The 280,465-nt window shown below is 49.8% G+C and overlaps 10 protein-coding genes across 20 annotated transcripts in view; 6 read left to right on the plus strand and 4 right to left on the minus strand.

Moving 5' to 3' along the window:
- The first annotated feature begins 8,252 nt into the window (after positions 1–8,252).
- MYLK2 (myosin light chain kinase 2) lies at positions 8,253–21,056 on the plus strand. The gene is made up of 13 exons (XM_045981509.1): positions 8,253–8,304; positions 8,769–8,846; positions 8,955–9,282; positions 10,153–10,454; positions 12,046–12,151; positions 12,735–12,828; positions 15,073–15,182; positions 15,267–15,408; positions 17,855–17,925; positions 18,049–18,177; positions 18,741–18,893; positions 19,086–19,218; positions 20,184–21,056. The coding sequence occupies exons 1-13, from the start codon at positions 8,253–8,255 to the stop codon at positions 20,262–20,264; spliced, it is 1,779 nt and encodes a 592-aa protein (XP_045837465.1). The 3' UTR covers positions 20,265–21,056.
- A 9,096-nt stretch (positions 21,057–30,152) lies between these two features.
- FOXS1 (forkhead box S1) lies at positions 30,153–31,707 on the minus strand. The gene has a single exon (XM_045981019.1). The coding sequence runs from the start codon at positions 31,705–31,707 to the stop codon at positions 30,412–30,414; it is 1,296 nt and encodes a 431-aa protein (XP_045836975.1). The 3' UTR covers positions 30,153–30,411.
- On the minus strand, positions 31,409–42,389 carry LOC123926814 (interferon regulatory factor 4-like). 4 transcript variants are annotated; one of them, XR_006815315.1, is made up of 8 exons: positions 42,214–42,387; positions 38,201–38,390; positions 37,815–37,909; positions 36,724–36,835; positions 36,539–36,604; positions 35,256–35,624; positions 34,576–34,674; positions 31,409–31,538 (listed from the first exon to the last, which is right to left on the minus strand). XR_006815315.1 is itself a non-coding variant. In XM_045981021.1 (8 exons), exons 1-8 carry the CDS (start codon positions 42,385–42,387, stop codon positions 34,254–34,256), a joined length of 1,218 nt encoding a protein of 405 aa, XP_045836977.1. In that variant the 5' UTR covers positions 42,388–42,389; the 3' UTR covers positions 34,205–34,253. The 4 variants fall into 4 exon arrangements, 2 of the variants coding, with proteins under 2 accessions (XP_045836977.1, XP_045836976.1); XR_006815314.1 differs by lacking the exon at positions 31,409–31,538 and adding an exon at positions 34,205–34,346; XM_045981021.1 differs by lacking the exon at positions 31,409–31,538 and adding an exon at positions 34,205–34,346 and having other exon boundaries at positions 34,576–34,694; positions 42,214–42,389.
- A 2,555-nt stretch (positions 42,390–44,944) lies between these two features.
- Positions 44,945–54,439, minus strand: DUSP15 (dual specificity phosphatase 15). Its single transcript, XM_045981022.1, has 7 exons — positions 54,167–54,439; positions 53,387–53,420; positions 51,733–51,815; positions 48,565–48,614; positions 47,603–47,677; positions 46,246–46,417; positions 44,945–45,506 (listed from the first exon to the last, which is right to left on the minus strand). Exons 1-7 carry the CDS (start codon positions 54,185–54,187, stop codon positions 45,234–45,236), a joined length of 708 nt encoding a protein of 235 aa, XP_045836978.1. The 5' UTR covers positions 54,188–54,439; the 3' UTR covers positions 44,945–45,233.
- An 8,208-nt stretch (positions 54,440–62,647) lies between these two features.
- On the plus strand, positions 62,648–104,059 carry TTLL9 (tubulin tyrosine ligase like 9). Its single transcript, XM_045981338.1, has 15 exons — positions 62,648–62,662; positions 65,794–65,837; positions 72,540–72,632; positions 75,208–75,319; positions 76,080–76,265; positions 85,556–85,624; positions 86,275–86,349; positions 87,493–87,583; positions 89,164–89,204; positions 90,102–90,189; positions 95,704–95,762; positions 96,586–96,782; positions 98,159–98,272; positions 99,534–99,658; positions 103,829–104,059. The coding sequence occupies exons 1-15, from the start codon at positions 62,648–62,650 to the stop codon at positions 103,903–103,905; spliced, it is 1,386 nt and encodes a 461-aa protein (XP_045837294.1). The 3' UTR covers positions 103,906–104,059.
- A 1,835-nt stretch (positions 104,060–105,894) lies between these two features.
- On the minus strand, positions 105,895–111,686 carry PDRG1 (p53 and DNA damage regulated 1). The gene is made up of 5 exons (XM_045981903.1): positions 111,538–111,686; positions 109,986–110,061; positions 109,439–109,513; positions 107,438–107,518; positions 105,895–106,823 (listed from the first exon to the last, which is right to left on the minus strand). The coding sequence occupies exons 1-5, from the start codon at positions 111,622–111,624 to the stop codon at positions 106,741–106,743; spliced, it is 402 nt and encodes a 133-aa protein (XP_045837859.1). The 5' UTR covers positions 111,625–111,686; the 3' UTR covers positions 105,895–106,740.
- A 15,241-nt stretch (positions 111,687–126,927) lies between these two features.
- On the plus strand, positions 126,928–150,392 carry XKR7 (XK related 7). The gene is made up of 3 exons (XM_045981213.1): positions 126,928–127,514; positions 147,330–147,532; positions 148,796–150,392. Exons 1-3 carry the CDS (start codon positions 126,928–126,930, stop codon positions 149,749–149,751), a joined length of 1,746 nt encoding a protein of 581 aa, XP_045837169.1. The 3' UTR covers positions 149,752–150,392.
- A 12,879-nt stretch (positions 150,393–163,271) lies between these two features.
- CCM2L (CCM2 like scaffold protein) lies at positions 163,272–180,423 on the plus strand. 5 transcript variants are annotated; one of them, XM_045981567.1, is made up of 10 exons: positions 163,272–163,359; positions 164,959–165,126; positions 166,649–166,732; positions 166,826–167,009; positions 167,592–168,055; positions 171,636–171,771; positions 173,868–173,931; positions 176,650–176,779; positions 177,361–177,499; positions 178,383–180,423. In XM_045981567.1, the coding sequence occupies exons 1-10, from the start codon at positions 163,330–163,332 to the stop codon at positions 178,694–178,696; spliced, it is 1,713 nt and encodes a 570-aa protein (XP_045837523.1). In that variant the 5' UTR covers positions 163,272–163,329; the 3' UTR covers positions 178,697–180,423. The 5 variants fall into 5 exon arrangements, with proteins under 5 accessions (XP_045837523.1, XP_045837525.1, XP_045837522.1 ...); XM_045981569.1 differs by having other exon boundaries at positions 178,409–180,423; XM_045981566.1 differs by having other exon boundaries at positions 166,649–167,009.
- Positions 180,424–196,105: 15,682 nt separating this feature from the next.
- HCK (HCK proto-oncogene, Src family tyrosine kinase) lies at positions 196,106–235,056 on the plus strand. 2 transcript variants are annotated; one of them, XM_045980360.1, is made up of 14 exons: positions 196,230–196,362; positions 210,089–210,149; positions 210,952–211,069; positions 214,257–214,299; positions 214,872–214,974; positions 215,742–215,840; positions 219,033–219,136; positions 222,609–222,758; positions 223,074–223,226; positions 224,606–224,785; positions 225,666–225,742; positions 230,657–230,810; positions 231,716–231,847; positions 234,521–235,056. In XM_045980360.1, the coding sequence occupies exons 3-14, from the start codon at positions 210,953–210,955 to the stop codon at positions 234,721–234,723; spliced, it is 1,515 nt and encodes a 504-aa protein (XP_045836316.1). In that variant the 5' UTR covers positions 196,230–196,362; positions 210,089–210,149; position 210,952; the 3' UTR covers positions 234,724–235,056. The 2 variants fall into 2 exon arrangements, with proteins under 2 accessions (XP_045836317.1, XP_045836316.1); XM_045980361.1 differs by lacking the exon at positions 210,089–210,149 and having other exon boundaries at positions 196,106–196,362.
- Positions 235,057–243,716: 8,660 nt separating this feature from the next.
- The window catches only part of TM9SF4 (transmembrane 9 superfamily member 4), a 50,635-nt gene continuing 13,886 nt past the window's right edge, over positions 243,717–280,465 (plus strand). The window contains exons 1-10 of one of the 3 annotated variants that reach the window (XM_045980358.1): positions 243,717–243,839; positions 262,746–262,859; positions 267,476–267,575; positions 272,224–272,392; positions 272,493–272,622; positions 273,795–273,918; positions 275,401–275,519; positions 275,636–275,747; positions 277,088–277,158; positions 279,539–279,671. In XM_045980358.1, the coding sequence (XP_045836314.1) occupies positions 243,825–243,839; positions 262,746–262,859; positions 267,476–267,575; positions 272,224–272,392; positions 272,493–272,622; positions 273,795–273,918; positions 275,401–275,519; positions 275,636–275,747; positions 277,088–277,158; positions 279,539–279,671 (1,087 nt within the window). In that variant the 5' untranslated portion in view covers positions 243,717–243,824. Of the gene's footprint in view, positions 243,840–244,634; positions 244,659–252,523; positions 252,664–262,745; positions 262,860–267,475; positions 267,576–272,223; positions 272,393–272,492; positions 272,623–273,794; positions 273,919–275,400; positions 275,520–275,635; positions 275,748–277,087; positions 277,159–279,538; positions 279,672–280,465 lie in introns of those variants that run through there. The other 2 variants (XM_045980359.1, XM_045980357.1) reach the window with 2 other exon arrangements.

The following is a 280,465-nucleotide window of genomic DNA, read 5'->3' on the forward strand; positions in this document are numbered from 1 at the left end:
TTGGATTGCTTTGGGTTAATTGTCACAAGGTTCAGGAAGAACACAACAGTATTTAGTGGATAAAACCCCGGATTAGGAATGGGGAGAGTGGCTTCAGGCTTTCTGACCTTGAGCATGTCATTTTGAATTCTCTGGGTTCAATTGCCTCATCGTAGAAGTTAGAACAATGTTTATAGAAAGGACCTTTCCTCTTGCTCTTTGGAGGACAGTTTGCTCCCAGCTTTAACATGACCCAAAGGCACTCTGAGCGGCAATAGTGACTGTCACATTGGGCTCTTATTCTTGTTGGCTAGTGTGACTCTGTGACCACGCTTGAGTCATATGCTCAGTATTAATTATCAGAGGGTATGTGTCACCAGGGGTTGCCAGAAGCCCCTGCTGTTTGCCCAAAGCTAACAACCTGACAGGACGGGGCCAGCAGCTGGGAGTTAATCACCAGCAAGAGGAGCAAAGAGACCTCTCAGAGACTCCATGGGAGTTTGTGCAGGCAAGAAAGGAGAGGGATTTGAGTCGAGCCTGTAGAAATCACCCTTACTGGCTGGAGGCTGATGTCTACACTGGAGGCTCACTGATTCTGACTGCTCATTAGCCTTTTTCTTTCCCTCGTGGTAATTTGTTACTGCAGCAGTAGGGGAAAACAGGGGAAGCCACCCAGCGCAGGCGCTCAGAGAGCAGTGGGAAGGGGCTGCCCATACCCACTGCCCTTCATGGCTTCAGTTTTTGTGCAGCTCCTTCTCCTTGAAACACTAGCTGTAGTGACAACTGAGCGTTTCTGCATTTTCCTCACACACATATAGAACATTCCTATTACTCAGAAGTGTCAGGAAAATGGGTAGGAATTAGGCTGCAAGCTTAGCAGCGGGGGCTGGGGGGAATGTTCCCTGGGACAGCAGTCCTCCGGGGTTGTTCTGTGGACCCGCAGACCAGCCTCATGAGTTCCAGAAATGTGAATTCTCCAGCCCCGCTGCAGACATCCCTGGGCAAGGGATCTGAGTCAGACCCTCTGGATGTGGGGCCCAATGATGGATGTTTGAACAAGCCCTCCAGGGGACCAATGCATGCCCAAGTATGAGGACCACCGTGCCAGGAAAGAGACGTGCATGCAGGTCCTGAGAGACAACAGATTTCCCAACTCGAAGGCTCTATGGGCTGGGGAGCCAGCAGCCATTCTCTCCCACGGAGGCCAAACAACAGGGGATCTGGGGGGCCAGAACACCCTTTTCTGCAGCTCCCTGGGGTGTCACCTTTGTGAGGTCTGCCCGTGTGACACGGAAGAGCTGCTGATTTGTTGAATAGGTATTTACCTCCTTAGCCAACGCTCCATTACCAGAATAAAGGAGAGCAGAAGGCTTTTCCATGGGGCCTTCCAACAAGTCATATGACAGATGAGGAAACTGAGGCTCCATGTTTAAATGACTGTTCCCAAAGTCACATTGCTGGGAGGTGGCAGAGTGCGGATCCAGGTCTGTCTGCCCTCGGGTGCCCTCTGCCCCGCACCAGGTGCATCCCTTGAGCAGAGCCAGCTGTAGGGGCTGTGCTGGTTCAGGGGCTCCTGGCCCTTTCTGGAGGTGGAGGACGCTTGATGAGAGACCATCCCCCCACACACCGAGCGAAGAAGAGATTGTTTCTGTCTACTTCCAGGACCAGCAACTTAGGACTTGGGAGCAAGTATCCTGTGAAGGTGGCAGTTGGGGCCAGAGCCCTCACTCAGCTCTTAGCCTTGCAATGGGGAACCTCCAGCGAAGTGTCCCCGGGGCTGGGAGGCAGGTCCTCTCTCCCCACTTTCACACAGCAGGCATGTCCTCAGACCGTGCTGGAGGCTTGGGTTCCTGTTAGGGAGGTGGTAGCTGCCAGTCAATAAAGTCACAAGTCTTGGCAGGACTGAATGCTCGCCAGGGTAGGTCAAAGGGCCAGAAGGTGCTTTGCCCCAGCCCCCTCCTGGTTTGGACGCCCCTGGCCATCCCAGGCACGGCCACTCCTTGCACCCCCCTGGTTCTTATGGGAACCCAGTTTAGCAAATGGACCTCAAGTTTTATAAATAGCTCAATGGCAGCCAGGGAAGCCATCCTGTGCAACAGGACAGAACATGCATTCCCTGCTTTTTGAGCCATTTCCTGGGCTCGCGTGACAGGAGTAACTCGTGCGAAGTTGAATTCCTTTCGACTCCCAGGTCTATACTCGGTACTTGGGTCTTGCTTCTACTCTTCCATGTGTCTGTGTTTGTCCCCTGCCCCCACTGGCCCTGCCCTCCTGAAGTGGTGCTTCCAAGTATGCTCCTGGGACGTTTCCTGTTCTTGGAACAGCTGCAGCAGCCTGGGGTACCCTCCTGCTACTTGATCCTATAGGGAGGTGTCCAGTGGCCCTGGGTAATTTTCAGATGACCTTGTTCCTCTGACGTCATTACCTGGCTATTTTTGGCTTTGCTGTTTATGCTGCAGAGTTGGGCTGAGACGGGGGAGAGGGAGAAAGGGGAGGTTTCCCGTTGTCCCAGGGTCCCTCCAAAGTGGGAGTGCTTGCTCTTCAGCACTTAGAGAGTGCCTGCTGAATGTCGGGCCCTGGGCTACCAACCTGATGACGAGGTCTCAGTCTTCTTCACTCACTCACGATTTCACTCTCCAGGGGGCATTTAGTGGTATGGAGTAGTAATTAAGCAGGAGAACTCGGGAGCTGAACGGCTGGGGCTTACGTTCCGGTGCCACTGGAACCCTCTCTTGGAAACCTTGGGCAAATTATTCCTCCGTGCCTCGGTTTCCCCTTGGAAATGGGAGTGAAAGCAGTATCTACTTCATCAAGTTGCTCTGAAGATTAAGGGAGTTAATATGGCACACGGTAAACACGCAATAAATACTTGTGGCCATTACTTCATGATGGCACCCCTTTTTGCACTAGGTCCTTGGGATACAAAGTTGACGGACGCAATCCCTGTCCTGAGCTGGATCTGGATCTAGATCCCCAGAGCCCCAGATACTAAGACCGTATACATCGTCCGCATAACAAATCAGAAGAGAACACCCACTACGTGCGCCATTGTACCCTAACTTGTAGGGGCATTTCAAAGAAATGAGGTGACGTTCTTGTCCTGGGAGAGCTGCAGAGCAGTGGTTCTCAACCCCAACTGCACATCAGAATCTTCTGGGGAGATTCAAAATATACCAGCATTCTGGGCTGCACCTCCCAAAGATTCTGCGTTTAGTAGCCTGAACTCAGGAGGGGTTCAAGCTTCAGGGGTTGTAGAAGCTCTCCAGACATTTCCAAGGTGCCCCGGGGCGGGGGGTCGTGGGAGAAGCACAGCCCAGGCTCTAGAGACCGGAAGAGCTAACCAGCTGCACCAGCGGACTCTCTCAGGAGGGCCCCGAAGCTGACCCTCTGACTTGGGGGTTCTTAAACTTGGGTGTGCATGAGAGCCACCCAACGTGTTGGTTAGAGAGAGAGTCCTGGGGTTCCCTTCTAAAGAGACCTCATTGAAAACAAACTCAGGGGCCTGGGCATTGAGAAAGATGGCCAGAGCCATGCCTTCATCCGAGAAGTCATCCCTGACCAGCAGCAGTCCCAATTCATGCTGTTTTTATATCTCCTGTAGCTTGTGCCACTTTCTGTCTCAAAGTATAGAAATCTGTGTGCTTATTGATACGTTTCCAATTTTTAATCCACTTAGAGTCACAAATGGTCATTTCAAAAAAATTGGAAGAGCCAGGGGCACCTAGGTGGCTCAGTGGGTTAAATCCTCTGCCTTTGGCTCAAGCCATGATCCCAGGGTCCTGGGATCAAGCCTCACATCAGGATCTCTGCTCAGCGGGGAGCCTGCTTCCTCCTCTCTCTCTGCCTGCCTCTCTGCCTACTTGTGATCTCTGTCTGTCAAATAAATAAATAAAATCTTAAAAAAAAAGATTTTATTTATTTGAGCGAGACTGTGAGTGAGAGAGCAGAAGCAGGGGAACAGCAGAGGGAGAGGGAGAGGGAGAAGCAGGCTCCTCGCCGAGCAGAGAGCCCAAATGTGGGGCTCAATTCCAGGACCCCGGGATCATGACCTGAGCCGAGGGCAGACGCCTAACCAACCGAGCCATCCTGGCGCCCCCCGTTAATAAATGTTTTTAACAGCAAAAAAGGATCCTACTTCATGAATGACTTCACAATCATTTTTCACCAAAAATGCACCATGTGATGATTCTATCACTATCCTTCCTCATCTCCATGTCCCCGAAGTGACCACATTAGCCCTTGCCACAGATTAGAGCATTCAGTAAGTAATCTTAACAATACAACTCCATGATTTCAAGATGGATCAGTGTGTCATTTGAGTTTCCAGAGGGATCTTCAGTTTGCCACACAGAGTGTCCATAGGCTTACCAGCCTCGGAAGGGAGGACAGGGTCTTCCCTAGGCCTTATCCAGAGAACTGAGAGGTACTGCACCAGCCCCAGGCTTAGGGGCCGGAGGTGGGAGTGGGCAGGAGAAAACAGTCCTGAGTGGCTCCCATGTCAGGACCACAGGAAAGATGTGAGGGCAATTGGCAGCTCTCTTTGGAGCCAGAAAGGTTACTCAACTCCCTGGATTTTCCATCACAGCCGAGCAGGGAGAGGGTCAGGCCGGGAAATGTCTTTTCTGAGCAGGGCCTTTTAAAGCCTCTTGGCTGGGTCAATTTCCTTCCAGGAGCCAGGGAAGCAGTGCCCGGGGCGAAGTTAACCCCTCCACTCCCAATTAATTCTCCCAGGGATGGGTGAGCCTGAGAGGCCAGTCTTCTGGAATGCAGAGCCATCCAGGGCATGAGGCCTAAGGAGCCGTGAACTTTGGCTGGAGAAACCTTCCTTCTGGCCTTGTTAAATCCAACAGGCATAATTGCGTCCTGCTGACCTTAATTCCCCTGGCGGGTTTAATTGGTCCTGGCATTGCCCCACTTCCTGCCCTGCCCCTGTGGAGGCAAAGAGGGCGGTTGCACAGCTGGTCCAGGGCGGGAGAGCCCCGTTTGAGGGGTGGGCAGGGTCTCTGGCAGCCCCCGGCTGGGAGGAGGAGGTTTCCCCATGCCCCTCCCCTGTGCCTCCAAGAGAGCCGCTGAGAAGAAGCCCGGGGACTCCCAGGGAGCAGCTGGCCCAGCTGAGCTTCACCCGGGGCGGGGGAGCAAGCTTCAGGCAATCCCGTGGATCCGGAACCAGGCCAGCCTCTCATCCCAGCGGGAGGGACCGCGGAGGAGCCTGCCGGGACAGCTGAGCGCTCTACCTGGGGATGTCCACCACATTATCTATTACCCAGGACTGTGCCAAGCACTGTCCATACCGTGTGCTGGCCGAGTGCTCCCAGCCACCCTGGGAGGGGCAGTGGGGCAGAGCGGTTCTGAGCCGAGCTTCAAAACCCAGCTCTGTGAGTTTGCCCCGTGACTCAGTTTTCCTGTCACATCTGTGAAATGGGGAGAAAACAGCTGCCATGTCTACAACACTAACTGTTCTAAATGCTTTATATACCTCCCCTATGAGGAAGGTGCTCGTCCCACAGATAAGGCAAGTGACAGGGTTTGTCCCAGCCTTGGTTACTAGTCTCAGAGCTCCTTCACCACTACTCCGTAGGTGTGTTGCCACAAATGCCATGAAGTTGCTTACCCCCCGGGCCTGCCCTGCTTAGTAAGAGCTTAAGAAACGTTACTTAATGTGGGAACCATAACATTCCCTTTTTTCAGCATCAGCTTCCGCACTTTAGAGTGGCCTAATCCTTGGCCCCCGCAGTCCTCTGTGAGGATCCAGAGAGCTGGGTAAAGCCCTTGGCAGAGTCAGGCCTGGCCCCGAGGGTGCACTCTGTAAATACGGGCCGACAACCGTGGTTAATAACGGGAATGTCAGCGAGGGCCATCGTACCAGAGTAATCCCACAAACTCAGGCCAAAGCCTTGCTAGTCAGTCGCTTACTCACCAAACACTGCCTGGCAGGTACATTTTGTGCTGGGGACACACGCATGCGAGCATTACAAAGCCCCTGCCCTCCAGGGGTCCTGGAGCCCATCAATGGTGGGATCAGCCTGGAGGAGGGTGCAATATCTCACGTGAAACCAGAACGTGCTGCTGGAATGAACAGATACAGGGCTAGGGGCTCCCCTGAGCAGGCTCGAGAGGAAGCATTTCAACCCTCAGAACGCTGTCAGACCCTTTAGGGGGTACCAGGTGGGGAGAGATGGGCGAGACACAGGCTGGGAAGATTTTAGGGAAGAAAGAGGACGTTGGGCTTTGAAGAAGGACATTTCTGGCTCAACTCCCTTGTGGAGTGACTTTGCACACGTTACTCTCTTGATCCCCCGTCTTCATCTAGGAAATAGGATGGAAGCTCCCCATAGAGTTATTATCAAGATGAAGTTTTCAGACAACGTGCGTAGAGCTAACAGCAGACCCTCAAAAAAAAAGCGGGGGGGAGCTCCCTTCCCTTAGGAGAGCCTGGGTTCATTCATATCCTAGTTCAGTCCCTGACAATCCATATGGTTTTGGATAAGTTACGGGAATTGCTCTGTGCCTCAGTCTCCCCATCTGCAGTAGAGCCTACCTCAATGGGTTGTTCTGAAATTCACACAAGTGAATCTACCGAAGAACACTTGGAGCGAATACTAGACCGGCGTTCATTGGTATTTTTGCTCCCCAGGAGAGACAGACTGTCACCCAGACCCAGAAGGAGGGAGCCAGAGGTGAGGAAGGCCAGGAAGGGCAGGAAGTCATCAAGACTGGGGAAGGGACCCCAACTTTGGTTTTTGCTAGCCTCTACCACCAACAAGCTCAACATTTGCTCACTTAAAAAAAACTCATTCATTTCGAATAGTATTCCATTGACATACTTCACGGTGCAAATTAAAAAAAAAGGAAAAGGGTGTGCCGTGACAGCTCCCTCCCACTCCCATTCCTCAGTCTCTTGCTTATCATTCCGAAGAAATTCTTATGTGTGTAAGGTGCAAGTTTGTGTATTATTGTATCTACTACCCCCTTTTGCCCAATGAATAGCATATTCTACTTGCTGTTCTGCACATGGCTTACATTTTCCCCCCACATTTTGCAGGTTGCTTTGCATCCTTTCATTCCCGGCATCCTCAGTCTTGTTCACAGCTATGTAATTTTCCTTTGCTCAGACTTGCTGCTTTTTCCGGTCATTTCCGCCTCCATCCCTCTGGAGGCAGGGGTGGTGTCCTCCATGCGAGAGTTAGAGTTCGGGTGGAGGCCCTGAACCCAGATGCCCCCTGCAAAGCTGTTTCCAGAACACTCAGCCTGGCCAGTTCTCAAGGCCCCCCTTCAGAGACAGGGTCTGGGCTGGCAGTCCCTGCCGGATGGAAGGCTCTTTGGATCACACCTCTCCCCATCCCACCTTGGCTTGATCACCTTGGGCTTGAGTAGCCCCCGGTCCCCACTATGGTGGAGGATCCTCGGAAAAGACTCTCCACCAGCACCCTCCCCTTCAAAGCAGGCCAGCCTCTGTGTCCCCAGGAGCCCAAGTAAAATTCATTTTCAAAAGAAAAGGCTTTCAGGTCCATGGACATGTTGAGCAAGTGCCCCTGGGACAATTTCTTCCCCAAAGATGCCCCCAAGCAGGTCTGGAGGCCAAGAGCAGGGATCACGGGCACAGAGCTGGGCAGTGGGGTCAGAGTGATTATCCCTGGGGCCTGCGTGGCTCTCACCAGCTTCTGGGCAACCCCAGGAGTCATGGCGCGCAGGTGGGCAGAGCCAGCGCCCAGCCTAAACATACTCTTGTCCTCTGGCCCTGCCGGGGAAGTCTTCTTGGGCCAGCCCCCCTGCCCGATCCCGTCCAAGCCACTGATACCGGGGGAGGCCTAGGGATAGGCTGCTCCCTCGGGGGCCCAGTGGCCCCCTCCCTTTTCTCTTCCTGCTTGTTCCAACACTACTCTCCCCCTCGTCGGTCTGTGGGAAGAATGCCGTGTCCTCTGAACGGGGGCCAAGAGTGACAGGTGGTGGCAGTCCGAGCTGCATGGCCCCTGGTGTAAGAGATCCTCTCCTCCGTCCCCGCCTCCCCTGCCTGCACCCCTGCCCCCGCCTCTGCCCACCCAGCCCAATCCCTTACAACTGCCCCAGGAGTGCTCCTGGGCGGCCGCTGCAAGTCAGGCGGCCATCAGGTTGCCCCTCGCTGCTCCAGGTACCCCTCTCTCCCCGCAATCAGCTGGCCCTGGCTCCTCTCAGCCAGACAAGAGGAGAATCTGACAGCCTGACACACCTCACTCTTCTTTCTGCAGCTAGAAAGACCTGAGTGAGACAAGCAGCAGCACACGCCTCCCTACCTCATGGCGACAGAAAACGGAGCAGTGGACCTGGGACTCCAGAGCCCACCAACAGGTGCCAAGCTGGGGCAGGAGGCAGAGGGAGGAGCCTGGGAAGGGGTGTTTGACTCCAGGGCCGGGCCCATTCCTCAGCGGGAGTTCTGTGCCCCAGGCCTTTTTGTATGGCGCACGAAGGACCCAGAAATTAGGACGATCTCTGGGTAAGGTTGGGCTGGGTCGAGGGCCGACGTGAAGCCCTCCTCAGAGAGACTGGGAAAATGAGGAGCCCTGTGCAGGGCACTCGCACACTTAGGGCAAGCGATGGTGGGGGCATCAAGGTGCATTTGAGGACCTGGAGTCTCCTACGAGGGCCTCCAAGGCCCTCAGCAGCCCATCTCTAGAACCCGTGGAATGGCCCCAGAGCCCCAATGGGATTCGCAAGCTGCTGCCTAAGTGGGGACTTGGGCCCGGAGCTGGTCTCTGGCCAGCCTGGCCGGGGGAGGAGGGAGAATCCTGACTGGGATCCTACTTCCTTTGCAGACGAGACACCTAAAGGTACAGCAGGTGAAGGACCTCCGGCTGCAGAGAAAGAGTCTGGCCCACCTGATCCAAAGAAAGGTCCTGGGCCCCCAGAGGAAAAGAAAGAACCTGGCGCCTCAGACCCAAAGGGAGAAGCTGGCCCCCCAGATGCAAAGAAAGAACCTGGGACCCCACATCCAAAGAAAGAGCCTGATCCACCCACCCCAAAGAAAGATGACAAAGCTGCTGCCCTAAAGAAAGAGGATGGTGCCGTGGGTCAACCCTCAACCAGCAGCCTGGGCCCCGAGGGAGAAGGCAACCTGGGTGCGGGGCCTGCGGAGGGCAGTGCTGGGCAGCCGGCAGCCCTGCCCCAGCAGACGGCGACAGCCGAGGCCAGCGTCAAGAAGCCTGATGCCAAGCAGGAGGGCCCTGGAGAGCCCAAGGTACACAAGAAGGCAGTGGAGGGCCAAGCAGGGGCCAGGAGGGGCTCGCCCGCCTTTCTGCACAGCCCCAGCTGCCCTGCCATCATCTCCAGGTGAATGTCTCCCGTCGGGCGGTGGGGAGGGGTCTGAGGCTCTGTCTGCAGCAGGTGCTCAACCTCATCGCCACCGTGTTCTGTGCTAGATCGGGCAGTTCCGATGTTTAGCATCTGTCCTGGGCATTGGCTCTCCTACGTTGTGCCCCTGCTGAAACCAGGACTTGGTGATAGTTCACAGACACCTGGAATGTCAAGACAGAGAGGTCCTTGAAGACCTCTTCATGAAGCATCTGGAGGCCAAAGTCTCCCCAACTCCTTGAACTTGGTTCTAGCCGAGGGCAGGACTGAGATTTCGGGAGGAAAAGATCACTGTTCTTCTTACTATAATATGAAACATGACTAATCATCAGATTGACAGATCATTAGTAATGCTTTCCTAACCATAATATAGCACCAGTCTTATGAGGCAATCTGTTAGACATACGTGAATGCTAACCACATGAGTGATATTAGCGATAGATTGTAAACCATGATACTATCACTATATCACGCTGAATTATGTATTAATATCAATTAATACAATGGTATCACTGATTAATCAGTTGCATTCCCAGTTTGTATGAATCAAGAGCTCCATAATCTAACTGTAGCCTCCTCATGATTAACTAAAACAACAATCGTATTAGTAGATATTAATGATGTATTAATGCATCGATTGTCAAGAGAATGACCACAGACATGCATGGTATTATTAATATCCCTTGATTTCGTATGAAGTGCATTTGGGGCGGCGGTGGGGACGGGGTTGTGGGGGTGGTTGTATCAGCTCCAAATTGCAGAAGAGGCTCTGGAAGCATCGAGGCTTCCCGGAAGCAGAAACACTGCTGTGGTCATTGAAGGCATCACCTCTGGGTTCTCACATTCTAGGCCTGACGATCTGCCCGCTAAGAAGCCCCTGAGTGATGCATCGGAGCTCATCTTTGAAGGGGTGCCTGTGACCCCCGGCCCCACGGATCCCGGGCCAGCCAAGGTAGCAGAAGGAGGGAAGAACGTCCTGGCAGACAGCCAGAAGGAAGCAGGAGAGAAGGCTCCAGGCCAGGCTGGCCAGGCTAAGGTGCAAGGGGACACCTCGAGGGGGATCGAGTTCCAGGCTGTTCCCTCGGAGAAATCGGAGGTGGGGCAGGCCCTCTGTCTCACAGCCAGGGAGGAGGACTGCTTCCAGATTTTGGGTAGGCCAGGGGCAGGTGGGGGCTGGGGAGGGAAGGGGGCTCCCCAGGGGTCCCCATGTCTCCCTGTTTAGAGGACTGAGCTGCTCTGAGCCATGCGCCACTCTAAGAAGTGTAAGTTCCTAGTCCCTTTTGATAGATGGGGAAATGGAGGCTCAGGGAAAGGGAATGGAGTGAGCGCCCCAAATCCACAGCGAGGACAGGATTTGAACCTGTCCAAACAGACCTGCTTCAGAGTTCACTGTTGACTTTCTTCTACTTTGTCTATAAAGGGGTTTTGAAAAAAAAAAAAATCAAACAGGTTTTGGAGGAGCACCAACTCTCTAGACAGTGGAATTTGAAGTCAGTCCGCAGAAGGGCTCAAAGGCCAGGCTTCGGTAGTTAAAGGGCATCCTGGGATGGGTGGCGAGGGTCATGAGAGCCATAGAAGGTTCATGAGCTGAGGAGCATAGGTGCCTGTATGGGAGCACTGACAAAGGAAGCGGGGCACGTGAGACGGGGCAGGACCGTGGAGTGGCCTTAACTGGTGATCAGACCAGGGGCTGGGTGATTTGGTGGTTTATCCAGCGGGCAGCAGGAGCCACCAAGCATGAGAAAGCTTGGGGAGCAGGTGCATAGGGAAAAGGCCTGAGTGGGGGTGCAGCAGGGCTCGGGGTGGGGTGAGATGGGGTCAGAAGAGCCCAGAGTGTCCTGACACCCCCTCCTCCAGACTGAGGTGCCCTGGAAGTCCAGCCAGCCTGCCCCGTCAGCGGCACAGTGCCACCCAGACAGGGTGGGAGGGCCTGGCGGCTGGGCCGCAGCCAGGAGCCCTGCCTCCTCCCCCAGGCAGCAGCAAAGGCTTATGCCCCGCCCCCTCCAGAAATCACATCCTTGGGGTGACGGGACCTGAACAACCTCCAAGGGCTGTCAGATTTATCACCAGCCCTGCTTCCCTGCTGCCTCTTGCTATTTATAAAGAGGTTTCCATTCCTGATGACTCAGCCTGAGAGCCGCCAGGGCTCGCTGTTCCCCGTGGTTGCCGCTAGGTGGCAGCCTCTCCCTACAAAACATCTCGGGTCACGGTTTCCCCCCCCCCCCAACCCCCCCACCGCACCCGGTCCTTGGACCTTGCCCAGGTTGGGCAGCCATTCCGGAGAACAGGCCAGCTTGTGGTGTAATTAGAGGGGATGGTAGGCAGATCCCGTCTCGTACCCCATCATTCAGGCATAGTCACGCCTCTCTGGCATTCCACCATTATCATCCCACCCCCTCCCCTCCTTTTCTTTTTCTTTAATGGAAATGCAGAAAGCGTGGGATGGAGACTTCACACGTATCATGTGGGAGGGTCTGAGAAGTCCAATCAGCTGTCCCCATTGTTGTGCCAGGAGACGCTGAGCCCCCTCTGACAGAGTCCCAAGGCCATTTTGTGTGTTGGTGGCAGAGCTGGAACTGGAAACTGGGCCCCCTAGCCCCTATCCTGGAGTCAGCTGTCCCCCAGGTATCACTTGGTGCACTTCCCCGGATGGGGCCCCGGCCAGGCAGGCGGGGGTGGTGCTGGGGCGCCTCATCCCCTGCCCCTGGCACTGACTGTGATGGTCCTGCTCTCTCTTTGCAGATGACTGTCCGCCTCCCCCAGCCCCCTTTCCCCACCGCATCGTGGAGCTGAGGCCCGGGAATGTCAACAGTCAATTCAGCCTGAACTCCAAGGAGGCTCTGGGCGGGTGAGATGTGGGACCCGAGCCCCTGGCACGTAGGCAGGAGAGCGTCGAGCCCCAGGGCCTCACCTCTTTCCTGTGCAAGGTCCAGACACACCCCAACTGGACACGATCTACGTGGACACAGTTACTTCCGCGTGGTTACTTACTCCCTCGCACGCAAGCTGTCACATGGGTTGATTCCCACTCATGACAGTCTCTCACACAGCCGCACCGCTCATCGTTCAGTATTTCCCATAGGAAACCAACAGCATTTTCCCGTCTGTTTCAGTTTCATGTACCACTCAGATCCCCTCAAAGTGCTTCATAAAAAGCCCTCCAGGTGCCTTCCCCTGGGGCCCAGAGCCCCAAGGCCCATGCTTACCACAAGGCTGTGAGCTGTCAGGGGCCTGCCTGTGGATGAGTCTACCCGTCCTGTGGCCATGGTTGGTGTGGTTCAGCCACCGTCCCTGCCAGTGAGCTCCTGACTTTGACTGGAGCAGGCATCCCAGCTCACAGAGGGGAACCCAGACAGGAGCAGACTGCAGGCCCCCTACTTGGGCCCTGGGCCCCTGGGAACCCCCTCACTCCCAACCTCTTCTCTCCTCAGCGGCAAGTTTGGAGCAGTCTGTACCTGCACAGAGAAAGCCACAGGCCTCAAGTTGGCAGCCAAGGTCATCAAGAAGCAGACACCCAAAGACAAGGTAGTAGGGGCTGGCTACATGGGAAGGAGGGGGGGTTCTTTGAGTGGGTACCTCTCACCTCCCTCTGCCCATATGTCTGCACCAGGGGCTTTGTGTGTGAACCTTGATGCGCTGAGGATGTCACTCAGATAGATAGACAGATAGATAGACAACTCTGCCACAGGGACCTGAAGCCCCCACCCATAAACAAGACACCTCAGTTGGTGAACTTATCCTTGGGAATTCCCCTTCTAGGCCCAGGACGTTCCTGCCTTCTGTTTGGTTCAATCCAGACAACACTGTTGAGCTCAGGCTCTGGGCCAGGCCCTGCGCTGGGCACAGTGGGTAGGGGCAGGCAGGTGTCCCAAAGTGAAGTGAATGTGGTTTCTGCCCTCAGGGGGTGCCCAGGTCATCAGGCCTGGTCTAGAGCTGTGCCTCCACACTTGGCCTGGGCCTGGTTCAGAGGAGACCGAGGGCAGTGCTTGTTCAAGGAACAAATCAAAGAGGGAATGAATGAGTGAAGGTAGGCAGAGGCTCATGTGGAATGAAGGGGTGATGACCACCTAGCCCCCTGTTGTGGTGAAGGCTGTAGCTCAGGAAAGCTAGGATGGGGGTCACTCGGGGGTCAGGCAGGGGTCAGGTGGGGGTCAGGCAGGGGCCAGGAGGGGGCTGTGGAGGAGCCTGCAGATTCAGCGGGCCAGTTTCTCTCCAGTAAAGGCTCAAAGGAGGCGCTGGAGAGGCAGGGCAGGGGTTCAGACTGAGGGGACTGTGAGAGAGAAGGCCAGGAGCGACAGAAGTCTGTGGGGGACCCTTGGGTAGAGGCAGGGGAGCTGAGGAGGGAGCTTGTGGGCATCTGAGGCAGAGACACAGCGCGTGCGGAGGTCTAGAGCCTGGGAGGAGCGTGAGGAGGAGCTCAGGGCCCTGTGGCGCTGCTTCTCCATCATCGCGCCTCAGGAAGGCGTGCGTTTTCCATGTGACTCTGCCTTTCTCCCGCCTTCCGCTCGACCGCGGGGTCTCCGGGCCTCTGTCAAGGACCTGGCTCGGTGTAGATGCTCCAGACATACGTGCTGTGAGATTAACTGGAGTCAGCTCTTGATGAATTAATTAGTGAGTACTTTTTTCTGGGCCGTTTGCTGCCCCAGGGGCTCGGGAAGGGGCAGTGAATTGTCGGAGTCCCTGCCCGCCTGGGCCAACCCGCTCGAGATGGGGGCAGAGAACCCAACACGACGCACAGAGGAAGGGTGGCGTCAGGACCTGAGCGGGGCTAGGAAGGAGAGTAGAGCCAGGGAGGGTACAGGGAGCGTGGGGGCTGATGGGGGCCGCGAGGATAGGGCGGTGAGGTCAGCCCTGTCTGAGGGAGCGGCAGGTAGAGTGAGATGTGAATGAAGGAGCAGCATCGTGGAAAAATGGAAAAACTGGGGCAGTGATATGATGCTGGGCGCTGAGGGGATGGGCAGGGGCGAGAGGCCTGATCTGTAGCATTTGGCAATTTCCCTGGTATCCACATTCCTACCACGGCTGACTTCAAGCCACCAGTGTGACAGCTGGTGTTCACCCTTTCTCAAAGTGACAAATAATGGCAGCTCGCGTCAGGAAGGCAGTGGTGGTGGAGCTGGTGAGAAGTTCCTGGATTTGAACTCTAGAGGGATTTCCCAAGCCTGGGTATGAGAATGGGAGGCATCTGGGACGGCTCCTGGCTTTAGGTCCTGCACACCTGGGCGAGGGGGCAGGCCCTCTTGCCAACAGGCAAGCTGAGGACAGCTCAGCGGTGGGGTGGAGGCCGTGGCAAGGGTTTCATTTGGACCTGAGAGATGCAGGAAGTGTCTTAGCCATCCAAGGGGAATGGCCGATAGGCCATGGGAGCTGTGGGTGCCTGAAGTTCAAGGGCGTGCTCAGAGGTGGACATTCGCATTTGGGAATCAATCACCTTCACAGGGATCGGCCAAGTCCTGGGACTTAAGGAGAAAGCCCAGGGAGAGAGGGCAGTGGGGAGAGCAGTGAGCGGAGGACTGGACGACGGGCACCCCAGTATCCAGTTGGGAAGAGAAGGGAAGAACTGGCAAAGGAACGGTGTCCTGGCCAGAATGACCAGGGTGTGAGGACACGGGCTCCGGGTGGGGAGAGATGGGAGACAGGGAGGCCGCCAAGGAGGAGGCCAAGCGGTGGGGTCCTGGCCGGGTCTGATGGGTCGGGTCCAGGGCAGAGGTACAGAGGGGGCAAGAGCAGGGACACTCAGCTGGCGGCCCTGGCTTCCCCGGTGCCCAGGAAATGGTGATGCTCGAGATCGAGGTGATGAACCAGCTAAACCACCGCAACCTGATTCAGCTGTACGCGGCCATCGAGACGTCGCACGAGATAGTCCTGTTCATGGAGTAGTGAGTGCTGGCCGTGGGCCAGGGGGCCGGGTGGGGGTGCCAGCCAGCCCGGAAGCAAGCCTGCAGAGGGGTCTGTGCACACAGCATCGAGGGCGGCGAGCTCTTCGAAAGGATCGTGGACGAGGACTATCAGCTGACGGAGGTGGACACGATGGTGTTTGTCAGGCAGATCTGCGACGGCATCCTCTTCATGCACAAGATGCGGGTCCTACACCTGGACCTCAAGGTACTGGGGCCTCCCGGGGGGGGGCTCAGGAGTCGCAGCGGACCCCCTGAAGCCAGGGCCACCACCGGCGATCCTGCCCCCCTCCCCATCTATCCTTCTCTCCCTCCCTCTATCCTTCTAGCTGCAGATCGCAAAGGGTATATTGAGGCTTCCTGAAGTACCAGGAGCCAGGGATCCAACAGAGAGGAAACAAGACTTGGTCCCGGCTCTCGCGGACTTTTAGCGGAGTCCTGAGCACACGTCCTCTGTCCTGGGAGCCCCAAGCTCGGCGTCTCACGCCTACAGCTCGCTAAGGGTTGCTTAAGTGACCACATGGGGCTGAGCCCTCCCCGGAGCTCTGAGTTTTGGTTCCTGTGTCCCGCAAGGATCTGTCGGGGGCCTACTTCACGGCAGGCAGTGCTTGAGGGGTTAGAGTCCCAGCAATGAGCAAAGTAGACGAAGATGCCTGCCCTCGAGGAACTTAGGTTCTAGAAGGGGAGTCCGGAAAACAAAGCCGTGTAGGATAGCAGCAACCTGCGTGAGCTAGGCACTAGGAAAATCATTCCATGAAAGAGTATTTCTGTCCCTCCTCTGACCTTGCTCAGTACCTTGCACGGAGCCCATCAGGGAGAGCCCTAAGGCCTTACGCATTCGGTCCACCTTACATATAGGGTGGCAGCTGCCTGGGGCAGGCAGCCAGCCTCGGTATGGGGTAGGCGGGAGCAGCGGCAGTGCGGGGGGGCTCATGTCTCCAGGACGGTGGCCGGGCCAGTGGTGAAGCCGCAGTCAGGACACTGAGGGGGGTTACCGTCCACTGGCCTCGTGGCTAGTACTTGGGTTTGTTCCTCTGATAAATGGGTATCATACTCCTCTGCTGTGCTTGGCCGCCCCTCTGCGGCTGCATGCTGTGCTGGGCACAAGTATCACTATAGGGATGACGAAGGACACACCCTGTCCCCTGGAGCCTCCAGGTCAGTGGCAGAAACAGGCATTCCTACAATAGGTCCTTTTAAACCATGACAAGCGTGATGAGAAGCCCGTGAGAGGAATGGGGAGACAGACAAGGTGAACTTGAAGAAGCGGGCAAGAGCCACGGCCTTGGAGTGGAAGCAGGCCCCGGGCTGGCCCACACCAGCTCTGTGCTGGCTCTGGGTCAGAGCTGTTCGGGGCGTATGCGCCTTCTGAAGGCCCACGGGCCAGGTGTGCAGGTAGCATCCCCACAGACACATGGGGAATCTAGGAGGGTAAGGAGAGGGGTTTCCACGGGCCAACTTCGCAGCAGGGAATCTCGGGGTCCATTGTCATGACCAAGGGCAGAGGCGGTGGGGGCTGGCACCAGTGGCCATGGTGGAGGGAAGGGAGGTGGGCCGACGATGGGTACTTTCTGGAAATGGAGCCAACCTGATGTGCTGACGTGGGAGGGGGTAGGAGACAGGGAAAGGAAAGCGTAGGGTGTCTGTGGAGATTCTAGACGGAGCTAGCATTGCCCACAGTGTTGCAGGCCCTGCCGTTGGCCTGTGAAAGCCAGAGCAGGGTCCCCAGTTAAAACGCAGCGTCCTGGGAAGAAGCTGTCTTAAACCCTCTTTATCCTAAACTGTGTTTTTTTCAGGATAGCAACACGTTTCTCATCAAAAAGGGGTCTCATGGTCAAGAAAGTTGGGTGAACCATGGCCGTAAGACCCTTCCCAGGGCTCCTCAGGAAGTCTTGTGTCCTCCAGAAGGAGGTCTGAGTCTGTCTCGTTCCCTCAGAAGATGGTACTCTGGGAACTTTCTTTTCTTCTCCCTGTTTTGCTGGGACAGGAGGTCATGCTGTTAAGGTCATTACTGCTTGTGTCGGTTCCCAAAGCACGTCCAGAAGGCACGTTGTCAGGGCCCTCTAGTCAGATGGTCACAGAGCCCAGATGACTAACAAGGGCCAGGCCCAGAGCAGTGGAGAACCCGGGGAGCTGGGGGCCCAGCGCCTGGCTCAGGGGGCAGTGGTGACAAACACCAGGTGCCGTGTGGCCACGTAGCTAGGGTTTCTGGGGTTTTGGGAGGTGTTGAAGATTAGGAAGGCAGGCTTGTTGTGCAAAGTCTCCTGCCTTTTAACCATGGTTAACTACTTAAAATGCTTCTGCCTTACAATGTCAGATTAGTCCTGTGTCCTTGTGTTACTTGGAGGCCCAGAGCAGGAAGGGACTGGTCTCTCAGAAACGTCATTCATGCGCTGACCTGTGCTGGGGCCACAGGATTCCCAGGAGCCTTGGCTGAGCCCTTCCTCAGTTAGACACCAGTGGGAGGAACAAGGAGGCCAGGAGAGGACGATTCCTACCCTCTCAGGGCGTCAGGGTCCTCGTCTGTGCCTGGAGCAGGCAGGTCCGGGGGTCTCTGACAGGCTGCCCAGAGAGCCTGGGACTTGGGTGGACCTGGGTGGGGAGGCAGGGTGAGCTGGGTCAGAGGTCAATCTGGGCCACCCCCTTCTCCTCAGCCAGAGAACATCCTGTGCGTCAACACCACCGGCCATTTGGTGAAGATCATTGATTTTGGCCTGGCACGGAGGTACCCCATTGGTGGGTGGGGAGGGCAGGGCAAGCCTCTGAGGTGGGCGGGGGACAGGGGAGGCGCAGAGGGTGCGGTGAGTGGGCTGGGGGTCGCGCTCTGAGCTCTTGCTCTCACCCTCAGGTATAATCCCAATGAGAAGCTAAAGGTGAATTTTGGGACCCCAGAGTTTCTGTCACCTGAGGTGGTGAATTATGACCAAATCTCCGATAAGACAGACATGTGGAGTATGGGGGTCATCACCTATATGCTGTGAGTCTTGAGGGAATATGGCATCTATGCGGTGGGGGCACATGGGTGGGCAACTGAGACCAAAATTGGCCTTGGGGTCCTGGTGAGGTGGGTTCCATGCCCCTACTCCCTCAATTAGGGTTTTGCTGGGGGAGGGCATGCTGGGGAGAGCCAGGAAAGGGGAACTTTGTACCCATTTTGTAGATGGAGAAATGAAGGCCCCCGAAGGCATAGTGTCCCAGTCCACGTTCCTAGACAGCAGATCCTTGATGACCCAGGGTGGGGACAGAGGAGCAGCAAACATTTTTTGTACCCTTGTCATCCTTTTTCTTCACTGTAACCCTGGGAAGCTGGGATGATTATGCCCATTTTACAGATGAGAAGAGTGAGGCTCAGAGAGGGGAAGTGACTTGCCTAAGGTCGCCCAACCAGAATCAAACCCAGGTCTGTCCCACTCAAGAGCCTGGGGGTCTTTTCAGCACATGGTGCTGCCTGCTAGAATTTGCCTCCATCCTTTGAAGTCCCAGAGGAGACACAGTGTCTCCAATCTCACCTCCCTGCCTCCTGACATCCTCTCTCTCCAGGCTGAGCGGCCTCTCCCCCTTCCTGGGAGATGATGACACAGAGACCCTAAACAATGTTCTCTCTGCCAACTGGTACTTTGATGAGGAGACCTTTGAGGCCGTGTCCGATGAGGCCAAAGACTTTGTCTCCAACCTCATTGTCAAGGACCAGAGGTGAGGCTCACTTGAGGACACAGACCCCATGTGTGCAACTCCAGTGTGTGTGTGTGTGTGTGTGTGTGTGTGTGTGTGTGTGTGTGTGCGCGCAGGCATGTGCTGGCAGGGCAGGAAGAAGTCTGGGCCCTCTGCGTTCTGGTGCTTCCCAGGCATGCTGCCCGCCCTCACCACACTGCCCCCCCCCCACAGGGCCCGGATGAGCGCTGCCCAGTGCCTCGCCCACCCCTGGCTCAACAACCTGGCAGAGAAAGCCAAGCGCTGTAACCGACGCCTTAAGTCCCAGATCTTGCTTAAGAAATACCTCATGAAGAGGCGCTGGAAGGTACCACTGGATGGGGTGGGGCGGCGGGAGGGGCTGCAGGCAGGAAGAGCTCCTGGCAGATCCCAGGCCCCACTAGCCCTGCCTTGGCAGTTCCTACGGACCAGGCCTAGCCCTGTCTGGAAAACAGGGTTGGCTTTTCTCTTTGTCCTGGGCTGGTTCCTGTCCTGGAGCGGTGACCCTCCACCCTGGGGAGGGGTGTCCGTTTGAGGCTCAGGCACAGGGAAAGATCTCGGACCCCACACTGGCCCTTTCCCTTCATTTTACAAATATTTATGGAGCATCTACTCCTTCTAGGCACCAGGAGTGTACCGGTGGACAAAAGACACAAGGATTTTAGTCTTTGCGGACTTACTTTGGATAGAGGGTAGGGAGGTATGAAAAAGGGTTAAGGAAGTGCTCTAGAATAACATAAGCATGGTCAGGAGTGCCTGGAGAGAGGTTGCACTTCTAAATAGGGCAGTCAGGAAGGGCCCACTGAGAAGGAACATGTGAACAAAAAAACCTGAAGGAGATGAGGAGTGAGCCATGCTGGTATTGGGGAGAAGAGTGTTCCAGGAAGAGACAGCCTGTGCAAAGGCCCTGAGGCATAAGCATGGTTGACAAAACATGAGGAAAAAGTAGAAGGCCAGTAAGGCTGGAGTGGGATGGGCAAGGGGTAAAGGGAGATGAAGTTAGAGAGGAATGGGAGGCAGGGGGTGGAGGGACTTGCCCCATGGCAATTGGCTTACGTTTTAGTTGGAGCAAAATAGGAACCATTGGAGCACCTAGAGCAGAGAGGTGCTCAGGTCTGGCTGCCCTACCTGTGGAATGAAGGAAGGAGCCCTGAAGCCGTGGTGTCATAGCACCTCCTGTGGCCATTTTGGACATTGCACCCTCCCCAGCATCTGGCCCTGGAGGCCCTCAGCTGTGCCTCAGTTTCTCCGCGGTCGCGCAGCTGACCGGGATCCTTCTTCCTCCTTCCTCAGAAAAACTTCATTGCTGTCAGTGCTGCGAACCGCTTCAAGAAGATCAGCAGCTCGGGAGCACTCATGGCTCTGGGGGTCTGAGCCCCAGGAGCGGCTGAAGCCTGGACGCAGCTGCACAGCGGCCGGGGCTGAGGCCACACAGCCCAGAAGGCCAGAGCAGACGGGCCAGATCCCCTGGCTGGGCTGCGCCAGGCTGGGAGGCTCGGGGCTCCCCATGACCCCGTGCAGCGACTGCTTCCCCGACATGAGCCGCCTCAGATGTGGCCTGAATCGATCCTGCTAATGCCTCCCCAGACAGAGCCCCCGGCCCGTCAGCCACAGCCCAGATGCCACAGGCCCTTGGTCCCTCCCCGGCTCCCCCTCTTGGAAATTACTGCCCTGGTGACTCCTGCTTGGCCTCACCTGGGGCATCCCTGGCTTGGGCTTGCTCCTAGCTGGAACGGGAAGGCTGGGGGTCCCAGCATGTGGGGCTTCTGCGGTTGTGGATGGGAGGCCCTTGGTGGGGCAGGAAGACAGCAAGGCCAATTCCTGAAGCCCAGCTGCCAGGGGAGACAGAGCAGGCTTTGTGAAAGAGGACCTCCATGCCCCCACCCACCTCCCCACTCCCAGCAGATAAGGCCTAGTACACACCAGCTGGCCCAGCCCGGCCCAGCCCCCCGCCCACCTTCCTGACGACCACCAACACACAGGAACTCGGTGTGAGAGAAGGACGCCCAGCCCAGGCCTGGCGGAGGGGGCGGGGAGAGGCCTGGGGGACAAGGAGACCACCCCCGAGCTTGCCTGAGGGCCAGGCGGGCCCAGCCCAGTCATAGTGGGCCCTCATCCTCAGGGTCACCCATGGCCTCGAATCACGGGGTCAGCAGGCCCCAGAGGAGTGGGAAAGCCATCGGGCAGTCCCCCACCTGCTCTCAGCTTGTGCCTTGTAAATAAATGTACAGGTTGGATGTGGCTTTCTTCCCCTTATGTGCGTGTGGACTTGGGTGAGGTCAGAGGTGACCACTCTTCCCCCGAGCACTGCTGGAGGTCGGGCGCTCGGGGGGGCTGAACTCCAGGGTGCAGCATTGTGGCTCCCGGTGTGGCCTAAGGAGCCAGGCTGTCCAGCCCAGGATCTGGGCAAATGGCTTTCCCGCTTTGGGCCTCAGTTTACTCACCTGTCACAGCACCTTCCAACATGCATTGGGTGCTTACCGGGTAGAAGGTCCCTTTAAGTGCCTGTGTGGGTATTAACTCATTTTTCTCTAGCAGCAAGCTTATGAGGGGGATGTTATTATTCTTTCTTTCTTTTTTTTTTAGATTTTATTTATTTATTTGACAGAGAGAAGTCACAACTAGGCAGAGAGGCAGGCAGAGAGAGAGGAGGAAGCAGTCTCCCTGCTAAGCAGAGAGCCCAACGCGGATCCCAGGATCCTAGGACCATGACCTGAGCAGAAGGCAGAGGCTTTAACCCACTGAGCCACCCAGGTGCCCCTGTTATTCCTATTTTATAGGGGGGAAACTGAGGCTTAGAGAAGGGAAGGAACTTGAAGGCTATTCAACCAGGCAGAAGCTGGAGCCTGAACCCTTGTTTCCCAGGGCAAGGCCCTGAACACGAGCCCACCCGGCTTCTCAGCAGAACAAGGTGTCTGCAGAAGGCAGAGCCCCCAGGTAGAGCCAGGGGTTCAGGCAGGCCTGTGGCGCCTTTGCCGGACGTTCAGGGATGGGGAGGGTCTCCCTCAGAGGCCTTGGGGAGAGAGCTGTCCTCCCCTCTTTCCCACGGGCCACAGCAGGCTCTGGCCCAGACTCCATCTGCTGGAGACAGCAGTTGGAGCGCAGGAGAGCCTGACGGAAGAGGGCACAGCCTTTCTGGCTATGAGGACAACTGAGTCAGAATTGGGACTGGCTTCAGTGGGGCAGCTGGCCGGCCTGCTTGGGGTGAAGGGGTTCCAGCAGGAGCAGCCATGACAGCAGTCACGTGCATCGATGGCAGCTGGGTACAAGTCCCGCTCCAGCTCCTCGTGTTCACGATCACCCTGGCTGCTCACGGTGATCCTGCTCGGCAGGCGTGCTGTTAGGTCCATTTCTCAGATGGGGAAATCAAGCTTCAGGAAGGTTAGGCCACTTGCTTCAGGACGTAGAGCTAGTTACTGGCAGAGCCAGGACCGGTACCCAGACAGTGTGGGCCCAGAGCCCCTGCTCTTGACTGCTGCACTGCCTGCCTCTTGAGAAATCTTGGACTTGACCACAGACCAGGATCCTGTTCATCCCTACCTCCCCTGACTCCACGAATGTGGGCCTGGAGGGCAAGGCCAGGGTTGTCACTCCTGCCCCTGTCCCGTACCAGCAGGTGGGCTCAGCAGGTGCCACGTGGGGTGGGGGCTGACTTTGGGGTCTAAGCCTGGGGAGGTGTCTTACACTCAAGGTTGGGGGGCCCGGGGAACCTGAGTGGGGCTCTGGATGGGACATGTGCTTGCAGACCAGACCCCCGGGGCTGTGGATTCCTGCCTGCCTGCCCGCTCGCCACCTGCCAGCTGGGCCAGGCCTGTGGTTTCCTCTGAGTTCTCTCAGTGTTGCTGGCCCCCACCCAGGCTAAGCCTCGGCCACACAGAGTGATGATGAGGGATGAGTCACAGCCATGGGGCGGGGTGGGGGGTGGTGAGGAAATGAGGTCCAGCCGCAGCAGAGATCCAGGGCCTGGATCCAACTGGGGAAACCGAGGCCAAAACCAAGAAGGCCCCTCAGCAGAGAACAACAGCTGGGACTAGAACCCAGGACTCCTGACTCTCAGCATGGGTCTCAGTTTCCTGCTCTATAATATGCAAATGACAACCTGGGCTCTGCTCTCCACTGGCACTCTTAGGCCATCGTGACAGTCACAAGATGGGACAGGGTGCGCATTCACCCTATTTCACAGATGAGGAAACAGGTTCAGAAAGGGAAGGAATTTGCCCGAGGCCACACAGCAAATTAACATTCCCTGGGAAGAACCACGGAACAGGGCTAATCACTGCTTCTGTCCTTATCACCTCCCTGGAGCGCAGCTTTGAAAGCTCTTTTTGATTTTTCAGGGGCCTCCTCTGGCCTCCCCTGGTCCCTGGAGGTAAAGGATATAGACTCAACAATATGGGTGAGGTGGAGGTTCAGAGAGATTTTGTTCCCTCCAAAAGCCACAGAGCACATGCAGGAAAAAGTCACGGCCACAACCCCCCAAGGTGGGGTTGAGTGTCTGCCCCTCCGCAGGCCTGAGTCCCAGCCCCATTACCATCATCCCTAGAAATGCCATCTCCGGTGACCTCGCAGGATAAAGCTTTTTACCCTAGGAGCCATCCTGATGGAGGGAGTGAATCCATGGCCCTTTGGGGCCTGCCAGCTGGGGCCAGAGCCAGTCCCAAGGCTCTGGGCTGTGATTCTTCAAGTCCCGGTACCACACTGGGAATATCCCCTATCCCTTGCCCGGTGTTGCCTGCCCACCACAGTGCCTGCTTGTGGGCCCCTTCTGCATGGTACCCATTACAATGCTGCCCCTGCCACCTTCCCTACAAGGCGCACTGCATCTCACGGGGCTGGCACCACCAGCTTCCCCTGCCCGGTGTCCCGGGTAACCCCTTGTGGGCTAAGAAGGGTTAACGCCCTCAATGGGACGACAGCTTCTCCCGGCTGGTTCCAGCCCAGAAAGCGTTCCTCCAAGACTATTTCCTGCCTCTGGGCCTTGGCCAGGCCCGCAGTGACCACCCCCAGGGGTCTGAGGCCGCATCTGGTTTGGATTACGCCAGGCCTGGTGACGCTGCCTCTTCCTGTCTGTGTCCAGTGGCCTTGAATTCCACTGGCCACCTTGGACCCAACAGAGCAGTGGTGGGAAAAGATTCGGCCAGGGACAGGGCTGCCCGAGGGTGTCCAGCAGCTAGGGCTGTCCTGAAGGATGGGCTTACCCACACCCAGCTCCTGTTCATGCGGCTGTGCACGCACCTATTCTTTTCTGCACGTTAATGCTGTTGTTTACCGAGCATGGGGCACTGCGGCAAGTGATTTCCACTTGTGAACTTATTTCATGCCCACCCTAAGAGTGGGTATTTTTGTTAGGTATTTCATTAAGCTGAAGAAGCTGAGGCTCAGGGAGTTTATGGACAAGTCCCTGAGTCCCCAGCCAGCAAATGGTGGGGTCACAACTCAAAGCAGGTGGTGTGACTTCGGACACCACCATTCATGGCACAGCTATTTGTTGAGTCTCTGCTCTGGGCCTAGCCCCAAGCAAGGACCCAGAGGTGAACGAGTCATGGTCCCCGCCCTCAGGGAGCTCACACCCTCTGGAACCCCACCGGCTGGGAGCTTGGGGGTTAGGGTGAAGCTGGAGGGACATGGAAGGAGACACAAACTCCTATTCTCTTTTCTCCGGTGGCAGGAAGTGACATCGAAGCTGAGAGCAATGAGGGGCAGGCCTTTTCCAGATGGAGCAAGGACAGCATTCCAGGCAGAGGGGATAGTATGTCCAAAGGCTGGTAGCTAAGAGCAAAGCTGACTTGGAGTCTCCATGATGAAGCAGGAAGTCAGCCTGGAGAAGCTGGCAGGGACCTCAAATGCCAGCCTGAATCGGGGCAGTAGGGAGACATGGAGGGGTTTTGAGCAAAGGAGGCATATGGCCAGATCTGGTTCACAAGGATCCCTGAAGCCAGAGAGGTTAGCGAGTGGGAGAGAGAGGCTGGAGGCAGAGAGGCCAAAAGGAGGCTGGACCATGTCTGCTTGAGCAGTTGAAAGAAGTGGGGGGACAGGAAGGAGACGCAGGTCTCATGTGTCTCTAGGGGGACAGGCTGATGACAGAGACTGGGCTCAGGTCACACAGAACGGGGTTCAAATCTACTTATTTGCCCTCTCTGAGCCTCTGTTTCCTGTCTGTAAAATGGGGTTAATAATCAATCCTACCTGCCTCCTGGGAACCATGCATCACATGAGGGATGTGGACAGAGCAGCTGTTTCTTCCACAACTATGTCTCCAGACCCTACTGTGTTCCAGACAGTGTTCTAGGTGCTGGGGGGCAAGCAGCCAGGAGACAAAAGTCTCTGGCCTTGTGGAGCTTTGAGGTGGGACAACTCTGACCTGGGCAGCAGTGAATTTAGAATGCGTTGGCGGGGTGGGTGGGGGCAGAGTCTGGGAGCGTTTCTCCCAGGACAGAGTTTGAACAGAGATCAAAGGGTTCCCTGGGGATTAGTAGAAGATTGTTCTGGGAGGAAGGAAGAGCAAGTGCAAAGGCGATTTGGAGTGAGGCTAGAGTTAGCAGGGACGAAGCCAGACAGCCCGGGCCTCTAACTTGGGCTTTTGCTCTGAGTGGGCTGCCGAGCCCCTGCTGGCTTCTCTGAGATTTCCTCCACGGTGATGGGATGAACGGGAGGCTGACCATCAGTCCGGTTGTCCAGACAGCAAACCTTTATCGAGGGCCTTCTGTGTGCTAGTCGCTGGGTTAGGGAAGCGGATACAATGAAAAAGGCAGACCAGCCTCTGCTCCCTGAAGCTTATAGTCTAAGGCAGAAACACAATAAGAAGTGAACACACGTAGGAATGCCTAATCCCACATCTGCAACAGGTGCCTGGTGGAGGAGACAAATCTGGAAGCATCTAATCAGATAAGGGGCTGAGAGGAGGCTCCCTGAGCAGGGATATTTACCTTGACCTCTGGGTGTTGTGAAGTCAGCCAGTGGGGAGGGAGCATTCCGGGTGAAGGAGAGAGCAAGTGCAAGGGTCCAGAGGTAGAAACAGCACTCACCAGGGAGTTGGCTGTCTTCAAGGGCCTCTCATTTGTATCCAAGACAGATCAGGGCTCCTTGTGGGCTGTGGTCAGGAGGAGGCAGCCCTGGCCTTTCCAGAGGCCACCGGGCAGGATTCGGGCTGTGTAACTAAATGGGCCTCCCCCACCTGTTTTTAGCCTGGAACCACTTTCTTTGGCCTCACCAGCTGCCTCCCCATCACCACCCAGTTACCAGTGGGGCAGGAACAGGGATCAGGCACCTTCCGCTGTATAGGGACAGAGGTTTGCCACATGCAAAGGAAGGGGCAGAGGGATGGGGCTGAGGGTCCCAGGCCCCTCAGTGGGGCTATCTTATGTTCTGATTTCTTTCTTGTTGGCTGACTTGTACACACCCTGTGTGGGATTAGGTTTCTCACACATGGGTCCTGGGGGTTGAAAATATTACTCCCATTTTACAGATGAAGAAAGTGATCCTCAGAGAGGTGAGTCCACTTGCTCAAAGTCACACAGCAAAGAAGTGGAGATGCCAGTAATTGAGCCCCAAGCCTGTCTCTGTAACAGTCTTCCATTACCGTCTATCCCCCCACCTCCTTGAGAGCAGGACCTTCCCCTGGGGAGTAGATCAGGCTAAGGGGACCTGCCCAACTTTTTAAAAAATTTAAACACATTGCAGTTTCCTTGTGCCAGACTGGGTTCTAAGCACTTTGCAAATACTAACTCCTGTCACCCTCACAACAGCCCCAAAGGAGTAAGAACTGTTAGTGTCCATGTGTTATAATGAGGAAAACCAGAGAGGGGAAGCAACTTGCCCAAGATTGCACAGCTAGGGAGGGACGGAGCTGGGATCCCTACCTAGGCAGCCGGGCTCCAGAGCTCCTCCGTTTAGTCCTGTACCTACTGCCTCTGGCAGCCTGGCCCTTGGGGGTGACGGGAATCATCCAGGTGTCATGTGGACAGGATGTTTTGGCTGAAGACTGGATTGCTAGGTTCCATATACTCCCCGCAGGCAGACGTGGCAGGCTGGGTGACCCAACCTTCTTCTTCATTGCTGTGGCCGCCTCAGAGTGGCCCACCCTCATCAGGAGAGGGTCTCCAGGCTCCTGGCTCAGACCCTGTCTGGGTGTGGGGGAGTGTCCAGAGCTCTGGGCGGTGGAATGCCATAAACCAGGGAAGGAAGCGGGTGGGCCGAGAGCGTCGGGAGATAAGATGTGGAGGGTGGGGGAGTCTGAGGAAGGCCCAGCCCTATGGGTGGGGGAGGCCTCCCTGGGGGCAGGGAGAGCAGAGAGCAGAGGACCAGCAGGTGAAGAACTTCCTGACGGTACTTCAAAGCTGCCAGGCTTGGGTGGGAAGGGGCCTCCTCTGGAGGCAGCGGGCTCCCCTTTCCTGGAACCCCGTGTGACTTGGTACTTGGTGTAGAGGGGATTCAGAAATCGGGCAGGAGACACCCTTTCAGTGCTGATATTCCAAGAATCTAAGCTGCTGTGATTAAAAATTCTGGAATATTCTTTAACACTCCTGATTCTACCATGTTAGAATCTGATTGAGCCTGACTCTGAAAGGCAACTTGGCACCCTTTTCCACTCTAACCTGCTGGGGACAAGGTGGAGGGGCTGCAATCCCCTCCTGGAGACAGACAAGCCTCCAGGGAGGAGGGTCCCTGAGGCAGAGTCAGATGGGACAGCCCCAGTCCTGGAAGAGCTGCACAGTTAAGGGGGTAGAGCGGTTACCTGCTCCTGCTTTGCTGTGTGACCTTGGACACCTCACTTGCCTTCTCTGGCCTCAGTCTGTCCATCTGCGCTGAGGTGCTCTCTCTGGGTCAGCCCACGTTAGGCATTCTGAATCTCTGCTAAGCACTGTCCACCCCTCCAGGTGGGGGTGGATGGGCAGGAGCCACAGGGCGTCTGTTGGTCATGGAAAGAATGTGAGGGCAGGAGGCCCAGTGGGTGGGGTCCCCTGGCTGGGCAGCAAGCAGAGGGCAACATGAGATCATGGTGTCTGGGCCTCCTGGTCCAGCACCCCCGGGGATGGGATCCCCTCCAGGCAGTCCCCCATGTCAGACCCTCCCCTGGGACCCAGACTCAGAGTCAGACTGCCCTTTCCCCAACCCCTGCTGGGCAAAGGGAGTGAAATCGGGGCCCAGAGAGATGGGCACTCAGCCAGGCTCATACAGAGAGTCCAAGGCCGGCGCGGAGCCCAGGGTCCTGCTTGGGAATTGAGGCGAGGGGACTTGTCTTCACTTCTTGACTATGTTGGGGGGTCAGAGAGGGACATGGAGAGAGGGCTCCAGTCCTGTTGCGGAGTCTGTGCACCAGCTGTGATTAACCCCTTTTTGCATGATGCAGATGTGGCTTTCTTTTCCTCAAGCCCCCACCCCAGTTCAGATGCTAAGTTCCTTAGAGGATGGCTGGAACAGGATGCGGGGGTGGGGGGAGAGACTGGGGGGTGCTCAGTCAGTCCAGCCTCCCCATCCTCCTACTAGCTCAGGACACAGGCTGGGAGGGGACTGGGGTCACCAGGTCTCCACAGGAATGCGCCACAGGGAACAGTGCCCGGCAGAGAGGCCTCTTTCCCTGACTGGACTGAGAAAGAACACTTACCCCTCGAATCTGTTTGTCCCTGTCTCTGTGACTATCTGTTTGTCTCTGTGCCTCTCTCTCTCTCTCTCACACACACACGCGCGCGCGCACACACACACACACACACAAACACACACCTTGGAACAAACTCACATAAGCGTCCCCTTCGCCTCTTCTTCCTCATGCCCGGTGCACACAGAGCTTCCCCGCACTCTTCACCCACGAGGCTTCCTGGGTGTGATGAGACAGGGCAGACCCTCTCTTCTTCTCCCCATTGCTGGATGGATTCCGGGTTGGGGTCCTGCGTGTGCGGTGGGGAGGGGCCCCACAGCTGGCCAGGCATTTTCCCAACCCCTTCCGGCCACAGTGAGCCCCCACCCTGCAGGTCCCTCCTCCCCCCTGGCGGCTCTAGAGTCTGTGGGAACCAGACAGTGGGGACTGTCCAGCCGGGCTTGCTTCCGCCCAGGCCCCAGGGGACCTGCTGAGAGAGGAAGGAGCAGCAGAGACTGAAATCAGCATGGCCGCCTGCCTGAGTGAGGGCCTCTGGAGGGACTGGACTGTCTGCCCCACCAAGGGGTCTCCAGCCCCCTGGGTGTCACCTCATGGACGGAAGACCCATCAGGTCCCTACACCAAATGCCAGAAAGGGGCTTCCCCCCATATCCCTGGCTTCTTTCTTTTCTCCCTCTACCCAGGATCCAGATGGAGGTACCAAGGCTCCAGAAGGAAGCCCTTTGCCTCAGCGATTCTGGTATTGAAAGGTGTGGGGACAGGGAGGTTTCAGGTCCCTGAATCTGTTCCTCTGATAGGGGCCATGAGTATACCCATTTCTCCTGCTTCTGCCCAAGGGGGAGGCTAAAAGAGGCCAAAGGTCAGGGCTCAGTCACTCCTGATCTATACCCAGGACAGCCCCCCAATCCCCTCATGACAGAAATGCTTTCTTAAGGAGTCGTCAGGAGGCCTTTGGAGAGCTGGGGGCTCAGGGAAGGCCCCCATTCATGTGGGGAATGCAGACAAGAGGCCTGGTGCCTGCCTTTTGAGCCTCAAGTTTTCCTGTCTGTGTAAGAGGTCAGGGTACCTTTTTTGTACTGGCCTTCCAGGATTTCATAAAAGCTCCCCCACTCTGGGGGTCACCCCCAGCTCTGCTCCTACCCTGTGCGCCACCCCTGTGTCCTCACTCAGATTGCGGGACAGGGGCTGGGCGCATAGCCACTCATTTGCCGTCTGATGTCAGATCTAGTGAGCCCCAAACTTTCTGAGCCTCAGTTTCCACCACTGTAAAAGTGGGGATAACATTCCAAGTTGCACAGGGCTCGGTGAAAGGATACAGAGAAGCCCAGGACAGAATAAATGCCGCACATGGTCACAGTGATTCTGATGACTCAAAAATGAGGGTGGGAGCGCAGAGTGACAGAGCCTGGGACTCGAGAATTAGCCCCTCAGGCCAGCCCAGCGCCACCCTCTGCTGAGTGTTTCTTGGCCACACTTTCCTCTCTTCCTTATTCCCTGCTCCCCCTTCCTCTACCTTCTTGGGAAACTCCCTGAGAAAGTCCCAGCAGGAGAAAGAAGTCTCACAAGGGACATTTCCATCCAGGGTCCCCGCAATCCCACAACCACAGCCACCGCACACAGAACCAGGCGTCCCCGCCCTCAGCCCCCAACCATCCATGAAGCTGACCCTCATCGTCACACTGGTTTTATTGGCCCTGAGAGCCACAGAGTAAATCCCAAGAGGGCCCTGCCTCCCCTCTCCCTCAAGTCTGTCCGGAGGCCCCAGGGGCTGGCTGAGTGTTCACTACTCCAATCTTGGCTTCCTGTCCCGGTCGTTGGCTTGCCAGGCCTGGGTCCCTTGAAAGCTCCACAGATCCTTGAGTCAGGCTCAGCCTGGAGGGTGTAGTTGGCAGGGGCCCCGCAGGGACTGCCCGAGGCCAGGTTGGCTTCACTCAAAGAAGAACATTCCTGGTGTCCGGTATAGGCAGGGGGTCAGCCCCAGTGGGTAGCTGGAGCCTCCCTGGACAGGGAAACTGCCTGCAACCCAAGGTTCCTTGGGGTCAGCTGGCAGGGGCAGTGGGGCCCGCAGTGAGGCTGGAGGGGTGGGTGGTGCCGGAGAGGGGGCTGCTGAGGCCAAGAGGTGCTCAAGGCCTGGATCAGTCCCCATGCAGAAATTCAGTGCCTGCAGCCGGCACTGGTAGCTGCCCCCGATGCCCACCTCTGGGGTCAAGATGGGCGTGGGGGCCTTGCTAAAACCCTCGGCCTCAGAGAAGCCCGCAGGAAAGCCAAATGCCGGGCATGGGGAAGACGAGGGGGCCACAGGGAGCTCCCCTGGGCCTGCAGGCTTAGGTGCGGGCATCTCTTTGAGCTCCGTGGGTGGCCGGGGCCCGGCATCCGAGGTTGCAGAGCACATGCTAGCTGGCAAGGCCCCTAGCAGACCCCCAAAGCTAAGGCCCTTGGGCTCTGGCAGCTCTGGTGGGAATGGGCATTGCCTGCCAGTCATGGCGTCGGGGGCTCCTGGATCCTGGCTGCCCACTCGGAGGGGTCCCCGGCGTGCCTTGGCAGGGCCCTTGGTTCCCTCGGCACCTGCTCGCCGGGTGAAGCGTCGGCGTCGGCGCAGGAAGCTGCCGTGCTCAAACATGTCGTGGCAGTCGGGGTCCAGCGTCCAGTAGCTGCCCTTGCCCGGCTTGCGGTCATCGCGGGGCACCTTGACGAAGCACTCATTGAGCGACAGGTTGTGGCGGATGCTATTCTGCCAGCCGGGCCGGTTGTGGCGGTAGAAGGCGAAGCGGCCCATGATGTAGCGGTAAATGCCACTGAGTGTGGCCCGCTGGCCTGGGGAGCTCTGGATGGCCATGGCGATCAGAGCTATGTAGCTGTAGGGGGGCTTGGTCGACTCGGCTGCAGGGGCCAAGGGCCCAGGTAGGGGCTGTTGCTGCTGCATGCTGGGCTGGGCTGGCCGGCTGGCGGCTGCTGGGACCACGGAGGGGCCAGGCACCGGCGTCTGGAGCTGGTGTCCGCCCGGCACAGTCTGCCCGGGGCCTGTTAAAAGGCCCACTGGCCCAGCCTCCCAGCCTGGAAAGGCAAAAAGGGGTGGGCCCACCAGGCTGCCCTCCCTTCCTCCCTCGCCCCCCCTCCCCCCAGGCCGAGAGGGGCGGGCAGGGAGGCCAGGACTGGGAACCTTGTGAGCCTGCTGCCTGGGGAGAGGAGATAAGAAGGAAGGGACCGAGATCCAGAGCCCCATGTGCTGGGTGGTGGTGGCTGCGAGGGACAAGAGAGGCAACTGAGCGAGACAGAGACAGAGAAACAAAAAGAGACAGAGGCCATGAAAACCAGAGAGAAAGACACAGAGAGGGAGAGACACAACAAGACGAACTGTGAAGGCAGAGACATATTTAGAGAGACGAAGCCGAGGCAGAAAGAACAGAGACACACCGAGCCAGACACACACACGGCACAGAGAAAGAATCACAGAGAGAAATCAATGTATGGAGAGAGAGTGAAAGAGGAAGATGCAGAGAGAGACACAGAACAGACACAAGAGATGGAGGGCAGACAGAGAGGGGCATGCTGAGGATAGAGACTAGACAGGTAGATTCAAAGGGGTGAGCAGGAGAATGGGGCCCCCCTAGTGGGAAAAGCCCCAGGGTTCCTCAAGCCCCCACCTCCAGTTCCCCTTTTCTCCTCTCTTTCTTTCAGGCCTGGGGGTCTACTTTCTACTCCCAGCAGGGTGCAGCACCCGGGGGTCACACAATTCTTACCCTCTTAGCTGGGGTGGGGGGGGGCATTTGACGGCCTCCGCTGGAAGGCGGTGAGAACAAACTATTTATGGTGAGCATCAGCGCCCTCTAGTGACTGGTGTGGGAAGGACAGCCATCTGGGCAGAGCCATTCCCCCACTACTCCCCCAGGAGATGTTTCAAGCAAGTCCCTGACTTTGTCTGAGCCTCAGTTTCCCACTTCTAAACTGAAGCTGGTGACTCTTCAGCTGTCCGTACTGTGGTGAGGAGGCCACAGGCCCCCTTACACAGTATCCAGCACCCTCCAAGAGTTTAGCGCAGAGTAAGGGTTTGGACATGACTCAGGATTATCACTCTGAACTGAGGCTCCCCATCAGCCGCAGCCTTGGGCCAGCGAAGCCTAGGACAGTCAGGTCTTCTGGAGGCTGGAGTAGCCTACTCCAGGCTCTCCCACCCATACGTTCCAAAGTCAGAGGACACCTACTGTGTGCCACTCTCCATGTCAGCTGCCCAACAACTAGCCTTCTCTGTCTGCATTGACTCCTTGGAGCAACCCTGCTCTGCAGGCCTTCATGGCTGCTTCTTCTTTTTTTTTTTTTTAAGATTTTATTTATTTATTTGACAGACAGCGATCACAACTAGGCAGAGAGGCAGGCAGAGAGAGAGGAAGGGAAGCAGGCTCCCTGCTGAGCAGAGACCCCGATGTGGGGCTCGATCCCAGGACCCTGGGGTCATGACCTGAGCCGAAGGCAGAGGCTTTAACCCACTGAGCCACCCAGGCGCCCCTTCATGGCTTTCTTTTGAATAGATGGAGAAGCTATGCCTCAGAAAGGTTAAGTGACTTGCCCGAGGTCACACAGCTAGTGAATGACAAAGCTGGGATTTGAATCCAGTATTCTCTAACTCCTTAACACCACACCTTCTACAGAAGAGAAGCAGGGTTAGGGACAGTCACTGGACCCCCACTGGAACACACACTATGAACCCTAAGAGAGCAGGGACCTGCTGTTTTGTCCAGCACTGGCCTGGAAACTGAGTAGGTGCTCAGTCAACATTTGCTGAATAAGAAACAGTGATCTGATTGACTTCTGCCCTTTGTCGAAGCATACAGCGCCCCCCCCACCATAAAAGCATATTAAAGTATCACTAGAAGAGATTCATTATGTTGCCATCTGTAGAAGAATCCCTATTAAAAAAGTCAGAAATCAGAACCGGAAACAAGGTCCGATATCTGGGGCGGGACACAGTGACTTTTCCGCCAAGGCAGGGTCAGTTGGCTTCATGGTTGAAGGGGCTCCCTCCCAATTCTCAAGGACTCCCTACAGCTTGCAGTTTGCAATGATCAGTGGGGCCTGGGGAAGGGCTGGATCCCTGCTTCTGCCCTTAGCTTCTGCCCTATGGCTGTGTTTGGGGGTCAGCCTGGGTTCCTCCAAACATAGTATCCACTGGTATTGGTGGTTCAGTTGTCAACCCCCCAAGTCCCCAGTTCAGGCCAAATTTCTGCTTTGGGATCCCTCCCTGCCCACATAAGAACAGAGACTAGTGGTGTAAGGAAGGGTCTGGAAACTCAGAGCCCCTCAGAAGCCAGGCATTTCTGTTACTGTCTGGCTTCACTCTAATCCCTGAGGATCTAATTATTGGTAAACCCAGCTTTAAGCATCTTCATAATGCATCAGTTGCAGGTAAAGTGGGCTCTCAAGTACACCACCACAGACCTGCTGGGTTCTCCCCGAGCAATGAGGTTTTGTTTCTGCCCTAATTGCTGTTTCCGGAACCTCAAGGTCAAGTTTGGTTTTCTCCTGACTTCCCAGACCCAGCTGCGAGGCCTCCGCCCACGCACCGTGCTCCGGGGGCTGCATCTCTGCCCCTCAGAGGTTGGAGGGCATGAATCTGCTTCCTCTCTCCCCGGTGACCTGGCCGATGGGTAGGGGCAACCCCAAGTCCACTGGCAATTTGGGCAGGTCTGCAGTGGGGTCCGCACCCATGGGAGGGGGGCTGACTTCTAATGGTGGGAGAGGAGCAAGCGACCCTTTACTGCTGACTCAGCTGTGTCAGCAGGTGTGGGACACCGTCGGTGATGCTGGGATACCACTGTAGTGGCGCTTCCAGTGCAGGAAGAGCTCCCGGGCAAAGACCGGCTCCACCTGTGGGGGTGGGGGTAGGACAATGAGCCAACTCTCTCAGTTAGGGCCCCCTATGTTCTGGTGGGAAGTCACCACTTGGTGACAGTCCCACCCCACAGGCACTTTATGTGAAGGGTCCTACAGAGCAGAGGGTCATCGGGTCAGGAGCTGGGGACTGGAGGGAGTCAGTAAAGGGCTGCTGGTGGTGACTAGAAGGTGTGGCTCTTCACTGGAGTGGGAGGTGACTCACATGGGCCATGATGAGCCGCTCCTCCGGCTGGTCTGGGGGGCCTGGGTACTCCTCACCAAAGCACAGACGGATTTGGTACTCGGGCTCCTGGCGACCGTCCTGAAGGTGGGCGCGCAATTCTATGGGCACCAAGATTGGGGGCTTGGGAATCCTAGCTGGTGCCCACCTTGGGCTTCTATCCCATGCCCATGTCCGATAAGGCCACATCCCCATTGTGTGCCCATGCCTTATGCCCACTTCCACATCCCTATGCCTGCCTCATGTCTCACATCTGTGTCCATTTCCAGGGCATATCCCCTGTACCCTGTGCTCCTGTGCCCACCGTCACATATTTATTCCCACCCCATGCCCATTGCCATTCACCTATGCCTATCGAGTGCCCAGTGCCCTAATGCCCAGCTTATGCTTAGCATCCCAAGTCTTGTGCCCCAATCCTGCCCCCTGCCTACCCTCCCCATAAGTCTATGTCTATATTGTGCCCAGGTCCCCCGACGCCCGCATTCTTTCCCTCTCCTGGGGCTCGTGTGTCACATCTTTTGTTTCAACGTCCACCCCAAACCCAGAATCCATAAGCTCACATCTCGTGTGCCCCCCTCCTCTGTTCCTGTACCTTTGCCCACGCCCCTCACGCCCAGCCACTCTGTCCCACGCTGCCAGCGGCCCCACCGTTGTGTTCCTACCCTGGAGGAAGAGTAGCGTGTCCAGCAGCTGGCAGGTGCGCTCACGCTCCAGTTTGTTGGGCTGCGCGCGGTGCGGGGCGAGTGGGCCGCGCCAGTACACGCGGCCCCGGCACAGGCGCTTGGCGAACACGCCCTCGGGGGCCACCCACAGCAGCACGCCCCGCTCCAGGTGCCGCAGCAAGCGCTCCAGCACGCGGGCGCCGGGCGGCGGCTCCGGGAAGCGCACCTGCGCCATGCGTCTTGGCGGCCCCAGCAGGCGCTCGGCCGCGGTGACCGCATGGGGGCTCAGGCGGCAGCCCTCGGCCATGCGCGTGGTGGTTTCCCGCACCAGCTTCCCGCTGTAGAACAGCCGCACGTGCAGCCAGCAATCTGCGGGGCGGAGAGAGGGGGTGCGCCCGGGATTGGCAGCCCCAGCACTGACCACTCCCCACCCAGGTCCTGCCTGCCCCCGCCTCAGGAGTTTTGGATGCTTCCTCCTGATGAACGATAATTCTCTAATTCTTGTAGTAGCGCCAATGCCAGTAGTAAATAGCAGCGGCTTCCGGTATAAATGAACTGGTAGCTGAGCTCCATGGTCAAAAGCATAGGGTCTGGGGCCATCTGTAGGGCCTGTCCTAACCTGGCCCTGGGATTCTAGGGGCTCCTTCGCAGCAATTTTTTTTTAAGATTTTTTATCTATTTATTTGTCAGAGGGAGAGCTCCTGCACAAGCAGGCAGAGTAGCAGAAAGAAGCAGGCTCCCTGCTGAGCAAGGAGCCCAATGCGGGACTCCATCCCAGGACCCTAGGATCATGATCTGAGCCGAAGGGAGCAGCTTAACCAACCGAGCCACCCAGGCATCCCTGCTTCCCAGCAAATATTTTAATGATGATGGAAACAACAACACAGTATGGTCCATGTGAGGGGCAAGCAGAATACTCAGCAGTTAGAGCTGGGGGCTCTGCAGCCAGGACCCTGGAGACTGATGTCTCATTGCCACTTAGGAGCTGTGACCGGCTAGTAACTTTCTCAGGGCTACCAACTGTGTGATTTGGGGCCAGGTTCTTAACCTCTGTGCAGGGTTTCTGTAAGTACGAAGTGGGGATGATGGCAGTTATCTATCTCACAGGGCTGCGGGGAGAGCTTCGAAAGATGCCTGACGTAATCTAAGTCCTCAATGAATGTTAGCTGTTGTTGTTATTGGGGCTGGGTACTTTCAGGGAAAGACACAGGGTAGCTGGCCCTGACCTCTGGCTCTCCCCAGTTCTGCACACTGGTCAGAGGGGAGGGCTTGAGATTTCTTACCAGGGTTGCTGAAGTCCTCAGAGGTCAAGGGGCTCCAGCGGTGTGTAGGGTCCTGTGCCTGGTACCCTAGGGAAGGAGGGGAAGATGTCAGGCACCACCTCACCCTGGGTCTCTCAATCCCTAGGTCAAGGTCCTGCAGGAGGACAGAGAGGAGGCAGGATTGGTTGAGGAGATCCGGTCCTTACTGTGGTCAGCCAGAGGGGCTGGGAGCCGAGCCGCTGGTGGCAGGGAGCCCTGCTGGGTCTGCCTGGGGGCTTGCTTGGTGTCCTTATCCTCTGTGGTTGATCTGGAATCATCCTGGCCATTGGAAGAGAGGGTTATGAGGGTGGGAGAGGAGACTGTGTGCCACAGGGGTTCCCAGACTGTCCTCGCTAGGGCAGAGGGAAGTCTGGGCAGACTGCAGTCCAGTTGGGATCGATAGAGACTTTGAGGTTTCAGAGCTCAAGACCCTGTCCTCATAGAGGTAAAGGGTTGATGGGGTTGTTGGAGGTTATGGGTCAGAGATGAAGCTCACTGTGCTGGGGGAGAAGCGTGAGGAGCAAATGAGCAGATGGTGGGACAGAGGAGATAGAGATGGGGGATAGAGGAGATAGAGATGGGGGACAGAGGTGATAGAATGGTGACAGAAGTGAGAGAGATGGGGAACAGAGGTGTAGACCTGGGACAGAAGTGACAATGGTGAGGGGAATAGAAGTGACGGAGATGGGAGATAGCATATGGAATGCATGGTGAAGAAGACACTAGGGACAGTGATTGGGCCAGGCTGGTGGGGGAGTGGGGACACAGCAATGAAGCACAGATGGTAGGGGGGTTGGTGGTAAAGGGGGTGATCCAGACAGAGTGATGGGGTGATGGCAACAGGCACCTGGGTGGCTCAGTGGGGCTGAAGGGGAGGGAAATGCAGAGCCGGAACTCCATCTGATAGGGACAGAGTGGGGGACCCGATGATGACAGGGGCCAGGGGTGAATGTCAGGGAAGAGATTGCAGAGGGTGATGGAGCTGAAGACGGTGGAGGAGGAGAGAACAGGGGGACCCAGAGATGATGGAGGCCAAGGGAACAGGAGGCGGAGCTGAAGATGGCGGGGCAGGTGGGGCCCAGGTAAGAAGAGGTGGAGCTGGCGGGAGGGACGTGGGTGGAGGAGGGGCAGGCAGAGAAGGAGCGCAGCTGAGGGAGGACAGGCCAGATGACAGTGCCAGAGAACACAACACCGAGGGCAGGTCAGGGGAGAGGTGGCAGAGCTGGCAAGACTGCGGGGGGCTTGAAGGACAACTGACCTGGTCTGTCCCGCAGGCCAGCTCTGTCACTTCTCCAGGGGGCTCCTGCGGCTTCTGTGGAATGTTCTTTTCAGGGGGAGCACAAGCTCTGGCACCTGGATGGAGCAAGAGGCAGGCTGTTGTTTCCTGGGCCTTAACGGGAGCCCCCCAACAGAGGTGATCCCACATGAGGACCACGGCATGATCTCAGGTGGGGCCCGCCTCTCTCCCGGCCTCAGTTTCCTCCTTTTCTAATGGGAAGATAAACCGAATGTCTATGGGTCCTTCTGTGTTTACCAGCCCATGAGTTTAAGTTTACTAAGCCCCCCCATTACAGATGGGCAAGGTGAGGTCCTTATTGCTCAGAGAGCCATCCTCAGCTGCTACCGCCAGGGGCAGGATGGTACCTGGGCCATGGGCACTGTGGGCCACGATTCTGTAGACCTTGTAGGGGCTGGAGCTGTCCCGCTGGCTGCGCTCACGCACCTCACAGAAGTCAGCACTCTTGTTGAGGGCACAGCGGAGTCGGGTCTTCCAGGTGGGGGGGTCCTCCTTGTCGATTCCCTCTAGGTGTTTGCCCTTGTGTATGGCCCAGGCCTGGGGATGAGCAGGGGCACTTGGGGAGGGGTAACCTGGGGAGAGGTGTAACCTGCCATGCAGAGGAAGGGGACCTACCTTGCCTCCCACTCTTCTCTCCCTCCCTCTGTCCCTCTGTCCCTTCATCTTTTCTCTGTCCTTCCCTCCCTCCATCCAACCATATTCCTCAAGCTCCAACGTGTGTCAGGCCCCAGGCACGGGCAGGGGACCAAATGGGGAACAAGACAGACATAGTCCCTGCTCTCCTGGGACTCAAGTCTAATGAGAGAAAACAGCTGGCAACAGTTAACGGGAAATAATTATATTTCAAGTTGTGAATTATGATCAATTTTTAAAAAATAGGATGATGGGGGGCACCTGGGTGGCTCAGTGGGTTAAAGCCTCTGCCTTCAGCTCAGGTCATGATCCCAGGGTCCTGGGATCCAGCCCCGCATCCGGTTCTCTGCTCAGCGGGGAGCCTGCTTCCCCTCTTCTCTCTGCCTGCCTCTCTGCCTACTTGTGATCTCTGACTGTCAAATAAATAAATAAGATCTTTAAAAAAAATAATTTTTTTTTAAATTTTAAAAAATTAAAAAAAATAGGATGATGGGATGTAAAATAATGGCATGATTTGCGATCTGGAGAACTATAAAATTAAATCCTGACCTATTGCCCCATACAAAGTGGACTCCATATGATTTCAAAGCCAAAGGTGAGAGATGAAAGTGGAAGCTAATGGGAGATAAGGAGGGGAAACACCTCCAGGGGGACAGAATGCCTTCCTGACCCCCCGCAAAGACAAGGCAAAATAATGACAATGTCTGAAATCAGCAAGGGGCTAATTTTAGAACATACAAGGAACTTTGCAAACCAACAGGAAACAGAGAGCATCCCCTAAAGAAAAAACTCTTATCGGGGTGCCTGGGGATTCCAGGATCCTAGGATTAAGCCCTGCGTCGGGCTCCCTGTTCAGCTGGGGAGACTGCTTCTCCCTCGCCCTCTGCCTGCTGCTCCCCTTGCTTGTGCTCTCTGTCTCTGTCAAGTAAAAAAAATAAAACCTTTAAAAAAAAATTCTTATCAGGGGCGCCTGGGTGGCTCAGTGGATTAAGCCGCTGCCTTCAGCTCGGGTCATGATCTCAGGGTCCTGGGATCGAGCCCCGCATCGGGCTCTCTGCTCCGCGCGGAGCCTGCTTCCTCCTCTCTCTCTGCCTGCCTCTCTGCCTACTTGTGATCTCTCTCTCTGTCAAATAAATAAATAAAATTAAAAAAAAAAAAAATTCTTATCAAAGGGCAAGAACAGGCGGTTTAGGCAGGAGGAAGCCAGAAGGCCACAAACACATGAGGATGTACTTAAACTCATTAGTGTCAGAATAAAAATGTGAACTATTGGGGCGCTTGGGTGGCTTGGTCAGTTAGGTGTCTGACTCTTGATCTTAGCTCCGGTCTTGATCTCAGGGTTGTGAATTCAAACCCCAGGTATGGAACCTACTTAGATTTAAAAAGAAAAAGTGAGCGATCACCTATAAGCCAACAAAATATTTAGTGAGTTGGATAATGCCGGGAGGTGGTGGGGCGTGGCCACTGTTGGGGGTGTGGGATGGTACAGAGCTTTTGGGTGGTAATCAGGCAGGCCTTGTCAAAATAAGTCTAAATATACCCTGTGAGCAGAAGTTCCAATTCCAAAGGAATTCTCACGAAGGCTCATTTGCGGGGGGGCAAGGAGGGGAGCAGGGCAAGGATATTCGCTCTAGCATTGCTTTTGGTGCTGGAGAGCAAACCTGTGTCCATCCGTACGAAAGTGGATAGGGTGTGTGTGTCATGGATGCCCACTACAGTCTATGCAGCATCTAGAAGCATCCAGGAGCAACAGATTAGGTGTTAGAGAGAACACTCCCAGCGGGATGCCTGGGTGGCTCAGTCAGTTGAGCCTCTGCCTCAGGCTCAGGGTCCTGGGATCGAGTCCTGCTTCGGGCTCCTTGCTCAGCAAGGAGTCTGCCTCTCTTTCTCTGCATTCTGCATTCTCTCCTTCCTCTGAACAGCATGCAGCCCTAAGGGACAGGCCATGTAACCCCCTGTTCAACACTCACTGAGCGTCTTCTGTGGGCCTTGCCCTGAGCTCAGTGTCACGACCCTCAACACTTGGGCAGCTGGAGGCAGTGTGTTGTGGGGGAAGTTGTTCCAATGGAGGAAGCAGAAGGAATCAGGGATGGCCTAGGAAAAGCACCGAGTTGGAGCTTAATAAATGCATTTGACCAATGAATGCATTAGGGAAGGCTCCCGAGGAGACGTTTCAGCTGAGCATGATGGCAGTTGGCCAGGTTAAAGGTGAAGAGGAGAGGATATCCAGGCAGGGGGACAGCAAGTGCAAAGGTCTAACAGTGAGAGAGATGTGAAGCATTTAGAAACTGAAAGAACTGTCAGGCCAGGTCTAAAGCCAGGGAAGGGAAGGGTGGGGAGAGATGAGGCCAGGGAGGAGCAGTTCACGTGCTGCTCTGATGTCTTGGTAGGGAGTTGGAACTTTTTCCACAAGAGCAATGGGGAGCCACGGAAGGATTCTGAGTAGGGAAGTGTCAAGGAAAGATTTACATTTAGGAAGATCTCCCTGGAAGACCAAGGAAGTAAGGGGCAGGGGGAAGCGTGACACTCTGTGAGGTCACTGGGATTGCCCTGGTGAGAGATGGAGGGAATGGGTCCAAGCAGACGGACTGTAGAAAAGCTTCCATAGGGAAATCCTGCAGGCCTTAGGGACAGAGTGCAATGAGACTGGAAGGCAGGGGAGAGAGGCCAGGGTTCAGGTGCCTGGCCCCTGGGGTCTGGGTGACAATCGGTGCCATCCTCCATTTGGGGACACACACAAGTTTGTCAAGAGGAGATGTTAAGTGTGGTACTGACGAGGTGCTGAGTTGGAGAGTTCTGGGGCCTTTAGACCAGCAGGCTTGGAGCCTGGAGGGGAGGCTGGGAACTGTGGGGCTCATGCGGAGGCCCTAGACGGAGTAAGCTGTGAAGGGGGCGGGATCCTGGAGCAGTGCTGAGAGCACCCAAAGAGGAGGGGAGGAGGGGGCAGGCTGAGAAAGGGAGGGGCAGCAGGGTAGGAGGAAAATGGAGCTGGAGTGCTGGTGGGGGAAGATTCTGGAAACCAAGTGAGAGTGTTTCGAGAAGGAAGGGTCCACCAGGCCCAGACCCATCCAGGGGTCAAGGATGACAGCGATGGGATCTTTGGATCTGGCAACTAGTGATGTTAGCAGGAAGGACAGAAGCCAGACTGGGGGCGGGGGGTCAGGAACTGGGGGCTAGGAGTGACAGAGCTGATGACCAGGCCCTTCAGCCTGTGAAAAGAGAGGTGAGGCCAGAGAAGTGGGAGCTGGAGGGGCTATGGTGTTTGCGGTGGTGAGGGGGAGGGAGCTGATGGCAGTTGGTTGCTTATTACTCAGGGGAGAGATTCCAGAATTTCAATGTTGAAGAGAAGGAGTTTGAAGTTAATGAGGACTGAGGCAAAGGAGGGCAACCCCTGAGGAGGTCCCTGAAAAGGGCTGGTGTGGGGAAGCACAGAACACGTTCCCAGGCTGCTGGGATGGGCGCTTTCGGGATAGGGGGGAGGTTGTGGGAATCCTGTCATTGGCGTCCAGTTTCCTGGGGCGGGGGAGGGAAGGAGGGAGGAGAGGCCCCGGAGGTCCGGATGGTGCTCCTATTGCACCTTTGGCTGGTTGTTTCCCGCATATGTCTCCAGTATATGCACAACACGCTCCGCAACCTAGAGAAATCTGGGGCTAAGGGGCGAGCGAGTGGCCCCAGGTCACACAGCGCGCGGGTCAGCCCGGGCTTCCCGCCGCTCGCGCCCCCTTACCCTGAAGAGCGCCGCGTCCTGCTGCGCCCGGTAGCCCTGCCCGGCGGCGTGCTTCCAGGGGATGCGGAAGAGGGTCTTGTCTGCGTCCTCCCAGCACAACCCCGCGTAGCGCCCGCTCTCGATCTGCGCCACCAGCCAGTCCCGGAGGCGCAGGGGACCCCCGGCCCCCGCCATCGGTCGCCTGCCGTCGGGGACCTTCCTTGCCTCCCTCCGCCAGGGGTCGCCGGCCATCCGGGACGCAGGGCGCCGGCGGCCAGGTCTGGGGCGCGCTGCGGCTGGGACCCCGGCGCGACAGGGAATCGCGAAGCCACCTGGATGGTGCGCGGAAGCGGCGAAAGCGAAAGTTCTGGATGCGCGAGTTTCGCTTTCTTTTCTGTCCCCCTGACCCGGGAGGCCCTATCCCTTCGCTCTTCTCTGTGGTAGCCTGGCCCAGAGGGTGTCTCGCCGCACAGAGGGGCCAGTTAGAGGGACGGTGGGACGCCACCACCCACTGGAGGGTACCCATTGGACTGTACAGGGAGAGTAGCCAGGGATCTGTCCGTCCCTGTAGAGGGGCCCCGGCGGTCACCCAGAGGCGTCCCTTGCGCCACCGGTGCACCTGTTCTCTGTACTTCCCAGCCTCTGGGGAAGTCACAGTTCTCTTTTCAGCGCCTGGATTGTACAGGTTGTAAAGCCATAGTGCTTCTTAGACTAACTCCCATCAGAATTGGGAGGCAGAGACTAGTTTAAAATGTACACTCTTTGCTTCCATACCAGACCTGCAGAAAAAGACTTTCTGGGCAAGAAACCAGTAACTGTATTTAACCAGTTCTCCCGTGGGATTCTGATCCACGTGGTCCATGAGCCACACTTGGAGAAACACTTCCTTAAATACTGGGAGTCCTCATCCACTGATGGCTCACTTGGGTGTAGGTCTGGCCAAAGCCTTTCCAGCAGGGTGTCAGTGGGTTCTCACCACAATGTGTGAGAAGAATCTACCCATTTTATTAGTAAGAAGAATAAGGCTCAGAGAGGTTAAAGCCCTGTAACAAGGTCATCGAGATAGTACTCGGAGGCAGTCAGGACCTGAACCTGTGTCTCTCTGTCCCCAAAGCCCAGGAGCCTACACAGTGCCCCCCACTATCTCCCAACAGCTTACACCTGGGGTGTAGGGACACCCACTCCCCACAGAAAGTATATACAATTTTTTCCCATGTCTATACATTTTTCTAGGGTTTGCATCTTTCATTTAACTGTCAAAGGGAGTTTGCAGTTTGAAAGAGGTCAAGTAGCTCAGACTGCTCTACCCTTTGTTGTGTACATGGAGAAACTAAAACTCCAAATGAGCACAGAGCTGGATGCCTGGTCAGCGTTGACCAGAGGCTGGAAATACTGTCCTCCTTGTGCACGTGTTGGGGGCATCTTCTCCGTGCTCTCCATCCTCTGTTCTCCCAAGCCAGCAGCCACTCAGTTCTGATCCCTCTACAGTTATAGACACAATTCAGACCCACTTGTATGGCTCGGGGGCCGGGGGGGGGGGGTGCAAAGTATTTCATAGGATCAAGTCCAAGTGTAATAATTACATCAAAGTGGGAATCTTAAGTGTGTCAGACAATCTTTTCATTTTTCTGGGTGGCAGAGTCATAGTGATTAGGAGAATGGGGTTCCCTTGACTTTCCAGCCAGACTGCCTGGATTAGAATCCCAGCCCCACCACTTGCCAGCTGGTGACCTCGGACACCAACCTCAGTTTCCTGAGGAGGCTGGGCAGCAGATGAGGATTATTTTGTCCATCCTCTCACCCCCAGTACTGGAATCTGGGCTTCCCCCACAGCCCTGAACATGGTGCTTGGTGCATAACAGGGACCCCAGCCGGTGGCTATTAGATTGGAGTTTTTTCAGACCCCTCTCAACTCCAAGTTACTTTTAGTTCAGAAAACTCAGCTCGGATGACCTCTGTTCAACTTGAGTCCATTTGCTGCTTGCTGGGGTTGCCCCAAGGCCTTCCTTCCCTCCTCAGTGGCCGCCCCCTGGCCTTTAAGCTCTAGGTGGGAAGGGTCTTGAGTGGGAGAAGGTATTTGCAAATGAAACATCCAATAAGGAGTTAATATGCAAAATATATAAAGAACTTTATGTAAGTCACCACCAAAAGGCCTGTAATAATCCAATTAAGCGGTCACCAAGGAACTACTTCTTAACAGCCACCATGGGACACAGACTGCCTAGGTTCAAATCCAGCCTCCCCTACTTTAGCTGTCCTCAGGCCAGCTGCCTACCCTTTCTGAGCCTCAGTTTCCTCCCAGAGATGAAGTGAATTCATGCATTTAAAAAGGCAGGCATGAAGGAGGCACTATTTGGACAGCTTACTAGCTAGTATTTGTGAGTAGAGAAGAGGAGGGAGCTGGTGACAGGGAGAAGAGCTTAGAGGGCAAAAGGGTTCAGAGAGAAGGAGGGATTCAGGGGCCTTTTCAGGAGACCAGGGCTTCAGGGAGAGATTGGCTGGGGTGGTCCAGCAGTGAACTGGACTCCAGGAATTCCCAGAGCGATTTTGAGGAGGTGGCGGGCTCCTCCAGACCTTTGGGGATGCCCGCCCCCTCCCATCCCTGTGTCCTGCAAGCTCCAGCCCCACGCCGAGTCCTGCATCCCTGCCCCTTGCTGAATGACTAGGAGGAGCTCAGACAGACAGCTTCTGTGTCTCTTTAATATCCTCCAGACCCATCCAACCCCCCCCCACCCACTCCCACTCCCACTCCCACTCCCGCTGCCTTTAAGGGCGGAGGCCCGGGTGCCCCCTCCCCCCAGCCCAAGGACTAAGGCACCAAGTGGCTGCAGCAGGCCGGCTTAGACACAGAGACGCACGGATGGAGGACACACAGACTGCAGACGCAGACAAGCAGGGCGGGCACCAGGGGCAGGGGCAGGGCTCGGGGCGCCGCGGGGCTCCCACAGGCTCTGGGCCCGTCCTGGAGGCCGTGGGAGGCCCAGACAGCCCCGACGGGGACCGGTCGTTAGGAAGAGGGGCGCCACGGCGGGCCGAGATCCTCACTTGCCGCCTTTCCGGGACAGACACCGCGGGAGGCAAGAGAAAGTCTGCTTGACGCGTGCCAGCAGGGGCAGCGGCCGGTGGGCCTCCCGGGGCGGCCGCGGCACCAGGCGCTGCAGGGTTCCCTCGGAGGCTGCCGAGTGCGGCGCGGGGGCCGCGGGCGCGGGCGCAGGGCCGTGGCGGCAGCGCGCGCACAGCGGCAGCAGCGCGCGCACCTCCTCTTCGTCGCGGAAAGGGCTCTCTCCGAAGCGCTCCTCCAGCTGCCGGCGGAGCTGGGGGGTGGGGGGGAGGAGGAAAGGGCCGGGGGGTCGGTCGGTGCCGGGCTGCCGGCCGGTCCCCTCCCCAGTCCTCGTCGCTTCCGCCGGTCCGCGAGCTCCCCACCCCTCGCTAGACCCCTCCCCTTTCTGAGCATCCTCTGCCCCTCTCTTCTGAGTTTCCCTCGCCCGCATCGAGCCCCCTCCTCCTCTAAGTCCCTTCCCTCTCCTGGACCACACTTCCCCTCGGACACTCCATCTTCCAGACCTGCTAACGAAGCCCGCCCCTGGCCCAGTGGGGACCACCTGAGTCCTCCTCCCTGAGCAGCAACCCCCTCCACACTGGCCTGTTGGCTATCCGCCCAGTGGGTATAAAAGAAGGAGGGGTTTTGGCCTCATCAGGGACCCAGGGGTGGAGTAAGGGAATGACATTTCTCCCCAAAGGGGTCAAACATTCAAATGCCTCCAGGTTCCAGGCAGATAGAGAAGGCAGTGCTGGGACCTGGTCAAACTGAAGGGTCCATAGTCTAGCCCAAAGGCATCCAAACACTAAATTAAAAAGGAAAAGAAAACATCTGGCTGACCGAACAAAATACACCTAGAGGCTAGATTAGCTCAGTGGTCGTGAGTTCGAGTCCCCCAGAAAATCTCCTGTCGGGTCTGCAGCACAGGCTAACTTCTTTCCCATCAGTGCTCCACTCCAGCGGGAAGCAGTCTCCCAGCCCTGCCCAGCTCCTGCCTCTGCCCCAGCCCCTACCTTCCGGGAACTGCCCCAGCCAAACTCTTCGAGCTGCTGCCTAAAGCCTGGGTTGGGGTTGGCGATAGGCCGGGTGGCCTTGATGGCTTCGAGCACGTCCCGCCAGCCTAGCCCCGTCACAGTCATCACATAGGCCGTCACGATGGTGGTGCTGCGGGAGATGCCTGCAAAGCTGGGATACCCACCCCCCACCCCCAGGCTTCAGGTAAGGCCCAATCCCCTCCATGCCCTGCTCCCAGACGCCCCCTTCCCACCTCAGCTCTCCCACCCGCCCTCATTCTCGCCCTTGCCTCTGAGCTCCCATCTCAAAGAGCCTGCCAGGACCTGTTTTCCCACTTCCTTTGCCCATGCTGTTCCTTCTGCCTGGAGTATCCCCTGGGCACTCTCCCTCATCAGAGGCCTGAGTGGGAAAATCACTTCATTCATTCATTCATTCATTCAGCAAACGTTTCCTGACCATCTGTTATTTGTCAGGTACTGTGGCTATGGTGGGGAATAAAACAAACATGGTCTGTCCCGGGGCTTCCAGGAGGGTTGGGAGAGAAGGCCACTAACCAGGGAAACGATTTCGGGTAGGGATAGCTGCTCCAATGAGGAGTCCAGGGGCTAAGGGATCGTATAGGAAAAGGTTTTAACGTAGTGGAGGGGTCGGGGAGGGATTAGGGAAGGGGTTTCCGAGGAAGTGACATCAAGCTGAGTCCTAAAAGTGGGTAAGGGCCAGTCAAGAATGTTCTGGGAGGTGTATGAAGCCCACGAGGTGGGTGCGGGAGGATCTGAAGGGTGGGGAGTTGGTCAGTGCAGCTGGAGTGGGAGCAAACGGGGCAGAGGGTGACAGACAGGCTGGAGGAACTGTTCTCAGGACAAGGGCTCTGAGAGAGAGCCGCCCTGAACCCAGCATAGGCTAGGTGCTGAGTGGGAAGTTATGGGATGAATGATATCAACTGGGGTGAGTCCCTGTCTCCCAGCCTGGGGTTCCCCACTGCTCAGCCCTATTTCCTCAAAAGCGTGGAGGCGAGGAGAGGGAGCAAGACCACTCAGAGGATGCTGGGCCACCTGCGTGACCTCACCTACTCCCTCCGGTTAGCCCATCTGGTAACAGTCTTTTCTCCATTTTACAGATGAGCAAGTGGGAGTCTCGGGGAGAAACAGCTCTGTGGCCTTGGCCACACAACTGGTAAGGGACAGAGCCCTGATTGGAGCCCCCCGACCAGCCTCCATCAGATGAATGGCGGACGGTCATGGGTGACAACGGGCTGGAGAAGGTCTATCCCAGGTTCCTAATTCCCCATAGTGTGAGTGCTTGGGTGTGATGGAGGACAGTCCCTTACTTGCTCCCCTCATCTGTCTCTTAACTCACCAGTGCACAAGGCAGTTCCCCCCATTGAGGCGGCAACAGTGGATGAAGTTGATACATTCTTTGAAGTGCTTTTTGCTAGAGAAGAAAGCAATAGGGTAGCGAGCATTGGGGGGCAGGTCTCCTAGGAGTCGTCCCCCTCTGCACTGATGGGATGTCAAGAGCCCAGGGTCCTCAGGGCGGCCGGCCCAGGCAGCGAACAGGGCCTGTATAATAGTGCAAGTGCAAGGCTGTGGGAAGCCACAATGGGGACATTTCAGGGAGTGAAAGCAGCCAGTGATGAGAAATCCCATCACAGAAGCAGGAGCACCTCTTCTGTGGGTCCCCTGGATCCTCTTTTCATGGAGGCTTTATCTTGGTCTTTCAAGGACATGTGGGAGGAGACAGAGGAGTCCCACTCCTCTGAGGTCTGCAAGCAGAGCATCTGGGGACAAGGGTGGTCAGCCATGGGTTGGGAGGAGTGTCTGTCTGGGTCACTCCCAGGCTGGGAAGGCACTACGGCTCATAACACACACAAAAAATCCTGCTTTCTGAGTCCCAGTTACAGGCCAGGCCCTGTCTGGATCCTCAACCTGCACCATCTGATCTCAGAGAGGGAAAGCGATTGGTGCAAGGTCACACAGCAAGAAAATGGCAAAGCCTGGCTGGAGCCCAGATGTCTTAACTCCAGGGCCAGGAACTGGCTGAGCCTGACTCCTTCAAGTCTGCTGGGCATCTGGTCCTTAGGCAGAGTACACTCTCCATCTCACAGCTAAAGACAGTAAGGTCTGGGAGGTGAAGGGTCTTGGCCTGGGGCATAGGCAAGGGCGTAGCTGAGACAGAGGCAAAGAGAGGTCTGAGTGAGCACTTGTGCTAGGTTCCCCAGGACCAGCTTTCTGGCGTAAGTCCGCTCTGTCCTCCCCCAGACCACTCCCCACCCTCCCTCCCACCACCACCACCTCTCTCGGTGCCTCCAGAGAACTTACATGGGTACCTCAGGCGTGTCCGCCACAGGGATGCGAAGGTAGGTTATGTCCTGCAAGTACAAAACATACATGGGCAGTAGAGGGCCCTCGGCTGTGCCTCTGGCCTTGGCCTGGGCCACCCAAGCACCTCATTACCCCAGCCCAGGTCCTGCTCCTTTCTGAGCCACTGTTGCCCCCTCTAGCCAAAGAGGCTAGATATCACCTTAGTGCCTCCCGGCTCTATCTGTCTGCAGTTCCAGAACCTTCTGAGAATTTGGTATCCTAACCTCATAGGTGATTTGGGCATAAGGACTTGATAAAAAGGATTCAGCGATTTTTTATTTAATAGGTAAGAAAGGGCCACTAACAGTGACTCTCCTCCAAATGAGGATTACAAAATTACACCAAAAAAAGGGCAAAACAGGGGCACCTGGCTGGCTGGGTCGGTAGAGCATGCACCTCTTGATCTCAGGGTTGTGAGTTCGAACCCCCACGTTGGACACAGATTACTTATTAAAAAAGGTGTGGGTTTTTTTGTTTGTTTGTTTGTTTTAAGATTTTATTTATTTGTCATAGAGACAGAGTGAGAGAGCATGCACAAGCAGGGGCAGCAGCAGGCAGAGGGATAGGGAGAAGCAGGCTCCCTGCTAAACAGGGAGCCCCATGCGGGACTCGATCCCAGGACACTGGGATCATGACCTGAGCCAAAGGCAGACTCTTTTTTTTTTCAAGTTTTCTATTTTTTATTTTCCTTTTTAAGAGATTTTATTTATTTATTTACTTGACACAGAGAGAGAGAGAGTGAGAGAGAGAGAGAGAAAGACCACACAAGCAGGGGGAGCAGCAGAGGGAGAGAGGGAGAAGCAGGCTCTCTGTTGAGCAGGGAGCCCAAAGCTGGGCTCGATCCCAGGATGCTGGGATCATGACCCGAGCCGAAGGCAGCTGCTTAACCTACTGAGCCACCCAGGCATCCCCCAAAAAAGGTTTTTTAAAGGTCTTATAAAAAATAGGGGCACCTGGGTGGCTCAGTGGGTTAAGCCTCTGCCCTCGGCTCAGGTCATGATCTCAGGGTCCTGGGATCGAGTCCCGCATTGGGCTCTCTGCTCAGTGGGAAGCCTGATTCCTCCTCTCTCTCTCTGCCTGCCTCTCTGCCTACTTGTGATCTCTCTCTCTGTCAAAAAATTAAATAAATTATTTTAAAAATTTCATTATCTTGAAAAGAAACAAAAACCATGAAAATAAGTTTCTACCTCATTAACTTTGGTTAATTATTAACCAAATTATTATTAAATTATTAAATTTATTATAATTATTATTATTGTTAATTATTTATTATTATTAAAATAATATTGTGTGTTAATTATTAAAATTATTGTGTGTTAATTATTAAAATAATCAAGGGATGAATTATCAGTAATTTCTCCCACAAACTGGCTAGGACATCCTTTACTTGGTGCTTAACCTTCACACAAGATCATAGATGCTTTGGGCTCCTGTTCCAAGAATCACTTTTCTCAAGGACCTCTTTTAATCCTTTGATATTCAAACGACTCTTTTCCAGTGTCAGGCCTGCCACCAGCCCTGGCTAAGGGACCCCGGGCCAGGTCCTCATTTGCTAATGGCTTTGTGTGAGATTCCAGCCCTTCTCTGGCTCACTTTTCCCAAGGTCACACCATCCTGCCTCTTTTGCAACGTTTGCAATTTCACTTTGCGACACATTTGGCCTTGGGATTGTTTGGCATTATCAAACCCTGACTGGTACATTCACTGATAGATGGGGAGGCAGGGCTGCCCGTGGGAAGAAGGGAAGGCTGTTGGAGTAGGGACTCATCTGGCAAGCAGTCATTTCATTAGTCAATCTATTCATGACTTGACAGCCCTCCCTGTGCAATCTAGTGATTGCATACTCCAAATCCTCCAAAACAAGCCTGCCCTATAAAGCAAAATCAGGCTCCATGACCTGGAAATTTCTTATTTGAATAACACTGAGAATCCCAGGTTATTGGAGGTTGCTCTTAGAGACCATCAACACTGACACATGGAGAAACTAAGGCCCAGAGAGGGGAAGGAACTTATCTGAGGTCACACAGCAAATCTTGTTTGGATTTCAGATCTCCAGAGCCTTTTTCCACCTGCAGTTATTCCCTTTTAGTGGGTGACACACACTCTAATAGATAAGGAGGAAGGGGCTCGATTTATGGGATAAAAATATGATTAACTTTGCTAGATCAGCTGTAATTTGTTGGCTCTTATGTGGAGCTCAACAACTCAGTAAGGTAAGTGCTGTTATAAAATCACCATCTTAGGGGCGTCTGGGTGATGCAGTTGGTTGAGTGTCTGACTCTTGGTTTCCGCTCAGGTGGTGATCTCAGGGTTGTGAGACTGAGCCCCACATTGGGCTCCACACTCAAGGCAAAATCTACTTAAGATTCTCTCTCCCTCTACCCTCCTGCTCGTTCCCTCTCTCTCTTTCTCAAATAAATAAGTATTTATAAAATTCCCATTTTACAAATCAGGCAACTGAGGCTCAGAATGGTGAAGTCCTGTGCCCATGATTACGAAAGCGTTCTGGATTTACTACTTTCCTTTTCTGGGAACCTTACCCCCCCCCCCAAAAAAGAACAACCTTACCCTCTCTTTTCCAGGACTCCATAAAACCAGCACCAACCCTTCTGGTGGGGGCCATGCTTTACTGTGTGCAAAGCATCTTCACCGTCCTACAGCCCCTTTGCATCCTCACAGCAGCCCCTCTAGGGGCAGACAGGACTGAGGGATCAGAGGCCCAGACAGGTAAAGTCACAGCCCAAGATTACACAACAAGATGCAGAACACAGAACCATCCATTTGTAGTAATCAATTCAGCTGGGCAATACAAAGCCCGTGGAGGGGCCTTTTTAAAGTTCAGGGTGAGGCGTCTGGGGTCAGACCGTCAAATCCTAGCTCCTTAGCTTCCTGGCTGTGTGACCTTAGGCAAGTTACTTTACCTCTCTGGGCCTCGGTTGCCAAATAGGGATCAAATGAGGATGCTGATTTAAACAAGGCAGCTTTTAACAGGATGGCCAAGTATGGGTCAGGGAGGCAGTATAGGGCCTGGCACATAGTAAGTACCTGAGAAATGGGTGCTGGGGGGGGGGTGTTGAAGCTCCCCTCCACACCTGTACATCACCAAAGGATAGGGGTAAGGAGTACCTGTAGCAGAGGCTGGGGTGACTCGTGGATAGAGATGATGTGTGTGATCTTGTTCCGGCCCAGCTGGTCAGGGTCTTTGGCATCTGAAAGAAACGAAATGCCTGAGCCTGTCTGGTTGGTGCGACTCACATGTCCCTGACGTCCAAGAGAGGTAGGAGCTCACTGCCCAGCTCCCCTCCCCACCCCTCCCTCTCCACTTTGGCCCACCTTCTGCAAGCCCCCTGCTTCTTGGCCCCCTCCTGCTCCTGGTCTGACAGGTCCCACCGCACCCCTAGGCTTCAGTCTTGCTGCTGGGGCACCCACAAGTAGCAGCCCAGCCTCTTCCCCTGGAGTTCCTTCCATAGCAAACACCCTTTCCTGGCATATCCTTGATGGTGCCGGGAATCCTGTCTACAGAAAGCTTTGCTCACCCAGAAGCTGTGTGTAGAAGATGTTCTCTGCAGTACTGCTCATAACAGTAAACACACGAGAAATTGTTAAAAAGTGGGAGCAACCTACACATCCACTCTGAGAAACCTACATAAATAATGGTGTATCCATACTTGAATACTGTGCAGCCGATGGCTAGAAAAGACCTCTCTGTGCTGATGTGCGAGCATGTCCACAGTGCATTATTACCTAGGAAACAGGAGACTGAACAGCGTGCAGAGTAGACTTTCATTTTTGTTTTAAATGTTACATCTGCATTCACAAAGATGTATGAAAACCGACCCAAGGCTAAACCTCACACTTGTATCAGTGGCCGTCTCTAGGGGCTGAAATTCCAGTGTGTGGGGGTCTTTTAGAATCAGAATAAATAACACATATCCCCTTTCTCTCCATAAGTCTACTTCATTCAACACATTTCCTGAGTGTTTACTATGTGCAGCCTTGGCTGGGCATGGGGGTTCATGGGCAACTTCATGGCCCCTGCCCTCATGGGGCTACAGACTTCAAGAGGGTCCAGAGTTTCCTTAGCTCAATACTCAGAAATCAAGGGGTGTGAACAGCGGAGGTGGCTCCCAGAGAGGAGATCAGATTCACGAGAGTGGGGCATCAATGCCAGGGCAGGGAGGAGGGGGGCAGGGATGGATGGGGAAAGCCCTGCCCTGGTGCAGATGCCCCTTCCTCTCTGAAGCTTTCTCTGACTCCACGTGGAAAAGTGTGGAGTCTCAGGATCAGCCTGTCTCTTAGCACATGTCTGGGACAGGGAGAGGGCTGTGGGCTTGGGATGGAATGGGCAGTGCTCACTAACAAGTTTCTGGGTACAATCCAGTCTCCGGAAACCTCCCCTCTGTGTAGAAGGTTGTAGGGGTAAGGTTCCTGGTTTCCCAGCTAGAAGCAGCACCCCGAACAGACCTCAACCCGGAACCTCAGGGCTGTAAGAGCCTGGAGAGGTGAGTGGGCCACGTGCTGGGGGAGAGGCTGGGGCTCAAAGCAGGTGCAGACTTGCCTGCCATCTGGCAGGTGTTTTGAGCCCTTTGCACTGGGGACACTTATGCCACATATCCCTTAGTCCTCATGAGCTCCTTCTCCCTCCCAGCCTGGCATTGCTTCCCTGCCCCCGGCCCCATTCCTGAGTGCTTCCAAGGTGCGTGGGCCACAGCATGAATGGTGGACACGGGCCTGGACAGGCAGAGTGCCACAGCCTTGGGACAGAGTGGGCAGTGCTCACCAATGAAGTTTCCGAGGTAGAGTCCAGGAAGTACCTACAGGAGAGACAGGCTGGGGTCAGTGGCGTAGGGGTGCACAACTTCCCATCACCTAGCTGGGGGCCCACAGCCCATTTCCATCCCATGACCGGTGTCTGGACCTCAGGACTCGGGCAGCAATCTCCTCCCCCTCCTGGTCCTGGACTCTGTGAGAGGGGCTAGGGAGGATAGGAGGGCGGCACCAGGGGAGACCAGCTTGGGTAGGGGTGAGAGTTTGAAGCAGGGAGGGAAGAGGAACACGCTGGTGGGGGGGGGGGCAGGGAGAGATGGACTTGCCAGGTGGGTGGTGGGGAATTCCGAGGGAGGTGGGAAGGCAGGGACAGAAGGAGGGTCATGCAGAGGCAGAGGGGAAAGGATGGAGAAACAGCACCAGAGAGAGAGTCCAAGGAATCAGAGACAAGGAAGACAGAGACACCTGGAGACAGGGAAAGGGACTCAGACATAGAGTGTGGGAGGGACAGACAGCCACAAAAAGACCCAACAAGAAATACAGAGTCACAGAAACAGGCAGAGACAGAGACACAGGGAGAGCGAGTCCAGAGATACCCAGAGAGACAGAGACGTGAGCAGAGAAACACAGGGATGCAGGGTCAGAGAGTCACCCGGAGAAAGAGATCTAGACACACAGAGCCTCGGGGCGAGGGCCAGAAGGTCAGAGGCGGGCACAGCGACCCAGGCGGAGCCTGCACCCCGGCGGGGCTGGGGGCGGCCAGGTGCGGGCTGCGCGATCCCCGCCCCCCTACCTTGGTCATGCCATTCCCCATGATCCCGGGGGCGGGGGTCCGGGCGCACCCCCAGCTCGCCGCCCGGAGAGCGCTTGGGTCGCAGCTGCCCTGCTGGCCCAGGCCGGGCGCCTGCAGCCTGGCGGGGAACGGGGGCCCCTGCCCGGCCGCCGCCGCCGCCGCCGCCACCACCGCCCGCCGACCCCCGGCCAGGGAGGGAAATGGTGGTGGAGCCGCCGCCGCCGCCGCCGCCGCCGCCGCCACCGCCGCAGGCTCCTCCTACCCCCTCGGTCATGTGGGGCCCCCCCCACCGTGGGTCGCGGCGGGGGGCTGGACAAAGCCCCAGTGTGCCGGGCCCGGGGCCCGCGGGACAACGGCAGCTTGTTGGGCCGCGTGGGGCCGCCACCTCCGGAGGTGGGGGCGGGGACTCTCCCCCCACCTGGCACCGTCTGGCGCGGGGGGGTGGGGTGGGCGCGGGGGCGGGAAGAGCCCCCGGCCGGTCGCGCAGCCACTCCGATCCCAGCTCCGGCGCTGCCCCGGACCGCCTTGCGGGCCTTGGGGCCGAGAGCCCGGCTCCCTCGGCCTGGCCGCGGTTTCCTAGCAGGAACGTGACGGGAGCTGGACTTGGATCGCTATGGGTTCCCCTGTATTCAGATACTGTGTGGGTAATTCCTTCCTTCGGTACATCCTCACTCCTGCTCCCCACCCCCGCCCCCATGCGGGCGTCCTACCAGCCAGCCGTCCTCCTCCCCCACTCATGCGGCCATCTGTCCTCCCATCCTCCAGTCCACCCATTCATCCCTACCTCGGTCCATCCATTCATCCATCCGTCCATCCATTCTCTCTCCCTCCCTCCCAGCCATTCGTACCATCCGCGTTGGCGTCTATGCGTATGGTGCCATTTGGGTCAACTCTGGGGAGACCTGGCATTAGTGCCCTCAAGGGACCTCAAGAGATCAGAGGTCAAATGTGAGGAGAGGGAGGCAAGGGGGAAAGTTCCAGACACCTGAGTCCCTTGGAATAAGGGAGACTACAACAGGGTGTAATTAGAGGCCAGAGTCCTGGACCTGAAAAGGTTCCAGGTCCTATTCACCTCTGACCTGCTGGTGACCCTGGACAGCTTCCATTGCCTCCCAGCTGCCATGTGTGTCCCAGTATGTGGAGGTGAGCCCTTTCTGGCTGCTAGGACCCAAGCTGAAGATCGTAAAATACTTGAGAAGGGGCATCTCCTATGGGTCTGAAATGGAAGCAGCAGCTCCAGCTCCCGTCCTCCAGCCACCTGCCACCTGGCATCTACTGTAGTAGGTGACCATGGGGGGAATGTTGGTACAGAGCAGGACGGAGCATTGACAGAACCGGCTTGAAATGCAGGGACTGGACAGAGAGAAAACTGTCATTGGCATTTCTTTCTTCCTCAAATTCACGGCGTCCATGGGGCTGCCTGTCTCATCTCTCCCTGTGCATAGGATTCTCATAAAAACTATAGCAAAGCTTACTGAGCACCTACTGTATGGCAGATACTAGGGACCCAGAGATGGCTAAGGCGGAGAAGGTTCCTACTTTCGTCGGCTAACAGTGTAGACCAGCCCTGCCCAAAAGAAATATAATGCAGGCCACATGTGTAATCTTAAATTTTCTAGTGGCCACATTAAAAATGTAGAAAGAAACAGGTTGTTTTTATTTAATCCAGTATATCCACAATATTATCATTTCAACATGCAATCAATATTGAACAATTATTGAGATATTCTACATCCTTTTTATTGTATTAAGTCTTTACAATCCAGTGTGTACTTTACACTTCGAGCACATCTCAGTTCAGGCTAGCCACATGTCAGGTGCTTAACAGCCATACGTGGGTGGTAGCTACATATAGGACATCTGGGGTCTAGGAGGGAAGGCAAACAAAAGAAGCAAATAGACAAAGTATTTACAAATGCTCACAATTTTCAGTGAGGGACAGAGAAGGAGGCAGGAAGAACCTTTCTTAAATAAGCAACATCTGAGCTAGGACTTGATGTATAAGAATGACCCAGCTGTTTAAAGAGTAGAGAGATTTCCAGCAGAAGGAACAAGCCAAGCAAAGGCCCTGTGGTGGGAAGAGTTGGCCCTTTGCAAAGAGTCAGTGGGACTGGAGAGGAGGGGCGCCAAGGGGCTGGAGGATAAAGAGAAAGTAGGGAGCCCAGTGCACAGGACTGTGTATGGTCATAAATGGGAGTCTAGGTTTTCCTTCTCTGTATGATGGAAATGTGGTGGGAAAATTTAACAGGAGAGGCCGGCCCTGTCATTTTAAGCTGGTCACTTTGACGCCTATCCAGAGCGAATATATCAGAGAGGCAAAGCAGGGAGGCCAGTGAGGCGGTGGTGCCCTGGGACACAGCAGGAGCAGAGTAAACTGGAAAGAAGGGGACAGACTTAATTTTGGCAGCGTAGCTGATGGGACTTGCAAATAGATTGGACGTGGGGAAAAGGGGAGAATTCTAGGACCATTCCGCATTTTCCTGCCTTGAAAATCACTGTTTGTGTCACAGAAGTGAAAGCAGGACCTCATCTACTCAACACCTGTCTGTTGGGCAACAAGTTGTACATGAGTCATTACACCAAAGATGTGCTGACTTGAGTTTCCCAGAATGTCCACCCCACAGATGGCGTAAAGAAATGCTGGTGGAGGGGTCTGAAAACTAGTTCCTAGTTCTGGCCCTGGCTTTAGCAGCTCTGTGGCTCTGGGCAGGCAGCCAAATGCCCCTGGATCAGTTTCCTCATTCATAAACGGGCAATAATTAACAGTGCCTCGGACTTGGACTTGGTTGTTGGGGGAATAAGCAAATCGCATGTACAAAGGATCTCCATCACGTTAAAAGCTCTGTAAAAACACCAGCTGTAGTTATTAGGCTTAACACATTTACTGTCTATGAACTGTTCCGCCTTCGGAAGTGTTAGCTGTTGCAAAGCTCAGTTTGCCTTAAATAAGTCAGGGAGAGATTGTTTTGCAAAACCAGGAATATGAAGATGCTAAAAACACAGGTCTCACTTTGTCACTTCCTTGCTTAAAACCCTTCAGCGTGGCTCATTGTGGTAGGCAACATAACGGTCTCCCCGAAGAAGTGTATGCTCTAATTCCTAGAAATTGTGAATATATTATGTTAGATGGGGGCTGTAAGGCTGGTGGATGGAATTAAAGTTGCTAATCAGCTGATCATGAGATAACAAGACTGACCTGGATTATTTTGGTGGGCCCAATGTCATCCCCCAGGTCCTTAGAAGCGAGAGAGGGAGGCAGGACTATAGAGTTGGGGGGCAGGGGGATCTGATGGTAGATACAGAGGTCAGGAATGTTATGATTGCTGGCTTTGAAGATGGAAGGGGGTTGGGAGCCAAGGAATGCAGGTGGAAAAGCAAGGAAACAGATTCTCTCCTAAGACCTCCTAGGAACCCAGCCTTGCTGACACCTAAATCTTAACCTAGTGAAACCCACTTCAGACACCTGACCTCAAAAACTACAAGCTCATACATTTGAGTTCTTTTAGGTCACTCAGTTTGTGGTAATTACAGCTGGAATAGGAACCCAATACATTCACCAATGTCCTTAGGAAAAATTCAATCTGTTCAGCATCGGACACAAAGCCTTGTGGGATCCAGCTTCTGCCTCACTGACTTTGAGCAAATTTCTTAACTTTTGTGAGTCTCAGTTTCTTCATCTGTAAAATGGGGAGGAAAAACCTCTATAGGTCTGTAATGAGAGTAATGTGAGGACACACTTCAAGTACCTAGTAGAGAGACTGGCACACGAGGCATCATCATTATTATCATTCTCATTATTATTATCGTGGAGCCTTTGACAAGGAGTTAGGAGGCCATGGTTCTGCTCTCCTCACTAGGGCTCTGTTTCCACATTTGTTATAAAGGAAACAACAACAACATGGGGATTTGGCAGCCTCGTCTCTCCCCTCTTCTTTACTTTCTCCTGGCCACTGACCCGCATATGTTTCCACAAACATGCTTCACTCTCTCTGATTCTCAATTTCGCACATACCATTCTCTCCACCTGGAATGTTCTTCCCATCCCCGTTACCAGTCTAACTCCCATTTCTTCCTGCCAGTCCTTGCTGACCCTAATTAAAAATGGTAAGACCCTGGGGTGCCTGGGTGGCTCAGTTGGCCTTTAGCTCAGGTCATGATCCTGGAGTCTCGGGATCAAGTCCCGCATCGGGCTTCCAGCTCCATGGGGAGTCTGCTTCTCTCTCTGACCTTCCCCTTTCTCATACTCTCACTGACTCTCTCTCAAATAAATAAATAAAATATTTTTTAAAAATTTTAAAAAATGGTAAGACCCCACCATCACGCATTCCCAAGGCATCCTAAACTTCTTCTTCTATGAGAGTACTGATAGCCTTCTTTTTTTTAAGACTTTATTTATTTATTTGACAGAGATCACAAGTAGGCAGAGAGGCAGGCAGAGAGAGAGGGGAGGAAGCAGGCTCCCTGCTGAGCAGAGAGCCTGATGCGGGGCTCGATCCCAGGACCCTGAGATCATGACCTGAGCAGAGGCTTTAACCCACTGAGCCACCCAGGCGCCCCTGATAGTCTTCTAATATTCTTTTTTTTTAAAAGAGTTTATTTTTATTTATTTATTTGACAGAGAGAGATCACAAGTAGGCAGAGAGGCAGGAGCGGGGGGAGGGTGGGGGGGACGGGGAAGCAGGCTCCCTGCTGAGCAGAGAGCCTGATGCAGGGCCGGATCCCAGGGTCCTGGGATCATGACCTGAGCTGAAGGCAGAGGCCCAACCCACTGAGCCACCGAGGTGTCTCTGATATTCTTTTTTTCAAAATATTTTATTTATGTATTTATTTTTAGAGAGAGAGTGCAAGTGAGAAAGAGCATGAGCTGAGGGGAGGGGAGGGGCAGAGAGAGAGGGAGAGGCAGAGGAAGAAGCAGCCCGCCAGCTGCTGAGCAGGGGGCCCCGCAGTGTGGGGGGGCTCCATCCCAGGACCCTGGGATCACGACCTAAGCCAAAGGCAGACTCTTAAATGACTGAGCCACCTGGGTTCCCCTCTAGTCTGTATTTTTAAATTTTTTAATACCAATATCGCCATAAGTATGTAGAATATACTTTCATATGTTTATAATTAATACAAATTTCAATCTATAAAAATATTTATCATTCTACAACTCTTATTTTTTAAAGATTTTATTTACTTGAGAGAGAGAGAGCATGATCTAGAGAAAGAGCAGGAACAGGGGGGAGAGGGAGAAGCAGACTCCCCACTGAGCAGGGAGCCCAATGCGGGCTAGATCCCAGACCCTGGGATCATGACCTGAGCTGAAGGCAGACACTTAACTGACTGAGCCACCCAGATGCCCCTACAGCTCTCTTCTATTCACTCAACAGTAGGTTTGGGGGATATTTTTATGTTGGTATACATCTGGACCATTAATTTTTATCACTATATAGTATTTTTTAAGAACTTATACCATTTTATTAATCATCTCATTATGAGTAGACATTTAGATTTTTTCTAGTATTTCCCATAATTATAAAGAATGTTGCAATGAGCATCCTTGTACATATGACCTATGAACAAAGATGAGAATTTCTTTAGGGAAGAATGTCATCTGGCACATTAGCACCAAAGTGGTAGTCCCTGGGCTGTGTAGGTGTATTCAGAGAGCCTTTGGATATCTGTCCAGTAGTGGAACCAGGTTGTAAGTTGTATGCATTTTCAACTTTACAAGATATTGCACTCTGTGTCCCAAATTGTGAATCTACCAACTGCATATAATAGTTCAGCTTCCCACAGCCTCAAAAACACTTGACTTTGAAACGTGTTTTTATCTAGGTGATATGTTTAAAATAATATTTTACAATTGTTTTGATTTATATAGTTTGATGTTCTTATTGGCTATTGGAGTTTCTTTTGCTTAAAGTCCTCTATTCATATCTTTTGTCCATTTTTCTTTTCTCTTATGATGTGGGGGGTAGTCTTTTTCTTAATGGTTGTAGTTCTCTGAGTACTAGTCCTTTGTTACACCTATTGCCTCCTAGTGTGTAGCTTGTCTTTTAATGATCTTATATAGTTATGTGTTGAGAGAAAGAAAGGACATGAGTGGGGGAAGGGGGTAGAGGGATAAGCAGATTTCCCACTAAGCAGGGAGCCTGACCTGGGGCTCTATCCCAGGACCTCAAGAACACAACCTGAGCTGAAGTCAGAAGCTTAATTGACTGAGCTACCCAGGTGCCCTATTTATTTATTTGAGAGAGAGAGAGAGAGAGAGAGAAAGGGCACAGATGAGAGCACAAGGTGGGGGGAAGGGCAGACGGAAGAAGGAGAAGAAGAGAGTCCCACACAGACTCCACCAAACACAGAGCTCACTCTGGTATTCCATGACCCCAAGAGTCAGTCGCTTAACTGACTGAACCACCCAGGTGCCTCACCCTGCTTTTAAAGATTTTAATCATTTATTTATGTAGCTTGTCTTTTAATTAAACCTACAATGTCTTTTGTATTATGGCAGTTTAGATTTTGAGAGACCACAGATTAATGTTTTCTTCTACGAATTGTGCCTTATTAAGAAATCCTTCAAGCATCTGCCTTCAGCTCAGGTCATGATCCCAGGGTCCTGGGATGAAGCCCTTTAAAGGGCTTCCTGCTCAGCAGGGGAGCCTACTTCTCCCTCTGCCTGCTGCTTTGCCTGTTTTTGTTTTTTCTCTCTCTCTCTGTCAAATAAATAAATAAAATCTTTTAAAAAAATACTTGGGGCACGTGGATGACTTAATCAGTTAAGCACCTGCCATCAGCTCAGATCATGATCCCAGGGTCCTGGGATTGAGCCCTGCATTGGGCTCTCTGCTCAGCGGAGAGCCTGCCTCTCTCTTTCCCTCTGCCTTTGCTCTGCCTGCTTGTGTGCTCTCTCTCTCAAATAAATAAATAAATAACAATCTTTAAAAAAAAAGAAACACTTTCCCACTCAGATATCATAAAATATTTTGTATATATACTTATTTTTCTAATAGCCTGAAATACTTGTTTGCCATATTTATTCTTTAACGTGCTTGATTTTTTTATTCCTATGCAAAGCCAGTTTCTCAATGGCATTTACTGATTTATGATGCCACTTCTATCGTACATGAAGTTAAAACACACACACACACACCTGTACCTATTTCTAGGACCCCCATATCATTCCACTGATATTTGCATCTCTTGGATTGAGAAGGTTTCTCAAAAGTCCTGGTTGGATTTGAAAACATACACATATTTTTGATATTGAGTCTTTCTGTCCATGAACATGGTATATCCCTCCATTTATTCAGGTCTTCTTTAATGTCCTTCAGTGTTTTGTAATTTTCCCTATGGGAATATAAACCCTGCAAGAGCAGGTACTTGGTTTTGTTCATTGCTGTGTCCTCATAGAGTCAAGAATGAAGCATACTTGGGGCACCTGGGTGGCTCAGTTGGTTGAGCAACTGCCTTCAGCTCAGGTCATGCTCCTGGAGTCCTGCAATGGAGTCCCAGGTCCGGTTCCCAGCTCCACGGGGAGTCTGCTTCTCCCTCTGACCTCCCCTCTCATGCTCTCTCTCTCTCAAATAAATAAATAAAATCTTTTTAAAAAAAATGAGGCATGCCATAGATGCTTAATAAGAGTTTGTTGTTTAACAAAATGTCTTGCATATATTTTATTAGATATATTCCTACATAACATATTTTGTTGCTATAAAACAAACAACACTTTTATATATATATAGTTTCTAATTAGCTATGATGGTTGGTGTATGGATCCAGGGCCGTGGAGAAACGAGGCAGGGAAAGGCGGGGAGCCGATACAGGGTGCAATGACGAGTAAATTGCTACTTCAGGCCACGCGCAGTGGAGAGATGAGACTGGATTGGTGTTCTTCACAAATTGTGCTCTTCAACTGCAGTGCCAAGAATGAACTGGAATGGATAGGGCAAGGGTGGGCACTGGCCGACTGGTGAGGAGGCTACTACAGGCGTTGAGGTGAATCCTGGCTTCGAGTTGGGGCCCAAGAATTAGAGAGAGTGTCCGAGAAAAAGCAGAAGTGGCCGCGTTACTAACTAAGCAAATGACAAGGCGACTTAGTGAGGGGCCGAGGAAGGAAACTTAGAACCATTGTGTTTACCGACAGCTGACAACTTTTCAGACTGAGCGCTCGCAGGTCCCGCGAAACGCAGCTGGAAGCGGCCATGGGCAGTCAGTGTCCGCCGAAGGCAGCCAATCCCTGGCGGAGTGCGCCCTAGGGTCTCGGAAGAGAGGGGCTGGGAGAGAAAGGTCGAGCGAATAAGGGGGTCTGGGTCGCCGCGGCGCGCAAAAGCTTTCAGGGGCTGGGATCCGACACAAGCCCACGAACCGCACGGAGAGGAGGGCCCTCGGCTCATCCAATCAGAGCGGCGGATCCGGGCGCCCTCTGTCGCCTTGGCAACGGGACGCGAGGCCAGCGCACCGCGCGGCGGCGGTTTGGGTCCTGCGCTGGGGGATTGTACCATGTCGCGCCCGAAGGTAGGAGTGCCACGGGATCCAGATGCTTTCATCGTCCTTCGAGAAGGAAGGGAGGCTACGGAGGCATCCGACTTGGGGGTCCCCGCGGAGTGGTTCTGGATAGAATGGGAGGAAAATGATGAATACAGAGAAAAAACGTCAAGCCCTGGCTGGCCGCACGCCGCCCGAGGTGCTGCGCGAGTCCACCACCAGGCTTGCTGGCGGGAAAGTTGGGAAAATCTGGGATTCTAAACTGTAATCAGCGATTTCTGTGACCCTGGGGGAACCTCAGAATTTTCGATTTCCTGACCTGGAAAAGCTCTTAGAAATCTGTTCATCCCGCCTCTGACTTGCCTACCCATCCATCCATTCATTCATCCTAAAACGCTAATCAGGGCCTTCTTTAAACTGAGCCCAGTGCTGACCAGTAAGGACACGGAGGTCAATCAGACAAGTCCCTGTCCTTTAGGAGTGCACGGGCCAACTCCCCCAGTTTAAAAAGGAGAAAAGCCGGGGGGGGTGGAATGCGACCCAAAGAAGGGTAATGAATTACTCTGGAATCCAGCACCCCCCCCCCCACTAGCCTGCTTCTTATTCCGTGCTCTACTTCTCATGAATTGGCACCCCCATTTCTTTAATTCCCTCTCACAACAAGAGTGATAACATTGGGCCCACTCAGATAATCCAGGATAACCTCTCTATTTTAAAGTCAGTTGATTATATCTGCAATCTTAATTTCCTCTTGTAATGTAATGTATTTACAGGTACTGGCATATTAGGACATGCACATCTTTTGGGGGAGCATTATTCTGCTTACCACATATTCTATCATCAAATAATTGGAAAATGAAATTTTAAAAATATTATTTAAGATAGCATTACAAAATCAAATACTTATGAGTAAATTTAATTTAAAAGGTCCCAGACTCCTGTACTGAAAACTAGAGAATATTGTGGAAAACAATTAATTAAAGACTTAATTTAATGGAGAGATAGACCATGTTCATGGATTGGAAGAGTCAATACTTGATGATGTCACTTCTCAAAATGATCTATAGATTCAATATAATCAAAATAAAATCCCAACACGCTTCTTTTGGTAGAAATCAGCAAGCTGATTCTAAAATTTATATTGAAGTGCAAATAACCCCAAACTGCAAAACAATCTTGAAAAAAAAAAAACAAGGTTGGAGGACTTATAGTACCTTATTTCAAGATTTACTAGAGGGATGCCTGGGTGACTCAGTCATTAAGCATCTGCCTTCAACTCAAGTCATGACCCTAGGGTCCTGGGATAGAGCCCCCATGTGTCTCCCTGCTCAGTGGGAAACCTGCTTCTCCCTCTCCCGTTTCCCCTACTTGTGTTCTCTCTCTCACTGTTTCTCTGTCAAATAAATAAGTAAAATCTAAAAAAAAAAAAAAAAAGATTTACTAAAAGCTATTGTAATTAAGACAGTGTGGTAGTGACATAAGGGTGGACACTCTAGAGATAGACCTACATATACACAGTCAACTGAATTTTAACAGAAGAATCAATTCAGTGAGGAAAGGAAAAGTTTTCTATTTTATTTTTTAAAGATTTTATTTATTTATTTGTCAGAGAGAGAGAGAGAGCACAAGCAAGGGGAGTGGCAGGCAGAGGGAGACGCAGGATCCCTGCTGAGCAGGGAGCCTGATGTGGGAATCTGTGCCAAGACCCTGGGATCATGACCTGAGCAGAAGGCAGATGCTTAACTGACTGAGCTACCCAGGTGCCCCAGGAAAAGTTTTTCAACCAAATACTGGATAAATGTAAGGAAAATAGAACTTAAAGTGTGAAGGAGTATAAAAGATATAATAAAAAAAAGAGTAGGAGATGTTACAGTGCTGGGAGAGTTGGAGGGGCTTGAACGTGATACTGGGATAAGAGTCCATGTGCTGTTGTAGGGCGTTAACATCTGTCAGTTTTGTAAAGCAGTATCCTCTATGCATTCCACTGGCTTTTTGAGGGATAGGATGGTGTGGTAGGCAGAATTCTAGTAGGCCCCCAAGATTCCCACCCCTTGTGTACACACTGTGTATAATTCCCTCCCCTTGAGTGTGGGTGGAGCCTGTGAATTTGATGGGATAGTTACTACCATGACTATATACCATGCATCATACATGGGTGACTTGGAGTGGGGAGGGTTGGAAGTCAGAGGGATGAGCTCCTGCTGGCTTGGAGGAGAGCAAATATCCATGTTGTGAACTGCCTAGGGGGCCATGATGAAAGGAACTGCAGAGGGCCTCTAGTTGCTGAGAGCAGTCCCTAATCAACAGCTAGCAAGTAAACAGAGACCTCTGTCATTGCAACCCAAGCAACTGAACTCTGCCAACAATCTGGATGATCTTGGAAAAGGACCCCAAGCTGATGCACGAGAATCATAACCCAGGCCGTCACCTTGGTTGTAGCCTTGTGAGACCTGGCCAGAAGATCCAGCTAAGCCATTCCCATGGAAACTCCAAGACATAAATTTGTACTATTTTAAGCTGCCAAGTTTGTGGTAATTTGTCATGCATTATTAGAAAACTAATGCAGATGACAAGTCTGTCCAAGTTGCAGTGGTCATCCTGCATAAGACCAGTTTTGATTTCTTTTTTCATAACTGCCATTAGGGATTAGTCTTACCAGGACTAAAGGCCAAACTGTTTTAGATGCGGTAGAAGCAAAATAATACCCACCCCAACACCCGTTGAGGATTTGAAAGGTCCATTTTGGGTGGAAGAAATTAACTTCACTCTGAATCTTTGATCCAGCCCCTTCTGGACCATGGATCTAACCAAACTTTCAAGTTTCAGTTTCTTCTCACAGAGCCTGCTGATCTCAGCCCTCAAAACTGGGGTTTGGGGTTAGACCTTTGGAGCACTGAAAACTACGTATTCACTCTACTGGTCATGCCTGTGGAACAATCCTGTGAAGTGGGTCCTTGAATACTTGGAGATTTATTCCAAGGATCAAGTTGCTGGGAACAGGTTGACCAATGTGAACTTGGCCAGGCTGGTCCTTCCTGTCTCAGGATCTGGACAGTGTTGTGTCTAATGGTTTGAGCTTTTTAACATCTGCAGTAAATTGAGCTGGGAAGGCAGGGTGGATATACAGAATCAGTTACATCGCTTTTCTTTTCTTCTTGCAGAATCAAAATTACAAGAGCCATGGATTGTCAAAGGGAAAAGAGCGGTGAGTGGACCCATGCAATCTAATAAACCCAGAACTAACGAACTAACTACCTTCCTTCCTTCCCCTTTTCAAACTCTCCATCCCCCTTCTTTACTTCAATAATGATAATGATAATAATCAATCACTGAGCACTTAACCATGTGCCAGTCTGTATTATTTCCTTGAGTCCTTACCACACTCCTTTGAAGTTAATACTACTATTGGGTCCATTTTATAGATGGGGAAACTGAAGCTCAGAGAAGCTAGATAACTTGCTCGATGCTGTACGATCATAGTGGCAGAACTGGGCTCCCAGGCCCATGCTCTATCTACCTATGCCCTCCTGCCTCCTTCAACAACCATGTGCTGGCTTGATAAGTCCAATGTCTACTCTACTCTATTCTTCTGCTTCCCTCTGCGGCAGTAACCTGAGTGCAGAACTCAGCCCCTCCTTGGATCCCCCAAATGGAATCCACTCGCACAGAGTAGGAAGGAGCACTGTAGACTTGACTGAAGTTTTTTTGTGGGGAATCAGAAGAGGTTACATCGCACACACTGACACATATTCTAGATATTTCTATTCTTATTTCATTAGCTATTTCTCTTCTTTCTAAAGTCATTTCTGGCGGCACTGCCACCAAGGAGGGCATGTGTGGTCCCTGACCCTTCCGTCCCGCAGCACCCATCCAAGCAATTCAGCACTATTCCAGGTGCTAACCCTAAACTTACACACCCACTTCCGCCCCAACACAAAAAAAGGGCACTTCAGTTAATGGGATCTGTTTTTGGGCAGACATCAATTAGAGATGTGTTTAGCTACAAATAATAGGAAACCCCACCCACAGTAGTTTAAAAAAAAAATTGTATTAACTTTCCTCAAGTAACAAAGAGTCTGGAGGGCAGGTGAGGTGGTTCAACACTGTCAGAGCTGGTGTCTCTGTGATGGGCTTGACCTGAATTCACCCTATGGACACTAAGTGGCTGCTACAGCTCCAGCCTTCATGTCGAGATCAAGATGGGAAGAAGTGGGGAAAGGAAGTCTCAAGCCACATCTCTTTCTCTCTATTTTCACAAAAAAATCCATGCTTTCCCAGAATGCACCCTCTTTAGCAATCTGAAGTTTTTATCTTACTGACCAGGATTGTGTGATGTGGACGGCCTCTGGCAGCATGAGGCTAGGAAAATGTTACATACGTGATGTTATACTATTGTTCTGTGGGCTGCTTTTGTCACACAAAACTATATTTTCAGTATTTATCCGTGTTGGTATATGTAGGTCTTGATACATTTTAACTACTCTGTGTGTTCCATTGGATACCGCTGGTTATTTACCTACTCCCCATTGAAAGGCCTTTAGGTTGTGCCTTAGTATTGATTTCCTCCAGAAGAGGACCCTGAGACAAGGATGCAAGAGCAGTTTATTTGGAAGGTTGGAAGGTGATTCCAGTAAGCACTGGCAGGGAAGTGGTGGGAAAGAAACCAATAAAAGGTCCATTACCGACAGGTTACGCAGTGGGCACGTGAGGCTCAGTCCCACCGGGGCTTCCTAGGAGATAGTGCAAAACGCACTGCAGGCTAATCCCAACAGAGCCAAGAGGGGCTGGAGGATTTATCCATCAATTCTGGTTGTCACTGGTTGTGTGCTGTTGGGGGAGGGGCACTTTGGATTTGCTTTAAGCCTCCCTCGCCCTCAGCCCTCATCCCCCCACCCCTACTGTGTGCTGGCAGTGGAAAGCCCTCTGACTGACTTGCACAGGAGTGGAGAATGCCCAGGGGACCAGGGTGGACCACCAACTGTGTGCTGCAGGTTATTTCTATAAAAAAAAAATATGAACAGTTACAACTGAGCTTCCCTGTACCTGGAATGCCCAGTTGCACATGTAAGGTAGCTCTCTAGTGTCTAGACCTAGAAGGGGTCTGCTGCATCTAGAGTATGTGCATAGTCAGTTTTACTAAACACTGCCGTGTGTTCTCCAGAGTGCCTTCTACCAGCACAGCAAGAGTTTCCGATTTTAGCCCATTGTTGCCCAACTTGGACTTTTCGAGTTTTTGCCAGTCTAACGTGTACGAATAGTACCTGACAGTTTTAATATGCCAAATTGCTCTCTAAAGATTTATCCAATTTCCAGTTCCATCAGCTTTAGAGGCTAATTATCATTTCCACATGCTTGTGAACACTTGGTATTTGTCTGATTTTCAACATGTCCCCCAATCTGATGGATTTTGAAATTGTACCTCTTCGTTGTTTGGGATTAAATTTTTAAAAAAAGATTTTATTAATTTATTTGACAGAGAGAGATCACAAGTAGGCAGAGAGGCAGGCAGGGCGGGGGAAGGCAGGCTCCGGGTTGAGCAGAGAGCTCGATTCAGGCTCGATCTCAGGACCCTGTGATCATGACCTGAGCTGAAGGCAGAGGCTTAACTCTCTGAGCCACCCGGGCACCCCTAGGATTAAATTTTAAATATTCCTTACTTAACTACTTTAGAGCAGTGGTTCTTAAAATTTGAGCTCAGTAGGGGAAGGGAGGGAAACCTGAAGGGGGAGGAGTCAGAGAGGGAGACAAACCCTGAAAGACTACGAACCGACCCCCCCCCCCCAAACAAACTGTAGGTTTCAGAGGGGAGGTGGGTGGGTGGGGGGTGACAAGGGGTTGGGCATTAAGGGGACACGTGTTGTGAGGAGTACTGGGTGCTACACGCAAATAATGAATCATTGAACCTTATATCAAAAACTTATGATGTACTATACAGTGGCTGACAGAACATAATAGGAAAAATTAAGCTCAGGATCTCTCTGCTACTAAAAAATTACGTGGACTTCTATTAATTTGTGTGTGACTTATATTTATCAATATCGTATTAGCAATTTAAAATCATTAATTGAAATATATTTATTCAGTCATTTAAAAAGCAACCATATATTCCACCTGGTAACATAAATAATGTATTTTTATGAGCTATAACTCTGTTCTCCCTCCCCCAAGTTTACTAAGATGAGTAGTCATTGTTTTTACATTTTTGTGAATTTCTTTAATGTCTGGCACAATAGAAAACATTTGGCTTCCCAAAGCTTCTGGACTCAATCTGTTGTGATATGTTGTTTCGGTTGAACAGGAAGAAAATCCAGCCGCACAAAGATATGTAGTTGGAAAAGGGAGGCCTTTATAAAACTCTGAAAGAGGGTTGGAGACCCTGAGGAATACTGGGACCACCCACCAAGAACCGCTGTTCTAGGGAATTACAATCCGCATCCTTAACTCATCAGCATCCTTAACTCATCACTGTCTACCCTGAGTCGGTATTATACCACTTTCGGCACAATCTAAGAACCCTAGAACCGCGTGCTCTGTTCGCTTCCCTCTGGTCCATGGTGCTGTTATTTTTGTCATGTATTTAAACACTAAAGAAAGTTCTTCAGGCTGAAGGAAAGTATACCAGATGGAGATTCAGATCAACAAGGAGTGAGAGAGACTGATTTTCCAGAGACTGTAAGCCCTTTGCTCTGACTAGTAGTTAGGTTGGGGCTGATCGTTAGAGTTCTCCTAAAGCTGAGTGGAACATGGGCTGGGCTGAAACTTTATTTTATTTATTTTTTTAAAAGATTTTATTTATTTATTTGACAGAGAAAGAGAGATCACAAGTAGGCAGAGAGGCAGGCAGAGAGAGAGGGGAAGCAGGCTCCCTGCTTAGCAGAGAGCCCAATGTGGGGCTCCATCCCAGGACCCAGAGATTATGACCTGAGCTGAACACAGAGGCTTAACCCACTGAAACACCCAGGTGCCCCTGGCCTGAAACTTCAATTACACTGAATTCACTCCAAGCTCTCCCGTACTGCTCTTTTGAGCTTCTGCCCTGGGAGGGGGCAGGATGGCATTTCCATTTTTGTTTGTTTATTACGGTTTTTTGGTTAACTTTTGGATTCAACTCTGGCAAGGCTACCTGAATGCACACACCACATCTATGTATGGGAATATGGGTTTTCTCTCTGCTTTACTGTGATTTCTACATCTTTCCTTCTTTCTTTCTTTTAAAGACTTTATTTATTTATTTATTTGACACAGAGAGAGAGAAAAGCAGGGGGAGCAGCAGGCAGAGGGAAAAGTAGGCTCCCACCACCAAACAGAGAGCCCTACGTGGGGCTCGATCCCAGGACCCTGGGATCATGACCTGAGCTGAAGGCAGACACTTAACCAACTAAGCCACCCAGGCATCCCAACTACTGCTTCTTTTTTTTTTTTTTTTTAAGATTTTATTTATTTATTTGACAGAGAGAGAGATCACAAGTAGGCAGAGAGGCAGGCAGAGAGAGAGGAGGAAGCAGGCTCCCTGCGGAGCAGAGAGCCCAATGCGGGGGGGCTCGATCCCAGGACCCTGAGATTATGACCTGAGCCGAAGGCAGCGGCTTAATCCACTGAGCCACCCAGGCGCCCCTACTGCTTCTTTTTTAAGCAAATTTGCCTCCGTGTTGTTCTGGTTTGGTTTGGTTTGGTTTTGGAAGGGGTCTCTTCCAGATTTTGATTTGGTTGGCCACCGTACTTACTGTCTAAGCTCAGCTGCTTTCCCCTGGTGCCTGCAAGGTCTCTCCTCCACAGCTGGCTCATACTGCCACTGGCCCGCACTCAGACAACCCCCAGACCTCGAAACTTCGGAAACTTCGGCATCCCTCTGCACCCCTACAAGGGGTTTCTCTCTGGAATCAGTTGGTCATGTTTCCTTTTGTCCACGGCTCTCCACTAGCCCCATAGTTAAGTGTGATATTTATTTTGTACACTTTTCCCCCCTTGTTGTCACTATAGGATTAAAAGTCTTTCATATCCTTTTATGTTGTAACCTGTAGCAGGAATCCTCTCTTTGGTATTTTAATTTACTTGGTTGTTGGGAAGGTTGAGTATCTTTTCACATGCATACTGGTAAGTTTCCTCTCCTGTGATTTGCCAGTTCTTATCCTTTAGGCACATTTCTATTGAGTTCTTTGTCTTTTTTTTTTTTTTTTTAAGATTTTATTTATTTGTTTGACAGAGACGCAGGGAGAGAGGGAGAGGGAGAAGCAGGCCTCCCTGCTGAGCGGGAGGGCTGATGCTAGGCTCATCTGAGGACCCTGGCATCATGACCTGAGCCAAAGGCAGATGCTTAGCGACTGAGCCACCCAGGTTCCCAGAGTTCTTTGTCTTTTCCTTAATGACCTGTAGGAGCTCTTTTTGTACTTGGTCCTAATGTTTTATGGATTGTAAGCATTGCCAAATATTTTATCTTAATCTATAGCCAGTCCTTTAACTTTATTTGTGGTGTATTTTGTTACGGAGTTCTGTTGTAAGTACAGAAAGGTGTATACGTCATAAGTTTACAGCTCAATGAATTTTCATCAACTTAATATGCAGGAAACAACATCACCAACACCCCAGAATGCCGTTTATGCTCTCTTCCAATCCTTCCCCCACAGAAGTAGCCATTATCCAGACTTCTAAAGATGTGTTACATTTTTTTAAATTAAATATTGACTTTGAGATAATTGTGGATTTGTATGCAGTTGTAAAAAGTAATACAGTGAGATCCCATGTGCCCTCTACTTGGTTCCCCCCAATGGTAATAGAGAGTGAAATGATATAGTACAGTATCACAACCAGGATACTGACATCCGTAAGGAAAATTCCCACCACTACAAGGATCTCTCATATGACCCTTTTTTTTTTTAAAGATTTTATTTATTTATTTGACAGACAGAGATCACCAGCAGGCAGAGAGGCAGGCAGAGAGAGAGTGGGGGAAGCCGGCTCTCTGCTAAGCAGAGAGCCCGATGTGGGCCTTGATCCCAGGACCCTGAGCTCATGACCTGAGCCAAAGGCAGAGGCTTAAACCACTGAGCCACCCAGGTGCTCCTCTCATATGACCCTTTTATAGTCACATCCACTCCCTCCTTCTCCCCCTGCCTGCTACCGCAGTCCCCCACTTCCCCCACAATGTCCTTAATGCTCAGCAACTGCTAATCTGTTCTCCCTTTCTTTCTTTCCTTCTTTCTTTCTCCCGTCCTTTTTCTTCCTTCCTTTCTTTCTAGATTTTAGTTATTCATTTTCCAGAGGGAGAGCGAACACAAGCAGGGGGAGTAACAGGCAGAGCGAGAAGAAGCAGGATCTTCACTGAGCCAAAGGCAGCCACTTAACCAACTGAACCACCCAGGCGTCCCTGTTCTCCATTTCAGTAATTTTGTCATTTCAAAAAGTTATATAAATGAAATTGTACAGTCTATAATAACGTTTGGGATTGGCCTTTTTCACTAGGCATAATTCCCTAAAGATGCAGCCAAGCCGAATATATAAATATTTCACTCCTTTTTATTGCTGACTAGTATTCCACTGCATGGATGGACCACTATTTGTTTAACCATCAAAGGTTAAAGGACATCTGTGGTTGTTACCAGTTTGGAACTTTTTTTTTTTTAGGATTATTTATTTATTTGTCAGAGAGAGAGAGAGAGAGAGCGAGAGCTCAAGTGCAAGCAGGGAGAGAGGCAGGCAGAGGGAGAAGGAGGGTCCTCACTGAGCAAGGAGCCTGATGTGGGACTCAATCCCAGGACCTGAGATCATGATCTGAGCCAAAGGCAGATGCTTAACCGACTGAGCCACCCAGGCGTCCCCCAGTTTAGGGCTATTACTAATAAAGCTGCCATGAACATCCCTGTGCAGGTTATCTGCATGATCCTGAGCGTTCCGTTGTCTTGTCTTGCAGAGAGCAGAGAGCGTCCATCCGATTCAAGACCACTCTCATGAATACGCTCATGGACGTCCTTCGCCACAGACCAGGCTGGGTGGAAGTAAAGGAGTAAGACACCTCCCTGCCTCCTGCCAAACTTGTCCCTTCTTCCCTTTGCCTCAAGGTCCATGTCTCCTTCTGTTTTCTCCCAGTTCCCCTGAGTGGCTGCTGAGATTTGTCCTAATTTGGTTGTGATAGGGATCTACATATATTTAGCACTCAAAATGTGTCGGACGCCTTACACACACCCTCTGTCTTATTTAAGCCCTACGACCGTCCAGCAAGATATGATTACGGTCAGAAGTATTAAGCCAATCATTGAAGGTCACACCTCAGGGAAGTGTCAGAGTGAGGTTCACACCCAGGTGTGAACAGCTAGACTGTTCCACAGCCAGTTTCCTGGAATTCTCCAGAGAATCAAGGAATGCAGTCATGACCGACTAGCTGGCTTGAATCTGCCAGTGATGGCAGGTCTAGGTCAAAGGCTTCTCTTCCTTGACCACTTACTGGTTCTGTGATCTTGAACAAATTACTTGACCCCAAGCCTAAATTTCTTCTTCTTTGCTGAGCCCTGGGGATACTGAGATGAACAAACATCCATGCCTGGCACATAGTAGGTGCTAATCTAACTTAGGGTTAAGGTTTGGATTCATGTAACAGAGACCCAAAGGAAAAGAGGCTTTGACAGACTAGAAGTTTATTTATCTCTCCCACTGAAGTCCAGATGTAGGGAACTCAGAGATGGTATAAAAATTTGGATCTGGGGTGTCTGGGTGGCTTGGTCATTAAGCATCTGCCTTCGACTCAGGTCATGATCCCAGGGTCCTGGGATTGAGCCCCACATCGCTCCCTCTCCCTCTGCTGCTCCCCTACTTGTGTTCCCTCTCTCACTGTGTCTCTCTTTGTCAGATAAATAAATAAAATCTTAAAAAAAAAAAGAAAGAAAGAAAGAAAAAAGAAATTTGGTTCCATCCATTTCCATCTTTCCATTCTGTTATCCCTTGGATGAGGCCCTTGTCCTCACAGTCTAAGGTCAGCCCCAGCCTTACATCCAGAGTCCAGAGTCCAAGCCACAGTCCATCCGTAGGAAGGAGGCAAGAAAATGCACGCCCTGCCCTTGAAGGACTCAGCCTAGAAGTCTCTCACACTGGCCAGAACTTAGCTTAGCTGCAAGAGATTCTGGAAAATGCAGTCTTTATTTTGGAGAATGTAGATGACATCTTCCCAGGTAAATGTTGGGAATTCTGTTACTAGAGAGAATAGATATGAGGGGTCAGGGCAACCAGCTGCCCTGACGTGGTGCTCAGTGAATATTGTTGTCTAAAAGCAGCTAAGCCTGTTGGATGTTCTTGCACGCATTCCATGCATGACCTCTGACCTCCTGGGAGCTGCTATAATCGTATCCATTTACTGAGAGTGGGAAAGCTGGACATAGAGGAGTAAAAACTGCCATGTTTGAGGTCACTCGGCTTGTAAGGGCTTGGGCTAGGACAGCACCTGGTCAGCCTGTGTGCCGAGTCCCAGGCTCGTCTCCATCCTGTTCTCACAGCTTCTCCGTGAATGAGGAAACAAGTGAGTGAATGGGGGAATTCAGGATTCCCACTCCCTGGTACTGGAGTCTAGTCTCGTCCACACGGGGCTGTAATTTTTTTCTTAAGAAGAAGTAGGGGGCACCTGGGTGGCTCATTGGGTTAAAGCCTCGGCCTTCGGCTCGGGTCATGATCTCAGGGTCCTGGGATGGAGCCCCACGTTGGGCTCTCTGTTCGGCAGGGAGCCTGCTTCCCCCTCTCTCTGTCTCTGCCTGCCTCTCTGCCTATTTGCAATCTCTGTCAAATAAATAAATAAAATCTTAAAAAAAAAAAAAAGTTGGAAGCCGTCATGGCGGCTTCCCACCCACATAGTTTTCCCACCCACATAGTTTTCAAGCGCTTCCTCTCGGCCCCACAGCTGTGGCATCAGACTGGGAAGACCAGCCTGGTTTCCTGTCCCTCTCTAGTGTGAGGGGGAGAAGCAGATGGGAATTTGGTGCCGGGCAGGCAACTGTAGGAATCCTGGGGCTGCCAGGGCCTCGGTGAGCAGGCTCATCCTCGTCTGAGGGCTCCAGGGACGATTGCTGTCACCTTTTGAGGCTGCTCTGAGGCTTTTTGGACTGGGAAGGCCTTGCCGATGTTACCTAACTGCGCTGCTTGGTCATGTGGGCTGGGGATGGCGGACTGGGCCACAGACATGCTTCCTGGGCTCAGGCAAGGAATGTGACCAGATGAGGCTGGCTGGTTGTCGTGGGCTGTAGGGAGTGGTGGGGACTGTGACCTGGAGGGGGCGTGCCCTGTCTAACTTGGCAGCGGCTCCTCCCTCCAGCTGACAGGTGCCAGGAGGCATCAGGGCACTGTGCAGCTGCTCAGCTGATTGGTCAAAGGAAGCCCGCAGCCTGGATTTGTGCATGAACATTTCTCCAGTTTTCACTCTGGCCTCACGGAGCGCACTGTGGGCAGCAACCGCGCCCCACCCCCCCACCCCCCAACGCTGAAGACTCCTCAGGGACACACTGCCACTTGCCACTTGCCCCTCACCCAGACCCCCAGCAGTGCTGAGGTTCTCAGGTCATGACTTTTGTTGTGTCCTGTGTGTCCCCCCCACCCCACAGTGAAGGGGAGTGGGATTTCTACTGGTGTGACGTCAGCTGGCTCCGGGAGAACTTTGACCACACCTACATGGAGGAGCATGTGCGGATCAGTCACTTCCGAAACCACTACGAGGTGAGCTGAGCTGGGGCAGCCGGGAAACCGGGGCGGCCAATTCATGTCACTGGATGTGGCAATGGGCAGCTGTGGGGGGTGCAAGCACCGGCAATGGAAAAGCGGAAGGGAATGTGGGGTACATGCCAGGTGGGGAGCACGTGCACAGATACACGAGGAGCTAACGAGTGTGAGAGAGTGGGGACCTGGTACCTGAAAGGCTGCCTTGGCATGGGGACTGACGTCACAGTCTGGTTGGCATTTCAGCACTGGAAACGGGTAGGGCAGGGGCCGAAGCAGCAGGACTTTTGAGCCATATGATGACTTCAGGGGAGAGACAAGTTGAGCAACGGGGAGTCCAGAGATGGGAGGGAGGTCCGGGAGGAACCAGACGGCAAAGATGGGACTGGAGGAGAAAACGAAGCTGAGATTTGAAAAGGTTAGTGCAGCTTAGCAGTTAGAAACATGAACTTGGAAAAAAAAAATAAATAAAAAGAAAAAAAAATTAATAGAAACATGAACTTGGGAGTCAGACGGGCCCGGGTCAAATCCTTGCTGTGCCTCTAGCTAGGTGACTCTGGGCAACTGACTTAACCCTTCCGAGCCTTGGTTTTTCTGGCCTATAAAATGGGGATCGCTACAGAATTGCAGTTACTCTTCCTGTGACTGTTACTTGGCAGGCCAGAGGTTGCGGGGACCGGCTGGGATGGTTGGGGCTGGGGGCCGGAGCAGGACGGTGGGCACAAGCACTAATGGCCTGCTCACCCACCCTGCTGCGCAGCTGACCCGCAAGAACTACATGGTCAAGAACCTGAAGCGATTCCGGAAACAGCTGGAGCGCGAGGCCGGAAAGCTGGAGGCAGCCAAGTGCGACTTCTTCCCCAAAACCTTTGAGATGCCATGCGAGTACCACCTGTTCGTGGAGGAGTTCCGCAAAAACCCGGGAATCACCTGGATCATGAAGCCCGTGCGTGCGCAGTGCCGGGAGCAGGGGGAGGGGGCGGTGGGAGGGAGGTCTTCCCAGGCACCAGACAGAGCAGGGGTCCCTCATGGGGCATCCCAGGAGAGAGCTCTGTCGGGCAAAATCAACCTTAGAGGCACCATCTGCCTCCCCACAAGGGCTGACTTCATCTCCTCTTTGCAGTGTGTGGACCCAGCAGCTATGACAGCTAGCACATAGTAGGTGCTCAATGCATGTTTACTAGATGAACAAGTGATCCTCAGGACACTGGGGCAGGGAATTGCGAGGCTTGCCGGAGCTCAGATCCCCGAGAGGAACCTGGGTCAGGCCATGGCCAGCGCTTTCCCTGTGCTGCCCGGGTCCCGGGATGGCCCTTGGGAGGAGCTATTACCTCATTTCAAAGAGGAGGAGACTGAGACCCGTGTATTCAGACATTCCATAAATACTCACGGAGCACCTGCCACATGCCAGACTAGGCGCTGGGGACGCAGTCCTCAGCAAGCTGGAAGTGGGTCTCTGCCTTCCTTGGTGGCAGACAAAACAGAGGACGCCTGCATGCCTCGTGCTGTGTTAAGTGTCAGTAGAGAGGAAACACTAGGAGGCTCCCCGCTGCCTGGCAGGCTTTTCTGAAGTGAGACTGGGCTCCGAGGCCAAACCCCTTGGTTCAGATACTGCCTGGACCCCTTACTAGCTTTGTGACCTCAGGCAGGTCACTTAACTTCTCTGTGCCGCAGTTTCCCCATCTGCAAAGTGAGGCTGCAGTCCCTGGCACATAATGCTGTTGGGTGACTAAGTGAATGACCGCAGGCAGAGCCGCACAAAGCCCTCCGTGAGTGACAGCTGCTGCTGCGGTTATTGTTACTGAAAGGATTAGTATTGTCCGTGGCCTGAAGGATGCAGAGGGTCAGCCTGGAGAAGGGCAGACGTAGGGAAGAGCATTCCAGGAAGAGGGATGAAGGCCTTGCATCCAGAGGTAGCCCTCAAGGGACCCAGAAATTGAGTGGAGGGCACGGGTGGCAAGTACCCACCAGCCCCTCTGTCCGTCCTCGTGCCAGGGCTGCTTTCTCACCACGAAGCCACCAGAGCCTTGAATGGCATAAGCAAAGCCCCCTACTACCCAGGCTTGGGCACAGACCCCAGGAAGGAAGCTGTGCAGAGCAGAGTGGGGGGGCAGCCCTTCCTGGTGCAGCTGGGAACGAGGGCCAGTGTTGGCTGATGCGCAGTTGACAGCGCAGGTGCTCGGAAGGGCAGACGAAATCCGAGGATGCTCCCAGCCGGGTCCCTGGCAGCCATTTACTGGGGCCTCCTGCTCCTGCCCCTGGTGGGGCCTGCTGGGAGCCTAGCATCCCCTTCTTTGCAGCCAGAGCGGAAGGGGTTAGGCAGATGAGAACTGCAGCCCACTGGGCGGTTCCAGCTCCCAGCATTATCCTCCAAGACAAATGGTAGTTTGTGCTAATTGGGACGAGCAGTCGCATATTAAGTTGATTCCTTTCCCAGCCCACGGCCTTTGTTAGAGGCAGACGCAAGATGGCTGTAATTAGAGGCGGCATCTTGGCGGCAGGCGAGCGTTCTTGCCCCCGCAGAGCTGCGACACCATGTCTGGGGTGTGGGGTGCGGAGAGGGGGTGCTCTGGGCTCTCTGTCCCCGCTGCTTGTGAGCCGGCTCACCCCGAGTGGGTTCCTCGGCCCCTCTGGGTCTGCATCCTCATCGGCGCTACAGCGGAATTGACGAGTGTACCTGCCTGGCGGGGTTGGGAGAGAATCCAACGGAGGGATAACACGTTACAAACGTGAGTTATACACCTGATACAAAGGGCTTGGCCCTTAGGTGTCCAGGCATGAACCATTTTTACTGTGATTTCCGAGAGTCCAGGCAACACCCTCTCTCCCCCTGCCCCTGGAAAGCATGAGGTCAGTGCTTCCCAAACCCACCACACACCCACAATCATCGGGCCTCTGGTTCAAGGCAGAACCTGGTAGGGCCCGAAAGTCCGCGTTTCTAACCAACTCCCAGGGGAGGCCCCTGCAGCTGGTCCCCAGACCACACTCTGAGGACCGAGACTGTAGAGGAGTAATTCTCAAACCTGAGAGCGCATCAGAATTTTCTGGAGAGCTTATTAAAGCCCCTCCTCCATCCCTTAGTGTCTGATTCAGTAGGCCCGGGTGGGGGGGCTGTGGGCTGAGAATTTGCGATTTTAACAGTGTCCCAGATACAGTAGCCAGGGTTCTCCAGAGCAACAGAGCTGAGAACCACTGGGCTAGGGTATTAGGCGGTGCAAAATCAATCAACAGATCCTGTTGTGTGTATTCCTTTGGGGTAGGAAAATGTAAGAAAACCAAAAAAATAGGACATTACTCCAAATTTAGAAAACGGAGGGGAAAAAATCCCAAATCCCTCCACTCTTTTCACAAGGCCTGTGTTTGTGAGCCGGGTTGTCCTCGCACACCCACACACAAGAGTTTTCACATAGTTGCCGTGGCGGGGCTGGGGAGGGCAGCCACAGGCCTGCCTTTCGCTCTGGAGCCTCCTCTGCATGGTCCCCTAGGGCCTGCTGAATCGTCTTCTTCCTCTTTAGCAGCAACAGAGCAGGGGCAATGAGGGGGCGAGTTGGACTCTGAAGGGAATAAGCAGCACTGTCCCCTCCATGTCACCCTCTGGGACCCTTCCTCCCACAGAGCCTGAGCCCCAGCCCATCTCGGAGCTTTGCTATCGTTCTCAGACTGTAAGAACAAGCCCCTGGGTTTGCCAGGTGTTGTAAAAATGACATCGATCCAAACTTCCTTTCCATCTGAACATTTCTCCCCTCTATCTCAGGCCCTCTGTGTTGGCAGGAGGTAGACAGGACCCAGAACCTGGGACCACAATTTCTTGTCTAGCCTCCCTCACATGGTTTAGGGTGGCAGTGGGGAGGCAGGTGCTGGCTGTCAGGGCCCAGGCCTGTCCATTGGTCCTAGGGCCTGTCCATCAGTCCCTCCATGTCCGCAGATCTGGTTGAACATTTCACTCAGGGCCATGAGGGTCATGGGCAACCACTAAGCTGCTCCCAGCTCTGGGGGCCTCTGTCCAAATTGCAGACAGGAAGAGCAGGATTTAACCTTCTGTTTCTCAAGTTTACCCCATCAGAGCTTCTCAAACCTTTTACTGCAATCTTCTCCTAAGAGTTTGGGGTGCTTTGGGCAGCACATACCAGAAGCCCCAGCTAACGGGAGCTCAAACAAGAAAGAGGGCAGGGGCTCTTATGGTTCTCTTCGGCATCTGGTGAAAATTGCATTTCACACTGTCACGAAAGAATGTTTTTAAAAGGATAAAGTAATTTGATTGTAAAAGGAAGCAACTACATTGAAAAACAGTTATTAAACAGTGAGTGGGTCCCCTGAGAAACAGATGCCAAGGCAAGATGGAACATGCCAGGAGTTTAGCCTGTAAGGAGTGGGGGAGGGAATAAGGGGAGCTGGGAGAGTTGTCAGGCCCTAGTGTGGGAGAGAGGAAGGAAGAGAAGCATCTAGAGGCCTCGGGAAGGCCTCTGGCCAGAGGAGGTCCCTGTCTTCCCCGGAGTGGTCCAGGCTTCTTGTCCCCATGGTCCTCGGTCGGTGATAAGAGCAGCCCCTGCAGGAGAGGCACAGCGCCAGGCAGGCACAGTGCCCATGGCTGGAGTGGTCGTTGGCTGTTGGTCCAGCAGTCAGCACGACCCTCCCATGAGAGACCAGCTAGAGCCTCTCCAGGACCGCCACACCAGCTATGAAATGTTCTCAGTGCCGTAGCAGTTTCATTAACAGCTAAAGAGAGCCTAACAGCAGGTCCGTAGTTAGCCTAATTTCAAAGTCGTAATGAGCGTAAACAATGTTTTGAGATATTGGCAACAACTGTAATGTGGTATAAAAATAACAGATTTCTTTTGAAAGTGAAGTCACAGGTGTGGCCAATATTACTATAGTCTGTTATCCACATTCATGATGGAAGGCCATGGGAAAATCTGCTTAGGATGAAAACTGTTCTTCTCATTCAAGTTTATGGATGCCAGGACATTTCGATTTCCTGGAATCGAAAGGTCGGTTCCAGGAATGATTCAACAGCCTTGATGGGCAGCCCAACAGCGTCATTGGTCCCCACCTCAGTGGGCTGGCTGGCTGCTCCCCTCGGTCACAGTGCGGCTGCCACACTTTTAGCTTTGTCTCTCTCTCTCTTTTTTTTTTTTTAAGATTTTATTTATTTACTTGACAGACAGAGATCACAAGTAGGCAGAGAGGCAGACAGAGAGAGAGGAGGAGGCAGGCTCCCCGCAGAGCAGAGAGCCCAATGTGGGGCTCCATCCCAGGACCCTGGGATCATGACCCGAGCCGAAGGCAGAGGCCTTAACCCACTGAGCCACCCAGGCGCCCCTTTAGCTTTGTCTCTTCACCTCTACCTGCCGCAGGAATAAAGGAACACCTTGGTCTTGAACGAACTTCCCAGAGTTCACTGTGGCAGACTCCTCCTGCACCTGAGGGCCTATGCGTGAATTATTCAAGCGGCACAGTGTGTGTGACCACCGGGAGGGCTCAGACTCCCAGAGGGCAGGACCACTGGGAAGAGCCGATCCAGTTGGGGTTCTGCTTGGGGAAGACTGGCTGGCTCAGTGAGCGGAACGTGTGATTCTTGATCTCAGGGTCATGAGTTCAAGTCCCCCGTTAGGGGTAGCACTTATATTAAACAAACCAAAAAAACAAATGGGGTTCCGTTGGCAGAGGAAAAAAAGGGAATTTTTTTCCCTACTCAGGGTTGCTGAGTAGACCACCAACCATATCTATAACCCCCAGTGAATGCCACGTGATGAATGGCCCCCAGGGTCAGGGCAGGAAGCTGGCTGCAGGTTGAGGTCATGAGTGACCACAGGTGGTACAAAATCAAAGTATGGGTCATTCTGATAATCCATTCATGTTATTTTCCAATTAGTTTATCTCTTTTAGAAAAAGAATATATTTTAACTCCCAAATTATCATGTAAGGTTGCTACTCCCAGGAGTAGGACCTTGTCTGTTGTGTGATTTTGTGTCCTCCCTGGCCCTTTGTAGGCAGTGCGTGAGCCTTGGGCTTGTGAAGCAGATTTCACTACTTCGGTTTGTCACCTGCTGGTTGGGTAACCTTGAACAGAGTGCTTGGCCTTGTTGCTTGGTTTCCTTGGCTGCAGAATGGGGATAGTATTAATGCCTACATAGAGGATTTTTTGGAAAAGCTTTAATGAGGTTAAGGTGTGGAAATTTTGGTGCTGGGCACGTAGGAAACAGCCACAGTTGTTATAAACCATTCCCCCAACGTTAGTGCTCGGGTTCGATGGCTGCACCCCAGAACTCAGTGGCTCGAAATGAAAGTCATGTCTTATTTAGCTCCTGAGCCTCCACTTTGGGGAGCGCTTGACAGGGAAGGCTCCTGGCTGCTCCAATGTGTGCTGGGATGGCTCCCGCGAGGGCTGAAGGATTCGTTTCCAAGCTGGCTCACTCCCTTGGCTGGCAAGTTGGTGCAGGCTGCTGGCTGGGAGCTCAGCCAGGGTGGAGGGCTGGAAGACTCAGTTGCCCTCGGTGTGGGCCTCTCCATATGACCTGAGCTTCCTCCAAGCGTGGTGGCTAGCTTCCAAGGGCAACCATCCCCCAGGAGAAAGCTATATTGCCTTGATGTCCCAACCTTGGAATCCACGCACCGTCACTCCTGCCATATGCGATCAGTAGAGACAGTCCTAAATGCTTGCCCAGATTCAAGGGGAGGGCACATCGACTTCACCTCTTGTCAGAGGGTGGGGGTAGCAAGATTCTGGAAAAACATATGGGACTGGAAATATTTTGGGGACTGTTTTTGCAAACTACAATCTGCTGGAGCTAGATAGTAGGTGATTTCCAGTCTTAACAACCTTGATATATGACCAAGCAGGAAGTTTATTTCCCTGTTGAGGATGGTTCCCTTAGGAAGGCAGCTCTTGGAACAGGCATGTTTGCTAACATACTGACAATGCTTTAAACAATAAAGGCATTTTATTACCTCATCTAACAAGAAAGCCAGAGGTAGGAAGTTCCAGGCTTAGGGAGGGGCTCAATGATGCCATTCAAAGCCCAGGCTCCTTATCTTTCTTACTTGTCTGATCACTCTGCAGCCTCTGTGTATTGGCTTTCTGCCATCAGACGTGTCCCCGTGTCACCGTGTCACACCACGTGTGACAGCCATGAGCCTCATCACCTCAGACTACAGCATTCAAAGAAAGAAGGAAAAGAGCCAGGCATCTCTTTGTCTCCCCCTCACTCCCTCCCTCTCTCCTCTTCCTCCTCCTTGACCCTGATCTTTTTAAGGAAGGGTTTTTTTTTTGTTTTTTTTTTTTTTTTTAATTTTTAAGGATATCTTTAAGGAAGAAAGTCGTTCTTAGAAGCCCCAAAGCCCCAAGCGGATGTCTCTGTAGGTCTCATTGGCCAGAACCAGTCACGGGGTTCCCGACAGCTGCAAGGGAGGCCGACAGAACAGGTGTGTGGTCTCTCTGGCCTCTGTGTGAGAGGTGGGCTCTGCTGGCCAGAGAGAAGGAAGGGAATGACTGTAGGGAAGGCAGCCCGTGAAGGTTGGGGAGTGGGGGGGGCTCCTAGATCAAAAGGCAGGAGACTTAATAAAACTTCTTCCCTGAAGTTCAGCAAACAATATGCGTGAGTTATGGGGGCACAGCTTGGTAAATTTTCACAAGTTGCGCACACGAGCTCTGAGGCCATAGATGGAGCAAAGCCGCCAGCCCCTCAGCAGCTCCCCCGAGACCCTCTCTCCCTCACTACCCCTCCAGGCCCCAATAGCATAAATGCCTTTGTACTTTATATCCTGGGAAACATGAGGTATGTCTGGTCTCTGTCCATCAACGTTGTGTTCACATCATTCATCCCCACGGACGTGGGTGATTGCACGCTGCTTGTCGTCGTTGCTGTGTCCTGTTCCGCCGCGTGACTCTTTACCCGCCTGGGAGTTTCAAGATTGGAGCTGTTGGGACTCGTGCTGCCACGGACATTCCTGTGCGTGCCCGTGGGTGCCCGGGTGCACGCATTCCTGCCGTGCAGGGGCCTAGGAGAGGACCTTCTGGGCCGGAGCGGGGGCGTGGGTTCAGCTTTCGTGGATGCTGTCCGGTTTCCAATGATGTGCACACTCCCACCGGCAGCTGTGAGGGCCGGTCTCCCCTCAGCCTCACTGACACTGGCTATTGTTCGTTTTTCATTGTTTTAATCTTTAAAAAAGATTTTATGTCTTCATTTGAGAGAGAGAGAGATTGGGGAGGGGCAGAGAGAGGGAGAAAGAATCTGAAGCAGACTCCACACTGAGCGCAGAGCCCGGCGTGGGGCTGGATCTCACCACCGCGAGATGGTGGCCTGAGCCGAAACCAAGAGTTAGTTGCTCACCCGACTAAGCCACCCAGGCACCCCGCTATTTGTTTTTAATTTAATTTTATTTTTTTGAGTTTCCTTATGGTTTTTTAAATATTTTAAAAAGATTTTTATTTATTTATTTGACAAAGAGAGATCACAAGTAGACAGAGAGGCAGGCAGAGAAAAAGGAGGAAGCAGGCTCCCCGCTGAGCAGAGAGCCCGATGTGGGGCTCCATCCCAGGACCCTGAGACCATGACCTGAGCTGAAGGCAGAGGCTTAACGCACTAAGCCACCTAGGTGCCCTCACTATAATTTTTTTATTATATTATGTTAGTCACCATATAGTACACCCTCAGTTTTTGATGTCACGTTCCACGGTTTATTGCTTGGGTGTAACACCCAGTGCTCCGTGCTATCCATGCCCTCCTTCATACCCATCACCGGGCTCACCGGTCCCCCCACCTCCCTCCCCTCTAAAACCCTGTTTGTTTCTTGGAATCCACAGTATCTGATAGTTCGTCTCCCCCTCTGATTTCCCGCCTTCATTTCCCCCTTCCTTCTCTTAATGTCCTCCATGCTATTCCTTATGTTCCACAAATAAGTGAAACTATATGATAATTGTCTTTCTCTGTTTGACTCAAGGAACATGGAATGGTATCTTCTTGGGATTTTCATGTGCATTTCCATGAGACTAATGAAGTTGAGTGACTTTTCATTGTTTACACTGGGTGAGCTTCTTCTGTGAAGTGAATTTAAGTCTTTTACCTGGCCATGAGCTGTTGGAAGCCTTTATGCGCACTGAGAATGGGCTTTCCAAAATAGCGGTGCCCAGGAGACCTGAGCCACTAGCGGTCCTCCATAGCCTGTGGGCACCCTGTCTTCTGGTTGTCCACAACCCGGAATCAGGCACGCAATGCTGCCGGCATAGTGGGACTGGGTTTGGGCTCCTACTGTTCCCAGGATTGAGAGCCCTTCATGCAGTGGGCAACCTGGACAGCCATCCCGACTGCGCCACCTGCCCCTACATTGTACTGAGAACCTCACACTGGCCACCTGGGTCGTGCTCAGAGGAGAGCAGAGGGAAAAGAGAGTTTGCATTCTCGGGGTGCAATGACTCGGGGGGACCTGCTCGTGGCTACAGATGATCAAAGGGCTGTTCTGGGGCCCAGGGATCAGATTTGTTTTGGGAGGTCCTACAGGCCAGAGCCAGGCTGGCAAAACTGAGCTCAACAGAGGTTAGGCTATGAAAGCTCCATGAGGTCTAGGTCACTGTGAGAGCATCATGCCCAGCACACAGTAGTCACCTAGTATATGCCTTTGGGGTGACTGCTGAATAGTGCTGTCCTGCAACAGATGGGCTGTGGCAGGAGGTGGGGGATGGTAGTGAGCTCCCCGGCACTGTGGTCAGGCAAGGCCAGGCAGGTGACCATCATAGAGGGATTTCACAGAGGGAGTAATGCCTTTGGTGCTGACTGCTCTGCATGATATGAAAGATGTTTCCAGCCCCTAGACTCTGTGAAGCTTATGAATTATCCATGCCGGGATTCAGTAAAGGCAGACTGATCAGTATTAGTTGAAGCAAAACCTAATTAGGAAGGCAAATTGATTTCCAAAAAAAGAATTGGATGATGTGTTCCCAAGACTGTTAGAAATGGTTTTTTAATTGTCTGCTCTTTTGTATTATTCATGCCACTGTATGCCTTTGTGAGCGAAGTGGGCCTCTGTCTCCTCCCCACTTCCTCTCCCTTATGCCAGGCTTAGAGGCTTCTCTGTGGCCCGGCCGCATGGTGCTGGGCCGGGCCATTCCTCTGGGGAGAGCTGGAAGCCCATGGGAAAGGCAGAGAGGAAGAAATGTTGGGGAGGTGCCCCAGACACTCTGGCTAACAAGGAGACACACGGAGCTGAGAGCTGCCCTCTCTGTCCTCCCCACCACCCCAGGTAGCCCGCTCGCAGGGGAAGGGCATCTTCCTCTTCCGGAGGCTGAAGGACATCATGGACTGGAGGAAGGTGAGCTTACCTCTCCCCCTCGATCCCGAAACCTCCCTCTGCCCTTGCTGCAATGAGGGCACCCCCCTTCCTTCCTTCTTTCAAAGCTTGGAGGGCTGGCAGGGAGGGTCTGGAGCAGACCCCTGGGAAGGGGGTCTCTGAAGCCAGATTGTCTGGGTTTAAATCTTGATTTTGCCCCTTAATAGCTGTGTGACCTTGGGTAAGGTACTTCACCTGTCTGTGCCCAGGGAAATAGGGGATAGTAGTAATAGGACCTGCTGAGGACGCAATGAGTTAATATGACTAAAACCTGAGAACATGGCCTCTGTACGCAGGCCTCCTGCTCCCCTGGCCGGGAAGAGTTTGGCCAACTCTTCCTGCAGATCCTAGGCTGAGCCTGAGGTAGCTCCCTCCCTCCCCACCACGCCATCCCTACCCCAGATGTGGTGTTAGCGGAAATCCTGGGTCCAGTGTTCTCTCAGCCACTCCGCAGCTCTGTGGTCTTGGGAAAATTGCTGAACCCCTCTGAACCTTAGAGAGGCTAATAATGTAGAGTGAGCGAGAAGAGCAGGATGACCTTCTCCTACACAACCAGCACCTGCTGCGTGAGCCGGTACTCAGTGACTTTCCCCCTCCCATGCATCTCCCGATTCCTCCCATGGAACCGGCAGGGTACCGCAGGAAAGAAGCTCACTAGCTTAGAAGCTCCGCCAGCCCGCAGCACTGTCAATCCTTCTGGAAGCCATGTGAGTACAGGTAGGGGGTGGTCCTGCGCCCAGGAAGGGAAGGCCCGGTTACCTTGGGGTCGGGGTGACAGTAAGTGTAGGAAATTCTGCCCTGGGGGCCAGGAACCCTGACTTCCAGGGGCTCCCTGCCAGTGGGCTGTCGCTTGACCTCACCAAATGTGTGACACTTGCTTTTTGGCCTCAGTTTCCTCACAACGTTACTTCGAAGGGGGGCAGTGGGTGGGAAAGGGCTTTGCAGACAGTAAGGTGCCTCGCAGCAGGGAGTGAAGGCGTTGCTGTCTTCCTGAGCTGGGCTGGTGGGGAGAGAGCTTGTAGGGAGAGAAGGGACAGGAATGTCCTTGAGCATCTGTGTGGTGCTACAGGCAGCACTGACCCATGGAACCTTCTGGGGGGGCAGGGGGCGGTTTGGAGGGGGAAGGAGGTGTGTCTGTGCTTTCCCCAGCATGGAGACCACTAGCCATGGTGCTGACATTGAGCACATGAAAAGCAGGTGTTGCTTGAGGGCTGGATTTTACATTTCCTTTCCTTTCTTTCTTTTATATACGTAAAATTTACCATTTCAACTACTTTTCGGTGTAAAATTTAGTGGCATAAATTACATTCACATTGTCGCACAACTGTCACCACCGTCCACCTCTAGAACGCGTTCGTCTACTTTCAGGACTCTGTCCTCAAGAAGCACTAACTCCCTATTTCTCCTCCCCATCCTGGGCCCTGGCAGCTGCCCCTCTATTTCCTACCTCCGTGGATCTGACCACTCCAGGGACCTCCTCTAAGGGGACTCAAACAGCATTTGTCCTTTGTGTCTGGTTTATTTCACTTAACATAATGTCCTCAAGGTTCATCCCTGTGAGAGTACTTAATTTCACTAACTTTTAATCTTTTAAATATAAATGGATGGCACAGGTCTGAAGGTTAAATGCCAAGGCTCTGGGCCTAGCCTGCTGGTCTACCACTGCACGGCTGTGTGACCTTGGGCAAGTCATTCCCCCTCTCTGTTCTTCAGGTTTTCATCTATAAACCGGAGATAGCATGAGTACTTCTCTGATAGGGACTGATATGCCACGAGGAGAGTACTTAACACAAAGCCTCCTACACAGGGAATGTTCCATAAATGTTAATAATAGTTATTATCACAACTAGGACGTGAGAAGTTCTGATGACCAGAAGGATGAGATCCCCGTGGAGAACTACGTGGCTCAGCGCTATATCGAAAACCCCTACCTGATAGGAGGTGAGATGGCAGCCTCTGCCCAGAACAGCTTTGGAGCTGCTTGGCCGCTCTCGCCTCTCCGGCAACATCTTTCCCTCCCTCCTCCGGTGACTCCCTCCTTTCTTGTGGCTTTAAATACCCTCCAGATGCGAGTGACCCCAGCTTTCTGTCTCTAGCTGAGACATCACCCTGACACCCCGGATCCTGACGTCCCACAGCCTGTGGCATGCCCCGTGGGCACCTCCCAGCAACTCAACCCAACAGCGAACCTGAAATCCAACCTCGCCCTCACTCTGCCGTGCGGCTCATTTCCCAGCGTCCCCATGTCCCCATCCCCTCCAGCCCTGGTTGTTAAGCCAGAAGTCAGAGACCATTCTGGGTGTCTGTCTCTTCTTCTCCCCACTCTGACCTCCATCAGGCTCCCACGCAGCTCTTGAATCCGTCTGACCACCTCCATTCCAGTTCTGGCCACTGTCCCCTCCTGTCCTCACTGGTGCCGACTGCCGCTCTGGTCCCCTGTGCTACACTCCAACACAGTAGCAGGGGGACAAGGCTCCCTTCAGGGGCTTCCCATTGTTGGCAAAACAAAATCCAAAAACTGCACACGAGCTGGCCCCTGCTGACCTCACCGACCTTGTCTGTCTCATCCACTCTGTCCCCTCCGGGCCTCCTGCCCCAAGGCCCATGGTCCACCCCTCTGGGCTAGGAGGGCATCTCTCTTCCTCTAGGTCACCACTTCTCCATGAGCCTCCTTGATCCCATCTGTTCAGCATTTCCCCAGCATTTCTTAAGATTTTGTTTATTTATTTATTTAAAAGATTTTATTTGTTTATTTGACAGAGAGAGATCACAAGTAGGCAGAGAGGCAGGTGGAGAGAGATGGAGAAGCAGGCTCCCTGCGGAGCAGAGAGCCCGATGTGGGGCTCGATCCCAGGACCCTGAGATCATGACCTGAGCCGAAGGCAGAGGCTTAACCGACTGAGCCACCCAGGCGCCCTTTGTTTATTTATTTGATGGGATACCTGGGTGGCTCAGTCAATTGAGCCTCTGCCTTCGACGTGGGTCATTATCCTAGGGTCCTGGGATAGAGTCCCGCATTGGGCTCCTTGTTCAGCGGGGAGCCTGCTTCTACCTCTCCCTCTGCCTGCTGCTCTCCCTGCTTGTGTTCTCTCTCTCTGACAAATAAGTAGGTAAAATCTTAAAAACAAAAAAAAAAAAGAAAAAAGAGATCTTTTTGGCTTTTTTACAAAAACAAATATTTTATTTATTTATTTGAGAGAGATGGAGATAGTGAGAGACGGCGTGAGCTGGAAGGGGTGCCGGGAGGGGCAGAGGGAGAGAGGGAAGAGGGCTCCTAGCTTAGCAGGGGGCCTGAGGCTGGGCTCCATCCCAAGACCCAAGATTGTGACCTGTGCCAAAGGCAGAGGCCTAACCGAGCCACTCAGGCATCTGGCCTTTCCCCACCAGTCATCCTCTCCTTGTACCTCGTGTGCCTTTATTGGGATTCACCTCTCTCTGTCCATCATTATAACCCACAAATCTAACACGCTGCCGGGCACACAGTTGGTATTTGTTGCATGAATTCTTTCCTTGCCTCACAGGCCGCAAGTTTGACCTACGTGTCTATGTGCTGGTGATGTCGGTGAGTAGCTAAGAGGGTCCCCTCCTCCAGCCACAGGTAAGGAACAGCTGGACTGGGAGACAGGAGTCAGAAGCCATTCTGGGGGGCACTTATGTGAGCTTGTCTGATTTTGCTTGCCTGGGAGAGCCCGGGGGCATCTGAGAATAAGGGGGAAGATAGGTAAACAGATCTCACTTTGCCATCCCAGGGTCTGGATTTGCCATCTAACTATTCTTTATTCACTCAACCATCCATGGTAACCACAGCTAACTTTTACTGAGCACATACTAAGTACCATGCCCCGGTATTTGGCAGATTTTATTTCATTCAGTCCTCCTAATGACCAGAGAGGTCGGCTCTATTATTATCTTCATTTTACAAATGAAGAAACAGATACAGAGGGGTTGAGTGACTTGCCCAAGGTCACACTGTTGGCTGACAGAGTTGGGGTTTGAATCCAGACAGCCTAGCCCTGGAGCGTGCTCTCAAATGAGGAGTTGCTATGCTCCCTCCCCCCACCCACTCATTCAACAGCATTCAAGCCTTCATGGTATGCCAGTGTATGCAGGCGTAGGACATAGGGCTGTGGGAGGCAGGCCCAGCCCCGGTGCTCCTGAAGCTTACCATCTGGTGGGGAATAGGGACACACCCTGAGCTGGGGTATTGCCTGCGGTGATGGAGCAGAGAAGAGACCTGTTCATTCTGTTCCCTTCTGCATCTTCTTCCTACTCCCAGCACCAGGGAGGGAGGGATAGAATCAGAGGGGGCTGACTTTGGAGCAGATTCTTAAGGAGTGATGCGGGAAGGGAGGAAGGGAATTCCAGGTGGGGGAAACAGCAGGTGCAAAAGCTCGGAGGAGCAAAAGAGCTCCTATTCACTCCCTCATCTGCTTGTCCCTCCTTTCCCTCCTGGATGCAGTACATCCCGCTTCGGGCCTGGCTGTACCGGGATGGCTTTGCCCGATTCTCCAACACCCGCTTCACCCTGAGCAGCATTGATGACCAATGTATCCTGGGATCGCTGCCTACCCATCCCTCCTGCACCCTGCCCCTTTACCATCCCCCAGCTGCTCAGGAAGAATTTATTCATTCCACAGAACCCCAAGCTGTGGTCTGGCCACAGCAGATAGGGCCTTGTCTCTTCCTCTGAGCCCTGACAGTCTTGTGGGGGTGGGGGAACCCCTAGTGATCCCAGGAGAGCGGCCCCAATCTGCTCAGAACATCTCTCCCCAAACTGCTCTGCTTGACCATCGTTTGGGTGATGTGCCCGCCATCTGCACTGGTTCATAGTCCTTGGATGGGAGAGTCTGAGCCCTTTTGGAGAAAGTTTGCAGCCTTTCAGGTGCTTTAGTCATTGACTCACGTGTTCACTCAAACACAATACCCTTTTCACCCATTGCACTGGCAGAGACCGAAAATTTGGTAACACTCTATGCTGGAGAGGCTGGGGGAACACACGTGTTGCTGGTGGAGTAGAAATTGGTACAACCACTTCGGATGCAATCTGACAAATGTCTGTCAAAAGGCAGAAACACCTGTGCTCTGACCTAGCAATTTCCTTCGGGGAATTTACACTCCACGTATACTCAGTATGGGAAGAGAGAGGTTGAATGGTTACGCACTGCACAGTCTTGTTTGTGAGAGCAAAACAAACAAAAACAAAACAAAACAAAAAACCCAATAGGAAATAAAAATAATAGCTTATTTACACGGTGGGATATTACGCGGTTGTTAAAGGAATGGGGGGCGTGCCTTATGAAATATGAAATAATCTTGGTGGTGTGTTGTCAACTGGTAAACAAAGTATAGAACTCAAAAGTATGCTTCCGTTCATGTGACAGATCATATCTCTCTGTGTGTATCTGTGCACAGATCTCTGGTATGAAGTACAAGACATTGAAAACAGAAGTTGCCTTTGAGAGGGGGACTTGGGCAGGTGGAGGCAGGTGTGGGGAAGGAGATAGGTCCTCATACACATTTTGAAGTCTTCTGATTTTTGAAGCATGAAAGTGTATTATTAGAATATTAGAATACTGATATTAAATATAATGTTTCTAAGATTTTTAGACGTGGGCATCAGAAGAAAAGAGGTTGACAGTACAAAAATGGAGATGAAACTAGGTTACCTGCATGTGGGAGAGAAGGAATGGAAGGTGTTGGGTCTGCTGAGCTGCTGGCGTGGGCAACCCAGCCAATGCTTCTAGCCAATTCCCACCTCTCGCCTTAGTTCTGTCTCTCGATTACGGGTCTGTCTGAGCTACCGTCTGTACGTTGCCCACGTGCTGGAACGGGAGTGGGCCCTCCTGGCAATTTCCTAAGAATTCCCCCCCTATCTTTCCAACTTCAGCATTTCTAGAATGTTTGTTTCATGTTGTAATTCCAACAAGCATTTATCATATCCAAGTTAACATCTATTTTAGGTTCATTTTTTGGACTCCATGTGTTTGGTTAAGATTAAATCATGCACGTAAAGCACTTAGGACAGTGCCGAGCCCAGCATGAGTGTTCAGCACATGTTAACCAACCACTCTCCCCTGTTTATAAGTGTTTGTGTATCTCTCGGGTCGTGGGGCCTTAGTAAGCAAATCCCAGCCTCCTCCAGGACTGCTTTCTAGTGAACGAGTTTTGCTGTTGGTGCAGTGAGTGAATATACATTATTTTCCGCAATGTCTTTTCATTGTTTTTAATTTTTGTTAAAATATTTAAAACATAGAGAAAAATGAAGAAAAGACTCTCCAAGAAATCCAGGCACCCATCATCCCGATTTGATAGATGTTAATATTTTGCCACATTTGCTTCTGTTACACACCCAGCTTTTTAAAAAAAGTTATTTATTTATTTATTTATTTATTTATTTATTTGAAAGAGAGAGAGAATGAGAGCGAGCACAAGCAGGTAGAAGAGCAGAGGGAGAGGGAGAAGCAGGCCCCCTGCTGAGCAGAGAGCCCACCGTGGGGCTCGATGCCAGGACCCTGGGATCATGACCCGAGCCGAAGGCAGACGCTTAACCGACTGAGCCACCCAGGCGTCCCACACACCCAGCTTTTAAAACAATGAAGCAACTTTGGGGGCACCTGGGTGGCTCAGGCAGTTAAGTGACTGATGCTTGGTTTCAGCTCAGGTCGTGATCTCAGGTCATGGGGTCGAGCCCCACATCAGGCTACACACTTAGCACAGAGTCTGCTTGGGCCGCACACCCCTGCTCTCTCTCTCTCTCAAATAAATACCTCTTTTAAAAAGATAAAATAAAATAGTAAAGCAACTTTGGATCACAAAATAATAAGACCTATTTTAACCTGACCTTAAATATATATATTTACATTTTTATATATAGTTCATACACAGTTATTCCAATATTATATGCATATATATACACACACACACACACACAAAATACAAAAATAACCACCTCAACACTGTAATAATAAATAGAAATAAGTTAAAATGCCCTTGCAGAATGGTAAAAGGAATGCTAAAGCATCTGTATGAAATTGTTACAATGAGGTCAGTTGAACTGTCTTGGAAGGGCATCCAAGATAGACTATTAAGTGAATAACAACATGCAGGGATAGAATCAGTAGGTTTATGATCCTGATTTGGCTTTTACAGAAGGATGTGTCTGTCTAGAAGAAAGTAAGAAAGGATATTCACTAATGTATTAATTCTGAAAACCATGGAGGATTAGGATCAGGTCAGGAACTTTTATTTCCTACTTCACATGTTTTCCTCTATTAGTTTTACAACCATTATATAGTTCTTTAATATAATAAAAATAATAGGGGCGCCTGGGTGGCTCAGTGGGTTAAAGCCTCTGCCTTAGGCTTGGGTCATGCTCTCAGGGTCCTGAGATTGAGCCCCACATCGGGCTTTCTGCTTAGCGGGGAGCCTGGTTCCCCTCTCTCTCTGCCTGCTGCTCTGCCTACTTGTGATCTCTCTCTCTCTCTGTCAAATAAATAAATAAAACCTTAAAAAAAATAAAAATAATAAAACATTTAAAGAGTATAGCTTTCACAATACAAGTAGTATAGCTTTTTAAAATTTTTTTTTAATTTTTATTTTTTAATAAACATATAATGTATTTTTATCCCCAGGGGTACAGGTCTGTAAATCGCCAGGTTTGCCCACTTCACAGCACTCATCATAGCACATACCCTCCCCAGTGTCCATAAGCCAACCACCCTCTCCCGACCCCGCCCCCAGCAACCCTCAGTTTGTTTTGTGAGATTAAGAGTCACTTATGATTTGTCTCCCTCCAGATCCCATCTTGTTTCATTTATTCTTTTCCTACCACCCAAACCCCCCATGTTGCATCTCCACTTCCTCATATCAGGGAGATCATATGATAGTTGTCTTTCTCCGATTGACTTATTTCGCTAAGCATGATACCCTCTAGTCCATCCACGTCATCGCAAATGGCAAGATTTCATTTCTTTTGATGGCTGCATAGTATTCCATTGTATATATATGCCACATCTTCTTTATCCATTCATCTGTTGATGGACATCTAAGTTCTTTCCATAGTTTGGTCATTGTGGACATTGCTGCTATAAACATTCGGGTGCACATGCCCCTTCGGATCACTACATTTGTATCTTTAGGGTAAATACCCAGTAGTGCGATTGCTGGGTCATAGGGTAGCTCTATTTTCAACTTTCTGAGGAACCTCCATGCTGTTTTCCAGAGTGGCTGCAAGTAGTATAGCTTTTTGAAGACAAATCAGAAAATTCGGGAAATGTACAAAAAAAGGGGTTGGGGGAGGCGGTGAGGAGAAAAGCCTTCTCTAGTCATGTTTTCTTCAGACAACTACTGACTCTTCCAATGTATTTCTTCCCAGGTTCATTTGTATGGCTTTTTGTTGTTGCTGTTTATAGTTTATGAAGGAGTGATCCCACCATATAAACATAACTGTTTTTCACTAAACGTGTCAGTATTTTCCTTGTAGACATTTTTTATTAGTTATAAAATATTCCACGGAGTGGATTTACTGGTTTACTAATCTTCCACACTACAGGCATTTGGAAATACTCACTTTCCTCCAATTATATAGAATGTCACCAAGAAACATACTTTTCATAAATCTTTTACTATATTTAAAATTTTTCCTTCAGATGACATTGCAGAAGTATAACTGCTGAGTCAAGGGCTTATGGCTAGATTCTTTTCCAGAAGATTCTTTTGTATTTTTACTCTTCCATTGACAAGGCCCTTTTTATCCATGCTCTCCAGTTCTAAAGACAACCATTTTAAAAAGACATTTCCAAGGGCACCTGGGTGGCTCAGTCGTTAAGATCTGCCTTCAGCTCACGTCGTAATCCCGGGCTCCTGGGATTGGGCTCCCTGCTCAGCGGAAAGACTGCTTCTCCCTCTCCCACTCCCTTTGCTTGTGTTCCCTCTCTTACGTGTCTCTCTCTGTCAAATAAATAAAATCTTAAAAAAAAAAAAAAGACATTTCTGAAACAACTGGCACATATAGGTGAAGTATATATGGGCATTCTTTATACTTGCAATGGTTCTGTGAGTTTTGAGTTTTTCCGAATAAAAAGGTTAATACGTAGGTAACCGACTAAATGGGGAAGCAGGGTTTTTTCTCTTAGAATTTGCATTTCTTCCAATTGTATTTTTGTCCCATTTACGTGCCTCTAAAATTGGGTATCTTTTTTTTTTTTTTTTTTAAATTGGGTATCTTTTATTACTGGAAACTTTGGGCATTTTCCCAGATGGTCTTTTGCCAGTTATGTCTCCTCTGGTGTGTTCGAATCCCTCTAGCTACTCATCTCTTAGGGCCATAAATTTTTATTGTTAACAATTTATGTGGGATTTTCTTGTGACAAAAAACATTAGCCTGTCATAGTTGCTACAAATCTTGTCTCTAGTTATGCTTGCGTTTCATTCTTGCCTTGGTAATCTGATTATTTTTATGTTTACATAGTTGGCCCATCCCCTGACTTCCTCTTGATTTCTATCGTCATTTCTTTTTTTTTTTTTAAAGATTTTATTTATTTATTTGAGAGAGAGAGAGAATGAGAGAGCATGAGAGGGGAGAAGGTCAGAGGGAGAAGCAGACTCCCCATGGAGCTGGAAACCTGATGTGGGACTTGATCCCAGGACTCTGGGATCGTGACCTGAGGCAGTTGCTTAAACAACTGAGCCACCCAGGCTCCCCTCTATTGTCATTTCTAAGGTAAAAAAAAAAATTGCCTGCTGAAAGATTTCATAAAGAATCAGTTCCACTTCTCTGCGGATTGGTTTCGATGGTTTGCTTCCTTTCTCCCGCTTTCTCCACCTATGACCCGACTTGTTCAGAGGTTAAGTGACTTGTTCCGGGATGGCATCCAGCAAAGATGCTGGCGGTATTTGAATCCAGGCCCATCTGATTCCAAGGCCCACATCGGTGCTGTCTGGGCTGTTTGGTAGCCTCCCTCTTCAATGGCCAAGAACAAGTCTTTGGTCTCTGGTGTGGGACATGGGATGGGGTTTGTCCTTCTTGTTCACACCAGTCCTTGACTACCAACCTCTCCTAGATGTTCACCTCACCAATGTTGCTGTGCAAAAGACATCTCCTGACTACCACCCCAAGAAGGTGAGGAAGCCGGGCTTCTGCCCTCCAGGTCCAGACTTTTGGGACCAGGTTGGGGTGGGGAGGTGGGGTGCCAAGGAGCCCGGGACAGGCCTATGTTGGGCTCATAGTTCACCAGTGAGCTCAGGACCAACCCTTCCCACTTACAGAGCCCAGGGCAGGAGTATGGTTGGAGACCCCCACATCACATGTTTAAATAGTTAATTTACGACTCACAGAAACACACCTTAAAAGAAAATGTGTTCTATCCTCCTACCTTGACAAGTGTATTCCCATCTATCTTTCCATCTCTCCATCTCCCTATCTGTCATCTATCTACCTATCATCCACCCATCCATCCATTTGTCTAATAACCTGCAAGGCGAGGTTCAAATTTAGAATTCTCAGACTTCCCAGAGTTAAGAGCCAGAACAGTGGGGCACAGGGAGAACTGCCCCCCAGCTCACACCCGCTCCCTTCCTTTCCCTCCCCCAGCTCCATCCCATGCAGTGGGGGTCGCCTGCATGCACACACTCCCATTTTCCCAAAAGCAGTAACCTGTTGCTCATCTTTGGGCCTTGGGCACACACATGGTCAGTGCAGTCTGTCTCCAGGAAGGCAGGCCCAGGGAAGAAGCCTGTGCAGGGTGTTTGGGCAATGACTTATGGGGTCCTGGGTGCCCTGGAGGCACGGGCCCTGGGCAGGTACCCCCTCCCCGCTCCCTGGCCCAGCATGCCTTAGTTTTGCCTCATAAGAGGGAATGTTTGAGGGTCCCAGCAGGCCGGGTCCTGGTTAATGAGGCTCCTTCTCCCTCCCCCCACCCCGACCCGGGCACTTGGGGCCCCAGGGCTGCAAGTGGATGCTCCAGCGCTTCCGTCAGTACCTCGCATCCAAGCACGGGCCCGAGGCAGTGGAGACGCTCTTCAGCGATATGGACAACATCTTTGTCAAGAGCCTGCAGAGCGTGCAGAAGGTGATCATCAGTGACAAGCACTGCTTTGAGCTGTACGGCTATGACATCCTCATAGACCAGACCCTCAAGCCGTAAGTGGGTAGCCTGGCAGCCCGGAGGGGGCAGATGTGGTACACACACCATATCCGGGTTTGATCTCTGCCACTTCCTTGTGGTGTGCCTCAGTCTGCCCATCTCTAAAATGGGCATTGTGCTTATAGCGTTAGTATGAGGAATGACTGGTGTACTGTCTATAAAGCACTGAACCCCATGCCTGGCACGACAGACCTTTCCAGAACATCTGCTGAGTCAGGGATCCTTCCCTAATACTGGGCAAAAAACTTCTTTGTAAGCCCTGCTGTTTTCAAGATACAAAGTGTCACATAAGGGAATAGTTATCATGTTACTTCCTGCCAAGAATTTGGTGCCCTCCCACAGTGCCCACGGAGGGGGTTGAACTGGTGAGGAAACGAGCCTGAGGTGCCAGGGACCATAGCGATGGCCCTTATGTGATATAAAAGGACCCAGGAGCCCAGTGGGGTTGTTCAGGTGCTTGAGGTCATGCAGTAAGTCAAGGGCAGAGCCAGACCCCGGGTCATCATTTCTGGGCCAGCACTGAGGCTCCTGGAGCCAGCCCCCTCGCCGGGGTCTATGGACCGGTATGGACAGGCTCTCAGAGGCAGGAGCTAGAACCCTAGAATGAGGCCTACGTCAGACACAGCTTTGAGAGAAACAGGGTTCTGGGGCCAGCAGGTCTCTCCTCTGCCCCCTGCAGCAGCACAGGTCTAGGGAAACAAGCTTGAGGGGTGGTGAGGGGCTGCATCTGCCACCAACCTGCTGGGTGAGCCCCTCTCTCTCTGGGCCCCAGGTTCCTGTCCATCAGCGACTGGGTTGCACAAAATCAGAGTTTGCAAGCTGGAGGCTCTTGGGCTGCTTCTGGCCCAGAGTTTGCACTCCAGGTGATTTTTTTATTTAAATACATTGACAACCTCTAAAAAAACAGGGAGACATTTACACAACAGTCTGGAGTTTTTGCCTTTTCTGGAAAACCCAGAGGGTCTGCCGACTCTGGGCTCACACTCCCGCAGAGGGACTGTGGTCAGCCCGCGCCAGTCTCCCCCCTTCCCAGCTCCTTTCCCCTCTGTAGGCAGGCGTTCACTGGGAAAGAGGTCTTGCGCTCGGGGCTCTATTGGAAGAAGAAGAGTGATAGGAGGGTGACAAGATCATTCCACTCCCTCCAGCTTGCCTCATTTAGGTACCACCTCGCCCCTGTGGGGATTTTGAGTTTGTGACCATTATTTTCAAAAAGTCTTAGCCGCCGAGACCCTTCTTCTAGTGGAAAAATGGAAAGAGCGATTTTGGTTGAATTGAGGGTTGGGCCCATGCACACATGTAGTCTCTCTGCAAAATTCCAAGGGGCCCCATGGACCAGATAACCCTAAAGCCCTCCATTCCCATCCTTCCCCAGGTGGCTCCTGGAGGTCAATGCCTCCCCGTCGCTGACAGCCAGCAGCCAGGAGGACTATGAGCTCAAGACCTGCCTCTTGGAAGACACCCTGCATGTCGTGGACATGGAGGCCAGGTGAGGGGTGGGGGGCAGCCTCGCTCAGGCACCCCTGTACATGACGGCTGGGCCTCCCAGCAAGGAAGACAGAGAACTCACAGCACTAGGACTTGAGTGGCATGTGAGGATGGCCTCGGTCTGCCTGCCATTTTATAGATGGATAAACTGAGATGTCCACACATGGTTAGATCCTGGTCCAAGGATTCAGCTCTTCTGGGGCAGAGCAGGACCAACTACAGGCTTCTGAGATTCAGCCCAGCAGGATTTCCTCCACACTTCTTGACCATATGAGACCTTGGACTTCACCTGTTTGAGCCTCAGTTTCTTCATCTATAACATGGGAAACATCATGTTTACCTCTCAAGATTGCTAAATTAATTTACCAAGATTATTTATTGTAAAGTGCCTAGCTCACCTTAAGTGTTCAGTAAAGTCTATATATTGTTATAACAGTGTGTATATAATGGGAAAATCCAGGAACGGACTTCAGGAATGGCTGAATCCAGGTGCTCCATTGATATTGGTTGGTTTGTCTGCTCACTGGCTGACTCTCTCTCTGTCTCTCTCATTCCATTTCTCTCCTTTTCTTCCTCCCCACTCCCTGTCTCTTCCCTATGCATTAGCTTTTCTCCAATTATTCCAGCAAGTTTGAAGGCTCTCATTCTTATTGGTGGGGATTCTGTCACATGTCTACCTCTGAACCAATCATCATGACTCTGATTAACTGGACTTACAACTCGTGCCCATCTCCCAGGTGGCAGGATCAGCCCCCACCTGAGCCATGTGAGTGAGAGAGGAAGGAGTGGTTCTCAAAGGAAAAGCCAAGTACCCTTAGGCTGAAAGAAGCTGAAATGGGTGCTAAGCAGGAAGAACCTCAAGTGTCCTCTATATCTACCTTCACTTATTCATTCAACAAACATTTGAGACCCTATACTGTGCAAGGACGTGTACCACACCCTGGGGACACAGTAGACGACACAACAGACCTAGTCCCTGCTTTCCTGAATTTTATGGCCTGAGAAGGATAGCAGACTTTAAGTATAAGTAGGGCAAGGGTGTATACTGAGGTATACTGAGGGCAAGGGTGGGAGCCCGGGAACCACATGGGAGATGACCACTCTGAGACCTGTGTGGGCCCCCAGGAAATGGGTGGACAAAAGAAGGAATTCTGACAGCCTGGGCACCAGTAGGGTGTGGGGAGGGAGCAGGGGACTGGCCCAGGTCTCCAGCCCCCAAAAGGTGCACCTTCTTTACCCCTTTGTATCTCCTGCCCACCCAGGCTTACAGGAAGGGAGAAGAGAGTGGGAGGCTTTGACCTCATGTGGAATGATGGCCCTGTCAGCAGAGAAGAGGGGGCTCCTGACTTGTCTGGGATGGGGAACTTTGTGACCAACACACACCTTGGTATGTGGGGCTAGATGGGGAATGGGGACTGGGGATGGGTTAGGAGAGGAACCAGGTAGTCTAAGAGACAGCTTGGCACAATGGTTAGACTGTTTTCATTTGACCTACCATTTACCAGCTGTGCGACCTTGAGCAAGGGACATAACCTTTCTGTTCCTCATCTTTAAAATGGAGATTGAAGAGTTTTTACTCTCAATATACACCTAGAACACCACCTGGTACATAGGAAGAGATATTAATCTGGCAGGAGGTGGATTTCAAAAGGCTTATGTGGAAAACAACCAAAAAAAGAAAAAAAAAAACCAGACTATGTTAAAAGGAATTAAAGACTTTAGGCCTTGACTTTATTCTTGATTTTTTTAAAATGAAAAATTTTCCTGATTATAAAAAGTATTCACTCATAGAATATTTGAAAACCCAAAGGAAGTAAACCATCCAGACATAACCAACTCTAACAATCTGTTGTATTTCCTTCCAGTGTTTAAAAAATGCATACATTCACACAGTTTTTCTTTCACAAAATGGGCACTGGGCTGGAGTTTTGTGTCCTACTTTTCCACATAGCATATTCCATGTCATTCAATGATATTAATAAGAGCCTCTCTTCTGGAAACACAAATTCAGAGCTAAATATTTTATATACATATACATGATTTCATTTTTAGGCAGCTTCTATCATTTTACAAATGGGGAAATTGTCTCCAGATCTTATATAACTTGCTGAGGGTCCCAGTTATAAATGGTGAGTCAGGACTTGAACCCTAGTTTCTCTTACTCTAAAACCTGAATGGTTGGCCGCTAGAAAATCCTGTCCACAGTTAAAAGCAAAATTACTATACGGCTGTAAAGTATTTCAGCTTGTATATGTGCCAGACTTACTAAATCCATTTCTTATAATTGAGCATTTGGCAGGATTCCAATTTTTTAGTTTTATAAATAATGCCATTCCATGATGAGCATCCTCTCATGTAAGGCTCAGCTGAAATTTCTGGCTGTTTCCTTAGGACAGATTCCTAGAAGTAGAATTACTGGGTCAGAGGGATGAACTTATTATAACTAAATTGCTTACTAGAAAGATTACACAAATGTGCCTGCTCTGAATTAAAAAAAGAAAGGGGAAAAAAAAACCTTTGTCAACCTGATAGGCAAAAAGTTCTGATTCATTTTATATGTACTGCGTTGATTATTGGTGAAGTTTTGGATTTTTCAATTTGCGTTTCTTCTTTTGTAAGCAGTCCATATTCTTTTTTTTTTTTAAGATTTTATTTATTTTTATTGGACAGAGAGAGAGAGACCACAAGTAGGCAGAGAGGCAGGCAGAGAGAGAGAGGGGAAAGCAGCCTCCCCACTGAGCAGAGAGCCCGAAGCGGGGCTTGATCCCAGGACCCTGAGATCATGACCTGGGCTGAAGGCAGAGGCTTAACCCACTGAGCCACCCAGATGCCCCAGTCCATATTCTTTATGTATTTTTCAGTGGGCTGCTTTCTAAACTTAGAAAGGCCTTGGATATTAATATTATTACCCCTCTGTCAAACTTATGGTAAATATTTTCCTGAATTTGTTTGTTTTTTAAATTTTATTTGTGGCTTTTTTTTTTAATTAGAAAAAGTTTTAAATCTTTTTTAGGGTTTGGTATGTTTTAGGATTGAGTTTGGCAGCAACCAACTGAAGAGCCAGCTAATAGTTACACAGAGAGGAGTGATCTATCTTGAGCCACAGGAGGTCTTGGGGAGGCCAGGCAGGGCTAACACAATGGATGCAAAATGCCCCAGAGACCCAGCACTTTCCTCTTTCTGCTTTGCCACACTTAGCTTGTTGCCTCATGGTTGCAAGATGGCTGCTCCTACTCCAGACACCATGTTCTTGTCCCAGGCAGGAAGAAGCAGGAAGGCCCAAGGGCCAAGGCTCTTCTTTCAAGTTTTGACTCTATTCCAAAAGGGAAACCCTCCTGGGGCTGACATCTTACTGGCATGAACTGAGTTGTGTGGCCGTGCCAGCTGCAAGAAAGTCTGGGATGTCAAGTAATTTGCTTGAGGAAGGTGGAGGAGAGGGCGTTTATGAAAAGCTTTTCTCCAGCCGATTCCCTAGGGTCTGCGGCGTTATGTTGTTGGAAGATGACTATCCAGGGCTCTCGAGCTTTGATGTGCATGTAATCATCTGGAAATCTTGTTAAAATGCGGATTATGAATCAGTAGGTCTGGAGTGGGGGCTTAAGATTCTGCATTTCTAACAAGCTCCCAGGTGCTGCTCTATTAGTTAACTGTTGTTATATAACAAACCAACTCTCCCCAAGCCCAGAGGCTTAAAGCAACTGCTGTCTTATTTGCTGATCCTTCAGGTCTTGCCTGGGATTGCTCAGAGGGTTGCAGGCGCCTGGCGGAATCACTGAGACCCAGTGGCCTAGAATAGCCTCGTGTGGTGGTTGAGACTGGCCATCCGCTGGGCCTCTCTTTCCAGGCGGCCACTCATCCTCCAGCAGTCCGGCCCCACACGGTAGTCTCAGGGTTCTGAGAAGGTGAGAGAAGTCCTAGGGAAGCCTCTTGAGGCCTAGGCTCGGAAGCCCCACAGTATAGTGTCATTCTGCCACCATCCACCCGTCAAAGCTGCCTCACCCGCGATTCACAGGGCCAGGAAGTAGCCCCTGCCTTCAAACAGAGGAGCCCCAAAGCACCTTTTGCAGAGACACGTGCAGAGAGGAACAGAAGGGATTGTAGTAGCCCATCTTTGCCTCAGATATGAATGCTGCTGGTCTCTGGACCCGGTCTGAGTGGCCAAGATGCAGAACCGTGGTTCTCTCCATCTTGGCTGCTGGAGGACACCTGCAGGAGCTTTCAAACATACTAAGGCCCGCTGAAGGTAAAGGTACAGTTGGTCAGGCCATGAGTCTTCTTAAGAAGTCCCAGGTGACTCTAAAGTGTAGCCTCGGTTGACAGCCGTTACTTTAGAAGTTTCTAGAGTAATTCCCAAGCCTCCAGTTGAGTGTCTGGGTGGACAGTAGTGAGTACAAGACAAGCTTGGTTGGGGTGGGAAGAGTGTGGACGAAGTGAGTTAGGGAATAGTTGAAGGGTTTTTGGGTGAAAAAATCAGCAGGCAACTCAGAGATGAGTCTAGAACTCCAAGAACAGGTTTGCACTGGACCCGAAGCTTTGGGAGTTATGAAAGAAGCGATTAAAGCTAGGGTTCCATGGAACTCACTTTGGCAAACCCTGGGGACACATATAGCCGGCCCCCACTGGTTGAAGCCTTGATGACCAGTCAGTGCCTAGGAGGCAGGGATGGGGCTCGGGGCTGCTCAGAAAGATGGCAGGTGCCTCCAGGTCAGTGTAGTGGTGGCCACAGCCATCTAGCCACTTAGCCAGCATTGGTGAGCACCACCCATGGGCCTGGCACAACTAAATGACCATGGAGCTGCCTCGTGGACCCACCGCGAGGACACAAAGTGGGTGACACCATCAGTGTGATGGGAGAGGAGGCATCTCGGAAGCTTGTGCTGGCCTCTCAAGCGGGGACCACCTGGAACATGCTGCCAGGAGCATAGCGGCTGCTTATGGGGAAAGTTGATCTCTAACTGCCTGTGCCTGTCCTATGGGCTGGGGAAGGGGATGAAGCTAGCACCTCACCCGGAAGGGACCAGGCACTGTGCCCGCTTGCATGCGTTTCCAGCAAGTGCAGCCAAGAGGACAGGTCGTGTGGAGCTTTGGTTAAGAGCTTGGCCTCTGGTGCTACAGACCCTGGGTTCAAGTTTCAGTTCTGCTACTTTTGGTGTGATTTGGAGCACATTTAACTTTCCTGAATCTCCGTTTCTCTTTTATATATCATTCCTGTGAAGGCATAACATGTGAATCCACATTCAGCACCTGGGTCAAAGTCAGCCGAAGTCAATGTTACCTTTTGCTTTTGGTGAGCCTTACATCCACTCCTGAAAGCAGGTGTCCTGGGTTACGGATGAGAAAACTAAGCTGGAGGCAGGTCAATGCCATGCTCGAGAGCCATGGAATAGAGGCAGGACGCAAACAAACCACAGGCCATCCAGGGCTGCACAGCTCCTGTAGACCCTTCCTCCCTCCCTCCAGGTAGTGGGAGCACAGCCCCCACGCCCCCCACACCCATGCCTCCACTACCAACTCCACTACCAAGGCCATCCCAGCCAACACTCTGATTCTCTTCCAGGCTGCGTCAATGACCGGAACAACCAGTTGAGGCAGCTGTTCCGCTCCCTTCAGAACCAGAAGAAAGCCTCCAGTTAGTCCTGGCCGCAGGGACAGCAACCTGACCAGGAGGTGCCCCCCCACCCCCACCCCGCAACCCATTCCCAGCACAGCGGCACCTCTGAGCACTTACCTCCCCCACTCTGGCCCAGGCTGCTGCCTGCTCTCTGCTTCTCTGGGTCCCCACCCTGGGCACCTCTGCACCCAGAGACAGCTAATGCCTGGGACCGGATGTGTTTTAACCTTGTGGGATTGGCATGGCTTTTGGTCCCAGCGAGAACAGCTGCGGCAAGCCCTGCTACCTCAGAGAGACCACATCTAATAAATGAGCACAGGTCTGCCTTACTTGGAGTCACTGCACACTGGGCCCCGGCTCAGGGGATGCTATTGGCTGAAGCCAAGTCCTCCTGGATTTGACCCTTTGATGTCTCAAAGGTTAAAATGATCCCCGGGAGGAAGGGTTCAGGGACTAGGGAACTGGTCTTAAGGTTGACTTGCAAAGCAAGCAGTTACTAGATTGTGTTTGCTGGGCTCTGGGGAAGAGCTGATTCTTAAGTACTTCTTTGTCTCTTTCAACATCCTGACCTGGTGTGTCAGGGAACTCATGGAGCTCCCCCAACCATCTGAAAACCAGTGGGCCAGAACATCCCCATTTCTCAGATGGACAAGGTAAGGATCGGGAAGGCAGGGCTGCTTAGCAAGTGTCTTTGCAAAGGTGCACTCATCTGAGTCAGCTGGGTGATGCAGGTGCCTTCTGCGTCTTCCTGGGAGCTGAACTTTTTAAACCAGAAAGCCTTGGCTTGGCAGGCAAGGAGAGGGCGTAGGGAGTTAGGCAAAAAGTCAAAAGCTCTGCATTTTCTCCATACTCCGCATTCCTAAGCCTCCTCTTGGTTTAAGAGCGATTGCCACAGGGTGGGCTGTGGGCAAACCGCTCCATGGGGGACCTATGGGACCCACGTAGCACCTGTTGCAACTCTCCCTGCTTCGTGACAGCTTTTGGGTTGCAAATAGCAGATTGACTGCCTAGGGAAGGGTTGGGTTTTTGAAAGGAAAAATACTGGCAAACCCCAGAAGTGAACCAACTAGCCTTGGGAAGGCCAGAAGCCAAGACACTAGGCCTCCTGCCTCCAGAGTGTGGGGACTTCCTTGCATCCTTGTGACAGAGGCAAGACCAGACAGCCCCAGACACAGGCTCCTCATTTCCAGGACAGTCAATCCAATTGGCTCTCCTTTGGCTTAGCCACCACCCCGCTTGACAGGCAGGCGTTAATGTCCAGATAGGAATCCTGGGTCAGGCACACATCCCAGGGACTGCAACAGCCATGCTCGTGTGTCCTTGTCTTTCACCCTTGTGCTCCAACCCTGCAGCTTCTGTCTTTGGGGCAGGTGGCGGGGGGAGGGACACGGGACACCATGAGGCAGTGTGTGCACACAGATGATTGGATTAGACCCCTCTGTCCACTTGCTTTTCTCACTTACTACATCTTGGAACTTATTCCCAGGGAGTGCTTAGAGAGCTTCCACATTCTTGATGACAGTGTACTAGATTCCACTGTCTGAAGCTATCCATTTCTTTAACTAGACTACTATGGACAGACATCTAGCTTCTAATTCCATCTCCCCACTTTAGGGAAGGCACATGCTTTTCTACTTAAACTCAAGACGCAAAATCAGGTATGGGCCAAATTTGGCTTATGTAAGGTATATTGTTTGGCCAACACCCAAGTCTCTGAAAATCTCTGCATTAGCAATATTTCAAAGACAAAATTCAACTTAAAAATCCAAACTTCTAGCTCCTCTTGAAAACAACAAAAATAAAACATTAAGATCTGGCCATACCATCCTATGTTCCTGAATCATTATGGGCTGGAGCCAAGTGGGATGAGGGGACCAGGTGAGGCCATTACTGTTGTTACTGCCTGTCGAGTCCTGCCATCATTTCCCAACAGGAGCCACTGTCCCTTCGTCGGCGATGTCCTCAAGACAATGTGCCCTCAATTAAGGACAAGATGAGGTAAAGAACAGAGCTACCGTTCATTCCCTTAGGAAACGTTTATTAAGCCCTCAATGAACATGAAAGACACAGTGCTGCCCTCACAGCACACTGACCCCAGGATCGGAGAGCACGGAGGGCAGGCAGAACTCTGAGCAGTCCAGCCCAGAGCCTGCCTTCAGAGGCGGCGGAGAGCTTTGTGAAGAGGCAGCTCCCTCCCCCACCCCCCGGCGCAGGACTCTGCAAGGACTTTCTGACTCAATAGCGGGTGCTGAGTCCGCTATGCAGCACCCGCTCTGGGCTCCGTCCCAAGGGCAGGCAGGAAAAAAGGGCCACAGTGGAGGCCGTGGTGGGGAATGGCGTATCTGCCCCACAGATGGCTGCGGTGACCTATGAAGCACCGAGATTCTATCCTTCATTCAGAAACCACCTGTGAGCCTCCCGCTTTACTCTAATTCCACTACATGCTGCTTGAGAATGCCTCTGTTCCTGAAAGGAATGCAGGAATGATGCTCCCTGCTGCTGCTGGGGGCCCATCTGAACAGCAGGCCCTTGTTAGAAGTGCCTGCTGCGGTCATTCTCACACCCCCACGGGCACTGCCCCCACCCACCGCTGGTGGCTGCCAAGGCCCATCAATGGGTCTTGTGTCCATCCAGCTCCAATGGTGGGACCCAGCAGACACTGGCAGGCTGAGGGCTCCCTCCTGCCGTCACAAAGTCAAAATCCCCACAGACAGAGGCTTCTCATGCTCAGATTCCTGACACCTATCTCCTAGCAGCATAGATCATGTCCTTGCAGGTTATGAAGCTGGAGAGTCCCGGGTCCTCCATGACCACAGGGGAAGATGCTGTCATAGGTCCCCCATCTTGGTTCTTAAGTTTCATCCTTTTAAGATGATCTTGAGAGCTTTAAGTTCATCCTGGTTGAGGGGGTTCAGGTTAAAACCCTTCAACTCTGGTTTGCCTAGGGGGAGAAAACAATCCATCAGCGAGTTGGGCCTCCTGTTGTCCTACTTCCTGCTGGCCCTGGAGTCAGGCCCAGGAAAGGGGTTTTTGCTGCATTCATGCTGCCAAACATTTAGCCTTAAGGTCTAACAGGGAAGGGCCTCGAGTTCTGCAGTGTATTGAATAAAGAACATAGTCCCCAAGAACCTGCAGAGTCATGACTGCTGCCCAGAAACCTACTAACTGCTGCCAGACCTGTGACCAGTCTGGAGTGGTTACGGTTACCCAGAAGTTCAGCTCTGACCTTGACCATCTGACCTGAGGCCCTCTGAGTCCCGTCAGTCAGAGCTGTTCTGGTTCCTGTACCATGCCCTAGGATATAACGTAAGAGACCCCAGGCTATTCCTCTTATGGCAGAAGACAACTTGACACAGGAGTAACACCCCACAAATCCCTCTGTCCATTCCATCTCTGGGCAGCTATGACCACCGCCCTGACCACAGCCTCCGGGAGGCTCATATGCAGCCCAGGCCCTCGCCCACCCACCTGGGAGAGGCTTCCCACCCGTGCTCTGTAAAGTCCATGTGGACAGTTCTCTCCCCTCCTGGTTTCCAGTTCCACCCAGGCCCATACCTTGGGCCTCAAAGAGGCGGTTAACCTTCACTTTAAGTTGCTTCCGGAGTTTCTCTATTTCTTTATCCAGATGGTCCTGATCTGAAAAAGATGAGGTGGGCGGAGGATGGGGTTATACTACAGACACACTGACCCAGAGGCAGCTGGGGATGTCAGCTTTTCTCCAGCCTCCTTGAAAGCAAGGGCTCCTGGCATTTGGGAAAGGGACCTCAGAGACCAAATGAGGAAGGAACTAAAGAGCTAGAGAAGGGAGGTGATTTGCCCAAGATCACTAAGAGAGCCCAGGACAGGACTGAGGACCCACTTCATTATGCAAAGTACCTTTGGCTGTTCAGGAGTAGGGAAGGCAACATCTGGACAGAAGGTCCCCCTCCCACTGTGAAAATACTGAAACATGAGACCAGAATGAAGAACCTAGACCCAGCCCATCCAAGATGGTTGGAAAATGTGTGGCTAAGGAATCTCACAAACCCAAGTCCATCAAGGTGAGCAGTTTTTAAACATGAACGTGGTAACATGTGACCTAAAAAATCAATGGGCAAGCCTGATGCTCAAGCTTAACCTAATTCACCGTTACCAGAAAAGATTATCTGGCCACGATGGATCACACCTGAATGCAAACTGCGCTATGAGAAGTAGAGGCTACAAAGCTCGGTGATGCACTGCCTAGTGTCACCCGACTCCGCCTGCTCATGATGACACGCTGGCTAGTCTGTCCTCCCCACAGATTTTCATTCTTTCTGATGGGGCGAACACCAGAGCAGCCAAGCCCTCTGGCCTGGGCAATGGTTCTGGCACTCATGGTAAATGAGCAACCCTGGTCTCTTATGAGCTTGTTGAGCTCCCATCGACCCCAGAGAACCAGTGATGATAATGTCCCAGAACCCTGCTAGGTATGGTGCCAAGACCACACTTGTGGGCCGAGACAGCTGAGGATCAAATCCTGAACCCAGGCAAGTGACCTCTCTGAAAGCCCAGCCTGAGTGGCCTGCTCACCACTCAAGTGCAAAGACAACTCTTAATTTTATAACCATAATATTAGTGTGTATTTTTCAATAGGAATCTGGCAAGTTCTCTAAGTTGATACAGTCTCCTTTGCTAAAATTTTATTTCAACAAGGATAGAGAAATTCTGCCTTCAGGGACAGAGGCAACCTTACTGGTCCGTTGGCACATATATTTTCAAGGGTAGGGGAAGAGGAAACATGCATAATCTTTCCTTTTTCCAGCCAAGGACGCATCTGGCCCTTAACCCTTTGCCTTTATGATGATTCACCAAAGAGCCTCCAGGATCGCGATTGTGAAGATTTGAGTAACATGCTGGGTGCCCAGGCTGTGGCAGACCCTAGAGGCTCGCTCTCCCCAAACCTCCATTTTCAGTGCAGTCTCTATGGCAGAGGCTGTGAAACACAAAAGCACACTCTGCCAGGCTCCCTTGCAGCTACAGGGGTGGGGGGCACATGATGCAGTTCTGGCTAACGAGATGTCAGAAAGAAGTCTGAGGAGAACAGCGATATTTCTAAATAGAAGGCAAGAGAAAGCAAGCCATCTGCCATTCCTGCAGGCTGGCCTATGGACATGAGGCCGGAGATGATGACACAGCCCCTCCAAGAATACATGAGGGTGACCTTGCTGAGCATCAGTGCCCGTCCTGGACTGCCCACCTCTGGACAACTGACAAGAAAAACAGAACCAGATCTCCCAAACCTCCACTTACTGGGTTTTCTGTATTTGTGGCCCAGCTCGTTCCTCACTGATAAACAAGCACTAGGTTAGGTACACACAGTTTTATCTCCACATCGCAAATGTGCTCTGGGGATGCATCTCCTCCTTCAGAGATGAGGAAATAAGACTGGCAGAGCAGGGATTAAAACTCACTCCATCTGAGCCCTGTAATGCAGCTGCCTCTCATCAAATGGCCCAAAGTCTGACTCTCAGTTCTGGGTTAAGACCGAGGCTGGCGGGGGAGAAGTGTCCCTGACCCATCCCCAGAAGGCCTTACCTTTCTCAATCATTTCCTTCGTTTGAGAATGAGGCATCTTGATAAACATGTTCCCGAAGCAAACCATCACATCTTCTGAAATGGCAAATGGTCACTCTGTCAACAAATATTTTTGAACACCTATTCTCTGCCAGGCTTTGCTTTAGATGCTGAGAACACAGCACAAAAAGACAAAGTTTCTGCCCTCATTGGGCTTATGATATAGTGGAGGAGAAGGAATAAATAAGCAAAGATACAATTTGTAAGACCCTGATAAGGCTAAGTACTCTGGAGAAAAATAAAGCAGGGTGAGAGGGATTGCCTCACTGATTATGTGACATTTGGGCAGAGATCTGAAGAAAGCGAGGCAGACATCTGAGAAAAGAGTGAGCTAGGCAAAGGAAACAAGAACAGCAAAGACCAGTAACAGACCTGCAACATTTTCTTCCTCATCTCCACACGCTGTGTCATGTATGTGTGGCTTTTGGTCTCTGTTAGGGACAAGTTGAAAGCCTTGAAAGGAAAACAACACACCTCCAAGGGCTGTAGTGACAAAACCCTGACTTACCAGAGAGGCTGAGATCCTTCTGCAAGGCCCGTAGGCCCTCCCGGTTCTGATTTCTTTTGGTGTCCAGGTCCACAATCTACAAAGCACAGGGGCAGGAGGGAACTCAGCTCCCTCCTGTCCCAAACCACCACCTTCCAACAGACCAGGGGCTGTTAAAACCCAACAGAGACAAGGCATCATTCCTGGGTTTCTTCCATGTCATGCCTAAAGCGCACTGATGTGTAAATGTAATTCTTCCCCTACTCACTTTCCAGATCTTTAAAGACAATGCTCTGTGCAGGGTGCAGGTACTCTCCCCACAGAGAAGTGCTGGGGAAATATCTGCTGATTAAATGGATAATTTGTTATTATTCACAGGAGTGCTAATGCTCAAGCCTCAGGGCATTTCAGAATCAGGAGGGGAATCAAAGCCTCACCCTGGACAAGCTCCTCCAGCTGTTTCTGACCTAGCATGACAGAAGCTACTAAGGAAGTAAGGAGGAAGTACAGTTTCTTGAGAGTGTTGGCTCTGGAGCATCTGCAGTACCAAGTTTTGAATGTGAGCTGTGTAATTTCACCTACTGAGAAATGGAGATACGAATGGCACCTACCTCCCAGGTTACTGAGCCAGGAACTAAATGAGCTAGCATAGAACCTGGCACACACTAAGTGCTTGAGACATTTTAATTGCTACTTTATCATCATCACACACACTCTGATGCAGTGTTTAATTTAATGGGCGCTTATGCAAGTCTTCCACTTTTCAGTAAATACCCTACCAATCATCTAATTATTCTAACTGGAAATGAGGAGTCATGAATCATTCTCCACCCCTACTCCCTCAACCCACATACTACCATCATCAAGACCTACTAAATCCGACTCCAAAATATACCTCTGACCCATTCACTTGTCTCCATCACCACCTCCCTGGCCCGAACCCATCCCTTGCCTGAACTTTGGCAGTGGCCCCCTGCAGGCCCCTTGCCCCCCTACGTTCTGTGCTCCACAGAGCAGCCAGAGGAACCCTTTTAAAGCCTAAATCCAGTCACATCATTCTCCTTTCCCTCAATAACTCTCTCCACTTAGCACTTAAATTAGCACAAGACCCAGACTTCCTATGCAGGTGTACAAACGTCCCCACGTGCCCAATCTCAATATTCCGGTCTCTTTTCTCTTCCTCTTCTCCCGAGAGCCTTGACGAAGGCAGTGCACCCACGGTAAGCGGGATGGGGCCTGAAGGGGAACTGCATTTTGAAAACGGTGTTCAGGTAAACCACACAAAGAGACAGTGGCTCGGGATCCGGAGGGCGTGGAGAGTGGGGGAGGAACGATAGAAACAGAATCCCTGGCACTGACCAGGCGCTAATTTAATATGTGCTAACAAATGCGTGAAGCGTGGCGCCGTAGCAGATGTCTGGCCCACCTTGCCTCACCACCGCCCCACGTCTGTGGTCACCGCCGTGAGCCCACCAGCCCACTGGGATTCCGAAACCCGCACGCGGCCTACAGCGCTCGCCGCCAGGCCCCAACCGCCGAACCCCGGCCCCAGAGCCACGAACGGGCCTCCTACCTGCCGCTTGTCCGCCAGCACCTCCTCGGCGAGCTCTTCCACCTCCACTAAGTACCGTAGCACCCGCTCCGCCTCTGGCGACAGCATGGTGTCCGCCAACTCCGACTCACCCGGGCCGCTACACCGCTTAAACTCCGTTTGGAAGCGGCGTCGGCTGCGCACGCGCATGGGCAGGGCTTCCGGCGCGCAAGCGCAATTAAAAGAACAGTGGTGCGCAGGCTCCAACTCGCGAGCGTCCGCAGGACGCGAGAGGCGGGGCCTAGCTTTGGGGGCGAGATTGGAGCGGCCCCTGCAGGCTCAGAGAGTATAGTCCGCAGAGGGGCCTCCTATCCCTCATACCTCCCTTCCTCTATTGAGCTCCTGTGAGGGGCCAGGCAGTCTTAGGTGCTGAGGGTGCAGCAGTGAATTAAACATAGTCCCTGCCCTCGCGTAACTTCATCCACGACATAACACGACAGTTCATGACAAAACAAGTAGTTACAGGGGCGCCTGGGTGGCTCAGTGGGTTAAAACCTCTGCCTTCAGCTCAGGTCATGATCCTGGGGTCCTGGGATCGAACCCCGCGTCGGGCTCTCTGCTCCATGGGGAGCCTGCTTCCTCCTTTCTCTCTGCCTGCCTCTCTGCCTAGTTGTGATTTCTCTCTGTCAAATAAATAAAATATTAAAAAAAAAGTATTTAAGAAAAAAAAAAAAAAAGTAGTTACATACTATGGCAAGCAGTGATAAGTGTTTTGGCATAATGCAAATCATTCTTCCCCTGTCTAAGGAACACCAAGAAGGCCTGTGTATCAGTGTGACTTCTATTTAACCTCTGACACCTTCAGTTTATGGAGCGATAAAAATCCCCCTCCCTCATTGTCTCTCTGCAAGATCAGAAGGAGGCAGGAATCATTTTTAAAATTCAGCTTTTGGGGCACCTGAGTGGCTCAGTGGGTTAAGCTTCTGCCTTCAGCTCAGGTCATGATCTCAGGGTCCTGGGATCCAGCCCCGCGTCGGGCTCTCTGCTCAGCGGGGATCCTGCTTCCCTCTCTCTCTCTGCCTGCCCACTTGTGATCTCTCCCTCTCTCTCTGTGAAATAAATAGAATCTTTAAAATAAGTAAATAAATAAAATTCAGCCTTCACCAGTATTTGTTAAACCCCTGTCTTGGGCGCAATGTCCAGAGTAATTGACCTAGACCCAAAGAAGGGCCTGGAAAACCATGTGCAGTGAGCGATGAAGCGTCAGCTCAGAAAAGAAGTTCCGTAAGTGCTAGAAAGTAAATCGGCCTGGGCCATGGGATTTGGAAGGACCTCCAAGAAGAGGCATGCAGGTGGAATGTGGCTGTCCTTCAGAACAAGAAGGTTCCCTAGAGATCTTCATGCCCAAATCCCTCATTATACATGTGAAAAAGCTGAAGTCCAGAGGGAGGTGAGGATATTACAAAGTCAACAGCAGACCTGAGACTAAAATTCTGACCTCCTGCCTCCCTGATTCCAGCTTTTTATGCTCTCATTCGGTCCCTCGTAACCAAGCCCTTTTACATCCCTTGCCATGTTTGAATTTCACAATTTGTGTAGAGATGGATTATTACTGCCCATTTCATAGCTGTAAACTGAGGCAAGGAGAAAGGCAATGCTTTGTCACACAGAAAGTCAGGAGCAAATATGTGTCTAGGTTCTAGTCTCTATACCACGGCTGTCTCTGAAAACAAAACAACAAAAAAAACCGTCTCCCCCAGATTGTTGTCCCAGAAACCCCAATAGGAACTCCTCCTTGCCTGGCCTTGGCTTCCTTCATGTGCCAGAGACAGAGCTAATTTTCTCTAAAGCTGCCCTGCCTGGGGAAAGAAGGAGCTTCATTAAGGATTCCTCACTGAGGGTGAATTTGTCGCCAAACCCAAGATGTTTTGTGTAAACACCTTCTGGTTCAGAAACGCAGGCACAGGCCCTATGAAGGAAGGAGGAAGATTTGCCAAAGGAGAAACAGGGCTTACTAGGCATCCCTGGGGCCTAGACCCTGGGACCAGGTCTCTTCTGAAGACATTGGGGCCCCAAGAGGGCTAGACCAGGCTGACCCTTGACCCCTGCCAAATGAGCCTGGATGGGGAAGGGTTAAAGTAGGCTCCCAAATTGACAGAGACTGTCCCTTAGAGAGCACCTCTGGCCACTGAAAGTGTTGGGGAGGGAAGTCATATGTTTCATTGTGTTTAGAACCATTTATTTCACAAATATTTATTGACTGCCCAGACCCTGTTAGAGGACCTCTGCCATGAGCAAAAACCAGACATGGTCCTTGCCCTCAAAAAGTTTCCAGTCTGAGCATAACAAATGGCATGGAGGACATTGGGAGATGGAGAGGAGAAAGAAGTTGAGGGAAATTGGAAGGGGAGGCGAACCGTAAGAGACGATGGACTCTGAAAAACAACCTGAGGGTTTTGAAGGGGCAGGGGTGGGAGGTTGGGGGAACCAGGTGGTGGGTAATAGGGAGGGCACGTATTGCATGGAGCACTGGCTGTGGTGCAAAAACAATGAAAACTGTTACGCTGAAAAAATAAATTAATTAATTTAAAAAAAAAAGTTTCCAGTCTGGCAGGAGAGACAGATGATAAACACAGGAACGAGTAAATATATGTCAGGTGGATAAATGCTATGGAAAACAGCAGCTCAGGACAAGATAGAGAAAAACTGATGGAGGGGCTATCTGCAACAAGGCGGTCAGGGAGGGCTTCTCTAACGAGGTTGCCCTGGAACAGAGATGTGGAATAGGTGAGGGGCGAGCCATGTGAATGTCGGGGGGAAACGTGTTCCAGGTGGAGGGAATAGCAAATGTGAAGGCCCTGAGATGAGGCTTTGTTTGGCAGATTGGAAGGCTAGCAAGGTCAGTGTAGGTAGAACAGAATGAGCAAGGGGAAGAAGATAGGAGATGAGGTCAGAAAGGGGACATTGAGCAGATGGTTCTATAGAAGGGGTATAGGTGCCCCACCCAACCGGAGAAGCCCTCCCTGGAGGTCAGCTGCGCAGGATGGTGCACAAGCCTGTGGCTTCTGGCTTCTCTCCGCTCACAGGTGCGAGCTGAGTGGGGGAATGCCGGTGAGTGAAGGCCCACAGGAGCGACCCTTAACCAAGAAGAGAGAAGAGTTAGTGACTGCATATCCCAGCTTTGTTGCCCCTCTTTGGGAAACCCAAGAGGAAGGCTGCTACAATCATCTAAGAAAGTGAGGATGGTTATTGCATCAGGGAGTAGCAGTGGGGGTAGCAGGCAACGGGGGGGGGGGGAGGGCGCATCTCAGGGCCTTTGCACTCACTCCTCATTAGCCTGGATTAATTTTCTCCTGCACCTTTGTACCTGTGTCAAGGTACACCTCCACTAATCAGCTTGGTGTCACCTCTTCCCAAGGGTCTGTAGTCTCCTCTAGGTTCACACAGCTTCCCTAGTGTCCCCAACTCTGTGATTTTTCTCCAGTCATCTGCCTGTCCAGCTGTAAGCTCGAGGGCAGAAACCATATCTGTCTTGTTCTCTGCTGTGTCTTTAGAGCTTAGAACGGTGCCTTGCATACAGTGGGTGCTCAGCCAACATTTACAGAATAAAAGAGTAGACTGAACATGAAGCAGAACTTTCTAAAATCCACAATATTCAAAGATGGACGGAACTAAGACAAGGGTAACTAGTTTGAATCCCAGAAGGAAGCCTGGACTGCCACATGGTCAGGATATTGCAGAAGATGAATTTCTCTGCAGGCTCGAGTGGGGTTTCAGGGGTGGGCAGAGGTCTGGGGGTGCTGATCCCTAACCAGAAAAACCCCGCTTGGTCACACTGGGCACACCCTCGATCTTTAGTCACCCTAAGCCCAGGCCAGAAGGGATATGGCTGCTGAGACTTTGGTGTTTAGGGACTGGAGCCAACAAGATTAATGCTGTACCCATCCGCCTAGGATCTCCTTTTACTGTGCACCCTCTTTGGATATGCATTCAATGACCAGCCCTTGCCCACAGGCTGCTGGAGCCTCCTGGGGTGACTTACTTTCCGCCTAAGCTATAACCCATTATTTCAGAGACATGAAAGCCTACCTTCCTTGCCTGGGTTGCTGGTGCCAGTGTGGGTGGATAACTCAGAGGTATGATTTACATCCCACAGTCCCCCCATGGGATCAGGCTAAAGCTGCCATTCACAGGACACCTGCAAGGTCTGCTGGGCTTCTGCTCCTTCCCTGTCCTGCTTGCCCCACCCCTTATGGTCAGAAACCCCCCCAAAATTCACATCTTACTCAGTAAAAGCCAAACTTCTTGCCCAGACCCATGAGACCCTGTCTGCCCAGCCCTGCCTCTCTGAGGCATTTCCCGCCTATCTCACCACTGTTTCCCTCTGCCCTCATGTCTGCATGTCTCCTTCCTTCCCTTGCTACAAGTCTCGCTTAAATTTCACCTTCTCAGTGAGACCTTCCCCCACCACTCGCCTGCATTTAAAACTGTAAACCCCGCTTGTCCCCATACTCTGATCAACTTCCTCTGCTCTACTTTTCCTCCTTTTTCTCATAGCATTTGTCACTTTCCAGTGTGTTATGTAATTAACTTACTTGTATTTACTGTTAGTCTCCTTCTGCTAGAAAGGGAGTTCCGCGAGAGCAGAAATCTTTGTCTCATTTGTCACTGATATATCCCAAAAGCCTAGAACAGTGCCTAGTGCATAGCAGGTGGTCAGTAGACATTTTTGAGTGAATGGAGGAAGAAAAGAGCCAGAACTCTAACTGGGCAGATTCTCTTTGAGGCCAGGCTCTTAACCCCTATGCTGGAGGTGGGCGGTGGGAGTGGCGGATCGTGCCAGAACTTTTTGGCTAAGGCAAAGGAATTGGATTTTGTTCATAGATCCATGAGAGACTACTGGAAGGTTTTGAGGGAGTATGGAACATGATGGAGTTTACTTTGTGATAGCATTCTCTGGCTGTGAGGCTAAGGTGGGTTAAAAGGGGGGAGGGGAACAGCCTCAGGAATGGGATATTAAGGGTGGGAGAGTGATGATGGGGACTTGGAGAGGCAACAGGACCGTGGCTGCACTGGGGCTGGGAGCAGCAAGAAGCCCGCTCAATATCCCAATTCTCCAGGCAACCTGGGTGGTTGCCTCATGGGCTCTGGCCTGTGAGTAGTCCAGGCTGGGCCTCCCAGCTGCTGACAACATGCCCCTGTCCCACAGATGGACTGTTTGCTCTCCTGGGTGGTCCCCAGCCCCTCTCTGCTTCCTTTGCACCCTCGTGGGCTTGGCAGGTGGAGGGGAGGGCTCCACTCCTTCTCCTCCTCTGACCCAGAGAATAATCCTTATATTCATACGATCTTCCTCTGTGCCCTCACCTCATCCTCCCACACCCCCCAGTAACACAGAAACCTGATTCCCATAGGGCAGATGAAGACACTGAGGCCCGGAAAGGGGATGAGACCCTGCTGAGGTCATGCAGCCAGATGGGGACGCCAGGTGGAGACCTGTCTTCCCCTCGCCCCAATTTCGTCAGGCAACAGATGGTCCCATGGCTCGACTTGAAAAATCTTAAGTGACCTCAAAGTGAATGCAAGGCCAGAACATTCCAGGCCTCCCTGCACTGGCCTTTACTACTACCTTGAACACTAAAATCTATTCATTTTAAATTCCAGGAATAGATTCTTCTTACCAAAAGTGAAAACATTACAGAAAAAGACTCAAGTTCCTTTTTGACACCCCTCCCCCCATCCCAGTTCCCCTTAGAGTCCCAGTTTGAGTGCTTCTTTTCAGAACCGTGATATTCATTTAATACATAGTTCGGAACCCCCAGAAAATAGGGGCGACCATTGTGTGGGTGGCAGGGCGGGATGGCGGATGGAGGGGAGCATTCACAAATGCACCCCTCTGTAGTCTGTTTACTCTTGGACATTTTTTTAAAAGAAACTTTTTTTTTTTTAATTTATTTGACAGAGATCACAAGTAGGCAGAGAGGCAGGCAGAGAGAGAGGGGGAAGCAGGCTCCCTGCTGAGCAGAGAGCCTGATGCGGGGCTCGATCCCAGGACCCTGAGATCATGACCTGAGCCGAAGGCAAAGGCTTTAACCCACTGAGCCACCCAGGTGCCCCTAAAAGAAACTTTTTAAAATAAAGGTTTACGTATTTATTTATTTGAGAGAAAGAGAGAGCATAAGCTGGGGGAGAGGCAGAAGCGGACTTCCCACTGAACCAGAAGCTCAGTGCAGGGCTCAATCCCAGGACCCAGAGATCATGACCTGAGCCAAAGACAGACACTCAACCACCTGAGGCACCCTCTCTTGGACATTTTTGATTGGTATATTTAGATCACTCTCCTGCCTTCCAACAGCTGCCATGTTTTCTATGGTGTAGAAGTACCATATTTCATTTGTTTCTCTAGCTTTCTAAATTAAATTTTACATTTATTTCTTATGCAGTGAAGTACAGAGGGTTGAATAGGTCCCACCACTCACAGGGTCAGGAGGTAATCTGCAAGGATCCTCTCTTGTTTGTACCATTTCCTCCTTTTCCTCCCCAACCCCCTCAATTCTGACCTCACCAAAACTCTCTCCGTGTTTGATAGACGTCCTTAAATATTTGAGACTGCTTACAAAATGCACAATAGCTGTTTTGTGTGGTTATGGATTTTTAAAAATTTTAATGAAGGTATCACACACACACAGAGAAGAGGACAAATCGTAAGTATACGATAGTTCATGAACTTTCAAAAATGGAACACGCCTATATAACCAGATGAAACCACAGAACTAGGAGATCCCCTCCAAGGCCTCCCAGCCACTGCCCTAAGAGTAACCACCACCCGGACTTCTAACACCAGCCATTGATTTTGTTGTTTTTGACATTTATACAAATGGAATCATGCAGTGTGTGCTCTTTTGTGTCTGACTTCCTTTGCTCATCATTTTGTTCATGAGATTTATCTCTATTGTGTGTGTAGTTGGGATGGATCACTTACTTTCAATGCTGTAAAGTATTCCACTGGTCGAAATACACCACAATTAAGCCATTCTGCTGCCATGGGTGACATATGGTGGTTTCCAGCGTGGGGCTGTTACAAAGTGCAGATAGGAACAGTTGTATGTCTATGGGTATAAACACATATGCAAGCCTTGCTGTTGTGTCTCTATCCAGGAGAGGAATTGCTAGGTTCGGCCAGTTTTAATAGAAATGGATAAACTGGATATGTGTTTTAAATCCAGATAAATAGTATTGTGATACAACCCATGTTCATGTCCTGCTCCTTTATTTTTTCTCATCTGGTATTTTCAGCTCTGTCCATCTACTCTGTGTATCTCTAGGTCCTTCCTCCTGGAAGCTCCAGAGAACCCGAACTCCTTCCCCCCTCATTTCACTTGTCCTTTCCCTTGGTTGTGGATGCTTGAGTTCCCTTTCTTCTCTCCATCAGTCCACACAGAGTCACCCTGATCACCCTAGCACGCTATTGCCTTGTCATAAGGTGTGAATATGCTTCTATTCCCTAAATACTACCACACTCCTCTCCAGAACGGCTGTGCTCATTTACTCCCCTACTGGTGATGCATATCCTCACTGATGTTAGACATTAGTCACCTGTCTCTGGCTGGTCAGTGTGGGGGGAAGCATATTTATTAAACAATTCTCTCATGAAAGGACATTTAAGTTGTTTTCTGTCTTACTAGAAGTGCTGCAATGACCCTTTAGGGCCGTGTCTCCTGGCGCTTGTGTGTGAGCTTAGCTTCTTCTTGGCCCCATCTTCCTCCACACTTCTTGAACCCTAGTCCCCCAACACGTCCCAAGGTTCTCACCTCTCTGTCTTTGCTTAGGCTATGCCCTCTGCCTGGAATATTCTTCGCGTTCCTTCTCCACTTGTCGAGTGCTTACTCTTCCCCTAAGGCCCCTCCTCCTAAGAAGACACCCTCCGCCAACACCCCTAACTCCCCAGGAAGCTCACTCTCCCTCAGGTCTTCCACAGGAAATTTAGTCCTTCTTTTCTTTTGACATCAGTCACTTTTTTGTTTTGGGCTACCTGTTTTTTTGTCACTGTTTTGGCTTTCTCACTGGCCTTGGAGCACGCTGGGGCTAGGGGTTCCATGGGCTTCCTTTCACGTCCCCGGACCTGCAGGAGAGGTCTACTAAATGACTGAGTGTACCCATGACCTAATCATGTGTTGGAGGAAATTAAGGATCCAGTCTGTCTCGCTCACCCCTCTCCTCTTCTTCACCAACTAGAACCTTTGAGGAGTTGCTCATTCTACTGGAAAGAGGGTGAAACATGGAGGCAAGACTTCCCCTGTCTTGGGTGGAGAGGAGAGGCTCAACTCATCTATAAGATAGAGGTTGGCATTCACTCAGTCACTCAAGGCAGTGGTTACTGAGTGTCTAGCCTATGCCAGGCCATGGGGACCCACTGGGAAATAGGACAGGCCTAGTCCATCCTGAGTCCTATGGGTTTTTAGTCACAAGGATAAGATTGACATTTGTGCATGTACCATTCTTTTTTTTTTAAGATTTTATTTATTTATTTGACAGAGATCACAGGTAGGCAGAGAGGCAGGCAGAGAGATAGGAAGGGAAGCAGGCTCCACGCTGAGCAGAGAGCCCGATGCGGGGCTCGATCCCAGGACCCCGGGATCACAACCAGAACCGAAGGCAGAGGCTTTAACCCACAGAGCCACCCAGGCGCCCCACATGTACCATTCTTAACTCCAATAAGGTTCAAATGAAAAGCTCAGAGTCCAATAAGATTATATATCTTAACCTACCTTAAATTAGGCAGTGGAGTAAAAGAAGCTTTCTTTAAAAAGTGACTTTGACCCAAGAGCTAAGGATGACAAAAAAAGAAACAAAGCAAATGGAGAGGCTTTGTGTGAAGGTGAGGTAGAGAAATTATTTCCAGCTGGGGGACGAGCACATGCAAAGATACTGTGGCAGGAGGGAACCTAGGGAAGTCCAGTGTGGCCAGAACCCAAGGAGAAGGGGAAAGAGGGTTAGGAGTTGAAGTTGAATGGGTAGGCAGGAGCGAGGTCACAAAGGAGGGCCTGGTGGGCAAAGTGACATTGAGAAGTGGACTCATTTACTCGATAAGTAATTATTAGACACCTTCTATTAGCTTGAAGCGGTGCTATAGCAGTGAACAAGGCAGACAAGGTCCTTGTTCCCACAGAGCCCACAGTCTGGGGGCAGATAAAAACATTAAGCAGAGGAGGAATGGCTGATCTTTATAGAGGCCCTAATGTGTGCCAGGAAAGGTGCTGAGCACTTTCCCCATACTATCTCCTTTGATCCTTACCACCACACATCATGAAGTAGAAAACTTTTTTTGAAGAAGAACCAGGCTTAGCAAGGTGGCATGATCCCCCCATCTGCAAGGAGTCTTGAGGCTGAATTGCAGTCCATTAAAAAAAAAAAAAAAACCCTTTTATAAGCACTTTTACTCAATGCCAGTATGTGTGGGACACATTGGCATGGTCTCTAGAGAAGTGTCTCTCTAAATTGTCAACACACATACCAGTCCATCAGCAAATGGATTTAGTCTACAGATGCCCCAAATGATGTGTCCACAAAATTACTCACTGATGGATTGTTGTAACAGGCCAGAGACAACCTAACTGCCCATTATTTAGGGGGTTGGCGAAGTAGAGTATGGACCGTCCATGCAAGGGAATGCTGTGAAGCCATGAAAAAGAGCCAGGGCACTCTCTGCACTGACAAGGAGTGAGCTCCCAAAGTGCTATTCCGTGAACAAAACACAAAGGACAGAACCATGTATAATTAAGCTATGTGTTTCAAAATGGTGAAATAGGGTTTAGAAATAAGTAGATGAGAGAGAGACTGAGAGAGGAAACTTGTCATTGATTGCCTCCAGAAAGGGGAGTGATGGCTGGAGGACAAGGTAGGACAGACAAATGGGTCCCCTATGCACCTCTGGACTTTGAGCCATGTGACTGTGTTAACTACTCAATAAGTAAGCAAATAAACACAACTGTTTGTTTAAAGGACTTTCAGATTCCATCAGGAGGAAAGTGACATCAGAACAGGAAAGACCTTCCAGGGTCATTGAATTGAAGGTGTCTTAGTGACTCCCTTGTTTTACAAATGAGGAAACTGAGGCCCAGAGAAGATAAGTGAGGTGACTCGCTCAAGGTCACCTAAGCAGGTAATGACAGACTCAGGACTGGCTGATATCTCAATTATAGACTTGTGTCCTTTCATGTCACAGCTGGCTCAGGATCCCTACACAGGGACATGCTAAGCTGCGCTAAGTGTGGAGGACACAGTGGTAAATGACATAGGGATGATTGCTGCCTTCACAGATCTTACATTCTAAGCAAGAAACAAATAAATACATATTACAACATCATACAGTGATAAAAGTTGTGGATAAAAATAAGGCAGGTGAGGGGATAGAGTGTCAGGGGGAAGTTACAGGAAAACCCTTCTAAAGAGGCAACATTTTACAGAAGAGTAAAATGGAGCCTTGTGAATACTTGGGGGAATTGTGGGAACAAAGCCAGGCAGGAGGGATTAGGTTGGGATGGTAAGAGAGTAGCAAAGAGCCAGTGACTGGAACAGAATGAAGGAAGGAAAGACAGGGGGAGGTGAGGTTAGAGAGGAAAGCAGGAGATTGTAGGCAGGGCTGAAGACTTTGGCTCAAAGTGGGGTAGGAAGTAGTCAGAAGGTTTTGAGAAGACAGGGAACCTGATCAGATTTCTTTTTGAAAAAGATCCCTCTGGCTAAGGGTGGAGACTGAACATTAGGAATGAAAGAGGGACTGCAGGGAGCCCAATGAGGAGGCTGGTCCTGTCCAGTTGTCCAGGAGAGAGGTGACAAGGCCACAGCCTGGGGCAGTGGATGGGGAGCAGAGATGGGTCTCCCAGTCTGTGCAGGGAAGGAGTTGGATGACATGGTCCTCTAGGGCCTTTCCAGTTCTGGCATTCGGTAATTTGGTGAATTAACTCAGCACACACCAAGTAGGTACAGCCAAGCCCATTTTCCTTTTCTCACGGTCTCTAGATTTTTCCTTTTGGATTCTGCGTCTGGACAGAGCCCAGTGATCCGAGGCTCGGAGTGGGGACTCCTGTCCACCCCCATCACTGCCAGCCTTGCTCCAGTCCCCACCTCCCAGGGACAGATGGGTGGGCAGCGGGAGGCAGCTGGGCCTCGAAGCCTGCAGGGCCCTGGGGGAGGGAATTATCTGAGAGTTCATAACCCCTCTCTGCCTTCCAGATCTTGAGTTAAAAGCCCCAAATGTCACAGCCCCAAGATGCAAGGGTTTGAGGGTGCCAGGAGAGGGGGGCAGGACAAGGCGCCTTTCTGTCCTCTGCTGCCCACATGGGGGTGGGGCCCTGGGGTGTTGAGAACTCCAGCCCTGGGAGCAGGAAGCCATTAGAGGCTGAAACTGGTGGCCCTCAGGCCATGTCTGACCCACTGACCTATTTACTTGGCCTGAAAAATGTCTGAGCAAAAATGGAGCCAACATTTAAAAATCAAGAGATTGCACAATAAAATCCAGATTTCTGGCTTCTCTTGAGTAATTAGAAAATCTGACCATACTGACCGCTTATTCCCATATGACAGCATTCAGCCTTAGCTGAGTAGCAGCTGTCCTCATTATTATTTTATTTTATTAATAGGTAAATACATTCCCATGATTCCAAAAAAAAATTATAAATGGGCACATAAATGAAGTCTCCCTCTCCCATCCTGTTTCCCTTCTGCCCAGTGCCTTCTTTGATAATCTCATTTTCTTATGTAGACTTCCAAAGTTCCTTTGTGCATATACAACAAATACAAAGATAGATTCTTATCCTCCCTTTCACCCAGCTTCACTTCCCACCCCACCCCAATTCTATCCCTTGCTTGTCCCCACGGAGGCCTCTCTGTATTAGGAGAGAGAGCGCTCCATGACCTCCGTTACTGCCATATGCCATTCTGTTGTCAGAAAGTCCATGATTTATTTAGCTGGTCCCCTACTGATAGGCATTTGAGTCATTCTCAATATTTGCAGTTATAAACAATGCTGTGCCAATTATCTTGTACATAGTTTACCCAAGAACTAAAGGAATATTATTGGAAACTGGTCCTAGTAGAGGGTGCAGTAAGCATGGATTGAACTTGTTTCCAAGAGTGATTTCCAAGATTCCCAACAAAGCTCAGAGACCATGCCCTTGGGGATGAAGGAGAGACTCCCAGATTGGTTTCTGCCACTTGCTAGAGGTGGGACTTCTCTCTGGGCCTCAGTGTTCCCATCTGTAAAATGTAAGAGGGCCTTGGGGAACTGGATAAGATCTCAGGGCCTGTCCAGATCTAAACTGCTGTGGTCCACCCTCTCCTTCCATTCTAGTCACACCCAGCCTCTTTTCAGCCCTTAAATGAGCCTGACTCAGTCCCATTGCAGAGATTTTGCTCAAGCTATTCTGAGCCCTGCCCCTTACACGGCTTCCACTAAAAGGCCCTTGCTGTCCTCCCTTATGGGTCCTAGTCTGAATCCCCGATCTTTGATCTCAGGCCACTCAGAACTCACCATTTCAAACCATTCAGGTCAGGTTACCACCCCCTCTACAGTACCACTAATAGGTAGGTCACTCCAACCTGGTCCACACTTCAGGCAGCCCATCAAATCCTTCTTCTGTCACCGTTCCAGTTGCCTAGAGTTCTTGAAAGCCAGCTCTGCTAGTTCCTAACCAATGACTTTGGGCAAGTGACAGCACCTGCCTGGGTCTCAAGTTTCCTTGTGACAAAATTAAAAAAAAAAAAAGAGGGGGGCTTGTTTGAAGGTAACCTGGGGTAATATGCATAAAGCTCTTAGCACAATTCCCGACACACACAAGGGCTTGATAGTTCCTTGAGTCACCACCCTTGCCCTCAGTTGCCTAGTTTATAAAATGGGGAGAACAACAGAAACTATTTCATAGAGTTGATCACTCACTCATGCATTCAGTTGTGTTTATAAAATGCCTATTGGGTGCCAGGCACAACACTGGGCACTCGGCAATTGTTGGTGAAGAAAATAGATAAAATGTCCCAACTCTTATGGAGCTCCCAGGCAATTCCAAACAGGCACACGTAAAAGATTAAACTGCCAGTGTACTGATGTTAAGAAGAAAAAGACTAAAATGTCACGGAAGCTCATAACAGGGGAGTATCAAAGAGATTTCTCTGAGGGATAAGGTGTGGGGCACAGTTGGGTGGGAGATCCAGGAGGGCTTTCAGTGGAAGGCATCATCCTAGATAGAAATTAGCATTAATTATCATCACCTCAACCCCAAAAGGAAAGCATTGGTTTCTTTTCCCCATTTTGCTTTTTTCCCTGAAGCTAAGAGAAATTGAGTGACTGCCCAAGGTCATGGAGTCAGGAAGAGGTGAGTAGGTTTTGAACCCAGGCTTCCTGGTTCTAGAGTCTCAGACGTAAAAAGCATATCATCTACCGCCTGTTTGAACAGGTTGATCCTAGGATGTGGATAGGCATGGGAGGGAGGGAAGCTGCCTTCATTGGGGTGGGGCCCAGAAGTGAGAACTTCACTGTCAGGCCCCATCCAGGCACCTGTGAGAAGGCAGAGATCCAGACACGTATAGAACTGGCCCAGGGCTGTTAGGGGGTCCAAGGGCAGAGCTTCCCTCTGCCCAGGACTCTGTGCACTCCATGAGTCTCCCTGCTTAAGGCTGTGGAACAGAAAAAAAAAAGGGAAATGATACTCTTCCTAAGTAAATCACATTGGGATCCAACCCACAAAAACTCCCACTAGTCTACACATGCCTGCGGATAGAGACTATTAGCTTTGAATCCAGCCTAGAAAACTCCCTTAATCCCTAACTCTTCCTACTCTGTTTTCAGCCTTGGGCCACAGATGGCTCTCCAACCTCCTGAGCATTGCTGGGACCAAAACAGTCCCTGGACATGAAAGGGATGCTAGGCTGCAGGACTGCAGATGGCTGCTCCTTCCTGACCCAGGGCATCTGTCGCCCTTCATCTTCCCTTCCCAGCTACTCTGAAGCAGGGTGGTCCTCAAGCCTCCCTTCACTTCTTCCCCTTCTCACCAAACTCTCCTCCCCTTGTGAGATAGCAAAGCCTACTCTAGGGCCACATGATGGCTTGAATTTGGTTCAAGCACTCAGTAACTGTGGGGCTCCAAACAAATGAATTAACTTCTCTGTGACTCAATTTCTTCATCTGTAAAATGGGAAGTAAACAACAGAAACTACTTCACAAATTGGGAGGATAAAGTGAGTTAGTAATTGCATAATGACTCCAGGGACCTAGGCAAAGAGAAACTGCTACATGAGTGTTTGTGCAATAAATGCCCTGATACATCCAATCTGAGCATAGGGGTTAAGGGTGAGCTGCGGTATCCAGGATGTATAAGCAACCACATCTCCTCTCCTAAATCCCTGTTATATTCTCTCTCTGGCTTCTCCACCCTCAAGCTGTTTCCTAGTGAGCATTTCTCTCCTCTGGTTGCAGAGGGGCTTCTTTCCAAATCCAGACTTGATCACATTTGTCTCCTGCTCAAATTCTGCAGTGGTTTCCCATTGCTTCCTGGGTAAAGTACATCTTTTGGACATTTAGGATCTCATCCCTCAGAACTATCCAGCCCCATCTTTCCACTTCCCTGGATCTGTGGTTCAGAATTCCTTGAAAACATGCCCTTAAATCTCAGGCCTGCAGATCTTTCCCTTGCTTTTCCCTCTACCTGGTGTTCCCTCTGATGTTGCCCCTTCCCTGCCCAGCTCTACTAGGGCTGTGGCCAGAAGAAAACAGTCCCCGAGGGAGGGAAAGGGGAGAGTTGGGGGAAGAGACAGCAGCTCTCAGAGCTGCAATTTTCTCATTCAAACCAATAAGAAAAAGACAATAGGAAAAGGGACTCTTCAAGATCAAAGAAAGGGATGGAACAATATGCAAACACTCTGGAAACTAGGAAATGGCTAGTTAGCATCCAGTGATTGTTAAAGAGTTACTGAGGTGCCAGCCTAGGCAGCCCCTTGCTTCCAAGTCCCCTATCCCCTACCCTCCTCAGACCTAGGCCACTGGAGGTAAACAGAGGAGATAAATGGCAGAGGAGAGTTTGGAGAGAGGGGCGGTGAAGAAAAGGGAAATAAAGAAGTGCAGTGGGGTGGGGGTGAGAGGCAGAAAGCGTGTGGCCGGGGCCCCACACCTCTGAGGAAGGAAGGAGAGGGTGACCTGGGATGCTCCCCCCTCCCTTCCCTCCTCCCTTCCCTGGGGAGCTGCCCCCATCCGGCCGCAGCCCTGGTGGGGTGGGGGAGGGACGGGGGCGGCGCCGAGGGGAATGAATAATTGAAGTAGAGGGGAGGAGGAAGAAGAGGAGAGGAGGAAGAGGAGGAGGCGGGAGCCTCCCGCACAGGGTCCTCCCCACTCCGCACCCCACCCCCTCCGCCGCCCGGAAGTCGCTCCCCGCCTCCTGCTCCGCCAACATGGCCGCGAAGTCGGATGGAGCGGCGGCCGCGGCCGGCCCGGGGCCGGAGGGGGTGGCCGGAGGAGCACGGAGTGGTGCGGGCGGGCGCGGGGAGGCGGCGGCAGTGGCGACCGGGAGCCCTGGAGTGACCGGGGCGGGGGGCTCGGGGCCGCGCTACGAGCTGCGGGACTGCTGCTGGGTGCTGTGCGCGCTGCTCGTGTTCTTCTCCGACGGCGCCACGGACCTGTGGCTGGCGGCCTCTTACTACCTGCAGGGTCAGCACACCTACTTCGGCCTCACGTTGTTATTCGTGCTCCTGCCCTCGCTGGTTGTGCAGCTGCTCAGCTTCCGCTGGTTCGTCTACGATTACTCGGAACCCGCGGGCGCCCCGGGACCCGCCGTCAGCACCAAGGACAGCGGGGCCGGAGGGCCCTCCATCAGCACCAAGGACAGCGCCGCCGCCTTCCGCACCAAAGAAGGCAGCCCCCAGCTGGGTCCCGGGCCCGCGCCCTCCTCGGCCAGCGCCTACCGCCGCCGCTGCTGCCGCCTCTGCGTCTGGCTGCTGCAGACCCTCGTCCACCTCCTGCAGCTCGGCCAGGTCTGGAGGTAGGAGAAGCGCAGGTGGAGGGAGCTGAGCTCGAGGAGTGGGGGTGGCGAGGGTCTACCAGTCGCCCCAGCCCTACTCTGACCTCTCCAGGCCCCCCTTGCGTCCTGACCTCCGCCCCGCCCCACCCTATTGCAGCTCTGATTTCTTCTCTGCCAGCTTCTCTCTGACCTCTGCCCTCAAACTCTGACCAACCCCAGTGCCATCCTCTCTGATCTGGCCACTGAGGGAGGAAGGAATGGGACAAGAAGAGAGAAAGTGATCCTCAGGGGTGTGAATGAGGAGGGCTGAAGGGGACAGGGCCCCAGGGCTCCCTCCAGCCCACTCCTCTGCCTGAGTGCTAAGCCTCAGCTTAGGAAAGATCTCAGAAGTCCTTCCTTGCTCGCAAAGGGTTCTCAGTTTGGAATTGCAGTCCACTCCCAACCTCCCGGGAGAAACAGAATTTGAGGCAGCTAAATGAATATCCCGCCCAAACTTTTTGGACTTCTGGTTAAGGGTGTGCCAGACCCTGCTGAGAAGCAGTCTGGCTTCTTCCGTTTCCTAGGAGTCCCCCACTCTCTCCCCTACCCCAACAGGGCCAAAGGGATTTGGGATCTTCCATCTGAGATTAGATGGCCACTAGCTGTCCTTTAATCCCAGGGCAGTAAAACAAAATTGAGGCTTTGTACAAGCAGCCCACTTCCAGTCTGTCTGCTGAGCTGAGCTAATTGGAGACAGGGGTGGCAGGGGCGTGGGGGGGATTCTGAACCTGGGGTTCCCCTTGAATCAAAATTGCTCTGGTAGCTTAGGCTCTACTGCGCACTGAGAGAATGAAATTGCCCACTATGTGATCTTAGATAAACCTCCCTCCAAGCCTTAGTTTCCTCACCTGTGAAACAAGGGAGAATCCCTCCTTATCTCATCTCACTGGTCTACTGTCACCTTTTCTTACCTGTTGGGATGATCAGGTGAGAGGAGGTCTATGCGAAGGCCTTGCAGACTGTAATGTATTTTAGGAATGTAATAGATCATCATGATCACAGATGTGGGGAAAGCACAGAAAAAGTCAAAGTCACTATAGAGATGTAAAGTGTGATTACTGCTGTTGTTATATTTATTCTGCTACTTGTTAACACATTCTGCCTAACTCAGAAGATTCAGTACTGGGCTGAGGGTTGGAAACAGGACTCCCAGGGTTTGTCCCAGCTGCTCACTTGCTGTGTCACCCTTGTGTTGCTGAGTTTCTCTGTGCCTTGGTTTCCCCATCCATGGCTTGCTGAGATGATGTGTATATTCCATTTAGCTTGCCCTGGGGGAATACGGAGGTGGAGCTCTATCCACACAAGGTGGTGTTATTATTATTAGCTTGACACATAAAAATATTCATGTCTACATCCAGGAACTAATCTGCATTTATCATTCTGTGCCCGAGTGGACAGATGGTGATAGATATTTTTAGATTCTGAAATGGTAACTTCCTATTCTTGGCAGCCAAACTTCATCCCCCTTTCCCTTTAGCCTAAAGTGGGCCAGCTGCCCCTCAACTCACTGGCTACCTCAAACCCCCCCTCCCCTTGTTCAGAATCTACTTACAAGAAACAAATACTTCTTTCTTGAAGATAAACTGAGTTTCCCTTAAACAGGGCAAAAAATGACCATGGGGGTAGGGGTGGAGGTCTCAAGAGAGTGGCTGAAGATGGCTGAGGGTCCCTCAAGCTCCATGGCTTCTCAGATACGAGCTATTTCTACTCTCCCCCATTTTAAAGTCAGGGGGTTGGGATGAGATGATTTTGCAGGGATGACAAACTAATGATCCTGGGGTTGAATATGGCTTACAGAAGTGTCTTGTTTGGCTTGTATAATATTTCAAAAATCCAGAGCTCTAGCTTCTCTTGGGGGAAAAAATGAATCTAGGAGTATCAATTTAGACAGGGGATATTTGCTTCAGTTTGTCCAGTTTCATTCCCTTTGATCACCTCTGGACCATTTCACTTAGGCATTAGGAGTATGAGAGCCTTAACTTACAGTTCTGTAACAATTATTTTATTAGGCACTCACTTTGTGCCAAGGCTGTTGGTTGATTTTTTACCCATTTCATCTCCTGTGTCCCTCCTAATGCTCATGGGATGTGGTTGTATTGTCATTCCTACTTAACAGCTGAGGGAATGGAGGCTCAGAAAGGGGACATCCTTGCCCAAGGTCACACAGCTAAGGAGTAGAAGAGCTGGGACTCGGGACTCTCTGTCTTCAAAGCCCAAGTTCAATTTATCCACCCTGCAGTTCTGCCACTAAAGTGTTCCCCAAGCTCAAAGAATTATGAGTCTGAGAGCCCAAGATTCCAGGAGATAGAAGCCAGCGCTTCTGCTGCACTGAGATAAGAATGTGAAAGGAGGGGGAGGGATTTGAACGTTGTGGGCGAGGATGGGGGAAAGTGTGTATTGTGGGGATCATGCTGGACTGGGGGTGAGGATAAGAAAGCCCATGGCTCCATCAAGGTTTGTAACTAGCTTGCTAGGTGACCTTGGGTAAGACCCTTCCCATCTCTGGACCTCAATTTCCCTGTATGTAAAATGAGACTATCAGATCTGATGACCTTAGGAGCCTTCCCTTTCTGGAATTCTGACTCTGGGACTGGTTATCAGAGCTAAAGCCTCTGGACCCCTGTCCCCAAAGCTCTGGATTCTAAAATGGCTGAGGGTCTGGCTAATGGAGGAAAACCCAGATGAGATAGAGAGAAGCCACTGGGGCTGGCATTCCTAGAAATTAAGCAGTGTTGGCATATGTTTGCTTACCACGTGAAATGTTCCCACAATGAACATGTTCACTGTTTGGCAAGCCTTTGTGCAGATGTTCTGAGTGGTAGAACCTGGAGTAATGAGGGAGGAGAGGTGTGTCTGAGCCCTACACGATACAAGCTGGGAGACTGACCAGTCCACCTTCTGATCCCACACCCTCAATTCTGAATAAAATACTTTGAATTATAAAAATTGCTTGGAACTCCTCAAGCTTATACAATGCTGAATCAAAAGTCTGTGTATTTTGAGGAGCCAGGTAACACAGACCTGTGACGGCACATGGGTTCAACAGATTAAGCTGGATTCTGTTCCCAAACAACCCTGTGGAATGGGCCTTATTATTATTTTAAACACAAAATGGGGCTCTGAGAAGGCAGAGGAAGGGAAGGAATTCATGGATCCTGCATACCCAACCGACCCCTTATGAGGTGCTCCAGACCCTGGATCTCATCTTACCCTGAAACCTCCCCTCTGGTGGCAATTGATATACCCCATCAGACAAGAAAATGAGGCTCAGAGAAGTCAGGTAACTTGTCCAAGGTCATCCACTGAGGAAGTGGGGGGAGGGGAGGTGCCAACCCAGCTTTCTCCAACTCCCAAGGCCAAGTCCTATCTCTGGCACCCCCACACTGGCTGCATGGGAGGATCCCGGAGCCATGGACTCACACAAAGACAGATGGCTCCCTGAGAAAATCGACCACAGATCCTTTGGTGGGACATGAAGCTGGCTGTGAGCCGGACAGCAACCTGTATTTTCATCATACCCACCCCACCCCACCCCACCCCACCCCACCCCTCCGGCTCTCCAGCCCTAACCCTTGGAGCTGTTAAGCCACTCAGGGTTGTTAAGCCAATTAAAGTCCTAACCCTGTCTTCTCTGACCCTGTGGGCAGCAGAGCAGTAAACCATGAATCCTGCTTTCCCTAATCTTGAACTCACTGGGACCAAGCTTTGCCCAGATAAGCATAGTTTGCTAAACCAATTAGTGGGAGATGATCTGGCATAGGATTCCTCTGAGCCTGTCAGGATCTGGGGACCCAAAATGCGGAGGGAGGGATGGAGGGAGGCAGGCAGGCCAACCTTTAGAGGGAAGGCCTTACCTCTAAACACTCCCTCTATGCCCACCACTGCTCCCTCCCTCTGCCTCCTTACACACTTGCACTCAAGAGAAGTTCTGAAATGAATTAGTGACCAACGTGGTGTGAAAGTCAGCTTCTCCGTCTTCTCTCTGGGAAGCTATATTATTGGCTTAATGCTTAAGAGTCCAGACTCTGGATTCAAATATCCTCAGCTCACTTTCTGTATGTGATGGTGACAAGCTGTATAATCTCCCAGTGCCTGAGTTTCCCCTTTATCATCTAGGGCCCATGACAGTACCACTTCCTGGGTTGTTTCTCATTTCATCTGATAATGCGTGCTGAGGATTTAGAGAAGGGCTGGTCCCATTGTTAAGTATTCAGGACCCTTGGAGGTGAGTAGTGACATCACTACTCCCTTTCATCGCTGCGGAAGATTTGTTCACTTCGCACATGACCAAGGAGGGGGCAGGAGGGCAAGAGGGCCTCAAATGTACTTGTTCATTTAATCTGTAGTCATTCATCCCACACATATATGGGGCACCTACTGTATACCAGGCACTGGGCTACCTGCTGGGAATAGAGTGGTGAATAAGACAAAGTCTCTGCTCTCATGGCGATCAATAGTCTAATGGGGGAACCAATAAACAAGTAAAATCAAATATGATATATATTGCAATCATAACACGAAATCTAATGGGTCAACGGATAAGTGCTATGGAAGAAATGAAACAGCTCAGGGGGCTACAGCGTCCCAGGGAGGAGACTCTGGCTCTTTGAGGGAAGGTGGTCCAGGCAGACCCCTGCCAGGAGGTGGCATAGGGACAGAGGACTGAATGAGGTGAGGGTGAGCTGCGTGGAGGCCTAGGGAAGGATGTCCAAGGCAGAGGGAAAGAGAAGAGCAAGGAGAAGGCCCATGTGGCTGAAACAGAGAGTCCGGGGACAGTGGAGGGGATGATGGTGGAGAGGCTGGCTGGAGCTGGGTCATGCAGGGCTCCATAGGCCATGGGAAGACTAGACCTTTCACTCAAATGAAGTGGGAGCCCCAGAGAATTTGAGCAGGGAAGGAAGAGGGTCTTGACTTCTGTTTTACAATGTGCACCCTGACTGTCAAAAAACAGAGTGGTAGGAGGCCAGGAAAAGTCTGGAGACCTGGGAGGATGCTGCTCCTTGATCCGGGTGAGGGAAGATGGGAGCTGGACCAGGGTAGTAACTGCAGGGGGGTTCTGTTTCAGGCACAGTGGACAAGGTGTCTGTCCATCTTTGTATCTGTCCCTTTTTTGTCATTTTCCCCACTGGGGCCAGAATGTTAATGATTAAGAACTCACACTCTGGAATCTGCCACATACATCCTGTGTCTGCCACGTCCTGTGATGGGGGCAAATGGCATAACTTGTCTGTGCCTTGGTTTTCTCATCTGCAAAATGGACGTTCTAATAATGGTAACTTTCCCATGTGGCTTGAGGGGGTAGTTAAATTAAATAACATATACATAGTGCTTAGTATAGCGCCTGGAACACAGGAAGTGTGCAAATCTCTTCAGCCTTAACTTTTTAAATTTTGTTTTGTTTTGTTTTTTACTATTTATATTACTCTTTATATAACTGGTCAGGGGTTGGATTTCATAGTGGTTTTCAGACTCTCACTGCCTTCACAGCATCATTTCAACCTGAAATCTGAGTCTCTCTTTTCTGATATTTGGGTTACCTATCTAGGATTTTGTTTTGACTACCACAGCTGAAACATTTTACAACGCCCCCCCATACCCCCCCCCCAACTCAAGGATTATCCACAAGATTCCTCCCTGTTCTTCTGATTTTGCAGGGTTGTTCCAGGCCAGCCTTTCCACCCACCTCCTGGGAGACTCCTCTCCAGGAAGTGCTCCCCCGCCCCCCATACCCTTCTCCCTGCCCATCCGGCTGCAACAGGCCATTAGAGCTGCTCCTAACAGACACAGCGGCGGCAGTTGGGCCCAGCGTCCCCTGTTTGATCTATAAAGACCACACAGGAGAAGCCCTGTGGGGAGGATGGAGGGCTGCCAGGAAATGGCTTTGAACCCAGGCAGCTGGGGCGAAGGTCCCTAGGGAGAGGAGGATGGGTTGGGATCTACTCTGGCCTCTCCATTCACCACCCTGCCTTTGTTAGGGTCTTGAAATTCCTCCCCTGGGAAATCTTATCAGCCTCCCGTTCCCCCCACCCCATCCCACCCCATCCTGCCTCCACCTGCAGCTGGAAGGGTATTTCGAATGCTCAGCTCGGACCTTGCCATCACTCCAGAGCCAGAGGGCCAGCCCGGGGTCCCCTCTGCCCCTCGAGCAGGTCCGGATGCTTTAGCTTGGCATCAGAGCCCTTTGCCTCTTGGCCTTTTGTCTCCTCACTGCTCTGACCCCCTAAGAAGCAAGCCACATGATTTTTCCCTTCGTGCCTCTGAGCAGCTGCCCATGGTCCTTCTAGCAACACCCTGTCCCATTCTCCTTCCAGTGAAATTCAGCAAATCCTTCAAAGTCAAGCTCAGAGGCTGCCTGTTCTGAGAAACTTTCCCTAACAAACCCATCCTGCCCTCAACCCTTCAGACTCCACCTCCCACTCCCTCAGTCAGGCAAGTTGTTGTTATTATTGTTGTTTAAGCTTTTTTTTATTTGAGAGAAGAAGACAGAGCAGAGAGAGAGCGTAAACAGTGGGGAGGGGCAGAGGGAGAAGCAGACTCTCCACTGAGCAGGGAGCCCGATGCAGAGCTCAACCCAGAACCCCAGGATCATGACCTGAGCCGAAGGCAGACACTTAACCAACTGAGCCACCCAGGTGCCCCAAGTTGTTGCTTTCAATCTAAAGTGGAAATTGTTTAGTTGTTGTGTCTGTTTATAAAGGAACTGTAGGCTCTTGTTGAAACCTCAGGCGGCACAGAAAAGGTACAAAGACTCCTCTCCGCTCAAAATCTTGGGGGGGGGGGGCGCACAGAGGTGGGTTTATGGGAGATTTCCACTTACTAATTAGATACTTCTTGTATTGCTTAAAGATTTTCTTCGGTTTTTAATTAATTAAGAAATACATGTATACACTCACCTGCTTTTAGAAAGCCAGATATTACTGAAAATTTTAGTTACCTTTATAGAAACTTCAGTGAGATCATTCCTCTTCACCACAATTCTGTCAAGTAGGGGGTGTGGCAACAAAGAACGAGGGCTGTGGAACTCAAACTCTGGCTCTGCCATGGGTGAGCTGTATGACCTTGGGCAAGTCATTTAACCTCTCTCAGTTTCCTCATCTGTGAGATGGGATGATAATGTCCCATGGCTAGACAGGTAGCCATAGTGAAGGCTTATTGATAAATATAAGGAGCCTGTTTTGCCCAGGACTCAGCATAAGTGTTCCATTAGTTTGAGCGCCTTACTGGCCCATACTACAGATGTGGAAACATGGCACAAATAGCTAACAGCTTCCCAGTTCATAAGTAGCAAAGCCTGGCCTTAAAGGGATGCTGTCAGGCTCCCAAGCCCACATGTGTGACCACCTAGCGACCCTGCCCTCCTCTAGTTAAGAGTATTCTTACAACACAATCAACCATGTATTGCTTTGGAGAGGGGAAAAAAAATCAGAAAGATATTTTTAAATTTCAATTTGATTATAAAGTACCCATTGTTAACATGCTGGGCTCTTCCTCTCAGACTTTGCCCTTTGGGCACAATTACTCATTCCTCTCCAGCCCCACAGTCCCCATCATATTCTGTTGTGATCACCTGCCCACCTAGCTGGTTTTCCTACCAGATGACAAGCCTTTGGGAAGGTGAGGCTTTGTCCTTTCTTTTCCCTGGTCCCCATGGTGACTGGCCCAGAGCAGAACCTCTGTTGCTGTCGGGGACCCTGCACTTGGCCAGCTGCGGCAAGGTCCCTAGTAGTTATTAGAACGTGAATCTGTTGATTCCGTTGTGTCCGTGGCTGATGTGGGGGTGCTAAGGCAGTGTGGGACCCCAGGACAGTTGTGGGTACTGCTGGGGTCTGCCAGGCCTCCATCTGCAGCCTTCCACAGTGGCAGTGGGCAAATGCAGGCTAAGGGCAGCGAATTTATATTTGTATAAGATGTGGTCGCAACAGCCCTGGGGCTAGGTTCCCAGGAGGATGCCGGTGTGGCGAATGGCTGGCTCAGGAGACGGACAGATCCAGTAGGTGCTCAATAAATATTCTTGTAAACTGAACGGAATCTTTGAAATCAGAATCTTGAGCAAGACACTTCCCTGCCTGGGGTTCAGTTGCCCCATCTGTAAAGTCCAATCCGGGGCTCGAGAACACTGGGTGAGTTCCCTAGGGCTCAGATGTGAGGGCAGGGTAGCTGAGAGCTTGAGGTGCTGGTGGGCTCATGGCTCCACGATTTCCTCATTGTGTGACCCCAGGCAAGTTGCCTCAGCAGCCAGAGCACTGGTCTCACCTGTGAAATGGGGATGGTGAGCGTACCCGCCTCTTAAGGTTCTTGTACACATGTCCTGGGATCACATAAATGCACGGGACTTTCACATACCTATGTTCAGGAAATATTTACTGTTATCACTATTATTATTGGCCCAAGTAGCAGCCCAACCCACTTACTTAGTCAAAATAGGGGGAGGAGGAGGGGCGTCAGGGGTCCGAACGTTCTCTAACCCTCATCCACAGACAGCCTTTCAAGGAAGGACACTTTTTTCCTGTGGCTCCAGAGATAGTGTGAAGACAAATGATAACCCAGGGTCCAAGAGAGGCAGAATCTGGATAGGAACAAGACATCCAGACAATCAGGCTGTCCAGGAACAGAGGGGGCGGTTCCCAAAGCCGTGAACTCCTCGGGGCCACCGCGTGCAGACAGGAGCAGCTGACTTTGGCAGGGAAGCGATAGCAGGGCCTCCTGCCCTCCATTTGGAGGGTGAACTAGATGATCTGCAAAGCCCCTTACAGTTTTAAGACTCTGTGGATCGAACTTGGGGCCTTTACGAGGCTTAGCTGTCACACCACTGGTTGCAAATCAGTGGCCTGTGGGCCTGCAGGCAAATCCAGCCCAAGGATGTGTTCATGTGTCCCTACTGCTTGATGAAACCTTTCATTGTGGAAAAAATTTAAATATACAAAAGGAGAGAGAACAGGATAATGATGCCCCCCGTGCCACGGCCCTGCTTCAGCAATTTACTCCTGGCCAACCTTGCTTTATGAAGGCCAGTGGCATCCAATAGAACTTTCTGCTGTGATGGAAATGCCCTATGCCTGCAGTGTTCAATACAGCAGCCACTAGCCATGCATAACTATTGAGCATTTGAAGTGTGCCTAGTGGACTGAGAAGGTGAATTTTAAATTGTATTTAATTTTGATTAATTTAAACTTAAATAGCCGTATGTGGCTAGAGTAGGACACTTAGATGTTGGACACTATAGGTCTGGATCCTACCCTGTTTCTTTCCCTTCCATGTTATTCTGAAGCAAATTTCAGACATCATACCACTGCATCCATAAATATTTCAGTACATTTCTAAAAAGTTAGACTTTTGGGTACCTGGGTGACTCCATCGGTTGGGCATCTACCTTTGGCTCAGGTCATGATTCCAGAGTCCTAGGATGGAGCCCCGCATTGGGTTCCCTGCTGGTAAGGAGTCTCCTTCTCCCTCTGCCCTTCCCCCTGCTCATGCCCTCTCCCTCTCTCAAAAAAATAAAATCTTTTTAAAAAATAAATTAAAAGATAGACCTTTATAAAAAGTATAACTAAAATATGTAATACTATTATCATACCTTAAAAAAAGGTTAATAATTTCTTTAAAATTCATATGGTAGGGGTGCCTGGGTGGCTCAGTCAGTTAAGCATCCAACTCTTGATTTCAGCTCATGTCATGATCTCAGAATTGTGAGTTCAAGCCCCAAATCAGGCTCTGTGCTGGTCATGGAAGCAGCTTGGGATTCTCTCTTTCTCTCTCCCTCCCTCTCTGCCCCTTCCCCATCGTCTCTCCCTCTCTTAAAAAAATAATAAAAATAAATAAAAATTCATACAGTGTTTTTAAAAATTAGTTGCCAACATTTCCAAATTGGAATTTTTTTTGGGCACAAATATTCTCATTTCCATCTATTCCTAAAAAATTGAAATTCCATCCTACTGGGCTCACGTTCTCCCAGGGCAGGAATCAGCTAGAGCAGCTCTGCTTCCTAGACAAGACACCCAGCTCTCCTTTCCCAGAGTACCCCCATAATAACAGCTTGGCCTCTCTACCCTCTAGGGGCTCGCGGGCCAGGGACAGATAGCAGTGGTACTTTTTGCCTTCCATGGTCTCTAAGTACTTTCTGATGTCACCAAGAGAATGGACCCACTGGCTCATGCCTGGCCACACAGGGACAAATCTGCCCAGGGATATGAGGAAAAGAGAGAAGTAGTGGGATGTGGAGCAATGAGCCCTGGGCTAGGGTATGGGGTACTGGACTTTAATCTCTGCTCTACACCCATTTCACAGGTAAGGAAAGTGAGACCCAGAGAGAGGAAGAGATCTGGCTGCATTCATAAGGTGAAGGACAAAAGAGGTGGGAACCTGGTCCCAAATGCTTTGCTGGAGAGGGGCTGCCTGCTTCCCTGCTGACTGAAGAGAAGAGCTGATGGCAGTGGGTGGGAGGGGAGAGGGTCTCAGCTTTTCAGCCAGAGCCTAAAATTAGTGGCAGGGAAATGTTTGGCCTTAGCCCAGCAAAAAAAGAGGTGCCGTGACTTCGTAGAGGGCTGCTAAGGAGGAGGGAAACAGCCCGGCTCTCAGCGCTGCACGAAATAGGAGCCAAACGTGTAAAATCACATTCTTTTCTGACATTTATGACTCATTTGGCTGCCAACCCCAGGAAGGTCCCATTTTGCATCCTTACAGGAGCGCTCAGCATTGAGGGATAGACAGATGGGAAGGGAGCCTCCAGGCCATTCCCTACAAGAGCTTTCTGGGCCCCACTGCAAGGAAGGGGAGGGGTCCAATTTGTCCCAGAGGACCCACAGACTGCATCTGGGTCCTCAGGGCCTGACTCAGCTTGATGTGCACCTGGTGGTGAAATGCGGGAGACACCATTCCTGATTTGAGATGAAGCTCTGATGCTTCTGGCTGTTGACCTTGGACAAGTCACGTCTCCAAGTGCCTGCTGCTTGCTTCTGGAGTCCATGCCCTTCTGTGGGGGGCCATACTCTCAGCTGTAATTTATCTCACACCTTCCTCCCTTGCCTCTCCCCCCTCTGCTGCCCACAGAATGCTCCCTCTAAAAGGCAGAGGTACGAGCCACCTGTACCCTTGTTCCCTTGTTTAAAACCTCTCCACGGCTCCCCATTACTCTTATGATAAAGGCCAAACGCTTCACCATCTCCCCCCCCCCCCCACTTTCTCACCTCCTCCAAGCCATAGCCCTTCTGACCATGTACTGCTTCCTGGCCACTCAGGACCTTTGCCCATGTTGTTCCTCCACCAGAAATTCCCTTTCCTCCCTCCTGCAGCCAGTTAACTCCTTCCTGTGCCTGCTTCAAATCACAGCTCAGTACCTGCCTGCTGCAGAAGCTTTCCCTGATGGCCACGCCCCCCGCAAGCAGGACCAGGCTCCAGCTTCCTCAGTGCTGGAGCCTGGAGTCCTGTTTGGAGCATGTCTGGAAGCCAGGGAATGTTTGTCCCCGTTTACACGCTGATTTAAACAATGTCCAGCTCCCCTACTTGGGTCACACCAGGTGGGCTGGGTCTGTCTTGCTCACTGTCATGTCCACCAGCATTTTAGCACAGGTCTTGGCACACAGTAGGTTTTTAAAAATGCTGGGTGAATCGATGTCAAATAACCCTCCTCTTTTTGGAGACTCCAGAAAATGGGGATCGTGCCCACAAGACCTCCCCGGGCTGCAGGGAGGATTTTAGCCAAGTACATTCAGAAGACCTTCCAATGAGTGGCAGTTGTTTTCAAGGGAAGGACAAAGACCCCCAAAGAAGACCCTGCCCTAGGATTCCCCGCAAAGGGACTTCTCTGACCCTCTGCCTCCTGGGGACAGATTCAATGAGCACCTGGGAAAGCCAGCCTGGGAGCAGGTCTCAGATCTACCAGGAACTAAACCGGAAGCTACAAGTCCTCCTCTTCCTGCTGGGTTCTCTGAGTCTCACAGCCTCTTGAACCTCCCGCCGGTTGAGCGCCCACCACTGGGCTGGCAATTTTATGCATATCATTATTTTCTGATTTCATAGCTACCCTATAAAGTGGGCATTGAGCTGAGGGGTTCAGGGTGGGAAGCAGCTTGCTTAAGACTACACAAACAGTAAATGATGGATCTGGAATCTGAACCCAGGTCTCCCTGGCTCCCGGGCTTGGGTCTTTTCCCTCTGCCCTTGACCGCCTTTCCTTGGGGAGCTTCCAAAGCAGAGTTTATAAAGTACATTCACACATGCACTCATTCAAGAAACAAAGAAATATTGAACATTAACTCTATGCCAGGCCCTAGGGGCATAGCAGAAAACAGGACAACGAGGGTCCCCGCACCGTCAGAGAGACAGATGACAAATACGGAAGTGAGAAATTAGACCATTTCAGGGGGTGATATGTGTTAATTAAGAAAAGAAAACAGGGTGACAGGATGGAAAGCGGCCAGAGGGGCAGGTAGGAGTGCTTCGTGGGGGGGAGGGTAAGGGGGATCTGGGAAGGCCTCCCTGAGGAGGTGACATGGAGCTGAGATGAAAAGAATGAGAATTCGCTCGGTGAAGCCCCTTCTAGGCAGAGGCCCAGAGGCTGGAATGGGCCTGGGGCATTCAGGAAACGGCTGGGGACTCATTAGAGGGGGAAGATGGAGGGAGTTGAGGTCCTAGAGGTGGACAAACCTGGATCTCAAGGTCACGGTGTACTGTAAGGCGTGGCGTGGCCTGATCTAGGATTTTACAGGATCCCTCAGGCAGCTGTGTTAAGATTAAGCTCTAGGAGGGCAAGGAAGGAAGGAGACCAACGAGGTGGGAGGCCGCCATGGCTCAGAGTTCAGTGGCCGGTCCCAGAGTGATGCCACCTGGTGGAGGGAAGTACTTGGGTTTAGGACATCAGAACTGGACAGGTGGGGTGAGGGGTCTTATGGAAACCCCTTTCCATAGGCAAGAATCCTGTTACTAGGGCTCGTTTGCAGAGGGGGACTGAGGCCCCCAGAGGGCTTGGACTTCCGCAGAAAGTCCAGTGAAGGATTGAGCCTGGGTCCCATGACTGCAGGGACCACAGTCACCTCTCCTCCTGTTTTCTCGGAACCCGTGCCGTTCCAGGCAAAGCTTTCAGGTCCATCCCTGCCCGGCATCGGTCTTCCCTGGCAGCCACGCGGCCCACATTCCGGGGAACCGAGCCACCTTCTCCGAGGCAGGGGCCCATGGAGAACCAAGTCTGAGTCCTAGGTCTGACGCTAATTTGCTGTGGGACTTTATACAACTCCCACTCTCTTTCTGGCTCTGTTTCTTCATCTGTAAAGTGAGGATGGTAACAGTGCCCGCCTCAAAGATTGGCTGGGAGGAACGGACAATCTGTATGACAAGGCTTAACGTACAGTTGGGGCTCAATAAATGTGAGCTATTATCATTATTATTCACACCTGCACACTGTCCCCCTACAGACCCGCCCAAGAGTAAGGGGCTCAGCTCGTGTGGGGTCCCCGCTCCTTCCTACCAGCCCTGCCGGCTCCGTGCCGCCTGCTCACCTTCCAGAGTCTGCAGGCCTGGCCCGTGTGGGAGACAGGAGAGCTTGCCGTGCGGGCGGGTGGTTCCTGGATGGAGCCTGAGTGGGGGAGCCGCTGGAAGCTGCTGTGTTTTTGGCCCAGAGCCATGAGGGGGAGTGGAAAGGGGCGAGAACACACACTCAGAGACGCCGAGACCGACAGATGGAGGAGCTGAGGATGTGAGAGACGCAGACAGACAGAAAGAGACCCGGAGTTGGGAGAGGAGGAGCAGGCAGGGGCGGATGGCAGGAGAGCTGGCAGTCATGCCGAGCCACGAGATGAGCAACAGACCACCAGACAGACCAAGCAGCCGAGAGACTGAAAGATAGACAGACGCACCAATAGGCATGCCCAGAATTCTAGAGACAGACAGACAGACAGATGGAAAACCAGGCCCAGTATCCAAAGGGACAGATAAGCTATCCTGACATCCAATGGACAGACAGACGGATGTTCCCAGCCTCGAAGAACAGACAGACAGGCTGACCCAGGACCCTAGGGTCAGTCTGCCTAGTATTTGAGAAACAACATGACCCCTAGCACAAGGGACAGACAGGTGGACTGACCCAGGGTCTCAGGGCAAGACTGACAGATTGACAGATAAACAGATAAATAAACAGGCTAACCCCTCATTCAAGGGCTGACTGGAGTGGCAGACAGAGAAAGTGGCCCAGACCCAGGATGTGAGGCCAGACAAAAGGACAGGCCCAAGCTGGCCATCTGCATGGAGACGGAGGCCCAGACCAGAAATCCTGCCTGGTACTAGAGACTCCAGCTGACCTAGGAACCAAAACCAGGAGAGAGCAGGGCGACCCAGACACTGGGCCCAGAGAAGCCAGACTTCCTGGCTTCTCGGGGACATGAAAGCCCTTCCTCCTTCCTTCTACCTGTTAGAGAGGAGCCCAATGCCCCCCCCACCACAACCAGCCCAGGTCTGGGGGACGATGGTAGGTTCCTGGGTCACAGAGGCAACCAGACCCAGGAAGCAGGGAATGAGCTCCGTCTGTTTCTTAACCCTGCTGCCTGCTCTCAGAGGCAACTGGGTCCAGAAGAGATGGCTTTAGAATCCTGAATAAGATTTCACACACTGTCTGCTGCCTTCTCTCCTCCCTAGAGCTGTGTGTTTTTTTGCCCCCAAACCCACCTTGAACAGGACACACTTATCTGCTCTTCCAATTTCCTCCAGGACATGCATCTCTGAGCACATGATAGGCAGTCAGCAAATTAGACACAAAATAGACCTCTGAGTGCCTGTTCCCACACCGTAAACCTGTCTGTAAAGTCTGGTTCACACTGGCCTCGGGCAGTTGAAGTCAGCGCTGTGGGGGGCCCAACCAGGCGAAGAAATACCAAGGAAGCCTTCCTGGAGGAGGAAGGACAGAAATGAGTCAGTGAGGACAGGAGTTGACCAGCAGGAGTCCTGGCAATAAGCAAACTCTGCAAGGTCAGAAGAAAGACACAGGCAAACATTCTCTCTTTATTCATTCAACAAATATTTATTGAATGCCTACTACACATACGGATGCTGGGGAGACGGGAGTGACCAAGGCCACCTAAGTCCCTACTCTCATAGAGCCGCAGTGGTAAAACAGAAAATCAGTGTGTACATTAATAAGATTTTTTGATAGCGTATATTACAAAGAAGATCCGACGGGGCAATGTGACAGATGAGAGGGGTTGGGTGAGGGCGGGGGGGCCACATGGGATGGGTGACCCGGGGGGCTGCTCTGAGAAGGTGAGATGGGAGCCACTAAGGAGCTAGCCGCAGGAGGGTGTTGGGGGAAGGGCGTTCCAGGCAGAGCAAGTAGCAAGTGCAAAGGTCCTGAGTCAGGAGCATTAGACTGGGTTCGAGGAACCTCCAGGACAGCTGGAATGCTGGCAACAAAAGAAGCACTGGCTTGAGACAAGGACACAGGCAGGGCTGGATGATTTAGGGCCTGCAAACCAAGGGAAAACCCTTGAACTTTATTTCAAGTGTGATGGAAGGCCCTTCTTTAGAAGGTTTTGAGAAGGGGAATGAGGCGATCTGACTGGTTTTTCAAGTACCCCGCCTGTTGCCACATGGAGAATGGACTACAGGGGGGCAGGAGTGGACATAGGGAACCCACTAAGAAGGCAAAAGATGATGGTGGTCTGAACCAGGGTGGAGAGAATGGATGGACTGTTAGAAACCAGACGAACCTGCCCCCTCCCCAGGTGGGATTCCTTTCTCTGAGATGAGGCATCCTTCTCTGTGGGTGGTATTGGTCCCATCTGTGGTGAAAACCAACTTCTTCCAACTTCCCTTCAACTAGAGTGGAATAGGGTGGGCTTCCTGGAGGAGGTTTCAAGGGAGGTTTCTTGGTGATCAGGAGCCAGAGTCCTCTGCCTACCATGTATTCCCTCTCCCTGTGTGCACACCCTTTTTAGTGTACAAATTATTTTCAAACCCATCACCTCATTCAATGTTCACAACAGAGAGGAAAATGAGGCTCAGAGAGGCAAAGAGACGACCCGAGGCCACACAGCATCCAGGTCAGGGCTGGGAAGCAAATCCACAAGCCCAGCGTCTTGCCACCCCAGGGGCAGGATGGTGAGTACTAGCCCCTTCTTAAAGAAGGTAAAACTGAGGCACAGGGAACTAGGTTACATGTCCTGGGCAGGGCTGTTTTAAAACCTTTGTGAGCCCCACATCTATCAGGCATATTAAAACGCAGCCACATCAAACACCAAATGTAAATTATATATAACCAGATAAAAGCCAAATTGCGTCGACCGGCTGATATCATGTTCTGTTTTGCAGACATTTAATTAAACATTTATTAATTTTGATTCTGCAGTTTTTCCTTGTGTTTTAGAGCCAATTTTTTCCCCAGGCCTCCAACAGTTTCCTAGGCCCATGAAAACCTTGCAGGCCCTTGGCAACGAGCGTTTAGTGCCGGCTGGAAGGAACAGTCACGGTTTTGGGTCCTGTTGCCAAAAGAGGCAGAGTGAGGTTGAACCCAGGTCCTCTCATCCCCAGACTGTGCCATGGTCTTTCCATACTGCCCAATGCCACGTTTTTGGGATTCAGAGGCCTCCTTTCTTCCCCTCCCCTTCCCTACTCAGCCCACAGCAGCCTTGGGCTGGGTGAGCCCTTTGTCTGCGGTTATCTGGGGCGAGGGGCCCTGGGAGCCAGCCGAGGAGGGGGCAGGAGTGGGCGGGGAGGTGGGCAGGCAGCCTGTCAAGCGGTGATGGATGCTGGCCGGGCCAGGGCCTCCCTCATGCTGACCCGGGCCAGGAAACAGATGGTCCTCCAGCCTGAGAGAAACTTCCAGGGTGTCGCCCTCCCCCAACTCCCCAGGCCCCTTCACGTTGGACCAGCTGGTCTCTCCTTTCTGTTCAAAGCCAGAGCCACAGGAATGGAGAAGGGAATAGGTCTGGGGGAAGAAGGAGGTTGGGAAAAGTAGTCTGTGTTCTGGGCTCCCCAGAAGCCCTACAGGGCGTCCTGGTCTCTCTTGTAGCCCACCCCCCACCCTTGGCCATCTCCTCCTCTGCTCTCTGTCCCTCCTCGGTGCCCTGCCTTAGCTCAGCCTGTCAGCTCAGGCCTGGACCAAACTCCAGCCTCTCCTGGCTTTCCTCCAAGCCAGCCTCCAGAGCGAGCTTTCTAAGCCAGCAAGCTGATCACATCCCCCTGACTGTGGGATAGAATGCAGATTTAAAATAAAAGATGAACTCTTCAGTCCAGAATTTGATGCCCTTCACAATTCCAGTCTTCCTATGGCCTTTCCTGTGAAAAGCCACCTCTCCAGGCCCTGCAAACCACTGGCCATTACCCTAAAAGGCCGTGCCCTCTCATGCCTCTCTGCCTTGGCCTTGGCTGGTTCTTCCGCCTGGAATGTCCTTCTCCCTCCTTCCTGCCTTCTAATGGTTTAAATGATTAAAAGCTGATTTAAAGCTGAGATCAAATGTTTCTTCCTCTGGGCAGTCTTCCCTGATCTCCTCCCTGCTCCAGCTAAAGCTACCCATCTCTTCTCTGGGTTCCATAACATCTTAGAGCATCTATTTCAGGTCTTATCTTGTCCCTGTCCCATGGGACTCTGAGATACTTAAGGGCACAGGGCCTGGCATATAACAAGCAATCAAAATATATTTGATACATGAATCTATGTTTCAGGGATCCTTATGGCGGGGGGGGGGGGCGGATTCAGGGGCCTTAAGAATGGAAAGTACAGGGAAACAAATTTCTCTGCATCAGAAGAAACAATCCAGGTTTGGAGGTGCTCAGAAGCTTCAAGAGGTGGGGACTCCCCATCCTGGGGAGCATGCAAGCAGAAGGTGTAAACACACAGGGCTGGGATTTGCCAAAGGAATCCTAGCATTGGATGGAAGAGTTAGACCAAGGGGTCTTTAGCTTTTGTTGATTCTGCTTCTGAGGGAACAGGCCTCTTCCCCTTCCCAGCTGCTAGACCCACACTGTGTCATGTTGAAGGTGTTTCTACACCATTGATTGGTGCCGGGAAGACCCAGGGATGGGGAAGAGTGTCCTGAATGGGATGTTTCCAGCCACATTTTGGGAAGAGAGTTTGAGTCCCAGAATGGCAGCTCTAAAAGGATCTCCAGAGTCATCAAGCCCATCCTTCTTGTTGGCAGATAGAGAAACTGAGGCGCAGGGAGGGCTATGCCATTCCTATGACTGGGATACTCATCCTGGGAAACTCTGTGTATCCGGTGATCCCAAATTCCAGGGACTACCGTGATGCCTCTCTTGGACTGGCAACACACAGTTGAATGCAGTGGGCCCCCAGGTTCCCAAACAACATCTTAAAAATGCCAGCACGCCTCATCTTGTAGTAGACCCCCAAACACCTGGTTCTCGGATTTCAGATTCAAGTAACAGGATCACTGAATCTGTGTTGGGATTTTCCTCCCTGATTTCTGGGGAGATAACTTCTGGAGGAGGGTTCTCTAGTTTCAGCAAAGGGTGCGCCTGCCCCATGAATCAGAGAACTCAGGGTTTGCAGGGCCAGAGTCTGTGGATGCAGCAGCCCAAGGCAGAGCTGCTGGGCAAAGAACGAGGGCAGGGAGGAGTTCTGGGTGGCGGGCCCCTTCTTATCCTACACAGGTACTGCACTTTCCAGGTGCAAAGCATTTTCAAATCCATTTCATCCTTACAGCCACTTTGGGAGGTTTCACTAAGGCTTGGAGAGGGTCTGGCTCGAAGTCACACACTAAATTAGAAGCAAAGTCGGCACTTGAACTCAGGACTTCAGAATCCCTTCCATACCCCCTACTGGGTGACCAGAGTTCCATTCAGTGAAGACAAACTTGCAATCATGCCTGCGTTCACTCTTTGAGCCAACACGGACTGAGCACCCATTGTGTGCTAAGAACTGAGGGTACAGCAGTTAGCGAGCTGCCCTGTCATCCTCACAGAGTTCAGAGTCTGGGGGAGATGGATGAAGAAGCAGGCAATCACAGCCCACTGTGGGTTAGAGAGAGCCTGTGTTGAGAGGTCCCTACCGCAGGTAGGAAGTGGTCAGCAGAGGTTTCCTGGAACAGGTGACTTTAAAAGCTGGAGCCTTGGAAGAAAAGCAGGAGTTACCGGGAATGGGGCTGAAGTGGGGCTGGAGGACAGGGCAGGGTGTTCCAGACAGGGAACAGCAGGTGCAAACGCCCAGCGGTAAGAGAGAACATTGGGAGCCAAGGTCTGTGGCCTGTGCAGAGCAGCTGGAGCCATAAAGTTTGTTGAGAGAAATGGCTCAAGAGGGAGCAGCAAAGTCTCACCTGCCAGGGGACCTAAGAGCAGCTTCCCTGTGCCTTATGGAGAAGAACTGGGGACTCAGGGGTGGGGTTGGGGAACAGGCCAAGAAGCTGGGGGTTGAATGCCTGGGTTTGAATCCTGGTTCCACTGCTTCCTAGTTGGGTGACCTTGGACAGGTGGCATACCTCTCTGGGTCTCAGGTTTTCTCGTCTATAAAGTGAGGACAATGGCGGGGCTAGTGAAACCTCAGTGCACTGTCAGGTATCAGGAGTCCTGCGAGAATGATGATGAGAATGCTGAATTAAGGGCTTACTTTGTGCCGGTGCTTTAAGCTAATGAGCCCATTCGGAGCTCTTCGACGACAGTCCCGGAGGCGATCCCGGAGGCGATCGTTCCGATATGCCCATTTTACAGCCGAGGACACCCACTCTGCTGGGCGCAGTGGGCGACGCCACCCTGCGCACCTGTCCCCCCTCCCCCCCCGGCGCAAGCCGGGCCGGGGGCGGCTTGAGAGCCGTAAGGGGGACGCGAGCGCATGGGGGACTGAGCACCGCGTCCCTCCCGCAGGTACCTGCGCGCTATGTACCTGGGGCTGCAGAGCCGCTGGCGCGGGGAGCGGCTGCGGCGCCACTTCTACTGGCGGATGCTGTTCGAGAGCGCAGACGTGAGCATGTTGCGCCTGTTGGAGACCTTTCTGCGCAGCGCGCCGCAGCTCGTGCTGCAGCTCAGCCTCCTGGTGCACCGCGGCGGCGAGCCCGACCTGCTGCCCGGTGAGCTCCGCCCTCGTGCCCGCCCTCGCCCCAGGGCTCGCTCCTCTAACGCAGTCCGCTGCAGGGGCACACGCCCACCTTCCTACCACCCGCACTCCGGCCCACTTGCTGTCGGGGATTTGGAGGCGCCCCTCCTCCCGCTACTCTCACCACCCTCCAGGCCGCTGGAGACCCCCATGTCCCCTCCAGTGGCCCAGTTACCCTCCGTGTCCGGAGGGGCCTGGTCCCTCCACCTCCTTGCCTCCCTTTGGGACCGCTAGGTGCTCCTGCTCTCCCCCTCCTCCTTTCCCCCTTGCCAGGGCAGAGCAGACCTCATTTCTGCTAAGTCCAAAGAGGCCCTTGACCCCATCGCCACAACTCAGACCCTGCCCTTCGTTCCCCAAACTGTCCTGATCCCAGATTGCATCCACCAGAGGCACCCCTGACTCACAGATCTACTCAGTCACCCTTGGTCTCCAAGGAGCCTGTTTATCTACCCCTCGTGGTCTTTACTTCCTGCGGACTCCTACCAGGCTTAGCCGTCCAGTCCCCGGCTCTCACCCTCAACCTTGGCCCTCCCCTAACTCTGACAGACCAGGCCAGCCCATTCTGTGTCAGAAAACCACACCCCCGGGAGTCCTCCAAGATCCTCCCACCCAGACACTCTCCATACCACCTTGATGACCCAGAAGATTCTATCACCCCCTCTCAGGCCCCTCAGGACCCCTTGCCCAGGACACTGGGCCCCAGTCAAAACTTCCCACCGCAGTTGTCTTCCCATGCCCTCAGCTGTGCTCAGCTTGGATACCCCTCTCCACAACCCAGCTTCACCCTGGTGGCCTGAAGCTACTAACTGTCCCCTCCTGGCTCCTCCATACCTTAATCATGACGCCCCAACTCTTCACCTTCTTTCTTGCTCCCAGAATCCTGGACCCTAATTTTCCACCCTCTCACTGAGACCCCTGAACCCCGACATCCCTGTTCTAGAGACCTGGCCCTGACCCTTATGAAGACCAAAGTCACCCACCTTCCTTCTCCCTTTATGCTCCTGCTCCTGCAGAAGTCCCCAGCCCCATTCATGCTCCCTGCTCCCATCACTGCTCTGCAAGACTGCCCCCCCAGACCCTCCCCACAGCCCTCCTGATTTATAGACCCTTCCCTCACACCTTCTCAGAACCCAGCTCCTGACCCAGAACCCTCCCCCTTTCCCCAGACCCCCCACCCCACTCCCAACCCAGACCCACCCCTAACCCAGCCCACCCCACCCTCACCCTGTCTCTGCAGCCCTGTCCACCTCTGCCTCACTTGTGTCCCTGGCCTGGACGCTGGCCTCCTACCAGAAGGTGCTGCGGGACTCACGGGACGACAAGCGGCCGCTGTCCTACAAGGGCGCTGTGGCCCAGGTGCTGTGGCACCTGTTCACCATCGCGGCCCGCAGCCTGGCCTTCGCGCTCTTCGCCAGCGTCTACAAGCTCTACTTCGGCATCTTCATCGTGGCCCACTGGTGCGTCATGACCTTCTGGGTCATCCAGGGTGAGACGGACTTCTGCATGTCCAAGTGGGAAGAGATCATCTACAACATGGTGGTGGGCATCATCTACATCTTCTGCTGGTTCAATGTCAAGGAGGGCCGCAGCCGCCGCCGCATGACCCTCTACTATTGCATCGTGCTGCTGGAGAATGCCGCGCTCACGGGCTTCTGGTACTCCAGCCGCAACTTCTCCACTGACTTCCACTCGCTCATCCTGGTCTGCGTGGTGGCCTCCAGCTTCGCACTGGGCATCTTCTTCATGTGTGTGTACTACTGCCTCCTGCACCCCAATGGGCCCATGCTGGGTCCCCAGATGCCTGGCTGCATCTGCCCGGAGACCCCAGGACCCTGTGGCCCCCCAGCCGACGCTGTCACGAGTCCCCCAAGGTCCCTGCCGAGGACTACAGGTGCCGAGAGGGATGGGGTCTCCGTGGGGGGCGAGCGTGCGGGGACCCCCACGCCACCTGTCTTCCAGGTGCGGCCTGGCTTGCCTCCCACCCCAGTGGCTCGTCCTTTGCGGACAGAAGGGCCTGTCATTCGGATTGACCTGCCCCGGAAGAAGTACCCTGCCTGGGACGCTCATTTTATTGACCGCCGGCTCCGGAAGACCATTCTGGCACTGGAGTACTCCTCTCCTGCCACGCCTCGGTTACAGTACCGGAGCGCGGGCACCTCCCAGGAGCTGCTGGAGTATGAGACCACGGTGTAGGCCACAGTGTCCCTCACCAAGAGGGACAGGCTTGGCTGACCCCACATCAACCACAGTGTTGAGCCCAGAATGTCAGGGCCACCCAGCTAAAGGGGTGTGGATCCACTGGTCCAAGGGTAGAGGGGCCCACCCCTGGGTACTTTCAGGGGAGGGGACAGCCTTGTGGAGGCCTCAGCCCTAGGCCCTGTTTTCAGCCCTGCGGCCCATTTCCTAAACTCCCCTGAACTAGGGCCCAGGGCACTAACTGGTGCTACAGTCCTCATTAGCTGTCCCACTTTCTTGAAGGCCTCCACACCACATCTGGTGCCAGGGGCACCCCACACTCTCCCCTGCCTGGAGTCACCCACGCATCGCTCCCAGTGGACCTGCCAGAGACAGGGAACTGCCTGGGGCCCATGACCTAGGCGCTGTGCTCCTCAAGGGGCGCGGGGGGTTCGGCTGCTTCTCTGGGGAGAGGAGATCTCTGAGAAGGATGGAGGAGGCCATGGAAGACGTGAGGGAGGTGGGGGCATCTGGTGGACGAGGCTGGTACAGTTCCTGTGGGCTCCGAGGGCCGGAGCCTGGGCAAGAAGGGAATGAAAGGCGGGAGTTGGGGCGGGTGGGGAATTGGGGTGGGAGTGGACAGTGCTGTAGCTGGAGAGGAGGAAGAACTCTGAGGCAGCTGAGGGGTCGAGACCAGCAGAGGCACAAAGGGATTAGCAGGTCTGGGGGAGGGGTACCCTCAATCCACCATGCAGAGAATGTTCCCAAAGTGAACTCCTCAGGAGACACCCTTTGTTGTGGGCTCTAATATGGATGAGGTTCCGGACACCTCAGGTGAAATGTTTCCAGGAGCCATCCTTTGTTCTAGATGAGAATCTAGAACATTCCTTCTAGATAAAGGTCTTGAATACAACAGATAAAATGTCTAGGAAGCTACTCTGGGCTCAATTATACATGAGGTTCTAGCACATTTGACAGAGAAACTGTTCCAGAGAGACATTCTTAGCTCTGGATTGAGTTTTAGAACACTTGGCTGATAAAATGTCCTAGGGAATCCCTCTGATCTGGATTCTGTGATGAAGGTGAAGGACCTGGAGCCCCACTATTCTGTTCTGGGAGGTTCTAGCTCCTGCCATGGGGGTGGGGGAGGGGGCTCTAGGGCCCCATGTACGTGGAGTAGTCTAGAAATGGGTACTCCAGTTCTAGATTTCTCAGATTTATAGGAGTTCTATGCCCCATCCACCTTGGTCCACAGCCATCTCCCCCAGAGGAAATTGTCATCCCAACCCTTGAGACATTTCAACTGCTAACTGGTTTTCCAGCTGAAAAAATTCACTCTGGGGACATGGCATAAATCTTGGCTCTCAGCCACCCTGCACATGCAGCTCTCTGGGATAGCAGCTGGAGAACCGGCTTGTTTTGCCTCCGATCTGACAAATCCCTAGGACCAGTAGTCTATTCCCGAACATGGGACCACTTACCCACGGCCCCTCCTGTCTCTCTGGGACAGTGAGTCCTGGGTCCGGCGGCAGTGGAGAGGATAGGAGCAGAGAAGCAGTTGCCTCTGTGGGGTGAGGGGACAGAGCCTGTAAAGAGAACTTGGAACCATCCACCATGTCCCTACTTCCCCACTCATGCCAACTAAGTTGCATTCACTACAGGGGCACAGCGGGTAGTATTAAGGACAGCTGCAGACCTCGGCTGGGGGTGAGGAACCATGAGAGTCCTAGACTATGCAAATTAGAGAGGCACTTTGCCCTTTCTGGTTCAGCCTCCTTTGGATGACAGAGAGGAAAACTGAGGCCCAGCGTGGCTGCTAGTCTCACGGGTCCCAGAATCCTGCTGTCCCATCAGATAGTAATGGGTGATAGTGAACTTACTGAAAAAACAAGGTGCAGGGCGACCCCAAAGGCAGAGAGGCCAAGACTGCCCACATACACATATACGCATACACACAAGGACACATCACACCCATGACACAGGTAAACTCACTCCCTGCCACACAGGCGACTGCATAGACATTCATGTGGGCCCAGATGGTGTGTGTGTCCCTCCCGCCAACACACAAAGAAGGCTTTTATTGCTTTCTTTTTTTTTTTTTTAGATTTTATTTATTGATTTGACAGACAGAGATCACAAGTAGGCAGAGAGGCAGGCAGAGAGAGAGGAGGAAGCAGGCTCCGCGCGGAGCAGAGAGCCCGATGCGGGACTCGATCCCAGGACCCTGAGATCATGACCTGAGCCGAAGGCAGCGGCTTAATCCACTGAGCCACCCAGGCGCCCCTTTTTATTGCTCTCTTTCTTCTACTTCCCCAGTCCCTAAGAAGCCTCAGAAACCAGGCCTGAGGGAGTGGGTGGCGGAGGAGGTCCGGGACTGACCTAGACCTCTTCTGGTGAGTTCACCCAGCCACTTTGTCTTCTGCTCAGATCTGTCTCCAGAGACCGAATTCCGTGGCCAGTTTGGCGTTAAAGCCCTTCGAGAAGTGACAACAGTTGAGAAGCGGACTGAGGTCCGACTGACAGCTTCTCCCCTAAACTTGCTCCTGCCTGTGACAGCTCGACAAGAGAGCTCTGAGCAATCCAGCTTACTGAGGAGGAAACTGAGGCTCAGAGAAGTGACATGAGGGTCAGCCTGGGCAAGTTTTACTCCCCTGCATCCTCAAATGGCCCATCAGGCTGCACCATTAGCCAGCATCCTAGAAGGAAAAGTTAGAAATACCCTCCCTGGGAGTTGGGAGTCCTCACAGCTCCAGAAGGCACCAGAGAACCAGGAGTGCTAAAATGTGGTACAAGGCTCTCAGAGGAACCAGGGCCACATTTTTGACCTTCCTCCGTCCCCACCCTCTGTATTTCTCTCTCACAAAACCCACCTTCAGGGCCTCTGTCCCTTCTAGGGACAACCAAGCCCTGGAAATGGTCACAGTCAAGGGCCCTCAGAGAGGCCACAGACACCTTCTCCTGCTTTTCACCTCCAGGAAAGAGCTTAGCCTCCAAGGACCACCACCCTCCCACCACCCCCATATGGCCAGGAGCTCAGGACCCGTCCGTTCCTGTCCTTTTTGTCTGCTGGCCTGTCCCCCATTTCATCTGGTCCCTGTCAATCCTTTTGTTTCACTGGGAGAGAGGAGTCAGAGTGGAGAAGGGGCACCATCTCATTCATGGTTCTTTTTTTTTTTCCTGTGACACAATCTACCTCAGCCAATCCCTCTCCTCCCTGCCAGAATTGGACCCCTTGCGTCCCTGCCTCCTGCTCCCTATTCTCTGTCCTGCACCCCAGCCTGGCTGCTTAGTCCTTCCCAGAATCCCTACAGAGTCCTTGCAGTGAGAGAATATTCCAGACCCTTGAGGTCCCCTAAGCTACCTACCCTCCCCATCTATTATAGATGAGAAACGGAGGCCCAGAGAGAGCCAGGGACTTGCCCAAGATCACACAGAAAGTCCGTGGGAGAGTTAGGCTGAGCAGTAGCTAGGTCCGTCTTAATTTTGCCAGGAAGAAAACAGGACACGGAGTACCAAATTTGCCCTCACTATCTCTACCCACAGAAGACATTTCCCCCATTTTCAGGGTGGACTTCTGTCTCCCAGTTTTCTTGAACTGATCCCCCAGCTTGTTGACTGTGCCCCCCCAAACCTCTCCAGGCACCACACACCCCTCATCACACCTCCATGCACTGATAAACCATGTGCCTTGTAACTGTCACCCCGACTGGACAGCACAGACCTCCACCCCTCCCAGCAGGGGTTCCCCAACAAGGAAGGCTTTCTTGGTCCCCTCCTCTCATCTGTCCCACCCTGGTGTCTCCCCCCCAAATCTGCCTTACCCCCAGCCATCTCCCTGCCCCTCTGAATCCCACAGAGGTGTGTCACCATAAGAGTCAGGGAAAGCAGAGGTCAGGGAGGGCAAGACCCGGCGAGGGCCAAGGGGGCTAGAGGTATCTAGGGAAGATTTTAACCTTGCAGCCCAATGCCCTCCTCAGGGCTAAAGTCCCACAGGGCCTGGAACTCACCTGGGCTTGGAGTTCATAGAAACCTTAGGTAGTGAGGAGGTTTTCCTAGACAGGGGTGTATGGGTTTCACGTTCAAATGCCTTCAGGTGATGAAAATGAAGGAAGGACAAGTGATAGGCCAGAGGGAGTGGTGAGGACTCTGGGAAGCAGGGGCAGTACCTGCCCCTGCCCATAGGACGTAAAAACTCACATTTTTGAAGAACCCTGTGCCAGCCAAACTAATCTCAGATTTGGCCCTCAGGCCACCAGTTTGAAATCTCTGGTTCAAAATATTGAGAAGGTTCTAGGAAACTGCGCACAGTCTGATAACCCCTCTGGGGAAGTCAAGGACAGAAGCCCTGGCTCCCTCTGAGAATTTTTAAAACCCCCACCAACTGACCCCCTGAGAGCTGTCCGTCCTTCCCCCTTCCCCTGAGAAGTGGAAAGGGGAGGGAGCCCTGGGCCTTCACAGGGTCCCTGCCTGGGGAACCGTCATCTGATAAGGCCTAGAGGTCCCGCCATGCATGAAGGGAGCAATATAGAAGCTGAGGTCTTCTCTAGGGTTGGGGCCCCCAGTCAGGAGGAACCTGCGGTGTGTGAAGGGGGAGTCCAGGGAGGGGATAAGGAAAACTGAGACCCAGATGTCCCTATCACATGCTGGCCTCTTCACCCTTTGACACCTGTCTCCCTCCCACATAAGCTGGAGGTAGGGCCTGCAGGAGGAGGAGCCACAAATTTCCATATTGACATGCTTTGTGAGGTCTCTTTGAAAGGGACTGAATGACTACCAAGCCATCTGGGCAGCAGTGGGCATGGTGACTGAGCCCCTTCTCCCTAACAAGACCCTAGGCCTGGGGTGGGGCCAAGGGACTATAACGTGCCATTCTGGGTGGGGAGGGGCTAGGACATTCCTGTGTCCTCGGCTTCTGGCTTCTACTGTGTTTGGAGGCCCACGGAGGAAGAGCAGGAAATAGTCGAAGTGGGAAAGGAACACCCCTTTCAGGAATGGCCTGGTTCCTGGAGGCAAAAAACTCCCCAGTGGGGAGAGGGCTGGTCCTCTAATGCCTGGCCCTATCCACCCTTCCCTGATCACAGCAAGGTAGGCGCTGTCCTCTCCCCAGCAATCCTGGCCTTTTTTCTATGCACAATCATTGTAAGGGCACCCGCAGGTCAGGCAGAAGGCGGGGAGGCCCTTGGAGCACCTGCGATAATCCCAGAGTGGAGTGTAGCCTGAGACAAAAGCAGAGGAGAAGGGCAGTGGGTCGGGGGTGGAGAACATTCCCCCATTTCTCTCACCCAAATATCCCAGAACCCAAACCAGACCTGTCTCCCCTGGGCTAACCCTCCCCCAACTCGGCAGGGGGAAGGAGGGTGCGCTCAGATAAACACAATCCCCAATCAACCCTCTTGGTTCTGCAAACTAGTAAAATAGCTAGAAAGGACCTGAATGATTCCCAGAGCCCTCTTCTGATTTTCATCCCTGAGGATCCTATAGTCTGGGAGACTTTTCTTCCAAACAAGCCTCACTTCTTGAAGAATAATTTATCTTCCCACATTAAATTAACTCAAGCTGAGCTTCTGATCATAGATAATGCTACCAAGGCCTCAAGTTAGCTTTTAGGGCTTGAGGGTGATGGGATATCTGTATTATATTGGAGCATCTAATACACAATTCTCAAGAACACTCCTGAGCCCTCATGCCTGCCTCCACTGATCCTTAGGGATCCCAAGTTGGGAATCTGGTTTACTCATCCAGCGTCCTGTTTTACTGAAGGGGGAAGACCCACAGAGGCAGCCAGCCCAAAGTCACTGGGCCAGTTGGTGGCAGGGTGGGACCAGAGCCCAGGTCCTTCGGGGTCCTACCAGAACATTCCCAGCACTAATGCTTCCCCTTCCACTCTGTCTCCAACTCCAGGAACCACTAGCCATGATTGAGGGGCTGATTTCCCTCCCTCAGCACAATTCCAGGTGATTGTCCCCTCCAGGTTCTTTCTTTCCTCCCTAACCGGCCCCCACCCTTGCCCACCCCTGTTTCCCATTCCTGGTCCCACCTCCTGGTATTTACTACATCTGTGCCATCCTTAGTCCCCCGCCCCCACTCACCCCCTCCGCGCTTCCCCCAGGAGGGGGAGGAGACCCCAAGCTGGGGCTTCTGTACTGAGACTCTTTTGTACACCACAAACTTTTTGTATATTTTTAATTTTGCTGCGACATGAGATATTAAAAGTCATTTCAGTACGTGCTGCTTGTGTTCTATTTATTGCTTTGGTTGTTCTGGGCCGGTGGAAGGAGGGAGAGGGAAGGAAGGATATCTTCTGGCACAATCCCTAAAGAGACAAAAGCCTTTGGCTGGGACCGGAATAGGAGAGTGCACAGAACTCCCTGTTGATTGGACAGTGCCTCAATCAATCAGCAAGAATGCCCCTCCCCACCGTGTTTTTAGGGACTATCTCCAATTTCTTCATTTTACAGATAAGGGGGGAAAAGGTGCGGCTGGGGGCAGACTTACCAGGGGTCCCAGAATGAATCCGAGACAAAATCAAAACCCAGACTGAAGTACCTAACGGCACTAAACCAAATATTTGTTCAGCACCTACTATGTGCCAGGCACTCTTCAAGGTACTGTGAGCAAGAAAGATAAAACAAGCATGGCTGGCGCTTGGGCGCCACAGTGTTAAGCGTCTGACTGCCTTCAGCTCAGGTCAAGATGCCTGGGTCCCAGAATCCAGCCCCAAATCGGGAGAGTCTGCTTCTCCCTCTCCCACTCCCCCTGCTTGCGTTCCTTGTCTGTCAAATAGATAAATAAGATCATTTTTAATTAAAAAAATTAATAATACAAGCATGATCTCCACCCTCATAAAGCTTACTTTCTAGTGAGTTTTGCCCCTAAAAGATCTTTGCCTCCAGAGTTTCCACCCTCTATCCAGTGGTTCTCAAACTTCGAAGTGCACAGAATCACTTGAAGTAGAGGGAGTTTCCATCTCCCGAAGAGAGGTGGACAGAGTTTGCCTGGAAGCCTGCGTTTTAAAGGTTCTCCAGGGCATTCTGGTAGGAGGGGGTTGAGAACCCCACTTTGGGGACCACCGCTTTCATGCATCCTCATCCTCTTACAAATTCTATCACGACAGTTCCTTGCTTTAGAACGTCCATGGTTCCCCAGGGCCTTCAGGATAAAGATTGAAATCTTTGCGTGAGGCTGACTTTTCTCTCCCGGACCCCCCAATACTTCTTGGTCCTTATCTCCAACATTACCCCACCTGGCCCTCCTAGCCTCTGCAAACCATTCATCTTCCCATTTTCGTGAGCCTCTCCTGCCTGCCACCCAGTAGCCTTTCTCACTAGTCTCCCCTGCAGGTGGAGCCCCATTTCCTAGCGACCCCCATCCAGAGTGCTCAGGGAATGTAGCCCCCACCTGGCCCCAGGAGCCAAGTCACAATTAGCCCAAGACCTCAGTTATCAAAACGCGGTCCCTAGACCAACATTAGCAGGAAATTGGTTAGAAATGTTGATTCTCAGGCCTGACCCAGACCACCTTATCAGCCACCTGTGGGATTAGGTGGAGAGCCACATATTTTTATAAGCCCTTCAAGTGACTCTGATGCTCACTCAGGTTTGAGAACCACTGGTCCAAGATCATTTCTCTGACCTAGGGTTGGTGGGGGGCAGGGGCATGTGACTCAATTCTGTGAGGCAGAGACAGCTTTGGTGGTCCCCAGTATCCATGCTTCCCTTTGTCTATAAAGGAATTTTTAGCTGGGCCCTGCGGCCCCCTGGAATAAAAGACTACATTTCCCAGCCTCCTTTGCAGTTGGGTGTGGCCAAGGAAACAAGTGGCCGTCAGTGGGATGTGAGCAGTAGAATTTTTTTACTATTTATCCATAATGCCTTTAAAGGGGGGGGAGGTTTCCTCTCCCAGGCTGGTTTTACCCTATTGGCTGGACCGTAGCTGTGTTGAAGGTGAGAACAAAATCCCAGTATGGCATAGCAACAAGATTGGAAGCCCCTGGGTCCCAGACCCAGCAGTCCCATGTATGCTGCCCTGAACCGCTTAGGGGACTAGAAGAGAAAAACTTCTATTACGTTTAAGCCGCTGTTATTTGTGTCTTTGTTGCACCCAAAATATATCCTGGCTAATACATCTGGCTCCTAAATCCTAAGGGAAGTCTTTTGAAGCATCTGTGGGACAGGCATTCCTTCACAATAAAAAAGACACTCAAGACGGGGAAACCCTTCAGCCTCATCAAGCGTTGATGGCGTCAAAAGCAGGATAATGATGAATGACATCACTCCTGTATTATTACAAAAGCCACTGCAGGCATCTGGCCGACTGTATGAGTTTGTTAAGGCTCCCATAACAAAATGCCACAGCCCGGGGGACTTGAACAGCAGAAATGTATTTTCTCACTGTTCTGGGGGCAAGAACCCGAGATCAAGGTGTCGGCAGGGTTGGTTTCTCCTGAGGCTTCTCTCGTTGGCTTGTAGATGTCTGTCTTCTCACTGTGTCCTTGTGTGGTCTTTCCTCTGTGTGTATGTGCCCCTGGTACCTCTCTGTGTGTTCAGATTTCCTCTTCTCAGGATACTGGTCAGATTAGATTAGAGCCCACTCAACAGTCTTATTTAAATTTATTTACCACTTTAAAGGCCTTATTTCCAAAAACAGCCACATTCTGAGGTACTAGGTGTTAGGGTTTCAACTTATAAATTTGGGGGGGGGGGCATAATTCAGCCCATAACAGCAGCACAGTAAAAAATGTATGGGACTCGGGTGCCTGGATGGCTCAGTGGGTTAAGCCTCTGCCTTCAGCTCAGGTCATGATCTCAGGGTCCTGGGATCGAGGTCAACATTGGGCTCTCTGCTCAGCAGGGTGCCTATGTCTCCCTCTCTCTCTGCCTGCCTCTCTGCCTACTTGTGATCTCTCTTGCTGTCAAATAAATAAATTTTTAAAAAATATTTTATTTATTTGACAGAGAGAAATCACAACCAGGCAGAGAGGCAGGCAGAGAGAGAGGAGGAAGCAGGCTCCCTGCGGAACAGAGAGCCTGATGCAGGGTTCGATCCCAGGACCCCGGGATCATGACCTGAGCCGAAGGCAGAGGCTTAACCCACTGAGCCACCCAGGCGCCCCAGCTGTCAAATAAATAAATAAATGAAATCTTTTTTAAAAAAATGTATGGGACTTGATGCCGTTTTGGGCTGCTCAGTTAGTCAGCCCTGAAATCACTTGCCTTTGGACTTCTTGTCTTGAGAGGTAATGTATTTTCCTTATTGTCAAAGCCCTTTGATTGGGCAGTCTAATCTCTGCAGCCAAAAGCATCAAACCCAGGCACTGTGTGTTTGCTCAGGCTGCGTCTTCTGTCTACAGTGACCTTCCTTCCATATGTCCTTCAAGGCTTGGCTTGGATATAATGGGGCTTGGTGAATGGCTCCTGATTCTGCCTTCCCCAGACAAGTCGCTTGGCCTGTCTCCAAGATTTTGCCTATGTGTCTTTCCCGCTAGCCTGAATAGGGTCAGCATATACGCTGTCCACCTGCTGCCACATTCCCGCCTCCCGTCCCATGGTGGGCATTGATACTCAATCCCTTTTTCCTGCTGAGAGTAGATCTGGTTTTTATAATCTTCTACATAGAGCTGTAGGCAGCCCCTGCCAATCCACTGAAGGAAGCTCCAAAGAAAGAAATCCTGTTTGCCACAACTGTTCAGTCTTTCAGAGCAAAGATTTTGTTTTACTCATCTTTTTCGATTCAAAAGTTAGTTTTTTAAGATTTTATTTTTAAGTAATTTCCACATCCAACGTGGCGCTCGAACCCACAACCTGGAGATTAAGAGTCACACACACACACAACCCCCACTGACTGAGACAGCCAGGTGCCCTAATTTCTTTTGTAATTTTTCAAGTTTTTATTGAAATTCTAGTTAGTTAACACATTGTGTAATATTAGTTTTAGGAGTAGAATTTAGTGATTCATCACTTACATGTAACACCCAGTGCTCATCACAAGTGCCCTCCTTAATACCCATCAACCATTAGGCTATTCCCCCACCACCCCTCCAGCAACCCTCAGTTTGTTCTCTATAGTTAAGAGTCTCTTGGAGTGCCTGGGTGGCTCTGTCAGTTAGACATCTGACTCTGGATTTCAGCTCAGGCCATGATCTCAGGGTTGTGGGTTATGGGATTAAATCCCTCCTCTGACTCCACACTCCCTGGGGAATCTGCTGGGGATTCTCTCTCTCCCCCTCTGCCCCGCCCCCAACTCGTGCATACGCACTCACGTGCACATGCTCTCAAATAAATCTTTCCTTTTTGAAGATTTTATCTATTTATTTGACAGAGAGAGGGACAACGAGCATGGAAACACAATTAAGAGGAGTGGGAAAGGGAGAAGCAGGCTTCCTGCCAAGCAGGGAGCCTGATCTGGGACTCGATCCCAGGACCCTGGGATGATGATCTGAGCTGAAGGCAGATGCTTAACCAACTGAGCCACCCAGGTGCCCCTCGAACAAATAAATCTTTAAAAGAAAGGAGTCTCTTATGGTTTGCCTCCCTCTCTTTTTTCCTTTCCCCTATGTTCATCTTTTTCGTTTCTGAAATTCCACATGAGTGAAATCATACAGTATTTGTCTTTCTCTAACTTATTTCACTTAGCTCAATACCCTCTAGTTCTACCCACATTGTTGCAAACAGCAAGAGTTCGTTCCTTTTTTATGGCTGAGTAATATTCCACTGTGTGTGTGTGTGTGTGTGTGTGTGTGTGTGTGTGTGTGTGTGTACACATACATACATGCACATATATACAACTTCTCCTTTATCCTTACAAGCCAGTTGTAATCATCAATGTTCCCATCGTATATGCTTCTATTCCCATTTAATCCCTGTGGCAACCTTATGAGACAAGCACATCATCATCATCTTGCTTTTGACACATGAAACTCTGGGGCTCCGAGAAATCACCTGTTCAAGGTCATACACGTTTGAACCTAGGTCCACTTGTCTCTGCCAACTTCCACTGACATTTACTAAGCGCTTGACCTCTTCATGGCCCTGGCGTGGGTGTTGCAGGCTATGCAAAGAGAGTTTGCTATTTCTAACAGCATTCAGAATGCTTCTTGTCCTATTTGATATTCCCAGCATTTTGGTGACACCTGGAGTTCATTTAGGAGGAACAGAAGTCCTTGTTTTACAGATAGGGACACTGAGGAATTTGGCACTTGCTCAAGGAATTAAGTGGGAGTATTGGTGTCTGCAGCAGTCAGGAATTGGGTTGCACATCCTGGCTTCTTCCTGTTGGCCTAGCAGGCTGTGAAGATCTCACTTCCTGCTGCTGGAACAGCAGGAGGGAGTGACTCTGTGAGCTAGCACTAAGCAGCTTGGATCATTTCCCCTTCCCCAGAGGGAGGGAAGGGGGGAAGTAAGTAGGGGGAAGGCAAGTGGTTGGAGGTTCCAGGGCTCCCTGCTCCCAGAGGTAGTGGGGAGCTCTTTCTCATCCAATGGGCACTGAATTGGCACAATTCTGCTTCTTTCTCTCTCTCTTTCTTTCTTTCGTTCATTCTTTCTCTCGTTCTTCCTTCCTTTGTTCCTTCTTTTCTTTCTTTCTTTCTTTCTCCCTTCCTTCCTTCTTTCTGCACACCTATGCTTTCAGAAGAAACTTTCTTTTTAAAAAAAAATATTTTATTGGGGCGCCTGGGTGGCTCAGTGGGTTAAAGCCTCTGCCTTTCGCTCAGGTCATGATCCCAGGGTCCTGGGATCGAGCTCCCATCGGGCTCTCTGCTTGGCAGGGAGCCTGCTTCCTCTCTCTCTCTGCCTGCCTCTCTGCCTACTTGTGATCTCTATCTGTCAAATAAATAAAATAAAAAAAATTAAAAAAATATTTTATTTATTTATTTGACAGAGAGAGACACAGCAAGAGAGGGAACAAAACAGGGGGAATAGGAGAGGGAGAAGCCAGCCTCCTGCAGAGCAGGGAGCCAGAAGTGGGGCTCCATCCTAGGACACTGGGATCATGACCTGAGCCAAAGGCAGATGCTTAACGACTGAGCCACTCAGGTGAACCCAGAAGAAACTTGCTTTTTTAAAAAAAATTTTTAAAGATTTTTTTTTGACATATAGATCACAAATAAGCAGAGAGACAGGCAGAGAGAGAGGAGGAAGCAGGCACGCCACTGAGCAGAGAGCCCAATGCAGGGCTCAATCCCAAGACCTTGGGATCACGACCTGAGTTGAAGGCAAAGGCTTTAACACACTGAGCCACCCAGGCGCCCTCAGAAGAAACTTTCAAAACAATCCAGTGCATGGGCCCCAGCACTTCACAATTTCAACTGCTTTCTCATTCACAGTCCGATATCTTTCTCACCATCCCTCTGACTAAAGAGCAGGGCATTTGGGATCATTGTTCTCATTGGAAAGATGAGGAAGTTGAGACCGAGAGAGGTTTAAATAAGCAAACTGCCCTAGATCATACAGCAAATCAGTCCAGAACTGGGGCTTCCAGAACCCAGGTGACATGGCAAGGCAGGGATGGGTCAGTCGGAAACTTCTCAACTGTCCTGAGTGGGACCTGCTGAGCACGCTGGCCCTGGAGGTAGGGAACCAGGCTTCAAATTCAGACTGGCCAGAAACCTCTGCAGTTGAGTCTCATTTTTCAATCTATATAATAGGTATAATGATACCCCAATCTTGTAAGGAATAGGAGAGATGAAATATGTAAAGTGCTCAGCAAAGAACTACAAAGAGAAACTTGCCTTGCTAATATTCTCCCAAGGGACAGTAAAACAGCCCAGGACACAAGAACACATAGATAGCTAAATAGTTAATATTTACTGAGCATTTCATGTGTGTCAGGAGCTCTTCCAAGTGCATTTAATCCTTACAAGGTCACCATGAGGTCAGACTGCTATTATGCCCATTTTATAGATGGGGAAACAAGTGGATAAGGGACTTGCCCAAGGTTATCACCCTAGTAAGTGACAAAATCAGGATTCAAACTCAGGCAGCCTATCCTCAAAGCCCATTTATACTGCTGTCCTTAATGGTAATGTTTAGTTTTTAAAACCATAACTTGCGTGGACACAGTATTCCATAGTTTAGGAAGCATTTCCCTCTCCACTCCTGCATTTATCTCTCACCGCAGCAGCCAGAGAGGGAGGCAATGTTTATTTCTACTTCATAGAGAGGAGGGGGCAACCGAGACTCTGCAAGAGGGAACTGCCTTGCCTTGTCAAGGTCACACAACAAGGTCAGTGGCAGAAGCAGGGTTGGAATTTGGGATTCTCGGACTCCAAATTGGGGGACTCTTCCCCAGCCTTACTAGATTCGCAAGCCCCCTCAACAGCAAACCTTCTGAGGGAGGCTGGAGGCCTTCTCCCTGGACAGTTGCTCTGGCTGGGCTTCCTTCCACTCTTCAGCTGGAGGGGCCCAAGCCTGAGTCCTCCACCCACTGCCTCTGTCCCCCCCACCTCTGCTCACTATCAGACAGGACCGGCAGGAACTCCAGGGCTGGTGGAGTTTCCGACCAGGCAGGAAAAAGAACAAAGGAACTGCGTGGAGGGGGGGCTTGGGGAGAGGGTGGACGGGATGGTCTGGAGGGTGGCAAGAACGGAGGGGACGCTTCGCCATGGAATATGAAGTCAAGAAAGGGAAAAAGGTAGGTGGGAGTTTGGGAGGGAGGCAGGGTAGAGAAATGCCCCTGGAGCTGGTAAAGTGGGAGGCCTGGGGTGGGGGTGGTGGGCAGGGACTGGCATGGGTAGAGTCTTTCTTCTCATCTGAAAAGACTGTCCTTCCAACACTTGGACAGTCAGACCTTTGGGCTCAAGCTCCCTAGCCCGTCTCCCCTACTCTCAAGTGGCGCCCTCCCTGGAACAGACAGACAGACAGACAACTTCCAGGGAAACCCAGCCAGACAGATTGCTTTGGGAGATATTCCAACCTGCTTCCAGGGCTTTCCTGGGATTTCCTCAGACTGAGAGCCCAACAGACACCCAACAGACCCGTTCCTCTGCTCCTCACCTCCCCAGACAGAAGGACGTCAACCAGGGCAATTCTGTGCTATAAGGCTGGCTTCGAGGTTGAGATACCTACCTGGTCCCCTGCTGGGTTCCAGCCTAGCCTGCCCCCTCCCCCTCTTTATGTCAGGACAGCTCTGTTCCAAAGGCATCAGCCTGAGGATCCTCCCTCTCACCTCCTAGATCCTCACCCCTCCTTACTGTCAGAAGTTTTCTAGTCTGGTTCCCTGGGCGCCTCACCTGGCTGTCTTTGCCATTCAGGTGGTCCCTCAGATTCCAACTCCCACCCCCACCCAGCCCTCTTCCTCCAAGAAACCCAGATCAGGCTGGTCTAAAGGGTTCATTCATCTCATCATTCAGCTGCAATAGACCTCGCACATGTCCAGGCTCACACTCAGCCAGCCCCCCGGGAGTTTACACATGCCGAGCCCTCTGCCTGGAACGCCCTTTCCCAGATCATTGGTTCTCATTTCTCAGAACATCCAGATGCTTCATCTGGGCTCCAAGATACTGGTTTTAAGATACGAGCTGGGCCTGTATCAGAATCACCTGGAGCGCTTGTTAAAACATAGATCGTTGGGTCTCACCCCCAAGCTCTGATCCAGTAGATCTAGGAGAGAATGGGAGAATGTGCATTCCTCTTAAGTTCCTTGGTGCTGCTGCTGCTGACCCAGGACCCACACTCACTGAGAACTGCTCTAAAGAGGGGCTCACTCTTGACTGTGAGATTTAGATTCTGGTGGGCTGTGCTGGAGCCCAGAACTGGCTTCTTGAGCCTTGCTGTAGGTCATTTTTTATGTAGCCATTTCTAATTCAGGGGAAAGCACACAGAATAGCGTGACAGATACCTGCGCACTCACCACTCAGCCACATTGAATCTTAATATTTTTCTTACTTGCCTCAGCCTAGACCGATTCCTTCAGCCTGGGCCTGGGGCTTAGTAGGCCCTCTGCCCTCCCCTGGGTGTTTAGAATGAGGTTTTAGAGCCAGACTGCACTCGTGATTCTACCACCACTAGCTGGTGACCTTATCAGCTAGTTCCCTCTCTGAGGTTTAGTTTCTCCATCTGTAAAATGGGGATCACAAAGGTACCCCTTTTGCAGAGTCCATGAGAATTAAACTAGGTACTATGTAAAGTAGTCAAATGCCCAATGTGGAAGTGCCCGGAGAAAGCCAGTTGCAGTTGTTACTGTTGTTTTCCCCCACATCTCCCTGTCCCCCACCCCCACCCCCGTTCCCAGGGCTTTGTATCCCCCATCCGGAGGCTGGTGTTCCCCAAAGCCGCACGCCGGGCTGCCTTTCGGACCAGTGTGAGTCGCCGGCCCCTGCACTCGATGCCCCTTTACCCCCCTGACTATCTCATCGACCCTCAGATTCTGCTGTGTGACTACCTGGAGAAAGAGGTCAAGGTATGTGTGGGATGAGGAGAAGGGCACGCAGACTCTTGGGGTGAGGAGTAAAGGAGGGGTAAGGTTTTCATCAACTCTCTTAGGGTCCCTGGCTAGGTCTGAAAATGAAGCCAACAAACACAGATGAACAGGAGAAAAGCGTGCACATTTTATTAAATGTTTACATGTCCATGAGAGTGAAGACCCAAAGAAGTGACCAGAGCAGGAAGCTTTTATATCTTTTTTAAAATAAATTTATGAAAAACTGACAAGGCAGAGAGTTTTGGGCTTGGGGAGTAACAGGTGAAGAAATAACAAGGTTTGTTTATACAGCCTTCCCGGCCCTAAATTCCCTGGTGAGAAGGAGGTCTCCCTTCAGGTACAGGGAGGAGACCTTTCAGGTGCAAGATTTATCTCCTGCTTTCAGGGAAGAGGGGTGGGGGAAGGTCAGAGTAATTGTCCTGCTTCTACCATTTTCTTCAGTTCCTTCGAGCTTAAGATATTCAATTTTTTTTTCTGTTATTATCCCTATTAAAATTACTCTTTATTTAAAAAAAAGATATTCCATATGCCAAGATGCCAGATTTTGGTGTAGCGTGTTCTGGATCCCATCAGGAGAGACTGTACTCCTCCCTCACACCAAGCTCTGACCAGCCCTGTCTCACACAGGGGAGGCTCAGGGAAAAGAGAGCTGGGTTCACGCCAGCCTCGCTCCTGCTTTATGCTGAGGACCTTCGGCAAATGACCTCCACCCGTTCAGCTTCAGTGTTTCCATTTCAACACAGGGGAGAGAGATGGGCAAAGCCATAGCTTCCTGTGAGATTTTACCGACAGTGGATGAACTTGTTAAAGGAACCCAGTTCAGCAAGCCAGAGGGGACTGAGGTCATGCAAGGGTTTTCATGAGCAGCAGTGGAGAATCCTCATTATCCAGGGAAGATCGGTATGGGAGTAGGAGGGTTAGATTTGGCCAAAACGGGCTGCCAGGTTAAATGTGGATTTCAGAAAAGCAGTGAGTACTTGTTTAGTATTAATATGTCCCAAATATTGCATGGGACTAAAAATACATTTTAAAAAACTTAAAAAGTATTCAAGGTCTATGTGAAATTCAAATTTAACTGGCATCTTGTATTTCACCTGGCAACCATATGTGGAAAGTAGAGCTAACCAATAAATCTACTTAAAAATTGGGGACTGAAATTTCATAGAGAAGAAAAGAAGAAAAAGTTTGATTGGCAGAATTCACCTAGAAGAACAAAGCTAAAAATAAAAAAAAGTTAATTTCTTACATTGAATAACATTAAAGTTCGTGATGACATTAAGTTATAACTGAGAAGGAAGAATTATTGTATTGGTTTAGGGCATCATTTTGGGGGGTCTGGCTTCTGTGTCCACCTTAATAGTTATTATCAGGTTATTATTAATTCAAATAGTTCTACCTCAGTCTATATACACTAGGTCAACGAGGAGTTCTAGGTTATTCCAGGCTTCAAGGTGACCTCTCTGTGCCCTTCTCCCACCTCTACCTCCCATGTCCTGTCCAGTTCCTGGGCCACCTCACCTGGGTTACCTCCTCACTGAACCCCTCCAGCCGCGACGAGCTCCTGCAGCTGCTGGACACGGCCAGGGTGAGGCCCTGGGGAGGGTTAGGGCTGGGTCTTGTCCCCTTCTTCTCCCACCCGAGCCCCTCCGGGACTCAAGAGATCCGACCCACCCTGCAGCAGTTGAAGGAGTTGCCGCTGAAGACCACGGCGGAGCAGGACAGTATCCTGAGCCTGTCGGCCCGCTGCTTGCTGCTCACCTGGCGCGACAACGAGGAACTAATCCTGCGCATCCCCACGCATGAGATCGCAGCCGCCTCCTACCTGCAGGACGATGCGCTGCACCTGCTGGTGCTTAAGACCGGTACAGCAAGTGGGGCGGGGCCGGGGCGGGGCCGGGAGGTGAACCGGGAGAGAAAAAAACCTGCGTCTAGTTTTGGGAAAGGCGTGACCTGGAGTAGGGAGGGGTGGGCCGTGGAGGGTGGATGCTGTGTGATGGAAAAGGACTGACTACACTACCCTGAGATTAAGGCAGGCCGCGGCCATACGCAAGAAGACGCGGCCCCAGGTTGAGATTGAGGTTGAATAGTGGACCGCCTGATCCACCAGCCCAAGGCTGGAGGAACCCAAATTCTGGGACCTAAAGTTAGAGCGCGTGGTGAAGCAGAGCCCGGCACCTGCGCGCTGGGAGCTCAGGCGAGGGGCGGAGTCTGAACTAGAGGCGTGGCCGTATGCCGGGGAGGCTGAGCTCCCGGCTAGGACTGCTGCGGGACTGGTCAGACCGCGAGGAAGACTAGGGTGGAGCCGAGGCCGGAGGCGGGCCCCAAAAGTAAGGGCACCAAGGGGGGCGGATCTGGCCTCCAGGGCCAGGCGCCGCTGGTCCCCAGCGGGTCTCGGGAGGGGGCTCTTAGCCCGGATCTCCTGACCGCGGTCCCGCTCCTCCTAGGTCTGGGCGTGGACCCGGTGCCAGCCGGCGTAGACGCCAGCCCCGGCGGTGCGGGGCGCGACCCGGGCCAGCCGGGCGCGTCGCCCGAGAAGCGGCGGGGGGGCACCACGGAGCGGCGCCACACCATCTGCAGCCTGGACTGGCGGATGGCGTGGGGCGGGGGTGCGGGCGCGGAGGCCCGGGCCGGGGGCGGCGGCGGCGGCAGCCTGGAGCGCCAGCGCGCGGGGGCGCGGGCGTCGGGCAGCTGGGAGCGGCGGCAGACGTTCAGCGGCAGCTGGGAGAGGCGGCACGCCGGCGGCGGCGGCGGCGCAGGCAAGCCAGGCGGCAGCTGGGAGCGGAGGCAGGCGGGCGGCGGCGGCGGCGGCAGCTGGGAGCGGCGCCACCCGGGCTCCAACCCTCTCGACCCGCAGGACCCCAGCCCCGACGCCTACTGCAACCTTGTCATCCTGGCCGTGGCCAACAGGGTGAGCCCGAGGGCACCCCGAGCCCCTGCGCCCTGCCTCCCGGGCGCGTCGCCCTCCACCCCACCCCGCCCGGTTCCTGGGGTCTACCCTGGCCTCTTCCCTTCTTCCTCCAGAGGCCCTACCTAGGACTTCAGGTTCTACCTGTGCGCTCCAGACGCCAAAGGGTTTCAAAATCTTCAGCCTGGACGCCTCCCCTTGCCATCCCAATAGGATGAAAACTCAAAACAGTCCAAACAGACTTGATCTAACCCCCTTTCCAGCCCTGCTCCTTCTCCCATGTCGTCAGTTTCGGCATAACCATAGTAACAATCACGAGGACACTCATTACCAGCACGAATGAAATGCCAACCCGTGCCAGACAAGGAACCAGCACGAAAACATTTCATTCTCTCACTAACCCCTAGAAGCAAACATCACAACCATCCTCATTCTATAGAGGAGGAAACTGACACCCAGAAGCTAAGTAACTTGTGGAAGGTCACACAGGAAACTGGTGGTGGTTTCAACACTGGGACCCAGGATGTTCAGAGCCTGTACTCTTGTTAACTATGGCAGTCATTCACGGCAGAAGCCTTCCATTCTTGCCTCTCCTCTCCTCCCTCCACTCTCCATATTCACCCTTGCTTCTATTCATTTGACCATCTTTATTGAACACCAGTTTTGTCCTAGGCATTGGGCTAAGTGCTATGGACGCAGAGATGAACAAGACATATTTGGGGCCCTCCCTTAGAGAGCTCACAATCTAGCAGAGACCTTCAATCCTGAGCTGTCTAAGCTTTTCCTCTAACCCAGGCCCCCAACCCCTCCCCCAACCCCATACCTACCCTAGTGAACAATAATCTCATGGCATTTAAAACACTGAGAACTCCCCAAATTTTATCTCTCAGCAAGTCTCCAGACTCCTTTCTCCAACTGGCCTCTCCATTCGGTGGGCTAATGACCATCTCAATGTCCCAACACATCTGAAGCTAAGAGCCCAGTCTTTTCCCCCAAACCTGCTCCTCCCTTTGTCTCCCTGTCTTAACGGCAGCTCTGTCCTTGCCTCATTCAGATCAAAATTTGGCAGTGACTTGTGGCTCCTCTCGCTCTCAGACAACACACATCCATTCTGTCAATAAATCCTGTTGGCCCTATTTTTTTTTTAAAGATTTATTTATTTATTTATTTGTCAGGGAGAGTGAGCACAGGCAGACAGAGTGGCAGGCAGAGGCAGAGGGAGAAGCAGGCTCCCTGCTGAGCTAGGAGCCCAACGTGGGACTCGATCCCAGGACGCTGGGATCATGACCTGAACCGAAGGCAGCTGCTTAACCAACTGAGCTACCCAGGTGTCCCTGTTGGCCCTATTTTTAAAATATAACCCAACCTATCTACTTCTCGCCAACCCCCAGGTCCACACCCCATTTTCTGTCATCTGGGTCATGCATCTAGATCATGGGGTTGGCTCTTGCTTATAATCTGTCTTGCATCCCCCCCCCCGCACACACACACACACAATCAGAGCAGTCCTGTTAACACGTAAGTCACAACATATCACTGCTCAAAATCTTCCTGTGGCTCCCCTCTCACTCAGAGTAAGAGCTGATGTCCTTACAATTGCTTATAAGTCCACCCTCCACCCACCTTATGGTGGTGGCTGAAGCCCATTTCCTCTCGGGACTCCTCTTTCTAGGTCCCTCTTTATGCATTTCATTTCAGCCAGACTGGTCTCCTTGTAGAGTGCAAAAGACCTGTGCATTCTCAATGGTTCACTCTGTTATCTCTGACCCCTAAAACAGTGGCTGCCACGTGATAAATATTGAATAAATGGACAAAGAGATAGGGATTATATTACTATACCTTGGGAAGGGGACCAAGAAGAAAACAAGCAGATTGCAGTGATAATGAGAAAGGAGATCCACTTTCCATAGAGAAAGTGAGTTTGTGCCTTTTAAACTGAAATGTGAAGGGGAGGAAGGAGTGAGCAAGGCGAATTGGCAGGAAAATGAATTCTGGGCAGAGGGAAGAGTGTGCCCTGTTTATCTCACTGCACTGTGAGGGCTTTAGGGTACAGACCTCATCTAATTCACCCTGGAGACCCTAGAGTCTGGCCCAGTGCCTAAAATGGGACTAAATGAGAATTTGCAAAATGAGTAAATAAATGAAGAGTTGTTTTTCAGGAGTATCTGAAGGCCTCTCCAAGGCCTTGGTCCAATGGAGGGCATAGGAGTTAGAGTAAAAAAAAACCTGAGTGCTGGTGGGGCACCTGGGTAGCTCAGTGGGTTGGACCTCTGCCTTTGGCTCAGGTCATGATATCAGGGTCCTGGGATTGAGCCCCGCATCGGGCTCTCTGCTCGGCGGGGAGCCCGCTTTCCCCTCTCTCTGCCTGCCTCTCTGCCTACTTATGATCTCTCTCTGTCAAATGAATAAAATCTTAAAAAAAAAAAAAACAAAAACGAGTGCTGGGGTACCTGGGTGGCTCAGTCGGTTAAGTGTCTGCCTTTGGCTCAGGTCATGATCCCAGGGTTCTGGGATTGAGTCCCACATGAGGCTCCTTGCTCAGCAGGGAGCCTGTTTCTCCATCTCCTTCTGCTGCTCTCCCTGCTTATGCACTGACTCTCTCGTTCTCATGCTCTGTCAAATAAAAAAGAGCACCTGACTGCTCTAAGCCTCAGTGACTTTAATTGTAACAGAAGGATCTTCTGTGTCTGTTTTATAGGGTTATTGTAAGGATCAATCCTGCCTCTCCTGGGTTACATTTTAATCCATACCCTGAGCTTTCTAGAGGTACAAAATAGGAAGTGGTACCTGAAGATGGTCTCATCGGTGATTGTCATTCTGGGTCTCTTGCTTAAAGACATAAGGAGGTAAATTAGAAAGGCAAATTCTTCTTCAAATTTGCAGTCTCAAGAAACTTTCACCCAGGAATTGAAATTCCTGCCTCCTATCAGAGACTGAAGTTTGTGTATTCATCCTACTTCCATTTTTGCCCTGGGTGCCAGGAAGCTCATACCTAATTATGGCATCCAGTAGTAGTAACTATGTTGAGCCTAAAATTTTTATACATGTAATTCTTCCTCCTCCTGGTATGTATCAGGAGTCCTGGGTTCTAGTCCTGGCTAATCACTTCACTTCTCTGAGCCTCAACTTCCTACTGGTAAATTTAACTAAACTGGGGCTTATTTTATTTTATTTTATTTTACTTTATTTTTTAAGTAGGCTCTATGCCCAGCATGGAGCCCAGTGTGGGGCTTGAACTCATGACTGTGAGATAAGAGAACTGAGCTGAGATCAAGATTTGGATGCTTAACCCACTGAGCCACCCAGGTGCTCCTAGGGCTTATTTTAGATAAACTTCAGGAGGTCCTATGAATCCCCTAGAAATATGGGGTGCATTTTTCAGAGCAGAAGACTTAGAGTTGCTGCTGGACTCTATAAAGGAGTCCAAAACCCAGAGGATGGCCATATAATTTTGATGGGGAATGCCCTCCAAAGTACCATAGATGCGTGTGTGACCCTGCAAGACTCCTGACCTGTTAAAGGGGGTAGGGGTACCCTGGCCACTGGAGAGGTCCTGAGCACTCTGTCTTCCTCCCTGGGCCAGGATGCTGCTGAGGAGTCCTGTGCCCTCATCTGTCAGGTCTTCCAGATCATCTACGGGGACCAGAGCATTGAGTGCGTGGACCGGGCTGGCTACCACTACACGTCCACGCCCGAGCGGCCGTGGCTGTGCAGCCGCAGTGAGTACGGGAACTCCTGGCTGCCCTCCTCCCTGTGAAACAACCCAAAAGGCCGGGGAGGGGGGCTGCCCCAGGAATCAGGGCCAATGATTGCCTTTAGAAGTCCTGATCTCTATCACAGTTACAGAGTCCCCCCCAACTCCTGCCGCCCTTATGTAGTTAAAATAAAATGTCGGTTTTCATGATGACCTCCAACTTAGCTTCTTCACAAATGTTCTGGCTGCCAGAATCAGAATGAGCCATTTAAATCTGAACTTTTCTCCCCGCTGTCGTTTTTGATGCCCTTGACTTGCAGAAATCCAAACATGTGCCTTTTCTTTTTCCTGAGCTGTCTGACTCCACCAGGAATCTAGGTCAAACCCAAGATCTCCAGACCCACCCTTGAGTCCAATCAAGGGCTAGAATGAGCATAAAACTAATAGAGGCATTTACTGAGCACCCACTGTGTGCCAAGCACAGTACCAATGTGCCAGGTCTTTTATTTTTAAGATTTTAAAGACAGAGATCACAAGTAGGCAGAGAGGCTGGCAGAGAGAGAGGAGGAAGCAGGCTCCCTGCTGAGCAGAGAGCCCAATGTGGGGCTAGATCCCAGGACCCTAGGATCATGACCTGAGCCGAAGGCAGAGGCTTTAACCCACTGAGCCACCAAGGCACCCCCAATGTGCCAAGTTTTATTTAATCCCCATAGCAACCTTGTCGGTCCTATTTGCATTGTATCCCCTGTGCCTTGCACAGGACCAGGAACAGCACAGATGCCCGACAAGTATTTTTTGAGTAGATAAAAGAACTCTCTGAAGCTTTATGATTCCAGTTTTACAGATGAGGACATTAAGGCTCAGAGCGGTCAATAAATTGTTCAAGGTCACACAGCGAGTAAATGGCAGAGCTGGTATTCAAACCCAGATGTGTCTGATTTTTTTTTTTAAGATTTTATTTATTTATTTGAAAGACAGAGATCACAACTAGGCAGAGAAGCAGGCAGAGAGAGAAAGGAGGAAGCAGGCTCCCTGCTGAGCAGAGAGCCCGATGTGGGGCTCGATCCCAGGACCCTGGTATCAAGACCTGAGCTGAAGGCAGAGGCTTTAACTCACTGAGCCACCCAGGCGCCCGAGATGTGTCTGATTTCTAAAGCTTCTATCTGCAGCAGCCTTAGTCCCATGCTGCCTTCAAGGCCACTAAGTGAATTTCCTCAGCTACAGTCCCCTCAGTGTGCTCCTTGCCTTCATAGCTCCAGCAACAGAGCTCTTCCTTCTGGAGGCACTCCCATCCGTGGGAACTGTGGTTATGGGGAAGCTGGGATGGCTCATCAGCTCTCACAGGATGATGGGTAAATTAGACAAGTCAACAAATATTTCAACAACTTCATTCTATTCAACAAATATTTACTGAAGCACCTGCTATCACCAGGATATACTGGGGATCAGAACCAGACGTGCCCCTGCTCTCACAAGGCTTGCATTGCTGAGGTAGGCCCACAGTAATTAAATAGTTGCATAAATAAAATGTGGCCACACGTTGTACTCTGAGAACACAGATTGAGGAACCGGCCTCACCTGGGAAGTCACTTCCTGAGGAAGTGACACTGAGTGAACCAAGATCCGAACGGTAAGGTTAGTGGATTCAGAGGGGTAACAGGGCTAGGTAGAGAGCAAGTTCTCTGTAAATAGTGCTTCTATCCTCTCAAGATTCAGGGTTCTTTCCCTCAAAGTTCTTTTTTTTTCCTTGCCTCAAACACAGTTTTCAAAACATTACCTCACCTGTTCCCTTACCTGCTATTCCCAAGACCCCTGTGAGGCAGGCAGGAAGGTGGTGTTGTCCCAGCCTTGGGGAAGTTGAGGGCCAGGAGAGGGGGTGAGTTGCCTCCCAAAGGTTGTCTGCGTGTTGGTGGTGGGGGTAGGAATCGTGGTCAGAATCTTCCAGCCGCTGCCTGCTTGCACTCAGGGTAAAAGCTAATACCCTTAAGGTTACTTAAAGGCCATCCACGCTCCAGCCACCAGCCCAGCCACAGGGAGGGCCTGAGGTTGGGGCTTTAGGGAGCTGGGGATGTCAGTCCCTGGTCTGCGGCCTCTGACAGCCACCCTGTCTGCTGACCCCAGGTGAGAGCTGCCGCACGGATGGGACTTACGCCTATGACGCCGACTTCAGCTGCTGCAGCTCCTTGTGGGTACCGTCCTGCACCCCCCCCCCCCCCACCGCTGCACAAATAGGGTTACTCTTCTGGGCATTCTTGTGCCCCTTGTGGGCAAGAAAGGGTGGGAGAAAATGACCCCACCTCGATTTGTGCTGACACCCTGGACTCTGAGGGTGGGGGGTAGGTAAACCCATCTCTCTGGGCTTTAGTGAGCTCAGAGGATCCAAACCCAGACTCTGAGAGGCCCAGGGGAGGGCCAGAACCCAGAACAGGGCCCATATAGGCCTGTAGTTCTCTGCTCGTCTTCCAGACATAGTGGCCTGCAGAGCCCAAATCAGAGCTAATACCAAAAAATGATTTGGGTTTACTTTAGTTTTAATTCCATGTGATAGAAAACCCTAAAAAAGATAGAGTTTTAAACAAGATAGCTTTTTTTCCCACCTTGTCTCTTATATAAAATAGATCAGGCCTTTATGGCCTTATGGCCAGCAGGGGTCCAGGTCTCTCTTCTCTCCCCTCCTTAGCACTTGTTCCCATCCTCAAAGTCACCTCATGGACCAAGATGATGATCAAAGCTCCTGTCATCATAGTGTCCTGCCAGGGGCCTCGGTAAAGAGCTTTGCTGGGAGTCCCACCTGACAACTTCTTCTTATGTCTCATTGGCCAGAACTTGGTTACGTGGCCACCACTAGCAGCCAGCAAGGCTGGAAAGTGCAGCATAACAAACTCACCCAGGAACATTGTCCAGGGTTCTGTTTAGTGTGACCAGCCTGCCCCCTGCCCCACCCCGCCCCTCCAGCCTTGAGGGCGTTCTCTGGACATGGGAATTTCAGTACTAACACCAGGAAAGTCCCAGGCAAACTGGGGGACAAGTTGGTCATGCTGGTTCTGTTACTAAGGCCTTAGGCTTGACTGGTAGCAATCTCTGCCTGTAATATACGCCTGACCTCCCCTCCCCGCTCTTTGGTGGCAATATGTTCACCTTCTTAATACTGTGTGCATTTGGGCCAGTCCTTAACCTGATATCTGCCGGAGAGATGGCAATCATGATAATGGCTAACCTTTGAGCTTGCTGTGTGCCTAGTGCTGCTCTATAAAGCACTTCATTTTTTTTTTTTTAAATAAACTACCGCCAACATGGGGCTTGAACTCATGTCCCCAAGATCAAGAGTCACGTGCTCTACCAACTGAGCCAGCCAGGTGCCCCCAAGCACTGCATTTTTTTAAAAAAATGCATGGAGCAACATTACAGTGGCTATTGTTCATTTACTGCTTATAGTCCATGACTCCAAGTGCTGTACAGACTCCCCTAAGTTCTTGTGACATCAATTTTTGTCATCCCATTTCACAGATGGAAAAACTGAAGAATAGAGAAGCTAAGCAGGTTGCCCAGGGTCAAACAGCTAGTAAGTTGTTAGCCTGAGATTTGAACCTGAGCAGACTAGCTCCAGGTCCACATCCCTTAACCACTCTGCCACACTGCTTTTCTGGAGGTAATAATGCAAGATGGTTCTGGAACAATTTAGAAAACAGGAGGCAGGTTAACTTTTTTTTTTGAGAGAAAGAGAGAGAGCAGGGGGTAGAGAATCTTTTAAATTTTTATTTTAAAAAAGATTTTATTTATTCATTTTGAGAGAGAGACAGAGCACACGAACAGGGGGAGGGACAGAAGGAGAGGGAGAGAGAATCCCAAGCAGACTCCAGGCTGAGCTTGGAGCCCGATGAGGGGTTCCATCCCACAACCATACGATCATGACCTGAGCTGAAATTAAGAGCCGGTTGCTTAACTGACTGAGCCACTCAGGCGCCCCAGGTTGAATTATTTATTATTATTATAATTATTAAGCAAGATTTCTTGAGTACCTTTCCTGCACCAGAGGCTGTGCTGTGTGCTAGGGTTACAGTGGGGAGCCAGACAAGGATGAGACCTGTGCTTGGCACTGAACAGGTACTTAACAGACGAAGAAATCCAGGTCCTTCCCTTGCATGGTTTATAGCGCAAGCGCAGTTAGAGTGTCTGACACAGGAGATGATGAAGTCATGATTGAATAGAAATAAGCATTAATGGTAAGCATGAAAGGGAATAAGCACCTCAGGATGCTGAGAGAGAGGCCATGGGAGCTTTCCACATCTGGGGAGTTAGGAGGGCCTCTCAGAGCTGATGCTGCTTGAACTGAGACCCAAAGGAGGAATAGGGAAGACTGCCCTAGGCAGAGGGCAGACAGTGCAAGGGTTCTGAAGCAGGATGAAGCTTGGTGCACAGCAGCCAAGAGGCCACTGTGGACATTGATTGGGGGATCTGGAAAGGCCTCACATGTCATGATTAGACTTATGGGTTTGAGACCACATTTGACAGAGGATCTAACCCAGTCATCGGGAGAGGGGTCAGGGAAAATGTTGTCGAGAAGGTAACATTTAAGCCCCAGTGATGAGTAGGAGTTAGTTGAGCAAAAGACAGGGGGAGAGAGGCATTTCAGGCAGAGGGAACGGCATGTGCAAAGGCCCAGAGGTGAAGAGGTACTTGGAGTCCTAGAGGAGTAGAGAGAAGGCAGAGTGGCCTGTGGCCTGAACACACAAAGTGAGGGTGCAATAAGGCAGCAGAGAGACTCAGGGCCAGATCGTGTGTGGCCTTAGAGGCCAAAATGGGATCTAGGATGAGGCCTCGGGCCACAGCATCGGTAGCTATGCCTTCCCGCCTCCACCTGAGGGAGGTGAGTGAGGGCTCCCCTTTCTGCCTCTCTTTGCAGCAATGGCTCCCAGGATACCTTTGAAGCATGTTATAGTGGCACGTCCACACCCTCTTTCCATGGCTCCCACTGCAGCGGCAGTGACCACAGCGGCCCGGGCCTCGAGCAGCTGCAAGATTACATGGTCACGGTGAGCTGGGGCAGGCAGGCAATGCGAACAGCACAAACAGAGGCCTGGAGACAGGAGAAATCACAGGGAGCATTTCAGGAATCAGGAATCATGAATAATCCTGGACATAACTGAAGCAGACGTTGAAGATCAGGGTGGGACACGAGGTTAGGAAAGTAAACAGAGGCCAGCTTGTGAAAACCTTAACAAGTGTCAGCTAGCATTAATTGAGTGCTTGCTGTATACCAGGCACTGTTCTATGCACCTTTTATGCATTTTTTTTTAATCTCAATAACCAAGATGGGAAGTGCCACCATTATCCTCATTATATATAAGAAAAGTAAGGGCCAGGGAAGTTGTCACCTACCCAAGCCCACAAAGCTGACCAAGGGACCAGGATGTGAACTCAGGCAGCTTGAGTTCACATCCATGCTTGCATGCAGCCTAGAGGATCTGGATGCCCCCCCCCCCCCCCATAGGCCATGGGAAGGTTTCAAGGGAGGTCTTTGCCAAATATACCCTTACAGAGGGCTCTGGGCCTTTTAGGCAGAGGTTGGGTGGGGGTTGCTCCCTGGGACTGATCTTGAATCTTGTCGCTGCAGTTGCGGAGTAAACTGGGACCCCTTGAGATCCAGCAGTTTGCAATGCTGCTGCGGGAGTACCGTCTGGGGCTGCCCATCCAGGACTACTGTGCGGGCCTGCTGAAGCTCTATGGAGACCGGCGCAAGTTCCTCCTCCTTGGTGAGCCCCCCGCCCCACCCCCCAAGGTCAGCTAAGGGCCCTACATAGTCCATGACATTTCCAATCAGGCATCAGGCTAGACGTGTTCACTCCTATTCTTCAGCCTCCAATAAAGCCAAGATCGTGAAATCCATCTCAGGAAGGAGAAAGGGGCAGAGCAGAAGAGAGACGTGCTTGCTGTCACGGCACATAAGAGAGCACTAGTATAACCATTCACCTTCATAGCAAAACTGGGCGAGGAAGTGATTCTCCCCATCTACCCCACGGGCAGCTGAGGCTCACAGAGGCTAAGGAACTTGTCCAAGGTCACACTGCTGGTGAGGAAGGCTAATAATAGCATCAGGAATGATAATACTAATAAGCTAACAGGCATTTTGCAATTACCCTCCTTGAATGCATCAGTTTGGGAAAATGGACCCTTATTGTCCCCATATTGCAGATGAGGAAACTGAGGCTCAGAGAAGCAAAGTACTGAACTCACATGGCTAATGAATAGAGATGGAGGCAAAACTAGCTGACTTGTCTGAGACCCTCAGTGTGTGCCAGGCACCTCCCGACAACCCTACCGGGAGAACTGATGGGATTATCTGAGTTTTACAGGCGAGGAAAGTAAGGCTCAGAGTAGCTATTCAATGAGGGTCCCACAACTAATAAATGGGGATGTAACCGTTACAGTCACAACAAGCAGCTAACCTGTATTGAGCGTTTACCCTGTGCAGAGCATTAGGTCATTATGCTCTGGCGCAGAGGCGAGGAATTTGAGCAAGGCCACCAGCTGGCGGACGGAGCAGGGATTTGAACTCAGATCTCTGCAGAAGGTGGCTCTGATGTGGGAGGGGGAGGGCTGAACTTCGAGGAGTCCCCGGGTCTCTTGGCCCCGCAGGGATGCGGCCCTTCATCCCCGACCAGGACATCGGCTACTTCGAGGGCTTCCTGGAGGGCGTGGGCATCCGCGAGGGCGGCATCCTCACCGACAGCTTCGGCCGCATCAAGCGCAGCATGAGCTCCACGTCGGCTTCGGCCGTGCGCAGCTACGACGGCGCGGCCCAGCGGCCCGAGGCACAGGCCTTCCACCGGCTGCTGGCCGACATCACGCACGACATCGAGGCGCTGGCCCCTGACGATGATGAGAGCACGGACGAGGAGGCCCAGGACTCCCCCGGTGGGGGCGACGCGGCGGAGGACAACTACCTGTAACCGCAGAGGAAGAGGACGGTGGGGACGCACCCGCAATCCCGGCTGCGTCTCACTGGCTCCTGCTTGTGAGACCCCAGGGCCAGGGACCCCCTCGCACCGGACGTGGGCCTCCACTCCCCCGGGTGTCCTTTCCTGCCCTCGGGGCTCCGGTCTCTGCAATACCAAGAATGTCCTGCAGGGGGCGGGGCCCTAAAGTCGCGTGCAGTCGCCAGAGGCTCAGCAGGCCCCTCTGCCAGACCAGGATGGGCAGCGCCCTACTTTGTCCCGCTAGCCTCAGGCGCGGCCCTAGGACCGCTCATCTTCCCTCCCTCTCCTCCCACTCCCACAGCTTTCTGGAGGCCAAGGGAGGGATGAGGGGTGGGCTCCACCTGCTGGCAGACTGAGAAAAGAAGCCCCAAGAACCCAGGCTGTTCCTCCTCTTTTACAGTTTTAGAAACTAAGGTTCAAAGAAGGGGAAGGAACTTAAGGGAATCTCCTATTTCTCCTTAGAGATTACCTCAGGCTAACTATACGAAATAGCGTCGAGGGTCTTCTTAGGACTCTAAGTGTCAGGGTCGCCCCTCCCCTCATGGCAGGAATTGGATCATCAGTGTGAAACAGAGGTTTTTCTCTCCTGGCCGTTGAGCCAGAAGTAGATGATCGGGGTCCCAGTCCTGGTCCTAAAACTCTGAACGAGTTGCTTGTTCAGATCTTGGATTTGGAGCCAGACAGACCTAGGGCTCCTGTCCAGTTAGTGTTCTCACCTCTTGGTGACTTCCATTCCCTAATCTGTCGGATGAGGGGGGTGCCTCCCACTTCTCAGGGTGCTTCTGGGGACGAACAAAAGTCAAGGTCTTGGGGCTGGGTCCAGCACCTGATAGGCACCCAATAAAAGCTGTTCCCTTCCACACCTAACACTTTCAGACTTGGTCTGCCTCTCTCGCCTGGGTGCAGTGGGGTGGGAACTGAGGAGAGGATGGGCTGTAAGAAGACCCTTGGGGAAGTTTGTGAAGAGGAAATAGGACTTGTTTCCCATGGTTCGGTTGCGCCCTGGCTCTGGTCTCAAGCCCCAGATGAAAAGTCCCCCAGACTCCACAAGCTACCATCCCGGGAGTCCAGGGTAGCTGAAGAAACCTGATGGCAAGGTTGGAGAGGCAGAGAAGTCAGCGTAAGGACAACAAGTAAAAGTAAAGTGAAAGCCCTGAGAGGAGACCAGAGACTCACACAGAACTGCAAAAATTTATTTGTAAAACTTCATAGAGCTTTCCATGCCCAGACACATGGTACTCACCATGAGGCAGGTACAATGATCATGATTTTAAAGTAATATTATTATTAGACCTTTAGGTCCAGAGTTCCATGAATTATCCTCAATTTGTAGCAAATGGCCATCCCATCATAATTAGTCCTTCAATGCCCTCTGATGTTTTGTTTTGCTTTAATTCACCCCTCATTCCCCACACTCCTTCTCCTCCCCACAGTGCACACTCACCCTACGTGTTGATATGTGTCCCTGAACATGATATACACAATGCTTTGTGTACTTACACTACATGAACGGTGTTGTGTGAAAAATCTAATTCCATTGCTTTCCTTTTTTTCACTCCATCGTATGATATTTAAGATAGACCCATGTTGGGGCGCCTGGGTGGCTCAGTGGGTTAAGCCTCTGCCTTCAGCTCAGGTCATGATCTCAGGGTCCTGGAATCGAGCCCCGTATCTGGCTCTCTGCTCAGCGGGAAGCCTGCTTCCTCCTCTCTCTCTCTCTGCCTGCCTCTTTGCCTACTTGTGATCTCTGTCAAATTAATAAATAAAAAATCTTAAAAAGAAAAAAAAGATAGACCCACGTTGCTGTGAGAAAGTCTAGCTTATTGATCAAATTGCTGCAAAGCATTCCAAGTTGAGCATCCAAGGTTTTAATTATTCCCCCCCGCCAATGATGGACACCCAGATGGCTTCCAACTTCCTTTCATCACAAACAATACTGTGATGAACAGCTTTGAACATGACCCATGGGCCTATGTGAAAACTTCTTTGGACTCTATACCCGAGTGGAATTAGCAGATCACATATATGTTTTAAATGTCACTAAATCCTATTAATGGCATGTGAAAGATGCTCGTCTCCCCACATTTTCATTAGCTTTTACATTATCTGACTGTAATTTTTGCCTATAGTTTGGGTGTAAGGTGGCATCTCATTGTTTGAATTTCTCTGATTATATGAGATTCAGATTCTTCTCCTATACTTGTCGGGGTTTTGGGCTTCGCCTTCAGTGAACTGCCCATTCCTGTCTTGGGCCTGTTATCTATTGGGTTTCCTATCTTTTTCTTGTCAATTTGCAGAAGTAGCTTGTAAATTTTAGATATTAATGCCTTGTTGGTTGTTGATGTTCCCAATATCATCCCCAATATGTTGCTCACGTCGGGTTTGTCTGTGGCGGTGGTTCTCAAACTTTACCATGCACCAGAATCTTTTGTAAGGCTTGTTAAAACACAGATCGCTGAGCCACACCCCGGAGTTTCTGACTCAATAGAGCAGGCCTGGGGCTCGAGATTCTACATTTCGAACAAGTACTCAAGTACCTGATGGTCCAGGGAGCACACTTTGCAAACCACTGGCCCGTTGTGCCTTCCTTTGAACAAATTTGCTCCATTGAACAAATCCTTAATTTTGATGTTTTAAAATTTATTTATCTTCGTTTTACAAATGAGGGAACTGGAGCTTAAGGAAATGAAGTGAAAGACCCAAGGTCACACAGTGAGCTGGGATTTGAACCCATAGCTGGCCAACCCCAGATCACATAGTCCTAACTGCTCTGCTATCCTGTCCACCAACTTCTGGGATGTAGTGACCACAGGCTGAGGCATTTGTCCTGAGACTATGGGGAACTTTAATAAGTTCCTGCGTGAGACAGACACAGAGGGAGAAGCATAGCTCAGGGCTGCTGAGAGTCACTGGACAGTTCTTACCCCATAGTTCCAGGGATGGAGCAATTTCCCTCACACCCCAAGGAAGTCCCCACCCATCCCGGAACTACCCTCTTACCAAAGCTGTGTAACCCCTTGGTTTCTGAGGTTCAAAGAGCCCTGTGTGGGGCAGCCCAGGCTCTCAGCATGAGGAATCTGGCCACACTTCCTCCTGTAGCTTCCAGAGGCCTTTCCAGGATCACTTCTCATTATAGTTTCGTTCCTGGCACTGCAAGAGGGGGGAAACCACAGGCAGTTGGACAGCTGCTTTCCAAAGACCTCTAGAGGTGATATAAGGATGGGACTTCCTTACCAGCTAGATCTCGCAGGGACAGTTTTGATCCATGGTCAAGTGGTGACATTAGTGAAATTGTCTCCAGCTGCCCCTTACAGTGTGACTCCTTTCATTTTGGACCCTGCAACTTCCTATACTCTCCCAGCTTCCCACCAGAGACTCCTAGCAGACCTTCACAACAGAGTGTTGGGAGGAGTCCTCAGGCCACTGTCCTTTGGTCACCATATGTTTCGAGAGCATGCACTCTGTACCCGGCATTGTGCTAGACAAGAGGGAGATATAGAACAAGCCCTGTCCCCTGGTGGGGGTGGGGGGAGGTGCTCATGGCTTGATGGGGGGAAACAGGTCCCTAAATAATTACAGCATAAAGTTCTCAACTGTGAAACTGAAGAGTGAGCAGCTAGCTCTTCCTAGGGAAAACAGAAAAGGCTTTGCAGAGGGAGTGACTTACAAGCAAGACTTTGAAGGATGAGCAAAACTTTTGGCAAGTAGAGGAAGGTAGACAGGAGAGCCCTCCAGAAGGGGCCACCATGAGCAAAGGGCAGGGAGCTCGAAGGAGCGTGGCACACTCCGAGACTGGTAACCAGTTAGCTCTCCGACACCAGTGAGGCACCGCGGCCCCGGGGGCCAGACTGAGTGAGTTCTGAATCCCAGTTCTATCATCTGCTAGCAGAGTGACCTTGGATAAGCTCCTGAATGTCTCTGGTCTTGGTTTCCTCATCTATAAAATAAGGATAATAATAGCTCTCGTTGCAAGACTTCAGCATGATCCATGTAAAAGGACATACAGGAAGTACTCAATAAATGTGACCACAACCATTGTTGGAGGAATATAAGGTGTGGAGGGTGAGAAGCAGGACTTATGGGAGAGGAAAGCAGAGGAGCAGGCAGATTGAGAAATCCCTTGAAGTGCAGGTCATGGGGAGTGACCACAAGGGGTCTAGCTGCTTGGAGAGGAGGGTTGACTGGAGGGCAGAGGAGAGCCTGGTCCCTGAGAGCTGGGGCAGGACCTAATGACCAAAGCTGAGACCTGACTCAGATGTGGTAGGAGGAAGGAAGAGGAGAGAGCACATTCAGGGAGGGGCAGGGGTAAGAGGGCTCCCTCCTCCCTCCCTGCTCAGAAACTCTGCCTCTCACAACCTTTGATTAGATTCATTCATTCATTTGTTCCTTCCTTCCTTCTTTCCTTCATTCAAACAACTGTTTAACACTCGAACCCTGGCCTCACGGTGTTTACATTCTAGAAAACTTATATTACTATTAAGCAATGTAGCTTGGAGCTTCCAGATCCAGTCTCCACCCATTCAGGCTTAAATGATCAGAAATTGGCAGCCCTATTGGTGTGGCCTCCCATTTCTTGCCTATCCTCAGACATTTCAGATGAAGGGCAAAGGGTCTTAGAGTTAGGCCAGCCTGTCCTGCCTACTTCCTGGGATGGTGAGTTCACAGGTGAGAGCCCTTTCCATCCAGTGCAAGAGTTAACAACTTCTTCCTTGCCTCCCTCCTCCCACCTCTCATCCTGCCCCAACACACACACCAGAACCTTACAGGGCACAGCTGCTCCCTTAGACCATGGGTAGCTCTGCCGTGATGCCCAGAAAATGACATGACCTGCAGAAACTTCTCATTAATGTCTAAAAGCGACTTGTTCCAAAAAACAAACCAAAAAACCTTGGTTTTGAGGCTTATTGTGTAGACAAAGGGATAGTGTCTTTGATGTGCAAAGAAGATATTCAAATAAATAATAAACACTCCCAGTGCAATAGAAAAATAGGCAAATTATTTGTACAGGCTGCAGAGAAGAAAATACAAGTAACTCTGAAATGTGGCAAGTGCCAACCTCACGTATAGTAAGAGAAACATACATTAACACCACATCGAGAGAACGTTGTTCAGTCACTGGATTGGCTAAGTTTGGAAAGTCTGGTCACTTACCATGTGGGTACAGGTGCGAGGAGACAGACATTGTTTCACGTTGCTGGTGGAAATGTACATTGCTATAAACCCTATTTAACAATATTTTACATGCTTGAACCCATTGACGCAGCAAATACACAGCCAGGAACTTCTACATTTACACTCACACAAGTGGAGGTGATGGATGTGCAAAGAAAACTGTTGAGATTAGAAATAAGCAAATGGGAGAACCTAGGTGGCTCAGTGGGTTAAGCCTCTCCTTTCGGCTCAGGTCATGATCTCAGGGTCCTGGGATCGAGCCCTGCATCGGACTCTCTGCTCAGCAGGGAGCTCGCTTCCCCCTCTCTCTGCCTGCCTCTCTGCCTACTTGTGATCTCTCTCTCTCTGTCAAATAAGTAAATAAAATCTTTAAGAAAAAAAGAAATAAACAAATGTTCAGTGATCAGAGACCGGTTAAATATTCCGCAGCTCACACAGATAATAGGATGCCATACAGCCATTAATAAAAATGAAGAAGCTTTCTATGAACGGATGGGAAATTACTTCCAAGATAAAGTAAGCGAGGCAGGAAAAGCAGGATGCAGAGAGGCACGCACTTTGAAGAGTGCTGTCCTTTTGTCTAAAGAGGGTGGGAGATGTCTTTGTGTATATGCACGGAAGAGTTCTGAAAGGATATACGAAATGGTTCCAGTTGTTGCCAAAGCTGGATGAGTGTATAGTTATATAATAAGGAGAGAAGGAAACACTCTTTCATGCTGTGTCTTGAATGTTGTACCACAAATATGAATTACATAAAAGCAGTTTTGTTAAAACCACTATTGTGATACTTATTGTACTTTGTAACACCATCTGTTTCCATGTCTGTCTGATCCCCCCCATCCGCCACCCCCAACACACACACACACACACACACACACACACATATCTTGTGAGGGGAAGAGGGATTGTCGGTTCTGACTCATTCCTGTACTCCATGGAGCCCAACATCACACCCAGCACAAAGCGAGTGCTCAGAAAATTTGAATACATGTTCATAATGACTACCTTCTCCAAAAAGATCCCAGCTGGTCTAGCCTTGTAGTAGTCTTGCTTTTGTGTAGACCACTCCCACATTGAATAGGAATGACCTGTGGAACCAACGGGCTACTTCAATTTGCTCTCCTGGATCACTCTTTCTTGGGAGAGAGCTGCCTCCATGTTGGGAGCACACTCAGGCAAGCCTTACCGAGAGGTTCGCTTGGTGAGGAATGGGCATCTCTTGTCCTGGGAGTGAGGCATCTTGGAAATGGATCCTCAGCCCCAGTCAGTCTCTCACATGATCCCAGGCGGCCTTGGACTGCAGCCTCATGTAAAATCTCAAGTCAAACCACTGAGCTAAGTTACCCCCCAATTCCTGACCCACAGAAACTGTGTAAGATAATAACCCTTTGTAATGTTTTAAGCTGCTAAATTTTGGGTAGTTTGTTACACAACAATATATACCTAATGCAATCAATAAGTCTTTAATAAGCATTTACTGACTTTCAGTTCTGTGGGGCAGTGCAAGGGGAAAAGGCATGATGCTTCTGCCTTCAGGGAAACAGGCCACGTGCACATTCATTCCTTCAGCTATCATTTATTCTTATTTTTTAAAAGATTTTATTTTTCACCCAGCGTGGGGCTCAAACTCACAACCCGGAGACCGGGAGTCACACACTCCACTGACTGAGCCAGCCAGATGCCCTTCAGCTAACATTTATTGAGCACTTACTATATTCCTGGTCCTGTCTTGAATGCTGACTCATAGAATGCTGGCAATCAAAATACACTGTAGGACAAGAGGAAACTTTCTTGAGTAACAGAAATATTTATCTTACGGAGTTGAAGTTACGTTGATGCATATGCATTTGTATATACTCAGCAAATGTACACTCAAGCTATGTCTTTTGTTATATGTAAATTTTACATAAAAAAATACTGTAACCAGTGGTACCTGGGTGGATCTGTCAGTTAAATGTCGGACTCTTGATTTCTACTCAGGTCATGATCTCAGGGTCCTGAGATGAGACTTCCGTGGGGGTCCTCCCTAGCCATGGAGGCTGCTTGAGACACTCTCTCTCTCTGCACCTCCTGCCCCTCCCCCCTTCTAAAAAATGCTGTAAAAAAACATTGAACTCTAGTTAATAATATGTGGGTTGAAGTAATTAACTTTGAAATACATTTTTAAAAGATGCATTGATGTCGGGCCTCTGGATGGCTCAGTGGGTTAAGCGGTTAAGTATCTGCCCTCCACTCAGATCATGATCTCAGAGTTCTGGGATTGAGCCCCCCACAACCCCACTGGGTGCTCAGTGGGGAGTCTGCTATCCCTCTGCCCCTCCTCCCAGCACCTGCTTGTGCAGTCCTTCTCTCTCAAATAAATAAAATCTATTAAAAAGAGATGAATTGATGGATAGCTGGATGGACAGACATGTGAGATGCAAACAGAATGTTAACGGTGGAATGTAAATGGTAAGTACCATAGAGCTTTTGTTGTAAATCTTTCAATTTTGCTGTATGTTTGGAAATTTTCATAACAAAATGTTTAAGGAAAAGACCTTCAGTAACCACATATATTAGTCCTCTCGTTTATTATTACTATTTTAATTACACAAATAAATACAGTCGAGTTTAAAAATGAAAAAAAAAAAAAAAAAACAACAACAACAACAAAAAAAAAACGAACCCAAAACCAAAAACCTGAGAAACAGTCACCATCTCTTTCCCCTGATTCCAAAGTTCCTATCTTCAACTTCTGTTCTTGTGGGCTGTAGAGTTTCCACACCTTTCCCTTTGGGTTTACATATAGATATAGGTAAATACAAAACCATGTTCCTTTTTAAGTGAGTGTACTTTCATAGTACTCTACAAGTGTGTCTTGGGGATCACTCCATGTCAATTCGTGCACACTGCCTGTTTGTAGGATGTGCCTTGTTCAAGGTGCAAAGCTCAGAGAGGAGGTCTTGTCCAAGAGCAGAGAGCAAATCAGAATTGCTGGGACTGGAACCCATTTTCCTGGTTCTGGAGCCTGGGCGCAGGGGACGTGGCCGCAGCGAGTGGGGGCGGGGCCGGGACCTTGGCCTTGTTATTTCGCGGAATGCTGTCGGTTGGCAGGTCTGGCTTAGCACCCTCGCCTGCCTGCCTGCCGAGGGGACCTGCCTGAGCTTGTGCTCACCCGGGCCCAGGAGGAAGTCCGATGAGTGCTTCCTCTTTTCTTGCCCTCCGGGGACGCTGGGGGAAGGCAGGGGGTTGTGAAACTGAACTGTCCCCCAACCCCCCTGTGGTGGGGGGGGACGGGGAAACCCGTCAGCTGGAGGAGGCATGCAGCTGGGGTCAGAAAAACAACTTTTTGGGCTCCCCTCAGCACCCCCATTCCCGCCAGACCCCTGAGTAGGAGGTCAGCTGACTCTAGGATGGTACCTGGTGTAGGTAAGCTTGTGAGACACACCCGTAGTCTCCCTGGTCGCCCACAGGAGAAAGCCCCAGCTCCTTACCAGCTTCTGCGGCCATTTCCAGCCTGATTTTCCACCTGTCTGAGCCCAGGGGCTTCAGGCACCAACAACACAGTAGTGTTTGTGATTCATCAGCCAAGCCAGGCTGTTTTTCCCTCCAGTCTTTGTCAGGCTGTCTCTTCTGGCTGAAGTACCCTTTGCCATGATCTTCTGTTAGCATCCTTTAAATGTCGACCCATTGCCTCTTTCAAGAAGTCCTCCCTGATGCATCCCAGGTGGGACCAGTGTCCCTCCTACTTGGTCCTACAAAACAATGGGCCTCTTAGTATTTCCCACAGCATTTTTCACTCTGTATTTGAGTTGTCTGTTTAAGTTTGTCTCCCTGATTTGACTGGATGTTGCTTGAAGGCCAAGACTATCTTGTTCATCTTTTTGTGCTTTCAGCCCTAGCAGACATGCACATAATAAGCCCTTTATAAATATTAACAGAATTAACCAAAGAATGAAGGGTTTGGATCTCAGTGCTATCCTTCACTGGCTGTTTGCAAACCTTAAACTTCAGTTTCTTCATCTGTAAAATGGGTCCGTGAATAATACCTGCATGGAACTTGCAAATAAGCAGAAGAGACAGACAATAAACAGATTAACTTACTATAAATGTGTATTATAGTGCCTGGTGGTGACAAGTTCTCCGACGAAAACTAAGGCAGGGTGGGGGAAGGAGCTAGAGGTGATGGAGAATGTAGGAACTTTAGGAAGGGGCATCAGTGACCTGTTGGGGTTGTTGTGAGTTTCTTAGGCGCTGGTCTTCTCAGATTTTCATTTAACTCTCTTGGAAAATGAGGGCAGCAATGACCTGCCTGGGAGAGTATTGCTGTGAAATGAACACTGACTACTTTGTAAATAAAAGGGGAAATATCTGAGCCCTGAAGTAATGACTGTGACTCTCTTCCCCATCCCCCATCTTGTTTTGAATATAGAACAATCAACAGTGGTCCCAAAGAATTTGAAATATGAAATGCAAATGCCCTCTGAGATAGGAAAATATATTTTTGAAAGAGCCATCATCTGACTCACCGTAAAGTGAAGCCAGTATTGTTCCCCAGCTCATGCCCTCCCTCCAGGACTGAGCCCTGAGATGTGTCCCCTAGTCCGAATTTGTCTCCCTGCTCCTCAGGCTCCAGGGCACTCTTACTGAGTTTGTGTACTCATTACAAGCACAGGCTTTGAAGGTATACCGGAGACTCACAGGACTCGGTTTGAATCCCAGCCCTGTCGTTTGCTGGCTGTGTGACCTTGGTCAGGTGTCTTTACCTCTCTGAGCTAACAATTTGAAATCATTCCTATCTCAAAGAGATTTAAATCAGATTATACAAGTGAGGGCACAATAATAATAAGATAATAATAATAATAAGAGCTTTTAATGTGATGATTTAATGACCCGGTGAAGTAGGTACTCTTATCATTCCACTTTGCAGATGAGAAAACGAAATCACAGCTAGTGAAAGGTAGTTAGTCCAGCTTCCATGCCTTTGCTTCCATCATTCCTCCATCCCTGACCCACGGTCAAGTACACACCAAAAGCTTTTCTTGACTTTTTCATACTCTAAAAATCCTACCCAGCCTCGATTCTATCTCTGTCTCTGATTTAAATATTTTTTTTAAGTAATCTCTACACCCAATGTGGGACTCAAACTCACAACCCCAAGATCAAGAGTCACATGCTGGTAGACTGAGCCAGCCAGGCGCCCCAAGGTCTCTGATTATTAAATCAACTTTTAAATTTTGAGCAGTTAATATATTTAAGTGTTCCACAATTCTAGAGTACAAAGGGTATACTAGGACCAGTAAGTCTCCTTCCCTGCTCTGTCACCCAGCCCATCAACACTTGTTATTATCTGTCTTTTTAATTTTAGCCATTCTAATGTGTGCAGTGACATCTCTTTGTGGCTTTAATTTGTATTTCCCTAATGACTAATGATAATAAGCATCTTTTCATGTGCTTGTTAGCTATTTGTATAATTTTTTTGGAGAAATGTCTATTCAGATCTTTTACCCACTTTTCAATTATGTTGTCTTTTTATTGTTGAGTTGTAAGGGCATACGTGTTTGGGTAACCAGTCCAATAGGAGATCCATATTCACCCCCATTCTGTGCATTGTCTTTTCATTTTCTTGATTGTCTCATTTGCTGCACAAGTTTTTGGTTCTGATGAAGCCCAATTTATCAGTTTTTGTTGTTTTTATCTGTGTCACATTTAAGAAGGCTTTGCTTAATCCAAGATCATGAAGATTTTTATAGTTTTAGCTGAGACATTTATCTATGATCCATTTTGACTTATTTTCGTGGATGGTGTGAGGTAGGGGTCCAATTTAATGATTTTGCATGGGGATATCTACCTCTTCTAGCACCATTCATAGAAAAGACTATTCTTTCCCCCATTGAATTGTCTTGGCACCCTTGTTGGAAATCAGTTGGCCATAATGTGAGGGTTTACTTCTGGATTCTCAATTCTGTTCCATTGTTATATATTTCTATCTTTATAAAGTACCACACTGTCTTGATTACTGTAACTTTGTACTAAGTTTTGGAATTGGGAATCTTGAGTCCTCCAACTTTGTTTTACTTTTTCAAGATTGCTTGGTTGTTCTGGATTCCTTGCATTTCCCTATAAATTTTAGGATGAGCTTGTCTATTTTTCCAATATATGGAGCTATGTTGATCAATTTGAAGACTATCATCACCTTCACAATATTAAGTCCTCCAATCTATAAAGAAATATCTTCTTCGTGAGATAGCTTTCTCATTCTATAAGATGACTTTGTTTAGGTCTTCTTCAGTTTCTTTCAAGGGTGATTTTTTAGTTTTTGAATTATCTTGCCCTACTTTTCTTAAAATTATTCCCAAGGATTTTATTTGTTTTGGTGATATTGTAAATGAAATTGTTTTCTTAACCTTATTTTCAGATTGTTCATTGCTAGTGTATAGAAATATGATTAGTTTGGGGGACACCTGATGGCTCACTCAAGTTGAGCGTCTGACTCTTGATGTCAGATCAAGAGATCAAGGGTTGTGAGATCTCAGGGTCATGAGATCAAACCCTGTGTTGGGCCCTGGGCTGGGCATGGAGCCTGGTTAGGATCATCTCTCCCTCTCTCCCTTTGCCCCTCCCTCCCAATAATTAATTAATTAATTAATTAAAAATTTAAAATGCAATTTTTTTTTATACATCCTTATTCTTTTTGACAACAGCTTGGTACTCCATTATTGTTATAGGTTATTTCCAACCCTTTCCTAGTAAAAGTGCTGTATTGACTTCCCTTGTACATACCCATGAAGTCTCAAGTATGCTGATCTTTTCTCTCTCTGTGCTCTTATAACTGTCAGTTGCCACCACCTTGGCCATGCCACCAGTATATTATCCTTGGACTGCTCATTGGGTTCCCTGCTTTCCTCATTCATGCCTTTCCAGTCCACTCCCCACCCAGCAACCAGACAGATCCTGTTAAAACACAAGCCAGTGTGGTTTACTCCTCTGCTCAAAACCCTCCAATGGCTCCCATCTTGTGTCAGTTAAAGTTTCATACCAACACCAAGACTTCTTGGCCTCATAATTTGACTTCACTACCTTTCCGACATCGTCTCCATCACTCTCCTCTGCACCCACTCTGATCCAGCTACATGGCCTCCTTTATTCCTAAACACACCCAAGTGCAGTTGCACCTCAGGACCTTTGCCATTACTGTTCCTTCTGTTTGGAACACACTTCCCTCAGATTATCACATGACTCATTCCCCCAATTCACCAGGTCTCAGCTACATGCTACTTCCTCAGAGAGGTCCTCCCTGACCACTCTGTCTCAAGTCACCTTCCACCCTCTTACCCTGATTTATTTTTCTTGTAATCCTATCACCCTTGTACATAAGATGTCAATTGATTTTCACAAAGATTCGCTAAGATAAATACTATTCCTTTTTCCATCCCATAGCTGACAAAACTGAGGCTCAGAGGGGTGATCTGATTTGTTCAAGATCACTCCATTGATAAATGGCAGTGCTAGGGCTTGAACTCTAGTTTGATCCCAAAGAGACAGCATTTAGCACTATCTCTTGTGGTCAGCTATATTCCCCATGACAATGAATGAATCAATGAATGAATGAATGAATTGACTGATAAAATATTTGCCACCCCAAGTACTGGTAAGGCAGTGTTTTAGGATAAATTTGTAATTGTATAAATGTTCTTTGATGCTAGTATGAGTTAGATGGAAAATTTAAAAAAAAATTTTTTAGGATTTTATTTATTTATTTGACAGAGAGATATCACAAGCAACAAGGGGCGCCTGGGTGGCTCAGTGGGTTAAGCCTCTGCCTTCAGCTCAGGTCATGATCCTGGGGTCCTGGGGTCAAGCCCCGCATTGGGCTCTCTGCTCAGCTGGGAGCCTGCTTCCCTTCCTCTCTCTTTCTGCCTGCCTCTCTGCCTACTTGTGATCTCTGTCTATCAAATAAATAAATAAAATCTTTAAAAAAAGTTAGATTGTCCTTTAAAAAAATAAATAAATAATAAAAAGAAAAATAAAAAGAACGACAATACCAAATTGGCAAGGATGCGGAGAACCTGGAAACCATACATTGCTGGTTGGGATACCAAATGGTATAATCGCTTTGAAAACCAATTTCCAGGGTATTATCAGGTTAAAAAATACACTCCTTGACCCAGCAAATCCAGTCCTAAGTATTTCCTCAAGAGAAATGAGAACATGTCCATGCGACGGCTTGTGCATGAATATTCATAGCAGCTTTATTCATGTAACCAAAACCTGAAAACAACCCAAATGTCCATCAACAAGGAAATGGATAAATAAATTGTGGTATTTCTACACTACGGAGTACTACTCAGCAGTGAAAAGGAACAAAATACTGCAACACGTAACAACATGGAAAATCTCAAAAGCAATATGCAAGTAAAAGAAGACAGACACAAAAGAAACATATGGTATGATTGCATTTATTTGAAATTCTAGAAAATACAAAACTAATCTATAATAGACAAAAAGCCAAAAACAGTGGTTACCTAAGGCAATGGAGTGGGGAGAAGCTGACTGCAATAGGGTACAACGGAACTCTTTGGAATGATAGAAATGCTCTATATCTTTTTTGTTCTTGTTGTTGTTTATTTATTTATTTGACAGAGAGAGAGAGAGAGAGGGAACACAAGCAGGGGGAGTGGGAGAAGGAGAAGCAGGCTTCCCGCTGAGCAGGGAGCCTGATATGAGCTTCAATCCCAGGACCCTGAGATCATGACCTGAGCCAAAGGCAGCAGCTTAATAACTGAGCCCCCCAGGTGCCTAGAAATGTTCTATATCTTGATTAGGGTGGGGTTGCATGGGTGTATACCTTAACCAAACTCAACAAGCTAAATATTTTAATGGTGCATTTTATGTATGAAACTATGCCCCAGTAAAGTTGATAGGAGCTTTGGAAACACACACATAGATTTTTACTGCAGCATTACTTCAATAGCAAAAAAAAAAAAAAAAAAAAAGTGGGGGTGGGGGAGGAGGTGGAATTGACTGTTAACAGGACAATGTTCCAGCTGTCTGGTCCTTTGCCATCAGAATGAGGAACTTGTGAAAGATGGTGTAGCTGATGCTAATGATGACTGTCTCGTGTCCCCAGAACATGTATCTCTCTTCCTGGAACCTCTTTCTGGTGGCTGGAGCATGCAAGGGGCAGGCCAGAAGTGCTGGAGGATTAATGCCCCCCAGGAGCATCCCTCATCCAATGTCTGCCGGGAGTTGGTACATCAATGCTCTAGCTCCCTCGTCTTCCGGGAAGGATAACTATGAAATGGGAATACCTCAGTGTCTCCAGAATTCCTTCTCCAGCAGGAGTGAGTTCCAGGAGCCCACAGTTGTAACTTTGTTGACTACAGTCTCTTAATTGGCTTTCTTCCCTGTCCTATCTTATCTACCTCCTCCCCTACCAGGGTTTTCTACATTTCCCAAATAACCGACTTTCACTTGAATCCATGTCTAGGATCTGCTTCTGGGGAACTCTAATTAAGATTAATGGATGATGGGTGCCTGGGTGGCTCAGTTGGTTGAGTGTCTGCTTTTGGCTTGGGTCAGGATCCCAGGGTCCTGGGATCCAGCCCTGCATCGGGCTCCCTGCTCAGCAGGGAGTCTGCTTCTCTCCCTCTGCCCCTTCCCTGCTCTTGCTGTCTATCTCTTTCAAATAAATAAATAAAACTTTAAAAAAAAAAAAAGACTGATGGATGATACCAAGAATCAGTCAAGATGTGGGGAAATGAGGGGAGCAAGTTGGGGGGATGGGGTAACTGGGTGATGGACATTAAGGTGGACATGGGATGTAATGAGCACTGGATGTTATGTAACACTGATGGAATTTAATTAATTTTTTAAAAGATTTTATTTATTTATTTGACAGAGAGAGAGAGAGATCACAAGTAGGCAGAGAGGCAGGCAGAGAGAGAGAGGAGGAAGCAGCCTCCCTGCTGAGCAGAGAGCCTGATGCGGGGCTCGATCCCAGGACCCCGGGATCACGATCTGAGCCAAAGGCAGAGACTTTAACCCACTGAGCCACCCAGGTGCCCCAGAATGAATTTAATTTAAATTTAAAAAGATGTAAGTATATGTTAGGAGAAGAATTTTGGCAGCAGCCATCTGCAAGCATCCATCGTTCTGGGCAAAGCAAATCTTCACAAAATTCTTACAGAGGTGCACAGGGGACATAGTAGCCCAAAGTTTGTGCCATTCAGTTGTCCATGACTAGGTGGGTGTACAAATAAACTGTGGAGGATGCAGACAATGACCTTTAGCAACACAGCTAAATATTAATTACAGCGATGGAGTCCAGGGCAGGGATGGTGCAGCACAAAATTGAATAAGTACCATTCAAGTCAATTAAACATGGAATTAAAATTATTTTTAAAGGGGCACCCAGGTGGCTCAGCCAGTTGAGCATCCAGCCCTTGGTTTCAGCTCACGACATGATCTCAGGGTCCTGGGATTGAGCCCTACATTGGGGTCCACGCTCAGTGTGGAGTCTGCTTGAGACTTACACTCCCTCTCCCTCTGCGCTTCACCCCCTAAAATACATTAAAAAATATTTTAAAAATGTATTTTTAAATAAATTTTGTCATTTGGTAGGTGGAGTCCAGGAATATTATTCGTCATCCTACTATGCCCAGGACAGCCCCTCACAACAAAGAATTATGCAGCCTGAATGTCAATCATACTGAAGTTGAAAAGCCCTGTGTATCCCTGCACTCAGTACAGTATTGCTGGCTGACTGACTGAATGAATGAATGAGTGAATGAAGAGATGATGGTGGCCTGAAGTGGCCGGTAGCAGTGGGAATACAGAAACGCTGTGAGATTCTTGCACATCTTGGAAGTGTACTTGGAAGACTTCAGTGCGACAATACCTCCCTTTTTCCAGGAGCAGATGTGCTCTGTCCTTGCCTGGTCCTGGGCACTTATTCATGTGGGGCCTCCAGTTGCCCTCCAGGCGGGCATCCCGCCCCCTCAATTTTCAAAGTCCTCTGAGCTGCCGGAAACCAGCCAAGAATGAGCCAGGGCGGTGACTGCGGGTGTGAAACTTTGCACACCATTTGAATAGCGCGGGGCCTGTAGAAGGGAAACCACTGACCACAGAAGGACCCGGAAGGCCTGGGACACGGTGTGGGGGAGGGGCCTGGCCTCGTAAGAGTGGATTCGAATGGTAGAGAAAAACCAGTCGGATGCTCGAGGCGTGAGGGGGAGATGAGAATCCTGTGTAGTGCCAAGGACAGGGGTTAGGATTCTTATGGGCCCAGTTGGAATTCTTTGAAGAGGGGTTAAAATCCTGGAGGGTAGGCTTGGAATTTTTGGATGGATCGAATTAGAATCCTGAAGGTGGATTAAAATCCTCTGGGAACAAGATTGGGATTATCCAGGAGCAGGATCAGAATCCCTGGAGTTTGGGTTATGAATCTGGAGGTCTGGGTCAGAATCCTTTGAAGAGAAGGGTGAAGATCTTTTAGTTGGCTGGATTAGAATCCTTGGGGGCAGGATTAGAAACCTTTGGTTGGGTGAGGCTAAAAAATCCTTCAACTGTGAGATTCAAAATTCTTTGGGGGCAGAATTAGGATTGTGGGACGAGATGGTGTTGCAGATTTTGGGAAGACGGGTTTAATCTCTTTGGGGACCGCATTGGGGTTTGGAGAGGCGGGGTTTATAATGAATTAGGGCAGGTGTGAGGGTTTTTGGAGGAGGGGGCAGGGTTCGGATCTTTGGGGGACGGATTAAAATTCTTAGGGGCGGGGTTATTATCCTTCCAGACCGGTTAGAATCCTTAGGGGCAGAGTTAGAAGCCTCGGTTGGGCGGTATTAAAAAAAATAAAAATAAATAAATAAATAAATAAAAATCCTTGGAGGCACCTGGGTGGCTCAGTTGGTTAAGCGTCTGCTTTCAGCTCAGGTCATGGTCCCTGGGTCCTGGCATCCTCTTGTCCCCCGTGGGGCTCCCTGCTCAACACGGAATCTGCTCTCCCTCTGCCTCTGCTCCTGCTCTCATTCTCTCTCGCCCTCGCTCCCTCTCAAATAAATAAAATCTTTTTAAAGAATCCTTCGGCAGTGGGATTAGGGTGCTCAGAGGTGGGGTGTGGGATTAGAGTCCCAGCCGTAAATCTTCAGGGGCGGGGTTAGGACACATGGGGGTGGGGTTAGCATCGCTCAGGGCGCGGCTAAGGAACCCAGATGGCCTGTGGGTGCCACCGCGTCCCTGGTCCTAGCAGGGGCGCACCACAGAGGCCTAGACGCCCGCGGGTGGGGACGCGGGCGGATCCGCGCCAGGGCAGCCGGAAAAGCCGCGCGGCGCTCAAGCCCCTCAGAGCACGTCCCTTGCCTCTTCTGGAAAGTCAGCCCGTTTCCCTTCGGGCACGGGCGCCCCGGGACCCCGGGGGCTGCTGAGCTGGGGGGGCGCTCGAGCTGCGAGGATCCGGGCTGCCCGCCGGACGAGGAGCGGGCGCCCAGGTGAGTGGTGCGGCTGCGGCCGCCGAGCGCCGCCCGAGGGTCTTCGCTGCAGGAGGAGCACCGGGTGGTGGGCAGGGCCGGCTGGGGCGCAGCGCGAAGGGGCCGTCAGGGGTGCCGGGAGCTGCGGAGGGGCCGTGGGATGAGGGGCCTCGGGGAGGAGATGGCCCTGGCGCGAACCTGGGAAAGCTCCAGGGAGGGGAGCTCTGGCCACCGAGTGACTTTCATCCAGCCTCCCCTTCTCGGAGCCGTCCAGGTTCCCTTTCTGCAGAAGGAAAAAAAAACAAAAAACAAAAAAAAACCCGAGAAGGAAGGGTTGGGGCTTCACGGAGACCCGGAGGGGAAGGCCCTTAAGGTTCCTGGTGGGGGTGGGTCACGGCGGTTTGGCAGCGGGTTGGAAGCGGTCGTGGGGAAGGGGACAGCTGGCCGTAGGCGTGACGTGCGAACCACACCCGGGCGGGGCTGCAGCTGGGCCGGCTCGCTGCGCTCCCTCCTCCTCCCGCGCTGGGCGCTGATCCCGAGCAGGTCTGGGTCAAACCTCAAAACCTCGCGGACCACAGTGTCTGCCCCGTCACTTTCCACTTCGTCGGACCTTGGGCCAAGTCGCGCGCTCTCTCTCCAAATTCCAGTTTCCTCGTCTGTTGGACGGGCTATTATTCCTTCTCCAAGGCTACAGTGAGCTAGTCTCTTCGGGTCATGCAAGGGAAAGGGGGATTCCGGGAGCAACCCGTCTGTTGACCTTGAGCAAGGGATTTGGCCTTCTTGTGCCTCCGTTACACCTGCAGGATGGGGTAGGAATAATGACTCCCTCACAGGGCCGTTTGGAAGGTTAGATTGTTATTGATGGAAAGCTCTTAGAGCGGGATGTGACAGGTGTACATGCTTAATACATGTGAACTATTGTCATACTATCAGGGTCCAGCCCAGTACTTCTCCAGGATACCAGAATCACCTGGAGGGCCTGTTAAAACACAGATTTCCGGGCCCTGACCCCAGAGTTTCTGATCCAATTGGTCCAGCCCAGGACTGAGAATTTACATACCCAGGTGATGCTATCGCTGTTGGTCCAGGTCCCATGCTTTGAGAACCACTGCTGTAGCCGTTGGCCAGCACAGAGAAAGGCTTCAATAGATACTGGTTTCCTGTATCCCATGGCTTTCTCTTCGCCTTTTTTTTTTTCTTCTTTTTTTGGCTGGGGGACGGGGTGTTAAAGTAAAGAAAAGTGGAAGGGATAATATACTAAAGATCCCAGGAACCTATCACCCAGAATTAAATGTCAGCATTTTGTTATGTTTGCTTCTTATTTTTTAAAAGATAAAATTATTAAAAGTGACAGATAAAATCGAAGCCTTTCCACCTTGTCTCTCTCTCGGTCCTGTTTTTCTCCCTCCCCAAAGGCAACCATTGTCATGAAATAGAGTCCTTTCCAGTCTGTGCCTTTAAGAATTTATTCCATAGATATGGATGCATAAATAATACATAGAATTGTTTTTCTGTGTTTTAAAGATCTCCAAAAATGCTATCCAGCTGTGAGATGCTTCTGCAATATCATTTTTCTTTTCCTTGCCTTATCATTAAGTTGTCAGGGTCTAGCCAGGATGAGACACAGAGGCATACATAGTTCATTCCTTCTCAGTGGAGTGTCCCAGCAGGTGACCATCCTACCTTACTTCTCATCCCCTGTTGCTGGACATTCGGGTGTGGAACTACAAGTGTGTTTGCTACAACACATCATTCTACTGGGACCATCCTGGATGTATTACTTTGGTGCGGGTGGGAGGGTGCAGGTGTTTCTTGGGAAAACCCCAAGAGGCTGGATGGGTCTCCAGAGGGGACATCTGTGGCCCTCTCTTCTTGTGTGAGAGGAGGACTGAGGCCTGGAAAGATCACCCAGGGAGTCTCGATCAGAGAGGACAGAATGTCTGGGTCTGCTGAACTCCCAGGGTCACTGTCCCCAGCCTCTTGTTCTCCACTGCAGGAGAGCAAAGATCTTCAACTGCGTGACACAAACAATGGAAGCATGACTCCTTTGAAAAAAAAAAGCTTTTTGGATTACAAATATTTTATTTTTGTGTAGTCTTCTTTTCTGTGCACTTTTTATTTAACAATCAGTAAATAACTGGGTACACAATTTTCATCCTACTTCTGTGCTTAGCACTACATTGCAAACATTTACCCATGTCATTAAAATATCCTAGGATTTTTAAAAATTGTCATTTGATTTTTTAAGTTCATTTATTTATTTAAATAATCTTTACACCCAACATGGAGCTCTAACTCATGACCCCAAGATCAAAAGCCGCATGCTCCTCCAATTGAGCCAGCCAGGTGCCCCAAAATATCCTTTAATTTTTTATTTTTTATTTTATTCTTATTTTTTAAAGATTTATTTATTTGAGAAAGAGAGCAAGCAAGCACACAGAGGGAGAAGGACAAGCAGGCTCCCCATTGAGCAGGGAGCCAGATGCAGGGCTGGATCCCAGGACCCTAGGATCATGACCCCAGCCAAAGGCAGACATTTAACTGACTGAACCACCCAAGCAGCCCCCTCGGATTTTTTTTTTTTTAAGATTTATTTATTTATTTGACAGACAGAGATTTCAAGTAGGCAGAGAGGCAGAGAGAGAGAGAGAGGAGGAAGCAGGCTCCCTGCTGAGCAGAGAGCCCGATGTGGGGCTCGATCCCAGAACGCTGGGATCATGACCTGAGCTGAAGGCAGAGGCTTTAACCCACTGAGCCACCCAGGCGCTGCCCCCTCCTTGGATTTTTTAATGGCCACATATTATTCCACTGCTTGGATGCACTATAATTTGTTTAATCATCTTAGGAAAGCACTTCCATGTAGTTTGCAACTTGTAAATTCTTTTGAGTCAAAATTCACATAGCATTATAAACTTAACCATTTTAAAACCAACGATTCTGTGGCATTTGTGCACCCACCATTCTATATTGTCCCCAAATATTATCATCTCCCCAAAAGGAAACAGCGAAACCATTAAAGCAGTCCCTCCCATTCCTCCCTCCCCACAGCTCTTGGCAACCCCCAGCCTGCTTTTGTATCTTTGGATTAATTTATTCTGACTTCTTCCGTGTAAGATAATGTTTGCAAGGTTCACACAAGTTGTAGCATGTCTCGGTATTTCAGTTCTTTTTATGGCTGAATAATATTTCATTGTGTGTATATACCACAATTTGCTATGCATTCATCTGCAGATGGAAATCTAGGTTGTTTCCACCTTCTGACTGTTGTGAATAGTGCCACTGTGAGCACGCACCTACAGGGATTTGTTTGAGCACCTGATTTCAATTTCTTGGGTTTATACCTAGGAGTGGAATCACTGAGTCATATGGTAATTCCATGTTTAACTTTTTGAGGAATTGCCAGATTGTTTTGCACCATTTTACATTCCCGTCACCCATGTCGAAGGGTTCCAATTTCTCCACCTCCTTGCCAATACTTGCTGTTTTCCTTTTTTAAAAATTACTATTATTATAGCCATCCTAGTGGCTGTGAGAAGCATGGATCTTAATCTCACCCAAATCAGGCTGCTCGCTGGGGGCTCTGACCCCTGAGGGTGAGGAGAAAACTGCATTCAAGGGACTAGCAGGGTGTTGCCCTTTAAACTCTTCCTGGAAAGTAAAGGCAAAGACGGGCCAGTCTCCTAAACCACTGTATCACTGAAACATAGTAGATGCCTGGCACAGAGTGGGGCCTCAGAAACTTGGAATGTTGGCATGTTGAACAACCTCTCGCCTCCTCTGCCTGAGACATTTCAGCACATAGATGTATTTCATTGGCCCCACACAGTGATTCTTTTTAATTAGTTGCCAAGTTTTAACATCAAGAGGACTCACACAAATTTGGATTTCTGTCTTTTGAGAAACTAGGGAAGTTGGCAGTGGTGGGACTAGAGACTCCATCTCCCGCGCCCCTCTGTATTCACTCATGGCAGGTGAACCTGGGCAGGGCTGCCCTGTGGACTACCCCTCAGCTGTCAGCCCCTTTCTTGGATCTCTTTCCTCATGTGGGTGTCCCTGTGGGCCCCTACAGCCATCTGAGTTCTTAAGTCCTACCCCCAATCACAGCAAGGCCTTCTCTTTTATAGAAAAGGAATGTCAGGTCCAGAGAGGGTAAGTAGCTTTCCCAAAGTCACACAGCATATTAGCAGTACAAGCTCTCTTAACCCCCACAGTGGTTTCTCCAGTTTCCTTCCACCGCAGGGCTGGGAGTTTTAGTGTACTTCTAGGGGCTTTGGTAATGATGCAGAAGAAACCCTTGCTCGACTGTAAAGTGCACCCTTGTTCTTGGCCGATGCCTGTGGCCACACATGCCACGCCCTCTGCCTGTGCGACACCCTCCCGATGGCACTGCACCGTGGCCTGCATTCCTGCCCTAATACACCCACCCAAGCTCTCACCACCACCCTAAAATCTCTTGGCCTCGGAGACTTAGGTGCAACCCAGCGAATAGGAGACCTTTCCTTGTCTCTGCCAGAGAAACAACCGTAGTTAGAGCGTGGGATACCTGAGTCTGAGTGCCCACGTTGCCTCATAGAAGCGGTGAGGCATTCTGCAAAACTCCTCACTCTCTGAGTCTCAGACGAATCTCCTCATCTGAAAAATGAGAATAAGAATACTACCTCCCAACTCACTACAAGTCTTTTGATGTCAATATACCAAAAACAAACAAACAAATAAAAAACTCTATATTTTCTGTGGTCATCTATGTCTTAACTTGAGTTTCCTTAGAAGCAGACCCTAGAAAATGTGCCATGCACATTTACTATTTAGTCTCCTTGGGAGGGGATTCCAGAAACTCCTGGAGGAGAGCAGGACGTGAGCCAGAAGAGCAGGCAGCCACTCACTGCGTGGGGCACGGGGAGCTCACTTAGGCTGGGAGCCGCGCTAGCCCGTGAGCATGCGCAGCAGGTGAGGGACCGGAGATATTCACCCGCCTGCTCCTGTCTCACGGGTTGAAGGCTGCTCCTGGGGGATGGTATTTCTCTTGCCAAGCTCGCGGGCAGAACAGGTGCCAATGGCCACAGAGAACTCTCTCAGGCGAAGAAATACAGTTGCTACCAGCAGGAGTGCTCTGAAACGGTGAAGGGCAAGGTGGGGGGGGTGGCGCACCGCCAGATCCCGGTGCGTCTCTCCGTCCACACGTCTGTGCGTCAACGCGGGCACACACCTAGAAGCAAGGGGTGGCCGGGGAGAGCCAAAGCCACCTTAGATTTATCAGAAAGGTTTTCCTTTTTAATAAGGACGATGTATTGTTTAACCAGGTGATGAAAGGGCATTTTAAAAACAAAATACATACCCTCCAAAACAGAAAAGAAACTGAGACTCTGTCAGCTATAAAGAAGCAGCTGTGAAAGGGTCAGCGCGTGCATTGTTGTGGCTTCGAGGTTTCTATTTGTGGGGGACAGATTTGGAGGTAGTTGATCTTGGAGCATGATGGGAAATTAGAGTTAAAAGTTGCCCCCCCCCCGGGGGGGGGGGCAAATTGTCCCCTGTGTCCTGTCTGAAGGGGGCAACCTCCACATAATTCCAGTCGAGGAGAGGTTTTGTTCCTCTCCAAGCAGAGATAAGCCAGCACGGATACCCCTTTTCAGTTTAGACACACGTTTATAACTGGTTTCAACCGGAAAACCAGGGCACCCAGGAAGCTGAGGGAGACTTCATTCAATTATTCAAGAATTTATTGAGCACCTACTGTGTCCTCGTTTTACACACTGAGATACAGCACTGCAGAAAACAATCATGTGTCTTACATTCCAAGGATGACAGATGATAAACATATCCCTAGGTCATGTATTAGTGTGTTAGTTCAGGTCCTTTGAGAAGCAGACTCTCATCTCAGAGAGATTAAATATGGAAGAGATGTATTAGCAGGAATGCATGTGGGAGCAACTAGGAGAGGCTAGGAGAGTGAGCGGATGGCAATGTATGTTGGATTCCAAATGAAGAAGGAAGGGAAGAAGGGCAAGAAGGAAGAAGGGAAGGAGAGGTGGAAATACCTTAGTCTCCGGTGCAGTTCCAGGGAAAGCTTGGCAAGGCTATCGGGGAGCCCTTAGCCCAAGCCTCCTGTCAGAGGTCCCCTTGGCATGCCCTGCCTCAGTATCCCTGCCATACTTCCTCATTGGCTGGAAACAGCCCATGGCAATAGTGATGATGGACGGCAGCTGGGGCTGTTGGTCAGTTCCCCTGTCTGCAGTCAGAGATCTGTGAGGCCCATCTTCATGGCCACCCCATCAACTGCTGGGTAAAGTCATGAAGAATACAGCTGGGAAGGGCTAGAAAGTGATGGAAATTGGGGATAGGTGTTGCTATTCTTAACCAGGGTGATGAGAGAAGACCTCTCAGAGTAAGTGAGATCTGCAAAGAGACTTGGGTGACGTGAAAGAGGCTTTTCAGGTGAAGAATATTCCAGAAGGTAGTATATGATGGCCCTGAGGTGGAAGCATGGTTGGGGAATTGAGGAATAGCAAGAGGTTTGTGTGACTGGAAAGGAAACATCAGGGAGGATGACAGGACTGCAGGGTTGGGGGGAACCCAGATCATGGAGCCTTGTCAGCCACAGAACAGGACTCGGGCTTTTATTCCAAGTGACATGGGAGCCCCAGGAGTTGTTGAGCAGAGGAGGCACACGATCTGATTTATATTTTAAAAGGCTTGCCGGTCTGTAAGAGGCAGAATGGGAATTCAAACCCAGCTCAATGTGATATCAAATCTCATCCTGTAGTTTCCAAACTTGCCTGCCCCCTGCCTACCTTAGAGATAAAGTTATTCTAAGGAGGTTCCCAATGGCCCCTTTGAATTCTGGACTTGAACAGGTGACCTGGAGGTAACAATGAAGAGGCTAGGAATTTCCTGCATGTTTAGAACAAGTAGGTGCCACACCCACATGTCAGAGCCAGCCCTCTGGCCGAGTCCGGCGAATGACCGGAGGCCTCCAGTTCCTCTTCACCATGTGGCTCTCTCACTTGCTATTGTGTAAACCAGGACACAACGCTCACCCTCTCTGGGGCTGCCACTCCAGCTGCAGAATGAAGGTCTCTCCAACCCCTTTCTGTCTGCAAAGTCCACATTTCGAGCTCTTTGATCAGAAAGAAGCTGAGGGTCAGGAAAGGAGAGAGACGAACAGTCACGGGTGAGCCCCCAATGTCCATTAGGGATAACAGTCACTTGGGAGTTTAGGTGGTTCATTGAGAAAACAGTAAGGGAACCAGAAGAGGGGGGATCTCTAGGGCTCTGCATCCCTGTAAACTCTTCTGGAAATTGTCCCTGATGGGAGAAGTCTTTTTCTCCACCTCCACGGCTGAGCTGAAGTGAGAAGGGCAAGTTCCTCCAGTCTTGAGCCCTGGGCCCCTCGAGAACTGCCTTCCTGAACTTCCTATTTGAGTTCCTCATCCTCATCCTGCAGTTCCCCACTGCAGCCTCTGGGGCTGACCCCCAGCAGAGGATGAGAGGCAAGAGAGCTGGGTTCTCATTCTACTTGCCACGGACCACCCGGGAAACGTCTCTGCTGTGGATTTCCATTTCCCCGTCTGTAAATGGGCCCTTAACTTTTGTCCTGCTGACTTCAACCAAGTATGGTCAGGCCTGTAGAGGGTTGAACACAGTATATTTGGTCCACAAACGTATATGCAGGGCCTAATATATGCAGGCACTTTCTAGGCATGGCCTCGGTGCCATCACCTTCTTGGGGTCCACATTCCATACACCCTTACCTATTCTAATGGATCAGTACCCTCGTCTCATCCATCAAAACCTACTATCTATGAAATCTTTGCTATAAGCCATTTACACTTAAGTATGAATTGCACCCCTGTGCTCGCTTCGGCAGCACATATACTAAAATTGAATTGCATCCCTGGTAAGAATTTCCTCTGCCCTGGGCAGCACTCGTTGAAGTTAAAGGGGGGGCAGAAGTCCAGCTCAAACTGGCCCGGGCAGGAGAGAGAAATTATTGGGAAGTCCACGAACACATCTGCTTCAGGAAGGGCTGCATTCAAGGGCTTGGGAATCTGCGTTTCTCCACTTCTTGGCTGCAGCCACAGGCCAATGGGTGACTCTCAGTGTCCAGGATGGAGTCACATGTCCGCCTCTGCTTCTGTTACTGCAACTCTGCTTGGCCAGACTTGATCACAGACACCCACTCCTCCACACACACACCTACGGAGGTTGAAGTCAGCTCTACCCCAATCCATGAAATGAGGGTGAGGGAGAGGTGGTTCCCAAAGGAAGACTGGGGAGCTGTTCTCAGAAGAAAGGTGAGCAGAGACTATGCAGCAAAGAATGATCATCCAGTATCTCGCTTCATATTTGGAGAAATAGAGGCCCAGAGAGTGGTTGGGAGTTGTCTGAGCTCACATAGTGAGCTTGTGGCAGAGGTGAAACCAGAATCCAGGGCTCCTCGGCCTCGGCCCCCACAGGCCCCTGCTTGAGCCTAAAGTCTCCTTAAAAACCATCTCCCCTGCCCATTCCACAGGATGCCCAGGCAGTGCCCTGGCCTCTCCCCCTTGGGCTTCACTTCCAGCATGCAGGAGGAGTCCCTGAGGCTCCCCAGCCTGCATGGTGACCGTGGGAAGCACCCAGGGGAAGTAAGCTGACCTTTTTCATTTCCCTTCCGAGTCATGCCTGCAGAAGCTGAGGGGGGAAGGGGTGAGTTTCAGTTTCCAGGAGCTTCACAGTGACCTGAAGAAGCGTCTTTGCCAGGGGTCAGCACTTCTAAGCTAGTCTGGGACCAGGCAAGCAACTTCTGCTCTCGGAGCCTGGGATTGAATCACATTAGACAAGAATCATGTGTTCAGAGGTTTCAAAAAGCTTTTCACATCCCTGTCACCCAGGACTTCAGGCCGAACCTGAGAAGCAAGGGCTTCCTACTTTATAGGGCAGAGAAAGCAGCTCAGGCGAAGTGACCTACTGAAGGTCACATAGCCAGTCAGTGGCAGAACTGGGATCCAAACCCACGTCTTCTGATCCCAAGTTCAGCCCTCACTCCACTACATTGGTAGATCTCACATTTTACTGCGTATAAGAAGCTCCTGAAGAATTGTGAGAAATGCAGATTCCAGGCCCTCATCCCCAGAGACACTGGTTCATTCAGTCCAGATTGTAACCCAGGGAGATGCACGAAGCAGTTAGGACTATTTGGATACGAGCAGTAAAAATCCAATTCAAACGGTCTCAGACAAATTTGAGAAATTATTTGCTCATGAACTGGAAAAGTCCTGAGGGTTTCAGGCATTGCTGGATCCAGATGTTCATACGTGTCTTCAGGAATCACTCTGTCTCCATCGCTCAGCTCTGCCGGCCTCTGATGACTTCACACTAAGACAGTCTCTCCCTTCATGATGTCAGAAAGACTCCCAAGAGCTCTAGTGCCCTACACCTACACCTACACCTACATCAGCAATCTCTATAGAAATAGAGTGCCTTTTCCTTAATTTTCCCAGCAAAATCCCAGGGCCACTTCTGATTGCCTCAGTTGGGATCACATACATACCTATAACTGAATCAAACACTCTTGGTCGTCCAGGGGGACGTGGAATTCTCTGATTGGCCAGATCTGTATCAAGTTGTCAATCCCTGAAGGCAAGGGAGGGGTTAGCCTCCTGAAGCTCCTTGCCTTGGGTGGGAGAAGGCTGGTTTCTCCAGGAAAATCAAGGTGCTGTTATCAGAAGAGGGACGGATGCCAAGGAAGCAAGAGCAAAAGGTGTTCACTGCTTTGCTACTAGAATGATCAAAGCATCTGGGCCTCAGTGAAATGCACATTCTGATTGTGGGCGTGCTGTGATTCTGCATTTCTTAGAGGGAGCAGGGGTGCACATAAGGAGGGGAGGGGCAGAGGGAGAGCCCCGATGTGGGGCTCCATCCCAGGACCCCAAGATCATGATCTGAGCTGAAGGCAGACACTTAACCGACTGAGCCACCCAGGTGCGCTGACTCTGAATTTCTAACAGCTCCTGTGTGGTGCTACCGCTGGTCCTCACACTGTCACACACAGTAGCCAGGCACTCTGTTACGTTTCTAAGCTCACTTCAAGCTACTGTATCACAGAGCCTCTGTGGTCCCATCCTGCAGAGAGGGCTTAGGCCATGTCACTCTTCGCTCATCCTCTCCTCGCCCCCATCCATCCCATGACCCCCAAACCCACCCAAACAGCAGCACCATTTATTTGGGAACATACTTGTCAACAAATTGCAGACTCAACTGCCTAGTCACAGCTGGAGAAACCGTCCTTTGTGATCTTCAGTAACCTTTACATGAGGAGCCCCATAATAAACTCTTGTTTGAATTTAGTGTTCACAAAATATTTGTTTCTGTCGACAAATTGCTGTGCTTCCTGGAGTTTTGGGGTGACAATGTACAAATTCCCATTTTTATCTTGGCCAGTAAGAAGCCCAGAGATAAACCTAGTAGGTCGTAGTGGCGGCACCCTAGGCTTCTGGTTCAATACTCTTTCCTATCTCAGTGGGGTAGCATAACCCTTTTTGAGTCTTGGAGCCCTCTGGATATGGTCTAATCTTATAAACTCCCTCAAATTCTTTGTGGAAGTTAGTGCTTCTTTGGAATATTCTTGTTTTGTTTTTCCAAGATTTTATTTATTTATTTTATTAGGGGGCGTGGAGAAGGAGCAGAGAGGGAGGGAAAGGGAAGGGGAAAGAATCTTAAGGAGAGTCGCTGAGCGTGACCCAGATGCAGGGCTCGATGTCACAACCCTGAGATCGTGACCTGAGCTGAAACGAAGAGTCGCATGCTTAACCGACTGAGCCACACAGGCGTCCCTTTGGAACATTCTTGACTTTGCCCAAATCTTGATTGAAATCCTCCTCATTCTTCAAAACCCAACTTGTTATCCTGCTGCTCGAGTATTGGAAACAGTTTGCTTTCTCTATGAACATATTAATGTGTATGTTAGTGGCAGAACGCAGATGTATTCATTTTATAAAAATGGCTTGATATTATATATCTTTGGAAGTTTGCTTTTTTTTTTTTTTTTTTACTCAGGAAGTATCTTGCCGATCTTTGTGTGGCTTTGACTGTCTTGGCCAATGTGTAACAGCTTCTTAGTATCTGGCTTTGGAACATAATTCTGTATGTTCAGTCTTTCTGTTTCAACTCAGTCCCTGGAGCAGGAAGCATGTACTGATGCTTTCACTTTGGACTGATTACAGGCTCTGGGCATGCATTTATTCACTAATTCTGATTTATGCTCCTACTATGTGCTAGGGAGGCACTAAGCCAAGCAGTGAGGGACACAAGCATGAGCAGGACCAGTCTCTGCTGTAATCAGGATGATAGAAATGTTCTGTATCTGCTCTGACAGGTGGCTCTTGAGCACCTGAAACATGGCAAGTCCTAATGGAGATGTGTTATGCGTGTAACATACACGCTGGGATTGAAAGACTTCGTGTACGAAACACAAGTATAAAGCATCTCATTGATAATTTTTTAAGTTAAAAAAATTGTTATGTATGTATATATGTATGTATGTATTTAATTTTTATTTTTAAGTAGGCTGTTGGCCCAATGTGGGGCTTGAACTCATGACCCTAAGATCAAGAGTTGCACACTCTACTGACTGAGCCAGCCGGGCACCCCTCATTGATAATTTTTACATGGATCACATGTTAATAATTTTTGACATGTTAGGGAATATACATGTATCTTAAAATTAATTCCCTTGTTTCCTTTAACTTGGAAAAATATGTCTGTAGGAATTTTTAAATTATATACATGGCTCCCATTACATTTCCAGGTCTGGTGGTCACAAAAATAAGCATGTCTGAGGTCACGTCACGTCAAGCAGTGGGGTAGTTCTCCTGGTTTAGGGGATAGTCACATTTCATACAAATTTGACTCCTGCCAGTATTTAACTTTTTAAACATCATATTTTATTGGGCAGAAATTGAACTAATGGGAACTCCCTATTTTCAAAATTCAATTTCTTGGGGCACCCTGGATGGCTCAGCCAGTTAAGCATCTGACTCTTGATCTCAGCTCAAGTCTTACTCTCAGGGTTGGCAGTTCAAGCCCTGCACTGAGCTCCAGCCCTACTTAAAATAAAATAAAATAAAAATATTTTGCTGTTGTTGTATCTCTAAGCTCGTGGGCCAGAGGAATGGCAGTCTGCATTTGCTTTATCCTCCAGGGCAGGTCCATGTTTCCTAGTAAACAGAATTGGTTATGGTTAACATTTCTGCAGTGTTCGCTGTGTGCCGGGAACCTTGACATTTATCAACTCATTCCATGCTCGCCGCCACCCTGGGGGGTAGAACCCCACCATCCTTTCTCAGATGTGGCCTTGACTCATAGATCAACACGAAGACAGCAGAGTCCCCATTGCTTAGGACACTGTGGCCATCTCGAATATGTAAATTGCTGGGATAAATGATACTCCGTAGGGGCTCAGAGAAGCAGAAGGAGCTGCCTGTATCACACAGCAGTGTTCTTCCCCCAACACTCTTACATAATCAAAAAAATATGAAATGTGATATGATTGTATGCCTTACAGAACCACACAATATGCTGTTTTATTTCCAGAACCATAATGCCCATTTATCACAAGTCAAAGAGAGGTGTTTTAAATGCATCTAAGTACATTATAAAGCAGTGATTAATTGTGAAATTTTTCAAATTAATGATCCAGCACCCTGGGAGCCTGAAGAAGTTCCTTATTTTATTCACAACAGGCAAATGAAGCAGAAACCGCTTAAGTCTTCAAGTGGTAAATTGTTGCCAATTCCCACAAGGACAGACAAAAACATCCTTTTGAATAAAAAGAATTTTTTTAAAAAAAGTAACGCCCTTAAGCCTAGGAATATGGATTTTTTTTTTCTTAGACCACAAACATGTGTTTATTTTAACAAGATAAGTATAACTGAGTTCTAACTGCTTTAGAGGAGAATTACAGTTGTGCAGAGCTGAGAAAAACAATTACTTTCTCATGTGGCTGCTTAGAGCTCGTCTTAGCAAATACACGTGAGCATTCTGAGAGAAGAAATAAAATATTTCTGCGATTTTGCAATTAAGTTTTGACTCTGATCTGAAAAACACGTTTTCTTTAAATATCTTAAAATTTCATAAATCCATTGGCGATGTCTATCAGCTTTACCTCCAAAATATCCCCTCAAATCCTCAAGTCCATTGTTTACCACCCCTGGGCCAGGCCACCATCATCTCATGCTTGGACCTCTGCTGTGGACAGGGTTCCCTGCCTTGCCTCCTAGAGTCCCTATTCTGCCCAGCAGCCATTATTTGAAATGCAAATGAATCCCATCATTCTCCTGCTTAAAACTTTCTGTGGTTTCTCATCATCTTTTAGAATCAAATCCAGATTCTCCCTTGGCTATAAAAGATGTGGCAGCCTTGTCCCAAACCACACCCCTCTTGCCTGCCTGGGACCTCTAGCCACACTGGCCTCCTTTCAGTACCATATTCTCTCCAAGCACATTCCAGCCTCAGGGCCTTTGCACTTGCTGTTCCCTCTGCCTGGAACACTGTTCCTCACTGTGTTTCATGACTGGCTCCTTTGTGTCATTTGGGTCCCAGGTCTGACGTCACCTCCTCAGAGAAGCCTTTCCCAATCACCCTGTCTAAAAAAAGCCCTGCACCATTGTTTCCTGTCACATCCTTTATGGTTGTCCTCAACACTTTTCACTAAATTTATTGTGTTATGTATTTGTTTACCTGTTTACTGTCTGTGTCTCCCATTCATCCCCAGGGTGAGCTCCATAACGGCACGAACTCTCGCTTATCTTATTCATGGTGTAGAAGAGTGCTCAGTAAGTGTTTGCTGAGTAAACAAAGGAATGAATGGCCAAATAAACTCAAGAAAGAAAGAAGGAAAAAAGAAACGGAGAGAGGGGGAGGGAGGAAGGAAACTATTATAAGGCAGTTATAAAATGATACAAGGAAGTTGATGCCTTGGCTACTATTTAGCTAGATTGTTTGAGTCATATTATGTGACCTCATCTTGGTCGTTTAATATAAAATGATAATTTATTAGATCATAATAGTATAGTTTCACTTTACTGTTTGCTCTGAGTCTCACGCTGTGCTAAGTATTTCCCCGCCTACATGTTTTCTCATCCTTCCAGCACCCTGCAAGTATGTTGTTTTATTATTATCCCCATTTTGCTGATGAGGAACTGAGACTGGGGAGCAGGGCCAGTGATGAGTGAGGTGTTGGTGGGGTGGAGGGGCTAAGCGTCATCTTGAGGCTTTCTGATCCCAGAACCCATGGTGCCTACCACCCACTCTGCTCCAAGGCTCTGCCTGTTGAATTTTGATGATCCTCATGATTTATTCTCTGAATAAACTCCCCATTGCAAGGGTCCTTGGTAGCATGGCTATGACAACTTGTCAATTCTGTGTGGGTATGTGGTAGACACAGACGTGGGGAAGCCCAGAGGGGCAAGGGTGGAGTGAGTGGGTTTGGCAGGGGTGCAGGGGCAGGGGTGGGGGGGAGACAGGATAGGGGAGAGGGAGCTAGCCTGAGGGCAGGGGGCCTGGAACCCAGCATCCAAGACTCTCCTGTGTAGGGCTGGAGGCAAGCCAGACTCACGTCCCTTCTCTCTGACGCAGGATGGGGTGCATGAAGTCCAAATTCCTCCAAGACAGAGGCAAGGTCTCAAAAACCGAGCCCAGCACCAACCCACACAGCCCTGTGTATGTGCCAGATCCCACATCTACAAGCAAGCGGGTGAGTGGGGCAAGAAAGGGGGGTTTCAGCAGCCTGATGGGCTGCCCCATGCTGTCCCAAATTACCCTAACAGCCTCCCGTATTCCCAACGGTCAGCAGGGGTGACATGGAGCTGACCCATCACCAGCAGTCCCTTGACTCTCTGGAATACATCTGCATCAAGGACCTGGGGCAGTGACGTCACTCCTCCTTATCCAACTGCCCACACCTTGGTCCCTCCGCCCGGGCTCCAGAGACCAGGTCCCAGTGGGCATGGCAGAGGCCCCAAGCCCGAGTAGTCAGTGAGCTGACCAGTAAAACAGCAGTTGAAGTGGTGACAGTAATGACAGTATTAGTGCTGTAGCCACAACCGTAACAGCAATTAGAGCGGCAAGAGCAGCGGGAGTGTGACAGACGACGCAGTAAGTAAGAGAAGCGGTCATACTAGTAGCGGTATTCGCTTACCTCTCCTCTGCTTATACAGAGCCCACGACCAACCACACACTGTCCTAAGTGCTGTACGGTTATCAGCACCTTAAAGCCTCACAGTAATCCTAGGTCTCCATTTTTATTACACAGGTGAGACACAGAGCTTGATAACATGCTAAAGGCTGTACAGTTAGCAAGGGGTAGAGGCAGGATTCGAACCTGGACCGTCTCCCAAGTGCCAGTGTTTGAAGCAGGAGAAACAGAGGCAGAAGCCAGATGCTCATGAGGAACTATAGTCAGGGCAATACTAGTGGTGAGAACGGGAGCGGCAGGTGCCCCGGCAGTAGGGCCCCGAGTCCTGTAGTCACGAGAGGGGTTGAAGACCCGGGGAAAGGAACAGACGGTTTTAGACGGGAGGGGAGGTTTGGGGGGGTGGGAGAGCCCAGTGATGGGTATTAAGGAGGGCACGGATTACATGGAGCACTGGGTGTTAGATGCAAACAATGAATGGTGGAATACTACACAGAAAATGAATGATGTACTGTATGGTGACTAACATAACATAATAAAAAAAAATGGGGGAGGGGAGTGATAGAAGAGCGGCTATAGCAGTAAACAGTGCTGTTAACTATAACAGTACCAGAACGGGAGCGGCGGTGATGGTACTATAGCAACAGGAATGGCTGTAATAATCTTCCCATTCTTGGAACACCTGCTGTGTTCTAGGCTCTGGGGTGAGGGGCTTCTACAACATTAGTCCCCACCAAAAGTTGTGAGGCAGGAGTTGGGCCACTTTAAAGCCACTGTGACAAAGACTCAAAGAGGAGAAATGCCTCCCAGGGGCCACACAGCTGGGGACAGCAGAGCCAGGTCTTTCTAACCCCGAGGCTGGGGTGCTCTCTACTCTGGAATCCTGGAGTCCATGCTGTTATCTGAGGTCATCTAGGGAAGCACGGTCTCTGCTTGCTGCCTCCAGAGACGGGGGTGCACTCTCCTTCCTGGGGCAGGCCCTTAGAAAGTTCTGCCTCATATTGAAGGGAAGCCTGTTGTCTCATACCCTGACTCCTTGTTCCCAAACCTGCCCGTCAGCCCCACACCAAATACATCCTCTTCCTTTGCCCCATGACAACCAGTAGAGAATAAAGCAAACATCTTATCCCGACCCACCCATTCCTTCCGAATCATCTTTCACACAACATGGGTTCCTGGCATCTCTCCATTCTGCTTGCCCTTCTCCAGGCATGATGTCTCAAACAGTGCTAATTTGGGGAAAGGGGCGGGGTGGGGGGGCGTGTTAGTGGAATAGTCACCTCCCTCCCTTTGCACTTAACCTCTATTAATACATCCTGATCCTGAGATTATATGTGCTTTTCACACCAGTGATGTCCTGAACTGACATCTTAAACCCTAAGTCACTCCTAGATCTGTTCTCTCTCCTAACCTGCGTGGCCCTGGACCCTCTCTGTGGCTAGGGCTCCAGGTTCTCTGAGGCCCTCTAGCTTGGCACCAGTGGGAAGCAGAGGGTCTTCTCCCACTGGTTTTTGGTTGTCTCCTGAACATCAGATTTAAGGGATGTTATCATCAGCAATTTGTCCTTCTCCTGCAGGGCATTAATTCAGTGATGAGTTAGTAAGTATTCCTCAGAGAAAGGGTTCCCCGGCCAAACCAGTTTACAAAACACTGGCCAAAACAGACTCCTTCTCTGTGGGAGTCCTCAGAGCTTTATGAATTTTGATGGGCTTTGTGGATCTCCCCACAAAAAGATACTTCTCACTGTTCCCCACACCTGTTTCTCCAAGTTTACTTAAATGTGCGACATACAAACACATTCCCCTTATAAAGAAAAGTCACAGATTACAGTGAAAGCTACAGTTTCCCTGACCGACGTCTCCCTCCCCAGGGATATCTCACTCCTCTTCAGAGGCATCAACTGTTGTCAGTTTGGTGTGGACCCTTGCAAACCTTTTTCCAAGAATTTACACCCACACAAATATAGTTTGTGTCCACAGAACGTATTGAGGACGTATGTGTATGTGTTCTCTATACACAAATCATGGTTCTCCTTCTGAAGAGCTAGCTTTGTTTACTCACCAGTGTATCTTTTTTTTTTCTAAGTTTTTATTTATTTATTTATTTGACATACAGAGATCACAGGTAGGCAGAGAGGCAGGCAGGGAGAGAGAGGAGGAAGCAGGCTCCCCGCTGAGCAGAGAGCCCGATGCGGGGCTCGATCCCAGGACCCTGGGATCATGACCTGAGCCAAAGGCAGAGGCTTTAACCCACTGAGCCACCCAGGCGCCCCTCACCAGTGTATCTTTAAGGCCTAGTTGTGCCGGGAATAAAAGTCCACCTCCCTGAGGACTGTGTAGGGTGCCAGGGTGTAGACGGCAGCCCACCTCTGGGTGAATACTTAGGGTCCTTCATATACAGAATGGAGCCTTTGTGCTGGGACATGTTGGTAGACCTACAGCTTCTTCAAACATATCTCAGAAAACACCGATCTGGACCAACCCCTCACCGTATGTCAAGGGAGGGAACAAGCCAGTGTCCCCCAGTAGGCCCAAGGCCAAGGCCACGGCCACAACCCAAGAGACCTGGATCTTTGTGGTGCCCCTCATGTGCTGTGTGACCTTACCTATGTCCCCAGCCCTCTCAGGTCCTCCTCCCATGACACACAGAGCTGGGATGAGATACTCTTGGGTATCCTTTTTGACATAGACCTTCTGTGGCTCCCCACACGCTATCAGATTCATCCCCTTCTCCCGTTTCTTCCTTGTAGCGTCCTGACAACAGCAACAACATCCCACCAGGGTCTGCGGATGGTAAGTATTTGGCAAACGTATGAGGCGGCGTCTTGTGTCATGTAGCGGGTTAGGTTAGGTGCTCACTCAGAGCTTAAGGCGAAAATCCCACACAGTCACAACAACCCTTGCAAATCCTTTAAATTGCTCCCACTACTTTGTACAGGCTGTTTTGTTCTATTACCCTGTATACGAATGCAAACAAAACACCTTTAGCTTTAAACTCTAGAACCGGGGCGCCTGGGTGGCTCAGTGGGTTAAGCCGCTGCCTTCGGCTCAGGTCATGATCTCGGGGTCCTGGGATCGAGTCCCGCATCGGGCTCTCTGCTCAGCAGGGGCCTGCTTCCCTCTCTCTCTCTCTGCCTGCCTCTCTATCTACTTGTGATCTCTCTCTGTCAAATAAATAAAATTAAAAAAAAAAAATCTCTATTTAAACTCTAGAACCGCACCCCACGTGGCACGATCCTTATTTATACCACTAGACAGACATGTCACTGGGTCCAGGGCTGGGTGCCAGTTTTTGGGATGGGAAACACCCAGGGCTGTGGTGGTGCTCAGATAAAGCCTTACCATCCTGTGTGTCCCTCTCCCAGTAGGTCCCGATGACATCATTGTGATCGCGCTGTATGATTACGAGGCCATTCACCATGAAGACCTCAGTTTCCAGAAGGGAGATCAGATGGTGGTTCTGGAAGAGTGAGTCTCTGTCCCACTCCTAAGACACACCTACCTTCAATACTCAGTCATGCTCTCTTTTGTGTTTCAATAAAGGACCCGATAGACTATCTTATACTAGGGGGTAAATGGCTGATAAGAATCCTAATAGAGGAGGGTTTGCTATGAACCTGGGAGAGAGCCACAACAAAGGATCTTGTGTACTTGCTAGCAGTCCACATCCAGGCAACAACAGGTGAAAGTGCTTACTCAGGGCTGCCTTCCTCAGGTTCCTGTAATTAAGCTATAGGTTTGTCTATGGACCTGACCCTGCTGAGGTGCCTTTGCATTCAGAAATCTCTGGTCTCTTGAGTTTGCTACCTCCAGTCCCCTAGAGTCTTCACTGTCAGTGAGTCCCTGTGTGCTAGGCTCAAGAATGGGAGTGGTTACACTTGGTCAGACCACTCCCTGTGGCTCTTGGCATACAATGAGTCTGCCACGGGCACAGGGCCCCATACCCTAAGTATGGACCGCTGCAAGTCCAGGGGAAGAGTGGGGCCAGAGACCTTGGGCTGTGGGCTGTGAATGCAGGGACTGGGCTTGATTCTAGACCCTTGGATGCACAGTGGGGACTGTTGCGAAGCTCCCAACCCTGGTGATGGGGTGCATGCTGGGGTCTGGGACCATGGTGACCCTGTCCCTTACCCTATCTGCTTCCTGGGGTGGGGCTATTCTTGGCCAAAGCTGGGGAGCCCAAGACGGGGGGATTCCCTCTGCTCCCTGACTTCTTTGCTCCCTCCTATCCTCAGGTCTGGGGAGTGGTGGAAGGCTCGATCCCTGGTCACCCGAAAAGAAGGCTACATCCCAAGCAATTACGTTGCCCGCGTTGACTCTCTGGAGACAGAGGAGTAAGTATTCCATTCTTCCTGCCCTGCAGAAGGAAGTACGAGCAAAATCGGTTTGTTCCTGCCTCAGGCCTTGTGCACTCATCGTGTCCCCCCGCATGACCCAGTCTTCCTAGGGGTCTGCCCTTGCCCATCTCCTTCTCACCCTTTAGGTCTCAAAGAGGCCTTTCTCCACCACCCTGTCTAAGGCGGATCCCCTCTGGGACTGTGTCACTCATGGAGACCTGAACACTTCTCACTAGCAAGAACAATCTTGTTTCTGTGGTTGCTCACACATTCCCTGCCTGCCTCCCCGCCCCCCGCCCCCAGATGGGACCATTTGAGGACAAGGACCTTGTCTGTCTGCCAGGGCACCTTCAGCACAGGTGGGCATGCAGTAGGCACTCAGTGCGTATTTGTTGACTGAAGTATATGGTCATGCCAAAGAGGGTCTTCTGGGAGGTGAGCCAGCCCACGCCTGGCCAGACATCCCTCATCTGGTTCATTCAGTAAGTATGTGCCTGCACATCACCAAGTCCTGTGCCAGACCAGGGACTTCAAGAACCAGTAAGGCACACCCCTGCCCTCAGAGAGCTCCCTGTAGCCCAGAGGGCTAGGCTGCAGCTCCTTCTCTGTATCTAGTTTGACTCTGAAAACATAAACAGTTACACGGGATTCATGCAGCCTTCCCAACAGCCAACAGACGTTTGCCGAACACCCAGCAGCCCTGTTTCAGGGACACTGGGTGACTCAGGGCTCCTCCCTGGTGATGTTCCCAGCATGGTGGGCGAGATGGGTGAGTGAAACGATGGCCATGCCACAGGGCAATGACGGATCCCATTCACAACCAGCCATTCAAGAAGTTAAAAAATGGCTGTCACTGTGGTTTTTCTCTTTTCTGCCCCCTCCCTCTGGCTCGATGGCGTTGAGGGTTTGAAATGCTGACCTATTAGAAATTCAAATGTTTGGGCTTTCCCCATCTTCAGTCATGCCCTTCTTAGTGAACATGAAACAGTGTGAAGTCGTCCCCTCTCCTACCACCGAGCCTACTGTCCTGGACCACAACCACCCCCCCGCCCCCAGCACACCCCTTACATGCTGCAGGCAGAGCTTGGTTCCTTCTTAATCCTTCTACGCTTTCTCTTGAGGCATCCAGGGCTCTGTTCCCAGACTCAGGATCTGAACACTCACAGATTGCCTGCACCCCGCCTCCCCCGGCAGCCTTAGAGGAGGTACGGGCTGGTGGGAATCCTCAAGGGCAACACAATTGCTACGTGGAAAAGACAGGGTGCAGAAAACACGTATGACGGGTTATCATTTGGGAACAAAAGGGATGACCTCATTGGTGGATCTCGGTCTTCAGTGCATCAGCCTCGCCCGGAAGGCTGGTTAAAATGCTGGTTTCTGAGCCCTGCTCCTCAACTGTCAGATTCAGAATTTGCATTTCTAACAAGTTCTCTGGTGAGGCTGATGCTTCTGGTCCCAGGACTCACCTTGAGAACCACTGACCGAAACAGACACATTGGGCTTGCTGAGCGCACTCACACGTTCTTGCATCTGTATTAAGAAACGACTAGTGGAGGGTGCCTTTGGGAAGGGCGGTCAGGGTACCGGGAAGTATGGGGGGGATAGAATCTTACTTCTTTCCCCTCCTGGAAAGAGACAACACTTCGAATGTTTCAAAATGCAAATGGTGGGGAAGGACCTAGAATAAAGGGTGAAAAGTCTTCCTTCCACCCTGTCGCCAACCAGCCACTTTCCCCTCCCCAGAAGCCAGTTTCTTATGAGTCTTCCCAAATGCTTAATACTTGTGTATGAAAATACATATATCTCCCTTTATTTTACATCAGTGGCAGATACTACCCACGCCGTCCTGCACCTTCCTTGTACAGGTGCAGTGTCCATCATGGAGACATGCTACCATCCCCTCTTAGTGGTCCTGGAAATCGTTTCCAGTCCTGGACTATAGTGACTCTCCTTGTGTATCTGTCCTTTCTTCCTTGTGCAAGATCCCTGGGATAACTTCCCAGGGGTGGGATTGCCAGGGAGACAGCTCTCACTGTGTACGCTGTTACATTACTTGACTATTTCACCATGGCACGAATCAGTTCACACATGAAAGCAGAAAAGGCAGGTGGGCGGTGTCCCATGGTGACAAAGAGCATGGGCTCCAGAGCTAGAAGGCCTGGACTTGAATCCTGCCTCTACCACTTCCCAGCTGTATGACACCAGTCAAGTAATTTGCTCTCTCCATTCCTCAGTTTTCTCTTCTATAAAATGGGGATAATAAGGGCCATGATTCCATATAATTGTTTGGTGGATAATAAGAACTTGATGAATGTTAGCTGTCTTTTCTCCCCCAGTTGATACAGAGGAAACAGGCCCAGAGGGGGAGAGTGACTTGCTCAAAGTCACACAGCAGATCTGTGGCACGTGCAAGGCCAGCTGATCTTGGGTCTTGGACATTTTCCATTACAGCTCACAAACCACTCTTCACCCTGCTGAGGGTAGGAATGGATTTCGCTGCTGCTGTGTCTTGGGTTTTTTTACTCAATATCCCAAGCAGCCAGGGAGAAAAATGAAAAGATCCAAGTATAAAATGATTGAAATCTCACATTTTAGCTTGAAAATTCATGTTGACTTTATATTCAACTTTGCACACACAGAAGAGGATACATTGTAAAGTTTACAAAGCTCAGGCCCCTACTCATATGAACCCTCTGAGACCCTGGGAGGACGCTCATGTGCGCCTGTGAAATTGGCAAAAGCAAGATTTTGACCACAGTTGGTTAAGACTGCTGTATCTTACCAGTCAGTTTTTCTATCCCTCACCATATCCCTCACCATGGTGGCATTGGAATGACCCATGGGCATTTTGTATTAATAATGCTGTATTCTTTATCTTTAAAAAAAAGTTGAGTTTTTTGTTTTTTGTTTTTTGTTTTTTTACATTTTTGGGGGGAAATCTCTCTTTTGGTATTATTTTTCTTAAAGAAAGCCTCCAAACTGTGTAAGTTTCCATCTCAGCAAACTGGATTCACTCCTGGTAAAATGTCTGTTTTTACATCAAAAGAATCGTTATTTTTCCCCAAAAGAATCTTGTGGGGAAAATCGATGCTACAGGAAGACAGGTGTTTTGGTCTCTTGGTGCCCGGTGTCAGCGGGAGAGGACCCCCTATCCCGAGCTCACACAATGCTTCTGCCCCTTTCCACCAGGTGGTTCTTCAAGGACATCAGCCGGAAGGATGCAGAGCGCCAGCTCCTGGCCCCCGGCAATGTACTGGGCTCCTTCATGATCCGGGACAGCGAGACCACCAAAGGTGACGCCAGCCCTCCCCACAGGCCTGACTGAGTCACTGCAATGCTCCAGGGGGGCTGAACAACTCACTCAGCCCACCAGACTGCTAAGTTTTCTCCTGCACTTTGCTCGAGCCTGGTTTAGGTCTTCTCAGCCCCTGTAGTTTCTGGTTGGGTCTCCAAGTGGTTGTGGACCCCCAAAAAACAGTATTTTGTTGAAGCTTGACCTTCACTAGCTTGTATTACTTAAAATACCCATCATAATATATCTTGTCCACAAGCCTGATTCCCCACTCCTTCCATAAGGAAGGAGTAGACTAGGCAGTAAGAAGAACTGCACACCAGCCTCCTCTGAGACTCTGCTTAAACTGGCATTTGTGCTGTTTTGGGGAAGTTGTGATGTTGGTGAATAACTTCCTGAAATTCTTGTGCTGTGAGGGGGCTTTCTGCTGGGTTGTCACCCAGGAAGGAAGAACAGTACCCAAAAACAAAAACTGGCATCCATTGAGGCTAATTTTTCCAAAGGAATTGTTGTCAATGAGGAGTCTCGTGATTTCCAGCTTCACACGTGGAGCGCACCTTTACTAATATGTTTAGTCTTAAAGCTGCTTGGTGCAGATTCAGTAAGTAAATTGTATAAAGTGTGACCTCACAGTACCCTGAGCAAACAATTTTGGGGACTTCCATCAAAGACATCTGCCTGGCCTTCTGCTCTCCCCCTAGATGTCCGAATTGGTCAAGCCCAAATGTGGCAGGATAACGCCACTCACCACTGTTTCAGGCCAGTGCATGTTTAGACTTTGTTTTCTCCCACGCAACAACCTCCCTTCAAGCCTCAGGGCAAGGGAAATAGGACCAAAAAAGGCAAAGGTGTACAGTCCCTGGCTTCTCCTGTCCAGCTGCTTCCAGGACAGCTGGGGGATTGATTGAGCTGGACCATCCTGCAGATAGAGGCAGGAGAACCAAGAAACCACCCCAGTCCTGCAGGGCAGGAAGGTGAGCCCGGTCCCTTGCACAGGTTCCCCACCACCACCACCACCACACACACACAATGGAGGACCCTAGGGGCCAATTTAACCAGCTTAATAAAACTGACCCCGTGAGTCCCCTGAACCCTATCCTGCTGCTTCTTGGATTCTACCCCACCCCCATCTAGTACCAGTCAAGCCAGCCTCACCTTGGCTGGCCCGGAGCCAGCCACCTGGGTTTGACTCCTGACTTCGCCACTTCCCAGCTGCATGCCTGCAAGTGAGTTAGTTCACCTGCCTGGACCTCAGTCTGCTTGCCTGTAAAATGATGGTGATCTAAAACCTCGACCTCGCACGGTTATTCATTCACTATAATGAATAACATAATGCCTTATATTCATATAATTCCAATCCATTTTGGGATGATTATTCATATTCACTCGCAGTTTATTTGGATGAAATTCTTAGAACAGTGGCTGGGATATCTGGTCACCTGTTTTTTTGGGTTTTTTTTTAAAGATTTTATTTATTTATTTGACAGACAGAGATTACAAGTAGGCAGAGAGACAGGCAGAGAGAGAGAGGAGGAAGCAGGCTACCTGCCGAGCAGAGAGCCTGATGCGAGACTCGATCCCAGGACCCTGAGATCATGACCTGAGCCGAAGGCAGAGGCTTAACCCACTGAGCCACCCAGGCGCTCCCTGGTCACCTGTTTTTTGTGCAACAATTCAAGCCTCTTCAAAATCCTATGCCATAGTGCTCACGGCACACGTAGAGCAGACCAAGAGACAAGAGAGGCTAACAGAATGCCCAAGGATGCCCAGCTTACAAACGCAGAAGCATGGTCAGGGATGAAAGAGTGCGTGTTTCTGGTCTGTGTGATGTCACGTGCATTAGGTTCCTAATGCTCCTGTCACAAGTGACCACAAACTTCATAGCTTAGACGAGGTAAATTTGTTATCCTACACTTCTGGAGGTCAGAAGTCTAAAGTCAGTCTCACCAGGCTCAAGTCAAAGTGTCTGAAGGGCTGGTTCCTTCTGGAAGCTTCAGGAAGTAATCTGATTCCTTGCCTTTGTCAACTTCTAGAGGCCACCAGTATTCCTTGGCTCATAGCCCCTTTTCCACATCCCTCCAACCTTGCGTTTCTGTCTTCACCTATCCTATGATTGACTTTGACCTTCCTCTTATAAGGACCCTGTGATTCCATCGGGGCCACCTGGACAATGCACAATAATCTGCCCATGTCCAGATCCTTCACGGGATCACACCCCCCCAAGGCCCTTTAACCACATAAGCTAACAAAGTCAGGTGCCAGCGATTAGGACACAGACATCTTTGGGGGGCGGTTGTTCAGCCTGTCACGATATCCAATGTTGACATTTATATTTTGACGTTTACATTTCAAGAATCAGAATGCATTGTGTTGTTGTTGTGGATCTTTTTCTTTGTTGGCTTCTGAGTCACCTCTTTACCAGTGTGATGTGATGTCTTGGCTATTGTGACAGATGGTAGATGATAGATCGAGATAATGAAGATGCTGCTGAGAGCCGACATATGCTGAGGGTTCACATCCTAAGTGTTTTCCAGCATTACTTCTTTTAATCATCAGGCGATGCGTTGAGGTTCGGAGGTATGAGGACCAACCCCTTTTTACAGATGAGGAGGCTGAGGCACAGAGCGGTGACAGCATCACTTGTTCAGGGTCTCACAGCTGGACGTGGAGGAGGCTGGATGAGCACCCAGATGGCCGGACCCCACAGCCCACTCTTCCCCTGTACTCCGCGGCCCCGGTGCCCACCCAGTGGGGGCGGTGGCCTTATAGGGGTGCCGGGAGCGGGTGTCAGGGTGCCGGGAGCGGGTGTCAGGGTGCTAATGATGAAGTCTTAGAATATAAGTGAGGTTCGGTGGGGTGAGATCTGGAGCTGACGACCAAGAAAAAATTCTTGAGACATCTTTGGTGCAAAATGGTGGCTTATTAAAGCATGGGGACAGGATCCCTGGGAAGAAAGAGCTGCTGCTCTGGGGCTGTGAGGAGTGGTCTATTATAAGCTTGCAAGTTGGGAGGGGGTCAGGGATGGTGTAAATCTCTAAGGGATTTTGGAAGCAAGGTTTCCAGGACCTTCAAGGGCTAGCTATTGTTGGGAAAAGGTTATTCATTACCAGTAATAAAACTTTTGTCTGAGACCCTTTAGATGTATATCAGTGGACCATATGCTTGGGAATGATTGTCAACACTCTCTTGGAGGGTTTAGAGATGAAGTTTCCAAAGCAATTGTTAAAGTAGACTACAGGATCCTGGTTGGGGGTAGGGGTCTGTCAGGCTAGGATTGCCCTTTGGCTTTAGCAAAGTCTCCAGGTGGAGGCAATTGAGTCCCTAGAGGAACATCATTCTGCCTTTTTCAAGGGCTTGTCAGTGGGTAAGGAAATTTAATAATTTTTCTTCTGCCTCTGTTTCCCACATCACTAACATGAGGTGGCAGGGAACTGACATCCCGCTCCTGATGGGTTTTTCACTGGCCCTTGCAGGAAGCTATTCTCTGTCTGTGCGAGACTACGACCCCCAGCACAGGGACACGGTGAAGCATTACAAGATCCGGACCCTGGACAGCGGGGGCTTCTACATCTCCCCACGGAGCACATTCAGCACCCTGCAGGAGCTGGTGGCCCACTACAAGAGTGAGTCCTCCCCAGGGCCGCATCCCAACCAGGGTGAACCCATCTCCCCAGAATCCTAGTGAGGGGTGCGCTGTGGCCTCTGAGGCCTGCTGAGCTCTTCCTGACCCTCCCCAGACACATAGCTGCTTGGAGGCTCCAGAAGTCTTAGGCCTGTTGAGCAGTAGGGTTGAGAGACATCTCATCATGTCCTGTGCTTGTGTCTCCGCTGGTGGTAACCCACTGGAACCCTGGCCACAGGCAGTGGCCCGGGCAGGGAGGCCTTCGAGGGGAACCTTCAGGCTAGCTGCCCTCGACTGACCAGGGGCTATGTTCCAGAGGGGAGTGACGGACTCTGCCAGAAGCTGACAGTGCCCTGCGTGTCCTCCAAGCCCCAGAAGCCATGGGAGAAAGATGCCTGGGAGATCCCCCGGGAATCCCTCAAGATGGAGAAGAAACTTGGAGCCGGGCAGTTTGGGGAAGTCTGGATGGGTAAGGACCCAGGGCCAGAGGGTGGAGGGAGGGCAGAACGAAGGAGGTCATTGCTTCCAGGAAGAGTCAGAGGCAGAGTGGTGATGCCACCCTGCCTGGGTGGGGAGATTTGAATAAGAATCATAAAGGAGCAATTCAACTGATAGCAACCACATTGTCTTGCTGTGCAAACACTGATTTGCTTTTGAGGTCAGTCTTGTTGGGGTCCAAATCTCCCTTCTGGGAAGGAGGAGTTCCAGGTGAGGGATCTACTCCCCCTCCCCAGTACGGAGCCGAAACGCTCCCCTAGTATGGGGTTGAGATCATCAAAGTCCTCTTAGGAGGATGGAAACTAAGTGGGGAAATGTAGTTTGAGATTTTTCAGGTATGTTCAGTGTTGGCAACTGATAAGCAAGCTGCCCTGAGTCCCCATCATGTGCCCAGTGCCACGCTAGGGCATTGTGGGGCTCTAAAAAGACATGCACCGTCTCTGTCATCCTGCCCCTAATAAGAACAGCGATGCCTGCTTTGCAGAATGCGGGGTAGATGCAATGCCTGGCCCAGTACCCGGTGCACTCCACCATGCTCCTCGTGGGAGTGAAGACAACTTACAGAGATGCAAACAATTCAGCAAGAAAAAAAATAAGCTTAAAACCCACACATTTCAACTCCATTTACTGAGACCCTGCTGTGTGCCAGGCATTGAATAAGAGAATGTGGCTGAGTGATAAGTTTGAAAAACTAAAAATTTTATATATGAAGGCCTTAGACTCTCACTACAGGAAGACCGCAAATCTAGATTTGAGCTTCCTGGCAGCCAAGGCAAAAATGGAAACACAAGTAATTATGAGATTTACATGATCAACAAGATGAGGCAGGAGTGGGGTGACTTCAGTCTCTGCGGTGGGAGGAGGAAATTGATTGATATGCAGGCTGACTGGTGTACAAAAGGAGGGGGGCGGAGTTTGGTGAATCCTGTGGGGCTTTGTGGACCATGATGAGATGGGTCATTTAATTGAGAGCAGTGTTACAATTAAAGCATTTTAAGCAAAGATGGTGTGTGTGTGTACGCACATATGTGCGCGCACACACGCATATGCAAGTAACAGTCTGAGTGAGGTTTGGAGGTTATTGAATCCCTACCACAGCCCTTGAAAGGAAACCACAGTTCAGAGAGGTTAAGTGACTTGCCCAAGGGCACACAGCTAGGAAGTAGTGAACCAGCCTTCTAACCCACATCTTTCTGAGGCCAAAGCCTGTGCCTCCCTTTCCTTCTCTGAGGGCTGAGATGAGCAGGGAAGGCCTTCTGGAGGAAACAGACCTGCTGTGGGGCCTCCCAGGGCCATGGGGGAAGGAGCAGTGGGTTCTGACGATCTTTCCTGTTCCCTCCCCTGCTCCAGCCACCTACAACAAGCACACCAAGGTGGCTGTGAAGACGATGAAGCCAGGGAGCATGTCGGTGGAGGCCTTCCTGGCAGAGGCCAACCTGATGAAGACTCTGCAGCACGACAAGCTAGTGAAGCTGCACGCGGTGGTCACAGAGGAACCCATCTACATCATCACGGAGTTCATGGCCAAAGGTGCTACACTCAGGGTGCTGGGGATGCAGGCAGTGGCTCTTACTGGTCAACTGCAGACTCAAATGTAACCCTGCCCTCCAGATGCCCCAGTCTGGCCAGGAGCTCTTCTGACAATTACTCTTTGAAATTGACTACTTGGGCCTTGACAGGCAACGGCCCAGCCCTGCTCCTTAATGCGTTAATGCACTGAAACTGTTCAAGGGGATGCCAGGAGAATGGGAGCTCACGGGGCTACAGGAGAGGGGAGTGGGGCCAGCACCCCTCTGGGTGATGGTAGAAGAGGCTTATGGGTTCACAATAAGCCTTTGAGGCTGGGGGCAGCTCCCTGCCTCACCCGCAGTCTTCCCGGTCTGGACCAATGCTCTGGGAAAGAGAACTGGTGAAGCCTTCCCTCCAGGCTGCCCTGACCCCGCCTGCCCATGATCCAAGATTTCCCAGGGATTTTTTTTTTTTTTTTTTTTTTAGGCCACCACTTCACCACCATCTTCAATCCTTGCCCATTTATCGATAAACAGAACATCTCACGCAACGTCATTGCGTGTGATTTTGAAATTTTCATTTTCTAAATACACAATTATGCCAGCGCGGGGAAACCACAGGCCGCTCTGGTCATCGGGGCTCAGAAAACTCCCTCAGTCGAAGAAACCATGATTGCCCCCATCTAGTAATCACCAGTAAATCATTTTTTTTGTTTAAAGGGAATTTTATACATTTATTTTTAGTAAATCATTTTTAAAACACATTTTAAAACTCTAGTTCATAACCACCAGGAGTGGTAAATAAATATTTTTATTTAAATCCATGACTATGAGCAATTTTAACCGTGCACCAAAGAAGTGTGAGAACTGACTGGCATGTATTGCTTCCCCTCCCCCCACAGGAAGCCTGCTGGACTTCCTGAAAAGTACGGAGGGCAGCAAGCAGCCATTGCCCAAGCTCATTGACTTCTCAGCCCAGGTGAGAGTCTAAGGGGACCTTGGCGGCCCAGGGTGGGGGGGGAGAAATTCTGTGATCTCTTTAACATGTTTATTGGACACGTGCTATAATAGTGTAAATAGTAGTAAATAGGAAATAGCAATTTCTCTCCTCTAGGTGACTCTATTGTAAGAGTACAGGGTATAATACACATAATATAACAATGGTATTAATCCATTGTTTATGTTACTGGTGAGGCTTCCGGTCAGCAGTAGGCTATTAGTAGTTCGGTTTGGGGGGAGACAGAAGTCGTATGTGGGGTTCTGGCTGTGTAGGGGTCCTGACCCTCGTGTTGTTCAAGAGTCAACTGTATACTTTCTGTATGTGTCTTGCCTGTACTAACTCATTTGGCCCTCACATCAACCTTAGAGGGTAGGATTTTTCTTATATATATATTTTTTAAGATTTTATTTATTTATTTGAGAGAGAGAGAACACAGGGTACAGGAGAGGGCCAGAGGGAGAGGGAGAAACAAACTGCCCGCTGAGCATGGAGCCAGCCACCAGGGACTTGAACTTGGACCCCAGGACCAAACCTGAGCTGAAGGCAGTTGCTTAACGGACTGAGACCCCCAGGTGCCCCTTTATTATCTATTCTTATGTAACGGACTCATCCAAAGCTTAGTGGCTTGAAACCACAGCTTATTATTTCTTGTGATGCTGCTTGTTGACTGGGATTGGCTGGGTGGCTCTTCTACTCCCTCTGGTGAGACTGAGATCAGTCATGTGAATGGACTCTGCTGAGAGCTTGTCTGGGACTAGAATGTTCTAGAATGTTTGTCATGGGGACCCATCCTCTGGGATCACTCTCCTGTGGCTCATCACTCAGTAGTCCAGCCAGAGCTTCTTTACAGCATAGTGGCTAGGTTCCAAGAGGGAGTGTTCCAAGGGGTCGAGCCCTAATGTGCAAGCCCTTGTGAATCCTCTGCTCCCATCATTCTTGCTACTTTTCACTGGCCAAAGTATGGCCCACGACCCAGCCAAGGCTCAGGATAGGAGGGGGCTGCACAAAGGCATGAGTCCCAGGAGGCACAGTCCACGGAGGGCCACCAGTGTAACAGCCAGAGATAGTTCCTATTTTACAGAATAGGAAAGTTAGGCCTGGAGAAGCAGTTGACTACAGATGAACTTTACCTCTCTCATCTTCCCTTCACTCTCTACAGCTCTTCTTACCCCCAGCTTGAGTATTTTTCGCTTCTCCCCTCTCTGTGGGAAAACAGGGGAGGAAGGGATGCTATGGGAGGACATACTGGAGCATTTAGCCTGATCCAGGAGCAACCCAAGAAGGCTTCCCAGAGGAAGTGGCTTCTGGGCTGAACCCTGAAGGATGAGTGGAAGTTAGACAGCTGAACTGGAGAGAGGAGGGTATTCTAGATGGAAGAAACAGCCTGTGCCAAAGCCCATGGGGAAAAGCAAAAGAGCAGGGCCTCGTAAGCTAGTACCTGGGACTGGCAAAGATGAGAGGGGAATGGTTTGCAGCCTGGAGAGTGTTAAGGGAAACCTACCTAGGACCCTTAGGCTGTGCCTAAGGCAGAACTCATTTGAGTATGTAAATCTCAGGAGAGGGAGGAATGTCCAGAGATCAAAATAAATAAATAAATAAATAAATGGCTTTAAATTTTGTAGCCTGGAATGCCAGAGGCATATGGAAATCAAGGCCTGGTATTTTCACTTTAATGGACCCTGTCCCTAGGGAAATAGTAGTCTGGCCTATAACTAACTTATAACCATCAAACTGGCAGAAATCTTACTGGGGGAGAGTCAGCCTGGACAAATGCCATTCTCCCTGCTTCACAGATGGGAAAACAGAAACCAAAGGAGGGAAGGAGGATCCTGATCCTTATAGGTCCAGGAGTAGAGGGCTCAGGGAGAGGAAGGAGGCAACCTGGGACCAGGTCTTCACTTCCAGTCCTAGAAAGGCAGATGGTGTAGAACATGCCTCACCTGAGCACTGGCTATATGGGCCTCAGACCTACCACATGCCTCAGTGTCTTCATTTGTCAAATGAGGGAATTAGACCACATCTATGCTTTCCAAGTTCAAAAGTGTTTTTTTTTTTAAAGATTTTATTTATTTATTTGACAGACAGAGATCACAAGTAGGCAGAGAGGCAGGCAGAGAGAGAGATGGGGAAGCAGGCTCCCACTGAGCAGAGAGCCCGATGTGGGGCTCAATTCCAGGACCCTGAGATCATGACCTGAGCCAAAGACAGAGGCTTTAACCCACTGAGCCACCCAAGCACCCCCAAAAGTCTTTTGTAAAGCCCTAGCTTTGTTGGTCAAGTGAACTCTTGTACAGTTGATGAGTATTTTAAAATAAATCAAAACAGAGTTGCTCAGATTGGAGGGGGTGCCCAACCCCAACCAGCAAACCCGAGGAATTACTAGGATTCTGTTGGAAGAGCCCAGATTAGGCCCTTCCAGCTCTGATTTTGTGGTTCCCTGATACTCTCAGAAGGAAACCCAAATTGTTGTTGTTTTTCAAATCCAAGTTTTAATGCCCAACATAATGGCAGCCTTCTTGGTGGTCATGAAATATCACCACTTCATCACCCCCTCCTTCTTAGACCAACCCTGAACCCAGTGAGCCTCTCTGTTATTCATTCAACCCTTGAGAAGCAACACTGTGTAAACCCCTGGATTAGTAGTCACATAGAGTTTTGGTTTTGATCCCAGCTCTGCCTGTGTTGCTTTGAGCCAGTTGCTTAACCTCTCTGAATATGCCACCTTCCTCACCAGGGAGCATGAATAGCCCTGATTGAAGTGAATACCTATAAGCCAGACACTGTTCACACCCTTGTGTAGGCTGAGAGGATTCATCCTCACCACCCCCCAGAAACAGGTTCTGTTGTCATCCTCATTCTACAGAGAAAAAAAGAAAAGCATAGAAGAGGGAAGTAGCTTGCTGGAGGTCCCAGAGCTGTGGGGCTCAGGCTGAGTTGGTCCAACATCAGATTAAGTCCAGCGTTCCTTAGGCAGTATCCTCTAGTCTCCTAAATTGGGTTAATCCCACCTGCTCCACCGCGTGCATGTGACAATCAATAAATTACATGAATGTCTGCTGTGAGTACTGAAAAAATGTACCTAGCAGAATTAGTGCCAAAATCAAGGCCAAAACCCAGGTAGCGTGATGGATCAGTGCACAGACCCTGAGCAGGGATGCTGGAGGTCCACTCCTCATCTCCACTTGGACCAGTTACTTATTTCTCTAGAATTCAGCTTTCTTGCCATATGGCTGATAGCAGCCTTACCACTCCCAAGCACAGAGCAAATGCTATTTAAGCTCAAATATCATCTTGTAACAAATGAATGAGCTACAATACCTGTCATTAGCATAATAGCTCTTGTTAATTGTTCTGTTGTCTGAGGACTCCTCATTAATCCCGCTCCCCTCCCCCCTCTGCCTCCTGCAAGACCTTGTCTCATCTCACCGCAGGCTTGTAACTCCGAGCAAAATCAGTCTCAAATTTTTGCTGGAAAAGTCTGAAGCCTCACACCTCGGTTCCGGTAGCCATCGGGTGCCCCCTGCTGGCCACTTTCTGCAAGTGCGCCACCCTCTTGCCTCCGACCTTGAGCAAGCTTGTGTCTTGGTTTGGTCTGTCTTGGCAGGCTCCCACACCTCACCCCCAAAATCTCACAAGATTGCACCCAGCTGTAGTCCTCCAAGCACGGGAGTTCTGCAGTAATTACAGGAAACATGGGGCACAGGGACTGGAAATCTGCAGAATGGTTTGAGTCTGACATTGAGAATTTTCCTGGTGGGATGATCTGGAAAAAGTCTCCCCCAACTCTGTAAAACAGAGATTGTAGTAACACCTGGCTCGAGGAGCTCAAAGGCCAGTTTGTAAGCCACAAGTGCTGTTTTCTGGGTGTCTGGGTGTTAATTATAAGCTTCTTTATGAGGGTTAATGCACAAGCCCTTGAGAAAGGTCCTTAAGGAAAAATCAGGATTTTAGGGACATGTTGTGAATGAGAATTCTCTATACAGTCTTTTATTCATTCAGCAGCCATGATGGCATTAAAATATACATGAGATCATGTCACACTCCTGCTCGAGGACTTCTACCATCTTCCCATCATGCTTAGAATACAATCCAACCTCTTCTCCAAACCTAGAAGGTTCTTCACAGTCAGCAGCCTCCCTCTCAACCTTGACTCCCATCATCCTGCACCCCCCCATGACAACTTCTGCTTAGCTACCTGTTCCATGAACACCCAAATTCATTCCTACCTCCGGGCCTTTGCACATGATGTTCTCACTCTCTGCCAGGAATGCTCTTATTTGACATACTTATTATCACCACTCAGATCTTTGCTAAAATTTCACCTCCTCAAGGCAGCCTTCCCTGACTACTCAATCCAAAACAGCTCTCTATACTCATGTCCTGCTATCCTGCTTTATCCTTTATGACACTTACTACTACCCACAGGGGCCTTGCCTGGCTCACCAGCTGTTCAAATAATATGCCTGGCACCCATGAGACACTCAGTAGATATTTGTTGAATGAATACATGAATTTTCCCTACCCAGGCTTAAAGATGAAGAAGGTACAAGAGATACAGCAGAATATGACATTAGCCTAGGTTGTCCCCCAGAAAGAAGGTTGGGGATGAGAGGATCTCATAGTATTCTGGTATGTGTATATAGGTCCTGGGGAAATAATACTCTTTCCTCAAAGTAGTCTCTGGAAGTCTTGGAATCCCAGAAAAGCCCCCAAAGAGACCCAGGTCCTGAGATATCCCCCCAGCCTAGATGGGGAGATAGAGAAATTCCAGACTGAGCTCAGGACCCTTCCATAAGAAAGGGGAAGCACATGCATTTTAACTCCTCTTATGTTTTTGGGTGGGACCTATTTTGGGCTGGGCCAGATGTGAGGATGTCTCTGTTTTGGGTGGAGATTGCAGAAGGCATGGCCTTCATCGAGCAGAGGAATTACATTCACCGAGATCTCCGAGCTGCCAATATCCTGGTCTCTGCATCCCTGGTGTGTAAGATCGCCGACTTTGGCCTGGCACGTGTCATCGAGGACAATGAGTACACAGCTCGGGAAGGTAGGGAGCACTGCCAAAGTATCCATGGGGCCCTCGTGGACGGATTATGAGCACTGAGAGCTGAGATATGTCTCAGTATTAGTTTGATGTTAGTGAGCTTGCTGGAGTCCTTCCGGATAGAGTATCCTGACCCGTAGACTCTCATACCCAGTGACTCAGATCAATTTTAGCCTGAGCTAGCCAAGTGCATGTTAAAATTAAGGGTGAGAGCAACTTTATGCGTAATAGGCAAAAACTAGGAAGAATCCAACTATCCGTGAATAGTGGAATGGATATATAAATTGTGGTACATTTATGTAATATAATACTATGCAGCAATGAAAAATTACAAACCAATGCTCCAGGCAACAAAATGGTTCATTCTCACAGATGTAATATTGAAATGAAAGAAATCAGATCCCCCCCAAAACGTAGATGCCACCATTTATATAAAATTCAGAAACAGGCAAACTTGTGTATGAACAGCAACACGATTCTTGACAGCCAAAAAGTAGAAGCAACAAAAGCACATTATTCGGCCACAATAAAGAAGGGACGGACTGATGGATGCTGACTGTGGATAAACTTCCAGAACATGGTGTTAAGTGACAAAGACTGCATATTGTATGACTCCATTTATACCAGTCCTTGAGGACTCTCCTCTTCAGGGGCTGTAGTTTCCTGGGGTATGAGCTGAATCAATGAGGTGGCCCAGAGTGTCACCACCCCTGGCACCCCCAGAGCCCTCTGCCCTTTCCTCTCCCCTCTAGACATCTGTCCTTAGGATTGATGGCCCTTGCTACCGTGGAGGCCAGACAGAGGGACAAAGTCAGCAGCTGTGCCCCTGTCCTGCTCCCCACCCTAGCATACACCCAGCCCTGACTGCTCCCAGACTCTCCCTGACTCTGCTCTGTCCAACCCCACAGGGGCCAAGTTCCCCATCAAGTGGACAGCTCCTGAAGCCATCAACTTTGGCTCTTTCACCATCAAGTCAGACGTCTGGTCCTTTGGTATTCTGCTGATGGAGATCGTCACCTATGGCCGGATCCCTTACCCAGGTAGCGAAGGGGGCATAGCTTGTGGGTGCTTCCATGGCCCAGTCTGGGTGTCTTCTCTTGTTAGTGTGTCCATTCAGACAGTTCTTGGTCCTTGCCCCCAACCTCCCCTCACCTGCCCCATCACAGTCAAAGGTACCACCATCCATCCAGTTTCTTAAGCTGAAAATCTGGAGGCTTCCTTGGCCCTCCCTTTTCTCTCACCCCTTCCTACATCCAAGCAGTCCCAAGGTTCTGGCCACTTGTCTCCAAAATACATGCTCATGTCTAACTCCTCTGCCTCCACCTACATCCAGGCCAACATCATCTCCCACCTTGATGGCACGGTGGCCTCCTACATGGTCTCCCTGCATTTGTCCCTCTCCTCCACAGGCCATTCTCCACTGAGGCCAGAGGGATCTTTCTAGAATTGTGAAACAGATCTTGTCCCTTTTCCACCTCTAACTCTTTAATGATCTTTCATTGTAGTTGGGACAAAATCTCAAACTTCTAATTATAGCTTGCAGTTCCCACATGATTCAGTGCCTGCCTCCTTCTCCAGCTTCATCTCAGTCTGTACCCACCATCCTGTCATCTAAAGTATCATAATGCCCCTCCCTTCTCATTCATAATATCCCATATGGTCTCATTCAGAGTATTCATTGCAATTGATAACCCTATTTCATTGTAATTGAAAAATTAATATTTTCCCTACCAGACACTGAGCTCCATGAAGCCAGAAATCATGTCTGTACTCCTCACTAGTGTATGTGCCGACCTGTACGCTTGGCATATGGTGGGTGATTAATAACCACTTGCTGAATGAATTAATTTATCCCCATGCCTATGGGCAGCACCCTACGCTGAGTAGACCATGTAGTTACAAAGATATACCCAACATGTGGATTGCCTGAGACTCTATAAATAATGTTACTCTCTGTTCCTTTCTGGTTGGGATGTCTCCTGGGTTATCTGTAGCCAGAACACTGGGGAGAGGGAGAAAGGCAGATAAAAGATTCCCTGACTTTGTATATAAACCATCCTGAATTTGAATCTCACCCCAACAACAATTACACTTTGAGAAATTCACTTCACTTCTCCTACCTTGGTGTCTTTACCTTTAAAAAATACAGGTAATGATATCTACCTTGCAGAAGTGGTTGTGAAGATTAGATAAAGAGGTGTAGACAGTTGGTTCATTCATTGGTATTGATCAAATCCCTCCTGTGTGTTAGACACTGAGGAGATGGTGAAACCAGCATGTTCTAGTGTGGAGGGACACACACACATCAGACACACACTCCCAGCTGGAGAGGACTGCTGAGCAGAAAATGAAGCAGGACGAGTGAGAGGGAGTGACATGGGCCGACTGTGGTGTTCCCCAGCTCCTGTCAGAGTGGGTCCTACTGGAGTTGAAAGACAGCTCAGTGACGAACTAGGGGAAAGAGTCCAGGGGAAAGAGTCCAGTTAGAAGACACCGCTAGCTTAGGCTCTGAGGTGTGTTTGAAGAAAGACAGAGAAGCCTGGTAGCTGGAGACAAGGAATGAGAGCAGATAGTGAACGATGGGGCTGGCAGGGGCCAGATCAGGGAGTGCCCATGGCCATGGTAAAGAGTGTGGACTGTGGATGTTCGTCTAAGTGTATGGAAGCCATTGGAGGGTCTGGGGCAGGGAAGTGGCATCATCTGATCTCCATCTTTAAGTGATGTTTTGGTTCAGCATGGAGAATAGATTGGGGATTGAGGAGAAGGTAACAGTCACAGCAGTGGGATGGGGGCAAGTGGTGGAGACAGAGGTAAGTTGGTGGGTTGATGCTATGTTTCAAAAGAAGGGGAAAATGTGACTTGCTGATGAGGAAGGAGAGAGAGAAGAATCACGGTTGATCCTCTTGGTTTTAGTTGAGCAGCTGGGTAGGTGATGGGCTGGGGCTAGAAATTCAAGAGTTCTGGTTTAGTCCTGTTAAAATCGAGGTGACGTGTCACATCCAAGGAAAGATGTTGGAGGAAGCACTCGGATATATGAGTTTGGGGCTGAAGACTCGTAATATAAGATTGGGCATCACAGGCATGTAGAAGATTGTTTTTCAGGATATCTCAGATAAACTTCAACTGAACAAGTAAATGGTCCCAAACACAGAGTGACTCTGAGACAGGCTGCCTGTTTACTTTGGTTTACACTGCCTATATTGTGATTTATCCCTCTGGTCTTGAGGATACACCAGTAAGAGCCAGGCAATGGGTTATGGAACCTATATCCATGAGGACACATTAGGCTGTAAGGAACAAAATAACCAAGAGTGGCAAAAACTATAGGCAAGTTATCAGTCTCCATGAGGAGGAGTCTGGCATTGGTGACTGGCTAGTTCGGTGCTCAGCAGCACTCAGGACTGTGGTTAGCTTCTCTGTGATTGTCCTCCAAGGATCATGTTGTTCCTCGGTGTCACCGAAAGAGGAAGGGTGTATCTTCCAAGGGAGGAACACCTTTCCTGGTAGCCTTCCGGAACAATACTCCTCAGCTCCCATTGGCCAAAACTGGGTGCCACGCCCCCACCCTAGTTGTTAGGGACGCTGGCTTTCACAGAGGGGCTCAGCTCCCAAGGGAGGTGGGAAGTGATGGCTGTGGGGGAGGTCACGGTGTCTGTCACCCCGGGTTTCCCTGTCCCAATCCCTCCCTTTTTAATTCCATGGCTCCTTCCCAGGGATGACAAACCCAGAGGTGATCCGGGCGCTGGAGCGCGGGTACCGCATGCCTCGACCGGAGAATTGCCCTGAGGAGCTCTACAGCATCATGACGCGCTGCTGGAAGAACCGCCCTGAGGAGCGGCCCACCTTCGAATACATCCAGAGCGTGCTGGACGACTTCTACACGGCCACCGAGAGCCAGTACCAGCAGCAGCCATGATGGGCGAATCCGGGCGGGGCCAGGTACCCAGCTGATGCCTAAGGGGTGGCTTTTAGGGCCGCCTGCCTGGTCCTGCTCACCGTTCCCCACAGACACCGGCCCACCCCACCTCGGTCCAGCCACAGTTGCGCATCTGTCAAGTGGTTTGAACTGGACAGTCTCTTTTTGACTCCAGCGGTCTACCATCTGCCATCCTCAGGAGACCCCAGGTTGATATGTCTATTGCCTGGGACAGCTGGATTCCAGTTACCGCTGTGGTTGCCATGGGAAACTTTAAAAATAATGGAATAAATATTTAAATAAAAGACACAAAGGCTAAAGGCTTTACTGACAGATCGGCCTGTCTTGTCCTGCCAGTTCGTGACTATCCTCTATATGCCTTTTTGCTGGATGACACATCAGAGAAGAGGAAGGACCCTTCCAAAGACCAGGAGTATGAAGAGAAGTGGGGTCCAAGGCTTCCGAGGTTTCTAACTGCCCAACCCCCACCCTCGGCGATTAGTCACTCGCTGTGTTAGTTTCCTATGGCTTCTGTAACAAATGACCACAACCTTGGTGGCTTAAAAACACAAATTCATTATCTTACAGTTCCAGAGGCAGATGTCTGAAATGGATTTAGCAAGGCTGTGTGCCTTTCGGAGCCTCTAGGGGAGAACTCATTTCCTTGCCTTTTCTAGCTTCGGGAGGCTGACATGTCCCCGGACTCTAGCTTCTCTTATACTCATCACTTCAAACCGCTTGTCATGACAGCTCCTTCTCTCTGCCTCCTGCCTCCTTCTTCCTCTTGTAGGGACACCTGTTGGTACATTGGGTCCACCTGGATAATCCAGACTAACTTTTCCATTTCAAGATCCTTATTCACATCTGCAAAGCCCCATATTCACAGGTTCCAGGGATTAGGACAGTGACATCTTGGGTGTGGGGGAAGGGCTTTATTCTGCCTATCACACTGGCACTGGGATACTGGATGGGTTTATGTCTCCAAGTAGCTGAATCTGACAAGATGATAAAAATGACTTTTCGGGTGCCTGGGTGGCTCAGTAGGTTAAGCCTCTGCCTTCAGCTCAGGTCATGATCTCAGGGTCCTGGGATCGAGTCCAGTATTGGGCTCTCTGCTCAGCAGGGAGCCTGCTTCTCACCCCCCTGCCTGCCTCTCTGCCTACTTGTGATCTCTCTCTGTGTGTCAAATAAATAAATAAAATCTTTTTAAAAAAATCTTTAAAAACATTAAAAACAAAAGAATGACTTTTCAAATTGGGGCCCTGACTTTCCTGATGACCCACACTGATACACAAGTTGGTTAGTCTGGGTCTCCCCGAAGGCTACTGGGCTGTCCACAGGCTGAGCATTGCCCATGGCCAAGCAGCCATCATGGTTGTTAAGATGGTATCCACCATTGTAGGAATACCAGGGCCTGGAGATGTGGTTGCTGAGAGGTATTTGGTAGCCTGCATAAGAAGCTCTCAGTGGGGGGGAGGGAGACGTGGGAAGGACGCAGAGAAGACAAGGAAGCGATGGGCCCTTCCTGCATGTTGTTTCAATCGAAAGCATTAGCTTTCATTGTAAGGGGAATGATGGGAAGAGGTGGACAGTGAGATGGGGGAACCAATGACATCTTTCTATATTATTGCATCTCCTGAAGGATTTACAAAACAGCACCTGTCAGGATCCCCTGGAACCCTATATTGAACTTGTTCTGCACCCCTGAGTAGCACAGAGAACTGGGAATAAGCAGTGGAAAATGAAGCTAGCAGTGTTTCAGCTTACCTAGTAGGTAACTGAATTTCTCTCCTGCTTTCTTATTTGGGATATATCTCTGGGTATCTGAAAGCAGAGCATACGCTCCTTTGGTAGGAATTTGCACTCATGATTTGTGGTATTGCTCTTTAGTAATCCATAGGAAGGAATGTGTTGCTACACAGACAAGACCAGGGGTCAATTCCCATCGTCCTGCTCTTTTGGTTTACACTACCTATACTGTGATTTATCCCTCTGGTCACAGCAAAGACGCAGTAAAACACGAGGACCAATACAACACCAAAGCACGGTCCATGGAAGAAAATATTGCTAAATTAGATTCCATTAAAATTAAAAACTCTGCTCTGAGAAAGACACTGTTAAGAAAATGAGGACATCTGGGTGGCTTAGTCATTAAGCATCTGCCTTCGGCTCAGGTCATCGTCCCAGGGTCCTGGGATTGAGCCCTGCATGGGGCTCCCTGCTCAGCGGGGAGTCTGCTTCTCCCTCTCCCACTTCCCCTGCTTGTGTTCCCTCTCGCACTCTCTCCCTCTCTCCATCAAATAAACAAATAAAATATTTTTTTAAAATAATAGAGGAAACTGGGGGTGGATGAGAGGGTATATGGGAATTTTGTGTTTTCTACTCATTTTTCTGTAAACCTAAAACTGCTCTAAAAAATAAAGTCTGTTCAATAAAAAAGCAAACAAAAACATGGAGATAAATTTGAGTGCCACCGATTCTTTGGCAACGCTGCATGCACTCCTCCTCTGGAAGGCGTCAAAGGAAGGCATAGATAAGGTGTCCCAGATGTCAATGACTTGCTTTAATCTAGTATCTAGATGTGGCTTTGAGTTTAAACACAGGGAAAGTACTTGTTTTATTTCCCTCTTGTGAGTTAAAATAAAACTGCCTCCTTATTCCCTGACCCGAGCCCTCAGTTTTGTCATGTGTCTGTCCTCATCACCATATATTCTGAATAATGCTATATCAATTTGCATTCTATTTGCATCTCTTCCCTCTTGGAAGTCGGCAATGACTGCTAGTTGTCACCATAACCATGTTCCCCCTTCTTCCAGAGAAAAAGCAATTTTATCAGGAAGCACATGACTGCCCGAAGTCTGCACTTCCCACTCCCTCTTGCTGCTAACTGTGGCCAGGTGATTAAGTTCTGATCGGTGGGTTGTAAGTGGAAGTGTGCGAAAGCACCTTTTGTTATTCTTTCTTAAAAGACAACTGATGTGGGGGCGTCTGGGTGGCTCAGTGGGTTAAGTGAGCCTTCAGCTCAGGTCATGATCCTGGGGTCCTGGGATCGAGCCCCGCATCTGGCTCTCTGCTCCTCGGAGAGCCTGCTTCCTCCTCTCCCTGTCTGCCTCCCTGCCTACCTGTGATCTTCTCTCTCTTTGCCCCTAATTTTTTATCTCTTCCTCTATCTTGTTGCCTAGAATGTGCATGTGAAGGCTGGAGCTCTGGCTACCATTTTGGACCCTGAGGACCAGGAATTAACTCAAAGGATGGCAAAGCTGGAATGGGGCTTAGATCTCTTAAAATATTTTAAGCACAGCCACCATAGCAACTAGAAGGGTCCTCCAGACTTTCACCTCAGAGGCTGTGGCATGCACTGTCAGTATCCCTTGAAGTGGGCTAGACTTTTAGCTGCCATTATCTGTATCATGCAGTATGCCTGAGGGCTCTTTTCCTAAAGCTGCAGAAAGCCTCAGCTGCCAGTGTTCCCAGAAGGCCAAAAGTGCTGAGGAATTCATCCGCTCTGGGATAAATCCTCAACTAATGACTTCTGGGAGTTGGTGTATAAATACCCCTGCTCCCTTGCTCCCCTGGTATGATAACTGTGAGGTATGTGTTTTGGGTTGTTTCCCAGAGTTTCCCCAAAGGCTTATGCTTCAGTTACTCACAGAGGTATGTTCCTTGACAACGTACCTTTCCCAAGTATAGCTCTGACATGACAGTGGGTTGATAGTTTCATTTATATTCATGAATAAAATGAAAATGAAATAATGAAGATGTGCATGGGAACTTCACTCATTAGTCAATGACATGAGCAACTTCTTTGTAACTCAAGTAAGAGCTTCCAATATACTCTCACGTTTTTGTGCTGATCACAATGTAACAGATACAGATACAGCACACTTAAGGCTTAATCTGTGCAATTGCCTTTTTCTTTAGCATGTGAAGTGTAGACCAGGGATTGGCAAACTAGGGCAGACCATGTTTTATTGGAACACAGTGACGCCTGTTCTTTGTTGTCTGTAGTGACTTTTGTACTGCAAGAAAGGGTTGAGAATTATGACACACTCGCACAGTCTACAAAGCCTAACATATTGACTATCTGGCCCTGTACAGAAAATGTTTGCTAGCAAAACAAAATTTCAAGCCTTGATTTGTAGCATTTGCTGATTTAAGTGGGAGTATAAATATTCCCATCATTGCCAATTTCAAGCTACTGACCAGAACTCTGTTTTATGGCTTTCACGGGCCATAAGCACTTTTGCCTTCATAGGACCCTTCCTCCATACAATATATATTATATTTTATATTTATAAATATAAATATGAATATTTTATTTAAATACCTATATATTTGATATATAGAAATATTTATTTAAATATTAAATATATAGTTGACAACCGCATTGATAGAAAGATGAATATACCAATAGGAACTATGAAAACTTCCCCTTTGACCCCAAAATTCATGTTTTCCATCTTTAAAAAAATTTTTTTTAATTTATTTGACAGAGAGAGATCACAAGTAGGCAGAGAGGCAGGCAGAGAGAGAGGAGGAAGCAGGCTCCCTGCTGAGCAGAGAGCCCGATGAGGGGCTCGATCCCAGGACCCTAAGCCTGATCAGTGAGCTGCCCAGGCACCCCCCATGTTTTCCTTCTGATTTTAAAAGAACTTAATTTCAGGGGCACCTGGGTGGCTCAGTGGGTTAAAGTCTCTGCCTTCGGCTCAGGTCGTGATCCCAGGGTCCTGGGATAGAGCCCCGCACCAGGCTGTCTGCTCAGCAGGGAGCCTGCCTCCTCCTCTCTCTCTCTCTCTCTCTGCCTGCCTCTCTACCTACTTGTGATCTGTCTGTCAAATAAATTTTAAAAAATTAAGAATAAATAAAAATAAAAGAAATTAATTTCTTTTCATGGCCTCTAGAAGTGGAGTGGGCCTTATGTATTGTGTCTACGGTAATAATGGATAAGCTGGCTCTGCAACCAATTCAATGCTATTGAACTCAGAACTGGGGAAAGATGTATGGTAGTGTGCCATTTCATAGTATTTCCATCATGCCAATAAAACAGGTATGAATAACCTCAACAGCATAGATAGTAGTAAAATGATGAGGAAATGGAGCTTTGCATATTTCATACTTTGGGTTCGAATGTCATTTATTTAATTTAAAATTTACATAATTAATTTTCTTTTTTAATTAATTTTTTTATTTTTTTATAAACATATAATGCATATTTAGCCCCAGGGGTACAGGTCTGTGAATCGCCAGGTTTACACACTTCACAGCACTCACCACAGCACACACACCCCTCAATGTCCATAACCCCACCACCCTCTCCCGACTCCCCTCTCCCCAGCAACCCTCAGTTTGTTCTGCGAGATTAAGAGTCTTTTATGGTTTGTCTCCCTCCCAATCCCATCTTGTTTCATTTATTCTTTTCCTACTCCCCAAACCCCCCACGTTGCATCTCCACTTCCTCATCAGGGAGATCATATGATAGTTGTCTTCCTCTGATTGACCTATTTCGCTAAGCATAATACCCTCTAGTTCCATCCACGTCGTCGCAAATGGCAAGGTTTCGGTTTTTAATGGCTGCATAGTATTTCATTATATATATATATATATATATATATATATATATATATATACCACATCTTATTTATCCATTCATCTGTTGATGGACATCTAGATTCTCTCCATAGTTTGGCTATTGTGGACATCGCTGCTATAAACATTCAGGTGCACATGCCCCTTCGGATCAGTACGTTTGTATCTTTAGGGTAAATACCCAGTAGTGCAATTGCTGGATCATAGGGTAGCTCTATTTTCAACTTTTTGAGGAACCTCCATGCTGTTTTCCAGAGTGGTTGCACCAGCTTGCATTCCCACCAACAGTGTAGGAGGGTTCCCCTTTCTCCAATCCTCGCCAGCATCTGTCATTTCCTGACTTGTTAATTTTAGCCATTCTGACTGGTGTGAGGTGATATCTCATTGTGGTTTTGATTTGGATTTCCCTGATGCCGAGTGATGTGGAGCACTTTTTCATGTGTCTGTTGGCCATCTGGATGTCTTCTTTGCAGAAATGTTTGTTCATGTCCTCTGCCCAATTCTTGATTGGATTATTTGTTCTTTGGGTGTTGAGTTTGCTAAGCTCTTTATAGATTTTTGATACTAGCCCTTTATCTGACATGTTGTACATAACTTAATTTTGAATAACCCCTATGGCCAACGATTGGTTCACAAAATTCCTAAAAATTTAACTATTGGCTCTTGCAAGCTGGATAAGCCAGCTCCTGCATGCCATTTCCTTCTGGTGTCCTTTCATCTCCCAAATAAACTACTCTGGCTTGAATCCTTGTCTCAGAGTTGGCTGCTGGGGGAAACCAAGGTAAGACAGAGGAAAGTAAGCTTCTGACTTATTAAGTCATTGTTATTTTGGTGTGTGTGTTGTGGCGGGGGGGGGGATTCTTCCTTACAGCTGGCTCTTCCCCAGCTGAAAGAGGTTGATTGAGATCATTCATAATGTAATTTGTATTACATTCATAATGTAAACATTCAAAAAAAATATTTCGAGGACATACTTAATAGGGACACAGTTGGTAACAACATAAATCCAGTTCAGGTCTTCATGGGAGATAAAGAATAACAAATGACCAGATTATATCTATATCTATATCTATATGTGGCCAGCGAATACCTCTCTAAGGAGATGACAGTTGAGCTGAGACCCAAACATGGGAAGGAGCTAACCACACAAAATGCTGAAAGAAGAGTATTCCAGAAAGAAGGAACTGCAAGCGCAAAGGTCTTGAGGTGCAGATGAGCAGGGCCAGTTCCAGGCATATCTGTGTGGATGGGGTCCGGGGAGTGAGGGTAAGAATAGTAGGAGACAAGCCTGATCTTGCATGGCCTTGCAGGCCATGGTGAGGACTTGAGATTTTTGTTATCACAGTGGCTGTAAATGGAGAATCAAGATTAGAGGGGACAGGAGCAGCAAGCAGGAGGAAGCCAGGTAGAAGGCTTCCACGTCAGGGACACAGGGTGGGGGTGTGAAGCAAGGATAGCACAATGGATTGCTACAAAATAACCCTCAACAAATCATACCTCCCACCAAATTCATGCCCTTGTGTGGTCCCCTCCTACTCTGACTCTGGATTGACCTTGTGACTTGTTTCGACCAACAGAGTGGGGCAGGACTAACGCTGTGGGAGTTCTGAAGTTTAGGCCTTAGAAGGCCTTGTAGCTTTCATTCACCACCGTGGACCTGAGACCATAATGTGAGGGAGCCTTTGCTACCCTCCTTGGGGATGAGTGCTCCCATGGAGAGAGAAGCCTTGCTGACAGCCAGAACCAAACACCCAGACATAAGAGGCCACCATGCACCCTACAGCCCCAGCTGAGCCATCTGCCGAGATTGCAGGAGAGATCCCAGGTAAGACAAACAGAAGGGCCCAGAATGCCAACCCACAGAGTCAAGAGATATAATAAATCTGACCAGCCAGATTCAAAGGGAAGAGAACTAGAGTCTCCTCCTGATGTGGGAAACAGCATGCTCATGTAAAGACAGGAGAACTTCTTGGCAGCCATCTTTGTGGACAATCCACTAGAATGGCACTCATACTTGAGGACCAGAGTTCAATTGCCCCCTGCCAAGAAGTACGATTAGATAAGAGTCTTATGGATGGTTTTAGCATAATGCTAAGGGCTGCAGCACACAGCAAATGCTCAGTAAGTGCTGATTATTTTAATCATTATTTTTTAAAAGATTTTTATTTATTTGACAGAGAGAAATCACAATTAGGCAGAGAGGCAGGCAGAGAGAGAGGAAGGGAAGCAGGCTCCCTGCTGAGCAGAGAGCCTGATGCAGGGCTCGATCCCAGGACCCCGGGATCATGACCTCAGCTGAAGGCAGAGGCTTAACCCACTGAACCACCCAGGCGCCCCTAATCATTATTATTTTTTTAACAGCTTTTTCAAACAGTCACAGATAGCACTAGTACTTTATCCACTTCACAGTGATACGTGGAATAAATGAACTTTGTGATTTCTACCAATTTTAACACGGTGACTCTTTGAGTCCCCTTTCCAGATATTGGAAATTTTCAAGGCTTGGGAAGACTGAGTGGCTTACCCCGGTCACACTCTTAGCTAACCAGACCATGGTGAGGTGCACATTCCAGGATGTCTTCCTCTACTAAATACATAGCTTTTCATTCTTTTCTTTAATAATTGGTGTATTGGGGCGCCTGGGCGGCTCAGTCGGTTAAGTGGCTGCCTTCCGCTCAGGTCATGATCCCAGAGTGTTGGGATCGAGCCCCACAGAACATCTCCTGTTCTGGGGAGAGCCTGCTTCTCCCTCTCCCTGCTGTTCTGCCTACTTGTACTCTCTCTGTGTCAAGTAAATAAATAAAATCTTAAAAAAAAAAAAAAAGGTAGTGTATTGTATTGGCTCTTGGCATCTATCCGAAGAAGTATACATATGTGTATAATGACAATTATTTATTGAACGCATACTATGCAACATTATGTCATTGAATCCTCATCATAAACTTATTATAATCCCCTACCCATTTCACCAATGAGAATAAGATAGAGTAAGGTTAAATAAAAGACAGGATCCTACCCTTACAGGGATTACAATCTATTAGAGAGGATATAAAGATATAAAGTAGTCAGGCAAATAATTATATATTTAGTTACAAATTATTCCCGGCGTTGGACTGCTATTGGAGCCCTGGTACCAATCGCACTCATCAAATCAAGGCCTCAGGTAACCCTGGCAACGGGTCTTTCTGCCAATAGTAAAGATGGCGCCCAGAGAACAGTCGCACTTACGCACACCCTCAATACCCACAATACGGGGGGGAGGGGCGGGGGGGAGGAAGAGGCGGAGTTTCTGCCAGGAGTTAATATGGCTCCTATAGTTACACCATCCACTCGTCACCTAATCAGCGACCTCACTGCCCAGACCAGGCTGCCGATCAGGAGCGAAGTCTTCTCGCCCCTCCACTGACCACAACTACAGGAGAGTTTGAAGCCAGACAGCACCCAACGGAGTTAAACTTCGTAACCAGGGAAACACCACTTCCGCTGACGTCATTACGGCGACACGTGGATCCAAGATGGCGGCAGCGATGGTAAGTGAAGGAGACTCTGGGAGCCAGAGCTGGAGCTGGGCCCTCCGGGGGAATCCCAGGACCTTCCAGCGCCCCATGCCTGGCGCGAGCCACCTCCGGGACCCCTAGCTCAGGCTTGAGGGACGTCCCTGACTGGGCTTGTCTCTCCCAAGCTCCCTCTCCCCGACCCTGGCCCCACACTTAGGCTTGTCAAGGCCCGGAGTTTGGGGGGAGGCACTGGGTCTGAGAAAAGGTCTCGGTTACTGTCTCTGCCGGTTCCTATTACTGCTTTGGTCTCCGCCTCTTGTCACCCCCTTTTTCTAATTCTCACTTCCCAGCCCCGATCCCTCCGAAGATCCCCTTATTATTCCCACCCTCGCTCCTCCTCCTTACGTTCAGACTTTGCTCTTTGCCTTCCGCCTTTCCACCCTGACCAGTCCGTGGATGCGACCTCACCTCTGACCAGCCTCCTAGCCCAAGCCCGGTCTCAGATCCTTTCCAGAGCCCTGTTCTCATGTCCACCTTCAACAACAGTTCCCACCGCGCACAGACCTTGACTGCCGCTACCCTGGAACATGCCCTTACACCCCTCTCCTCCATTTTCTATCTCCAGACCCTTTCTAAACATTTATGCAGTCTTCTCTAAATCTGCCTCTCTCCTGGGGAGCTTTTATCCCATTGGTTCTCAAACTTCACTGTGCATAAGACTCTCGGGGTGTGTGGGGGAAGCATGTTAAAAATGCAGTTTCCTGAGCCCCACTCCCAATGTTCTAATTCTGTAGGTTTAGGTGATGACCAGGAATCTGCACTTTTATAAGCCCTCCAGTGATTATGATGCAGGTGATCTGTGAACTACATTTTGAAAATCACCTTGTCTGACTGCCTCTCCCTTGGGTGCCCCTGCAGGGCCACACAGCTCTTTAGGAAAAAGGTTCATTAGAATGGAGCTTGTTAGGATGGAGGCTCTGCGTGGATAAGGATGCAGGTGAAAGAGCTGTGTCTGAAAAGTGGGTCAGAACTTACTGGCTCCTATACAGAACCCTGGAAGCAGACCTATGAAGGAATGGCCTTTCTTGCAGAAGCTCAGCTCACATTCTGCTTGTCAAGAGACCAGAACCAGAATTGAAGTCACTTTGTCCAGAGTGATTTTCTAGATCTTCTTATATGTTGCTTCCTCAGCAGATAATTTCATCCCAGGAATAAATGCAAAGGAAAACCCAGGGGGAAAGGAGGTGACAATTGACTTTAGCAAAGGTACATTCTTATTTAAATTCTTTGGTGTTGGCTTTCTTCAAAGAAGGGTAGGTTCTTGGCGACAGTGAGTTTCCCTTCTTCTGTTAACCAACAGATGACACCCTTTTTGTTTAATGAGGGATTCTTCATTTAGAACCTGAGGTCGCGTGAAAGATTTCCCAGCCTTGCCTGATTTCTGTCGTCTCAGACTTCAGATTAAACCATGAATGATATGTTGAAACCAAATTTTTTCTGGACCACATTCAGAACAAGAATGGTATAAGAATGAAGCAGGAAAGGGGCTCCTGGGTGGCTCAGTGGGTTGGGCCTCTGCCTTCGGCTCAGGTCATGATCTTGGCATCCTTGGATCGAGCCCCGAATTGCGCTCTCTGCTTAGCGGGAAGCCTGCTTCCCCCTTCTCTCTGCCTGCCTCTCTGCTTACTTGTGATCTCTCTCTTAAAAAAAAAAAAAAAAGAAGAAGAATGAAGCAGGAAAAGTCACACCCCGCCTTGCCATAAGGAAAAAGTTCAATAAAGTGGCATTTATAGCATTGCACTGGGTAATTCCTGCCCAGTTCCAAGGTTAAGAGGTAATAAGTTAGCAAAACATATTTCTGGCACAATTTGATTTAATCAACAAACATACAAGTGCCTGCTCTGTGCCAAGACCAGGAGTGTAGTTGCAAAGTAGAGGGTTAAGATGCCCAGCGTTGTAGAGCTTTTCTCGTCTGTGGACACAGGTGGTGAACAAGTAAACAAGTAGATGAACAAGATAACGTCAACTGGCGGTGAATGCGGTGAAGACAGCAAGGCAAAGTGCTAGTGACTGGGGGCAGTGGCATGACAGAACTACTTTGGATTAAATGGTCAGAGAAGGCTTTTCAGAGGTGACATGAGTTGAGACCTGACTGACAAGAAGGAACCAGCAAGGCAAAGAGTGTTCCTCGCAAAGGAAATCGCAAGTGTAAAAGGACCAGTGTAGGAAAGAACTTGGTGTATTTGAGGAACACAGAAGGCCGGAGGGGCTGAAGCACAGTGAGGGGTGGGATGGATACAGGATGAAACTGGAGAGAGGCAGGAGCAGCTGTGTTTCTAAAAGCACGCCTTTAATTGCAGTGGATCATCGTCTACAGTTCGAAGTCTCCAGGCTGCCTTTTGAAATAGACTGTTCCATTAGGGTGCTTCCCCTTCCCACACCTCCAGAACATTACATTAGGGGAGCTGACTTGCTTTCAGCCTGCAGAAGACCATGACAAGGAGTTGGGATTTTATTGTAAGCTCAGTGGAAAGCATGGTGATTCAGTGTGTGTTGTGAAACGGGAGTATTGCCCTGTGCTTTCGTGGTGGGTATAGTAACAGGTTTTAAGAAACTGAGGATGTAATATGTACATTACAGTAGTGAATTTATTACAGAAGGATTTGTGTAACAGGCAACGTGGGATCACAGATAGACTTGAGTTTGACCTGTGTCAAGCACTTTATTACACGGAAGTCAGAACTGTCCCCACACCCTTGTATACATTAACTCTTTCACAAGCAGTGGGGTTGGGGATGGGGTGGATCTGCTTTGGGTATATGAGTTTCTGTGGCAATTCATACAACCAGGGAGGAACTATGCTAGTGGATTCGGTGACCGTGGGAACAAGCTGGGTTTTTGGATTGCCCTTTATGTTTTAAAAGTTAGGGGGCGCGTGGGTAGCTCAGTTGGTGAAGTGGCTACCTTAGGCTCAGATCATGATCCCACTCAGAGGGAAGCCTACTGGTCACCCTCTGGCTGCCACTTCCCCTGGCTCGTGCTCTCTGTCTCTCCAATAAATAAATTCTTTAAAAAAGAAGAAGAAAGTTAGGGTCATGGCTACAGGTTTCTAGAGATAGTTTATGGGCTTTTCCCTCCCTCGCTTTTCTTAGTCAATGGCCCTTCTTCTGCGAGGCTTGGGCTGCCTGCCACCTGTCAGGTGTGTTAGCACAGTGGGTGTTTCCTAAACCTGCAGGGCGGGACTTCTCCCAACGTAGTGGGGGATTTAGCTGGTGTCAGCAGAAGTTCTCTCCAGTTTTCCTGCTTTCCTCCTACTGTGGATTTAGGTGACTTTATAAAGTTACAGGACACTGAGGTGATCCACCTGGGTCTTAGGTGAGAGGCAGGCTCATACCTCATTCTTCTTTTTTTTTTTTTTTTTAAGATTTTATTTATTTATTTGACAGAGAACACAGGTAGGCAGAGAAGCAGGCAGAGAGAGAGAAGGAAGCAGGCTCCCTGCTGAGCAGAGAGTCCAATGCGGGGCTCGATCCCAGGACCCTGAGACCATGACCTGAGCCACCCAGGCGCCCCACATATCTCATTCTTTATGGAAATACTGAGCAGATGGCATATGCTTTGGGGAATATTATTTTGGTGGAACATGGGAAATGTCCTCTGAGTACAATTTGTAGGCATCGCAGGAGTCCGGAAACCTGCATTTGGAGACGAAAACTGTGCTTCTGTCACCTCTATTATTGTCCATACTGTCTGGGTTTTATCTTTGTCCTTTCTTTGTTGGATATAATTCATATACCCCAAAATTTACCCTTTTGAAGTAGACAGTATAGTGGTTTTTCATATAGTCACAAAATTGTGCAACCTTCACCACCATTTACTTCTAGAACATTTCACCACCCAAAAAGAAACCCTTTAGCAGTCACTTCCCACTCCTCACTCTCCTCAGTCCTTGGCAACTACTGATTTCCTTTCTGTTGGTATAAGATTTGCCTATTCTGGACATTTTTATATAACTGGAATCATAGAATATGTGGTGTTTTGTATCTAGTCTTTTAAATTTCTTTTTTTAAGACAGCATAATGTTCTCAAAGTTCATGTTGTAGCATGAGTCAGTACTTCATTCCTTTTTATGGCTGAATAATATTCCATTGTGCAAATACACCTCATTTTGTTGAGCCTTTCATCTGTTGGTGGACATTGGGACTTTTTTTTTCCCCTACTTTTTGGCGGTTGTGAATGTTACTGTGAATATTTATGTGCACGTATGTGTTTCTTTGGGAACACATATTTTCAGTTCTCTTGGGCATATACTAGGAGTAGAATTGCCAGGTCAGTTGACAATGTTCTCAGGTTATTTGGGTTTGATCCAGTCCAGGGCTAGGGAAATGGATTGAATGACCAAAAGGCTCATTTAAGCAGATGGAGGCAGGGCTAGGCAACCCCCAAAGCCCCGGTCAGAAGCCTAGGAACTTTTTTTCATGGCAAAGTCTGGGCGGTAGAGGACTGGAACAGGAGGCAGGAGGCCTGCACTCTGCCACCAGTCCCATGTGTGGGCAGTTGTCATCTTGCCTGGGCCTCACGTATGGATTGGGAGTCAGCAGTGTAGGGCTTAGTCCCAGCGCTGACACTGATCACCATGTGGCCTGGGGCAAATCACTTTGGCTTTTTGGTCTGTAGCCACATATGTCATATATGAAATGAAGGTTTAGACTTGATGGTTTCAAAACTTCAGATTGAAAATTCTGTAGTTTTGAACACTCGAATTTAAGTTTGTTTTCCGTGGTCATAGTTTCTGTAGTCTTTCCAGGCTGCCGTCTATTGGTTGTGCTGTCTCTTTGATCTCTCCAGTTGCCCTACCTGGCATGAATTCTACAGGAGCCACTGTGTCCTTGGAGCTAAGGTGCCAACACCAGGCCCTGGTTCAGATGTGTTTCTCTGAGCAGTCCCTTTAAAGGAGGGCCTTCATCCTCTCAGGAAGTACAGGGGAGGCTGAGACAACATTAAGTTGCCTCTTGGTTTCTCTTTTACAACTTGGACAAAAGTTCCCCTTTGATCTTGGCATTAAAGAAACAAGTTGCAGAATGTTGGAGAAGGTCGAGTTTTGATCTCTGGGCACTGGCAGGAAGGTGGGAAGGACCCAGGATGAGCAGGGCCATCTGGCCACAGACGAGTGATAGCCACCTACCACCGCCCAATCTGCTTTGATCCCTGAACCATTTGCTGACACTAGTGTTTCCCAAATAGGGAACTACTGGGGGGGACACTCAGTTCCATCTCAGTCCTCTTCATTGCTTCCTTCTCTGCCTTCCAAACATGATTTCTCACCTATGCCTGAGCATTAAACTGACAGGCCTCCCAGTGTCTGAAATCCCCAGGTTTTGTATTCAGAGGATATGCTAAGTGCTCCTAGCAGTTCTTAAAAAACAAGATCAAAGCAGAAGTTGGAACTGAATTCTCAAGTCAATTTAGAAGTGAGTTTGGGTACCCTGGCAAGTCACTTACCATCTCTGGGCCTCAGTTGCTAGTCATAGTGCAATTAGATGCTGTAAGTTCGACAGTCCATGGGCCACATCTTACGTGGACTTGATTTGGGGTAGGTTGCTTTGGTTTGGTTTGGTTTGGTTTGGTTTGGTTTGGTTTTGACTGGCACCAGACCTAAAAGTTTTTGAATTGGTTGCCAGCATTTAATTGGGAGATTTCACATTTAAAAGCTTCTGGGTTTTCATTTTCTCTTGAGATTTGGGGCCCAGATTCCCTGTCAGGGGCATTCCCCACACAAGGCCCAACTCATCGCTTCCTCCTTGGGGCCCTCCTGTATCACTCTGGAGCAGTCTCACCATTTAGGTCACTTGCAAGGAAGGTCCTAGTGAGTGTTTGAATTTGCAACCCCTGTATAAGATAGTCTCTTTATCAAGTGTTTCCTACCCTGATGTGCTGATTCAAAAGCTAGTAAAGGTGTGTGGTAATCTCCTACGTGACCTGACTTCAAGGGGAAAATTTCTGCTCAAACGATGCATTTCAGTTGATAAACCATATGCCCATCCAATATTCCATGTGATGCTTACGGAAGCCCATTTTGCAGGTGAAGAAACTGAGGCTTGGTCCAAGGACCTGAGCTAGCATCCAAAACTGTGATTGCCGCAGTTAACCATTTAAAAAATCTTTGTGAGTGTGTGGTAAAATATACATATAACAAAAGGTATCACTTTAAGTTTTTGAAGTGTACAGTCCGGTGGCTTTAATTGCGTTCACACTGTTGTCCAACCCTCACCACCATCCATCTTCAGAACTTACTATCCCATACCGAATCAGTTTCCTTACTTTTGAAATGAGGGGTGACACTGTCCTCAAAGGATTGATGTGATTATTAATAAAATACGAGATGAGAGCTCCTGGCACAAAGAGAGCTCTCTCTAATTTTTCTGTTCCGAGGTTTGAAGTGTTCCAGAGGCAAACCATGTAAGCCGGTTGCTTCAACTAACAGAGCGTTCTTTTGCAAATGCCCAAAGGGGAGAGGGAAGGTCAGTGCAGTTGTGTTTTATTTCTGCCCTTTCTGGCCTCAGGGCTTAGCTCCCCGTTGTCTGTTGCTTGGTCACGGTATTTACAACTTCCACTTGGACTTCCGCAGCTGGCTGCTAGTTTTCCCTACTCCCAAAGAACAGCTTGGAGTCTTCCTATGTATCTCTGCTCAACGGCAACTCTGTATCTCTGGGCTCTGAAATAAAGGCTACATTTTCAGCATCTCCTGTGCCTAATTTGGTTCTCTCCCCCACCTTTTTCTTTTTCTTTTTTCTTCTGTGAGTTCTTTAGCTCCGTTGGGGGCTGCTTGTAAGTGTTCCTGAGCTGTCATTAGTCTTCTTGCATGTGTGGTTGAAGTCTAGGGGAGCTCTAACTGATTGGGTAATTGATTTCAGTTAACTGTTGGCAAACTGTGCCCCACAGCCTTTTTCTTTCTTTTTTCTTTTTTTCTTAATCTGGGGACCATTTACTACATGGTCTTAAAATGGTGACTGTGCCTCTGAGAAAGAAATAGAAGAATCTAGCTTACTGTTTAGAAGGGTGCTGCTTTTGCAGCAGGAAATGTGTGGATAGGAACCAGGAACCAGAAAGGCTGGTCCAGACAGGCCAGACTCAATTGCTAAGTGATGCTATTTATGGGAAAGAAGACTACAAGGCAGGGGGCTCCAGAAGAGAAAAGAAGGTTAACTTCTGCCCACAGAGAAATGTGAGTGAATGAACTAATTTTTAGTTCACAGGAGGAAGCTTTTTTTTTTTCTTTCTTTTTTTTTTTTTTTAAGAAGTTCATTGTTCACACCTTTTAAACTGGATGGAGCAAATTTTAGGAGGTGAGGCATACTTTTTAGTCCTAGCAGTTCATTGCTAGACTGTTGGGAGAGTTTTTTCTGCATGCTCAGCCTCCCGAGAATAAACTAGATAGGGAGGGCAAGACTTTGATTCTTGAGTCTCTTGAGCTTTGTAACTTTCCAGGTCACCCATATCTTTGCCATTGATGGGGTGTTCGATTACAGCATGAAGGGCTTCTAGATTGCTATCATCTTGCTTCTTGACCTGCAGCCTTTGCTGTCTCGTGACTTGGAAACCAAGTGAAGCAAAATAATGTTGAATGGGCTGGTTCGCATTTTAGGACTCCCACTCCTTTCTTGGCTCTGAACAGGCATTTGCTAAATACTTAATTGGCTTTTCAGACTGAACTTCACATGAAAGTTCTTATGATGATCAGTTGAAAATTAAAGGAAGATACAAAGGAATTTCCCAAGAAGCAGGTATTTTGCTGCTTCACAACTTCCTTACAGAAACGAACTATGGGTCAGACATCTTCTATCAGGCTGTCTGGGCTGCAGAGATAATGAAGTGAAGGAGTCACAGGAAGTTTGAGCTGTTTTTTTGTTGTTTTTTTTTTTCAGGTTTATAAAGGTGTCATTTAACACCATAAAATGACTGATTTTAAGTGCATAGTTCAATGACTATAGTTCATTAATTTGTCATTCAAATGACTGATTTTTTTTTAAGATTTTATTTATTTATTTGATAGAGATCCCAAGTAGGCAGGGAGGCAGGCAGAGAGAGAGGAGGAAGAAGGTTCCCCGCGGGGCAGAGAGCCTGATGTGGGGCTCGATCCCAGGACCCCGGGATCATGACCTGAGCTGAAGGCAGAGGCTTTAACCCACTGAGCTACCCAGGCACCCCCAAATGACTGATTTTAAGTCTCTGTCTCTCTCTGTCAAATAAATAAAATCTTTTAAAAAATTACTCCTAAATATCTTGTTCTTTTTGAAGGTATTATAAATGGAGCTATTTTCTTAATTTAATTCAGTTAAATTAGTTCAGTGAATATGCTTCATTCAATTTTAGTGAATGTATAGACTTGTGCAATTATCATCGCAGTGACACAAAGTTTAGAGCATTTCTGTCACCCCAACAGGTTCCCTTACAGCCAGGGGGTTGATACTTGGAGTCAGTCCCTGCTCTCACACCAGCCAACCACTGATCTTTCTGTCTCTAGATTTGCCTTTCTTGGGCATTTCACATAAGTAGAATCATACACCATAAAGACTTTGGCATCCGGCTTCATTAACTTAGCATACATTTTATGGGGTTCATCAGTGCTGTAAGAGGAATTGGTAGTTCACTTCTTTTTATTGCTGAGTACTGTTCCATTGGATGACCATACTGCATTTTTTTTCTCCCTTCACCAGTTGATAGGTATTTGGATTGTTTCCAGCTTTGGACTTTTTGATCAAAGCAATTAGGAATATTCATGTACAAGTCTTTGTATGGACAACTGTTTCCTCTTCTCTTGGGTAAATGCCTAGGATTGGAATTGCTAGGTAGCATGGTAAGTTTATGTTTAACTTTTTTTTTTTTTTAAGATTTTATTTATTTATTTGACAGACAGAGATCACAAGTAGGCAGAGAGAGAGAAGGAAGCAGGCTTCCTGCTGAGCAGAGAGCCCAATGCAGGGCTCAATCCCAGGACCCTGGGATCATGACCTGAGTCAAAGGCAGAGCCTTTAACCCACTGAGCCACCCAGGTGCCCCTATGTTGAACTTTGTAAAGATACTGCCAGATTTTCCCATGGCTGTACCATTTTATATTCCCATCAGTATGTGAGGGTTCCAGTTTCTCCATCTTTCTCCACACTTGTTACTATATGTGTCTTTGAGGTTAGCCATTCTCATGGATGTGTGCCGTGGTGTGCCTCATTGTGGTTTTGGTTTGCATTTCCCTAATGATGAATGATACTGAACACCATCTCATGTGCTTATTACCCAGTTGTATACCTTCTTTGGTGAAATGTGTATACAGATCTTTTGCCTGTTTTTTAAATTGGGTTGTTTATTTTATCATCAAGTTGTAGAATTTTTTTTTTTTTTTAGGTCTTATTTGTTTATTTGAGAGAGAGCAAGAGAGCACAAGTAGGATAAACAGCAGAGGGAAGGGGAGAAGCACACTTCCCACTGAACAGGGACCCCAGCTCAGGGCTCGATCCCAGGAACCTGGGATCATGACCTGAGTCAAAGGCAGACACTTAATTGACTGAGCCACCTAGGTGCCCCTGTAAGAATTTTTTATATATTCTGGATACAAGTCCTAGTCAGATATATGATTTACAAAGATTTTTCTTCTAGTCTGTGGCCTGTCTTTCATTTTCTTTTTTTTTTTTAATTAAAAAAAAAATTGAAGTATAACTGATCTACAATATATTAGTTTCAGTTGTATAACATGGTGATATGATGTCTTATATATGTTAGAAAATGCATACGTAGTATATGTTAGAAAATGCATAGAAATATAAGTGTAGTTATCCTCTGTCATCATATAAAGATATTATAATATTACAGTATTTTATTATATTTCTTATGCCATACTTTACATTCTCATGACTTTACTTATGTAATTTTTTAAGATTTTATTTATTTATTATAGATAGAGGGAGAGCACAAGCGGGGGGACGGCAGGCAGAGGAAGAGGGAGAAACAGGCTCCCCACTGGGTAGAGTACCTGAAGTGGGATTTTATCCCAGGATCCTGGACTCACGACCTGAGCTGAAGGCACACGCTTAACCAACTGAGCCACCCGGGCGCTCCTAGACTTACGTTATAGCTAGAAATTTGTACCTCTTAATCCCCTTCACCTCTTTTGCCCATCCCCCCATCCCATCTCCTCTGGCAACCGTTGGTTTGTTCTCTGTATTTGAGTCTGTTTCTGTTTTGTTTATTCATTTGTTGTTTAGATTCTTTTTTTTTTTTTAAGATTTTATTTATTTGTTTGTTAGAGAGAGAGTATGCACAAGCCAGGCAGAGGGGCAGGCAGAGGCGGAGAGAGAAGCAGCCTCCCCGATTAGCAAGGAGCCAGATGCGGGACTCGATCCCAGGACGCTGGGATCATGACCTGAGCCAAAGGCAGCGGTTTAACCTACTGAACCACCCAGGTGTCCCTGTTGTTTAGATTCTATGTCTAAGTGCAATCATATGATATTTGTCATAGTTTGAGTTATTTCACTTAGCATAATATCCTCTAGGTCCCTGTCTTTCATTTTCTTAATGATATGTTTTGAAGTGTAAAAGTTTTTAAATTTTGATGAAATCCGTTTTATCAGTTTTTTAAATATAGATTGTGCTGTTGGTGTTATATCTAAGACATCTTTGCCTAACTCACGGTCACAAAGATTTTCTCCTAACTGTTCTTCTAGAAGTTTTATAGTTTTTCCTTGTCTATTTAGGTCTAAGATACATTTTGGTTAATTTTTGTGTGTGGTTCGAGGTTCCTCTTGCATGTTGCTACCCAAATGTCCAAGAACCGTTCGTGTTGAAAAGGCTGCCCGTTCCCTATTGAATTGCCCTGGCAACTTGTTTAAAATCGATTTACTATAAACATACAGATTTATTTCTGGACTTTAATTCTCTCCCATTGATCTTTAGGCATATCCTTACCACACTGTCTTGATTACTGTAGCTTTATAATAAGCTTATAAATACAATAAGCTTAGAATTTGTTATTTTTAAAAGTTGTTTTGGATGTTATGGGCCCTTTGTGTTTCCAAATAATTTTAGGGTTGACTTGTCAGTTTCTATAAAAAAGCCTGCTGAGCTTTTGATAGGGATTGCCTTGAATCAATTTGGGAAGAATTGCCATCCTATCCATATTGAATCTTCCAATCCATGAAAATGGAATGTCTCTCCAGTTACATAGAATGTTTTGTAATTTTCAGTATACAAGTTTTTTAAAAAAAATTATTCCTAGGGATGCCTGGGTGGTTCAGTCGTTAAATGTCTGCCTTTGGCTCAGGTCATGATCCCAGCGTCATGAGATCGAGCTCCCTGCTTGGCTGGAAGCCTGCTTCTCCTGCTTGTATTCACTCTGAATGTCTCTCTCTCTCTCTGTCAAATAAATAAATAAAATCTTTTTAAAAAATTTATTCCTAAATATCTTATTCTTTTTGAAGGTATTATAAATGGAGCTATTTTCTTTTTTTATTTTTTTTTAAGATTTTATTTATTTGACAGAGAAATAGCACAAGTAAGCAGAGTGGCAGGCAGAGGGAGAGAGAGAAGCAGGCTCTCTGCTGAGCAGGGAGCCCGATGCAGGGCTTGATCCTAAGACCCTGAAATCATGACCCAAGCCGAAGACAGCTGCTTAACCGACTGAGCCACAGGCATCCCTGTCCGGAGGTTTTAATCATGAATGTGTTTTGGATTTTGTCAAGTGCTTTTTCTTTGTGAAGATTGTGTGGTTTTGTTCCTTATATGGTGTATTACCTTGATTTTCAGATATTGAGCCAACCTTGCATTTCTGGGGTAAACGCCACTTGGTCATGATGTATGAACCTTTTTATATATTGCTGGATATGATTTGCTGATATATTGTTAGGGATTTTTTCCATCTGTGTTCATGAGGACTATTTGTAAGTTTCCTTTTCTTGTGATGTCTTTGTCTGGCTTTGGTATAGATCTAAAAAAATTTTTTTTACATAAATGAGATTATACTATACACATTGCTGTGCATCTTATTTATTGTATTCTTTATAACTTATGTTGGCAGTGTTTTGAAAATAGTTCTACCTTCCACGTAGTATAGAGGGCTAAATTGCTTTCCCAAAACTCTGCCAGTTTACCTATATCTTGTATATTCAGATTTTTTAAGGCCTTGTAACTCTAATAAGGAAAAAAATCAGATGCCATTATTTTGATTTTCATTTTTTAAATTATGACTGATGTTGACCATCTTTTTGTGTTTGGCCTTGTGAACTTTTTTTTTTTTTACTGCCCACTCATTCTTTTAGCTTATTTTCCTTGATTGGTTTATAAGAGCCCTTGGTATACCAAAGGAATAGGCCTTTGTCAGGTGTGTGGTAAATATTTTTATCCAGATTGTGTTTTTCTTTGCCTGTGATGTACCTATTTTTAAAATTTTCTTCCTTCTTCCTATGTATCCTTTTCCTTTATAGTTTCTGGATTTTGTTTCATTCTTAGGAAATTTTCCATGTCAAGATTGTTTATTTTTTTATTATTACTAACATATAATGTATTATTTGTTTCAGGGATACGGGTCTGTGATTCATCAGTCTTATACAACACACAGCACTCACCACAACACATCTGCTCCCCAGTGTCCATCACCCAGCCACACTATCCACTCACTTCCCTCCCCTCTAGCAACCCTCGGTTTGTTTCCTGAGATTAACAAGAATGAAGCCAGAGAGGGAGACAAACCTCAAGATCATTTAAAAGTTTATCTGGGTTGGGGTGCCTGGGTGGCTCAGTCAGTTGAACATCTCACTCTTGATTGTGGCTCAGGTCCAGATCTCAGGGTTGTGAGATCGAGCCCTGCGTCAGGCTCCGCACTGGGTGTGGGGCCTGCTTGAGATTTTCTCTCTCTTCCTCTCTCTCCCCCCTCTTCTCTAAAAAAATAAATAAAATGAAATAAATTATTTAAAAGTATATCTGTATTTGCTTCCAACACTCCTATTTCAGTTTGTATGTTTAAGTCTTTTCTGTCTTCTCCAGTAGCAGTTTGGATAGCTCTGTATTTTAACATTTAGTAGAACGTAATCATCATTCAGTGTTAAATGCCATCATTATCAGGATCCTCGGTACATGCTCATCATCTTTTGATGCAGCTCACCTGCCTGAAAAGAGCATGCCTGTTCCTCTGCCTTCTGACCTTGGGCAAGTTACTTAATCTCGGGGTTTCGTGTTAATTAGCAGTCACCCATGAAATGGTGACAGCAGTCCCAGGCATTTGTAGCTGTGGAAATGGTGCAAGTCAGCATTTGTAACTTGGCACAAAGTAGGGACTCGTGAATGGAAAGGACTGTGTGCCACAGGACCTTGTTCTTACTTGGCCAGTGCTCAGTGACTCTATGGCTTCTTGTTGCTTTTTTGTGTTGTTCCCCACCAGGGTGAGTATTATCCTCATTGCTTTGTCTTTTTGTTTGTTTTGGTTTTTGTGTGTGTACTCGTGCTGTTGGTTTGAGACTTTGGAACAGAAGCCTGTTGGGATCTTTTAGGATTTGCTTTTGGTCTCTCTGCAACCTGAGCTGTCAGGGAGCAAGGCCTTCAGCTGCCCGGGCAGCATCTCTCTGCTAAGATTGAAAGATTCTGTTTCACAAGAAGGTAGAACTGGAGTAAGTTCTTAGATTGAATTGGCCTGATGACTACAGGAGACTGTAACCCTCTGTCCTGGCTTCAAATCACATATTCAATAAGGCAAAAAGGTCTGGTGTCCGACTTTCTGGAAGGGAAAATTTTTTGATTAGCAAGAAATAATGATGTCAACTGTGGGCTTTTCATATATGGCCTTTATTGTGTTGAGGTAAGTTCCTTTTATACCTTTGATGTTGAGAATTTAAATCATGCATGGATGTTGAACTTTGTCATATTCTTTTATTGTGTCTATAGAGATGATCATTTGGTTTTTTCTTTCATTTTATCACTGTGGTATATCACATTGATTGATTTGCTTATGTTGAACCATCCTTGCATCCCAGGGATAAATCCCATGTGATTTTGGTGTATCCTTCTTTTAATGTGCTGTTAAATTCAGCTTGCTAGTATTTTACTGAGAATTTTTGCATCTGTGTTCATCAAGGATACAGGCCTCTAGTTTTCTCATGGTATCTTTGTCTGGTTTTGGTATCAGGTGATGCTCACCTCATAAAATGAGTTCAGAAGTATTCCTTCTCTTATTTTTAAAAGAGTTTAAGAAGAATTAATATTCTTTATTGAACATTTGGGAAGATCCACCTGTGAAGGGAAGTCTTAGATTACTGATTCAATTCCCCCTTTTTTATTGGTCTGTTTTCTGTTTTTTCTTGATTCCATTTTGGGAGGTTGTATGTGTTTCTAGGAGTTCACCCATTTCTTCTAAGTTACCCAATTTGTTGCTGTATAATTGTTTATAATCCTTTTTATTTCTGAGGCACCTGTTACAGTGTCTCCTTTTTCATTTCTGATTTGAGGCTTTCCTCTTTTTTTCTCTCATTGGTGCTACTAAATTTGTTTTCATTGTGTCTCATTTGTTAATTTTTATCTTTAAAAAAAACCCAATTCACTTCGTTGTAGGGGGTTTTTTTCTATTTTTAAAATTCTCCTTATTTATTTTTGCCTAATATTTATTATTTTCTTTCTTCTACAAACTTTGGGCTTCATTTGTTATTTTTCTGGAACCTTGAGGTATGAAGTTATATTTTTTGGGCTTTTCTTTAAATATAGTTGTTTACTCCTAGTACCGCTTTTGTTGCTTTCTGTAAATTTTGGTATGTTTTATTTTTATTTTCTTTTGTCGGAGGTACTTTTAAATTCTCATTTGATTTCCTCTTTCACCCAATGGTTGTTCAAGAGTGTGTTGTTTAACTTTCACATACTTGCCTATTTCCCATTTTTTTGTTATTGATTTCTAGTTTTATTCCAGTGTGATCAGAAAAGATATATGGAATGATTTTGGTCTTTTTAAATTTGTTAAGATTTATTTTGTGAACCTACCATGTGATCTGTCCTGGAGAATGTTCTGTGTGCAACTGAGAAGAATGTGTATTCTTCTGCTATCAGGTGGAAGGTTCCATGTTTGTTAAGTCCATTTGGTCTGTAGTTTTTTTGAGTCAGCTGTTCATGGATTTTTTTGTCTGGATGTTCTAGCAATTATTTTAAGGGGGATATTGAAGTCCCCTGCTGTTACTGTATTGCTGTCAATTTCTCCCTTCAGCTATGTCAGTATTGGCTTTATACATTTAGGTGCTCTGATGTTGGGTATGTATATATTTATAACTCTTAGCTTCCTGTTGAATTGATCCTTTTGTCGTTATATAATGACCTTTTCTGTTTCTAGACACAGGTTTTTGCTTTTTTTTTTTTAAGATTTTATTTATCAGAGAGTGTGTATGCACAAGCAGAGGGGGCAGCAGGCAGAGGAAGAAGGAGCCTGATTCGGGACTTGATCCCAGGACTCTGGACAGACACCCAAATGAACTGAACTACCCAGACATCCCCTAGACACAATTTTTAACTAAAAGTTTAGCTACCCCCTGCTTTCCACTCACATGGAATATCTTTTTCTATCCCTTCATCTTCAGCCCATGCGTGTCTTTAGATCTGAAGTGAGTTTCTTATAGACAACATATTACTGGATCTTATTTTTTTATCCATTCACCCACTGTATGCGTTTAGATTGGGAATTTAATCCACTTATTTCCCACTTATTTCTAATATGCATCAGGTTGAGAACCACTATCCTAGATGTACAGATAAGGTATAGGGATAATAGATATTCTCAAGGAGCCTCAAACTAGGTCCTCAGAGGTGGAAAGGTGGGAGGTATCAAGACCTCCTTAAATCTGAGGATTAAAAAAAGATCATTCTCAAAGGGATACAGCAAAGATTAAGAACCAAAGTATTCAGGGGCACCTGGCTGGCTTAGTCAGTGTAACATGTGACTCTTGATCTCAGGGTCATGAATTCCAGCCCTATATTAGGCATAGAGCTTAGTAAACAAACAAGTCATAGCAATCAATCTTATGTGAGTGTCTGGTTTTATATTTTTTTAAATATGAAAATTTATATGTATATGTTTCTTTTTATATTTATATAAAAGGGGGGGATTTTGATAGAGTGCAAATTTTTCCCCCAGAAGTGTTCTAATTACCCCCTAGCTATACGAGAATATCAAAACCATGGCATTTTAATATCTAAATCTGACAGTGTCGTCGTGATACAGTCATTAATTCTGAACTGAACTTCTAAATTGCTTTTGGTTGCCAACTTCCATTATTCAAAGATTGTAGCACATTAAGGAGATAACCTTTGCCATTTTTCATCAGTTGATTCTTCCTCTAAGATCAGTTGATCTCTGGTTTGTTGATCATATCTTTGTGTGAGAATTATGTTTTCTGCATCATTTTTTAAAAATTCGGAGTCGCATTGTTGTGTTTTTGTTTTTTAAAAAACAAACATTGGGGGCGCCTGGGTGGCTCAGTGGATTAAGCCGCTGCCTTGGGCTCAGGTCATGATCTCAGGGTACTGGGATCGAGCCCGCATCGGGCTCTCTGCTCCACAGGGAGCCTGCTTCCTCCTCTCTCTCTGCCTGCCTCTCTGCCTACTTGTGATCTCTCTCTGTCAAATAAATAAATAAAATTTCAAACAAACAAACATTGTATGGCAGTTTATGCCGGTACTGCAGGATTTGTTTTCCTTGCATTTTAGTTAACTGGAATTTATGTACAAAGAGGACAAGGCTTATTTCTCTCACTCCAGGCAATCATATTCATATTTCTGAAGACTGACCAGGGAGGCCTAGCACAGGGTTCCAAGGAGGAAGGGCCAGAATCTTCTGACAACAGGTCAGTTGGAGGAAATGATCTGGTCGAGAGGAAATTAGATGCTGCAGCCAGCCCATAGTCAGCAGGCTTTCCATCTCAGAAAGAAAGAATAAATTCTGTTTGTTGTTGTTGTATTCAGGGCAAACCCATACTACTACTAAGCCCTTCCCTTTGTGAATATGTAAAATGCCTCTGGAGGGATTTTAAGGGAACTGGCGATAGCAGTTGTCTATGGGGAGCCCAAGTGGGAGGAAGATTTCTTTTTCACGGTATACCCATTTGTACTGTGTTGAATTATTTACTGTGTATGTGCTACTTTTCCAGAACGTTTTTAAGCTAGTTATTTTTTTAAAAGCCTTGCCTGCTTGTAGTTATATAAGATGTTAACGTTAGAGGAAACTGAGTGGAGAGTCTATGGGAATTCTCACAATATTTTTGCAACTCTTCTGTAAATCTAAATTAATTTTAAAATTAAAAGTTTTTTGGTGGGGGGCTCCTGGCTAGTTCAGTCAGTTAAGGGTCTGCCTTGGGCTCATGATCCCAGGGTCCTGGGATTGAGGCCTGCATGGGGCTCTGTGCTCAGCAGGAGCCTGCTTCTCCCTCTGCCTCTCTGCTGCTTGTGCTTGTTCTCTCTCTCAAAAATAAATAAAATCTTAAAAAAAAAAAAAGACTTTGACCAAGCTATTTATCTACAAAAAGTGCACCAAACTCAGAACCTTATACTATTAAAGCCAACTTGTGCTTCCGATAAAAATGCAAATGAGTCTACATTTTTGGCAAGCCCCCTGAGTGATTCTGATTCCATATAACACTGAGTTCCAGAAAGAATCATCGGAGAGACAGAGAGAGAAGATGTGTGTGTGTGGCGGTAACTTGAAGGATGGAGGGGCTGTGAAGGCGAGGTGGTTGGAAAGCTGTGGCCAGTGTCTGGTGGGCAGAAACAAGGGTCTGAAATGCTGTAGCATTCCGGGGGTGAAGAGAGAGTGGAGATGCAGGAGCACTAGTGAGTCTGGGATCTGGGTGTTTGGATAAGAGTTCCTTGTTCACACCAGGTAGGGAGAGAGAATCAGGAAGCTCTCCTGGTTCCTTGAGGGGGCAAAGCATGTTGCTAATGAAGGGAAAGAGAGGTTTTGATGGAGTGCATTTCTTGAGGCCAGCAATTGGTCTGGTCTTGCCTTTAATTCCCAGGTGACTATCCTGCATGCAAGTCATTTACTGAGTGCCTGCTGGGTGCCAAGCCCTGGGGACACACAGCCCCTGCTCTCACAGAGATCACACTTGAGTGGAGGGCAGCAGACTGCACAAGTAAACAAATGCATATTGTACATGATAAGATGATGTACATGCACGTTGTGCATGTATGTAGAGAAGTCCATGAAAAGAAATAAAGTACAAGAGTGGAGAATGGAAGCCCTGAGGGTGTTATTTTAGGTCGGATAGGCAGTGAAGGCTTCCCTGAGGACCTGACATTTCAGAGAGACCTGAATGAAATAAGGAATGAGGTTAGCCACGCAGGGGTCTGTGGGAAGGGCATTCTGGCAGAGGGAACAGTAAGGGTGATGGCCCAGAGGGGTTGAGAAGGGCTTGCTGACAAGAGACAACAAGAAGGCCGGTGTAGCTGGGGCTGAGTGAGGAGGAGAGTGGCAAATGATGAGGTCAGTACAATCTGGAGAAGGCTTGTAGGAAAATATATTGGTCACATAGGAGCTTCCTAACATCTTACTATATAGAGAAAAGGGAATTGGTGGAACATTATGGAGCTTTGTTTCCTACTAGCTATACTGGAGAGTGAGCCAGTGTGAAAGTGAGCCAGTGTGAAAAGGTGAAAAGAACTTTGATCTGGAATTGGGGAGCTGTGGCTGCCCTGTATTACAGTCTTCCCTTTTGTCCCCATGTTAATTACTTCACTCATTTTGTGACTTGTTTCTAGAAGTGCAGAATCAGTGCCTTGTGGGACTCTTGGGGGTGTTTGGAAGACAGCACTTACAGAGCCGGGATGGGACTGGGTCAGTTAAAGCAGATGTGAAGTTTCTATGACTTGATCTGCCCCAGAAAGATGTTTACTTTCCCCCATTCCAACCACGACCTCTCTTCTTCCAAGCAGGACTGGTTGCCATGGTCCCTGCTGCTTTTCTCTCTCACGTGTGGTACACATGCCTTCTACGTCCCTGGGGTTGCTCCAATCAACTTCCACCAGAACGACCCTGTAGAAATCAAGGTAGGTGCCGCGCCGGACTGTTGGAGCCTCCCTGCTGGGCATCGTGGCTGGAGGACCCTGGTGAGATGGTCCTGTCCTTCCCATGCTTGCAGAGAACAAAAGCCAGGGCCTGCCTGGTTCGTGACTGGATGGGGAGTGCCTGCGGGAGCCCACAGTTCAGGAGCTCTGCTCCCTCATCTCTCTCTTCTCTGCGACTTTGCCTGATTGAGTGTGTTCTCGCTCTGTGTCCCTCTCTTTCTCTTCAGCTCTCGCTCTGGTTCTGGTTCTTTCCATATCTGTGTTTTTCACTCTCACCCTCACGTGTGTCTTTGTTTCTAGGTGTGTGTGTCTGTGTGTCTCTCTCTGTCTCTCTCAGCCTGCCTCCCTGTTTCCTCAGCTCCATCCTCCTCTCTGTTCCCAGCTTCTCTCCACATGACTCAGATTGTCTGCGCATACACAGCCTATTAGGGCCTCTGTGTTTTCACTTGCAGTTTCTGCCACCAGCTGGGCTCTCTAGTTTGGGTTTTCCCGACTGCGTCCTCCCTCACTAAGTGGTGGTATATGAGATGATTTTAAGAGATGAGATGACAAATTCATTTTATTTTAATACCTATTTTCTTTTAATGTGTATTAAGAAAAATAGCTGCTACTTCAGCTCATGATTTTATGGCTGCTGTTGGTTTTCCATTTTTAATGGTGATACAGTATTAGCTCCTTAAATAAATCTATTTCCCTAAAAATGAGTTGGAGCCAAATACATAGTAGAATCAATGGTAAGTAGATGAGGCACATTGGTGTGTGAACAAGTCTGGAGAGAAACCATCCAACCAGGCGTCTTTGCTTCTCAAGCTAGATGCCCGCTGTGGGTCAATCAACGGGCAAAGGTGGGGAAGGAGTCACTTAAAAAATGGTTGATCAGGGGCAGTGGGCAGGCTGGCACCTTGATTAATGGCTCTTTAACAGTGTGTTGGTGGCCTTCTCAGAGCCCCAAGCAGGGATAGGGGTTGGTGGTGGATTTTCTTGGATCTGGTTTCCCAGGGCGCAAACTCTAAAGTGGGGATCTGGTGCAGTTTGGCTGGGTAGGCTCTGAGGGTCGCCACTTGGGAGGGCGGGAGGGAAGCAGGACTGAGCAGAGGGAGTCACGGAGCCGTGGTACAACAGATGCCTGTGGAAAGCTCTGGAACTGGAATGGCCGGCCCTTTGGAGTTGTTCCAAATTGAAACAAGAGGACTGGTTCTCTGGATCCTTCCATGAACCAGTCACTGGATATAGATCATCACAAGGGACGGGGTGTAAACTTATACAAGGGCTCTCAGCCAAAGGGACGCTCCTCTGTCATCACCCAAGTATAACCACTTTTAATACTTCAGTATTTTTCTGTGTCCCCCCCCCCCCCCGTGCAGTGTTTTTAGGGTAGGACACTTGGCATCCTCTCACCTCTAAATCCCCAACTACTTGACTACCACACTGTTCCCCCCTTGGCAAAGTAATGTGTAGTTGAAATTTTTAAGTAGTCCTTCGGACCCTTAGGGATTGTGTAAAAACGGCTAACAGAACTTACAAGGTTATGAAAATAAATTCTGCTCCTAAAATAAATATACATTTCTTGCCTCATTACTGCATTGAACCACGTCTTTACTGGTCTGTGCAAAAGCAAAGCAGTAAGATTGTGTGAACATCAAGTTTATCTTCCCCTGGGCATCACAGTGTTCAAAAGGAGAAGCAGAAGACGGTCCCAAAGGACCAGCCAGAGGACGTGCCATCACGTACACGCCCCTGTGTTTGCTGCCACATTTTAGGTATTAGCAAAATGACAAAATTGCTACCTGTCATGCTTATTTGGGGCGTCACATACAAGCAACTTGTGATTATCTGGGGGGGATTAACCAGTGAAGAGGAAAAATTTGTAAATAATACATTTGCTTAAAAAAAAATGAGAACTGCTAGGAATCAAGTTTTAGAAGAGCTGGGATCTTCTCTGTCCCAATCATTACTGTGTTACCAGCTCCTAGCATGCAGCCTGGCAGGGTGGATAAGTATGTCTGAGGAGTGGCCATTAAAAAGCATCTGCATTTAGGAGTACCTGGGTGGCTCTGATGGTTGAGTATCCAACTCTTGATTTCGGCTGAGATAATGATCTCGGGGTTGTAGGATCAAGCCCTGTGTCAGGCTCTGCACTCAGTGTGGAGTCTGCCTCAGATTCTTTCTCCCTTTCCCTCTGCTCCCCACCCCGCTCATTCTAAATACATACATACATACATACATAAGACATAAATAAAGTCTTTTTTTAAAAGTTCATTTAGAGCTAAGCAGTAATTAATGAGTAAATGCAACATTACATGTGTTGCATTATTGTGAGCATATCTCTTCCTCCCAAATCAGACTTGTAACCTTCAGGAAAAGTAATTAAAGTAACATTTATTGAGGGTTATTTACATACCAGACATTATGCATGACTTAACGCAGATGCCCCCCAAGAACCCTCTGAAGCAGATACTGTATATTTTACAGAGTTACTGTATATTTTACAGATAATAGAAATCAAGGCCCAGGGAAATAAACCACCTTGTCCGAGGTGATGTGGTGAGGCTTAGTCTTTTTTTTTTTTTTTTTTTTTAATTTATTTGACAGAGATCACAAGTAGGCAGAGAGGCAGGCAGAGAGAGAGAAGGAAGCAGGCTCCCCGCCGAGCAGAGAGCCCGATGCGGGACTCGATCCCAGGACCCTGAGATCATGACCCGAGCCGAAGGCAGAGGCTTAACCCACTGAGCCACCCAGGTACCCGTGAGGCTTAGTCTTTAACTGCTCCATCTCTGACCTACTGCAGTACCCTTCCTCACAGTGCTTCTGCCAAAAGCCCCTCCAGAGCAAAGCTTGTGGCACAGGGAGGAGAGGGTGGCCCTGGCTTCTGGGCCTGCCAGGCTGGGGCTGTGAGAGGGTACACTTTGGGTCGAGGGGTGGGAAGGGTGAGGGAACATAAAGTTGGGACTCGGTCTCTCTGTAACGTGGATTTTTTTTTTTTTTTTTTAATCCAGAACGAGAGAATGTAAGAAATGAAATAACAGGCTGTTACAATAGACACTAACTTTTTGGCCATTTTGGCTCAAGCAGTTTATGAAATGCTTAATAGTAGTCCTCAATCCCTTTATCCAACATCTGAAAACCTCTGAAACCCAGTTTTCTAAGCTTTCATTGACAAGACTTGGCCTGAAGTGTTTGACTTTATTTATCCCACTTATAATGAATATTTTTGCATTTCTTTGCACAGTCATCAAATATGGGGTACTGTCCCAGACCCAGCTGGGGGGTGTTGTCCATACTGCCTTTTAAAAACCAAAAAAATTCCTAGTTCCAAAGTACAAGTTTTACATAGGGATTGTGGACCTGGATTCTAAAAAGTATTTACACTTTTTTAGATGGTGCATAGGAATGGTTGGTAGTTTCTAAATAGCAAAGATAACTTTATTTGCCTGTGGATCAGAATTTACTTTTTGTAACATTTTGATTAGTTCTATTTATCTATGGTTTGGCGTTGCTTATGAGTGTCACCATTTCCAGAGCTATATTCTCTGTGCATGCATCACTTCCTAAACATTCTCCTTTGTGGTCTCCTTAAGCCTTGTTTTTTAAAGATTTATTTATTTATTTATTTATTTGACAGAGAAATCACAAGTAGGGAGAGAGGCAGGCAGAGAAAGAGGGAAGCAGGCTTTCTGCTGAGCAGAGAGTCCGATGCAGGGCTCAATCCCAGGACCCTGAGACCATGACCTGAGCTGGAGGCACCCAGGCTCCCTTAAACCTTGTTTTTAATGATGTGTAATATTCATTGAATGAGCCTATTACGGTTTATTGCCCAGTTTCCGATCGTGAGAGCTTATACTTGTTTTTGCATTTTTCCTCACTTCGGTCACTCAGCAAACATTTAATGAACACCGCTGTGTGCCTGGCTCTGTAGGTCCATATCCTCGCGGAGCCTAACTCTTAAATTCTAGTGGAAGAGACTGTTTTCTTTTTTTTAAGCAACAAGTAAACAAAATAATTATGTTTTATCAGACACATTACCTAGGAAACTGTGCATGTTGGAATAGAGCAAATGGGGGGATTCCCATAGACAAGCTAGTTAGGGAGGGCTTCCAGGTGAGGGACCATAAGCCAGGACCTGAATGTATGAAGGAGCCAGACAGGCCTGGAGTCAGGCAGGAAGGAGCAGTGGGCACAGAGCCTGAGCCAGTAAAGAGCTGGACAGGCTTGAGAAACCGCAGGCAGGAGAGCACTATGGTTATGAGTAAGGAGTGAACCTCTTTGTTCCTAAAGTTTACCCTCATTTGGAGTTATTTCCTAGGAAAGACGTCTAGAAGTGAAATTACAGGGTCAAAGAATATCAGACTTTCAGAATGTATTGAATTTGGTTATGATTCCAAACAAAACTATAATGTAGTCTAAAACTAAATGAAACATGAAATAATTCAGAATCGTAGACCGTATAGTATCTAGCATACTACAGCTGTGATCTGCTGCTGTCAGTTTGCTAATAATATTACCAAGTGTACCAATGATATGTGGGTACTGGGGAGGATTATTGAAACAGCCGTCTGGGTTTCTGGGTTGACGAACAACAGCCTCTCTTCTCCCACTAGGCTGTGAAGCTTACCAGCTCTCGAACCCAGCTACCTTATGAATACTACTCGCTGCCCTTCTGCCAACCCAACAAAATCACCTACAAGGCAGAGAATCTGGGTAAGTTCTCCTCTGACTGTGTCAGCCTGTCCCAAATGGGAAGCCGCGTCTTTGGGTGGCGACGGTAACGGTTAACCCTGACATTCCTGTGTGCCGCACACCATTCTATGTCGTTTACATACAGAGCAGCTTATTCAAGCCTCAGAACAGCTCTGGGGTGGCAGATGCTGTGTTTATGCCCATTTTACAGGTTCAGTGACTTGCCTCTGGTTATATTTTTAATTAACAGCCAAGCTGGATTTAGAGACTATGTAGTCGGACTTCAGAGTTTCAGTCCTTGGCTGCTGCTCAGACCAGCCCTCCTTTGATTGCTAGATATTCCCTTCTCTTTCGTGGCCTCTGCAGCCTACTCGGCTTTTAATTAAAAAAGTGAGTGGTTACCTCTGGCCCTAAAAGAAGCAGAGGCATCACTGTAGTTCTTGCTAAGTGTGCAAGACTTGCTTCAAAAAATGTGCGAGGCACCCAGCACAGTGTCTGGAATGTATGTTCCATAAATAGTCATCTTTTTCCAATTCAAATAATTCTCCATTTGCTAGAATTGCAGGCTTATTTGGAAGCCTCTCCTCCCTACATGATTCTTAGTACTTACTCATGTCGGTGTTGAGTCCTGGAGATAAAAATGTGGGTAGATGCTGTCTCTGACCTCAAGAAGCTTAGGAGACTTTCCTCTTATAGCTTAGGAAGGAGAAAGGAGAGAACTGGTTCTTTTTTTTTTTTATTATTTTTTTTTAAACTTTTTTTTTTTTTAATATTTTTTATTTATTTGACAGAGAGAAACCACAAGTAGGCAGAGGCAGGCAGAGAGAGAGGAGGAAGCAGGCTCCCTGTGGAGCAGAGAGCCCGATGTGGGGCTCGATCCCAGAACCCTGAGATCATGACCTGAGCAGAAGGCAGAGGCTTTAACCCACTGAGCCACCCAGGCGCCCCGAGAGAACTGGTTCTTGAGCAGGCCTCTGAAAGGTCTGCCTTCACTGTCTGAGCTACCCCTGGCTCAGATGTTTCCAGAGTCCCCAGCTGATAAGTGTATCTACGATCAGGTATTGGGTGTCCCAGACCAGCTGGAGGCAGGCCTTGTAGTCAGCTTAGCCAAAAGCAGGCAGCACCTCCCATCCCTTCATCTTGCCTCCTACTGTTGTCTCGGGGCCTGGACTGACTTCCACTGATTGTCTGGGCTGTGCCCCCAACCTGTCACTTAGCCTTCTTTTCCCTTTCCCTCTGGCCACCTTGTCTCTGCCTGAGAAACTTGACTTGCTTTGTCCTCTTGGTCAAAGGACCCTCAGAACAGTTCCTCTCATGCCCATGAGCTGGTGTGGACTCATTGCCAGCCTGTGCTCAGCAGTTGGGCACCCCTCTGTGTGACACTGGGTGACCTTAACCCCTCTGAGCCTCTGCTGCATCCTCCATGAAGTTGGGGAATGTTCTGCCTCACAGAAATGGAAACGTTTACGTATAAAAGTTATTCTGCTATAGTCTGTCTTTGTGGAGTGCCTGCCTTCATGGCCTATGGGTTCTTAGAGTCGAGAAATTATACCTTATATTCCTCTCTCTTTCCCACTTCTAGCCCAGTGTCTGACACAGTAGGATTCAATGTTAGTGTCCTGCCCAAATGGAGGAGAAAATTCCTTGGTTACATACCTGTTTGATGGCAAGCCTCATACTCTCTGTTCTCATTATCACCCATTATTACTTACAGGGCTCTCATGAGCTGGGCGCTGTTCCAGGCACTTCTGTGCTTTGACTTCGTTAATATTCACAACAGCTCTATGAAATAGCTCCTCTTACTATTCCCCTTAACATAGGTAAGGGAAGTGAGGTGAAAGGAGGTAGTTTCTCGCCCCAGTCACTCACCAGTATGATTGCTCCCGTTTCATAGTAGAAGAAAGGGCAGCTTTGAGGGTTTAAAAGTCTTGCTCCACAGATCATGTGGCCAGTAAGGGGAGAAAATGACATATTAACATATTACTCAGGGTTTGTTTTTTTTTTTTAAGTCTAAAGACAGAATTCTTTCTGTTGTCCAGACTGCCTTCTCCAGAAAGGTTCATTTGGGCTGTGTGAGGGCTGTGCTTGTGGTGATCGCGCTGATGGAGATCCGTGCTGGAGTGTGTATGGGAGTGTCTGGGGGCAGATGTACTGGGCCGCAGCCTCCAAGTCACTTAGAGGCTCCACGTTCCTTGCTTGATGCTCCCTTAGCCTGGCCAGTGATCTGTGCCAGCTGTAAAAAGTTAAAAGGAACATTTGCATATTAGAGATGAGCTGTTCCAGACTAGCCTATCTTCTCTCTTGGTGTTAATTTAATTTCTAAATATCAAGATGTGATACCTGCTTACTTGGTCTCCAGTCTTGTTCCTCTCTGTGTGTTTTCTTCCTTTCCTCAAGTGAGCTCTGTGTAGACTAAAAAGAAATGGGCAGCAGGGCGTGGTGTGGAGAAAGGAGTCCAAGAGCGTAGTGCTACAACAGTCTCCTCTTCTGATCACGGGCAAGTCTCTGTCCCTGTCTGCTTCTAGGGTCGTCTTCTGTGAAATGAAGATGGTGACCTGAATCGTTTCCCCAGCAGACTCTGCAGACAATTCTTACTGGCGTCCTTGCTCTCCACTGGCTAGTCCATCCCTAGGTTCTCTAGGCTCAGCTTCTAAAACGGGGGAAGGAGAGCCCCTTCTCTCCCTATGCCTCTCCTAAGTGCCTTGTCCACACTCACCAGGGCAGCTACTATTCACAGGGGTGCGGCTTGTGCCCTGCCACTACTGTTCGTACTCCAGCAACTCACAGCTTTCGTCCACAGCCCTGATGTGTCATGCGAGCCCAAAATTTGGGTATCTAATTGCCTGCTTGACATGTCCAAACCGAAGAAAGGCCTTCATCTAAATGTGCCCCTCTTTCTGTTTTCCCAGCTAGTACCCTGTTGTAGAAACCTCAGTCTCCCGCCACTGCTCACTTGTCCTTTGTATCCCCCCCCCGCCCCGATTCCCCGGCTCAGTAGTTTCTGAATCCGCGTGTTTGCTTCCACACTCAGCACCGCCCCGTCCAGCCACCGTCCTCGCTCACGTGCGTAACTGACTGGCATCGCCCTAGCCAGTCCCTTGCATCTTCTGTGTTTTCTTCTCAAAACAGCCAAAGTGATCTTTCTGTCATCTGAATAAGGTCATGTCTTCCTCCATCCCTGTTAGAAACCCCTCAGGGTCTTTTGGATAAAGATCAAACTTCCAGCATGCTCCACAGGCCCTGAGGTCTGACTCCAGCTCATCTCTTAGGCTCACCTTAAGTCACCTGCCCCCTTTGCTTTCTGTGCTGTGACCCACAGGCCTCTCCAGCTCAGCACATGCTCCCACCCCCAGGAGCTTTTGCATGTACTGTTCCTTCTGTCTAGAATGTTCTTCTTCCGTCTCTTTACGTAGTCAGTGCCCCTCTTCCTTTAGAGCTCACTTCAAACATCATTTCCTCAAGGAAGATTTCCTAGACCTGCTCCCCATGTCTAGAGCAAGTTCCTCTTGTTATGTCATGATTTCACCAAGTCTATCTTCCCACTACATCATAAGCTCCGTGAGTATGTATGTTTAACATCGCATCTTCAGGGTCAAGCCCATAAGCAATACCAGGTAGATGCTGGGGATGAGTGAATGAATGACGAAATGAATGAAAAAATGACTGACCAGGCAGATAGGGCCGAATCCAGGCAGGTCCCTGCTGCTAAGCCCGTGTTGGACTCTGTGTATGTGCAGGCGCTCGTCCTGCCTGTTAGCGGCGGTCCGTCTTCAGCTTTCCCCAGTTTCACATCATCTCAGTACAACTGTTGGAACAGCTCAGAAGGGAAGTGCCATTGACCGTGGGCAGCCCTGAGCTGCTCTGCACCTGGTGCCTGCCCCTGCTCTGAGGCAGTAGGCTCGCAGCGAGTGTGCAGTACCCCACCTCCCTCCCTGGCCGAACTGGAATTTGAAGACCCAGAAATGAGTGGGAAATACTGTCTGCCCTTAAAAGAGCTCCCAGTCAGGGGTGGCAGATGCTTAATATGGCAGCGCCCGGTGCAAAGTCACATCGGCAGTGTGTGAAAAGGTGCAGGAGTGATGCTGGCAATTAAGATGGCATTTGTTGCCAGCCTGCTGTGTGCCTCATACTTGCTTTCTCACTGGAACCCTGGGAGATGATTACTGTTATTATCCCCATTTTACAGATCGGGGAATTGAGGCTCATTGAGGTTATATAACTTACCAAGACCAAGACAGTAAGCGTCAGAGCCAGGGCTCGGTAGCCGGTCCAGTCCTCAGTGTTGTATGACGCTGCCTCTACACAGAGGGAAATCAGGGGAGAGAGGGACAAGCTGGGCCCCGAGGAGGTCAGGAAGGGCTTCCCAGAGGAGGGAACAGAAGTGGGGCTTGAAGGGTGAGGAAGAGCTTCCCAGGAACATGGGCAAGAAGGGGCACCTGAGGCAAAGAGTATTTGATGTGCCCTGGAGAGTCTGGTGGTGGTATCAGAGTGGGGTGGGGAGGCCAGGTGGGAGGCGGAGGGGCTGGCTCTCTCCAGGTAGGGTAGAACACCGAGTGCCAGGCTGGGGAACTGCCAAAGGCCCTGCAAGTCAGCAGTGTCTCCTCGGCTCTGGTGACCTCAGCAGGCTCAGGGCTGAAGCTCTGAGATCCATGTGTCTCTCTTACGGCAGGAGAGGTGCTGAGAGGGGACCGGATTGTCAACACCCCTTTCCAGGTGCTAATGAACAGCGAAAAGAAGTGTGAGGTTCTGTGCAGCCAATCCAGCAAGCCAGTGACCCTGACCGTGGAGCAGAGCCGGCTTGTGGCCGAGCGGATCACGGAAGACTACTATGTCCACCTGTAAGTTGTCCTGCGCTCCCTTTTGGCCCCAACTTGGGGTGGGGTGGGCACGGATGGGAGAGGCAGTCCAGGGGGACTGAGCGGGGCCTTGGGTTTCCAGCATCGCCGACAACCTGCCTGTGGCCACCCGGCTGGAGCTCTACTCCAACCGCGATGGTGATGACAAGAAGAAGGAAAAAGATGTGCAGTTTGAACATGGCTACCGACTCGGCTTCACAGACGTCAATAAGGTAGAGTGTCTCAGCATGAAGGGCTGGGGGCGTTTCACCTGGTAAGTCACGAGCCCTTGGGGCCACAGGGAAGGGGGACATATTTAGCTCTAGGTTTATAACAAAAGGTGGGATGGCCAAGGCAGGTTTCTCCTGGTGCTCCTGAGCATGGGCTGTGAGAGTCCGTGCTTTGGACAAGGCTTTGGCAGATGCTACACAGGAAATGGAAGGTACAGCCCCTTAAAAAGTCAGATTCCATATTTATAAGATTAAAACAAAAAACAGACGGAATTGGAACAGTATGTAGGAGAGCTGGGTAGGATATTGGTCAAGAGCGTGCTGGCTCCCTGGCTGTTGGATCCCACGTCCATCACTTACTAGTTGTTGAGAGACCTTGAGCCTACCCATTTGCTCTCTGAGCCTTTGATTCCTCATCTGTAAAAGGAATCCAGTGTCCATAGCTGCCCCTTGGGGTAGTTACACAGAGTAAAGGAGATGATTGGTGTGTCTACTATTTTATGGCACAGCCTCTGAGAAATACGCTAATAATGGCAATGATAATAACAGTGATTCTCCTGTGTTTCTAATTTTCTAAACTGAGCTTCAACCTTCTATGAAGGGAGTAAAGGACAAAACCATTTCTTTTGAGGCGTAGCTCCCGACCTCAGCAGGCTTCCAATCCCAATTCAGAAGAGAGCTGACCATGTGGGACCATGCATCTTAAGTCCCAGTTGCCATCACTGATGGTGCTAGTGCTGTGACGATCAATGCCAGTAGAGCTCAGAAGAGCTCGTTGTACATTCAGGTTGTCACGGAGGAGATGGGTCTTAAAAAATAGGGAGGCTTGATTTGAGTGGAGTCGGTTGGCATTCTAACCGGAGTGAATGCCTGGAACGGAGCTGCAGTGTGGAAACTGTTCACGGGGCAGGAAAGGGCTGGGGGAGACCAGGTGAACTAGATGTCTGAGAACATGATAGAAGGATGTGAACGCCAGGCCTAAGGGATCCAGACTCTTATCTAGTTAGCCCCAGGGACCCCTGAACGGTTTCTGAGTGGGGAGTGCCGTGAGAGCAGTGTTTTTGGCAGTTTGAAACGGCTGGGCCTGCTGGACTAGGGGAGGGACCTGATATTGGGATGATTTTCTGGTTGTTTCTGGACCACTAGGTATTTTCTTCTCTCCACTACTGTTTTAGATTTACCTGCACAATCATCTCTCATTCATCCTTTACTACCACCGGGAGGACCTGGAAGAGGATCAGGAGCACACATACCGCGTCGTCCGCTTCGAGGTGATTCCCCAGAGCATCAGGCTGGAGGGTGAGTGGGGAGGTATGACCAGAGGGGCCGGGCTGGATGGGCCTGGGCTTCCATTCCCAGGGTCTTCTCACACTTGATTCTCAGATGACTGATAGGCCACAGTGTGGCATATGGGCCCAGCCAAGGTAGGGTCACTACATTCCCGTGAGGGAAGACGGAGCAAGGGGGAGAGCTGACACCTGTTGTGTCCTGGCCTGGCACCTTCCCTGTTTACCACTTCTCGCTGCCCCTGGAATTGTGTGGTGGTTATAGATGGGGAGCCGGAGACTCAGAGAGGTTGGTGACTTGGCCGAGAACAAACAGCGACTATGATTTGGCTGGGCCTCTCGGAAGAGCCAGCTAGCTTCCCCTAGGTTGAAGAACAAGGGGCAGTGATGCAGACAGAGCAGTCAGACAGCTGGTTTCTGTGTTACTCTTCCTTTCTTTTTCTTTTTTTTTTTTTTTTAGATTTTTATTTATTTATTTGACAGATAGAGATCACAAGTAGGGAGCGAGGCAGGCAGAGAGAGAGAGAGGAGGAAGCAGGCTCCCTGCCAAGCAGAGAGCCCGATGCGGGGCTCGATCCCAGAACCCTGGGATCATGACCTGAGCGAAAGGCAGAGGCTTTAACCCACTGAGCCACCCAGGCGCCCCTTACTCTTCCTTTCTGTAAGTGATTGCGGAGACGAGAATTGGCCCAGACCCAGAGTCTGGGAGGGAGTCTGTGCGGGAGTCTGAGAGCCCAGCCCCATAAACCCGATAGGGGCTGGTCTAGCTTCTCACCTCTCAGCCCTGGCTCACCCCCGGGCTGTGGTAGTGGTGGTAGGTTTCTGGCTTTTTTTTTTTTTTTTTTTTTAAGCTATGGAACCTAGCTTTCAAACAAAATCATCCCCAACAATCTCATGTAAGACATAGTTCCTGTGCTTTCAGAGTGCTGTCCTGCTTCTGGTGAGCACTGTGAGCACAGCTTCATGTTTATTGCATGATATTCTTGACGTTTTCTTCCCTCAGCCATTTCCTCAAGTTTTGAGGCTCTGTCTCCTTTTCTTACCATTTTCTCCCCAGCAGAGTGCTGGGCAGAGAGGTGCTTATTGCATGGTGGTTGGTTGAGTGGATAGACAGATAATGGGATGAACAGAGGAGTAAATGAAGACAGAAGCATCTAAGTGATTGAATTACTGGTGTGCTGGCACTCTGGGGACCCGGTGAATGAGTAAATGTCGGTGGTGTTTTTCCTGTTCCGTGGGGCTGATTGAGTGAATACATGAACACTTGAATTGAGTAAAGAGAGTCACATGAGGGACTCAGACCCTCTCTTCCACACCCAGCAGCCTGAGAGGCTCTTAGGAAGGTCAGGGCTCTGGGGAGGAGGTTTACAGCTCTGTTGCCTCCCCTCAGACCCTGGGTCCCAGCAGTAGGCAGCCTCTGAGGGCACCCCCCGGAACAGCCCCAGGCAGTGGCCCTGGTCCCCGCAGGAACAGACTGAGTCTCTGTCTCTCACAGACATCAAGGCAGATGAGAAGAGTTCATGCACCCTGCCTGAGGGTACCAGCTCCTCGCCCCAAGAAATCGACCCCAGCAAGGAGAACCAGCTATACTTTACCTACTCTGTACACTGGGAGGTGAGAAGGAGCTGGAGCCCATGGCAGGGGAGGAGGGTTCTGGTCTGGGCAGGAGGTGTCTAGCAAGAGGTCTGACTCAAAGCGCTGCTTTTCCACTCTATCTCCCTCCCCTCCAGGAAAGCGACATCAAATGGGCCTCTCGCTGGGATACTTACCTGACCATGAGTGACGTGCAGATCCACTGGTTTTCTATCATTAACTCTGTCGTGGTGGTCTTCTTCCTGTCAGGTGAGAGATCTGCGGACGGGAGGTAGAGAGGACAAAGGGTGAGGCATAAAGGTCTGAGGTGCATCACGTGACGAAAGAGGGACTTCTAGAGTGTTCTCGGGGCCAAGTGTAGGTCAAAACCACACATCAGTGCTCTGTGTTAGGCATCAGGTATGCAGAGGGGAACAAGGTTCAGTCTCCTTTCTGGAGAGTTCCCTCGAGGAAGAGAGTTACACCGCTCCATGCACACCTTCACTGAGTCATTGGACGAGATTTCGTTGTTGCCCATCCTGTGCAAGGACTGTGCCCCATGCTGGGGATATGGTGTTGAGCAAGGCCAGCCCCTCACAGTCTGTTCTGGTGCTGGGAGAGACAAAAGAGCAGAGAAGTGGTTGAGTCCAGATAATGGTAAGTGCTTTGGGGCAGATAAACAGGGTGACCAGATACACAGCTCTTGAGAAAGGGTGAAGGCTGCTTGAGAGAAAACCGCTCTGAACTGAGAGGAGCCACCACTCAGAGACCCAGGGAAAGATGGGTCCGGCAAAGGCCATGGCCCTACAGGGGGATAGGCTTGGTGAGAAGCTGGCCGGTGAGCCAGGGGGAGGGTTGCGGGCAGAGGTGGAGTGACACCCACATTTCAGTATCATATGGGAAGCAAAGATGATTTTAGCTGCTCTGTATTAAACATTTCCTGAGGGGCAGCTGCTATGTTAATAAGTCCTTTCCAAACCTCTCAGTCCTTCAAGTTCCATGAGCCAAGACTAAAACGTCAAGTTAGCTTGAGGTCATACAGCCCATTGTCTTAACCTGAAGAGGAAACAGGGTGCTATAGAGGTACAAGTGGGGGGCCTCTGAACCTTTTGGGGTGTTGAAAGGTAAAGATGCCTAGGGTAAGTTGAAGTGGGAGTGGGCGCCAGGGCACAGTGGGGCACCGCGGGCAAAAGGAACAGGAAGCAGCCCCAGTAGGGGCACGGAGGCTGTGAACTGAGGACAGAAGTAGCAAGCACGAAGGGGCGGCATGGAAGGTCAGCCCGGGAGGCAGTGAGGCCGCAGAGGTCAGGAGGACCAAGACGTGGAGCAGCGGAAGTGCTGCTCTCCCTGGAATAAAAAGCAGTGTCCCTTGACTGCCCAAACCCATCCCAGTGGCTCTTTCCTTCCCCTGCCAGGGGAATGACCCTCCATGTACCCTTCTCTGGATAGCTGGGGTGGAGCTCTGCTCAGCAGACAACCTGAGGCAGCTGCCTACCCACTGCCCACCGGAGGAAGCCAGGTGTGCCAGCCATCACTCAGCGAAACACCAGGCCCAGGAGGCTCCGTTGGCAGTGCTCAGGCCTCTTCCTCCCGACCCCTGTTTGTTTCAGGCATCCTGAGCATGATCATCATTCGGACCCTCCGGAAGGACATTGCCAACTATAACAAGGAGGATGACATTGTACGAGGTCTTGGCTGGGGAGGGATGGACTTGGAGAGGGAGGGCAGACTAGCAGTAGGGTTCTGGGCCTAGCAGACCAAGGGTCGAGGGGTGGTGGTGGTGGTGGGTGGGTGGGGGTGTGTGTGTGTGGTTTCATAGAGTAGTTTGAAAAGGAAAAAATGTGTAATGACCCAAAATGATAGGGATAAGCATTCTAATTTCTAAGCATAAAAGCAATGGGAGAAGTCACAGAAAGAAAACTTAATGAATATAACATTAAAAATCTGAAACGGGATGCCTGGCTGGCTCAGTTGGTACAACACATAGCTCTTAATCTCAAGGTCGTGACTTCAAGCCCTATGTTGGGTGTTGGAGCTACTTAAAAAAAAAAAAATCTAAAAACTGTTCCACATGTCAGAATATATAGATAAGACAGGAAAGTGCAACAAACTTGAAAAAAGAGGCAATAGTTAAAAGAACTGGTTTTAAAAAGTCCCAAAATCTCTAACGTCAGGATGAACAAAAAATTTACTGACTAGGAAATGGCAAGTAAACATGTGAAAAAACATTTTTACCTCAGGGATGGTTATCCACCCACCCACCCACCCCCCAAAAAAACAGATTCAAACAATATGAGAAGACAGTTTTGGACCTTTAGGTCGGTCCAAGTGTGTTTTCATGTAGTAGTCGTCGGCAGCAAGGTAGATGTGAGCTAAGCACTTTTCCACGCCACCCATGCAAGTATAAATTTGTAGTTTTCTGAGAAGTTATGAATTGTCTATATACATAGCATGAACTATAAAATAGTTAACTTGCTTTGACTCAGTCGTTCTTTTAGAATTTTCCAAAGGAAACTGTCAGAACCACAAAGACTTGGTCTAGGTATATTTATTATAGCTCTATTTATAATTTAAATAAACTAGATATAGCCTGATATTCCATAAAAATGGATTGGCTATGTTATGGTGCAGTTATACAATAGAAAGTTGTACCGACATTAAAGTACTAATTGCAGGGGCTCCTGGGTGGCTCAGTGGGTTAAGCCTCTGCCTTCGGCTCAGGTCAAGATCTCAGGGTCCTGGGATCGAGCCCCGCATCAGGCTCTCTGCTCAGCGGGAAGCCTGCTTTCCCCACTCTCTCTCTGCCCCTCTCCTACTTGTGATCCCTCTCTGTCAAAAAAAAAAAAATTTAAAATACGAATTGCAGAGTACTTACTGGAAATGAGGAAATGCTTGTGATCAGACATCACCTGAAAATAATTAAGTATGCAGTAAATAGGGTCTGGTTCCAATTTTGTGTTTAAAAATTATATATACATATGCATATATATATATATACACATATATATACACACACACACATATACATAAAGGGCTAAAAGAAATGTGTCAAAACAATGATATCATTAAGTGCTGGGAGTATAAATTGTATTTTTCTTTTTTTTGTTTTTTTTTTTTAAGATTTTATTTATTTATTTGACAGAGAGAGATCACAAGTAGATAGGCAGGCAGAGAGAGAGAGGGAAGCAGGCTCCCTGCTGAGCAGAGAGCCCGATGCGGGACTCGATCCCAGGACCCCGAGATCATGACCTGAGCCGAAGGCAGCGGCTAAACCCACTGAGCCACCCAGGCACCCTGTCTGTTTTTTTTTTTTTTTAATTTTGAGTTTACTTATGAGTATTAGATCTTTTGTTCAGTCTTTCCAAATTTTAAAAAAATTTTCTACTGTAAACATTTATTTATTTATTTATTTATTTTTAAAGATTTTATTTGTTTGACAGAGCAAGAGAGAGAGAGAGAGAGAGAGAGAGGGAATACAAGCGGGGGGGAGTGGGAGAGGGAGAAGCAGACTTCCCGCTGAGCGGGTAGCCCGATGTGAGGCTCCATCCCAGAGCCCTGGGATCGTGACCTGAGCCAAAGGCAGTCGCTTAACAACTGAGCCACCCAGGCACCCCTACTGTAAACATTTATTATTTTTTATTCATTTGAAGCATACCATGTGCCAAAAAAAAATTTTTTTTACTTTTTTATTGCATAAGAGCACATACTACTTTCATAATCAGTAAAAAAAAAAAAATTTGCGTTTAAATTTCACCACTCAAAAAAAACTCTCACAGTTGACATTTCAGTGTGCTGATGTTTATGCTCTTTTTCCATGCACAGGCTTATGGAATTTGGGGAGGAGTTTTGCCTTTTATGTAGCTGTAAGCCTCATGTTTGTGCCCTCCTTTTCCGTGTGACATTTCTCTGGGGAGTACTTTGTCATGTTGTGTACTCTCAGGTCAGAGTGGAGGCTGGCTGACACCCAAAGGACCCTCAGCCCTAGTCCAGGGGTGTGGGTCCCTATAGGAGCTGCGCCCTCAGCCCCAAGAAGCAGCCTCACTTCTGGCCCTTTGCTGCAGGAAGACACCATGGAAGAGTCTGGGTGGAAGCTGGTACACGGAGACGTCTTCAGGCCCCCCCAGTACCCCATGATCCTCAGCTCCCTCCTGGGCTCAGGCATTCAGCTCTTCTGTATGATCCTCATCGTCATCTGTGAGTGGGCCTGCTGGGGCTAGCAGTGGGGTCCTGTCACCAGAGAGCACAGGCCTGAGTCTGAGAGAGAGGTGGCCTCCCGCCCCTGGAGAACAGGGCAGGTCTGCACTACTGGGCCAGACGGAGTCGTCCATGCCAGCGGGAGGGCCGGGTCCTTTCAGCACCAGGCTCTGGTGGTTGGCTGCCCCTCAGAGCGCTCCAGCACTGTGGGTCGCCTACCACGTCCACTCTCAGCAAAGCCACACGCCAGTGCTGTGAGGTTGGCCTCCCTCGGCAGTCAGGCTTTAAGTGACTTACACAAGTCCACACCAGGTCTTTTCTCAGAAAACGACCCTCCAAACCCTAATACATAGTAATTATAGACAGTTCTGAAGTCAGTCTGCCTAAAATAAATTTTTTTACCATCTAAACTATTTTTTAATTGACATGTAACACTATGTAAGGTGTACAGTACAACAGTTTGCTGTGTGTAAATATGGTGAAATGATCACAGCGGTAAGTTCAGTTAACATTCATCACCGCACATAGTTACATGATTTTTTTTCTTGTGATGAGAACATTTAAGATCTAATCTCTTAGCAGCGCATCTGCCTAAGTTTGTATCTCAGGCTCATGCCGCCGGGCTCTGTGACTTTGGACACCTCCCTTGACCTCTGCGAACCTGCTTTCTCATTTGAGAAGTAGATAAGCAGCACCCCCACCCGTCGCAGGGCCAAGAAGGCAAATGCTGCGAGCAGGCGTCCGTGATGTTCTGAGCTCTGTGCTGGCCAGTTGCAAGTGCTCTGTGGGCTGGA

This window comes from Meles meles, chromosome 16 (assembly GCF_922984935.1).
Source record: "Meles meles chromosome 16, mMelMel3.1 paternal haplotype, whole genome shotgun sequence".
Classification (NCBI taxonomy): domain Eukaryota; kingdom Metazoa; phylum Chordata; class Mammalia; order Carnivora; family Mustelidae; genus Meles; species Meles meles.

What these genes read in the sequence shown, in the direction of transcription:
- MYLK2 (XM_045981509.1), top strand. Translation starts at nt 8,253, where the DNA reads ATGGCGACAGAAAACGGAGCAGTGGACCTGGGACTCCAGAGCCCACCA. An exon ending in ATAGTCCTGTTCATGGAGTA is followed by an intron (nt 15,183 to 15,266) that starts GTGAGTGCTGGC and finishes CTGTGCACACAG; the next exon opens with CATCGAGGGCGGCGAGCTCT. An exon ending in GGGGTCATCACCTATATGCT is followed by an intron (nt 18,178 to 18,740) that starts GTGAGTCTTGAG and finishes CTCTCTCTCCAG; the next exon opens with GCTGAGCGGCCTCTCCCCCT.
- FOXS1 (XM_045981019.1), bottom strand. Translation starts at nt 31,707, where the DNA reads ATGGGGCTCTGGATCTCGGTCCCTTCCTTCTTATCTCCTCTCCCCAGG.
- LOC123926814 (XM_045981021.1), bottom strand. Translation starts at nt 42,387, where the DNA reads ATGGCGGGGGCCGGGGGTCCCCTGCGCCTCCGGGACTGGCTGGTGGCG. An exon ending in TGGCCTGCGGGACAGACCAG is followed by an intron (nt 36,836 to 37,814) that starts GTCAGTTGTCCT and finishes TCCAATGGCCAG; the next exon opens with GATGATTCCAGATCAACCAC. An exon ending in AGCCCCTCTGGCTGACCACA is followed by an intron (nt 36,605 to 36,723) that starts GTAAGGACCGGA and finishes CTCCTTCCCTAG; the next exon opens with GGTACCAGGCACAGGACCCT.
- DUSP15 (XM_045981022.1), bottom strand. Translation starts at nt 54,187, where the DNA reads ATGGGGAATGGCATGACCAAG. An exon ending in GACACGCCTGAGGTACCCAT is followed by an intron (nt 47,678 to 48,564) that starts GTAAGTTCTCTG and finishes TTTCTTCTCTAG; the next exon opens with CAAAAAGCACTTCAAAGAAT. An exon ending in GCTGGGGCAGTTCCCGGAAG is followed by an intron (nt 45,507 to 46,245) that starts GTAGGGGCTGGG and finishes CCCACCCCCCAG; the next exon opens with CTCCGCCGGCAGCTGGAGGA.
- TTLL9 (XM_045981338.1), top strand. An exon ending in TCACCTGGATCATGAAGCCC is followed by an intron (nt 76,266 to 85,555) that starts GTGCGTGCGCAG and finishes CCACCACCCCAG; the next exon opens with GTAGCCCGCTCGCAGGGGAA. An exon ending in GTCGTGGACATGGAGGCCAG is followed by an intron (nt 98,273 to 99,533) that starts GTGAGGGGTGGG and finishes CTGCCCACCCAG; the next exon opens with GCTTACAGGAAGGGAGAAGA.
- PDRG1 (XM_045981903.1), bottom strand. Translation starts at nt 111,624, where the DNA reads ATGCTGTCGCCAGAGGCGGAGCGGGTGCTACGGTACTTAGTGGAGGTG. An exon ending in TGCTGGCGGACAAGCGGCAG is followed by an intron (nt 110,062 to 111,537) that starts GTAGGAGGCCCG and finishes TGTGCTTTGTAG; the next exon opens with ATTGTGGACCTGGACACCAA. An exon ending in GAAGGATCTCAGCCTCTCTG is followed by an intron (nt 109,514 to 109,985) that starts GTAAGTCAGGGT and finishes TTGCCATTTCAG; the next exon opens with AAGATGTGATGGTTTGCTTC.
- XKR7 (XM_045981213.1), top strand. Translation starts at nt 126,928, where the DNA reads ATGGCCGCGAAGTCGGATGGAGCGGCGGCCGCGGCCGGCCCGGGGCCG. An exon ending in CAGCTCGGCCAGGTCTGGAG is followed by an intron (nt 127,515 to 147,329) that starts GTAGGAGAAGCG and finishes TCCCTCCCGCAG; the next exon opens with GTACCTGCGCGCTATGTACC. An exon ending in CGAGCCCGACCTGCTGCCCG is followed by an intron (nt 147,533 to 148,795) that starts GTGAGCTCCGCC and finishes CTGTCTCTGCAG; the next exon opens with CCCTGTCCACCTCTGCCTCA.
- CCM2L (XM_045981566.1), top strand. Translation starts at nt 163,330, where the DNA reads ATGGAATATGAAGTCAAGAAAGGGAAAAAG. An exon ending in AAGTCAAGAAAGGGAAAAAG is followed by an intron (nt 163,360 to 164,958) that starts GTAGGTGGGAGT and finishes CCCCGTTCCCAG; the next exon opens with GGCTTTGTATCCCCCATCCG. An exon ending in TGCAAGATTACATGGTCACG is followed by an intron (nt 176,780 to 177,360) that starts GTGAGCTGGGGC and finishes TTGTCGCTGCAG; the next exon opens with TTGCGGAGTAAACTGGGACC.
- HCK (XM_045980361.1), top strand. Translation starts at nt 210,953, where the DNA reads ATGGGGTGCATGAAGTCCAAATTCCTCCAAGACAGAGGCAAGGTCTCA. An exon ending in TCATTGACTTCTCAGCCCAG is followed by an intron (nt 225,743 to 230,656) that starts GTGAGAGTCTAA and finishes TTTTGGGTGGAG; the next exon opens with ATTGCAGAAGGCATGGCCTT. An exon ending in TGGCCGGATCCCTTACCCAG is followed by an intron (nt 231,848 to 234,520) that starts GTAGCGAAGGGG and finishes GCTCCTTCCCAG; the next exon opens with GGATGACAAACCCAGAGGTG.